Source organism: Gymnoscopelus microlampas (genome assembly GCF_963454915.1).
Source record: "Gymnoscopelus microlampas genome assembly, chromosome: 16".
NCBI classification, from domain to species: Eukaryota; Metazoa; Chordata; class Actinopteri; order Myctophiformes; family Myctophidae; genus Gymnoscopelus; species Gymnoscopelus microlampas.
The window spans coordinates 26,421,873-26,700,153 of record NC_139953.1 but is presented as its reverse complement, the minus strand read 5'-3'; the positions used below and the strand labels follow the sequence as shown (position 1 = coordinate 26,700,153).

General features: G+C 41.5%; 12 protein-coding genes across 23 annotated transcripts in view; 11 read left to right on the top strand and 1 right to left on the bottom strand.

Moving 5' to 3' along the window:
- Positions 1–1,069, top strand: part of LOC311063142 (C-C chemokine receptor type 5-like) — a 53,694-nt gene extending 52,625 nt beyond the window's left edge. For both annotated transcript variants that reach the window (XM_084082385.1, XM_084082384.1), the window contains exon 2: positions 1–1,069. This exon is cut by the window's left edge and continues 136 nt beyond it. In XM_084082385.1, the coding sequence (XP_083938511.1) occupies positions 1–936 (936 nt within the window). In that variant the 3' untranslated portion in view covers positions 937–1,069.
- Positions 1,070–4,957: 3,888 nt separating this feature from the next.
- LOC311063141 (C-C chemokine receptor type 5-like) lies at positions 4,958–6,674 on the top strand. Its single transcript, XM_084082383.1, has 3 exons — positions 4,958–5,069; positions 5,341–6,441; positions 6,546–6,674. The coding sequence occupies exons 1-2, from the start codon at positions 5,029–5,031 to the stop codon at positions 6,416–6,418; spliced, it is 1,119 nt and encodes a 372-aa protein (XP_083938509.1). The 5' UTR covers positions 4,958–5,028; the 3' UTR covers positions 6,419–6,441; positions 6,546–6,674.
- A 3,199-nt stretch (positions 6,675–9,873) lies between these two features.
- On the top strand, positions 9,874–11,725 carry LOC311062924 (C-C chemokine receptor type 3-like; the record flags this gene model as incomplete). The annotated part of the gene is made up of 2 exons (XM_084082143.1): positions 9,874–9,977; positions 10,678–11,725. Exons 1-2 carry the CDS (start codon positions 9,940–9,942, stop codon positions 11,723–11,725), a joined length of 1,086 nt encoding a protein of 361 aa, XP_083938269.1. The 5' UTR covers positions 9,874–9,939.
- Positions 11,726–15,050: 3,325 nt separating this feature from the next.
- LOC311063146 (C-C chemokine receptor type 5-like) lies at positions 15,051–17,008 on the top strand. Its single transcript, XM_084082390.1, has one exon. The coding sequence runs from the start codon at positions 15,260–15,262 to the stop codon at positions 16,145–16,147; it is 888 nt and encodes a 295-aa protein (XP_083938516.1). The 5' UTR covers positions 15,051–15,259; the 3' UTR covers positions 16,148–17,008.
- Positions 17,009–19,252: 2,244 nt separating this feature from the next.
- Positions 19,253–21,019, top strand: LOC311063143 (C-C chemokine receptor type 5-like). The gene is made up of 2 exons (XM_084082386.1): positions 19,253–19,411; positions 19,914–21,019. Exons 1-2 carry the CDS (start codon positions 19,371–19,373, stop codon positions 20,974–20,976), a joined length of 1,104 nt encoding a protein of 367 aa, XP_083938512.1. The 5' UTR covers positions 19,253–19,370; the 3' UTR covers positions 20,977–21,019.
- A 6,437-nt stretch (positions 21,020–27,456) lies between these two features.
- On the top strand, positions 27,457–30,537 carry LOC311063139 (C-C chemokine receptor type 8-like; the record flags this gene model as incomplete). Its single annotated transcript, XM_084082380.1, has 2 exons — positions 27,457–27,597; positions 29,454–30,537. Exons 1-2 carry the CDS (start codon positions 27,560–27,562, stop codon positions 30,535–30,537), a joined length of 1,122 nt encoding a protein of 373 aa, XP_083938506.1. The 5' UTR covers positions 27,457–27,559.
- A 2,676-nt stretch (positions 30,538–33,213) lies between these two features.
- LOC311062923 (C-C chemokine receptor type 5-like) lies at positions 33,214–41,463 on the top strand (the record flags this gene model as incomplete). Its single annotated transcript, XM_084082142.1, has 3 exons — positions 33,214–33,317; positions 34,413–35,083; positions 41,051–41,463. The coding sequence occupies exons 1-3, from the start codon at positions 33,280–33,282 to the stop codon at positions 41,461–41,463; spliced, it is 1,122 nt and encodes a 373-aa protein (XP_083938268.1). The 5' UTR covers positions 33,214–33,279.
- A 4,126-nt stretch (positions 41,464–45,589) lies between these two features.
- On the top strand, positions 45,590–48,042 carry LOC311063138 (C-C chemokine receptor type 4-like). Its single transcript, XM_084082379.1, has 2 exons — positions 45,590–45,717; positions 46,568–48,042. The coding sequence occupies exons 1-2, from the start codon at positions 45,599–45,601 to the stop codon at positions 47,655–47,657; spliced, it is 1,209 nt and encodes a 402-aa protein (XP_083938505.1). The 5' UTR covers positions 45,590–45,598; the 3' UTR covers positions 47,658–48,042.
- A 1,562-nt stretch (positions 48,043–49,604) lies between these two features.
- On the top strand, positions 49,605–52,025 carry LOC311063144 (C-C chemokine receptor type 5-like). Of its 2 annotated transcripts, XM_084082388.1 has the most exons (3): positions 49,605–49,825; positions 50,900–51,398; positions 51,820–51,979. In XM_084082388.1, the coding sequence occupies exons 1-3, from the start codon at positions 49,785–49,787 to the stop codon at positions 51,844–51,846; spliced, it is 567 nt and encodes a 188-aa protein (XP_083938514.1). In that variant the 5' UTR covers positions 49,605–49,784; the 3' UTR covers positions 51,847–51,979. The 2 variants fall into 2 exon arrangements, with proteins under 2 accessions (XP_083938514.1, XP_083938513.1); XM_084082387.1 differs by having other exon boundaries at positions 50,900–52,025.
- Positions 52,026–54,800: 2,775 nt separating this feature from the next.
- LOC311063140 (C-C chemokine receptor type 5-like) lies at positions 54,801–57,313 on the top strand. Of its 2 annotated transcripts, none has more exons than XM_084082382.1 (2): positions 54,801–54,928; positions 56,153–57,313. In XM_084082382.1, the coding sequence occupies exon 2, from the start codon at positions 56,158–56,160 to the stop codon at positions 57,091–57,093; it is 936 nt and encodes a 311-aa protein (XP_083938508.1). In that variant the 5' UTR covers positions 54,801–54,928; positions 56,153–56,157; the 3' UTR covers positions 57,094–57,313. The 2 variants fall into 2 exon arrangements, with proteins under 2 accessions (XP_083938508.1, XP_083938507.1); XM_084082381.1 differs by having other exon boundaries at positions 54,803–54,928; positions 56,019–57,313.
- A 16,514-nt stretch (positions 57,314–73,827) lies between these two features.
- Positions 73,828–186,902, top strand: syne2a (spectrin repeat containing, nuclear envelope 2a). 9 transcript variants are annotated; one of them, XM_084082367.1, is made up of 101 exons: positions 73,828–74,038; positions 78,228–78,289; positions 80,194–80,289; positions 80,799–80,876; positions 80,967–81,059; positions 81,313–81,506; positions 81,991–82,190; positions 82,849–82,949; positions 83,586–83,723; positions 83,854–83,955; positions 84,673–84,849; positions 85,216–85,371; positions 85,707–86,444; positions 87,137–87,271; positions 88,175–88,285; positions 88,905–89,074; positions 90,044–90,398; positions 90,865–90,980; positions 91,659–91,785; positions 91,901–92,061; positions 92,389–92,539; positions 92,879–93,837; positions 94,440–94,601; positions 95,031–95,181; positions 95,458–95,616; positions 95,713–95,880; positions 96,322–96,429; positions 104,859–105,062; positions 105,542–105,747; positions 106,081–106,396; positions 107,169–107,333; positions 107,873–108,211; positions 108,695–108,831; positions 109,224–109,353; positions 109,903–111,066; positions 112,349–112,516; positions 113,247–113,402; positions 114,360–114,598; positions 115,049–117,086; positions 117,276–117,610; positions 118,852–118,996; positions 119,584–119,784; positions 120,899–121,149; positions 121,240–121,393; positions 122,326–122,469; positions 122,740–122,871; positions 123,727–123,909; positions 124,319–124,456; positions 124,679–124,864; positions 124,966–125,088; positions 126,660–126,842; positions 127,676–127,801; positions 128,748–128,867; positions 129,522–129,644; positions 130,483–130,560; positions 131,529–131,638; positions 131,748–131,841; positions 132,826–132,933; positions 133,651–133,806; positions 134,644–134,844; positions 135,905–136,006; positions 136,261–136,452; positions 136,803–136,973; positions 137,291–137,440; positions 138,316–138,515; positions 139,768–139,900; positions 141,246–141,419; positions 143,027–143,176; positions 143,927–144,094; positions 144,545–144,700; positions 145,052–145,222; positions 148,171–148,341; positions 149,105–149,238; positions 149,440–149,635; positions 151,317–151,499; positions 152,280–152,393; positions 153,164–153,318; positions 154,382–154,529; positions 155,097–155,191; positions 156,503–156,734; positions 156,836–157,033; positions 159,539–159,667; positions 160,356–160,511; positions 162,356–162,514; positions 164,810–164,976; positions 168,340–168,502; positions 168,895–169,085; positions 169,652–169,802; positions 170,142–170,324; positions 170,689–170,826; positions 171,070–171,261; positions 172,003–172,279; positions 173,529–173,606; positions 175,787–175,920; positions 177,449–177,575; positions 181,821–182,026; positions 182,242–182,442; positions 184,067–184,195; positions 184,946–185,137; positions 185,433–185,545; positions 185,656–186,902. In XM_084082367.1, exons 1-101 carry the CDS (start codon positions 73,951–73,953, stop codon positions 185,867–185,869), a joined length of 20,502 nt encoding a protein of 6,833 aa, XP_083938493.1. In that variant the 5' UTR covers positions 73,828–73,950; the 3' UTR covers positions 185,870–186,902. The 9 variants fall into 9 exon arrangements, with proteins under 9 accessions (XP_083938493.1, XP_083938489.1, XP_083938490.1 ...); XM_084082363.1 differs by having other exon boundaries at positions 88,127–88,285; positions 90,047–90,398; XM_084082364.1 differs by having other exon boundaries at positions 88,127–88,285; positions 96,322–96,423.
- A 24,215-nt stretch (positions 186,903–211,117) lies between these two features.
- On the bottom strand, positions 211,118–242,699 carry esr2a (estrogen receptor 2a). Its single transcript, XM_084082306.1, has 10 exons — positions 242,425–242,699; positions 224,087–224,948; positions 223,361–223,527; positions 219,986–220,102; positions 219,317–219,631; positions 217,900–218,038; positions 216,932–217,065; positions 215,583–215,766; positions 213,448–213,699; positions 211,118–212,606 (listed from the first exon to the last, which is right to left on the bottom strand). Exons 2-9 carry the CDS (start codon positions 224,485–224,487, stop codon positions 213,486–213,488), a joined length of 1,671 nt encoding a protein of 556 aa, XP_083938432.1. The 5' UTR covers positions 224,488–224,948; positions 242,425–242,699; the 3' UTR covers positions 211,118–212,606; positions 213,448–213,485.
- Positions 242,700–278,281: the final 35,582 nt, after the last annotated feature.

Genomic DNA, 278,281 nt, shown 5'->3' with positions numbered 1-278,281 from the left:
AATGTGCTTGTCCTCTGGGTCATCATCTTTGGGGTGCGGCTCCGTAGCATGAGTGATGTCTGCCTCCTCAACTTGGCCATTGCTGACCTTCTCCTAGTATGCTCCCTTCCCTTCCTAGCCCACCAAGCTCGGGATCAGTGGCCGTTTGGCGATGCTATGTGCAAGATGGTCCTTGGTATTTACCACATTGGCTTTTACTGTGGGATCTTTTTCATCATCCTGATGAGCATTGACCGGTACCTGGCTATAGTCCATGCGGTTTATGCACTGAAAACACGAACACGCACCTTTGGAATGATTGCAGCTGCTGTTACATGGGTTGCTGGATTTTTTGCCTCTTTTCCAGATCTAGGTTTTCTTCAGGTACAGGAAGACCCAAGTTCAACCAAAGTTTTCTGTGCTCCCTTATACACTAGTCCCACTGAGATTGGTACCACAACACACAACAGACACTTCTGGATTATCTTTGGCCTTTTCAAAATGAACATCCTTGGCTTACTGATTCCAATGACCATTTTGGGTTTCTGCTACACCCAGATCATTTGGAAGCTCCTATACAGCCAATCCTCCAAGAAACAGTCCATCCGCTTAGTTCTCGTAGTTGTAGCTGTATATTTCTGCTGCTGGATGCCCTATAATGTTGCTTCTTTATTCAAAGCTTTCGAGTTACTTGACGTCTATACAGAATGTGACAGCAGTAAGGCAATCAAATTGGCTTTACAAGTCACAGAGGCCATTGCTTACTCTCACAGCTGTCTCAACCCCATCCTGTATGTTTTTGTAGGACAGAGGTTTAGGAAGAACCTCCTGAGGTTGATGAACAGGGCTCCTTGTAGGGTGTGTCAGCTTATGAAGACCCTCATCCCTCCAGACAGAGTCACAGGGTCTACTTATTCACAAACTACTAGTGTGGATGAAAGGTCCACTGCTGTGTGAAGTGCCAGTTGAGGGGTTGTATTGTGTAGTCGTAGTTTTAACGTTGGTGTGTGTGTTTGTCAGTGTGGTTGATTTGGCTATCCCTACAACGTTTGCATGCATGCGTGTGCATAGCCTGGTAAACAACCCGGTTGCGGAATTCAAGGGGGGGGGGGGGGGGGGGGATGGGTTCCATGTCCTACTTTTCCATATCCACATGCATGTTTATAATTAAATAAATGTAATTGCTTCTCATTGTGCATAGATCTTGTGTACGGATACATCTATGGCGTATGTATTGTCTGATGTAAAAACTTGCACTCCATTATTTTCAATACATTCAGTGGTTCGATTCATATGAAATGAACAGAAATAGATTGTAATTATATTATTTGTATGTCAATTGATCATCAAAAATAATTTCATGATTGAGTCAGCCCTGTGTATTATGCTGCAATTAATTCACAATGTAGCCTTTGTGGGGGTCTTCAATCCGCATTTTTCTCAGGATGCAACCCACTGTACTGTAATTTGTCATAGTTTTACCTGTATATCTGTATATTATATTGTATAAATATCATATATGTTAGAATATTTGAATATGTTTTTTCACAGTAATTACATTTTAAGTAGTAATTGTTAAGTCTCCAAATTTCAATAACTTTACCAATGCATTTATTATTATTGATTACTTTTTAATATACAGTACAGAAGCACTTTTCCACTCTGTTTGCAATGGCTCAGGTTCAGGTTTTCTGAGCAGCAGGTTTTCTGTATTTATGAATGCAAAATAAACAGTATAACAACATCTGCAGTGTAATAACTAGAAAAGTACAGATATCCGCCAGACTGGGTTGCCTGGCTTACCAGGGCGGTGTCAGTAGTGTGGTGCAGCCGTCAGGACACAATGAAAGTGGGTTGGAGGGGCGTAATTACAGGCAAACTGTGTGAAAGTAGCAGGATCCTGTTTGACGGTCATTGTCACATGATGACCATTTTGTACCTAATTTGGTGGCATTTGTAGCATATGTGGTATCCCATGGGTGGAAGGAAAATTGCTTTTGGCTCTGAGCTGCTTATAGGCTCCTCAAAGTGTGATTCCAATTTTGAGTAGATCTTTTTTTTATGGGTCCCTCCTGCAAAGTTTGGAAGCCAATCAAAATGGAATATGAACAATCTGAATGATATATGTTTATCACATGACTCCAGAGATAATGTGTACCAATTTGTGTGAGTATTGGACACAATCTGTGTGGAATATTTAGGAATAATTGTGTTTTGAAGTAAATGCAAAATGGTGGAACGTCTCATTTTGATTCGATGACCTACAGGTAAAGTGTTACAGTATAGGCCAAAACGTGAAGTGGCCTGTTAACAGTGCTACCATGAGGCCAATGTGAAGATTTTGGAGGTTTTTATTTGATTTAATTACTTGAAACCATCACAAGACACTTGAGGGTTCAAAAACATTTGAGAAAATAAATGAACACAATTTTTTGTGCATAGTTGGAAGTCGGTCGGTCCCATATATGGGCATGCCCATACATGGGCATAACGGTCGGATCGGCGCTTCTGGACAACCGCCTATCCGATCGACTCGACGCCGGGGTTTTAGTAACATAATATATGCAGTGTCAATGCCCCCAGCCCGGGGGCATTGACACTGCATTATACTGTGTTAACTAAAACTTCTTACACTGTTTGATGATAGATAAAAATAGCTCATTCACTGTTTTTCTCTGCTTCATTATCTATTTTATTCTGCCAGTCATGACTACTCTGTTCACTTTTGGATGTGGATTGTGCACACTGCACTTTAAGCGCTAACAGTCACACCTATGCCACAGACAGACCCAGCGTGTTTCTGTTTTGCAAGGTTATTTCCTGTGTTATATGGCTTTTCCTGTGTAGTATGATGTGTGACTTTAGTACTGTATCATGATGTGTGACTTTAGTACTGTATCTACACAGAATATAGTTTATACGCATCTTATAAGGACTTCTAAGGGCCTTATTAACTGTTGATAAATGCTTGACAGGTAAGAATTCTGTGGCCAGTGATCATATTTTAGAAAACAAAATAAATAGAAAAGAAATATAAAATATATATAAAATCCTTCACAGACTGTACATCACACCTGTGTTACTAAACAAAATGGACCGTTCAAGATCTCCTCTGTGCACTAAATGTCATACAGATCTTGGAACTTACTACCACTGCTTTTGGGAATGTAAGTGGATATCCAGGTTTTGGGGTTCTGTGGCACGGGAGTTAAGCGATATCTTTAAGGTTAAAATAAAGAAGGATCTGGGAGCTTTCATTTTGGGACTCCCTTCAAAAGAAATTAATCTGACACCCTTACAATGTAAGTTATTTGACAAATTCCTACTATTAGCTCGAAACATGCATTTTGATCAATTGGATTAAGGATAAGCCCCCTACCATACAACTCTGGTATAAAGAGATTTTTGGTGTGCTCCCTCACAAAAGACTGTGTGCAGTATATAAAGGCAATGAAGCCTCTTTTCTAAAGTTGTGGGCCCCGCTAATGGATTACTTTCCCACCGAAATCTCACGGATCCTTCTAAAAGGTCAATGCACTGTGGGCCTGAACCCTCCCCTCAAATAGACTTTTGATGCCTATGCTTCTGTGTGATTATGAGCTATATGGAGTGTGGTGACTTGTGTCTTAAGTGACTGGCTAAGTTTGCTTTTTTTACCGTTCTTTTTACTGATGGTGTTGATGAACAATGGAAGTGGAGGAACCCCCCCCCTCCCCCTACTTGTCTGTTCTTGTTTGTTTTGTTAAGAGTATGTCTGTCAGTTGTTGTATGTGGATTTTTTTAAAAAATCAATACAAATATAAAATACAAAAAAAAAGAAAAAAAAATCAACAGCTGACTTATTGTCTCCACCAGGCCGAAGACTATGTTTTGCATCCTGTCCGTCCATCCATGTGTCTGTGTGTGTCCGTCCATCTGTCTGTGAACAGCTAATCTCAGGTGTTCGACGTGAAACTGTGCACACAAACTCCCTGGATACCAGAGCAGAACCTCTGCCCAAAATGTTTCAGATCTGCCTGTTATAGCGCCACCAGGAGGCCGATTTTTGCAAAACAATGTTTTGTACTCCTACAGATTTTGTCCAAGCATCACGCAAATCGCTACACAGTATCTCTATAGTCATGTGATCAAGACGGATCTGTCTGTTTTCTCATATTCCATCCTGATTGGCTAAAATTGGCTTTCAAAGTTTGCAGGAGTGCTCCGTTTTGAACAAAATGCCTCAAATCATGAACGCGATTGCCGTGAAACTTTGCACACACATTCCCACTAGGCCGAGGAAGAAATGCCACCCTTTTCACATTGGCCTATTACAGCACCACCAGGAGGCCGATTTTAGGTAGACATTTTTTTTTAAATATTACTCCTACAGATTTTGTCCAAACATCACGCAAATTGGTACACATTTATCACTATAATCATGTGATCAAGACAGATCTGTCTGATTTCTCATAATTATTCCATCAACATTGCTGGCCCGCAATAACCTACCTGACCTGTGTGCTCCGAGGAGCACTTTTTCTAGTCTTGTGCTGTGATGAACCTGTACGTCTTTTTGTAGCTTTGGTTGTCTTGTGTCTGTTTTTTAAGTTTTACTCTGCTTTTACTTCATATCTAGTGTGTATTTAGTTTCTTTCTTATTTAGCTTTAGTTTTTACATTTTCCTTATGTCTTAATTTGTGATACACATATATCACTACATTGTGTCTACATTGTGTATTTATGAAAACTCCCAAAAAAAGTAATTTTCAAAGACAACCTTCATGGAAATACAGTGGCGTCAAAAGAACAACAATTGTCTGTAATGTTGTGAAGAAAGAGTCACAAGTTAAAAAAAACTTGAAAAACACTTTCTCACAAAAATGTGCAGAGCAGTACAGCTATTTGTTTCAGTTCACCACTGCCAACACCCATTTACTGACTTATTATCTGACTTCCGCTAATAAAATGAGAAGTAATTTTAGTAGTTGTTGTTGTTGTTGCATACGGATGGTCTTATGTAACTTCACTTGCAAAGAGACCTGGTAGCTTGATTCAGCGCAGTCAGTGATGGAGAACACCACAAGCTATTTTATGAACAGTATTGCCAGGTGAGTGCCAGCCCAGGTGACATTTCGTAACGTCTGTAATTAATTAGGACTCATATACAAATATGAAAGTGACATAAATGATCATTATATGTTTGTGCTAATGATTATTTATCATTTATGGGGATAATTATGAAATTATGCAGATTAATGTTTCTACACAGCTCTATATATTATAGGCAATTGAAAAACAGAACTGCAGTAATATAGTGAGTTATTTTATTATGAAAATGTACCTGACCTAATCCCTCTTACTCTGCAATTATTCTCTCAGCTCACCTATCAGTTACGAGTACGACGACTATAACATCGACTATGAAGAAGATGGGATATGTACATACCTACACCATGGGCCCTACTTTCTCCCATGGCTCTATTCTCTCTTCTTCATCGTGGGTCTTCTAGGGAATGTGCTTGTCCTCTGGGTCATCATCTTTGGGGTGCAGCTCCGTAGCATGAGTGACGTGTGCCTCCTCAACCTGGCCTTTGCTGACCTTCTCCTAGTATGCTCCCTTCCCTTCCTAGCCCACCAAGAATGGGACCAGTGGCTGTTTGGGGATGCTATGTGCAAGATGGTCCTCGGTATTTACCACATTGGCTTTTACTGTGGGATCTTTTTCATCAGCCTGATGAGCATTGACCGGTACCTGGCTGTAGTGCACGCAGTTTGTGCCATGAAAATACGAACACGCTCCTCTGGAATGATTGCAGCTGCTGTTACATGGGTTGCTGGATTTCTCGCCTCTTTCCCAGATCTAGGTTTTCTTCAGGTACAGGAGTCCCCAAGGTCCAGTAATAGCACAATTTTATTCTGTGCTCCCTTGTACACTGCATCCGCTGGGAATGGTACCACAACACACAACAGGCACTTCTGGAGTATCTTTGGCCTTTTCAAAATGAACATCCTTGGCTTACTGATTCCGATGACCATCATGGTTTTCTGCTACTCCCAGATCATTTGGAAGCTCCTATACAGCTATTCATCCAAGAAACAGTCCATCCGATTGGTTCTTGTAGTTGTAGCTGTGTTTTTCTGCTGCTGGATGCCCTATAATGTTGCTTCATTCTTCAAAGCTTTGGAGTTACTTCATGTCTATACAGAGTGTGACAGCAGCAAGGCAATCAAATTGGCTTTAGAAGTCACCCAGGCCATTGCTTACTCTCACAGCTGTCTCAACCCCATCCTGTATGTTTTCATAGGGGAGAAGTTCAGGAGGAACCTCCTGAGGTTGATGAACAGGGCTCCATGTAGGGTGTGTCAGGTTATGAAGACCCTCGTCCCTCCAGACAGAGTCACAGGGTCTTCTTATTCACAAACTACCAGTGTGGATGAAAGGTCCACTGCTGTATGAAGGCCCAGTGTAAGGGTTGCATTGTGTAGTCGTAGTTACGATACGATACGATACGATAATACTTTATTGTCAGTTCACACTGAAATTTGTCTTGCGACCCAGCAGCCATGTATGCAACAATAAACAGTTCACACAGTAGTTTTAATATTGGTGTGTGTATCCCCTACAATGTTTACATGTACTTTTCCATGTCCACATGCATTGTTTATAATTAAATAAGTTTAACTGCCTCTCATTATGCATAGATTTATTGTGTAAAGACACATCTGTGGAGCATGCATGCATTGCCTGATGTTGCCAAAACATTTACTGTACTGTACAAGCTAGTACTGTACCATCCGTTGTTTTTGAATACATTCAGTGGTTCTATTTGTATAAAATGAACAGAAAAAGATTTTAATTATTAATTAATATCCAACTCAAATGTCATGATCAAGACAGCCCAAGGTATTTCCCTTCCAAAATTGTTGCAAGTTGAAAATATTTTTTACTCGCATATTGTCAATCACGTTTACACATCGACGCCAAAACCTTTGACCATCATTCAAGGGAGAAAATGAGAAAGAGTGAGAGAGACAGAGTGACAACGCTGTCAGGCCATGAAGGAGCTGCAGACAGATGAGGTGTCCATCTTTTCTCTCCAGCTTGGCCCCCAGCATGAGGAGAGCCTGTTGGGTTTTCAGTCATGCAGTCGGGAGCCCTCCTTACCTTTTGAAACATAAAACGAATACTAACCTGTGGAGGACCAATAAGGCTCAAACCTACAGCAAGGTAAAACACAGAAACATATACTAGACAGCATCTTCTGGCAAACATATAATTCACTCCCTTACAGTAATATTAAGGAGTGTATAACACTATGTGGCACAGTGTTGTGTTTACAAGATAATAAAATCAATGACAAATCTGAATTATTATACATAGCATGACTCCAGAGAGATAAGAAATTAGAACATTTGAGTTTAAGATCTAGGACTATGAGAAAAAAAGTGTAGTAAGAAGAAAAAGCAAAATGGCGTAACATCTCATTTTTAGCGGCGCTAGCCGCTCTATACCTTTAGGTATAGAGCGGTAGCCCTCTATACCTGGCTTTTGCGTCAACGTTCTGATTGGTCAGACACGTCAACAAAGTGATTGGTCAAGCTTCACGTGACACGTGGCTATAAACACATTATAAACACTTATTGATGACAAAATGTATCAAAGGCGCCGCTACCTTCACACAGGTGTGATTTTTATTGTATGACCAAGAGTCATAGGTCAAAACGTGAAGCGGCCTGTAAATTGTGCTACCATGAGGCCGATTTGAATAATGTGGGTTGGAGGTTCTTCCTCGGCCAGCTGGGAGTGTGCATGCAAAGTTTCATGTGAAATTCAGGGTCAGGCTCTGGAACTAGTGGGTATGAGTCTGCCCAATTGTATAGAGGCCCCTGACCTTTGGGCCCCTGGGCCTGGGCCTGACATTTCTGTTGGGGGATCCAGTTCTGACTCTAAGGTAACACATCGAAGTCTATAATGTAATAATTTGTTTATGACACTATAATTAAGGAATCATAAATAATCTATTTACTGATTAGTCAGCCACAGCACAACTTACCTAACCTTGTTCAGCAATGCTCAGTTAAGCCAGTTCACACAATTAAAATAAACATTAAATGTACAGAAATGGTTCCATCCTTAACATAACACATCACACACAACAGGCATGCTGTATAACAATTATTAAGGGTTTAATCTAAGTGTTTTCAGTCGTACAGAGCTTGGGAAGCCTCCTTACCTTTTGAAACATAAAACAAATGCTAACCTAAGGTGGCTGTTGAGGACCTCAAACGTACAGCAAGGTAAAACACAGAAACATACAAAACACGAGAAAGCCATCTTATGGCAAACATGTAACTCACTCCTTACAGTAATAATAATGAGTGTATAACACGATGTGGCACAGTGCTGTGTTTACAAGATAATAACAGCAAAGTATCATAAATACATACCAATACATACATAACATAAACAGCATTCAACCACATTTAAAACAGCTGATCCATCTTTCATCTTCTACAGTTGCATTGCTGTACCTCTCTCTAATCTAAGTCCATGGTGCATTATGTCATACTGCCATGGTTGTTTGCCAGCAGGTGAGACATAATATCCTTGAATGTGTCTTAGGCATCTGCAGAACCTCTGCAGATGCCTGGTTAACCCATGGCCTCTGGATCTCTTGTAGATGCATTGGTGTCATAGACTGTAAAAAAGAAATGGACAAAGTTACGCCCATAGACTCTACAGAGCGTAAATGAAGCCTATTTTTCAATGATTTCAAATTCGCCATCTTTCTATATCCGGTCCGTATATGCAAATAAGAAATCGGAAATTGCATGTAACAGGTGTAAACAATCTCCTGCTGACTACATACACATGTTCTGGTCTTGTCCCAAGCTGTCAGGATTTTGGGCTGCAGTATTTGATACCTTGGGGAGCGCTTTGGGTGAACCAATTGACCCTGACCCTCTTACCGCCCTTTTTGGTTTCAATTCTACTCCTAATAAATCATTATGGCGATTTACAAGCTTGCTAGCCAGAAGGTTGATTCTCCTTAAATGGATACATCCGTCCCCTCCCACTCATAATAGGTGGATCCATGAAATCCTATATTGTATAAAACTTGAGAAAATCAGGTTCTCCCTTGGCGGCTCGTTAAAATCTTTTCATAAAACGTGGCAACCACTATTGGACCATATTGGCACCCTTGTTGTTGAAGTAGAAGAACTCAATAATTAACTCTGGGTAGACCCCCCCCCCCTTCCCCCCTTTCCTCCCCAATCTTGTCAACCCGGAAATTAATGAATGCTATTCGTTGGGACCAGAGCGGGGTGGGGAATGAATGCTATTGGTTGTGTAGCTTGTCATTCAAATCAACACACGGTAGCCACGCCCCTCCTACTGCATACCCTACAGCATATCCTACTACCCTAATAAATGGGACCATAATTTACCAAAACGCATATCATGGTGATTGAAAGAAGACTTTAAACTAGCGACTGGAAGCATATAGTATTTATGACAATGTTTATTAAGGTATTAAAATCAAGTGTAAAGTTCGGCAAAAACCCATTCGCTTCCAGTGGTCGTTTATTAACCCCAAAACGCTGAGTCAAAATGCCCGAAAGCATTTTGTGACATGTGACACGTACTTGTCGTCTTCCAGTTACCTGCCATTATCTGCCATGATAATGATGATTGACCTCCCCCAATTAAGGTGCAGACGGGAGCTTCAATGGGGGTGTTGCACGCTGGATCCCAGTGTCCACCATAGCTCCGCATATTTAAATCACTGTCCATCACTGCCACCATCAATTTAGAAATGATCTAACTTCCCCTAATAAAATGAGAAGTACATGATTTTGCTTAGTGCTTTCACTTTGGTTATTGTAGGCACTTGGATGGTCGTACAGTTGAACTGGTTATATGATATAGAAGATCTGTTTGTTTTGGCCTGGTATCTTGACTCAGCTCAGTCAGTGATGGACCTCACCACAAGCTACATTATGAACACTTTCAGGTGAGACTCTTTTCCCCACAATTGTTTTACACAACGTTGCTGTCAGGTGGAAACCTTGTATCTTCATATTTCAGAAATTACTGCCCTATTTTGTCATACAAGAGTGTCTTGCAAAAGTAGAGAAATTAGCCGCTTTGCGTTGCGATTCTTTTCCCCCCCAAAAGGAACAGTTTTATTTCTGGCAGTCAAAGAGTTAAAGCACAATGACACTTTGGTAGAGGTTTCGGTTGTGTAGTTGCCTTGCCGTGATGTAACTCATTGACTTACATCACACAGTGAAATAGTGCTCAAAGTCACTCTTTTAGCATTAGCTCAAACAAAGCTGATTCTGTCACTTATAACATCACAAAACCCATTATACGGCCAATTACACCATAGCAAGGTAACTACTACACCACCGACACCTCTACCAATACCATTGGGCTTTAAGCACATCGATATGTCTATAATGAACAGGACTTGTAATGACAAAACTATGACAGTGACATGAATGATCATTATGGGCTTGTGCTACAATATGATTTTATAATTCATGGGGTACGGAAGAAAGTAATGGAAGAGAAAGTATGCATATTTCTACGCCGCTCTTTATATTTTTGGTTGTGGTTTTCTTTCATAAACAGATCTACAGTATTATACTAAAGCCTTTCATCATTAAAATGCACCTTATACATCTCTTATTTTGTAATTATCCTCTCAGCTCACCTACCAGTGAATCCTTTACTGACCCTGATGACTACGACTACACTGACGTCAAAGATGGAGACTGGTTGTGTGAATACTTACATCATGGGTCCTACTTTCTCCCATGGCTCTATTCTCTCTTCTTCATCGTGGGTCTTCTAGGGAATGTGCTTGTCCTCTGGGTCATCATCTTTGGGGTGCGGCTCCGTAGCATGGCTGATGTGTGCCTCCTCAACCTGGCCATTGCTGACCTTCTCCTAGTATGCTCCCTTCCCTTCCTAGCCTACCAAGCTCGGTATCAGTGGCCGTTTGGCGATGTTATGTGCAAGATGGTCCTCGGTGCTTACCACATTGGCTTTTACTGTGGGATCTTTTTCATTATCCTGATGAGCATTGACCGGTACATTGCCATAGTCCATGTGTTTTATGCACTGAAAACACGAACACGCACCTTAGGAATGATTGCAGCTGCTGTTACATGGGTTGCTGGATTTCTCGCCTCTTTTCCAGATCTAGGTTTTCTTCAGGTACAGGGAGACCCAAGTTCAAACAAAGTTTTCTGTGCTCCCTTATACATTAAACCCATTGAGAATGATACCATAACACACAACAGGCACTTCTGGAGTATCTTTGGCCTTTTCAAAATGAATATCCTTGGCTTACTGATTCCAATGACCATTATGGGTTTCTGCTACACCCAGATCATTTGGAAGCTCCTATACAGCCATTCCTCCAAGAAACAGTCCATCCGCTTAGTTCTCGTAGTTGTAGCTGTGTTTTTCTGCTGCTGGATGCCCTATAATGTTGCTTCCTTCTTCAAAGCTTTGGAGTTACTTCAAGTCTATACAGAATGTGACAGCAGCAAGGCAATCAAATTGGCTTTACAAATCACAGAGGCCATTGCTTACTCTCACAGCTGTCTCAACCCCATCCTGTATGTTTTTGTAGGACAGAGGTTCAGGAAGAACCTACAGAGGTTGATGCACAGGGCTCCATGTAGGGTGTGTCAGGTTATGAAGACCCTCATCCCTCCTAAACCTATGAACCTCATAAACCTATATTAACTTCCAGCGAAATTCAGATGTCATCAACAGCAGTAAGAGTGCAACTAATGAACAGATAAGAACACAAAAAAATGCTGCAAGTGGCAATGAAATGGGTCCAACAACAGAAGAATAAGGTGACTATGAGAGGATTATCAAGAAGAGATGAAGATAAAGATGTTGACTTTCAGGGAAAAAAAACATAATTTGGTTGTTCACAGGGGGATATGAACACGCAATCACAAATCACAATATGACAATGAATTCATGGTTTAGAAACTGATGTATTCTAAAGCTCTTTATAGTCTAAATATATTGTCCAAGAATATATTTTGGCACTACATTTGAATTGACAGAAGCCTTTCATTGTAAGAGTTTTTGAAAGTAGCAGCTAGTAAAAAAAAAAGAACTTCCCTTCTTATTCTACTGCTTCTGTTCTTATGATTCATTGGCATTTGGATGGTCTCTGCTACTCCACTTCTCATGCAAATGTGATGCAAATGTAAATGCAAATGCAAATGCGAATAATAATAATAATAATAATAATAATAATATAATAATAATTAGGGTAATAATAATAATATGGGTAATAATAATAATAATAAAATAATAGAAATATCTTGTTGTTTCTTGCCTGGTACTGTATCTTGACCCAGCATAGCCAGTGATGGACAACACCACAAGCTATTTTCAGAACAGCGCAGTCAGGTGAGACTTTTCACTATTGTTTGACATACAGTAAGAAGTGTTTGCACAGGAAGTACTGACTGGCATTAAATAACCAATACACATCATGTAAAAAAAGAAGAAAACAACTTACCTCCGTGTATGTTTGCTATATGACTTTCTGATTAATTTCTAGTCAAAGGAAACTGTTGGAATTCTTTGTGTAAGCATATGGGTATGTCGTTAATCGGACTTGCAGTTATAAAACTATGACATAAATATTATTTTACATTTATGGGTTATGGAAGAAAATGTATAAGAGAATGTAGGCAGAAAGTGAGAAAACAGCCAGCACACAGTAAATGTCCTTTTCATACAGTTTTATTTGACCTCTCCACGGACGCAGAGCAGAGCAGCCGGTTTTCAACCTAACAGGTCTTCCTCAGCGTGCTGTTACTGTGTGCTGGCTGTTTTCTCAGTTTCATGATATTGTTGAGCCGTGCACCTTAAGACTGTTGTTTAATCTGGAGTGTTGCGGGCATTCTGCATTGCAGTACTTTTTCTCAGATTCACATCATATTCACATCACATCATTATGCTAAAGCCTTTCCTTATAAAAATGCAGCTACTGTAATCCCTACTCTTATCCTGTAATTTCCTTCTCAACCCACCTACCAGTGAAGAAGTCTATGTACAGTATATGAGGACTGCATAGTGACATAAGTGACTGTTATGGTATGGGTTTGTGCTACAATATGATTGTTCTTTGTGGCTCACGGCATGAAATGGATTTAATGGAAGAGAAATTATGCAGATAGAGACTTGAAGCGCAATCCTTCATATTTTCATGTATGTCTCCCTGAAAAACGTAAATCCGTTCAGGACTTTATCACATCGTATTCTGAAATGAACATATTATGTTAGGATATAGATCTCTCTGCTTTATGTCACATTATACTGTATAGCAATGTAGAGACTCTTCGGTGGGAATATTAGGAAAAATTGTGCTTTGAAGTAAATCTAACATATGATATATATGATTCGTCTCTATACCCTGGGGATGGTATCACAGCACCACTGGAATATCTTCAGCTTTTTTAACATGAAGATTGTTGGCTTAATGATTCTGATGAGGCGACGACCATCATGGGTTTCTGCTACATCCTGATCATTTGGAAGCTTCATCCAATAAACCTTACTAACTTAATTACTTACTTGCATCCAAGAAACAGTCCATCTGCTGATTGGTTGTAGTTGTAACCACGTTTTTCTGATGCAGCATGCCTTATAACATGCTTTTTCTTCAAAGCTTTGGCGTTACAATACATATACTGCACAGTAGGAGGTGACTGTAGCAAGGCAATCAATTTGGCTTCACAGTACAAGTCAAAGAGGCAATTTCTTACTCCCACAGCTGTCTCAACCCCATCCTGTATGTTTTATAGGGGAGAGGTTCAGGAGGAACCTCATGCTAGTGTGAACAGGAAATATACCTTTTGTATTAAATACTGTAAGAAAATATTACGTTGTAAGAAATCATTACAAGGAGCTCTATGTTCATCCTTGATTTTTGCTTGAGTTATGACCTCCTTGTAAAATAAATTAACAACCATTAATGTGTTATTAATGAATCAAGCAACAGATGTCAACAGCACATACTGTTTAGCTTGGTTCAGCTTAAATGGAAAATAAATACTTTTAACACGTCCTACCACGTTCACCACATACACTTGGGTGGAAAGGAAGTGTTGTGAAGGGTGTGTGTGTGTGTGTGTGTGTGTGTGTGTGTGTGTGTGTGTGTGTGTGTGTGTGTGTGTGTGTGTGTGTGTGTGTGTGTGTGTGTGTGTGTGTGTGTGTGTGTGTGTGTGTGTGTGTGTGTGTGTGTGCGCGCATTTTTGTGTTTCTATTTAAATTAAGTGCAATTGCTTCTCATTGAGCATATGTAGATTTTTGCATTGGGGCATGGTGTCTCGACACAGCACAGTCAATGATGGCCTTCAACACAAGCTATTTAAGCAATGTCAGGTGAGACTTTTCACTTTTTTCTGAAAAAAAAAAGAAAATCGGCAAAGGAAATATTGTCTACATAAAATAATTATGTCTACACGTTATGTAAACAAACAAACAAACAATTTGTCTCTATAATTCTAAGCTGTAGAAGCTTGTTATATGACCTAATGATGGAACTCATAGGACTGTGCGTTTCATCAGTGTCCTTTGACTTGGAAGGAAATGGTTTGAATTTTGTGTCAGTATTTACAGGATATAAAATTAAAAAAGCAGACCATCCTCAATCTCTCCCACTTTAATTGCACTTTACTATAATGTACAATACAAATCTAATTTTAAGCTTTGATTTTTTTTTATGTGCATCCAGCTCATGCATGTCTCCCTGAAAAAACTTAAGTCCTTTCAGGACTTTATCACATTTTGCTAACCTTTTATGAGTTCAAACAGTAATCTGAAATGAACACATAGAGGCTAGAATATTCTTACAGTAGATCTCGCTGCTGTATGTCCAAACATATACCAATCTAGAGGCAATCTTGAAGCACTATCCTTCATACTGTATGTTCTTCACAGCTTTAAGATATTATATATCTTAGGCTATGTTGTTTTCTTTCAGAAACGTATCTAATATACTGAATCATTTCATTATAAAAATGCACCTAATCCCTACTCGCATCCTGCAATTTCTTTCTCAGCTCACCTACCAGTGAAGAAGTCTATATATATGAGGACTATGGTGATGGAAACACTGGGTTGTGTGAATATGAACGTCATGGATCCTCCTTCCTCCCAGTGATCTATTCACTCTTCTTCATCGTGGGTCTTGTAGGGAATGTGCTTGTCCTCTGGGTCATCATCTTTGGGGTGCGGCTCCGTAGCATGAGTGATGTCTGCCTCCTCAACTTGGCCATTGCTGACCTTCTCCTAGTATGCTCCCTTCCCTTCCTAGCCCACCAAGCCCGTGATCAGTGGCCGTTTGGCGATGTTATGTGCAAGATGGTCCTCGGTGCTTACCACATTGGCTTTTACTGTGGGATCTTTTTCATCATCCTGATGAGCATTGACCGGTACCTGGCTATAGTCCATGCGGTTTATGCACTGAAAACACGAACACGCACCTTTGGAATGATTGCAGCTGCTGTTACATGGGTTGCTGGATTTTTTGCCTCTTTTCCAGATCTCGGTTTTCTTCAGGTACAGGGAGATCCAAGTTCAAGCAAAGTTTTCTGTGCTCCCTTATACACTAGTCCCACTGAGAATGATACCATAACACACAACTCTCACTTCTGGAGTATCTTTGGCCTTTTCAAAATGAACATCCTTGGCTTACTGATTCCAATGACCATTATGGGTTTCTGCTACACCCAGATCATTTGGAAGCTCCTATACAGCCACTCCTCCAAGAAACAGTCCATCCGCTTAGTTCTCGTAGTTGTAGCTGTGTATTTCTGCTGCTGGATGCCCTATAATGTTGCTTCTTTATTCAAAGCTTTGGAGTTACTTCACGTCTATACAGAATGTGACAGCAGTAAGGCAATCAAATTGGCTTTACAAGTCACAGAGGCCATTGCTTACTCTCACAGCTGTCTCAACCCCATCCTGTATGTTTTTGTAGGACAGAGGTTCAGGAAGAACCTACTGAGGTTGATGAACAGGGCTCCATGTAGGGTGTGTCAGGTTATGAAGACCCTCATCCCTCCAGACAGAGTAACAGGGTCTACTTATTCACAAACTACCAGTGTGGATGAAAGGTCCACTGCTGTATGAAATGCCAGTTGGGGGGTTCTGTTGTCTAGCCGTAGTTTTAATGTTGGTGTGTGTGTGTTTGTCAGTGTGGTTGATTTGGCTATCCCTTCAATGTTTGCATGCATGCATGCGCATAGCCTGGTAAACCACCCGGCCGCGGAATTCAATGTAATTTTCATTCAGCAATGCAATGCGATTTTCTGGGGGGGGGGGGGGCTACCAGGCTAGCATGCGCACTGTGCAGGTATGCACACATGTATTTTTCCATGTCCACATGCATGTTTATAATTAAATACACATTGCTTTTCACTGTGCATACAGTAGATCTTGTGTACGGATACATCTACGGTATGGCGCATGCATTGTCTGATTTGATATGGTCAAAATATGTACTGCACCGCTCCATTCATTGTTTTCAATACATTCAGTGGTTCGATTCATATGAAATGAACAGAAATAGACTGTAATTATATTATTTGTATGTCAATTGATCATCAAAATAATTTCATGATTGAGTCAGCCCTGTGTATTTCCCCTCCAAAATTGCAGCACGTCAAAAATAAATATGAACTCATGTAGTGTCAATGTTTACGTGCACATTGACCCTCAAGAGAGAAAATGAGAGAGAGTGAGAGAGACAGATGAGGTGTCCATCTTTCTCTCCAGCATGAGGAGAGCCACCCCAGAGATATTGTACTATAAATCAAAATGCTGGAATTAATCCACGATGTAGCCTTTGTGGGGGTCTTCAATCCGCATTTTTCTCAGGATGCAACCCACTGTAATTTGTCATAGTTTTACCTGTATATCTGTATATTATATTGTATATATATCATACATATATGTTAAAATATTTGAATGTTTTTTCACAACCAAGAAATTGTTAAGTCTCCAAATGAATGAATAAATGCATTTATTATTATTGATGACTTTTTAATATACAGTACAGTAGCAAATTAGCGTAATTACAGTGTGTGAAAGTAGCAGAATCCCGTTTGACGGTCATTGTCACTGTCAATGACTCACAAGACCATGTTGTACCTAATTTGGTGGCATTTGTAGCATATGTGGTATCCCATGGGTGGAAGTAAAATTGCTTTTGGCTCACAGCACGTGTTGCTTAAGGCTCCTCAAAGTGTGATTCGAATTTTATTTTTTTATGGGCCCCTCCTGCAAACTTTGGAAGCCAATCAAAATGGAATATGAACAATCTGAATGATACATGTTTATCACATGACTCCAGAGATAATACTGTGTACCAATTTGTTTTTGAGTATTGGACACAATCTGTAGGAATATTTAGGAATATTGTGTTTTGAAGTAAATGCAAAATGGTGGAACATCTCATTTTAATTGGATGACCTACAGGTAAAGTGTTATAGGCCAAAACGTGAAGCGGCCTGTTAACAGTGCTACCATAAGGCCAATTTGAAGATTGTGGAGGTTTTTATTTGATTTAATTACTTGAAACCATCACAAGACACTTGAGGGTTCAAAAACATTTCAGAAAGTAAATGAACACAATTATTTGTGCATAGTTGGAAGTCGGTCGGTCCCATATGGGCATGCCCATACATGGGCATAACGGTCGGATCGGCGCTTCTGGACAGCCACCTATCCGATCGCCTCGACGCCGGGGTTTTAGCAACATAGTATAATGCAGTGTCAATGCCCCCAGCCCGGGGGCATTGTTTATGTTTTTATGTTACTAAAACTTCTTACACTGTTTGATTATAAAAAATAGCTCATTCACTGTTTTGTCTCGGCTTCATTATCTATTTTATTCTTTCAGTCATGACTACTCTACTGTTCAATACATGTACATTTGGATGTGCAGTGTGCACACTGAACTTTAAGCGCCAGCAGTCACACCCATGCCACAGACCCATCGTGTTTCTGTTTTGCAAGGTTATTTCCTGTGTGAAATGGCTTTTCCTGTGTAGTATGATGTGTGACTATCTACACAGAATACAGTTAATACATATCTTATAAAAATGACTTCTAAGGGCCTTATTAACTGTTGATAAATGCTTGACAGGTGAGAATTCTGTAGCCAGTGATCACATTTTAGAAAAGAAAAGAAAAAAATCTACAGCTGACTTATTGCCTCCACCAGGCCGAAGATTATGTTTTGCATCCTGTCTGTCTATCTGTGTTTGTGTCCGTCCGTCCGTCCGTCCGTCCGTCCGTCTGTCTGTGAACAGCTAATCTCCAGTGATCGACGTGAAACTGTGCACACAAACTCCCTGGATACCAGAGCAGAACCTCTCACCTCAAATGTTTCAGATCGGCCTGTTATAGCGCCACCAGGAGGCCGATTTTTGCAAAACAATGTTTTGATATTACTCCTACAGATTTTGTCCAAACATCACGCAACACAGTATCTCTATAGTCATGTGATCAAGACGGATTTGTCTGTTTTCTTATAAGCCATCCTGATTGGCTAAGATTGGCTTTCAAAGTTTGCAGGAGTGCTCCGTTTTGAACAAAATGCCCCAAATCATGAACCCAATTGCCCGAGAAACTTGCCACCCTATTCACATTGGCCTATTACAGCACCACCAGGAGGCCGATTTTAGGTACAATATTATTTTCATATTACTCCTAGAGATGTTGTCCAAACATCACGCAAATTGGTACATATTATCGCTATAGTCATGTGATCAAGACAGATCTGTCAGATTTTTCATATTCCATCAACATTGCTGGCCCGCAATAACCTACCTGACCTGTGTGCTCCAAGGAGCACTTTTTCTAGTCTTGTGCTGTGATTAACCTGACTTGTACGTGTCTTTTTGTAGCTTAGGTTGTCTTGTGTCTGCCTTGTTTTTTTTACTTCATATCTAGTGTATCTTATTTAGTTTTAATTTTTTTTTAAATTATGTCTTAATTTGTGATACACATACCGTAGTCTACATTGTGTATTTTGAAAACTCAATGAAAAAGGAAAGAAGAATCCCCCAAAAAGTCATTTTCAAAGACCAAATACAGTGGCGTCAAAAGAAAAGTATATGTCTGTAATGTAGTGAAGGAAAAGCCACAAGTAAAAAAAAAAACGTGAAAAACGCTTACTCACAAAAAAACGTTGTTTCCGTTCACCACTGCAAACACCCATTTAGAAGAATCTCACTTCCGCTAATAAAACGAGAAGTAATTTATACTTAGTAGTTGTTGTTGCATTCGGATGGTCTTATGTAACTTCACTTGCAAAGAGGCCTGGTAGCTTGATTCAGCGCAGTCAGTGATGGAGAACACCACAAGCTATTTTATCAACAGTACTGCCAGGTGAGTGCCAGACCAGGTGACATTTTGTTGCTTGTACTTGTATAAGATGGTGACAAATAAAACCTCCTTGATTCTTGAGACGCTTTTTCCCCCTAGTATTGTTTTACATAAGAAAAGTTAGCACAGGAACTACTGGGTACATTAAATAACCAACTCTATAGCATGTAAAAATAACATGCCTCTGTAATTCTATGCTGTATTTTGTATTATGACCTTTTGATGAAACCCAGAGTAGTCAAAGGAAACTGTTTTTTCCCCATTATGATCTTGTTTTTAAACACATGTATGTCTGTAATTAATTAGGACTCATATACAACTATGAGAGTGACATAAATGATCAATATATGTTTTTTTTAATCATTTATGGGGGAAATTATGAAATTATGCAAATGTGTTTTTCTACACAGCTTTATATATTATAGGCAATTGAGTTATTTTATTATGAAAATGTACTTGACCTAATCCCTACTCTTACTCGTACTTACTGCAATTACTCTCTCAGCTCACCTGTCAGTGACGGCGACTATGAAATCGACTATGAAGAAGATGGGATATGTGAATACCCACAGCATGGGTCCTACTTTCTCCCATGGCTCTATTCTCTCTTCTTCATCGTGGGTTTTCTAGGGAATGTGCTTGTCCTCTGGGTCATCATCTTTGGGGTGCGGCTCCGTAGCATGAGTGATGTCTGCCTCCTCAACCTGGCCTTTGCTGACCTTCTGCTAGTATGCTCCCTTCCCTTCCTAGCCTACCAAGAATGGGACCAGTGGCTGTTTGGGGATGCTATGTGCAAGATGGTCCTCGGTATTTACCACGTTGGCTTTTACTGTGGGATCTTTTTCATCAGTCTGATGAGCATTGACCGGTACCTGGCTGTAGTGCACGCAGTTTGTGCACTGAAAATACGAACACGCTCTTCTGGAATAATTGCAGCTGCTGTTACATGGGTGGCTGGCTTTCTCGCCTCTTTTCCAGATCTAGGTTTTCTTAAGGCACAGGAGTCCCCAAGGTCCAATAACACGATTTTATTCTGTGCTCCCTTATACACTGCATCCGCTGGGAATGATGCCACAACACACAACAGGCACTTCTGGATTATCTTTGGCCTTTTCAAAATGAACATAATTGGCTTAGTGATTCCGATGACCATCATGGTTTTCTGCTACTCCCAGATCATTTGGAAGCTCCTATACAGCTATTCATCCAAGAAACAGTCCATCCGCTTAGTTCTCGTAGTTGTAGCTGTGTTTTTCTGCTGCTGGATGCCCTATAATGTTGCTTCCTTCTTCAAAGCGTTGGAGTTACTTCAAGTCTATACAGAATGTCACAGCAGCAAGGCAATCAAATTGGCTTTAGAAGTCACCCAGGCCATTGCTTACTCTCACAGCTGTGTCAACCCCATCCTGTATGTTTTCGTAGGGGAGAAATTCAGGAGGAACCTGCTGAGGTTGATGAACAGGGCTCCGTGTAGGGTGTGTCAGGTTATGAAGACCCTCATCCCTCCAGATAGAGTCACAGGGTCTTCGTCAACTACCAGTGTGAATGAAAGGTCCACTGCTGTATGAAGGCCCAGTGTAAGAGTTGCATTGTGTAGTCGTAGTTTTAATGTTGGTGTGTGTATCCCCTACAATGTTTTCATGTACTTTTCCATGTCCACATGCATTGTTTATAATTAAATAAGTTTAACTGGCTCTCATTATACATAGCTTTCTTGTGTAAAGACACATCTGTGAAGCATGCATGCATTGCCTGATGTTTCCAAATAATTTACTGTACTGTACAAGCTAGTACTGTAGCATCTGTTGTTTTCAAATATATTTAGTATAGTTCCATTTGTATAAAATGAACAGAAAAAGATTGCAATTATTAATTAATTGCCAACAAAGAATATCAGGATCAAGACAGCCCCAGGTATTTCCCTTCCAAAATTGTTGCATGTTAAAAATATTAACTTGCATAGTGTCAATCACGTTTACACATCGACGCCACAACTTTTGACCGTCATTCAAGGGAGGAATTGAGAAATTGAGAGTGAGAGAGACAGAGTGACAACGCTGCCAGGCCATATTTTCTCTCCAGCTTGGCCCCCAGCATGAGGAGAGCCTGAGTCGGGAGCCCTCCTTACCTTTTGAAACATAAAACAAATGCTAACCTGTGGTGGACCAATAAGGCTCAAACCTACATCATGGTAAAACACAGAAACATACAAAATAACACTAGGACAGCATCTTCTGGCAAACATATAGCTCACTATCTTACAGTAATATTAAGGAGTGTATAACACTATGTGGCACAGTGTTGTGTTTACAAGATAATAAAATCAAATCTGAATTAATCTGAATATATCAAATGGCTCCAGAGAGATAATTTGAGCTTAAGATCTATAGGACTATAAGAAAAACGTGTATGCAAAATGGCAGAATATCTCATTTTTATTGTATGACCAAGAGTCATAGGCCAAAACATGAAGCGGCCTGTAAATTGTGCTACCATAAGGCTGATTTGAAAAATGTTGGCTGGAGGTTCTTCGTCGGCCAGCTGGTAGTGTGCATGCAAAGTTTCATGTGAAATTCAGGGTCAGGCTCTGGAACTAGTGGGTATGAGTCTGCCCAATTTTATAGAGGCCCCTGACCTTTGGGCCCCTGGGAGTGGGCCTGTTGGGGTTCTGTTCTGTTCTATTGGGGGATTCAGTTTTGACTCTATCGTAACACTTAATATTTAAGCCCATGCCTATAACGCATTTTAACATACTTATAATGCATTATCATTTGTTTATGACACTATAATTAAGGAATCATGTATACTCTATTTACTGATTAGTCAGCCACAGCACAACTTACCTTGTTCAGCAAGGGTGCAGTACGTTAGTCCGACAGCGCAGCGCTCCGACGTATTTCCAATACTAAACCCGAACCAAACCCGCACCCTAACCCTAACCGCACGCGGATGCCACATAGTCGGAGAAAAGGTCTGTCGGATTAGCTCATGCCAGTTCACACAATTAAAATAAAACATGAAATGTATAGAAATGGTTCCATCCTTAACATAACACATCACACTTGTAACAGGCATGCTGTATAACGTTATAACAATTATTAAAGGTTTAATCTAAGTGTTTTCAGTCGTACAGAGCTTGGGAGCCCTCCTTACTTTTTGAAACATAAAACAAATGTTAACCAAAGGTGGCTGTTGAGGATCTCAAACCTACAGCAAGGTAAAACACAGAAACATACAAAACTAGAAAAAGTGCTCCTCGGACCACAGGTCTCCGCCAGGTCAGGTAGGTTATTTTGGCCTCCTGGTGGCGCTATAATAGGCCAATTTGAAAATTGTGCCATTTATTCCTAGGCCGTGCACGGCAATCGGACACTGCATGCATGATTTGAGGCAATTTGTTCTAAAAATGTGTTTAGCTAAATTTGACCTGCTGGTGGCGCTATAACAGGCCAATGTTAAAAGGGTGGCATTTGTTCCTCAACATAGTGCAAATGTGTCTTGAAAGTTTCACCGCAATCGGACGCTGCATTCATGATTTGCGGCATTTGTTCAAAACGGGCCACCCCTGCAAACATTACATGTCAATCTTAGCCAATCAGGATGGAATATGAAAAATCAAACAGATCTGTCTTGATCACATGACTATAGAGATCTGAAGGCTTAATATCAAAAAATGTGTTTTACATAAGTCTGCCTCCTGGTGGCGCTATAAAAGGCATATGTGAAAAATGCAGGGCAAAGGTTTTTCCTTGGCCTCTAGAGAGTGTGCATACAAAGTTTTACACTGATCGGTGCAGTAATAGGTAAAAACACGAATGGGCCTGTCACAGCGCCACCATGAAGCTGATTTGAACATTTTCAAATTACATTTCTTCCTCGGCCTAATGGGAATGTGTGTGCAAAATTTCACAGAAATTGCATGCTGTGTTCATGATTTGAGGCATTTTGTTCGAAACGGAGTACTCCTGCAAACTTTGAAAGCCAATTTTTGCCAATCAGGATGGAATATGAATAATCTCAAATGAGCCGTTTCTTTTAATGACTATAGAGTTACTGTGTACCGATTTGCGGGATTTTTGGCCAAAATCTGTAGGAGTACTATCCAAAAATGTGTTTTGCACAAATCGGCCTCCTGGTGGCGCTATAAAAGACCCATGTGAAAAATTTGGAGCAGAGGTTCTGCTCTGGCATCCAGGGACTGTGTGTGTACAGTTACGCTGCGATCAAGCCAACGGTGCCAGAGATTAGCTGTAAAAGACAGAATGACACATGGACACACGGACACACGGACACACGGACACACGGACGGACGGACGGACGGACGGACGGACGGACGGACGGACAGGGTGTAAAACATACTCTCTCGCCTTTCGGCCTGGCGGAGACAATGGCCCGGATTCACAAAGCGATTTACGACCATATTTTGTACGTACCGGCATTTAAGACAAATCCTACACCTGCAGTCAGATTCATGAACGTTTTTTGGTCTGTGTTTTGTGCGTCAGGTGCACACGTTCTCAGGTCAGCCCCGAGGCTGTCTTACCAGGGCTGAAATGTGCGTATGTCTTTAGAATGCTTTATTCTTCATGCCAAAATCAATTACAACAGTGGCAAACCTCAAATAAAATATATATGTGCCCAACATTTGTCAACACATATATATTAAAAAATTAAAATAAATGTCAAACGATGTATTGCTTGTAGTCTATTACATAACATAGACATGATGTAGATTCCACCGCTTTTTATTTATTTTCTAGGCTATCAATTGCATTGCATTTAGAGCAGAATTATTAGGTCCCTCAGTGTGTTTGCCAGCGGGCCATCTGAGCCAAAGTGTCACGTAATAATGAAAATAGGCTATCATGCCTTAATGAAACTGCGGAGGGACTGATCGACGCACCTCCAGTGTCCGTGCCGCGGTATTAATTTAGAATAGCCTACTGTAGGCTACTTTACTGTATATTGATCACACGAATGCCACACACAACAGCCTAATAAATGTTACCATCTGATGAGGAAACTATAATTGGATGAAAGCTGTGTCCAGAAGACCATTCCCCATTTGATATATTGATCAAAAAATAACTGATGTAATCAATAAGCTCTGGTCCATAATTGGATAGAAGCGTTCCACTTTTTACCTCGGTAAAGGTGCGCAATGTTCATTAGAAAAGGCTTATATAATATCCTTTCCACGTTTTATTAGCCTTTTATTTGGTAATGGGGTTAAACCTTGTAAACTTCTTTATTCTCATTACACATGAGAACATTTATTACGTGAAGATTTTTTAAACATTCTAACAACACAAATCTGGTAAGGGGCTCCAGCTGGCACAACACATTTTCAGATGGGGCTTATAGGGATAAATTAGCCTACATATTAACTTGGGGGTCCATGACATAAAAATATTTGAGAACCACCGGTTAAAATAATTGAACAATTGTGAAGCAAGCCCAAATAATCAACTACACTTTAGAAACAAGCCCAAAAAAACGCACCCCACAGCTACCAATATTTACAAGCAACTTTACAGAAAAATAAGCCCAAATTCAAAAATACAACCTCCTTTACGAACTTTATTTACCCCGTATTTACGACCCTCTTTGTGAATCGGGGCCAATAACACTAGAAAGCCATCTTCTGGCAAACATATAACTCACTCCATTACAGTAATAATAACGTATATATATATGTATAACATGATGTGGCACAGTGCTGTGTTTAAAAGATAATAACAGCAAAGTATCATATACATTACATACCAATACATACATATAAACACCATTCAACCACATTTAAAACAGCTGATCCATCTTTCATCTTCTACAGTTGCATTGCTCTACCACTCTCTAATCTAAGTCCATGGTGCATATGTCATCAGTGGTGTAAAGTAACTAAGTACTGTACTTACTGTAAGTACAATTTTGAGGTATTTTTTACTTTACTGGAGTATTTCCAATTTTCAGTACTTTTACTTCTACTCCACTACTAGCCTGGTAAACCCTCCCTCCAGAAATCTCATTTCCATTTGATTTCTGGAGTGAGTCTGGCCTGATCCGCCTTTCTGCAATATTGGCTCTGTACGCCAAAGGGGCGAGCCTATCAGCGTCATTTAGTTGTTTAACTTCATATATGTGGTCAATTAATCATGACAGAGCCTATTTAAAAATATAAATTTAGAGAACCGGCAGGGGCGGGGAGTGACACGCATGTATCCCAATAAGGCAACCTATTTTGGGCATGGCCGTCTCAAAAGTCCCGTTGCGTCACATAGTCTGGAGGTGGTAAACATGAACTGCTGATTGGCTGAAGGGGAAAAACGATCATTGGTTGAAGGGGTTGTCAGTCAACGGTATTACTCCCGCTCAACTCCAGCCCACAGCCAATATTGCAGAAAGGCGGATCAGGCCAGACTCACTCCAGAAATCAAATGGAAATGAGATTTCTGGAGGGAGGGTTTACCAGGCTACTCCACTACATCTCAGAGGCAAATATTATACTTTTACTCAACTACAATTATTTGAAAACTTTAGTTACTAGTTAATTTGTAGATTTTTATTATCATTACAAAACATACTTCTTCAGCCCTACATACATATCGGCCATTTGAAAATAGCGATCGACAAGCTCACAATGCATCGCAATGTGAGCTTGTAGATCTGATTCTGATACAGAGTGTTTGTTTGGTCACAGGGGTCTCTCCAGCTCTTTAGTAAACAGAATATAGTACGTTTTCATGTAGGTGACAAAATTTAAGCCAATCAGGAGAGAGCACTGAAAATGCAGTTTCTGTTTAATAAAGAGCTGGAGAGACATGGGATACTCCTTTTACTGAACAAACACTCTATAGCAATGAGTACTATCAGAATATAGAGCTATTTAACACTTATTTTAACCAAAGTAAATCACTTACCCTACCTAAAAAAATAAAATTTTCCACCTCTGTATGTCATTCTGCCATGGTTGTTGGCCAGCAAGCGAGACAACATATCCCCCCCGCCCCCATTTTGTCAATGGGGGGGGGGGGCGTTTCACTGTTTCAGCCCAGCCCTGCACATGAACTCTGCGGCCGCACTGAGGCGCCTGCTGGAAAGAATCCCAGCCCAAACATTAACATAACTAATAATTGGGCCGCGCGACTTGGATATGACCGTAATAACCCTAAAACATTTAAAAAAAAATATTAAAAAAAATAAATAAAAAAAAAAAATTGTTTTTATTTTGGGCCCAGTGGCCCACTGGCCCAGCGGCCCACCGGGCATTTGCCCGGTACGCCAAATGGCCAGTCCGCCGCTGCTTGTAGGAGTTGAGGCATTACAATTAGTTTGACTCGGTTCCAAAAATAAATATTGTGAAAATAGCAGTTCTACAAGCTCACAACGCCTCGCGTTCCGAGGCGTTGTGAGCTTGTATACCGGCTATTATTTTTTTTTTTTGCCCTTTTCTTATATTATTTGACAATCTGACCAATGTTTGACCAGTTTTTATTGTATAGTTTGTTGTTACTTTTGATTCAGTAATGGTCTTTTTTCATTTCTTTCTTTCTTTTTTTAAGGTATTAAAAAGGTTGTAAAGGTCCTTAAATTGTCACTTCTCTGTCATCGGGGGACCCCAACCCCCCAAAATCATGTCATTACGACCCACATGTTGAGAACCACTGCTCTACTCCATGGCACAGGTAGTTGCGTAACATGCAGGTTGTTTGACGATGCTAACTGCCAGGTCAGGGTTCATCTCCAGTTATCGTCTATTATTAACCCCAAAACGCTGGGTCAGAATGCTGAAAGCATTTTGAGACGTGTGACACGTACTTGTCGTCTTCCAGATATACCTGGCGTTATCTGCCATGATAATGATGATTGACCACCCCCAATTCAGGTGCAGACGGGAGCTCCAATGGGGGTGGAACAGTGTTCCACGCTGGATCCCAGTGTCCACCATAGCTCTGCACATTATCACTGTCCACCACTGCCACCATCCATTTCAAAATGATCTAACTTCCCCTAATAAAATGAGAAGTAATTTAGTTATTTTGCTTAGTGCTTTCACTTTGGTTATTCTTGGCACTTGGATGGTCGTACAGTTGAACTGGTTATATGATATAGAAGATCTGTTTGTTTTGGCCTGGTATCTTGACTCAGTCAGTGATGGACGTCACCACAAGCTACTTTATGAACACTCTCAGGTGAGACTCCTTTTCCCCACAATTGTTTTACATAATGTCGCTGTCAGGTGGAAACCTTGTCTTCATCTTCAAATTTCAACTTTTCTTTCATAAATTACTGACCTATTTTGTCGTACTAGAGTGTCTTGCAAAAGTAGTCAAATTAGCCGCTTTGCGTTGTGATGTCACGTGTTGTGAGGTCGTAGATCTGCTATTCTTGCTATTTTTTTTTTTATGTTTGAAAGTGATTGTGAAAGTGGTTAAGTGTGTCTGTGAACCAGTGAAGGCAAAAAACAGGCACATTCAGTTCCATGTTAATGGCTCGCTTCCCCCCCGATTCAACAAGACTCGGATACATCTTTTAAAGCGAGTGGCAGTGGCTTCCCAAATGAAAAAAGATTATACTAAATATATTTTTCAGAAGTATATTTAATATACTCATTTGTACTTTTTATACATACAATTTAAATTATTTTGGAAAGACTTAAGTTGTACTTAGTATAATAAAAGTTGCACTAAAGATATGCTAAAACATATCTTTAATATACTTTTAGGTACACCCCCCCCCCCCCCCCCAATACAATTTAATTACAAATGTACTTATCTGAAGTACACTTTTTCTGATGTCATTAAAGTATACTATCATTACATTTATAGTGCATTACAAATACATATCAAGTACTAAATAAATATATATAGAGTATATAGCAATTATGCTTAAAATATACGATCAATGTATTACAAATATACTTGGAGTATAAAATAAATGTATGTGAAGTATACTTTTAATAGTTTCAATATACTATAAATGTAATAATAAAGTATTTAAACATCAACCCAAATTTGCTAAAATACACTTTCAATGTAATAATGTATTTAAACTACAACTCAATTTAACTAAACATACACAGTTAGTTAATTTAGAATATACTATTATTACATTGAAAGTATATTTTAAGCATAATTGCTATACTCTATATGTATTTATTTGGTACTTGATATGTATTGTTAATACACTATAAATTGAATGATAGTATACTTTAATGACATCAGCAAAACTGTACTTAAGATACTGTAAGTATTTGTAATTAAATTGTATTTTTTGGGGGTGGGAGTATATATAAGTATATTAAAGATATGGTTTAGCATATCTCTAGTGCAACTTTTAGTATACTAAGTACAACTTAAGTGTTTCCAAAATAACACAATTTAAATTTGATTCATAAAAAGTACAAATGAGTATCAAAATAAACCTACACGTTTGGAAGAGCAATGTAATGTGAAGGCTTGAGATCTAGTTGCCTGTAAGAGCCAATTAATAAACAGCTAACGAGCTAATTAGTAAACAATGTTTTATTTCTGGCAGTCAAATAGTAAAACCAATGACACTTTGGTAGGGGTTTCAGTTGTGTAGTTGCCTTGCCATGCTGTAACTCATTGACTTACAGCGCACAGTGAAATAACTCTCAAAGTCACTCTTTTAGCACATACTCTAGCTCAAACAAAGCTGATTCTGCCAGTATACTGTATAACATCACAAAACCCAGTATACGGCCAATTACACCATAGCAAGGTATCTACACAGCCGAAACCTCTATCAAAGTGTCTAGAGCTTTTAAGCACATCGATATGTCTAATGAAGAGGACTTGTTATTATAAAACTATGACAGTGATATGAATGATGAGATCATTATGGGTTATAATGTATAATTCATGGGGTACGGAAGAAAGTAATGGAAGAGAAAATATGCAGAATTCTACGCCGCTCTTTATATTTTTGGTTGTTGTTTTCTTTCATAAACAGATCTACAGTATTATACTGAAGCCTTTCATCATTACAATGCACCTTATACATCTCTTATTTTATTATCTCTCAGCTCACCTACCAGTGAATCCTTTACTGATGATGATGACTACAACTACACTGATGTCGAAGATGGAAAAGGGCCTTGTGAATACCCACTCCATGGGTCCTACTTTCTCCCATGGCTCTATTCTCTCTTCTTCATTGTGGGTTTTCTAGGGAATGTGCTTGTCCTCTGGGTCATCATCTATGGGGCGCGGCTCCGTAACATGAGCGATGTGTGCCTCCTCAACCTGGCCTTTGCTGACCTTCTCCTAGTATGTTCCCTTCCCTTCCAAGCCCACCAAGAACGGGACCAGTGGCTGTTTGGGGATGCTATGTGCAAGATGGTCCTCGGTATTTACCACATTGGCTTTTACTGTGGGATCTTTTTCATCAGCCTGATGAGCATTGACCGGTACCTGGCTATAGTGCACGCAATTTGTGCCATGAAAATACGAACACGCTCCTCTGGAATAATTGCAGCTGCTGTTACATGGGTTGCTGGATTTCTCGCCTCTTTTCCAGATCTAAGTTTTCTTCAGGTACAGGAGGCCCCAGGGTCCAGTAATAACACAACTCTCTTCTGTGCTCCCTTATACACTGGAAATGATGCCACAACACCCAACAGGCACTTCTGGATTATCTTCAGCCTTTTCAAAATGAACATCCTTGGTTTACTGATTCCAATGACCATCATGGTTTTCTGCTACTCCCAGATCATTTGGAAACTCCTAAACAGCCATTCCTCCAAGAAACAGTCCATCCAATTGGTTCTTGTAGTTGTGGCTGTGTTTTTCTGCTGCTGGATGCCCTATAATGTTGCTTCATTCTTCAAAGCTTTGGAGTTACTTAACATCTATGCAGAATGTCACAGCAGCAAGGCAATCACATTGGCTTTAGAAGTCACCCAGGCCATTGCTTACTCTCACAGCTGTGTCAACCCCATCCTGTATGTTTTTGTAGGGGAGAAATTCAGGAGGAACCTTCTGAGGTTGATGAACAGGGCTCCATGTAGGGTGTGTCAGGTTATGAAGACCCTCATCCCTCCAGAAAGAGTCACAGGGTCTACTTATTCTCAAACTACCAGTGTGAATGAAAGGTCCACTGTTGTATGAAGTCCCAGTGTAAGGGTTGCATTGTGTAGTCGTCAGTGGTGGACAGTAATGGAGTAAATGTACTTGAGTACTGTACTTAAGTAAAGATTTTGAGGATCTGTACTTTACTTCACTATTTGATTTTTCTTTTTAATACTTATTACTCTTACGTGAGTATTTCCAAGACAAATATTTTACTTTTACTCACGTACATTTCTAGGAAGTACTGAGTACTTTTAAGCCCACTCCACATCTACACCAATGATTCGCCATGCAACTCCTTGCAACATGCAACTACTTGCAACTACTTGCAACCATTATCCCCAATGGCAGTTGCAAGGAGTTGCATTGGTGCGGTTTACCTTAAAACGGTTTTGTTGCAAGGAGTTGCGACTAGTTGCATTGGTGCGGTTTGGCCTTTAGGTTGGCTGTTTTTTTTTCTTCCCTAAAACACAATTGTCCACAAGTCTGCTCTCACACTAGCCGTGTTTCTGGCTTCCCCCTCCGCTCGCCTCTTTTTTACATCTTGTATGGGTGTATATATAGGAGTAAAATGATTTAGTTCTGGTTCCTCAGTAATTTCTTTGTTTTTATTGGTGTTTCTGCAAGCTTTGCATAACGTAGTGGTTCCATAAGCAAGCACATTAGTGCATGCAGTGCAGGTGGTTTCAGAGAGTTACAGTAATTATCTTGAGTTACAAGGTCCTATAAATTCATTGTGAACATTACAGCAATTCATTGAAAGAAAAATTAAGAAATGTACTTTTACTTTTACTTGTACTTTAAGTATTTATCAAAGCATGTACTTTTAAATACTTAAGTGTTTTTAAAAGCAATGCCTTTTGTACTCTTACTTGAGTAACATTTTGACTGAGCTATACTTTAATTGTAGTGGAATAAATTTGGCCAGGAGTATCTGTACTCTTACTCAAGTACGGGGGTCGAGTACTTCGTCCACCTCTATAGTCGTAGTTTTAATGTTGGTGTGTGTATCCCCTACAATGTTTACATGTACTTTTCCATGTCCACATGCATTGTTTATAATTAAATACGTTTAACTGCCTCTCATTGTGCATAGATTTCTTGTGTTAAGACACATCTGTGGAGCATGCATGCATTGCCTGATGTTGCCAAAACATTTACTGTACTGTACGAGCTAGTACTGTAGTATCCGTTTTTTTCAAATACATTCAGTTGTTCTATTTGTATAAAATGAACAGAAAAACATTGCAATTATTAATTAGTAGACAACAAAAATGTCATGATCAAGACAGCCCCAGGTATTTCCCTTCCGAAATTGTTGCACGTTAAAAATAAACATTAACTCGTATAGTGTCAAAAACGTTTACACATCGACGCCACAACTTTTGACCGTCATTCAAGGGAGAAAATGAAAAGAGTGAGAGAGACAGAGTGACAATGCTGTCAGGCCATGAAGGAGCTGCAGACAGAGGTGTTTAACATACTTATAATACATTATCATTTGTTTATGACACTATAATCAAGGAATCATAAATACTCTATTTACTGATTAGTCAGCCACAGCACAACTTACCTTGTTCAGCAATGCTCAGTTAAGCCAGCTCACATAATTAAATGGTTCCATCCTTAACATAACACATCACACTTGTAACAGGCATGCTGTATAACGTTATAACAATTATCAAAGGTTTAATCAAAGTGTTTTATAAATGAGTACTAAAAAAGTACTTTTTCCACCACTGTATGTCATACTGCCATGGTTGTTGGCCAGCAAGTGAGACAAAATATCCTTGAATGTGTCTCAGGCATCTGCAGAGCCTCTGCAGATGCCTGGTTAACCCATGACCTCTGGATCTCCTGTATGACAGGCGTTGGTGTCAGCATCATCAAAGCTGTCATCCTGGGCGCAGTGGGCTGGGGACCCCCCACCCTGATAAGCATTTGGACTTGTAGGAGTTGAGGCATTACAATTAGTTTGACTCGGTTCCAAAAATACATTTGTGAAAATAGCAGCCTCGCGTTGCGAGGCGTTGTGAGCTTGTAGATCGGCTATTTATTTATTTTTTGCCCTTTTCTTATATTATTTGACAATCTGGCCAATGTTTGACCAGTTTTTATTGTATAGTTTGTTGTTACTTTTGATTCAGTAATGGTCTTTTTCATTTCTTTCTTTCTTTTTTTAAGGTATTAAAAAGGTTGTAAAAGTCCTTAAATTGTCACTTCACTGTCATCTGGGTACCCCCCCCCCCCCCCCCCCCAAATCATTTAATCATGGCCCACAGGTTGAGAAGAACCACTGCTCTACTCCATGGCACAGGTAGTTGCGTAAAATGCAGGTTCTTTTGACGATGCTCACTGCCAGGTCAGGGCTCATCTCCAGTTGTCGTCTATTAACCCCAAAACGCTGGGTCAGAATGCCGAAAGCATTTACATTCGTACTTGTCGTCTTCCAGATATACCTGGCATTATCTGCCATGATAATGATGATTGACCTCCCCCAATTCAGGTGCAGACGGGAGCTGCAATGGGGGTGGAACGGTGTTCCACGCTGGATCCCAGTGTCCACCATAGCTCTGCACATTTATCACTGTCCACCACGGCCACCATCAATTTCAAAATCATCTAACTTCCCCTAATAAAATGAGAAGTAATTTAGATATTTTGCTTAGTGTTTTCACTTTGGTCATTCTTGACACTTGGCTGGTCGTACAGTTGAACTGGTTATATGATATAGAAGATCTGTTTGTTTTGGCCTGGTATCTTGACTCAGCGCAGTTAGTGATGGATGTCACCACAAGCTACATTATGAACACTCTCAGGTGAGACTCACACATAAATGAATGTGAAGTATACTTTTAATAGTTTCAATTATACTATGAATGTAATAATAAAGTATTTAAACTACAACCCAAATTTGCTAAAATATACTTTCAAAGTAATAATGTATTTAAACTACAACTGAATTTAACTAAACATACACAGTTAGTTAATTTAGAATATACTATTATTACATTGAAAGTATATTTTAGCATAATTGCTATATAATCTATATTTATTTATTTGGTACTTGATATGTATTGGTAATACACTATAAATTGAATGATATTATACTTTAATGACATCAGGGGGAGTATATAAAAGTATATTAAAGATATGGTTTAGCATATCTTTAGTGCAACTTTTAGTATACTAAGCACAACTTAAGTGTTTCCAAAATAACACAATTTAAATTTAATTTAAAAAAAAGTACAAATGAGTATATAACAAATTAAACCAACACGTATGGAAGAGCAATGTAATGTGAAGGCTTGAGGTCTAGTTGCCTGTAAGAGCGAATTAATACACAGCTAACAAGCTAATTAGTAAACAATGTTTTATTTCTGGCAGTCAAAGAGTAAAAGCACAATGACACTTTGGTAGGGGTTTCGGTTGTGTAGTTGCCTTGCCATGATGTAACTCATTGACTTACATCACACAGTGAAATAACTCTCAAAGTCACTCTTTTAGCACATATTGTAGCTCAAACAAAGCTGATTCTGCCAGTATACTGTATAACATCACAAAACCCAGTATACGGCCAATTACACCATAGCAAGGTAACTACAGTACACAGTCGAAACCTCTACCAAAGTGTCATAGAGCTTTTAAGCACATCGATATGTCTATAATGAACAGGACTTGTTATTAAACTATGACAGTGACATGAATGATCATTATGGGCTTGTGCTACAATATGATTATGTATAATTCATGAGGTACGGAAGAAAGTAATGGAAGAGAAAGTATGCAGAACTCTATGCCGCTCTTTATATTTTTGGTTGTGGTTTTCTTTCATAAACAGATCTACAGTATTATACTGAAGCCTTTCATCATTAAAATGCACCTTATACATCTCCTATTTTATTATCTCTCAGCTCACCTACCAGTGAATCCTTTACTGACCCTGATGACGACGACTACGACTATGAAAACTCTATGATATGTGAACACCTACATCATGAGTCCTACTTTCTCCCATGGCTCTATTCTCTCTTCTTCATCGTGGGTTTTCTAGGGAATGTGCTTGTCCTCTGGGTCATCATCTTTGGGGTGCGGCTCCGTAACATGAGCGACGTGTGCCTCCTCAACCTGGCCTTTGCTGACCTTCTCCTAGTATGCTCCCTTCCCTTCCTAGCCCACCAAGAATGGGACCAGTGGCTGTTTGGGGATGCTATGTGCAAGATGGTCCTCGGTATTTACCACATTGGCTTTTACTGTGGGATCTTTTTCATCAGCCTGATGAGCATTGACCGATACCTGGCTATAGTGCACGCAGTTTCTGCCATGAAAATACGAACACGCTCCTCTGGAATAATTGCAGCTGCTGTTACATGGGTGCTTGGATTTCTTGCCTCTTTTCCAGATCTAGGATTTCTTCAGGTACAGGATTCCCCAACGTCCAGTAATAACACAATACTATACTGTGCACCTTTATACACTGCATCCGCTGGGAATGATACCACGACACACAATAGGCACTTCTGGAGTATCTTTGGCTTTTTCAAAATGAACATCCTTGGCTTACTGATTCCAATGACCATCATGGTTTTATTTCAAATATTTCACTCGATGTCTCGCTATGGGAGAGCGCCCTCTGGGCGCGACACAGAAGTACTACCTTATACACTTCCAGACAATTTTATTGGCTGGACTCTGACTACTCCCTGACAGGTGGATCCGCCCCCACCTTATATCAGCTCAGGGAGGTGTCAGTTCATTCAATTCAGTTTTCTTCTCGTCCGACCGAAGAAGTACCTTTTCCCAGTCTACCTCAACGAGTCGAGCACTGCGAAAAGTCTCAAAAAGGACAGGATAATATCCCGGACCGCGAGGCGCTGCCGACCGAAGGTATAGACTAAATACAACTGTGACAATATCGCAGGTTGTCCTGCTAGGAACTTAATACGTTCCAATAGCCAAGCTTAATAAGCTAAAAACAGAAAGCATAGTCTGCTTACATAGTAACCGTGATTCGAAGGACGAGTTTAATACACTTTTCCTTAGTCTCACCCTGATTACTAGCCACAGCTAGCCCTGAGCTAGCTGGAAGGAACAAACACGCCAGAGCAATATACTGGCCCCAGTGTTTGTTTTCCTTCGAGCCCTTTCCCACGTCGCCTAGCTTAATAAGCAAGAGTGAACATGGCCTCCGCAGCTCCAAAACCACGGACCAGGTCCAACAGAACCCAGGTCCCACAAAAAGAGTGCGAGAGGTGCGGCACGACAATGACGGGAACCGACAGACATTCCGCCTGCGTCTTGTGCCTAGGAAGGGACCACGCGATCCGCGGGATGCAAGAAGGCTCAGACTTTTGCATGGCCTGCGGCGTAACCGAACAAAGATTCCTCAAGAAGAGAGTCAAAAAGTTCGACAAACCGCCGCGACCCAACGAGGACGCCATGGCGGTCGACCAGCCGGGGTTCGAACCCCCTACCCTCCTGCTACAGGAAACCTCTCCCCCGAGGAGCTGGGGCGGTCAGATGGATACCGAGGACCCGATCCTTGATGAAGGGAACCCGATTCTCAACGGCGAACTGTCCGAACTCCTCGAGCACTACCAACCTGAGGAGACGACAGAGGACCAGGGTGAATTCGAAGCCGAATTTTCTGACGAGTCAGAGGTAGAGGACGGTGAGGATGATATCCTCCCTCCAACCGAAGACGCAGAGGCAGAACTACCCGCGGCCCAACCCAGGCCCACAGCGGCCGCCGGCACGTCCTCCGGTACAACCGAAGCGACCACCGGCACCACGCCACCGGCGGGACCAGCAGTCGACCAGGCAGAACTTTACGTGCTGCTGCAGCGAGCTGCCACCCGTGCCAATGTCCCCTGGCCCCAGGAGGAAGAGCAAACTACACCGATAGTGTCGCTTTTCGACGGGTTCAGTGGGGCGAGAGCCAGGAAAGCGATAAAACGTCTGATTCCCCTCACAGAGGACGCCTCTAGACTCGCCTCTGGCTCATGGAGCAAACCCATCTCTGCAGCAGTCTCTCCCCTGAAACACCTAGAGTGCGCCGGGGCGAAGGAAGCAGGGTTCGAAACCCTCCCCCCGATGGAAAGAGGGCTCGCTTCCTATCTCCTCTCCACGGGAGCAACAGGACTACTGCGGGGGCCTGGTTTCATTTCCAAACGGGACAAAGAATTTTCCCAGATTAATAGACGAGCCTACGGCGTTCTGGGCTCTTCTGTCCGAGCAACTAACGCCTCCGCGCTCCTGGGAGCCTCAGCCGTCGCTCTACTCCGGCAGGGAGGTGATAATCCCACACTGGAACAGATGGCAGAGGTTCGCAGAATCCTGGATGAAATGCTCAACCTCGCTCAAGCTACCCTCGTAGCCACAGGGCGCGCTATGGCATACCAAGTGGCTCTGGAGAGAGCGAGATGGCTAGAATACGCCAAGATCTCAGACCAGGAGAGGCTCGAGCTTCTCGACCAACCCATCTCCCAGAGTGGCCTGTTTGGGAACGCCATGTCAGCGATGACGGCCAGACTGAAATCTAAAAAGGAGGAGGACGAGGCCATGACCGTGTGTCTACCCAAAAACACACCTCAAACCACAGCTCCTGCTCCTCGCCGTTACGCACCACAAGCTCCTCGTGGAGCGCAACGCGCTCCAGCAGCGCCTGCACCGCCACCACGGAGCAACTCAGCCCCGCGCGGAGCTGGCCAAGGAGGAGCGCAGAACAGGCGCCGCTTCCAGTCACCACCCGGCAGAGGAGGCTCTCACGCGGGCTCCTACAGGGGTGACAACAAGAAGAGGAGGGGGACATAGCTGTCCCCACGCCTCGGGGAGACGAAGGACAACGTCTCCCCCCCGTTGATTTCCCCAGTTCTGGGAGGGGGGCAGAGCAGAGTGGACTCGGGACACATGCCACATCGCCCGTTCAAAAGACAAAAGACTTTGCACATTCCACATTCCGATGTTGTAAATGTATGCTTAAATGTCTGTGTTTCGAAAATAAAGTTTCACAGCCAAGACCGACTGATTCATTCAGGGGCAGGGCCATCAGAAATGCACTCGAAACAAACCCAGAACATAAGGGACATGAGCCCATCGTCCAAGGGGTCCCCCGGACCCCTCGAGACAATGGGACAGGTTTATTACAACGAGAGAGGAATAAAATATCCTCTCTCGGGGCAACAAACCCACGGACAAATTCTCACTCGACCGCTAGGGGGCGACATTGCACCTCTCAAAGAAAAGGGCAGAGTGCTGAATTTTCCTCTCTCAGAAAAGTTACCAGCATGGATTCGGATCAATACGCCCCAATGGGTGCTGAGAACGATATCCAAGGGGTACGTGCTACAATTTGCCTCGAGACCCCCTGCCCTAGGGAAAATAATTTTCTCACAAGCACAGGGCAAGGCAGGCGATGTCCTACAGGAAGAGATAGTCTCCCTCCTAAACAAACAAGCGATACAGATAGTACCAAAAGATCAAGCAAACAGCGGTTTCTACTCTCGCTACTTTCTGGTCAAAAAGAAGGGGGGGGGGCTGCGTCCAATATTGGACCTAAGAGCTCTCAATCGATACCTAAAAGTGTTCAAATTCAAAATGCTGACAAGCTCGTCCCTTTTACGCATGATGCGCCAGGGCGACTGGTATACAGTAATAGATTTGAAGGACGCATACTTCCACATACCCATTTACCCGCCACACAGAAAATTTCTGAGGTTCGGGTTTCGGGGACAGACATACCAATACATGGTTCTACCGTTCGGCATGTCTCTCAGTCCAAGAGTGTTCGTGACGTGCACGAAGGCTGCGATAACGCCTCTAAGAGAAGAAGGGATTCGCATAGCCTCGTACATAGACGATTGGATAGTACTGGCCGCTTCGAAACTCGAAGCACAGCAACATACTCGGAGAGTAATATCCCTCCTTTCGGATCTGGGCTTCAAAATCAATCACGAGAAAAGCGTGTTGATACCAGCACAGACAGCGAATTTCATAGGCACGAGACTGGACTCACTGTCATTTACAGCGAAACTGTCGTCAGAACGAGTCCAGTCCTTCCTTTCCTGCCTGGCACAATTTCGGACGGACCACTGGGTCCAATTCAAATTGTGCATGAGAATGGCGGGGCTCATGGCATCAGCGATAGGTCTAATTCCATTAGGCAGGCTGCACATGAGACCCTTCCAGCTGTGGATGACGTCACAGGGAATCCCCAGCGAGCGTCATCACACACGTGTGAAAGTCACAGAGGAATGCATGAAGGCTCTACACCAATGGAGATGCGTGCAATTCCTCTCAGAGGGAATGCCCATGGGAATAATCACCTCCAGAGAGGTGATAACCACAGATGCGAGCCTGTCAGGGTGGGGAGCCACCTACAAAGGCAGGCCGGCCAGGGGTTTATGGGACAACAGGCTAAAAGCCTGTCACATAAACTACCTGGAGCTAATGGCAGTTTTTCTGGCACTGAAACATTTCCTCCCGTTTCTGCGGGCACGCCATGTGTTAGTCAGAACAGACAATATGTCAACCTTGTCCTACATCAACAGACAAGGGGGGACAAGGTCCAGTGTATTACACGGACTGGCGCACAAGCTACTGGTGTGGTGCAAACCACGCCTGCTGTCGCTCAGAGCCTCCCATGTCGCCGGTGTACGGAACATAGGAGCGGACCTGCTATCCAGGGGTGTGTGCCACTACGGGGAATGGTCACTACACCCAGAGATAGTAGAGCAGATCTGGGATCGATTTGGTCGACCCCAGGTGGACCTGTTTGCTTCTCAGGACAACACGAAGTGTCCATTGTTCTTCGCAGTGAGGGGTGTGGCGCCTCTGGGCCTGGATGCGTTAGCGCACATTTGGCCCAGGACACTACTATATGCTTTTCCCCCGTTATCTCTGATTACCCCCACTCTGGAGAGAGTGAGGGAGGAAGGACTGTCAGTCATACTGGTAGCCCCAGGATGGGGACAATGGGTGTCAACAATAACACCTCTCCTGTACGACCGCCCGTGGCTGCTACCGTTACGCACAGACATGCTGACGCAAGCACGGGGCGAGATAGCCTATCAACACCCAGAACGTCTGGCTCTATGGGCTTGGCCCGTGAGAGGATGAATCTGGTTACTGAAGGTTTACCTCAGAGCGTCATCTCGACTATACAGTCAGCGAGGGCTCTGTCCACGAGGAAACAGTATGGTGGCAAATGGCTTGCATTTGAGAAATGGTGTGAAAAAACGCACACCATAGCGTTTCAAGCCCCTGTGGTGGTTATCCTGTCTTTTTTACAGGACCTGTTGGACACAGGGAGGGCTTTCTCTACACTAAAAGTCTACCTGGCAGCTATTGCAGCTTGCCATCTGGGATTTAATAGTGGTGAGACGGTGGGCCAGCACCATCTAGTCAGGCGGTTTATGAAAGGAGCTAGGCGTCTCTTACCTGTGGTAAAGACTCCGGTACCGTCATGGGACTTAGCTAAAGTACTGGACTCCCTGACTAAGCCTCCTTTCGAACCTCTGAACCGGATTGACATGAAGCACTTGTCCCTTAAGACAGCGCTGCTTATGGCTCTAGTGACCGCTAAAAGGGTTAGTGACCTTCATGCACTGTCAGTACACGAGGAATGTACTCAGTTTAATGAAGGGGCTACAAAAGTGATGGTCAAACCTAGACCTGGTTTTGTACCAAAGAACCACTTGATGCCATGTGTTCCTGTGACCCTAGAGGCTTTTCATCCGCCTCCTTTTGTTTCGCAGGAGGATGAACGTTTACATTGTCTCTGCCCAGTGCGAGCTCTGAAAATGTACATTGATAGATCTGGGACTTCCAGGAAGTCAGATCAATTATTCGTATCCTGGGCTCCACGGTTGGTGGGCAAGCCGATTACGAAGCAAACACTCTCTCACTGGATTGTGGAGGCCATTCGATTGGCCTATTCTAGTGCAGGGATGGTGACCCCAGTGGGACTGAGGGCACATTCCACGAGAGGGATGGCAGCATCATGGGCCCTCTTTAGAGGGGTCTCCATTCAGGATGTCTGCAATGCGGCAAGCTGGGCTTCGCCCTTGACGTTTGCCAGATTCTACAGTTTGGACGTAACAGCGGCACCTGTGGCGCATACGGTCCTTAATGTAGCTTCCAGACGGGGGTCAGGCCCCTAGGCTGGTTACTCTGGACTTTGAGGTAACAATCAGGGAGTGTATTATATCTCCCATAGCGAGACATCGAGTGAAATATTTGAAATAAAACTATAGGTTACTGGACGTAACCCCGGTTTTATGATAATATAAGCGAGATGTCTCGAAAGACACCCTTCTTGTTTATGAACGAGAAGAAAGTGATGTTATCTTGAATTGAATGAACTGACACCTCCCTGAGCTGATATAAGGTGGGGGCGGATCCACCTGTCAGGGAGTAGTCAGAGTCCAGCCAATAAAATTGTCTGGAAGTGTATAAGGTAGTACTTCTGTGTCGCGCCCAGAGGGCGCTCTCCCATAGCGAGACATCTCGCTTATATTATCATAAAACCGGGGTTACGTCCAGTAACCTATAGTTTTCTGCTACACCCAGATCATTTGGAAACTCCTAAACAGCCATACTTCCAAGAAACAGTCCATCCGATTGGTTCTCATAGTTGTAGCTGTGTTTTTCTGCTGCTGGATGCCCTATAATGTTACTTCCTTCTTCAAATCGTTGGAGTTACTTCATGTTTATACAGAATGTGACAGCAGCAACGCAATCAAATTGGCTTTAGAAGTCACCCAGGCCATTGCTTACTCTCACAGCTGTGTCAACCCCATCCTGTATGTTTTTGTAGGGGAGAAATTCAGGAAGAACCTCCTGAGGATGATGAACAGGGCTCCACGTTGGGTGTGTCAGGTTATGAAGACCCTCATCCCTCCAGACAGAGTCACAGGGTCTAATTCTCAAACTACCAATGCGAATGAAAGGTCCACTGCTGTATGAAGTCCCAGTGTAAGGGTTGCATTGTGTAGTCGTCAGTGGTGGACAGTAACGGAGTAAATGTACTTGAGTACTGTACTTAAGTAAAGATTCTGAGGATCTGTACTTTACTTGACTATTCGATTTTTTTGATACTTATTACTCTTACGTGAGTATTTCCAAGACAAATATTTAACTTTTATTCGCGTACATTTCTAGGAAGGCTGTAAAGTACTGAGTACTTTTAAGCCCACTCCACATCTACACCAATGATTCGCCATTGCAACTCCTTGCAACATGCAACTACTTGCAACTTCTTACAACCATTATCCCCAATGGCAGTTGGAAGGAGTTGCATTGGTGCGGTTGACCTTAAAACGGTTTTGTTGAAAGGAGTTGTGACTAGTTGCATTGGTGCGGTTTGGCCTTTAGGTTGGCTGTTTTTTTTTCTTCCCTAAAACACAATTGGCCACACGTCTGCTCTCACACTAGCCGTGTTTCTGGCTTCCCCCTCCGCTCGCCTCTTTGTTACATCTTGTATGGGTGTATAGGAGTAAAATGATTTAGTTCTGGTTCCAGTAATTTCTTTGTTTTTATAGGTGTGTCTGCAAGCTTTGTATAACGTAGTGGTTCTATAAGTACGCACATCAGTGCATGCAGTGCAGGTGGTTTCAGAGAGTTACAGTACTTCTCTTGAGTTACAAGGTCCTATAAATTCATTGTGAACATTACAGCAATTCATTGAAATAAAAATTAAGAAAAGTACTTTTACTTTTACTTCTACTTTAAGTATTTATCAAAGCATGTACTTTTGAATACTTAAGTATTTTTAAAATCAATGCCTTTTGTACTCGTACTTGAGTAACATTTTGACTGAGCTATGCTTTTACTTACTCTTACTTCGTACTCTTACTCAAGTACGGGGGTCGAGTACTTCGTCCACCTCTATAGTCGTAGTTTTAATGTTGGTGTGTGTATCCCCCACAATGTTTACATGTACTTTTCCATGTCCACATGCATTGTTTATAATTAAATATGTTTAACTGCCTCTCATTTTGCATAGATTTCTTGTGTTAAGACACATCTGAGCATGCATGCATTGCCTGATGTTGCCAAAACATTTATGTACTGTACGAGCTAGTACTGTAGCATCCGTTTTTTTTAAATACATTCAGTTGTTCTATTTGTATAAAATTAACATAAAAACATTGCAATTATTAATTAGTAGACAACTAAAATGTCATGATCAAGACAGCCCCAGTATTTCCCTTCCGAAATTGTTGCACGTTAAAAATAAACATTAACTCGTATAGTGTCAATCACGTTTACACATCGACGCCACAACTTTTGACCGTCATTCAAGGGAGAAAATTAGAAAGAGTGAGAGAGACAGACTGACAATGCTGTCAGGCCATGAAGGAGCTGCAGACAGAGGTGTTTAACATACTTATAATTCATTATCATTTGTTTATGACACTATAATCAAGGAATCATAAATACTCTATTTACTGATTAGTCAGCCACAGCACAACTTACCTTGTTCAGCAATGCTCAGTTAAGCCAGCTCACACAATAAAAATAAAACATTAAATGTATAGAAATGGTTCCATCCTTAACATAACACATCACACTTGTAACAGGCATGCTGTACAACGTTATAACAATTATTAAAGGTTTAATTTAAGTGTTTTCTGTTGTACAGAGCTTGGGAGCCCTCTTTACCTTTTGAAACATAAAACAAATGCTAACCTAAGGTGGCTGTGGAGGACCAATAAGGCTTAAACCTACAGCAAGCTAAAACACAGAAACATACAAAATAACACCAGAACATCTTCCTTACAGTAATAATAATGAGTATATAACAGTATGTGGTACAGTGCTGTATTTTCAAGATAATAACAGCGAAGTATCATATCTCTGCTGTCCGGCAGCAACCAGCTAACTCCAAAATGTTCATTTTTCAGGAAATGACAAAAACAAAACAAAGTTTTAGGAGGTTTTGTTTATCATTGATAAGTACAGCTAAATGGACCTCCAAGCTCACAATGAGGTTGGAGGTCAAAAGGGGGTGGAGCCCTCAGGCAGCAAAACCAGCTAACTCCACCCCCTTTGCTGGATTTAGCTGGTTTAGCAGAAAGTTTGAGGATCCAATCGAGCTAGCTGGTTTTGTCAGAAGCACTTTTTGATACTTTTCATTGGTTCAATATTTTTAGCAGGTTGTAAACCTGCTCTAAGAAGAGGCATACCAGTAGTCGACACATTACAGATTTGCATTCGACACATTTGCGACACATTTGCCTCATTGGCTGTCCTTTAAGCTAATGGGGATACTTTCCCCTTTCCCATACTCTGAACGGGCCCCCCCCCCCCCCCCCCACAACCTGCTATATTATGACTATGTCATTTCTTGTTTTAATCAACACACAGACGTAAAGGGTGTTCAATAGCACTGATTTATGGGGGGAAAAATGCAGAAGCGGAAAAATGGAGTTAGCTGATTTCTGACAGCAACGACTGTACATACCAATACACATATAAACACCATTCAACCACATTTAAAACAGCTGCCATCTTTCATCTTCTACAGTTGCATTGCTGTACAGTACCACTCTCTAATCTAAGTCCATGGTGTATATGTCATACTGCCATGGTTGTTGGCCAGCAGGTGAGACAAAATATCCTTGAATGTGTCTCAGACATCTTCAGAGCCTTTGCAGATGCCTGGTTAACCCATGACCTCTGGATCTCCTGTATGACATGCATTGCGTCAGCATCATCAAAGCTGTCATCCTGGACGGCTTGTCCCTCTACTCCAGGGGTTTTCAACAGGTGGTCCGTGGACCACTGGTGGTCCGTGAAGGTATTGCATGTGGTCCCTGACCATGCATATTAATGCATACTGTATAATGCATATTAAAAATATTTTTAATACATTTAAAAAAGGTATTTTACTCATGTATTTACATTTTAAAACATTTTCCCATGGACCATGATTTGTAATCATGGGTAAATAATCAGCTCCATTAATCATGTGTCTTCTCATATTTTACTGTATATGTCTTCTGTACTATGTCTACTTGTCTTGTATTGTTGATGATGATGTCTGTTTTTGTATGGATAACTACAGATGAAAATTAACCAACTCTGGCTAACTCTGGCTCATTTACGTGGATGTGAAAAACTGACATGTCGATTAATGTGCACTGTCCCTGATAAATAAATAAATAAAACAAATAGACCACCTGCAGGTCTAATTATGCCATGGACCACTATTGTCTGTGTCTGTCTGTGGACCATTGGTTGAGAAACAGTGGGATGCATAGACATGGGATGCATAACAAGTGTTACCAAAGCACTAATCTTAGCTCATAATATCCCCATCCAACACAGTGGTCCCCAGGTTGATTCTTAGTCAGGGTGGTGGTCCCTGGTTCACAATCAGTTGAAAACCCCTGCTCTACTCCATGGCACAGGAAGTTGCGTAACATGCAGGTTGTTTTGACGATGTTGACTGAGGTCAGGGTTCATCTCCAGTGGTCGTTTATTAACCCATTCAATCTGGGGACATAGCGTGGCACCGAGTGCTGCGCTAGGAGCTTCTGCAAATCTTTGAGTTTGAGCACCACTGATAATAGCATATTTTCAGAAAAATTAAGACATTTGTTGAGACATTTGACAGACATTTGACAGTTGAGAAATGCTTACTTTAAAAATACATATATTCAAAGATTTGCACAAACTTTTTCAAAAATAGCAGATCTATAAGCTCATAGCGCAGCTCTGTGCCGTGCTATGAGCTTAATTATCTGATATTTTTTGAACAGCCAAAGATTTCTAAAATGACCGAGATGCCTTCCCGGATTGAATGGTCTAACCCCAAAACGCTGGGTCAGAATGCCGAAAGCATTTTGTGACATGTGACACGTACTTGTCGTCTTCCAGATATACCTGGCATTATCTGCCATGATAATGGTGATTGGCCTCCCCCAATTCAGGTGCAGACGGGGGGTGGAACAGTGTTCCACCATAGCTCTGCACATTTATCACTGTCCACCGCTGTCACCATCAATTTCAAAATCATCTAACTTCCCCTAATAAAATGAGAAGTTATTTCGTTATTTTGCTTAGTGCTTCCACTCTGACTATTCTTGGCACTTGTATGGTCGTTCAGTTGAACTGGTTATATGATATAGAAGATCTGTTTGTTTTGGCCTGGTATCTTGACTCAGCGCAGTCAGTGATGGACGTCACCACAAGCAACATTATGAACAATCTCAGGTGAGACTCCTTTTCCCCACACTTGTTTTACATAATGTCGCTGTCAGGTGGAAATCATATATCTTCATATTTCAACTTTTTTTCATAAATTACTGCCCTATTTTGTCGTATAAGAGTGTCTTGCAAATGCAGTAAAATGAGCCGCTTTGTATTGCGATGTCAGGTCATAGATCTGCTATTCTTGCTATTTTTTAAAATGTTTAAAATTAAAGTGAGTGTGAAAGTGGTTAAGTGTGTCTGTGAACCAGTGAAGAATTAACAACAGCTTGTGACTAAATAATAACTAGTGGGTCTTTTGAAATGACGTTTTATTTCTGGCAGTCAAAGAGTAAAAGCACAATTGGTAGAGGTTTCGGTTGTGTAGTTGCCGTGCTGTGATGTAACTCATTGACTTACATCACACAGTGAAATAACTGTGAAAGTCACTCTTTCAGCACATACTGTAGCTGAAACAAAGCTGATTCTGCCAGTATACTGTATTACATCACAAAACCCACTATATGGCCAGTTACACCATAGCAAGGTAACTATACACAACCGAAACCTCTACCAAAGTGTCATAGAGCTTTTGAGCACATTGGTATGTCTATAATGAACAGGACTTGTATGATAAAACTATGACAGTGACATGAATGATTAATATGGGCTTGTGCTACAATATGATTATGTATAATTCATGGGGTACGGAGGAAAGTAATGGAAGAGAAAGTATGCAGATTTCTACGCCGCTCTTTATATTTTTGGTTAAGTGATTTTCTTTCATAAACAGATGGAGAGATGTACAGTATTATACTGAAGCCTTTCATCATTAAAATGCACCTTATACATCTCCTATCTTATTATCTCTCAGCTCACCTACCAGTGAATCCTTTGCTGACCCTGATGACGGCGGATACGACTATGCAGAAGTCCCCCTGCCGTGTACATACCTACATCATGGGTCCTACTTTCTCCCATGGCTCTATTCTCTCTTCTTCATCGTGGGTCTTCTAGGGAATGTGCTTGTCCTCTGGGTCATCATCTTTGGGGTGCGGCTCCGTAGCATGAGTGATGTCTGCCTCCTCAACTTGGCCATTGCTGACCTTCTCCTAGTATGCTCCCTTCCCTTCCTAGCCCACCAAGCCCGGGATCAGTGGCTGTTTGGCGATGCTATGTGCAAGATGGTCCTCGGTATTTACCACATTGGCTTTTACTGTGGGATCTTTTTCATCAGCCTGATGAGCATTGACCGGTACCTGGCTGTAGTGCACGCTGTTCATGCGCTGAAAATACGAACACGCACCTTTGGAATAATTGCAGCTGCTGTTACATGGGTGCTTGGATTTCTTGCCTCTTTTCCAGATCTAGGTTTTCTTCAGGTACAGGAGGCCCCATGGTCCAGTAATAACAAAATACTATACTGTGCACCTTTATACACTGCATCCGCTGGGAATGATACCATAACACACAATAGGCACTTTTGGAGTATATTTGTCCTTTTCAAAATTAACATCCTTGGCTTACTGATTCCAATGACCATCATGGTTTTCTGCTACACCCAGATCATTTGGAGACTCCTAAACAGCCATACTTCCAAGAAACAGTCCATCCGATTGGTTCTCATAGTTGTAGCTGTGTTTTTCTGCTGCTGGATGCCCTATAATGTTGCTTCATTCTTCAGAGCGTTGGAGTTACTTCAGGTCTATGCAAAATGTGACAGCAGTAAGGCAATCACATTGGCTTTAGAAGTCACCCAGGCCATTGCTTACTCTCACAGCTGTGTCAACCCCATCCTGTATGTTTTTGTAGGGGAGAAATTCAGGAAGAACCTCCTGAGGATGATGAACAGGGCTCCATGTAGGGTGTGTCAGGTTATGAAGACCCTCATCCCTCCTGATAGAGTCACAGGGTCTGCTCATTCTCAAACTACCAATGATGATGAAGGTTCCACTGTTGTGTGAAGTGCCAGTGTAAAGGTCATTACACAGCGGGGATTATGCGAATATACGCACATTTCGGACTCGGTGCGAATAAATAAAAGCAGCTTTTTTGCTCCGCAAAACTGATGTGGAAGCTTGCATTGACTTTATAAGGTTTTAAAAAAAACGTATTATTCGCATGAAAAAATCGCCCCTGGTGTGTAAGGACCTTAAGGGTTGAGGGTTTTTTCGGTTTATTGTTGGGGTGTGTACAGTATGTCACTGTGGTTGGGGAGGCTATATCCACCACAAAATGTGTATGCTTACACATTCATTTATTTTAGCATATCCACATTCATGTTGCACTTTATTGCTTTTCTTGATTTGGTCTTGTCTTTTACAGTATATATCGTTGGGTGTAAGTTTGTGTAAGGCTTGTCTTGTTTTACTAAGTTGTTTAAAAATAAAAAACAATGTTTTCAGCCATTACCTCACATTGTGCATATATTTCTTGTGTAAAATTGCATCGACTGTATGGAGCATGCATTGCCGCATGACACACAAACATTTACTGTACCTTACAATGTTTTCGATTCAGTGGGCTTTCCAACATATTCAAGATCAGCTCTCACTAGACACGACACGACACAACACAACACGATAAGATAAGATAAACCTATATTAACTTCCAGCAAAATTCAGGTGTCTGTAGCAACCGCAGTAAGAGTGAAACTAATGAACAGATAAGAGCACTAAAAAATGCTGCAAGTGGCAATGTAATGGGTCCAACAACAGAAGAAGAAGGTGACTATGAGACGATGATCAAGTGGAGATGAAGATAAAGATGTTGTTGACTTTCAGGACAAGATGGTAATGAAAAGAATAAACATAATTTGATTGTTCACAGGGGGATGTGAACACACAATCACAAATCACAATATGACAATATAACGAATTCATGGTTTAGAAACTGATGTATTCTAAAGCTCTTTATGGTCTAAATATATTGTCCAAGATTGTATTTTGCCACTAAATCGTAATTGACAGAAGCCTTGAAAGTTATATTTGATACATTTTAATACAATAGATCCGTTTTGCTTTTTGAAAATGTTTTACCCAAAAGTAGCCCAATTCCAAAAGTCTTCCTCTGCCCCGTCGGAAAAGCAAGAACCAGATCAACATGTTGGATGAAAGTGAGGAAAATGACATCACTTCACTGAAGTGCCATAGCCATTACCACAGTACTAATAACATTAGATATTACAATAACAGGGTTATTTATGAATGGGAACAGGCATACTCAAGAACGATGCATTCAAGTTTTTTTGGAGAACCACCAATCCAACTGGCCTCATACTGTATATATTTTTACATACATTTTTACATGTATATGGATTAACTGCAAAGAAAACGTCACAGTATAACATCTCCTTGTTTTACATACCAATGTGAGAAAAACATGGTGGATTAGGAAACAATATTTTTTATAATATTTTTATGGGGGCCTACTCGGCCCCCATAAAAACTGGAGGCCGAGAATGTATTAAAATGAAGTTCCTTAATTACGGTAACATGGTAAGATGATAACTTAGTTTTTAAAGGTTAAAAGAAGTGCATTTCTGAAGTCCATTTTTGGCCAATTACTTCTACTGTACTGTCCATCTCAAATGAGGTGAAACAGATCTCGTTGACAGGTGAGAATTCTGTGCTCAGTGATCACATTTTAGAAAAGAAAAAACTTCAACAGCTGACTTCAAAGCTATGATTTAAAAAAAAATATATTTGACAATCTTCATAGAATTTTATTGGAGTCAAAAGTGGCCTACAGTATGCTATTTGTCTTTAATATGTAGTGGAGTAAAAGTTATACGTTTCCTAAAAAAGTAAAGTACAGTTACTCAAGAAAATGTGTTAATACAGATTTACAGTACTTGCTTCCGTTAATGTCCACCACTGTGCAACACCCATAAAAAAAGAAAGAAAAAAAGAACTTCCCTTCTTATCCTACTGCTTCTGTTCCTATGATTCATTGGCATTTGGATGGTCTCCACTACTCCACTTCTCATGCGAATGCAAATAATAATAATAATAATAATAATCATAAAATAATAGAAAGATCTTGTTGTGGTTTCTTGCCTGGTACTGTATCTTGACCCAGCATAGTCAATAATGGACAACACCACAAGCTATTTTATGAACAGCACAGTCAGGTGAGACTTTTCACTATTGTTTGACATACAGTAAGAAGTGTTTGCAGAGGAAGTATTTACTGACATTAAATAACCAAGTCTATACATCATGTAAAAAAAATCATGTTTGCTTATGACTATCTGATTAATTCCTAGTCAAAGGAAACTGTTGGAGTTTTGTTTAAGCATGCGTATGTCTATAATTAATAGGACTTGCATTTATAAAACTATGACTGTGACTGGGGTTATGGAAAAAAATATAAGTAAGAGAATGTAGGCTACACAGAAACTGAGACACAGAGCACACAGTAAATGTCCTTTTCGCGTTTTATTTGACCTCTCCGCGGACAGAGTAGGCATGTTTCAACCTAACTTCCTCAGCGTGCTGTTACTGTGTGCTGGCTGTTTTCTTATTTTCCTGGTATTGTTGAGCCGTGCACCTTAACACTGTTGTTTAATCTGGAGTGTTGCGGGCATTCTGCATTAATGCATGGGTTCTGGAGGCTAGCATTGAAGTGCTTTTTCTCAGATTTCTACACAGATCTATATCATCATAGCTATGCTAAAGCATTTCATTATGAAAATGCAGCTACTGTAATTCCCTCTCATCCTGTCATTTCCTTCTCAGCCCACCTACCAGTGAAGAAGTCTATAATATATAGGCTTTAGGCCTACAGATATGAGGACTGCATAGTGACATACGTTTTGTTGTTGTTATGGATTTGTGCTACAATATGATTATCATTAGTGGCTCACGGCATGAAATGGATTTAATGTAAGAGAAATTACGCGGACAGAGACTCGAAGTGCAATCCTTCATATTTTCATGAAAAACTTAAATCCTTTCAGGACTTTGTCACATTTTGCTAACCTTTCATGAGTTCAAACAGTATTCTGAAATGAACACATTATGTTAGGATATAGATCTCTCTGCTTTATGTCACATTATATAGCAATGTAGAGACTCAGCACACGTTCTACACAGCTCTATAGGCTATTTTCTTTTCTTTTCAAAACAGACCTAATATACTGAATCATTTCATTCAAAAACATCATTTAATTATCCATACTTTTATCCTTTAATTTCTTTCTCAGCTCACCTACCAGTGAAGAAGTCTATAAATATGAGGACTATGGTGAAGAAAACACTGGGTTGTGTGAATATGAACGTCATGGATCCTCCTTCCTCCCAGGGATCTATTCTCTCTTCTTCATCGTGGGTCTTCTAGGGAATGTGCTTGTCCTCTGGGTCATCATCTTTGGGGTGCGGCTCCGTAGCATGAGTGATGTCTGCCTCCTCAACTTGGCCATTGCTGACCTTCTCCTAGTATGCTCCCTTCCCTTCCTAGCCCACCAAGCCCGGGATCAGTGGCTGTTTGGCGATGTTATGTGCAAGATGGTCCTCGGTATTTACCACATTGGATTTTACTGTGGGATCTTTTTCATCATCCTGATGAGCATTGACCGGTACCTGGCTATAGTCCATGTGTTTTATGCACTGAAAACACGAACACGAACCTTAGGAATGATTGCAGCTGCTGTTACATGGGTTGCTGGATTTCTCGCCTCTTTTCCAGATCTAGGTTTTCTTCAGGTACAGGGAGACCCAAGTTCAAGCAAAGTTTTCTGTGCTCCCTTATACATTAGTCCCGCTGAGAATGATACCATAACACACAACAGGCACTTCTGGAGTATCTTTGGCCTTTTCAAAATGAACATCCTTGGCTTACTGATTCCAATGACCATCATGGTTTTCTGCTACACGCAGATAATTTGGAAGCTCCTATACAGCCAATCCTCCAAGAAACAGTCCATACGCTTAGTTCTCGTAGTTGTAGCTGTGTATTTCTGCTGCTGGATGCCCTATAATGTTGCTTCTTTATTCAAAGCTTTGGAGTTACTTCATTTCTATACAGAATGTGACAGCAGCAAGGCAATCAAATTGGCTTTACAAGTCACAGAGGCCATTGCTTACTCTCACAGCTGTCTCAACCCTATCCTGTATGTTTTTGTAGGACAGAGGTTCAGGAAGAACCTCCTGAGGATGATGAACAGGGCTCCATGTAGGGTGTGTCAAGTTATGAAGACCCTCATCCCTCCAGACAGAGTCACATGGTCTGCTCATTCTCAAACAGGTTCCACTGTTGTGTGAAGGGCCAGTGTAAGGGTTGAGTTGTTTCGTTCATGTTGCAGTTTATTGCTTTTCTTGATCTGATCTTGTCTTTTACAGTATATCTTTGGGTGTAAGTTTGTGTAAGGCATGTCTTGTTTTACTAAGTTGTTTAAAAAATAATAAACACTGTTTTGAGGCGAGTTCCATTACCTCATATTGTGCATTTCTTGTGTGAAATTGCATCGACTGTATTGAGCATGCATTGCCGCATGACACACAAACATTTACTGTACCTTACAGTGTTTTCGATTCAGTGGGCCCTCCAACAATTTCAAGATCAGCTCTCACTAGACAAGACAAGACAAGACACAACGCGACGCGACAGGACAGGACAGGACAGGACAGGACAAGATAAACCTATGTTAACTTCCAGTGAAATTCAGGTGTCATAGTAGCAACACCAGTAAGAATGAAACAAATGAACAGATAAGAGCACAAAAAAAATGCTGCAATTGGCAATGAAATGGGTCCAACAACAGAAGAAGAAGGTGACTATTAGACGATGATCAAGAGTAGATGAAGATAAAGATGTTGACTTTCAGGACGGTAATTAAAAAAAAATGATACATTCTAAAGCTCTTTATAGTCTAATATATAATTGTCCAAGAATATATTTTGCCACTAAATGTTAATTGACAGAAGCCTTGAAAGTTATATTTGAAAATGTTTTAATACAATAGATGTGTTTTGCTTTTTGAAAAAGTTCCCAAAGTCTCCCTCGGCCCCGTCGGAAAAGCAAGAACCAGATCAACATGTTGGATGACAGTGAGGAAAATTACATCACTGCACTGAAGTGCCATAGCCATTACCACAGTACTAATAACATTAGATATTACAATAAAATGGTTAATTATGAATGGTAACAGGCATACTCAAGAACAATGCAAGTTGGGAATGTGTTGATGGCGTACAGTACATGGGCATAAATGGAAGACAGACAGACAGACAGATGCAGAAATGTTGTGCATTGCCCTGTAAAAATGCCCTGTTTAAAAGAATAGAGTTGTATTGTGCAATGTGCACACACTACCACTTACCTGTATATTGGTGCAGCGGCACAAATGTGACACAAAGTTCCATTAATCTGACACACACACACACACACACACACACACACACACACACACACACACACACACACACACACACACACACACACACACACACACACACACACACACACACACACACACACCGCCGGTGCAACCAATTTCTCACTCGGCACTGCCCTCCCCCCCGGTCATTGGCGAGAATGGTGACACACACGCCAAATCGGTCAATCGGTCGGAGTGCCTGAGACAGACACACACAGACATACTGAGTTACAGACACAGGTTTTGTGAATTTATAGATAGACTAGGAGGCCTATGCCTGTTGGGAACGATGCCCGTTGGGAACGCACGCACCTCCGGTTATGTTGTTTTTGATTGATTGAATATTTTATTAGGCAAAAAATGTAAAACAACACATTTACATTTAAAATACTTTGTCTAACAGGTCCGTTCATAAAAGTCCTTGCGGACTTGTTTCCAATGAGGGCCTTGGTATTCAATTCATAGACAAAGTTGTCAAAGTACCTCCAGTACTCTCTCAGTCTGTCTGTGTCTATTTGTCCATAGATGGAGATCTCTGTATCTGTCTGTCTGCCTGTGTCCCTGTTATGCCCATTTTGGAGATCCCAACAGCTGTTCCGACCATTATGGGGATTAAAGTTTTTTTGAGAACCGCCGATCCAACTGGCCTCACACTGTATATATTTTTACATACACGGATTAACTGCAAAGAAAAAGTCACAGTATAGCATCTCCTTATTTTACATACCAATGTGAGAAAAACATGGCAGATTAGGAAACAATATTTCTCTACACAGTAGGTGGAGGTATAAAAAATGGGGGCAGAGTAGTTATTAAAAAAGTTCCTTAAAGAGGTGGTGCCATGGTTTTGCACTTTTTCTGTTTTCCATGTGTCTATGAGGTTGATAGAGCTTCATTAAGCCCCCTGGTGGTGTTTTTATGGTGTTTTATGTCTTCTTTGACTATTTTGAGTTTCTACCTGGAGCCTGAAACCTTGAGGGTCAAACATGCCAATAGAGAAACAGCCCTTTAGTGACATAGTAAAAATATACCCTCCCCCTCATTATCATAACACAACAGGTGTGGGCATGAGGAGGAGGAGGGACTAGGACAGGTGGGTGGTGGAGGAGGTGCTAGGTGAGAACGAGGTATACTTAATGAACTGGAGGCGTGTCCACATAAAAACATAATTTTTACAATTTCTGTACACTTTTTTGAAAAAAATCTTCCTCCTATAGTATAACCATAATATCTGATGATTATGTTATAGGGGGGGGGATCACTGAAAATCACGGCAGCCCGTCTTTAATTACAGTAACATGGTAACATGACATCTCAGTTTTTAAAGGTTAAAAGAAGTGCATTTCTGCAGTAATTTTTTGGGGAATTACTTCTACTGTACTGTCCATCTCAAATGAGGTGAAACAGATCTCTACCGTTGACAGGTGAGAATTCTGTGTTCAGTGATCACATTTTAGAAAAGAAAAAATATATTATAATGACAACCTTCATAGAAATGTAACAGAGTCAAAAGTAGCCTATGCCTTTTGTCTTTAAAAAAGTAAAAGTTATACGCCCTAAAAAAGTAAAGTACAGATACTCAAGAAAATGTGTTAGTACTTGCTTCCGCTCCACCACTGTGCAACACCCATTAAAAAAAAAGAAGAAAAAAAAGAACTTCCCTTCTAATTCTACTGCGTCTGTTCTTATGATTCATTGGCATTTGGATGGTCTCCACTACTCCACTTCTCATGCAAATGCAAATAATAATAATCATAAAATAATAGAAATATATTGTTATTGCCTGTTACTGTATCTTAACTCAGGATAGTCAATGATGGACAACACCACAAGTTATTTTATGAACAGCACAGTCAGGTGAGACTTTTCACTATTGTTTGACATACAGTAAGAAGTGTTCACTTAAGTAAAATGTGTAAGTACTTCTTCCATCACTGTCTATAATTAATAGGACTTGCAGTTATAAAACTATGACTGTTACATAAATATTATTTTACATTTATGGGTTATGGGAGAAAATGTAAGTAAGAGAATGTACAGAAACTGAGAAAACAGCCAGCACACAGTAAATGTCCTTTTCACTTTTTATTTGACCTCTCCACGGACAGAGCAGATATTGTTGAGCTGTGCACCGACTGTTATTTAATCTGGAGTGTTGTGGGCACTCTGCATTGCAGTGCTTTTTCTCAGATTTCTACACAGATCTGTATATTTATACAATATGCTACAATATGATTATCATTTGTGGCTCACGTCAGAAAATGGATGTAATGGAAGAGAAATTAGACTATCACTATGCAGAAAGAGACTCGAAGCACAATCCTTCATATTTTCATGCATGTCTCCTTGAAAAACTTAAAGGGATATTTCACTTTCAAACATATTTGGGGTAATTTGAATGTCTATTTGGGCTTTTGTGTCATCATTATTAAATGTTTTAATTTTCCCCCAAAAATGTAGAAAAATACTGTCCTCAAGCATTAGAAGGACAATATCAGTCAGCAGAACCAAGGACGGGTGTTTTCAATGAATCTAACATGTATAGGAAAGGGGCGTGTCTATTAAAATATATATCAAATATCTAAATACTGAATCAAGCAACTTAAAAACTGTCTGGGGTGCTCACAAAAGCCTGAGTAGACGTTAAAATGACCCCAAACATGTTCGAAAATGAAATATCCATTTAAATCATTTCAGGACTTTATCACATTTTGATAACCTTTTATGAGTTAAAACAGTATTCTGAAATGAACACATTATGTGAGGATATAGATCTCTCTGCTTTATGTCACATTATATAGCAATGTAGAGACTCTTGAAGCACACATTCTACACAGCTCTATAGGCTATTTTGTTTTATTTAAAAAACAGACCTAATATACTGAATCATTTCATTTTAAAAATGCACCTAATTATCCCTACTTTTATCCTGCAATTTCTTTCTCAGCTCACCTACCAGTGAAGAAGTCTATAAATATGAGGACTATGGTGAAGGAGACACTGGGTTGTGTGTATATGAACGTCATGGATCCTCCTTTCTCCCAGTGATCTATTGTATCTTCTTCATCGTGGGTCTTCTAGGGAATATGCTTGTCCTCTGGGTCATCATCTTTGGGGTGCGGCTCCGTAGCATGAGTGATGTCTGTCTCCTCAACTTGGCCATTGCTGACCTTCTCCTAGTATGCTCCCTTCCCTTCCTAGCCCACCAAGCCCGGGATCAGTGGCTGTTTGGCGATGCTATGTGCAAGATGGTCCTCGGTATTTACCACATTGGCTTTTACTGTGGGATCTTTTTCATCATCCTGATGAGCATTGACCGGTACCTGGCTATAGTCCATGCAGTTTATGCACTGAAAACACGAACACGCACCTTTGGAATGATTGCAGCTGCTGTTACATGGGTTGCTGGATTTCTCGCCTCTTTTCCAGATATAGGTTTTCTTCAGGTACAGAGAGACCCAAGTTCAACCAAAGTTTTCTGTGCTCCCTTATACACTAGTCCCACTGAGAATGATACCATAACACACAACCGGCACTTTTGGAGTATCTTTGGCCTTTTCAAAATTAACATCCTTGGCTTACTGATTCCAATGACCATTATGGTTTTCTGCTACACTCAGATAATTTGGAAGCTCCGATACAGCCATTCCTCCAAGAAACAAACCATCCGCTTAGTTCTCGTAGTTGTAGCTGTGTATTTCTGCTGCTGGATGCCCTATAATGTTGCTTCCTTCTTCAAAGCTTTGGAGTTACTTCAAGTTTATACAGAATGTGACAGCAGCAAGGCCATCAAATTGGCTTTACAAGTCACAGAGGCCATTGCTTACTCTCACAGCTGTCTCAACCCCATCCTGTATGTTTTTGTAGGGGAGAAGTTCAGGAGACATCTCCTGAGGTTGATGAACAGGGCTCCATGTAGGCTTTGTCAGGTTTTGAAGACTCTCATCCCTCAGGACAGAGTCAAAGGTTCTATTCATTCTCAAACCACCAGTGTCGATGAAACGCGCTCCGCTGCTTTATGAAGTGACAGTGTAAGAGTTTAGTTATTATTATAACTAAACCACTAAAGTGGTTGTCTAACCACTTAAACCCCTTATGTTTGGTTGACAGGAGTCCCCCAGAGGTCTATACTAGGCCCCCTCCCATTTCCCCTCTACACCAAATCTTTATGCTGAAAATAGTAGATCTATACAAGCATGTAGATCTGTTATTTTCACCAATGTTTGCACCAGAATAGGGGCACTAGGGGTTCAAGTATATATGTGTGTGTGTGTGTGTGTGTGTGTGTGTGTGTGTGTGTGTGTGTGTGTGTGTGTGTGTGTGTGTGTGTGTGTGTGTGTGTGTGTGTGTGTGTGTGTGTGTTGTGTGCGTGCGTGCGTGTGTGCGTGTTTTAAATCCAGGTGCTGCCCATCACCTTGTGTAATTGGTTGGGGTGAACTATTTAAAGGGGAATTTTGGACCACGGTCTTCTTACCTTTTCTATGATGTTATGATATCTTAGGATGAATGGAACAGTAGAAAAATTATAGTATTTTTTTTCTTCTTTTTTTTTGTGAGATCTGACGTTCATAGTGACAGAACACTATTCAACCGATCTCGAGATTGAAATCTCGAGATTTCAATTTCGGCTAGTGAGACTTCTGTTTTCTGGGGGGTTTTTTTGCATAGTGTTCTGTCAATATAAACGTCAGATCTCACCAAAAAAGCCTATTTGGCGCACGTTTTAAACTGTGGCGGACCCGTAAGGAATTTTTCTACTGTACCATTCATCCTAAGATATCATAACATCATAGAAAAGGTAAGAAAACTGTGGTCCAAAATTCCCCTTTAAGAGCTCTCAAATCAAATGTGTGTGGCTGCCAATACTTCAATTCAAATCTGGTTTATGTTACATGTTAGTGAGACTGCATTAATAGAAATATTTCTGTACCCAGCGATCAACAAAATGTTGCAGTTACGGACATCATCTTCTGTACTTGTGTTATGGTTTAGGTTAGCGTAGGGCATTTCGGTGAGGATTATGTTTTTGTTTGAAGTTGTAATTTGTGTTAGTTTGTTAGGTAGATCAAGAATATGATTTTATTAGTCTCAAATAAAATGTTTCACTACACAATTTTATGTTGTCTCCTTCCTTCCCATAGACAGGAACTTTTTTTTTAAAATTGTGTGTAGATTTCTTGTATGCACTGTATGGAGCGTGCATTGCCTGGAAGGTATACATTAACTGTACCTTTCAGTGTTTTCACTACATTCAGTGGGCGTATATCAAACATGTTCAAGATCAACTCTAACTAGTGTCAAGATAAGATAAACCTTTATTGTTCCTCAGGAAAATTCAGGCATCATAGTAGCAACTCGCAACAGAGAAAAGATAATAGAAACTGTTCAGTAAGTGTCTTCCTCTTCCTTGGTCTACTGGTAGTATGCCTGAAAAGTCATGGTGTCTTTTAGGGGTTCCCCCTACAGTGTCTGTGCAATACTCACTTCCCCCAATAAATGAGAAGTTGTTCTTTGGCTTTTAGTCATTCATTTTGAAACCAGTCTGTGTTTATTATTGGCACGTGGGTGGTCTTATACAACTTCACTTCTCATGCAAATACTAACACAAACACTTAAATGGTTACAGGGCACAATTGAAATGGATATATGACTTACGTAGATCTGTTTGTTTTGGCCTGGTGTCTTGACACAGCACAGTCAATGATGGACATGACCACAAACTTTAACAACAGCACTGTCAGGTGAGACAAGAAATGTGGACGAAGAGCAGGAGAGAGACACAGAGCAAATGGTCAAGCCGGCTGGTAGTCGAACCGAGTACACACTGTGTAGATATCTACATTAAATAACCAAAAGGTCTATTTAAAAAAAATCTAATAACAATAATACTCCTTAATAATAATAGTAATAATAAATCCTTTCAGATATTTATCATATTTTCTATACATTTTTATGAGTTTAAACAGTACTTTGAAATTAACATATTACATTACAGATCTCTCTGCTGTATGTGACATAATGTACATAGCAGTGTGCAGCTATGTTATACTGATAGATAGCTTGTCTGTGAAAGTAGGCTTTTTGATATCTTCTAGGTTGACAACTGCTTCCACCACCATCCCTGCTCTCAATGAGAATTCATCACACATTTACACATATGGGTAAGAGTATTTTTAACAGGACTTAAATGATAAAAGAATGACAGTGACATAAATAATCGTTTGTGCTACAATAGGATTATTATTATTTTTTTGTTTTTGCTGTACGGAATGAAATTAAAGTAATAATGTCACTGTCATGCGACAATTGTTGACGTTACGTTGGCTGCATAGTGATGTTTTAAAGACTGCTAGCAAACTGCTTTGGTTGTGTACTGTTTCTCTGTTATTATAATAACTCAGGAAAATGTCAACCTTTATTATTCGCTCTAAGTCGACAGCTCTAAAAATGCACCCAATCCCTACTCATATCCTGCAATTTCTATCTCGGCTCACCTACCAGTGAAGAAGTCTATCCAAACTACAATGTAGGAGACTCTGGTTTGTGTGTATATGGACGTTTTGGATTCTCCCAGTGATCTATTGTATCTTCTTCATCGTGGGTCTTCTAGGGAATGTGCTTGTCCTCTGGGTCATCATCTTTGGGGTGCGGCTCTGTAGCATGAGTGATGTGTGCCTCCTCAACCTGGCATGTGCTGACCTTCTCCTAGTATGCTCCCTCCCTTCCTAGCCCACCAAGCCTGGGATCAGTGGCTGTTTGGGGATCTTATGTGCATTTTGGGCCTGATGAGCATTGACCGGTACCTGGCTATAGTGCATGATGTTGATGCACTGAAAAAAACGAACACGCACCTTTGGAATGATTGCAGCTGCTGTTACATGGTGTAAGTTAACCCAGGTGGAAAACCCAGCTTACATAAGCTACAATAGTTAACCAGGTTAACTAAGACATGATTGTATTTATATTTGAAATTCATTATAAGTTTTATTTAAAAACATGCACAAAACGATCTACCTCTAAAACTATTCTACCTCACTAGTTTGGTTGATTTGTGTTTCACGAGGTACACTTGAAAGCATCACTTGTACAGAGCAGCAGTTGTGATTTACAAGCACACTTGAAAGCCTCACAAGATGCACGGTGAAACGTGACGTCAGCACGTTCTTTCACACCGCGACTTCAACCTGAAAACACCCAGCAGTAGCTGAGAGATAAAATAATTAAATAAAAACGATATAATATAACTAAGAACAGATACACCAGCTGTTGCTACAGTGTGGTGCTGTGTCTTAGCTTCACAGAGGGGAATCCTGCAGCCGTTTGGTGCAAGAACAACACGTTAGCCGGTGAGATAAACAAACAAATCTACACATGTTGACTGTGATGCTAACTAGCTCAATGCTACATGATGCTAACGCTAGCACCCTGTTTATACAGGCAAAACCCCTTGTGAGATCCTGTCCTGACGTCGTCAATACAGGAACATTGGATGAGATTTGGTGAGATATCTGGCTGTTGAAGTGTTGCTGCTGTAATGTACTAGTGTTGTGGAAAATATAATGTGAATGTAATTATTACAAAAAATGGATTTAATCCAACTTTATTTTATAAAGATGCACTTTCCAATGGAGTTGTAACTCCTTATATGGTAACTCCTTATATGGTACAAATGCACTGAAAGGGCATTTTATATTGTTTTATCATAAAGGAAAAAAGATAAGATTTATTTTACTGACACTGTGATACACAGTCAGTGTTGATTGGTGCCTTTGGGTGCTGTGCTGTTATAGAAGCACTGTCTGTCATGGTAGGATTGTGTCAGTCATCCGACTGATACAGATTGAACACGCGATAAGAGTGCACTCCAACGAACCTTGACTTGCGCATATTCCTGTCACAAGGAGTGAAGGAATAGGATCAGACCTCCGTCTGATAACCACTATTGACTGACTACAAACATCATTGACTTGACTTTTGATTATACAGTTGACTTTTGACTTGAACAGAGTTACAGAGCTCTAGAAGTGACAACTTCACTAATGACAATTCTTTTTCTTATTATTGTTCATGCCGGCTAATGTACCTTTGTCAAAATGTAATTTCATGTATGTGCACTATTTACAATTGCTAAAAAACACTAAAAAGGTGCCAAGTGGTTACCCAACCAAAACTATTGTGTCAATCTGATGTGTTGTGTGGTCATTGTACATCGAAAACACCTCTTCACGGACCTAGAACGATGCGTCCACCATAATACACGGTAACGGGGTACAGGTGGGGGTTACAATGGGTTGCTGGTTTGCTTGCCTCTTTTCCAGATCTAGGTTTTCTCCAGCTACTGAAAGCCTCAAGTTCAAGTAATATTTCTGTGTCTGTGTCTGTCAGCCATTCATTCAAGAAACAAACCATCCGATTGGTTCTCGTAGTTGTAGCCGTGTTTTTCCGCTGCTGGGTGCCCTATAACGTTGCCTCCTTCTTCAAAGTTTTACAGTTACTTCAAGTCTATAAAGGAAGTGACCGCAGCAAGTCACAGAGGCCATTGCTTACTCTCACAGCTGTGCGTCAACCCTATCCTGTATGTTTTTGTAGGGAAGAACCTCCTGAAGTTGATGAACAGGGGTCCATTTAGGCAGGTTATGAAGACCCTCATGCCTCAGGACATAGTCACAGTGTCTGCTTATTCACAAACCCCCAATGAGGACCAAAGGTCAGCCACTTTATGAAGTGGCTGACCGTTTAAGGGTTGAGTTGTGTAGTCAATCTAGTTATAGTAGTAATGTTGGTGAGTGTCAGTGTGGTTTGAGTGACTATCCCAGTATGTTCTATAGTTTGGTTTTGTTTGTTTAAAGGGGCTACACCATGAATTTCATTTTTTTGTTTGTTTTTAGTATTTTTTGGGCTCCCCAGTGTCTCTTGTACCCAAAAAGAAATATTTTTTAAACATTCAGTCATTCATGCTCATTTCATGGATTTCCTGAATGGGCGTGTCTGAACAGGCCATTTCAGAATGGCTGTGCAAGTGATGTCACTTGCACAGATTTTGCATTGACGATGGCCAGACAGAATTGCTCAGTAGCTCCCCCCTGCCCAATAGGACGTTTTGGTTTTGCAGCTGAAAAAGCTTGGAATGACAGACAGTCAGATTGTGAGAAAAAATATCTGGATGTTTTTTAGGCTTACAACCTGTTTAAAACGTATTAGGGGGCAATATTTATATATAATATATATTTTTTTAATTCATGGTGTAGCCCCTTTAATTGTTTAAGACACATTTTCAACATACATGAATACAACCATAATTATAACCATATACCGTGAGATCAAACACAAGTTAAAGAAATGTTATTTGGGCCCATAGAATTTCCCATACCATCTAAAAGACCACCCTTGGGTCCCGGGGACTCATTACTGTACATTTGAAAAACTAGCAGCATCACTGCCCATACAATATGGTAGGTGATTTATCTTCGACCCTGCTAAATGTAAATCTCAGGAGCCATTCTTCAACAAGGTCTAAGAATCTTTTCACAAGAACTCTGGAACATTTTACTAAGTGTAGTGGTTGGTGAGAACATTTGCTACAACATGGTGAAGTCAGTGGAACATATTCCACAGAATACAATATAACAAGATTATATGCACATGTACATAATGATGATGCTCTCTTTTTATACATTTTTTTGCCCTTTTTTGCACTCTTTCTTTTCTTTAAATCTTTTTACGATTCTATCATTATTCTGTTGTTATTATCTTTACTGCTGCATTGTCTGAAGGAAGCCAAACAAAAATAAGTTTTACTTTTATATACCTGTACACAAGATGTAACAATAAAGTACAACCTTGAACCTTGTGTGGGACTCATATCAAACGGTATGGTAGAGAGTAGGGACAAAACTTAGAAGTGCGTATGCCAAAAGTCTGATTCAGTATAATACAATATGAATCACAATCAAACTGAACTTTTGTGCATGTAAGCACGTTTCTTGTCTCACCCAGGTAATGCCCATAGTTCACATTAATAATAAATATTCATCTCACCCAGAAAGGGCAAATGCCAAAGTGGCTTTGGGGTGAATGCTGTTGGCTCAAAGGTTGGACTCTTTGAATGTACCCCGCCCTTTAAGTTGACAATATTATTCCACTCTAAGTACTCTACTCTTTAACTCTTGTGTTGAGGTTGATGACATTAAAGGATTCATGGAAACAGAAGTGATAGGATTAATAATCCTTTCACTTCTGTTTCCATGAACTGTTTCAAAGAACACTTTCCAAAAGGCCAGCCCACACCAATGCAACTCCTTACAACTGCAATTTTGGTTTGAACTATCCCTTTAAGAGGAACTGTTTGTTCCAAGACAAGAGGTAGTTTCCACTTAAAAATGTAAATGTCATCTTCAACAGGATGTGGTCTATCTTACACTACACTTTTGCACAATATATGAGTTTAAATTCTCATATGCATATCAGCTAGAGTAAGCAGGCCACAAGCAGGCCTATTATTTTGCAGTTTTAACACACACATCTTTGTTATTTATTAGCCTGGCATTGACAGACTAGTTATTTATAGCAATATCATTATTATGATACATTATACATACTAGACCATACCCGGTGAAGGGCGCAGACGAAAGTCGTTGCAAACGTGGGGTTAATGCACGTCCTGTCGCGCGGTTTCTCCCCCGCGCGCGTCCCGTCGTGGCACCCCGCCCCCCCCCCCCCCCCCCCCCCCCGGTCGCTCCCGTCGCGGCAAGAGTCATATGAAATCCGTTTTATTTTTTTCCCAAATTCTGTTTTGTCCATTTTAATATTTCTGAATTCTGTATTTTGCTTTTTATGCTGGTAAGTGGAAATGAATAAATGTTCAAGATATAACAGTCCATACATGTCTCTGAAAGAAATCTACACATTTCCAAATCTTTAATATTTGCAAATTATATGCAAACATAGAACAGTATATAAGTACATTAAATAGCACCAATATAGGCTTGCTATTTTAATATAGCAAAATGTAAATATAAAAACGGATATATAAATACTATGTTGTTATAGTTCTATATATATATATATATATGTATATATATATATAAAAATTTGCTATATAAAATAGCAAAATAGGCTTGCTATTTTCTGTTGCCCTGCAGCAGGCTTGAGTATATTTTTTGATGGCATTTTACACCACTAACAACATTAATCAGTTTATTTTAAATTCACGTGTGTTAAATGCGTTACCCATACAATCAGGTCTGCTCACGTCACGTTTCAACTGCGCGGACGCTAATGGCCCTTGTTGTGTTATACGCAAAAATGTTCCCAAAATAATTCGGTCTGAGCATGCGCAAAATGGCGTCGCCCATGTATTATTATTTCTATCGTCTTTCTAAGACTATTTCTACGTGGATTTTACTGTTTATAAAGTAGGATGTGACCATGCAAAATGGTGGTGGCCCGTGGATTTGTAAAAATTCGCGATAAAAAACAATATTTTACCGCGAATATTTTTTATTTTCCAAATTCTGCAATAGTCCGTGTTTTATTCCAATTCCATTTTTATTGGTCATTTCCGCGATTCCGACCGCGATTCCGTTAACACGGATTTCATATGGCTCTCCCCCCGGCCCGCGGTCACCCCTCCCCACGGGCGTATATATATATATACGTATATATATATGTCAGCACGGAGAATGGCGTAGGCATGTTACTCGCCTGCCTCGGGTCCGTCTGGTGTGTTTACTTTCCACAGGAAGAGTTGTACTGAGAGAGTGGGCGGGGTCTAGGTGTTGCCATGTCGGCCGACTGTAAGCGCTGTAGGGCCAATGTTGGTGGTATAGGGTTCGTTTGGTTTGGCCTCGTTTTCATAGACCTCGTTGCTTGTTTCTCTCACGAAACCTGCATGCGCAGTTTGATCGGAGACCCAGGACTCCATCCACCCACCCACCGTCAGGTTACTAGAATTATAGTAGGATGAACATTCTTCCACATGGTCATAGTAATTTATTATTAGAGATGGTGCCTCGTTAGGCTGTAGTGACTTTGCTTAAACGTTATTAAAGCTATAACCTTTTTTGTTTTTTTATGGAGAATTTGAGGAAATCAAACAATGAATCCATACTTTTCCTTCTGTAATAACACACTTTTTTGTTTATTTTTAAAATGTCTTAGAAAAGAAAATAATAAGAAAAATGTTGGTCTCTTTTATTTAAAAAATATCCAAGGATGTTTGCAGAGGTGGAGGGTTTGGAGTTGATTGGGTGTAGCCTCGGTACCCAGGCTTTTTTTTTTTTCTTGGGTGTGGTATAACAGTGTTCCCCCAATGAAGAAGTGAAACCCACATGAACGCCCGGTGTTGCATTGACTGTTACAAAATGAGTTCCCACAAAGATAAAGCATGAGGTGAGAACAAAATCTATTTCACCATCAGAAATTGTCATCATGTCATTTCCATGCTGCACAGCACAAACACACCCAACTTTTAGAGTTTTGGTCAACCTTATAGGTCCCTGCTGCACGTAGATTACCTGATGGATGATACCATTCACATCCGGATTTTTAACAACACAAATCTAAACCACATAGATATAAATACATACCTTACATAAGTGAAAGAAATGTTCACATAAAACCATCACCATAATAAATATATTGTTGCTGTCGGGCAGAAACCTTGTATCTCCATATTTAAACGTTTTATAGCTGATCTACAAGCTCACAACGCGTCGCGATGCCATGTGTCATGAGCTTGTACATAATCTTCAGCATCCCCAGCATCCGACGTGTTGACTCCCATTGTAAGAATGGAATGCGGAAGTGCTCTGTCTATCTCAATGAGATAGTTCCAATGTTTGGAACTATAGCCCATAGCAGCCCGCTTTGCGGCGAGATGAAAGCGCGACGTTATTCTCTCTTCTACACTCAGGGTTTTATAAATATTGAACCAATGAACCAAGTATTGTGACTAATTAATAACTACACTAGATCCATTGGAACACAGTATCTTTTTTCCTTTTTATAAAACGTAACATTTTGGACATACAGTAGTCTGCTAGTTTACACCCAACAGCGACACTATGAAAAATGACATGCTGTAGCTACAAAATTACCCACCCCATAATATTATATGATATCACACATGAAATACCTCCACAAGTGTGCAACTTATCCAAGTCTCTAAAATTGTATCGATGTTTCCCTCACTTGCATGTTTTCCTTGTGACTCCCACAAAGATGCGAGGAAAGAGAAAACAAGTTCAGCTTTTTTGGTGAGGTTTGCGGCGAGACAAATGCACCAATAATCAGAAGCGCACTGTGGTCTGAAATAGGTGTGTAGCCTACTACATAGGAGTATTTAAAGAACAAATAACACACATCCTCCGTTCCTTGGTGCTGAGCCAGAGCCGAACTGTAAGAACAGAATCACAAGAACAAAGTGGGGCTCGCAACTCACTTGTTGAATGCTCCAAAGGTTTTTTATTTGTGACAAACAGCACATACAACGTTTCGACCCTTTTGGTCTTGAAAAAGACAAAAGGTAGGAGGAAGGTACTTGTACAGTACACTGAGTTAGGCACTGGGGACCCCTAAACTAATCATATTTGAACTGACTCCACAGGTAAATATTGTGAAAATAGAAGATTTTCACAATTTATGCCTCTTTACCATTTGGCCAATGTTTGACCAGTTTTATGTTATAGATTGTTGATTACTTTTTATGCAGTAATGATCTTTCCTTAAATTGTCACTTTACTGACATCTGGGGAACCCCCAAAAATCATGTGGGCACCCTCCTGGGCAGCATCCAATGTGTGCTCCTTTTCAACCTGCTTTTTAGGAAGGCAACTTGTCCCACCCCACTTTCGCGAGCAGGTTGATGGTAGAGAGATCTAACACTCTAGACCAGGGCTAGATGAGACCATGGCCAAGTAGCTACTGTTTCCTCAACAGTCTGTCTCTGTTACTAGCCAGCCAGGAAACTTTGTGGTTACTCACTCACATCCTCTTTGCTTTGAGGAGGCACGCATCTTCTTTCGCTTTGAGTAGCAAAAATAACAGATTTGTATAAAAGGAGTAGTTCACCCAAAAAATGCTTATTTTCTATCAATTACACACCCCATGAAGCCTTGAATTCATGGATTTATTTTTGTTTTTGTCGCATTCCTGAGCCAATCATTTGATGACCGGGTGTATTTCCGGTAGGAGACACAAAGAGTCTACTTTGTGTCTCCTACCGGATACGTTAGCCGGTAGGAAACGGTAATCAAATTATTGGCTTACGAATGAAACAAAAACAAAAATCCATGAATCCAATGCTTCATGGAGTGTGCAATTGATAGAAAATAAGTATTTCTTTGGGTGAACTACTCCTTTAACCTCAAGGCATTGGTCTCGCTTTAGATCCGGTAGCTATAGCAAAAACATACAGCCTCATATATACAACTCACTGTTTCCCAAACAGTCGGTCGGGACCCATCTTTGGGTCACGGACCAATTTTTATCAGTCGCAAAAAAAAAGTTTAAGAAGTAGTGAAAATACACAAGCTCACGCGGCGCGTGAGTTTGTAGATCAAGGGAGGTGCCACCAGGTCTGCTCCTGACATTGGCCATCTTGTAAGGTAGGAGGAATGGAAGGTGCTTGTACAGTACATTGAGTTAGGCAGTGCTCAACGGACAGCTCTGACAGATGGGCTAAGTTTTTTGTGTGGATTGAAGCAATGCTTAGAACTAAATCCATTCATTCAGCAACTTTAGAGCTTTGTATTTGACTTCTTTCAACAGGACTGGTCATGGAATCATTCATTTTGGTTGTATAGAGCAGTGGTTCTCAACCTTTTCAGGCCGGGACCCCCCAAAATGATCATATTTGAACTGGGGACCCCCCCCCACAAAATAATCATATTTGAACTGGGGACTAATATTTTGAAGTAGTAATGATCTTTCCTTAAATTGTCACTTTACTGACATCTGGGGAACCCCCCAAAATCATGTGGGGACCCTCCTGGGAATCCCGACCCACAGGTTGAGAACCACTAGAGCAGCATCCATTGTGTTCTCCTTTTCAGCCTGCTTTTTGGGAAGGCAACTTGTCCCACCCACTTCTGCAAGCAGGTTGATGGCATGGACTCCTCCTCACTATCTATGCCAAGCAGGGGGGACAATGTTAGGGCTCTTTACATGGATGAGACCTAGCCCTGATCCAGCGTTAGAGAGATCTCACTAACGCTCTAGACTAGACTAGGGCTAGATGAGACCATGGCCAAGTAGCTACTGTTTCCTCAACAGTCTGTCTCTGTTACTAGCCAGCCAGGAAACGTTGTGGTTACTCACTCACATCCTCTTTGCTTTGAGGAGGCACGCATCTTCTTTCGCTTTGAGTAGCAAAAATAACAGATTTGTATTAACCTCAACTAGACATTGGTCTTTAGATCCTGTAGCTAGCAAAAACATACAGCCTAACTCACTGTTTCCCAAACAGTCGGTCCCATCTTTGGGTCGCGGACCAATTTTTATGGGTTGCGAGTAAATATTGTTTTTTTTCTCTGTTTCCAAAATATGTATATTATTTAAAAGTTTAAACAAAAAAAAGTACTCTGTAGGAGTACTGTCAAAAAATGAGGGAGTGTGTGTGCACAGTTTTGCTGCGATCAAGCCAACGGAGCCGGATTACCTGTTCACAGACGGACACACACACTCACGGACACACGCGGACGGACGGACGGACAGGGTGCAAAACCAGGGTTGCCAACAGTCCCGTATTAGCCGGGACGCCCCGTATTTGAGCCAAAAGGGGCGTGTCCCGTACGGGACTTTGTTTGTCCCGGACTCCGGTGTAAAGGGAAAAATAAAAAATACATTTCTGTTTGCGCACACTGCAGTGTGTCTGGCTGCGTGTTTGTGTGCTGTATGCAAAGGGCGCTAGGACCGCTCAGTTGACAGGGCACTGAGGGCAGGCACAGTGCTCGCACGCGTGCTTGTGTGTGTGTGTGTGTGTGTGTGTGTGTGTGAGAGATTTTCTCCGGTGGGAACGGCATCATTGTTTGTGTGGCATGTCAGCCTGTTCCCAACCCTAACCCTAACCCTAAAACCGAAATAAAGTAACAAAAAAAGTAACTTTATCCGCGGGAAAACCGAAAAAAATCGCGCACGCGCACGAGGGACCCATGCACGCGCGTGTCCCGTTTCTCCAGTTCTGGATGTTGGCAACCCTATGCAAAACACACTCTCTCGCCATGCCTTTCGGCCTGGCGGAGACAATTAGGCTCTATTCAAGTGGATGGGTTTTTGGCCCAACTTTACACTTGATTTTATTACCTTAATAAACATTGTATACAGTACTATATACTATATGCTTCCAGTCGCTAGTTTAAAGTCTTCTTTCAATCACCATGATATGTGTTTTGGTCAATTATGGTCCTATTTATTTTAAAATGAATGATAAAGTATGGTATGTTTTTAGGGTTTCTACTGGTTCTACCGAGTGAAGACCCGCCCTCGCTGCGGTTTCAGCCAATAGTGTTCATTTCTATTTGCATTTAGAAATAGGCTTCATTTACGGAAACCAATGGCGTGACGCTGTCCCTTTTTTTACAGTCTATGGTTATGTCACCTGGAAAAAGTACTCACATGTCACATGTTTTACTTTAGTAAAAGTAGGCTATTGATACTGCAATGTAGAAATACTCTGTTGAGTACAAGTACAAAAGTATTGGCATCAAAATGTACTTAAAAGTACCAAAAGTAGAAAGTACTCATGATGTTGAATGTCCCGTTTCACAAGTTTCCAAATAATTGTAGTGGTGTAAATAAGCACAATATTTGCCTCTGAGATGTAGTGGAGTAGAAGTAAAAATACTGAAAATTGGAAATACTCCAGTAAAGTAAAAAATACCTCAAAATGGTATAAGTACAGTACTTGTAATAGTACAAGTCAAGTACTTAGTTACTTTACACCACTGGATACTAAAGTACCGCAAGCATGCAAGCACAATAGCGCATAGACATAAAAGGAAATATACAGTAGGATATTCATTTATGTATTCAATAGACACATGGGTGAGGTTGGGTATCGTACAAAAGCAAGTGCTGCTGGATGCCAAGGACTAATTAAGGTGTGCAAGCATGTCAAGAACAACTTGGTGAGTTCAATGAACTGAAGTCACAACATTATTCATACAATTACAAAACTGATTTTATTAAAATTCCTAAGCAGGCTGTAAACTGTCTTCATACGTGCTTATAATGTAGATGTCTTATAATCTAACAATAAACATGTTTATGGTGCTGCTAGCTAACTCTAACGACATCATAACGGCAACTATTAGCATCTTATAAAGACAAACCTGACAGCCCACTGAGCAGGCCTCAAAGACACCAATCACAAGGACGGTAAGTTGCCTTTCTATACTGCAGCACTGCCACCCTCTGGTCACATGTTGCTACTACAGTACATGACAAAATGCATTGCAACCATGGAGCGCTTTTAAAGTGCTAAACACCCAATAATTAGGCTTAATGATACATTATAAAATACTGTCCAACAAATGCAGCTCACTGCCACTAAACATAAAGGGTGATGTCAGCTAAATTGGGCCACTTTTTGGTAAATCGCCTGGGAAACTAAGAAAAAGCAATGCATGACACTGAATTGGGTTTTTATGGTTAAGGACTGTTTTCAATATGACTTAGTGTCCTCCACTGGCAGTCTGGATTTGAAGCATTGCTCCTCCCACCATAAAAAAAAAACATAGACCAATTATGTCAAGTACAGCTGTGGCAAGAAACATGTGCAGCCATTGGCTGTTAAAACGTAAAGGTCTAGGAGCTCGGAGGCTATAAGCTTAACTGGCCCACTTTACCCACCTACAGACAGTCCTCTACTCCTCTCTCCTTCCACCACCAAGACTACTAACAAGAACTAGAAGGTGCATATCACCCCAGTCTTGGCTAACTTACCCTGGCTCCCTGTTTCATACAGCATATAGTTGATTTTTCAAATCCCCCTACTTGTTTTTAAAGCACTAAGTGGTCTGGAACAAACCAATCTCATGGACTCACTAACAATATATAAAGGCCCGTAAGATTACTTAACATCCTCTACAGCAGGTTTATTAAATGTCATAGTCAAAACCCAAAAGAAATTTGGTGATGCTGTATTCATCAATTATTACATCAAGAAAAAGGGAGGCAAGCTCAGTCACCATCTTTAAGCCTCAGTTAAAAACTGTAGCATCTTATGATGTGATTCTATTGGATTTAACAATTACCACTTTGTTCGATATTTAATTTGTTGTTCCTCATTTGCACAGAATGTACAGTTCAGTACTTTGCTGCAGTTGTTTTTAGTCTTTAATCGTTTGTTTTCTTTTTTTAATCCATTTTCTTTAGCTGTACTTTACTCATTTCTTTAGTACTGTACAGCACTTTGAGCTGCATGTCTATGTATGAAAAGTGCTACATAAATAAAGTTCATTATCATTACCATGCCATGCCCAAAACATTTGCAGAGAGGACCCAACCAGCAAAGATTGAACAAAGTGGTGCTCTGCCCCTACAGAGTCTGTGCTGGCTACGAGAGTGGCTGAAAGAGAGCTGCTGGTTTGAGGAGGGCCTTTAAAACCCTACTGGTGGCAACACATATTTAGCAAGGAGGGCTGGTAGACCGTAGTTACACTCCTTCAACCCAACAAACTGGATAGACATAGAGGAGACAATGTCCTGGACCTGGAAGATAACAGGCAGTACAGATTTAATCTGATTCAACGCAGATATGCAGTGAACGCTATTGTTCCTTTTATAATGAGAGGGATTTATTCTATAACCAGGTGGACATGTACACACAAACACACACGCACACGCACGCGCACACACAGAGGGGAAGAGAGAGAGAGTGTGAGAGCGAGAGAGACAAATTGTGTTGATATTTTTAGAGGGACATACATTTTGAGTGCTTCACTTTTAGCTTATGTAAAAGGGGGACAGTCACACAGACAACTTTAACAACATAAAGTAGACCTACTGCTTCGGGCGTTGGGGGGGGTTGCGTTCTGTCAAATCAAAAGACAGAAAAAACAGACCACCCATGACAATGGTCCTGGATGGAAAGCAGATAGGGTCATGACCAGGCTCCTATTCTCTGCCGCAACATTGTTTCTATGTCTCCTTAAATGGCCACTCGGCGTCATGCTGGAAATGAAGTGTTTCCGAAAGCGTGAATTCCCTTCTGTATGTTTACATCCACATCCAATGCTGGCCATTTGTGAGCACAAATGTAACTCTTAACCACCTAAGCCCTATTTTATACTTCGGCTATTTTATAGTGTGTCGCCCTGCAACACGTTGTGAGCTTGCAGAGTTTCAGTGCACGACACTGGTGTGCAGCTAAGTGTACAGTAAATCAGACAATATGGTTTCTGGAATATTGCCGAAGGGGGCCTTGTGGGGTGTCAGACACGGCTTGAAGCCACCAAGTCGCTGGTTGAACTTGTGCCACCAGGCTACGCCCACCTCCAGTTTTACGAATTATAATGATGCTGGTCTACATTTGTCGCATATTAAATTAATGTTGGTAAGAACAAACAAGGAACGCTGCTCCTAACGACAGATTGAGAGATGTAGTGCCAACCACACAACTTTTTAGTGTGTTTGTGAATGCTTGTTCAAACTAGTCAGTGTGCATACAGTAATTCCACCAAGCTTATGCAATTGTCAAAATATGCCACTTGAGATATGTCTGGTTATGTCTTTTTGATCTGGCCCTTGATTGTGACCTTGATGTTTGATCTCTTTGGGGCATTTGATCATCATTCCCACCAAGTTTCATGAAACTTGTTGGCCAGGTCAAGGCCAACAACTTGGTCTTGACCTGGATTGTGACCTTGACCTTTAACCTTTTCAACTCAAAAGTTAATCATGTCTTTGTTATTTTTGCTAAGTTATTTTGCAAACAAACAGAATAGACTGAACAGAATGAGGTGAAAACATACTGTAACCCTGCCCAACTCATTGGCAGAGCTAAAAAAGTTTGTACAAAATAACTGGAACATCAGTAGTCTGCAACTAGAATTACAATTGAATTAGATGCTTCTTAGACACTTCATATATACTACTTAACTGCTTAACCACAAAATGTTCTAGATTATTTCGAAAATAACAGCTCTACAATCTCAAATAAGCAACGTATCACGACACCAACAAAAAGGTTTTAAATTTGCCTGTAATGACATGCCCAAAATACAGACGCCAAAAGTCATTAACTGTGTCCAATCTGCAAATCAGTGTAATTTCATAATTCACTTCAGGTATTTCTACAACATGAGCTTGTATTTGCATGTGTCAACTTGTATTGTGTGTGTGTGTGTGTGTGTGTGTGTGTGTGTGTGTGTGTGTGTGTGTGTGTGTGTGTGTGTGTGTGTGTGTGTGTGTGTGTGTGTGTGTGTGTGTGTGTGTGTGTGTGTGTGTGTGTGTGTGTGTGTGTGTGTGTGTGTGTGTGTGTGTGCGGGCACATGTGTGCGCACGACGCTCTCTGTGTGTGTGTGTGTGTGTGTGTGTGTGTGTGTGTGTGTGTGTGTGCCTGCGTGTGCCTGCGTATGTCTGCACCTATGTGTGTATACCAGCCTCTGGGCGTGGATGGGTGTGTTCTCAACATGACAAATCAAATCAAGTGAAAACATTGTGAATGAGAGTGCAGTCAGTGTACTAGCCAGAGAACCTAAAAAACGGACTTACTTGGACACAAATGTTTCAGAGAAAACATTACAATTGCATAATATACAGATCTTAAACAGAGAGTCCATTTGACTTTGTGACGGCTGCTTTCTGTTTAGTAGCCTACAATGCCTGTTTCCAGGACCTGGCAAAGACTGCTTTGTTAAGCCTCCCAGGGAGAGACTATGGCTTCAAGCAGAACAGTGGATGAGTGCCCTTTGGACGATGGACACATTCCACTGGACATTGAAAACATGCACATGATCCTACAAGGTCAGTCAGTCCATTTATAGATGTAACTCCATTGTGTTCAATGGCGCTTGATTCATGCTGAATCTGTCAGTTGTCGTAAATAGCAGATGTATGCTCTTGTAAGCCTGTAGAACTGCTATGGTTGGTGTACGACAGCGTACGACAAAGGTAGAAGTATTTTTTCCCCTATTAGTGTATATTATGGCTCTTCTTGCAAAAAACATTTGGTCCCATGTGTGAAATCATGAAGAATCATGACATCTTTAATAAGTCAATAAGCTCTATTCAAAAGACCACTTGGTTTTGTTGACTAGGAGTCAGTTGAGCATCAGTTTTTACTTATTACTTTTGTTGACCCAAGTGTTATCATGCATGCCTCATTATCAGTAAAATCAAATTTGCTTTTATTGACATTCCAGATTTGGCTGTGTACACAATATAGAATAGTTTGGATTTGGTGAAATATTATAAGCTGTAGTGCATAGGATTTATGTCATGCATTTTTCGATTATTAGTCAGTCAATTACTTTTACTGAAAAAAGAGTTTGAATACCTGTGCATTGTCCAGTGTATAGTGTTTTGCTCTGCATAAAGGTTGTACTGTGGAATTCAAGAGGAGATGCAGAGATTATTTGCAGCCCTGACCATGCAGAGAGCACAGAACCTAAGTCAGTTATGTACTTCAGTAACTTCACCTGCATGTGGCTTCATAAGTGTAAAGAGAAACTTGTGACTTCAAGGTACAGCTCGCTGTGTTGGTCACATACCTTCCTACTAGACGGGTAGACACATATGTTGGAACTCAAAAATGGCCACAGATAACAACTGTCCAGATGCTGCAGGCAATGTCATAGTATTCCAAGTATAGTGTAAACAGTACAATGACTGTATGACTTACATAAAACAAGAACAAATGACATAAGTAATGTCATTGTGACTGGGATACCAGGTTGTAATTTAATGCATGAACCTAAGCACGCCACGCTCACTACTTGAACTCTCTTTCAATGGGTCTGCTAGTCCCCATACGACAGCTTGTGCCCTACCGGCTAATATTCACACTCCAGCCTATTTGGCATTGCTGGCAGCATGCACATGCTGATCGTGTAGTATTTTGCAAGATTAGCTGCGGACACAAACAAAAACGCAGTCAAATGCACACAGAGGTGAAAACTGTCATCTCCGCCCTGGCCTTCAGCCTGGTGGAAATAATGAGGCAAATGATTTGTTGTGTTGTAGTGTACTGCATGCCTTAAATCCTCATATTGCCAAACCAGCATTAACCACACAAACCGTAGCATCCCTATTATGGGCATGTCATAACATTTGCTGAAAATATGCAAAGAGATTTGTAGAGGGGTAAAAAAGGAGGCGACCAAGTATAGACCCCTGGCACACCTCGGTCAACAAAGTATATAGGGTTTAATTAGGTAATGAATCGATATAATGTGAGCAAGATCCCACAATCTTTCCCTTGACAATAACTTGAAAATCAATGTGTCTCTAACCTAGATTTGCTGGTTGCACGTGGAGGTGTGATCTTCTTTTAGACTGTGTAAAGCTGGTGTTTCTGCCCCAGCAGGTCCTTACACAAACAGAATATTGTAACCATGTACTGCTAGTGAATATGAGTCATTGTGAGTGACTCAGTGCTTTGTTTCAAACAAACCTTTTTGAGCCTTTTGCCAACAAACGTCTAGGTAAACTGAACCAAGTATCAATACTGACTGCCTCGACTACAAAATCAACACCACAAATAGTGAATGTTTGGACTTTTTCCCCAACACTCTGGGAAATAATATTACAGATAGCAACTGATCACGATTTACAAAAAACATTAAAGGACGACTTCACCAATTTTCAGTCTATCTTCATATGATATGGTAAAATGTTTTTTTGTACCATTTTATCATGAGCATTAGTGAGGACCAATTATATGAAGATAGGTTGAAAATGGGTGAAGTCGTCCTTTAACTATAGCTGTACTGTTAACGAATGAAGAGTTGAATCGGGTTTAATAACTGCAACATGATATACAATGTATACAGTGTATAGAACCCCCCCCCCCCCCCCCCCCCGTTTTAAGTGAGCATTATTGAAAATTAACATTGTTTTGGCAATAGAAGCTTAGACACTGTCTACTGACCCTCTGTCAAAATACCACCTGTATCTGTGTGTGTATGTGCGTGCATGTGCGTGCATGTGCGTGTGCGGCTGCACGCACACTGTATGTGTGCCTATACAGTATGTGTGCCTATCTATGTCTGTGTGTCCTGGAAGCCATCTAGCTCTTCCACCTTGGCAAAGCTCCCAGGCTGTAGCCTTCCTTTATTAGCCCAGGAGGAAGTCTTGCTACTTTGGGGTGTTGAGGATCAGTGGCCAGTGGGAGAGAGAGAGAGAGAGAGAGCAGCTCCCTGTAGCATGGGGACACTTCTCTCTCCACTCACAATGTTAACTGGGTGGCTCATTATTGGATAAAAGCATGGAGGGTCAAACACCTATACTGGAGTCAGAGATTCCTCGCTCGTCTAGTGTTGGTGAGTAGCCAACAGCCAGACCTGTCCCCAGTATTAGGACAGTATTTCATTAGGGTCAGGGAGGTTGTATTTAGATGTCTGCTTGGCTGTAGCAGTTGCTGTGAAATGTTTTCATTAAGTCGACAGGACAGTGTAGAGACAGGAAACTGAGGGCAGAGAAGCAGAGTGACAACACAAGTCTCCAGACAGAATTGCACTGGAGACTTTACAGTTACTGTATGTGGTTGCTGTATTAAAACTGCAGTCCATAACCTTCAAATCCACTGGATTTGAATTTCTACTGCTCATCCAAGAGGCAGTCCCCGCTTAGACAGGGGAGATATTGTGAGATATATTATTGCACTTGTAAGCTTCAGACGGTACTACTTGTCAGGCAGTATAGGTGTTGCACCTGACACCAGAGTCTAAATGTCTCAATGGAAGAGTATAGGGAGACCACCGTACCCCCAAGTCCAACCACTGCAGATGTGCTAGTTTTATTGTACAGAATTAACATCTATGATAGAAATTGGTTAGAATAATGTTTTATTCATTAAAATAAGTTCCGAATTGCAGCCTTAAAGGGGAAATCCACCCATTTTCAATATTTAACTATGTCATTAATATAGCATAAAGGAGTTGTGTGGAAATAAGAAAAAAGTTCCCCCCTTTCTGTGTTGCCTTGAACTGGAGGATTGATTTTGGGTTTAACATTGCAAATTACAACATGATGAGTCATCATGTTGTAATTTGCAATGTTAAACCCACAATCAATCAGAAAGGGGGGAACTTTTTTCTTATTTCCACACAACTCCTTTATGCTATATTAATGACATAGTTAAATATTGAAAATGGGTGGATTTCCCCTTTAACTGAACTGAATGATCCCTTAGCCACTTTGGAAAGGGATGGAATGGGTCATGGAGCTACACCAACCGCGAGAAATACTCTTTACAGTATACATTTGCAATGCATTATCCAGTATCTAGAGATGTGCATAGTTGAGTCACTCTTTTCAGCACCCTCTAGAGGACAAATATGTAGAGTGATATAAATACAACATCATTACAATAGTTTAGCACTCACTTATCTAATTATAAAGACTTGCACAATAAAGGACAGTCACTGGCAGCATGTTCAATCAAGCAAGCTATATACATTCTGTATACTAATGCCTGATTTATACTTGGTTGCACATCATGTCGCACATAGAAATAGGTCACAGGGTCACAACGTGTCACGATGTGACGCGTTGTTATAGATCTGCTAGTTTTGATGCTCACGACCAACAGGCAGATGATTACAAATCAGGCCAGGTCAAAGCCTTCACAGTTCTTTGATATACATTCTATATACATGGGGCGGCAGTGGCTCAGGGGTAGAGTGGCCGGGTAGAATGAACTGGAAAACCGCAAGGTTCCCAGTTCGATCCCGGGCTGGGGCACTCCCCTAGAGTTAGTGTCGAAGTGTCCTTGAGCAAGGCGCTGAACCCCTAATTGCTCCCGATGCGCAGGTTGGTGCCTTGCATGGTTTCCTCCGCCATCAGTGTATGAATGTGTGTGTGAATGGGTTAATGGCACAATCAATGTAAAGCGCTTCGGATAGAAGCGCTATATAAATGCACCATTTTTACCATTTTACATGTTATTAATGAGACTTATTTAAAGCAGTATGTATTATTTCTGTCTTCACAGTGGAGCAAGAACAGATTCAGAAGAGAACCTTCACCAACTGGATCAATGCTCAGCTCTCTAAGGTGCGGTACTGTATGTCTGGAAAACGATTTCATGCACAGCACTCATTTTGATACTGTACAAAATATATGTGATGCATGTGTCGAAGGATAAAATAACTGGTGAACATACAATTATACAATATATACAATTACATTGTATTTTAAAACAAGACAGGGTCTTATAATGACGTGGCTTCCACATTGATCTTGGAAGCCATGGTTATGTCATATCCCTATGATTTCTTATTGACTTTCAGAGTTATTTACCTCTCACTGACTTCAGGTATAAAATAAATGTTTTTAAGAATAAAACATTATTATGTGAACTACTGGCACAAGACATTTGGTGCAGATCAGTCCAGTGGTTTGCAAAACACAGACAGACAGACAGACAGACAGACAGACAGACAGGCAGACAGGCAGGCAGGCAGGCAGGCAGGCAGGCAGGCAGGCATGACTCATTCACGAAACGTGCTTATGCGAAGACTAAAGGACATATACGACAGTTTCCATGATCATATCGGATTCATCATTATTGTACGTGAATTATGTTAGATATACACAAACTCAAGTCTTCTCAGAGGCACTTGTATGTGCCAGAAACCATGTATGCGTGGCTGTTATTAGAATACCTTATTCTTCATGCAAAATCAATTGCAATAGTGCCAAACCTCAAACAAAATGTTGATGTGCCCAACATTTGTCAAAAAAAGATGAAGGAAGGGATTTCCGCTGCACCTCAAGCCAGGTTCAGACAGGTCCGGTGCATCACAGGAGCAGGACACATAAAGAAAGCACTGGAGCAGCTCAGATTAATTTATTATTTATTTCTATATTGTATGACTGCGGATAAATCCCTAAATGGTGGCAGAGCAGCGGCCTGCTATCGAGAAATAACAGACGTGGTTGACCAATCAAATTCGAGCATTCAACCAAACCACGTACCGTAATAGGGGTACCCATGTAATGAGTTATATTGTATGGAGAGTGAAGCCCCAAGAAGATGCAAAGGGATGCTTTTATTCATATTTGATCAACTGAATTCTGAAATGAATAAGTGATACAATCTGTCTAAAATTGCTGTGTGGAAGAGGTACAGTATAATACAATGTGTGTGTCCTCAAAGTGGTCCAGATCTGTTAATGATATCCTCTGAGCTGAACTCATTATAGAATGTGACTTGTTGACTCAATAGCCAGCCAGTGGTGTTGGATGTAGACAGGGCCGAAGCTCTAATTGGCCACAGTCCCTGAGCTGCTTGTGATATGTTGTTGGAGTATATATATAGTCGCTGGCTCCGGCAGCATATGGTCAGCACTGTAATCAGAGACCTGACACCTCTCTGTAACCCTGCATCCACACGGCTCTGCCCTCAACACTATACACACCTGCATGTGATAATTTGACATCAGCCCCCTGCATCAAACACTCCCTTTGTGTCTAGAAGATAAATGGCAATGTCCTCCTGACCCAGACATGAGGCGTCGACCGAGAGTGTTTGTGAAGACAACGTCACCCCATGTACTGTACTATTGGACAGTTTATTCCTCAAAAAGGTGGTGCATGGGTCACAGAGGGTTTTAACCCTCTGTGACCCCGCCCCAAACGTATTTATACATGTCGTTTTGAGAATTGATTAAATGCTTATACCTTTCACCTGCATGAATTTCACCCGTTAGGCTTGGGAATATTTCACACACATCCTTCCACACCCTTTCCGTGGCGCATACCCAAGCTGTGAAGTACGGGAGTTAAATTTATGAAGAATGGCTTGATCTTGTTTAATGCTCCCATAAATAGTTATTATGAGAGCATTAAACAAGAGTTGCGAGCCCTCCACCTGTTAGACTATCCATGGAAACAGCAGGTGGTGCCATTGTTTTGTTCACTCAGTGGAGGTTGATTGTTTTATGTGTCTGTCACAGAGATTCCCTCCCACCGCCGTGTCAGACCTGTTCTCTGACCTCAAAGATGGGGCAAGGCTGCTTGACCTCCTGGAGGTGATGAGTGGACAGTGTATGGTGAGTTAAGTTGGAGGGATCCCTGGTGCATTCATGTAGGCAGGTAACCATATTGTACCTGGGAATCGTATACAATAAAATGACTTTGTCGAAAATCTAACAAACCATGGTACTGTATGGCTCACAGCAGTAATGCAGTATACTGTGAGTCACAGTCAGTATGATTCTTTATACAGGCTACCATTATTGTTCCTAAACAGTCAAATCTTACGGGTGCATTTTTAAACTTTAAGAGTTAAATCGATCTGGATTTTGTAGTGTGGACAATAGACCGCTATAAAGGTCATAAAAGCCCAAAGCACAACACATTACACAAACAAAATGTCTCCAGAAACATTTCTACTAAAGGATTATGCTATCTGCTGCTGTGCTCATGGTTTATTAAACTGGATGTAAGAATAATGTAATGGTCTAGAATTTAAACTTGACATCAGGGTTCTGGTAGAGAGTCAAAGATTTGAAATGAAACAGTTGAAGGAGAATGCTCTTACACACGATTCTCTCCCCAGAAAAGAGAAAAGGGCCGCAGTCTTTTCCAGAAGAGGTGTAACATTGAGACAGCACTTAATTTTCTCAGGAACAAATCGGTACGTTTCCATTTCCATACAACAAAACACAGTATTTAAAAGTTTGGTGTATTTTAGTTTTTGACTTTTGCTGTTTGCTGTTTGCTGCAGATCAAACTTGTTAACATCAACATATCTGATATTGTTGACGGGCGACCCTCCATCATCCTTGGTCTCATCTGGACCATTATTCTGCACTGCCGCGTGAGTACATGAGGTTTGGTTTTTGTTCAGATTCCTGGCAGTATTTTCAATTACTGATCCATTTTGGAAAGCAGTTAATGCACCTACTGTAGGAAACCCCGGGAAACATTATTCCATCCACGCAATCCATTTGACTTGAAAACAACCTTGATGTTATCTATCACGGCACAGGCAATGGGAGCCCCGCTGTGAATATGTAGTATATAGTATATGTGATGAAAATGAGTTTGACCACTGTGTTTCTGCGTTTTAGATTGAAGTGCTGACCAGCAACCTGTCCTTCCGTTCCCATCACTCCTCCATTGACTCTCTGTCCAACAGTAGCCCCTCTAGTAGCCCCGCCCTTGGGCGCGTTGCTCCAGATAGTCCCACTTCACGAGGTGGGGCATCACGCCTCCATTCGGCAAAGAAGGCCTTACTGTTGTGGGTCAAAGACCAATGCCAAAGGTACACTGTCTGATAACATGTAGAAATATGAACGTGCAAATTCAATGGTCATATTATTACAAACTTAAAGGGATATTTCACTTTAACAAAGAAATTGGGTCATTATATCATCGACGCATGCAGGCTTTTGTGAACACCCAAGATAGTTTTTAAGTTTTTAACTTCAAACTCCATTTTAACCATGATAGATTCATCAAGAACACCGTCCTTGGTTCTGGTGACTCATATTGCCCTCCTAATATGTGAGGGGGCCATGTTCTTTCGACTACTTTTATTAAAAAAATATATATATAATTTTCATTTTCCAAATCTTTTTTTTTTTTAATAAATGAAAAAAGTAATTGAAAAAACACGGCCCCTCACGTATTAAGAGGGCACTATGAGTCACCAGAACCAAGAACGGGTGTTCGGTTTTAAAGTGAAATATCCCTTTAATATTATTTCCTTCTTAGTTTGTTTTTCTCATTTCTGTCTCTCTCTGTAGGGCTGGCTGTTCTGTCAGTGTGAAGGACTTCAAGTCAAGCTGGCGCAGTGGGGAGGCTTTCTTGGCCATTCTGTGTTCTCTCAGACCAGACCTTGTTGACCTGTCCTTGGCCCAGACCAGGGGCAACAAGCAGAACCTGGAGGAGGCCTTCCGTCTGGCTGAGAAGGAGCTCCACATCCCCAGACTGCTGGAACCCCAGGGTGAGCTTCTCAGTTTTGGTGATGTGTTTCTGTTTGAGTGTAAGAACACTCAGACAACTGACTGACTTCTAGATACAGAAGGCAAGCTGTAGTGTAGAAAGACCTGTACACTGGTGTGATGTTCTCTTCCAGGTTTAATGAACAGTGGTTCCCTGGTCTATTTGAGTATTCAAAGTTTTCTGGAAGTTGTTTAGGAACTCTGTAGTACAATTGCATACTGTAGAAGCCTGTCATGTGCATAATAGTACAGATATTCATGTCATTGTCTATTCACAGCTTGGGCCATATCATACAGCACATAAACATATTAGAAAGTTTTCCTGTCAACATTTCTATTATGGTACCATCATGGCACTACCAAGTAGCATTGCAAACGTATAGATATTGTTTTACCTTTTAGACTTTGAGTAAGAAGACATTTGAGATTGAGACACAGTTGATGTGTACTTGACACAGTCTAAATTAAGCCAGTGTATGAAATATTTAAACATCATCTATAGTCGTTGGGTAGGGAGGACAAGGAGATGATTGGTTCAGGCAATATCAGACAGATCATTTTGATATGGTCTGTATTGTCGTTTAATACAACCTTGGTTTGCATTGAGCCAATAACAATGTATTTTGTATGTAATTTATTGTCAAATCTTCTGCATCCCAGATGTTGATGTGAAACGCCCAGATGAGAAGTCCATTATGACCTATGTGGCCCAGTTCCTACAATACTCCAATGACAGGCGATCTCCTGATAACCATTTGCAGGTTAGTGCGCAACTGTTCTACTGGGTCTAATTTAATAAGGTTTATTTTATTTAATAAAATTGACAGGTTGAAAGAGGCACGTTGCTTTTCATACAAGTTGTGGAATCCTATTAAATTAGGGGGCACTATTCTTTAAAATACAGTGTATAATGAGTCCTAGGGTTATTCATATAAGCTCTTTGAATAGTCTGCATTTTATAATGTAGACATGTAGCAGATACTTGACACCAGAGTGACTTACAATGTGCAAGATCAAAGTAAACAGCATGAACTCTAGTCAACTATCAACTGGGTAAGCAGGAGTAAATAGAGTACGATAAGAACAGTGGTGCAATAAGAACATCAAGGTGATAAAGGCCCAGTATTCAGATCACATGCGGATATGCTGTACTGTACAGTAAACGTCACTATGATCTAAGGCAGTGGTTCAAAAATGGTATGCCGAGGCACACCGTTCTTGAACCATGTGTGCATGGTCTTCTTCATTGGAATCTTCTGTAGGATCCCATGGTGGAAGTCATTTCCGGATTGGTCTACAAAAAGACATCATTACTAGAACACATTACTGCAGGCTCAGTCCTAGCCTCACATGAAGGTCTTTCAAGAACTCCTAGCTATGAAGCACTTGTTTTTCAGGACGTGTCATCTGAATCCAGCCCTGAACCTGTGAGTCCCCAGGTAGTCCTGGCACTGACACAAGAGGCCACCTGGCTGCTGAGAGAGCCTCTACAGGTGTCCTCTGTCCCACTGAATATGTGCAGGGAGAGAATACAGGTTGGATGGATGGATGGATGGATGGATGGACGGACGGACGGACGGACGGGTTGATTGATTGATTGATCGATCGATTTGATTTGATTTGATTTGATTTGATTTGATTTGATTTGATGTTTCTTTCTATCAGTTGCTGAATAAGAAGATGATGGAGGTGGACCTCTCTTGTCTCCTTTCATCTCCAGAGTTTAAAGCATGTGACATTGAAAGACTCCAACAAACTGTCCCAGAGGTACAGCTGCAGTCTCCATGCAAATATTTTGTTGTGTCTTTATTCTGTTTCACATTCCTTCTTTCAAATCCTTGGGGGAGTCTCAGGTTCAAACCCCAAATTTATCCCATTTATATCAAATCTGAGCATGGGAGAACATACTGTACACAAGCTCTGTTATATTTGGTTAAGTGGCATGGTTATTTGTTGAGCCGTACAAAGCAGGTGTAAATAAAGCCAAGTGACAAGTGTCTGCACTAGTGTACCAGTGCACTGCAGAATCCTGCACATTAATGTTGATGCCATCTTGCCTAGGTCTTCCTTGTGAAAGATACTCTCAATGGGAGTTCCTGAATAAAAAAAGGGCAAAAAAAAACACACATGATAAGCAACTGGAAGTAGAGAGTATGAGAATAAACAAAGTTAACCACAAAACACTGTTGGAAAAGAAAAGCAAGATTTGTCCATCAGAGGGTGCTGAAAATGTCAAAACAAACCTGGGCTGAATCACAGCCATGCGGCTCAACTATGCACACCTCTAGGTTGACGTGATTGTGATGATTCCTTGCTCACCTTCCCAGCTTCTGGTGTTGATGTGCAATGAACTTGGTCCAATCCTTTTTTCCCTCTCCACCAAATGTATTACCTATTTTCATAGAATGTTCGCATATTATGATATGCCCAGAATAGGAACGCTTGGGTTCATGTGATTACATTATTACATTTCTTTCTGCCTAGATATGCCATAAGCTCACTGAAGTGGAGAAGACATGCAGGGAGCTACAGCAGGCTTCATCCATGCTGGAGGGCCACCTAGCGGAGCTCAGCCACTGGGGCACTGAGGCCCTGGAGAGTTACCAAAACATCAAGAAGAGGAAACACATGGGACACTCAGGACCGCAAACAAGCATAAAAGTGAGCAAATCAAATCTTTTTGTCAACAAATTACTTTCAGGTCAGCATTTACTGTTTTAAATTACAAAGATAATTAATATAATGTTTTACAAATAAACCTTATAAAACTATTTTCGGACAGCAGGGCCAATCCGTACTCTGTAGTCTGCACTGAACCCAAGTCTTACTTGACAATGTGTGTTTTGGCAACAGCTAACATAAAGAGTCACAGAAATGTTGTGTTCTGCTGAAAAATTGCCTGCTACTTTAAGTAAGCTGTGGCACGCCGTGTTTGTCTCTAATGGAAATTAAGCCTGATGAGTGTCATTGGTTTTCAAGTGGTCTAATATAATGGTCAATATAAAGTATGGTCATTATTTTCGCCAGATGCTGATTTCCCGTGGCTTGCAGCTGGAGGGCCAGGTGGTGGCTGAGGGCCAGGACCTTCAGGCCCTTGTGGACAATGCACAGAACTGTCCCCTGCTGTCCCTCAGTACCTCTACCATACAAGACAGGGTCTCAAACACAGTATCTCACTCCCAGGTAAATTAACGCTCAATCGTCAATCCCTATGTAATTAGTCGACCGGAGTACCCCATTATGATAATTATTTGTTAACCCACTCATTAATCGTACATAATTACAGGCCAAAAAACTAAAAAGGTAGAGCCCGCACACTGGCTTCACGGTACATAAAGGATCACTTTATCGAGTAGACAAGGTTTCGATCTTCATAAGAACTTCATCGGGTCATTTGACCCGATGAAGTGGGCTCTACCTTTTTTTAAACTCACTCAATAATCCCACAATCTAAAACAAAGTATATCTCCTTCATCTAAAGTAATTTTGTCTCATCATGTGTGTGTTTGCTTTCCCAGGAAATTATGGAACTGCTTAGCTCCCGAGCATTTAGTCAACGTGTTTGTGAAGCTCCTGGTAATCAGCTTCCTACTAAAATCATGTGTCAGACAGAGGCAGACACCAAGGTACAAACAAATGGGACTATCGATCACCAAACCCAGGATCCAAGTCAACCTCAGTCTTCATTTCCGAAACAGGGGAAGCTAAACTATAGCCATTCTCAGGACAAGAACATTCAGAAAACCATGATCAAGGTCTTACCCCATGCTGAAATCCAGATAGAGCCTCAGCATTTGGCTAAAATGACAGAACCTCAAATACCTTCTCCTCTTGATCAAATCCGAAAAGAAGCTGAATCAAAGTGTTTGAGTCAATCTCAGTCTTCTGCCAGAACTCATGTCCAAGTTCCAAATCCAAGCCAAACTGAGCAACATCCATATACTGGCTCTGAACCACTTGACAAGGCTGAGAGTCCTAAAAGTGTGAGAGACAAAAAGGAACCCTCTTCTCACTCACAGATGCATAGTCAGAAACTCAGGTTAAGGCGGCAACAAAACCTTCTACAGACAGAATGTGGAAACCAAAAACCTCCACTACCACCTGCTTTGGTCAGAAGTGATGTTCATTCCAAAGCCCAGGCAGTGGCCAAGAACCGCCTGGAGAAGGCCAAATATCGGGTGCAGGAGCACATTCAGGAAGCCATTATACTGTTCAGTGACAAAGAGATCTCAGAATGGCAAGCCAAGAGGAAACAGGTAAAAATGTCTCTTTTATTTCCCACAAATGTCTGAACTTTCAGAAATATATATCGCTCATTCAACAAAATGCACATTTGGAGTTCTGTCTGTATATGACATGTGTGTGATATTCCAAACTCTGCGCTTTTGCCTGAAGTTGTCCTTTTGCACTGCAAGCTCTTTGCTGCTTATGCATGCTTCATGCTGAGCCTGGACATGCCATCCACATCCAGGCATGTACAGTAGCTCTTAATAATGAGGGCACTTAACAAGTATAGTTATTAACTATTAAGTCAATCTTAGCCCACTTAGCAGCCCCTACTTTATAAGTGTCCAGATAATAGTTATTAACATTTAACAAATTACCAATGAACTACTCTACACTTTTATTCATCCATCAAAATAAATACCATACATTTTTAATTTAGTACAGAATATTAAAAGAAATAAAAAACTATGAATCAATAGGCTGTTACTTAAGCGTTACAATTGTTAATAATCATTTAGTTATGGTTAAAGAAACCATTAATGGACTCTTGCCTCATTACATATAGTGTTACCGGTTGCTGCTGAGCAAATCAAACAATTGACTTGCAGTAACCTGAGGGAACAATTTTGTCTGTGATCGATGTGTTGTTTTACAAAGCTGCCAGTCATGGTTTTGCATGTTTGGGCTATCATGTTTGTCTCTGCATGGTTTTTGCTTGCAGAGAGCATTAAGGACTTTGAAAAAGGCAGTCCTTGAGGAGTTTCTGGGGGCAGTGGAGGGTTTCAGCTCCTTCTGCTCCGAGACTCAGCTCCAGGATTTGACGCTCCTCTCTGTTTCAGTCAGAAAGCAGTGGGAGGTATGACAGCTTGTAGATTGGCTATTTTCAGCACACAAAAAAATGGTGCTGAGGGAAAAAAGATGGGGGACCCTGGTCAACTAAGTTTATAGGGCTTAAGTGGTTAAAGAGGCTACCTTTATGTAGACCTATACCTTTACATAGTGCCAGACTCTCTGTAGTATTCAACAATTTGGCTTGCTTGAGAGACTACTACAGTGACTGACAAAAATGGTTGTAAATACTCCCAAATCATCATTTGATTCTATTCTGCATTGTAATGCTTTATTAAGAATTAATATGGACATACTGTACAAATTAATTTCTGTAATTTACTATACTATTTATTTAGTTAGTAGCCTATAACTTGTGCTAATTTAACCCAGAGTGTACAACCTGTTTTATCGATACACTGTGAATATTAATGTCTTTATTAATGTGGTTGTCTTTTATTGAAGATAATTCTACTCTGAGATGGAGCTTGTACTTTATATTGTCATTGTCGAATAATTGGATTTGGGCTTGTCACTGCAAAATGTGTTTTTTTTTATCCTACTGTGTATTTGCCATTACTCTCACTTAAATTTAACACACATATAAATCTTCAAACCATTATAAATCTTATATATTTTCTTATTTCTAATCTTATATATCTTATATATTTTTCGACATCCTACAAATCCAGATTTAGACAATCAAACTTTCCTGGTTTATATGCTTGAAATGTTTTATTATTATTATTAATGTATTAATGTATTAATCATTTTCATTTATTTAATCTTTGCCTATAATGACATGCTTGGACAAAATGTGGGATGCCAGTTTGAACGTGTTTAACAGTGCTTGACTGTCTGTGTTGTGTGATGTCATGCTCAGGATGTGTGCTCAGAAATGGCCAACTTTTTGCCACTGTTGTGGTCTCAGATCAGAAGAAGAGGAAAGACACCCTTGTCTCATAAGGAATGTGAAATGCATGCTAACTCTCTGCATGATACCGCTGACCAGATCGACTTTGAATATGTGCAAAAACATCAGGTATACCGAAGAATGTGTTTGTTTGTTTGTTTGTTTGTTGATTGATGAATGACTGCAGAGTATGAATGGATATGACAGAAATTCAGTGTGTCAATCTTTATTGTATTGTCTTGTAGATGTACAAATTGAACTGATATACAACACAAACTATTCCCCTATAGACCAATTATTTGTTTACTAACATTGAGACTTGATGCACAGGTGATTGTTTCACGCAATCAATTCTAAACCTGTTGTTTCGGGGTGCGCTGGTTTCAGCACACCCCAACCCCCTCTTGTGTGTTGGCTAGTGAGGCGCGTCCTAGCGAGACCTGACAGAATGGGTTTCATTAAGAGCATACTGGTTGCACGCATACTGGTTCTTATCAGTGTGACGTCGTCTGTTAAGGGGTCTATTACACCTCAGATAAGCATCAGAGTAGTTGTGCCTTGGTCTGTAGGGTATGTTTTGAACCACAAGAGGGCAGTGATGCACCGTTGAATCGCGGAGCTACTTCCTGTTAGTTCTAGGAATAGATTGATACAGCAGGTGGATTTTCTTACATACGGTATAGACGTTTGGTGTTTGTTTCTCAAGTTTGAAGAACATAATGTACTTTAAAATGCTATACTTTTCTAGGCGTGTCTCTCCACTGATGGTGGTTTGTCCCTTGGGTCTATTATGGAGAGCCACCAGGAAACCTGTCCTGCTGTAGCTCTGCCGAGGGAGTCAAGTGGAAGGCAGCAGACTACAGCTCAAACACTGCAGTCAAATGAAACCAGTAATTCTGTGTTACCACAGCAAGACAGGTAAGATATGAAGGGCCATTGTCAGTTGATGTGCAAAACCAATGTAATCTATTGGACATGAGTGCGCAAAGCTCTTTATTCCACAGTCATTCATACCTCACATGTTTCATTGACAGCTTTAAAGGCAAATACACCCTGAATCAGATAATTGATATTCCCAACATCTGAACAGTTTCTGATGGGTTTAAGTCCATAAATGCACCATTAACTATTATCACCACTAACTTGAGTGAAATATAGCTCAGTAGATGAACAAATTCACCTTTGGCTGTAAAAGTTCTAACTTACTCTCTATGAATCTAATGTTAGATTATGTTTATATATAAATGTGGATGTGGTTTACATATAAATGTGGATTCTCTTTTTGGGTGGGTTTTGCTTTGATGGGAATGGTTAACTTGATATAAAATCAATGCTCCCTCAAAATTGTCCATTATAATCTAACTGATTTATTTTTGAGCGGTGTAGCGGCTCCTATAAGTGGGTTTGGGGCCCATCTGTGGCGAAAGTTTTTCTTTCCGTCGCGATGATTGGCTGTGACGAAATTAATAACTCATAAATATCACCACTCACTTAAAAAAAAGGTACTTTTTTTTAAGTGAGTGGTGATATTTATGAGTTATTAATTTTCTCAGTACAGCGAAAGACCAATTTTTGCAGCAAAGTGTCTGAATACTTATCTTTGCAGGATAAGTATTCAAGATAAGGATTGCTGTGATTGGCTAGCGAGACACCTGATGAAATTGACTTCACTCATAAATAGCACCGCTCACTTCACACTGGGTGTGATTTTTATATTATTTTAAGTGGAGATGTGAAATTAAATGGAATTTGGTTGACAAAATAGAATATTTCAGCAAATTATGTTACTAATTGGCATTGGGTAAGGCTTCCCTCTTTCTGGTGGACTGTGTCATTTAATTGATTGCCCTGGACCTTCCCTCTGTTGCTGTACATATGTTAACCCAGCAGGGGACAGCAGAACACCCCACTGAGCAGAAGTGGCACTCAGGCTGACCCTCAACCAACAGATGACAACCATCCAAGCCTGGCCTGCCCAGATCAAGACCCCACACCTTCAATTAACACTGAGCTGCCGCAGGCCTCAGACTGCACACTCCATGTCAAAACCCCCACTCATCAAATTAAGGATTGCCCGCCACTTGATGAGGACCATCAAAAGCTGAATCTGGGCCAGGAGCCGCTCCCTAGCAAGGACCTAGATGATGATGAACAGGAGCCCCTACTACAGACCCAGGATCAGCACCGACTGAAAGTCCACAGTGGTGTACTGCACATCCCACAGAGCCAAGCTCAGCTACAGGTATGGAGAGATCACAAGAAGACAGCTTTTCATTTTCATATCTGTCAGCACTGCAGTCTGCTAATAAAACCATGTGCATGCTATAGTATCTCAATTCCGCTCTTGGGAATAATAAAGGTCTATATATCTGTCTGTCTGTCTGTCTGTCTGTCTGTCTGTCTGTCTGTCTGTGTGTCTGACCATAATGCTCAATGCTGTTGAACCTAACAACTTTAAAACCAGAGAGAAAAGATGATATTTTTTCCAAATCCATGTGTATATTTTCTAATCTTCCCTATCTTATATTTACTTATCTACATCCCCTTTAACCTGGCTTTTGGCCTTTCCATAAGCCTTGGCGGTTACAAACAAATCCTGAAGTGTGATTGGCTGCTCCCAGCGCCTCTTAGCCTCCAGTGGCAGCCGTAGAGTGCTAATCCACCGTAATTGGATAGGCTCATTGCTCTCTTCTCCTCTGTGTGTCCAGGCGGTCGTCAGGGGTGATGTTGTGGAAACCCGGCAGGCAGCCGAGCGGACCGTGATCCCACCCGAGGTCCCTCCCCAACAGGAAGAGGGCTTGTTGCAGCAGGAAGTGCTGAAAAGGTAGGGGTCAATCAATATCTCTGCACCACCGCAGTGCAATGTTCTGCATTTGTCAAACACTTATTCTATAGATTGAAATGGGATTTTAAAGATAATGTAAGTGCCATTTGAAACACACTGTAGTCTGATATAAAATATATATATTTGTATGTCTAGAGATGTAACAAGTGCCAGCTGTAGGTTTTGATCTGGCCACACTGCTTACAGTTAGTCAGCTGGAGAGCAAATGTATTTTTTGTGTGCAATGTTATGCTTTATTTCAGATAAAGGTCAGTGTAGAGAGATAGGCAACCAAGGGCAGAGAGAGAGAGGGGAGGGACGTGCGAGACAAGACAGGGGTTGGATAAGAACCTGGGTCGGGTCCTTGCACTTACAGCATATGGCCTGTGCACTGGCTGAGCCACCAGGCACCATAAGCAAATATGATGTTTTATGAGGATGTGTGTGTATTATCTGTAGGCCCTGGTTTTATCACACTGAACAAATACAAGTTTGCCTCTGTACCTTGTACTGTGTTACAGCCAATAAAATAAAGATCACTAAAGCCATATGTGAGATTAGCATGGTATCACAGGTGAGAGTCTTCTGCTCCCTCTGGATTGGGTCTTTTTACGACCTGTAATGTTTGGGGTAAAGATCACAGGGAGTGACTGTGTGCCACCTTTTTATATACCACAGGTACCAAGATAGCAGCTTAGCATTTCACTCTCAACTCCAACGCAACAGACAGCTCCTGCAGACGGCTGAGAGCGTCCCAGACCCAGTCGGTGTCTCTACACTTCAGAACCAGCTCCAAAACCTGCAGGCCAGTTTCAGCAGCAACCCTCCTACCGCTGACGGCTCAAATGTTCAAATGTTCCACATCTCTGAAACTGTGCTCTTCAACTTATTTGTGTGTCTATGTGTTTCTTTCTCGACAGACTCTGAAACAGGAGACAGAGGCGCTATGGTTTGAATTTGAGCTCCAGTATGCCCAGCTCTCCCAGTTGGCCTACCTGCAGGAGGAAGAGGGTCGGGTGGAGAGGGACAGGGCACAGCTCCTTCAGCAGTGGAGGAGCCAACAGATCTGTCTGCAGAACAGGTGCAGTCCACATGGTTGAGGATTATTGCTCTTAAGCAAGGCATTAGTTCTTATTATCAATGGTCTTTTTTTCTCAAACTTGCTTTAACATGTTTTGTGCCTGCATACTACTAATTACAACACCATGCCTTCTTATTATGCCTTCTTATTATCATCTAGCAGTGTATCTATGTGTTATTATAAATGTATGACACAGGGTTCAAAAGCTCATGGGAATTCCCTATTAAAAGGACAACTATGGTTTATTATATTCATAGTACTTAGCAGTATAATAGCAGATTATTTCACGAGGTTTGGACTAAAAGTAAAATATGTGTTTCTTTGTAGAATGGCATCCTATGACACCACTATCGACCTGATGGAAGCATCAGATTGTCAGATGAAGCTGATCACAGAGCAGCTCGACCACATCACCAGACAGGCCGTGGACATCTCCTCTTTGTCCTTGGCTGACTCAAAAGCAGTAAATGACTTAAAGGTATGTCATGAGTATTTAGGTAGTGGCTCCTGAACCGTCAGTATCATGTCCATGCAGTGTGCAGACAGAGGGCCAAACTCAGTAGAGATGAGCGATGAAGTTATCCAAGATATTATTTTATAATTATCATGAGCAGCAAAATATTCCAGTCTTAATGTGCAATAAAGTTTGGAATGAGCTAGAAGGACCCCCCGTAAAGGCCTTCTGAGGACATAATTCAAGTGGATAATGCTATAAACAGCCCCTGACGACTCACAAGTCATGACCTAGTTTATAACCATTCATACTTCTGAATCTTCAAAAGTATGAAATGTTTTAATCCTCGATTCTATTACCCAGGAAATGGATCTCAGACTGGAGGCTGAAATGAGTAAGCTGTCTGGAAAAGCTGCTGAGGAGGAAAAGGAAGGGCTGGACGGCACAATTCCTTCACTCCTTGGCCACGCTAGCCACAGCAGATTCCATCACCTCCGACAGCTCAGAGAGCATCTGAAGAAGGTTGAGTCGGCACTTCATGCCCTGGACTGCTTCCTTGTCAGCCTGAGGCAGGGCCAGGCTGAGATCCATGCTCTCATGGAGTCCAGCAGCAGGCAGGGAGATGAGGTTGTCCAGGTGAGTCACTCCTGGCAGGCTGTAGCCCGGCAGAGATTCCAGATGGCTGGGGAGGATGCTGCTAGAGTGGACGGCTTGCTAAAGGCCACAGGGATGACGTTGACCATGGACGGCACCGCGGTGACGTGTGAGGACGTGGGGGTGTCGTTGGTCCAGAGACTCGACGAGGTGAACAAAGAGCTGAGCAGAAGCAGGGAGGACCAGAATAAAGAGTTGTGTGTTTTGGGAAGATCGCAGGAGATGAGGGTGGGGTCGAAGGTCAAGTCGAAGGGGTCGGACGAGACCGGTCTTATAAAGACTGAAGGTAATAAAGGTTGTAGTGGGAGGGGCCAAACGCAGGAAGAGACCCCACCTTCTCCCAGTGGGATGGAACTGGGTTCAGGTTTGGAGCCCGAGAGGTGTAAGTCGGGTGAACAGGACGAGGAGTCGAAGGAATTGAGGGGAGAGGAAGTGCCGAGTCAGGAGGCAGAGCATACGGGTGGAAGACGGAGGGCCCAGGACCAGAGCTCAGGGTCCAAAGACCAAAGACGAAGAAGGAGAAGGAGCAGCCAGGGAAAGAAAGAGGGAGAGGAGACGAAGAGTGCAGTTCAGAGGAGGTTTACCTTCCTTCGGCTGCTGAGGGAGATCCAGGGAGCAACAGGGGAGCTGGGGTTAAAAGAACCAACCCTCCATGCAGTTCAGCAGAGGTAACACACCTGAGATAAATGATTGATATACGGTATGATAGTCTTCTAGATAATAGATACATAATAGATAACCATAAATAATACTAGATATAATAGATAAATAATACTGCCTGTATACTGTAATAGTTAAATAATAGATAGTATATAGTAGTTAAATAATATGTTTTATTTTCATTTGAGTGAATTTTTTACCTTCTTAAAAATAGAAACTAAACATACTAGTGACATTGGGAGTTGAATATACTAAGTAGTTTATAACAAAAGTTAATATGTACTGTACTGTTCATCTGAGCACTCTGCAATAGCATATCCAAGATATCTTTTAACGCTTTTTAAAGCGTTTTAAAGCTGCAATGATGCCTGCCCAAGGCGAGAAGGGCAGAAGAGCAATTCACATTGTATCCAACACTAACTCAAAAAAGCAATCACGTTCTCACATGCAAAGTTGCAAACTCATGCCTGATTTATACTTTGTCGCGCACCAATAGCTGATCTACAAGCTCACAATGCATGCATTGCATGCAAGTATAAATCTCCCTTCAGCTTTGACTCTTGTCTCTTTGCACGGTCACCGGGAGACAAAAACTGTCCTTCTTTTGCAGGATGCGTGCCTTGACAGAGCTGGAGAGCCGCCTGGCCGGCCAGCGTTCTGAACTGCTGTACCTGCTTGACGCATCTTCACAATCAGCTGCCACTGCTGATGTCACACACATGAATGAGATGGAGGCTCTCTTTGAAGAAACTCAGACAGGAGTAATAGAAAGGTAATTGACACATAGCCATAAGAGTGTGTGTGTGTGTGTGTGTGTGTGTGTGTGTGTGTGTGTGTGTGTGTGTGTGTGTGTGCGTGTGCGTGTGCGTCGACCTATATATATATACAGTATATATATATATATATATATATATATATATATATATATATATATAGCATGGATAATAAAGTCAACAGCATTATAATTACTTTTTAAATCTGATGTTTCATTACCATATCATGCATGTCTGTTGTTTTATCACATTGTGACGTATATTTTGTGCGTTTATGGTCTGCTTTGTGTGTGTGTGTGTGTGTGTGTGTGTGTGTGTGTGTGTGTGTGTGTGTGTGTGTGTGTGTGTGTGTGTGTGTGTACATGCGCGTGCTTGTGTGCATGTGTGTGTGTGCGTGCGTGCGTACGTACGTGTGTGTATACACGCAGGTTGGATCAGTGTCGTGTCTTAGCAGAGTTGCTGAAGAGATTTCAGGCGGTTGGGAGTGAGCTGAGCTCCACATTGCAGAGAGCAGAGAAAACCATCAGTGAACAGGCCTCCTACATGGGCAAAGACAACCTGCAGAGACTCCATGACAAGGCAGCTATTCGCATTTAACTACTTAAACCCTCTATACTTAGTTGGGGTCTGTACTTGGTCCACACTTTTTCCATCTATACCAAAACTCTGTGCCAAAAAATAGAGCTCACAACATGAGCTTGTGGATCTGCTATTTTTGCTACTTTTGACAAATCAATAATCTTTTTTATATTGATTAAATTGATGAGATTGGCTAGATCAACTGTTGCACCCGTAGTTAGTAATTTATATTCACACATGTACCGTACTCTCCTCCTTGTTTGTGTGATTTATCAGGTCCAGGACACCAAGGCAGAGCTAAACGTTCTCGGGGGCAGAATAGAAGATGTCCGTAACATCTGCAGACAGCTGCAGTTTCATCTAAAACAGATTCCAGAATGCACCATTGTCACATTTGAGGGGGAAGCTGATACATTCATGGACCGCTGGCTGGATGTAATTATGCTCTTACATTACCCTTGACTACTGTTTTCCCCACATTGACCTGCCTGTGTGTGTCTATGAATTCAGATGTAACTTTTATCATCGCAGGTCACAGAGAGAACAGACTCCCATCTGGATAATCTCCACAGAGGCCTGGCTCTGTGGGAGGGGCTACTCCAACTGGGGAGGGATGTGGAGAGCTGGGCAGCCAATAAGATGGAAGTATTTGCTCAGACTCCTCCCTTTCAGACTGATGAGGAAGTCATAACCTTCCAGGTAAACAAATAAGAGTGTGTGTGTTCTGAGGACTGCAGGCCGTCTGAACAATAATTGTGTGTCTCTGATTGTTAAGGGCCATTTCCATTGGACTTTCCCAATGTGATACATCATCATTTTCATAAGAACACATGGATTCCTCTAACTCAGAGGTTCCCAACCTTTTGTGGATCAGGTCCCACTTTAAAGTCGCAACAGTGTTCTCGGTCCAGCCATCTGACCACTTGGGTCGCGTGCATTTTTAATCGATTGATTGATCATTCAAATAATCGATTGTGTTCCGGCTTGAATCAATTTCAAGCCTGCAGTTAAAAAAAATACTACATTAGGTGCAAGAATGAATGTTCTTGCACTATTATTTGGGGGCCACTTGCAATATCCTCACGGCCCACCAGTGGGCCCTAGAGATGGCTGCTCTAACTACATGTATTCTGTTGTCAGAATGAGATCCTGGCCCAAGAGGAGAGTGTAGAGAGATTCCACCGCAGAGCTGCTGAGATCCAATCGCTGCTTCTAAGCACAGAGCCTCCCCTTGAACTACAGGTAAATGTGAGGCTTATATTGCAGCATTTTCCCTGAATATTGTAATAATGATATACATTTTTGCTCTCAAACGTTTTGACATTTCTTTGGTGGAAAAACATTTGGAGTAGTTAGTATTGTACCTGATAATATGAATAAATAATATTAAGATTTTTCTAAAAATATTTGTAATACAAATATACTATTGCCAAATTCAATCATTTATTGTGGAAATATCCATATATGTGAACAGGGCCGAAATTGTATCACATTTGACTTGCAATTTGTTTGTACTATTGCACTCTTCTCCTTTAATAAATAATCCAGAATAAAACTCACAACAATAAAATATAAATGCACAATAAAGTGCTGGGTGCGTAATTACTGTGAGTCCTATCTGAACTAATTGTTTGTCGACTACGCCACTTTTGTTATAGAGGGAAGTCCCCTTTGAATACACTTTAACTTCTTCTTCAGGCTTTCACAGGTTCGAGGTTAACTGGTAAGTTTCAATACTTTTGGTTTTGAGAATACAACACTGGCATGAGAATATCCCTTTAAGAAACTGGACACGAATACAGTGTATCAAAAAAGGTAAGTCATATTTATTGGGTCCCTAATACATTGGCTTCTGTGCCTTAAAAACAATCAAATAAACACTATACTAATAAAACCTATATAAACATACAAAACACAATTAATCTACACAACAACTATAAAATAAATTATAAAGTTGTGCAAATTACGCGGGGCTTAATCACAAGGGTTCCTTAGCATGGGGGGTTTCTGTGCAACAAATACTTTTCAAGTAAAGTGCTGTGCCAATAAAGTGCTTCAAGATACTCAACACGGTTTGTTCAGGGGTAATGCTGCATGTCCATATATGGGGGTAAGATGGGAAAGGGTTTGAGGCCAGTCGTCTTCGTCTTCTCTCTTCTTTCTCTCCGCCTGTAATTATAGAGATCTAGACCAGTTCACTGTGCATTTACACGATACATTTGCGTTGTCTCAGGCAGTGGTTATACAGGGATTCAACGTTGCTTGTTCGAATACTCACTCGCCAGCCAGGTTTTTACACCTGGCGCTGAGTTGGTTGCGTATGCAACGTTATCGCCACTTTCCAGTCTCAGCGCTCCTTATATGGTCTGGTCTCACTCGTCTCTCATATGGTCTGGTCTCACTCGCCTCTTCCTCCCCTTCGGTTCGATCGCTTTCTCCTCTTGGTTTCTCCTTTGAATGTAGGCACACCTCGGCTTCCAAACTCCTAGGTGGCTGGTATGTCTACTTCATCTATGCACTCCTCTACTCCGTGTCTCGGCACAACCTTCCCCTCTGCTGTCCTTCTCCTCACTGACGCCTCTGTCACTTGGGTGCTCTGTTCTCTCTTTCAAACGGTCCCGCCTCCGCTTTTGTACCTGCCAAACCACACCTCCCTCTTCTTTCATTTGTCCGTGGTGACAGTCTGTCTGGGGACATTGGCCATGACCGTGGCCTTGGGCGTGACCGCGTGACTGCCGCTCTGCCACTCAATGTCTCTCACTACATGTGACCAGGGGATCATGGGGAAAACAATTATAAACAATACAGTGCGTAATAATAATTGGTACAAAAATAATAAGATGGTGGGGTTAAATGAGGCAATTATACACATTAAGCACCAATAAAAACAAATTACAAAAGTTTTAAGAACCCCTCATTTCACCCTTGTCACATTCCCCCCTACTTTTTCGTTGGCAGTCCCTGGCAACTGGTTCTAAACGTCATGCCCGTACCTCTCAGGTGGCTGTCCTTGGTTCGCTCTTCCAGAGCGCCGCGGACCTTCAGGTTCCCTAGGACCGGGGAAAAACCCTACATAAGGCGGCCATATTGGTCCCACCGGTTCGGCTACTGGGGCAGGTTCGGGGCTCTCCATCGGTGACCTGGGGGCTATACACACTTTTAATGCATTCCTATGGATCGTTCTATCTCGCCCTCCTTTTTCAGGTCGGATCCTGTATACTAGGCCCGCATCCCCCACCCTCTCCAATACCACAAAAGGTTCTGGGTCCCACCATGGGCCCAGTTTACCTTGTCCCTGTCGGTTCCGGTTTCGTACCCACACCCTCTCTCCAGGTAACAATGGTGGCATACCGGCTCGGCGGTCATAGACCTGTTTACGCTGTCCTGCTATATGCACCATTTTTTTCTCGGCTGTCCTATACGCTGTGGCCATTCGTTTCTGGTGATCTTGCACCCAATCCCCCACTCCCATTCGATTTTGTGACAACGGTACTCCTAATGCTACATCTACCGGACGCCTCAGGTGGCGACCAAACATTAAGTACGCAGGCGCATAACCTGTCGCACCATGTTCAGTATTGTTATAAGCGTGTACTAACTCAGGTAAGTGTTCATTCCATCTGCCTTGGCGATCAGTATCTAGAGAGCGCAACATGTTTAACAGTGTTTGATTAAACCTCTCCACCCCCCCATTACCAGCGGGGTGGTAAGGGGTGGTGCGACTCTTAGTAATACCGTATGTATGACACAATTGCTGCATTAATTCGGATTCAAAATTCGGGCCTCGGTCCGAATGGAAACGAGCCGGGCAACCGAATGGCTGAATAATATGTGTCCAAAGCGCACGGACAGTCGTGGGCGCAGTTTGGTCACGCGTTGGAATAGCCCAACTGTACCTGGTGAATAAATCGGTTGCTACAAGAATATTCTGCCATGCGTCATTCGGCCTACCTAATGTGAGAAAATCAATAGCCACTACCTCCATAGGATACGATACTTCGAATGGCTGTAAGGGGGCCCTGGGCTCTATCCTGTCTTTCAGTAGGCTGCAGGCAACACAACCTCGCTGGAACTGTCGCACCGCCCCCTCCATGCCCGGCCAGTAGAACCGGCGCCGAAGCTGCGCCAAAGTCCGGTCCACTCCGGCGTGTGCCGAGGCCTCATGGAGTCCTTTCCACACCTCCTCTCGTCGCGCCCCTGGACAAACAAGCTGTAAGTAACATTCTTGTGTATGCTGATCAATCACTTGCCTATACAACACATTGTCTCTGATGCGCAACCGGTCCCACTGTCGTAACATTTGCCTGGCTTCCCGTGACCAACTCCTCTTCTCCATAAGGGTAGGCAGTTTCCTCCGCTCTACGCAACTCTTCACCATCTGGATGTCCGGATCTCGATCCTGTGTTCCCCGCCACTCAGCTCCAGCCCACCCGTCCTCTCTCTCCACCGGTGCCAACTCCACTACGGCCACTCCTACAGGTTGAACAGGGAACCTAGACAGGGCATCTGCGTTCGCATTGCTTTTTCCAGGTCGGTACTTTATATCATAGGTGAATGATGCTAGCTGGGCTGCCCAGCGCTGTTCCACCGCGCCTAGTCGAGCTGTTTGAAGATGCGCAACAGGATTGTTATCTGTATAAATCGTAAAATGAGCGCCAGTTAAGTAATCTTTAAATTTTTCGGTCACTGCCCATTTAAGTGCCAAGAGTTCTAATTTAAAGGAGCTATAATTTGCATCATTTTGTTCGGTAGGGTGTAGACTTCGGCTGGCGTAGGCGATTACTCGCTCCTGGCCATCTTGGACCTGTGCCAGAACGGCGCCGAGCCCGCGGCCACTCGCATCAGTATACACTACAAACGGTCGGTCATAATCTGCATAAGCCAGTATTGGAGCCTGCGTAAGGGCAGTTTTAAGAGCATCAAACGAGTTTTGGCATTCAGGGGACCACTCTATTTTACACTGATGGGACTTCACATCATTCGGGACTCCGATCAACAAACTATTTAACGGCCTAGCTATGGCAGCAAATGAGGACACGAAGCGGCGATAATAACCAGCCAGACCTAGAAAAGCGCGGACCTCGCGGACAGTCGAGGGTGGGGTCCAGTCTCTTACCGCAGCCAACTTTTCAGGGTCCGGGCGCACTCCCTCTTTGTCTACAACGTGGCCCAAGTACTTTACCTCCGGTTGGAGAAGCTTGCATTTATCGAGGCGCAGTTTCAATCCGTGTCTCCACAGCCGCTCGAAAACCTGGTCAAGGTGCTGCATGTGAGAGGAAAAGTCAGGTGAATATACAATAATGTCATCGAGGTACACTAATAATGACTCTGTCACCTGGCCACTCAAGCATCGCTGCATTAATCTTTGGAAGGTCGCGGGGGCGTTACATAAACCGAACGGCATACGTTGGAACTCGAACAGTCCTAAAGGGGTGGTAAACGCTGTCTTTTCTCGATCCCGAGGGTCCATACCCACCTGCCAATAACCGCTGGCCAGGTCGAGTGTGGAGAACCACTGAGCCTTGGTCAGGCTTGTTAAAGTCTCTTCAATCCGAGGTAAAGGGAAGGCATCTTTGTGCGTCACGGCATTCAGTTTACGGTAGTCGACACAGAAACGCCAGCTGCCATCTTTCTTCTTCACCAGGACAATGGGCGCTGCCCAGGGACTGCAACTCTCTTTTATCACTCCCTTGTCCAGCATGTCACTCAATAAGGTCTTCATTTCTCTATACATGGAGGGCGGCAGCGGTCGGTGCCTCTCGCGGATGGGTGCCGCGTCTCCAGTTGGTATTTGGTGTTGCACCACGTCCGTCTGCCCAAAATCTTCATTATGGACTGCAAACACCTTCTTCCATTTACACATCATCGCATGCAGCTCTTCTCTCTGCTGGTCAGGTAGGTCATCTCGCCGGGTCAACGCCTCCATCTCCTCAGGTAAGGTCTTCACGGGTCCCTCGTCTTCGATGCTCACCAGGGACACTTCCACGGCTCCGTCGGTTCCTAGGGACAGGTTCAGGTCTCGTCGTCCACGGACGTCGGCCTCCTCCACTGGATATAGCTTCCCTAACTTTTGATGTCTGCCCACGGTCACGCTATACGCGTGGGGGTTGCAGATGCGCACGGGGACTCGGCCATTACGCACGGTGACCAACGCTCGGGCCACTCCCAGATCAGTTCCTTCCGGCATGGCCTCCATCAGGGCCTCGTATTCGGCTCCATTTGGACCTTTCCAGGCACGGCCCCATACTACTAACTCACTGCGGGCGGGGACTCGGATTCTCCGTCGGCCGACAGGCCACACATAGCCCAATGCTCCGTCTTCGTGGGTCACTGCCTCCACTCTCCTACAGGCGGCGAATGCTTTTTTCCATGGTGTCCTCTCCTGTTGGCATGGAAACACAGACCTCCCAGAGAGTTTAAATAATGCATGCCACACTGCGTGGACTACGTTCATCCCAATGATCAGCGGCTCAATACAATGTTCATCTTTTACAATTACGATTCCTCTTCCCGGTATTTTCAGTCCTTCTAATTCTAAATCGAATATGGCATAGCCAGAATAGGGTAGATCAAGGCCGTTTGCTGCCCGTAGGCTAAACACCAGAGGCCCATTTTCCATTTTATCTTGCGAGAACTTTTCGTTAAACAAACTCTGCTGCATCAATGTGACTTGAGACCCCGTATCTAATAAACCCCTCATTTGGACTCCCCCCATTGTTATCCCAATTGTCGGACATTCCCCCACAAACACTTCATTGGCCCTTAACTTTTTTTGTGAACGTTGCACCTCTGCCCCCCGGACCTCGGCGACAGGGCGTACTAGTTTAACTGACTTCGGTCGGATCTACAGAATCTCGCTATATGACCCGCCTGTCTACACTGGCTACATATCGGCCTACCTCCTTCATCCCATTCGTAGCGCTGAGAGGCCGTATACCGTCGCTCAGGTGGCGGTGGAGTGCGCGCTCGTGCGTCATTGGTGCCAGTGCGGAGGAGCGGTCTGATTTCTTTCATGAGTTCCTGCGTGAATCCTTGCATTTGAGTTTTTACGTCGTCCATGATTTCCTGTTTTAATTTTCCTCTCCAAGCAGGGTCCTGAGAAGGGTAGGGGACAGAAATAGGATTAACAGCGTGGCACGTTATTTCAGTAGTTCCATGTTCAGCAGCTAACAGGTAGGCTTCTTCGCGTAAAGCAGCAAAATCTTCATCTGGGTGTCGTCGAGCATATATTTTTAAGGCTTGGCCCAGGGGGCCCTCAGCTAAACCCATAACAAACTGATCACGAAGAATGGCTTCGGAGGGAGCGGTGCTTGGGTCGTGCTGCCGCAGCCCACAAAACAGCTCTCTAAGTCTCAGGGTGTAAGTTTGTACATTCTCTCCTGCGCGCTGTGCGCACCGATAGAATAGTGAGCGCATTTCTGCGACAGAGACAGTTTCTTTATATAAAGCATCTAAGTATTTAAAAACTTTTGCCACTGTGTCGCGTTCGCCCTCCTCAACCACACTAATCTGCCGTTTAGCTTCGTTGGTTAGCGTTTTAATTATAATAGCAACTTTCCTGATTTCTGGTAGTTCCTGGGTACTTAATAATCCTCTAATCTGGTCTTTCCATTCCCTATATTTACTCTCGCCTTCTGTTCCACCAAAGGTGGGTAACCATGGGGCACCGGGATACACCGCCATCATCATCATTCTGAATCCGTAAAGCAAAAAACAAAAAGCAACAAAAACAACAAAACAGTACAGTTTCTCTTAAGGGTATTCTCATGTGTTTGTTCTCAACCAGTCCTGCCGCCAACGCCAAATATGTGAACAGGGCCGAAATTGTATCACATTTGACTTGCAATTTGTTTGTACTATTGCACTCTTCTCCTTTAATAAATAATCCAGAATAAAACTCACAACAATAAAATATAAATGCACAATAAAGTGCTGGGTGCGTAATTACTGTGAGTCCTATCTGAACTAATTGTTTGTCGACTACGCCACTTTTGTTATAGAGGGAAGTCCCCTTTGAATACACTTTAACTTCTTCTTCAGGCTTTCACAGGTTCGAGGTTAACTGGTAAGTTTCAATACTTTTGGTTTTGAGAATACAACACTGGCATGAGAATATCCCTTTAAGAAACTGGACACGAATACAGTGTATCAAAAAAGGTAAGTCATATTTATTGGGTCCCTAATACATTGGCTTCTGTGCCTTAAAAACAATCAAATAAACACTATACTAATAAAACCTATATAAACATACAAAACACAATTAATCTACACAACAACTATAAAATAAATTATAAAGTTGTGCAAATTACGCGGGGCTTAATCACAAGGGTTCCTTAGCATGGGGGGTTTCTGTGCAACAAATACTTTTCAAGTAAAGTGCTGTGCCAATAAAGTGCTTCAAGATACTCAACACGGTTTGTTCAGGGGTAATGCTGCATGTCCATATATGGGGGTAAGATGGGAAAGGGTTTGAGGCCAGTCGTCTTCGTCTTCTCTCTTCTTTCTCTCCGCCTGTAATTATAGAGATCTAGACCAGTTCACTGTGCATTTACACGATACATTTGCGTTGTCTCAGGCAGTGGTTATACAGGGATTCAACGTTGCTTGTTCGAATACTCACTCGCCAGCCAGGTTTTTACACCTGGCGCTGAGTTGGTTGCGTATGCAACGTTATCGCCACTTTCCAGTCTCAGCGCTCCTTATATGGTCTGGTCTCACTCGTCTCTCATATGGTCTGGTCTCACTCGCCTCTTCCTCCCCTTCGGTTCGATCGCTTTCTCCTCTTGGTTTCTCCTTTGAATGTAGGCACACCTCGGCTTCCAAACTCCTAGGTGGCTGGTATGTCTACTTCATCTATGCACTCCTCTACTCCGTGTCTCGGCACAACCTTCCCCTCTGCTGTCCTTCTCCTCACTGACGCCTCTGTCACTTGGGTGCTCTGTTCTCTCTTTCAAACGGTCCCGCCTCCGCTTTTGTACCTGCCAAACCACACCTCCCTCTTCTTTCATTTGTCCGTGGTGACAGTCTGTCTGGGGACATTGGCCATGACCGTGGCCTTGGGCGTGACCGCGTGACTGCCGCTCTGCCACTCAATGTCTCTCACTACATGTGACCAGGGGATCATGGGGAAAACAATTATAAACAATACAGTGCGTAATAATAATTGGTACAAAAATAATAAGATGGTGGGGTTAAATGAGGCAATTATACACATTAAGCACCAATAAAACAAATTACAAAAGTTTTAAGAACCCCTCATTTCACCCTTGTCACATATACTATATATGATAATACAAAATATATTATGCAACCCTAAAGGTTGTTTTATACTTTAGACAAGTGTGTCGACAGTGCCGATCAACAGAAATGATGTGAAAAAGAAAACAATGTGTTGCTCAAAAAAGTATTTCTGTGATGCCTGTGACACATTGCAAGACACTTTGGCACCAAAGCGCAAATTAGGCTTTTTCATGTTGATGGCTACAGGGAAAAACAGAATGAGAAAAATATGTACTGATAATTTATCGATGATTAGACAGATTGGTGGACGATTATTTTATTTCGTTTTTAATACAAAGTGGATTTCCACAAAAAGCTTCTACAATGAAAGTAAAGCTACTTTTGTTCTCTACTCTGCTACGATAGATACAGCTTGCTCATGTGTCGTTTTGATCTAGGTGGTGGAGAGCCAGATGAAAAAGTGGATGGAGGAGGTGAAGGAGCTCTTCTCTGAAGCAGAGGATGTTTACAGGCAATTGGCGGCAGCTAAGGGTCAGGTCCTGACCAGGATGGCTGAGTGCCTCCTCACCCTGCAGCAGATGCAGGACTCACTGGCTAACCTAAGTGCCTCAGACGTCCGGACCGTTCGTTCAGAAATTCAAGTAAGGAGTGTAAGGGACTAACAGTTAATCAAACTGATTGATTTAATTGATTATCAAAACTAATCGATCGATTTTAATAAAAATAATCGATTTTGGGGGGAAAACATTAGTAGTGAAAATAGCTGATCTATAAGCTTACAACCCGTCGCAATGCTTGTAGATGGGCTATTTTCACTATTTCTGTATGACACGTACGTATAAAATAGGGCCTACAGTAAGTGGTTAATCAAACGAATCGATTTTGTTGATTATAAAAAAGTACAAAAATATAAATGAAACAAATGATAAAAAAAACTTGCTTCTCGACTATTCGATTTATCAACAAAAGTCATCAATAGAATATTCGTTAAGAAAATAATCAAGACTTAAGACCTAAAGGAGTGTACAAAGTGTCATACCTTTATGTGCTTTGTATATTGATTGATTGGCTGAATGTGTGACAGATTACTGTACATTACATAAATTCTCTCCCAATACAGGATCTCTGTACCCAGATGGAGAGACAGGAAGTGGAGGCTGAAGGCCTCCTGGAGGACCTGAGTCTCATGGCTCGCTTAGCCGGCCCAGAAAGCCTCCAGCATCTGGCCGAGGAAGGCATCCGGCTGCAAGAGAGAGTCAGCGTCACCCGTCAGCTACTGTCTCAGACAGAGAAACAGATAGACCGGGATATGGAGGCCCTCAATAGGTAATGTTAAAGTTTATGTCGGATGATGGTTAAGTTGTTGAAGTGTCTGCCTTCAAAACAATCGTGTTATGTAAAAAACATGTGTTCATAAATACATAACCTATACTAATGTATCAATCATTTGTCAATGCATTGTTGTTGAAATATGATATGCAAAATGAAACTATGATAAGAGAATAACTGTATGTAATAAAAGTATGTTAACTTAACAGGATGACCGGATATGAATCCCCGGACAACCATGTCAATGTCAACATCAGCATGTGTTATGTTTATAGTAGCAGTGGGAACAATCCTGTTAAAAGTTAAAAACCTGTTTCTCGTTTGGTTCAGTGCACTTCAAGCTGAGCCGGAGCTGGCATCTTCTTACCTGTCTCAAAGACGAGAGGCCCAGAATAAGATGGAAACTCTACAGCAGCAAACAGCCCAGCTGCCCACCCTGTTCCCCTGGCCTGGGGATGGTGAGCGCAGACAGGCCAGCTGCCAGGCCCAGGACCTGCTGGAAGTGGCTAAATCCCTTGGATTGGCTCTTACTACTCTGGCTGAACAGGGGAAGGAACTCGCACAGCGAACCAATGACCCAATATGGGAGGATTCCTCCTGGGCTGCACTGAAGACTTGTCAGTCTACGTTGGAAACACAACTCAATGTAAGTCATTTCATGTGATTGGATTAATGTTAAAGTGATAATTGGAGGCTGCTGAGTTTAAGTAACAACATGCGTTGTACCCGACACCTTATGTTACATAGACACCAATGATTATAAAAAACCAATATCAAAAAAAAGGTTTTAGTCTCAGATGCTTATATTTCTTGCAGTGGAGTTATGTCAACCTGCCCTGCTTAATATGGCGGCAACCTTGACGTACGGCCCCATTGGCCAATGCTGCATCTACTCAATTATGTCTATGGTGTACATCTGCTAAACTATGCATAACTCCAGGTTGCCCTTGTTTGTATGTTTACTTTTCTCTTCTGTTCTTTTATCTTGATTTGATCTGACCAAATTATTTTTTACTGGTTTACCCATTACCTATTATTTATTTGTACTTACTTGTTAGTTCTCTAAAGTATGAAACAACAATAAAATCTGCACACCAGAATACTGCTCCCCTTGTGGGTATTTTTATTGGTTTGGTGACGTTTCGAGCTGGGAGGTTCTTCCTCAGACCTTATTATCAGTAACGTCAACAAACCAATAAAAATACCCACGAGGGAAGCAGTATTCTGGGGTGTGGATTTTATTGTTGTTTTATTTTATCATAGTTTTGATCCAGCACCCAGCCTAACAGGACAGGGTGTGCGTGCCCTTTTTCATAGTTCTCTAAAGTAACCTTTAGCTCTGAAAAGTGCCATATACTGTATTGTTGTTTTTTTGTCCCCCTGGCCAATGGCCTACTAATTGGTTTGTTGTCCAACAGGGTGTGTGTTTGAGACTTGAACAAGGCATGTATGAAGAAGAACGCTGTGGCCGGTTGTTACAGGACTGCTACAGTGTTGTAACATCTCTGCAGGAAAGGATGTCCACATTGGACACAAAGCAACAAGGCTCAGCTGGAGATGACTTCATTTTAGAACCTTTGGAGGTGAGGTGTACGTCCTAGAAAGTTGATACAGTGGGGGCACATTAATTATGTTTTTTTAAACCTTGAGACGATTTAGGTCAGATTTTTGCACACAGCAAGTCAGTTTTACGTCAATGTTAATATTTGGCATGCGTCATGAATCTTTCATTCAGTTAGTATGTCTGCTGTCTAATATTTCCAAATAATTGACATTCCCAAACTCCCAAAAGCCAATGTACAAGCTCACAACTTGTTGCATCACATCGCGCTGTGAGGTTGTAGATCTGCTATTTGTAAAGGTTTTCGAAAATGTTGACAATAATGACATGTCTTACATAGGCATAGGACGTCCTTTATTTATATTTATTTATCGTATGAATTGAATTTGAAATTCAATTCAATTCAAAATCACTGTTCTCTTCATTCCAAAATTGCCTCCCTGGTGGCCCAACACTTTGAAAATTTCTGCTCTATATCGCTCTTTCCCTATCTCCGTGTGTCTTACTTAATCCCATCTAATAGAAGACATTAGTACTACAGTTTTACATCTCTCTCTGCAGGCTTTGCTCGAAGAAATGGGAAACACAGAGAAGGACTTTCTTCATCTTGTTTCTCTGAAGGACTCTCTCTTGGCAAGTTCAACAGCTGAAACCCAAGCTGCCGTCTCCAAGCAAATTAGTACCCTTCAGACACAGAAGGGGGTGCTGGAGAACAGCATTAAAGAAAAGTTGGCATGGGTTAAAGAGAACATGGCCATAGGAGACAAGCGATTTAGAGATAACACATTCTGCTTACAAGAGGAGCTAAAAGACTTGGCTGACAGTTTAGCAAAACTGTCCGAAAATGATGACATGAATGGTGACATCAACAGACTGAAACAGCAGTGGGATATGATGAAGGTAAACTTGTTTCTATAATTACAGTACCACCGCGCTCTGGCCACTCTGGTGTGTTATCCCAATAAACTGTTCAACAAATCAAAGAGAAGAGGGTTGCAACATAAAATCATTCCAAAATCAAATCAAAACGTTCTTGTTCCATATGCCTCACAAGATGACACAGGCGTTTTGGCTATCCAGCCTCACACACTGATGAAAAGCTGTTTGATTGATTTGATTTCTGAGTGCGACCTTCTTCGCTTTGACTTATATGATAAAGGTAGCAGTTAGACGTTAGAATTAGACAATAACGAGTTTCTGTCCATCTATCTGCACAGATTTACACACACACACACACACACACACACACACACACACACACACACACACACACACACACACACACACACACACACACACACACACACACACACATACACACACACACACAGAAGAGTGTGTGAATGTAAAATCTCAGTACCAAAAAAAACATTTATTTCCCAGGACTATGACAGCAACTTGAAGGAGCTTGCAGTGAAGCTCTCTCACCTGCAAAACCCTGGAGGGTCGAAGGTCTCAGAAGAAATTCTTCCTGCAGATGTGACTTTGACTGCTGATGCACTTGCTAAAGAACATGACGGGTACAGTGAAATGATACTCCTTCATACTTTTTTTTTTTAAACAATATATTTATTGGCATTTTCAAGTATATAACACAACAATATGGCATTTGTAGTAAATGTCTATAACAAATCAACAAACAAAAACAGAGCAAAAAGACATCACATAGCAATCATACATATACATAACATCTGGCATCCAAAAACAAAAAATAATAATAGCATATGTATGCATGCAACATGTGTGATCATCCCCATAGAATGTGTCGTCATCCCCATAACAATTGTTGCATAGAAAAGGCTTTGTTGTCTGTTGGATGCAATTGTTTTCACACACGGTATGCACCCTGATCTTTCCCCACTATACCACTGTTCCATCCTGTTGTTCTGTCTCACCTGGTGTCTATGCCCAGTATCCTGTCCTGCATTCTTCAGAAGAAGCAAGAGACTGCCGAGCACATAGGCAACGGAGTTAGAGAAGCTATCAGCCAGCTAGAACAATGGAACCAAATGGTTAAGTCCAGCACATCAACGCCCACACAGGTGAGACTCACCTGTCCGTTTGGTACAAATGTAACCAAATATACCCTTACAGATCCATTTATTTGCATTGTACACTCTCAGAGTGAAATTAACACTAAGGATCGTACTGTATAATAACATGGATTGCTTTGTTGCCATCAAGTTACGGTAGCGTAGCTCAGTTTAAGCTCTGTATAATGCTGCTCACACTATAATTTTTCAGACTTGGTTTTAATACCAAGACTATTATATTTTACAAGTCCATTACAAGTCCACTCATCTCATTCATCCAAATATTGCGTAATATAACTATTCAGTTGGTAAAAGTGTAATGCTTCACCATACAAGACAGGTAAATTCAGCACATACTGTACCGTAAGACAATACAATTTGGTGTTGAATGTCACTGGCTACATGTTCTAAGACACATTATTAGTGGCCCATAGGCCTATTATAATGTTGTCTGGCTACGACTTTACCAGATTTATTTTTTTAACCATCAACTTTGATTGTGAACTTTCAGTTTTAGCATTTTCCTACGAATCACCCTGCATGTGTTCTCCATCACAGGCAGATCTTGACAAGGGACTGCAGCTTCAACAAGCCGTGCAATGGGTGATCTCACAACGAGAGTTCCTCGTCAACTGTCTGGGGAAGAAACGCACAAAGAAAATGCAGAAAAGCGCCTCCGACGCTCTTTGTAAAAGTGCTGATGTCACATCCCGTGTGGTGAACCAAGAGGCTGACAGCGACGTGGAGCCGGTGCTGAATGTGCAGCATGTCTGTGTACCTGTCTCTGCAGATGTGGATGCAGATGTTGAGCTTACAGACATATCGGAGTTTGAGTCAAACACACAAGAACCAGAGACCAGAACAAAGTTATCTGCCCATTCCTATGAGGGAGACAAATGCAGCGATGACTCCAAAGCATCCTCAAAAAAATTGTTTACAATAGTGTTGGACGTGCCTCAGTGTCAGCCACAAGATGTTAAGCACGGTGAGAGCTGTGAAGAGCGCTTTGAGAAGGAATCCACGCATAGTTTGTCAAATAAAAGTATGGGCAGAACCCTCGCTACAACAACGGATGGTGAATCGAACAAAGCGGTGCAGAAAAATCTTGAGTCAAATATTCCAGAGTCAAAGGAGCCTCGATTAATGGAAATAAAGTTTACAGGGTCCCAAATACACAAAAGCACAGAAGTGAAAAGCCATTTCTGCAAAAGCCCTGATTCTGCAGGCAGTGATGAATTGATGAATCACAAATCAGATGGCCGTGTCACTGCATCTGAGCTCACTGACACCGATCCCGCTGGATCAGTACATGCGGTAACCTGTCCAGGTATCACAAGTGAAGCAATGACTGACTTCTGTCACATAAAAGACAAGCAGGCAGAGAGCTCAGTCATGTGTACTGTGGATGGCCCAGGGCAAACAATGCTCAGGGGAGATGCCTTAATGCAAACACAGCTCCCAAGCACTCACAGTACAAGTGTAGCTGCCGCGCAACAGGACATGGCTACTGACGCCTTACAAACAGAGAGCATGCATATAGTAGATACAGGAATGGAAGACAAGGCGTATGCAGACAATAACGCTGACACTGAATGCATAGACACTGCAGACAACCACACACCAGGAGGAATTCAGGATAACCTCAAGTTTCAAGAAGCTGGAGAGGAATCGGAACTGCATGCAGCGCTGGAGGTAGCATCCACTGAGGGAACACAGGGAGAGGTAAAATATTCTGTTTTGTTCTATGGATATCTTTTACTTGCTCTTCTTTACTCTTTGAAGGTCCACTCCGTACTCAGCCTATTCTCTTCTACATAAATGCACAAAACCACATGATACAAACCTTTGTTTGAGTGAAAGCACATCTGTGATATTACAGGTTTAGAGGGGCGTTAGTGAAAAGTGTGTTTGACTAATGCTGGAAGACAGGCGAGGAGAGATAACCTATTGTCCTTGCTAGCATGAATCACACCCGTACACCTGGTCTTCCCTTTACATTTAGGCATTTACCTTTCAACCTTCTGCTCAAGGCCAAAGTGAGTTTGTGTAGAGTGAAACATTTGTAGGTGGTTCCTACTGCCTGCTGTAAATATTGAGCTGCTTATTTTTATTTTTTATTTCACATTCATGCCATCATTAAATCTGCAAAGTTCAGAATTAGACTGAGCTACAATAATATAAGTTATCGGTACACAATGGAACCTCTATTAACTTAAGTATTTACACCAAAACTGTACACGCACTAGATAAAACTGGTTCTTTAAAATCTACAAAAATCTCTATTGTCAGTAGTCAGTAGTCTTTCATTAACTTGCTTTTGCCATGGCATGTAACATTACATGGACACCTCCGGATTGAACAAACATATAATATACAAACATGGTCTATTTAGAAACTGAGGTACACCAACACTAGTGAATGCTTTGAACTGCAGCGACATTGACTTCTGTTAAACGTTTGCCACAGGAATTTCCAATGACAAACTCGTATACGAGAATGTAAATGTTTGCTTTTACAGATAGTTTCTCATGACGTCGCAACACATCAGTCACCTGCCAGTGCAGAATCCACCTCCCACAATACGTTCCCTGTCTGCCTCCGCCCAGCTCTAAGGCACGCCTTGGGTGCTGCTCGCAAAGTTTTTATAAGGCACATCCCCAATTCCTATCTATTGATGTGATGGTTGACCTGATATTTCAGGTGTCTGCACCCACATAACCTAAACAAATACTAATAAATCAGTCATATCCTGAAGAAATGGCAGAGTAGTTTTTTTTTTTGCCGTCTGCCCTCAGGGCAGACAGCACCCTCCCTACTCAGGCACATTCCTGTGTTAATAGCTACACTGACTCGCCGGGCTGCAGTCTGCTCACTAGTGTTCACTGAGACCAAGGAGAGGACAGGAAGCCTTGTTATTATCTTGTGCCAAACATGGGAAAGAAACGAGGCAAGAAAATGTGACACCACCCTTTCTTTTTTGGCGCGTCTTTCTGCGTTCCTGCAGAACCGAGAAGGAATGGAAGCCGAGGGCAGGACGGCCGGGTCGGTGTCTGATTTTGGGGCTGGAGCGAGAGCAGGTGGATCAACGGAGTCCTCCAAACAGCAGTCCTCCATCATGCTGGGCATCCTGTCTGAAATCCAGGGGTTAGTGGAGAAAAGCGACATCACAAATGTGAGTATTGCATCAGGTGGCTTTTAGAGAAAGGCAGGTTAGGTTTCTTACTTGGTTAGAATATTCAATAAACATTTGTTCCCGGGCGCTGACTCAACGGGCTGTGTCGGAGCATGTTAACATGTTGTCTTTGCACCTTTTCACAAAGTTTGAATTATTTGCATCGGCAGTTTATATAGAGGACCTCCGGAGAGAGACGTAGAGGCTTGAATTTCAAGTATTTCAGTCACTATGTTGACCCGCTGCCCTCGGTTCAAGAAATGGTTCTTCAGAGTTCCTCTTGCTAAAACATGCATGACAATGTTTTACTCTGAAATATAAACTCACAGTTCCTGAGTTTGTATTCGTTTCCATAAATGGAATGAAAACCCCATTATAACTGCATGGATTAGTGAATAGATAAGAGTTGGGTAATTACATGTACTGTTGCCCTGGTGATACTGTGTTCCCAAGATGCCACTGACAGGCAGAGGAAGGAGCACTGAGCTACAGGCACTTCCTGTTGGGGTAGGGTCATTACCAGACCCTGTGTGTGTGTGTGTGTGTGTGTGTGTGTGTGTGTGTGTGTGTGTGTGTGTGTGTGTATGTGTGTGTGTGTGTGTGTGTGTGTGTGTGTGTGTGTGTGTGTGTGTGTGTGTGTGTGTGTGTGTGTGTGTGTGTGTGTGTGTGTGTGCGTGTGCGTGCGTGTGTTGTAACAGTGCTATTTTATGTATATTGTTGTATATTACAGAGGGCGGAGTACATGGATCGATCTTGGTTCCTGGAGTGCTCGCCTAGAGAAGCAGAGATTCAGCTGGAGAGAGCTGTGATGAGGGTGATGAGATGTCGCTATCAGCCAGCCCAGCTCAGTGTTGCTGCAATGAACACACAAGTGGAGGAGGCAGAGGTGAGCATTAACCACTTAAACCCTCTATTCTTAGTCAAAACTGACCTATACCTGAGTTGCAACTGTAGTGTACTTCGACCGCTTTTTTTCCATCTACATACACACACTATCGGCCCTATTCTGGGCGCCGTCTTACCCATTATCCCTAAACTTCTTTGCCATTTTTTTTCTTTGCCAGTGCAGCGTGCGGGATAATGGGTAAGACGGCGCCCAGAATAGGGCCGCAAATCTCTTTGCCAAAAATACCCAAAGAGATTTGGGGGCTGGAGTGAGAGCAGGAAAGTAGCAGATCTACTGCTATTTTTGGCGAATGTTCTCCCCAGAATAGGGATGCTGGGGTTCAAGTCGCTAATACTTTACTGTGGTTAAATGTTTTTAAAACCCACTGACAGACTACTACTACTTTCGACATTCTTCTCTTTCGTGTATCGTTGTCAAATGTCCAACTCAGTGTCGTGTAGCCAACGTTCAACCTGGTGTCCCTATTTAGGGCATGTTATTATAGGTGAAGATTTTCTAAAATGTAAAAAATGTAGAGCTTGTAGATTGGCTATTTTTGCTACATTTGCGTATAATAGAGCATACTTATAGAGAAGAAACAAACATAAAAGCTAAAATCTTGTAGATACAAGATTTCTGCCCGACAGCGGCAATATGTATAGTCCTTATATAAACTCCCTGGTTTCTGTGCCACTTCTTTTGAGAAATATTTTAAGAATTCACACTCATACTAATATAAAATTCTTCTTGTACATTTTCTGCATTGCTGTCCTACCACTTTGTGCTATTTGTCCTATACATTATTTTGTTTGTTTGTTTGTTTGTTTATCAGTTATTGGGATAAAATGAGATAAACAAAATATCTGCATAGGTGAAGAGTTACGTATATTATGTTCATTACAACAGACAGTACTGCAGAATAATCCTAATTTTAGGTTGTCTGATCTTTGCTTTAAGGAGCACAAACGCTGTGTGCTGGACCAAGTAGCTGCAATGAAGCTCATGAGCACCAGGGTTCATGACCCTGTGGTGCTTAGAAACATGGAGGGGCAGTGGAGCGCCGCCCTGCTGGACGCCTCTGCCACGGTGCAGGTCAAAGCAGCTCAGCAGGTCCAGGTCACACACTATCACAAGCAGATGAAAGCTATAAGAGTCCTATTGGAGGTCCTGGCCAGTGAGATTGAGAAGCTAAACTTGTGAGTAACCTGTTGATTTTAAAAGTATATTGCTACTACAGTTACTCATTGGTTTAACCAGTTTACAGTGGTTTGAGTGTTTACAATAGGGCTGCAACCAAAGATTATTTTCCTACCGGTAATCGATTAATATGATTATTCAGTTATTCACATTTAATCCATAAAGTCATGGTAAAATAATCTATTTAAGAAACAAATTATGGTAAATGCTATTGAAATCCATATTAGACAAACATTGCTTAAAAGTTGTCAGAAACATAATTTTTCATTTTATAATGATAATGATGAAAAGACAAACTTTCTAAATTTTGTGAAGCTGAAAATAGCATATTAGAAAATCATTATTGAAATATTGAAAACAAAGACTAAAAAATGGATTATTTGATTAATCATATTCATTTCACTAGTCTATAATATTTAACTTACATGGGTTTTTGTGCTTATTGGCAGAGATGCTTTGGGAAGCAGTGCCCTGCAAGCTGGAAGGCTCCATGTCCTTCTGTTTACCATGGAGCAGAAAAAAGGCTTGATGGCAGAGCTGCTTCGGTCTTGCAGCCAACTGTCAGCCCACTTGACAGATGCTGAAAGTTCAGGCGCTCTCCTCGCCCAGCTCGGGGACGTCCAGGAGGAATGGAGACTTTTAGAGGGCAATGCCAAACGAGCTGTGAGGCATGCCACCGTCGCCGCCTCCCAATCCTCCCTCCTTTTAAAGGAGGCGGAGGATCTTGAGACCAGGCTTAATGTTATTCCGTCTTTGCTCCAGTCCACTAAGATACCCAATCAGATTAAAATCACCACAGACCTAAAAAAACATCAACACCGGTACCTACAATTACAGTCACAACTGAATGCTCTGGAGCACTTTTCACTTGGTCCTAAGGAGAAAGACGTGATAGAGCGTGTTCTTCAAGGAATGAGGCCCTTGCTGGAATTCATCATGAACCAGTTGGACACTTATTTACAATTAACTATTGTCATCCCTTCACTAGCTAACATCACCAAGCAATTAAATGAGTTAGTTATGTGGGCCAAGCAGGCAGAGAACCACATCACATTTGGGAAAACATTAGCACTTTTTCCGGAAGAGGCTCGCATCCAAATTGCTGAAATGAGGAAATTTCAGTCTGATATTTTGTCCAGACAGTCCAAGATGCAATCAGAAGTAGAAGAAATAAAGGCCATGACCTCTGATATGGACCAGGAGGAAAGCCACCAAGTCTGTATCTCACTGAAGATGGTTGAGGAACTGTATGCAACCATTGCTCAAAGCTCTGTTCATGCTCTGGAGGTCATGGAGAAAGACCTGGAGCAGAGAGAGAAACTACTAAGCCAATTGGCTGGCACGGAGGCCTGGCTAGCAGAAGCACACGTGAAAAGAGACCCCTGTGTCCACATAGAGAAGGCGTCAAAAGCTGACGTCAAAGAGTTGGAAAGCAGACTCGGAATGCACAAATTAGCCACAGAAGAGACAGAATGCCAGCTGAATCTGGTGGAAGCTCTGGCAGAGATCAGTAAGGAAATAGCGATAACTTTGAATCCGGCAGAAAGTCATTACCTGATAAACAGACTCTCAGGTCTCTGGACAGAGCTGGATGGACTGGCGGCTCATGAGCGAGCAACCAGCTGGGAATTAGAGGAGCTAATTCATGAGCGGACCTCTTCAGATGAGGAGTTAGCCACTGTCCAGACCAGCTTGAAACAGATATCTACTGACTTAGATCACCAGACGTTCCCTTTAACAAAGGACACACTCTCATCTACTATGCTTTTGAAACACATGCTAATGGAGCATCAGTGTCAAGTCCAAGCGCTTCAGCACTGCGAGGAGGCCAAGCGAAGCTCTCTGTTATGCACAATTGAGGACCTGCAAGAGAGGTGCAAAGCTCTTTACAGCCAAACATTGGAGCAAGACAAGTATCTGCACCTCCAGAAACAAATGGAGACATCCAGGGACATCGCACAAAAGCGACTCCAGCGTGCCAAAGATAAGACAGTAAGCCTGGGCGAGAGGTTCAGATTGTGCCAGACGCTCTTGGTCGAACTTCCTCTGGTAAAGACTCAGTGTCAAGAAGCAGCCGACCAATTGGAAGCCATTGCTCCGGACATGCACCCTTCCCAGCTTCATTCAGAGAGGCACAGGATCCGCAGCAATGTTGAGACATTGGTTTCTTGGGAGCAAGCCATCACAGCAGATATCAAAAATCTGGAGAGCAAGCTTATCCAAGGTCTCCACTTCCACTCTGAGCTGCGTGCCTTGATGGACATTTTCCAAAGGACGAGGCAGGAGTTGGAGGCAGCTGAGACAGTGTGTCCGGATGAGAAGGCCATAGATATTGCACTGCGTAGGTGTTGGGTCATCTGGAGGAACTTAGAGTCTGGGATGCGAGTATTGGAAGCTTTGGGAAGGAAAGAAAAAATTCAGCTGAGGAAAAATGTGGAACTGTACAACCTCAGAGATGCAACCATGCAGGCATCCCATTCACGGATGGTAAGCTAAATGAGTTAATAACAATAAATACATTTGTATTTTACTATTAGTATTATTTTTAGCATGTTAAATATTTTTCTGCGATTGTATTTGCCATCACAAGCAAATATTATGATATATTTCCACAGCCAAGTATGTATTATTTAATAATGGTGATTACCAAATAATACTGATAATTATGCCCTACAGGAGAGTTTGTCTCAGGCTCGAGAGGCCTTACAGGATTACCTCTGGGCCGCTCAAGGTTCAATAGCCTTCCTCCACAATGCTGAAGCCACCTTCTTGTCAGCTCGAGGAGGATTTTCTGATTGTTCCGAGGAGCAGAGGCAGACCCAAGAGGCTCTGGCGTCTCTGGAAGATAGCCTCGGTGCACACATCAGACATCTTGTGGAACTGGTGCCTCTGCAATGTTGCCTCTCCCACCCACAGACAGAGCAGCTCCACATTGGCATCCTGAGCCAACTGTTGGTGGGTAGAGCTACATTGGAAGCCCAGGCCCAGCTTAGACTGGAGGCACTACAAAGGTAGTGTGATTTTTCTCACCTACTGTTTTGAAAATGTATTATACAGTAATGTTGCTGTTGATGATCAAGTGACAGAATGCTGCTATCTAGGAAAAGGTGGCTTGAAGATAAACTGCTAACCACCATGTTAAACCAGGAAAAGGAAAGGAACATACACATTACCTTACAACAAACCTATTAGTTGTAAGGTAATGTGTGTGTTCCTTTCACTGCAGTCACCCTGCTGAAGTTGTGCTAAAATATACAATCCTCACTCCTCACCTGTTTTTAGCAACTACCCTCAGTGGCCGTGACATTGCTTGCTTGCTTGCTGTGTTTAGGGCAGAATTGTGAACTTGTTGTCACTACACTTCACTTTTTGACTTCAGAAAATATGGATCAGGTTGATAATGATAGACCGTATGGGCTGGTTCTTGGCCACAAAATGCATTATGGCTATTGTAGGAACACAGAGAAAGGACTATTTACTGTGTCAATATGGATTGTATCATACATATTTTAGTTTCTAGACTATGATAACCATTGACAATGAACTGAAATGCACATGTGTTTTTCCACTTCAAGTCTGTTTGAAAATGGCTGTTCAGGATGAAATTGTGTTTCTTGGGGCAAGTCTTGACCTTTGCAGCCTTCCATCTAGAAGTTTCTATATAAATATATATCCTGCGGCACAAAAGTATGAATTAAGTACTGTATTTTACTCCATAATATGATATCTTGTTGTAACATAACCTACAGAATGACTACCTCTTGGCTAGAAATTCCACATCAGTCATAATTACAGTGGAAGCCTTTGTGCTGGTTTTGTGTCTTGGGTTGTCTATTTACTGTAGGCATTTACTGTGTTTTGTTTCCTTTACATCATCTCACAGTAAAGTCAATGGTAAATATCACTGTTGATATTTTGCTATAATCGGTTAATACATCACATTACAGTTTGAGGGAATGAGGCACAGCAGAGAAATGATAACTCATCTGATTGATCTGAGATCTGCAATAGTTTGACACAAGATAACTTTCTTGTTCAACTCCCAGAAATTATTTTATTACATTTTTTTTCAACGGTGTCAACTTAAAAATGTGTAAATACAAATCTGCTGGTCATTAACAAGCCAATTTAAATATTAATGTCCCATATTCCATCCATGTTCAATATTCATGTTCCATATTCAATCCATATCCAAATTATACCAGTTTCTACTTTAACTGTATCAACTGTTTATTATATTTTGTCCATGTAGGTGTGCGGCCAGGAATTGCAGCCACAGAAAGTCACATGAAGACATGCGGCAGCTTATTTCCAGATGTGAAGCCAATCTCTCAGAATGTGGCACAGAACACGTGACCTCATATCATGAATGTGTGGAGCAACAGAACCGAGCTACGGTAATAATGACACATTCATTGGAGATTCACTTGGACATACAGTATGAGTAATTGAATTTGTGGATATACATTACTCTACTGAACCCGCAGCCTGTACTTATCAGACTTGCTCAAGCAGTCATAGCTTTTGTTTGAACTTGCTCAGGGTGATTGAACTTGCCCAGATGTTTACCATGTGAATGCAAGAAAGTCATATCAGGGTATCTGAATGATCCTACGCCTTATTATTATTTATTTTGTTATTTACTTTTAATTCAGAAGATTGTACAAATGGAACCAAATGGACCTGTAGCCTGTTTTCCTTATAGGGCCCCTAATGGACGGTTCCTATTTGTACACTCTCATAAATGTAATGAATTAAGATTTTACTGCTCCTTATATCTGCGTTGTGAGATATTTTTACAGTCATAAGTCTCTGTTCTACTGTATGAAGGCTGCATCGAGACATAAACCCACAGTGACACCAAGACTAGTCAAAGTATTATTAGCATACAATAATTAGCATTATTTAATTTGTTAATTGTTGTTTGACTATGTACTGTATATACTACTGTCTGATACTAACTGTTTTCTATTGTGGTTTGAAGTCACTGATGACGGAGCTCCGTGGCCTTACTCAGATGTTAGAGAAACTGGGGGCCGGGTGTCCGGTTCAGGGTTGTGGAGTAGGCAAGGATGGCGAGCTGGGCGCCCTCTGGAGGCGCTGGGCGTCGTTGCGACGTGGCATTGGTCTCCTGCTGGCTCACTCTGTACAGAGAGGAGAGGAATGGAAGGACATCGCCACCAGCGTGAGTCATGATAACCATGGGAGCTTTCACTGATTCTTTAACCACTTAGTGCTCTAAGTATACAGGATGGTCCCCTCCTTTTCCCCCTCTAGACCAGGGATGGGCAACTTTGATGATGGAGGGCCACTAAATTTCCATACTCACTCCAGGGGGGCACATTGCATATCTGCACTCTCACCAGTAGCATACTGTATTGCAAACCCCATCACTCAAAACCCCATCACAAATGGGGGTTTATACCCCATATTGTTATAAATATTATTATATTTGTATTATAAAAAATTATAATAAAGGAAATTAACAATTATTATTATTATTATGATTATTATTATTATTGTAAATGTCATTAATATTATATGTTTTATTACATTTCCAATGCATTTAGTAATACTTATATTAACTATTGGAAATAAAAAATGCAATAGAATTTAATGCAATGGACTGTAGTTATTAAAACTGGTCAAGTAAACTTGCTTGTTCGGAATTGGAACAGCTGAAATCAATAATCTACATCAGTATTCAGATCATGATGTTGATAAGTGGGCAGCATTAAGTGAAGGTGGCGGTCCAGGGGCATGTGGCCCCTGTGCCGCCAGTTACCTATTTATGCTCTAGACCAAATTTCTTCGTCGCAAATCTACAAGCTCACAATGTGTCGCAGTGTCGAATGTTCACTTGTTATGACTTGCCCAGAAAAAAATACCCTAGGGTTCATGTGGTTAGATGAATGGATGGTTGAATGAATACATATTGTGTAACATCTACTGTATATCTTTGCAAGCATATCCGACCTGACCCTAACCAGGGTTTGTACACCACCCGCTCAGAGGCATACTTATGCACACACACATGTAAACATACCCCCCCCCCCCCCCCCACACACACACACACAACTCTTTAAATTATGTTATTAGTGCTCGTATACAAAAAAAAGGGAAAAAAAGAAGTGCTTGGCAACTGTGCTTGGCAACTGTAGAGTGACAGCGTGTCATCTGAAACCATCTTTGCGTGTAGCTTGAACAGTGGTATCAGATGACCCCGGCCCAGCGGGCCCACCATCGTTGTAGAGAGACTTTTCACAGATGAACCTTTTTGTACTTTGTTTTTTCTCTAGATGGAGCAATGCTGCAGTTCTTTAGCCAGTCTCCAGGCCGAGCTGCCCGACTCCTCTGCCGCGACCTGCGCCACGCAGGGGGAGCCCCACGAGCTGCTGGCCCACGCCCGGATGCTGGAGCAGGAGCAGCAAGCCCTCGCCTCCCTGGAACACCGTCTGGAGCACGTCCTGAGCTTAACCAGTCCTCCGGATGTAGCCAGCCTGGGTCCTGTCGCCGAAAAACTGGAGGAGATCCAAGAGAACTTCAGGAGGTATAGACGATGACGTCAGTCACGCGGAACATCTGAATATGCCTTTTTGAGCGACAGGAGCACTGACAAAAAAAACAATGTCTTCCACAGCTTGAAAGAGAGGAATGTGCAGGTGATGACGGCAGCACACACAGCTGAGACAGAGAGACAGAGAGTGCAGGAGGAGATAGAAGAGGTGGAGAAACGTGTGGCTGACATGTTGTCCTCTGTGGAGCAGCCGTGTTTGAATCTGTGTCAGCAACAGGTATGGATCTTATGTTCTATTACCGGTATGTAACATGGGGTCCAGGGACACTCAGGGGTCTTCGAGGGGGATCTAGGGGGTCCCCAGATAAATGATTGATAGTTTAATTGTCACCGTTATTACTGGACATTCTGTATACTACAATTAGAGAACATAAACAAATGGCTATTTTGATCAGTTAACTCTATACCTAAGTAATCTAGATAGATACCTAGTCATTTTGGACCAGTGACAGACCATGTCGGAATATGTATATATATAATATATATACATTAACAATGTGCTTAGATTGGGGTCCTAGAGATAAAACATTTGATCAAATAGGGGTCTGTTAACCGGAAAATGGTCTATGTTTATGTACGAAATATGCCTGAAGCTGTGAATAGACAAAGACATGTATTGATGTCACATGCCAGTATGGTCCTTTAAAGAAATGGCACTGTCATCAGCCAGAAGGATTAAAATAAATAAATATATGAATGTTCATGTCTGTCAATTTTAACCCACATGTTGTTTGAAAATCAGTCATGTTTTTGATGATTTATCATTGCTGAAATGGTGAGTAAAGTTTCCAGACTGGTTATTTGTTACTAATGAGTTTTTTCTATTGATGTTATATCTGGTATTGTTTATCTTCATGCTGGCAGTTTGTAGGTCAGCGTTTGTCCGTTGAAACTGCTTGACCTGGCAGTGCTCCTGTAATTACATTAGGTCATTGTTGGTCATAATTGGTCTTTCATGTCCTTCAACGGACTTGTTGCTGAATATTCCCTGTGTATTTAAAATGAAGAAGTATCTCACAGCATATGTGAGAGTTTGATTTCTTTTAGGCTACACACAGTAAAATAACTCAAATCTCTTTAGAATTTGCTCTCTCCGTCACTTTATTCACTTTTATGCCTCCCACTCTTCCCTCATTTGTTTGTTGACAGGAGGTCAGGAAGGGTTTGTCTTCAAACAAGGCTGAGCTACAGCGTATCATGGTCAGTGTGCAGAGCAGGTATGCGGAGGTTCCTGCTGATATCAGTTGTCTAATTCAAGAAGTCCAGCTGTCCCTTCAGAGAGCAGAGGAGAAGGTAACACAAAAACAGACATTATTTTTCCTAGATGCTGATCAGATGTACATTATTACTTACAGTAAGTGAACCTCCTTTTTCTGTGGTTGCAGTGAATAAGCAATATAGCTAATAGGCATGTTTCAGTGACAAGTTAAATTGTGTGATTTTAATGTTTTTACAGTTTACAATTCACAACGTGTGTGTGTGTGTGTGTGTGTGTGTGTGTGTGTGTGTGTGTACGTGTGTGTGTGTGTGTGTGTGTGTGTGTGCGCACACGCGTACATGCAGTTCCTAGAAGGCAGCGGTCCGCTCTGTAAACTAACTAATAGAGTGGTGGAAGTTCACTCTGGGCTGGAGGGAGTAAAGGCCTTACTAGAGCAGAGGAATGCAACCTTGACTGAGGCTCAACACACACTTAAGGTTTGTATGTGTGTGTGTGTGTGTGTGTGTGTGTGTGTGTGTGTGTGTGTGTGTGTGTGTGTGTGTGTGTGTGTGTGTGTGTGTGTGTCTGTCTGTCTGTGTGACAGTCAATACAGTGTATTATGCTGAAGAAGGCTATGTGTAGACGAGGGAAACCTTTGTTGTTCTTTGTGCTGCCTGTGCCAAGTAAATAACAAGTGCCTGAAGGACTGTTCTATGTGTGCTGGTAATCGTGGGGCGCGGTGGGTGGTGGTTGGAGCAGGGAGGAGAGGGTGTTGTTAATTTGACAGTATGCCCATTTCTTCATATTAGACTACACCACTGGGTAAGACACGCATCACAGATCTCCAACCAGAATCAAATCATGTAATTGATGCACATGCACATGTCTAGCGAAATCAGTCAATGTGTGTCTTTAGGTTCCACATGCACTCATAATAACATTAATGCTAACTTCTTAACCACATTAACCCCTATTTTTACTTTTTCAAATGTTCATTTGGCAAAAATAATCTACAAGCTCAAGCTTGCTATTTGTCGTACAACAAAGTATTCTTTAGGACACATGTGTATTTGGGGGCGTGGTGCAAACAGCACACATAAAGACAGGTAATATTTTTTCTCCTGAGCCACAAAAAGGAGCCAAATCCACCAAAGAGGCACCTTGGTTTGCAGGTCCAACACACTCACCTGTTGTTAGTATATCCTTAGAACAATGCTGTTTCCATTTAGAAAGCTAACGATGCGCACAAGGTATTTTAGAGCGAATAAAAGACACATGTACAGCAACATAGAGTATATATTGTACAGTATGTAGAAATCTTGTAATTTGTCCCTGTACATCTTCCATTCCAGTGTGTTTGGGACGAGTTGGACACGTGGCATAGTCGTCTCAGCGTCCTAGAGAGCGAGGCTCAGGATCTTGCAGAGGATGAGCCGGAGCAGGCCCACCTCGTCATGGACCAGCTCACCCAGCCCCTGCAGCTGTACCAGGACACTGCCAATATGGTGGAGCAGCGCACTGCCTTCCTCAGCAAGGTTAGGCACACTGACACTACAAATCGTTGCTGTCGGACAGAAACCACGTACTGTATGTCCAAAACCCTTACATTTAAGGAAATCAGGAAAAAAAAAAGTGTTCCAAATGGATCCGATGTAGTTATGATTTAGCCACAAGCTCTTGTTAATAATTTTCATTGGTTCAATATTTATAAAACCCACAGACACACTTAACCACTTTTCACTTTCACATCTGCATGGAGCAATACTGTACATGTCAGCAGAACAGGAAGGCTTGACTGTTATAAGAACTGAGTTATAATAATGTATTTTAATGGCTTTATTCAGGCTTAGAAAATACCTGGGTCTGTGACTTTCCATTCTACAATTAAAATGTATGTGCATTGTGCAATGGTATTCTAAAGATTTTATTTTTACTGCGTTTCAGATCCCTGCCTATCTTCAGGGGTTTGAGGATATGCTCCATAGCGCCATCTGCTGGATAGAAGAAGCCCAGTCCTGGGTCGGGGCTCCCTGTACTTATTCATCAGCCAATAGCCTGCAGAGACATGCACACTCCCTGCAGGTCAGTGATACAGGAAACACAAGTAATGCAAATATGCAGAAACACCTGCTAGCATTTTTGTACCGGTATGTTCGCTATTCCTTGATTTATATTGGTTGTGCAACACGTTGTGCTGCGACACCTTGTGGGCTTGTAGATCGACTATTTTCGTCATGAAACTAAGTATAAATCACCTTTATGAGTGCCCACTATTTGCGTTAACTAAAAATTCTATGCCCTCAGTTGGTCCTGGAGGACGCTGAGAGGATCAGAGCAGCCCTAGAGGACTTCAGGCCACTGCTGAGGGAGATCTCTGCAGTGTGTGACACCAGTAATCAGGAGGAGAGGCTGGCCGAGGCCGACCACCAAGTGGACAACATGCAATACAACATCACGGAACCTCTAGAGCAGCTTCTGCATGCCGCCGCTGTAAGACATTTTTATTTTATGTTTTCTGTCTCTCTCTAACAAACCTCCTTAGCAATGAAAAGGGGTTAAGCAATTCTCTCTAAATCTTTCTCTTCTTTCAGGAGGTCAATGCCATGGAGACCGAGCTCAAGGCCATGGAGAAGAACGTTTCAAAGATCCAAACCATTTTTTCTTCTATGGACAGCTCTAACTTGCCACCGGAGGAGCACCTTCGTAATCTGCAGGTGAGAGTTGACATTATGATTCGTGTTTTAACACTGCTGTTTTCAAGTGGTTTCGCACTGTCTGATCAAATAATGATCCAATTAAAGGAGAACGTCATTACTCTGTGGTGAAGTTCCTGATGGGTAATTGATTAAGACTCTCGCCTCCAGAAACACACATTACCTTGCTGTCCTGTTTGAATACCACCTGAAGACGTCACTACTGTCTGTCTCTCCTACACTGTCTCCCTCATAGCTTTCCTGCTGTCTGTCTCTCCTACATTGTTTCCCACTCGGCTTTCCTAATGTATGTCCTCCTACACTGTCTCCCTCTCAGTACTGTCTGTCTCTCCTACACTGTTTCCCACTCGGCTTTCCTAATGTCTGTCTCTCCTACACTGTCTCCCTCTCAGCTTTCCTAATGTCTGTCTCTCCTACACTGCCTCCCTCTCAGCTTTCCTGCTGTCTGTCTCTCCTACATTGTTTCCCACTCGGCTTTCCTACTGTCTGTCTCTCCTACACTGTTTCCCACTCAACTTTCCTAATGTCTGTCTCTCCTACACTGTCTCCCTCTCAGCTTTCGTGCTGTCTGTCTCTCCTACACTGTTTCCCACTCGGCCTTCCTAATGTATGTCTCTCCTACACTGTGTCCCTGTCAGCTTTCGTGCTGTCTGTCTCTCCTACACTGTTTCCCACTCAACTTTCCTAATGTCTGTCTCTCCTACACTGTCTCCCTCTCAGCTTTCGTGCTGTCTGTCTCTCCTACACTGTTTCCCACTCGGCTTTCCTAATGTATGTCTCTCCTACACTGTCTCCCTGTCAGTACTGTCTGTCTCTCCTACACTGTTTCCCACTCGGCTTTCCTAATGTCTGTCTCTCCTACACTGTTTCCCACTCAGCATCCCAACAGTCTCAATAAAGAAAATAACAGTATGGTATACAGTTTACTATATATACCTAAAAAGCAGTGGTGGAAAAAGTACTCAAATTCTTTACTTAAGTAAAAGTACCAATACTGCAATATAAAAATACGCCGTTACAAGTAAAAATCCAAAATTAGAAAATGAATCGAGTAAAAGTACAAAAGTATTGGCATCAACATGTACTTAAAGTACCAAAAGTAAAAGTACTAAATATTTGAAAATAGCCGATCTACAAGCTCACAACGCGCGATGCGACGCGTTGTGAGCTTGTAGATCTGCTATTTTCAAATAGCCTATGTATAAAATAGGGCTAAAGTGGTTAATGTATGTTTCATTATATCATATAGTTTATATCTGAGTAACTAAAAAGTAACTAGTAACTAAAGCTTTCAAATAATTGTAGTGGAGTAAAAGTACAATATTTGCCTCTGAGATGTAGTGGAGTAGAAGTAAAAGTATTGGAAATTGGAAACACTCAAGTAAAGTACAAATACCTCAAAATTGTACTTAAGTACAGTACTTGAGTAAATGTACTTAGTTACTTTCCACCACTGCTAAAAAGGGGATAGTGCAACAAGTGATTGAATGAATCACTAACTCACTAACTGATTTGGTAGAAAAAATATAAACTCCTTTTAATGTTCACTCACACACGCTTTTCCCCCAAAGGTGATCCTGGCCAATCTGCAGTCCATGCACAGGACCTTAGAAGAGATGGAGAGGTGCAGAAGGGAACTGGGACTCCCCCAAGGAGCAGAGACCAGTCTGGCCGTATTCCCCAGAGCCAAGCTGCTGCTACAGCCCCTGCAGGAGCTGGAGCAACTCGCCCAGCAACACGCTGCACTGCTGGAGGTATAGAATTGATACTAGATCAGCGGTTCCCTACCTTTTCCTGGATCAGGGCCCACTTGAAAATCTTGAAAGTGTTTGCGACCCACTGATCTAATGACTACCCGGCAGCCCAATGGCGCGTGTCATTTCAGAGCATTTTTATTTTAATGATCGTCTGTTGATTGTGTTCCGGCTTGGTACTTTAAGTTATTATTTATTGGTATCACTATGAAAATACATTTTTCAAGAACATTTTAATTAAATAGTAGTGTTTTGCCAGTAATTTTGCCAGTCATTAACAAAGTCAGCACCATAGTCATTAACATAGTTAGCACCATAGTCTGCTCTGCAATAACAAAATGGAACAGCCTTCCCACTGCTGTTGTTGCAGACATTACACCAGGAAGTGTTCATGCCTTTAAGAAGAGACTGAACAAACACCTCCTCAGCATGAGACCGTAATCCAATAAAGCTCAAGGACATTCAATCATCCAACATTCAGTTTATTTACTCCTGTGTAGCTGCAGATCAGTGATAGGCTGATAGGCTCTCTGAATGTCATTCATAAAGCCTGCATCTTCCCAAGCTTAATTAAAATAATAATAAAAGCATTTGGGGACCTACTTGCAATACCCTACCGGACCATCAGTGGGCCCCAGCCCACAGATTAGGAAACACTGCACTAGAAAAATCAAGTGGATGGTTTTATGACAACTTATAAAGAAATTTCCACTCCACATGATGTGCCAGGTAAAATCTGATCTCAGCTTTTTAGAGATGTTTATACTCGGTTTGCTGTTCTCTGATGATATCTGTCTTTCTGTTGGTGTGTTTGCTGTGTCTGTGTGTGACAGGTGAACGTTAGGCAAGAGAATGAGGAGATGTGTAGTGAGGATGTGATGTTCACCGCAGCAGTGGTGTCCAACATGTCTGGAGACACAGATAAGCTGCAGAGACCACCTCATGGCAGCTCCTCCCAGGTAAGATTGACCCATACTATAGTTCATCATTTCACACTCAGCAACAATCAACAGCTTGAATTTTTATGTTTCTGTTTGAAACATGACGTATACATAAAGTGTGTTTTCACTGAACTATGCGACTCAGATAGCGTAAAAAAAATACTTTAAATTAATAATAAATCTAGATTCCTTCTATTTATTTACTCCAAGTAAAATATCTCCACGCACATGGAGATATTTTTACTTTTTTCTGCCTATCAGAGGACAGTGTACTCAAAATCTTCTTTCAGTATTTTCTGAACAATTGTCTGTCTTTGTCATGTGAGTGGTGTGGCTAGCTAGCTTGTGTCTCCATTCCAGCTCTTATTGATTGAGCCTGCCTGGCACAGTAGTAGTCAGTGGGACCCTAATACAAAATCGTTAATGTGATACAAATCCAAACCTTGCCCAATTATGACACTTACAGTACCAGGCCAACTCAAGATCCTCTTTACAATTCATGAACAGTCTTGTTATCTTTCAGTCATTCAAAGTTATAAAGAAATTCAGTTGACTATCTACTGTACCACATATCTCAGTAACTGACTGCTCATGAACTCATGCTGATGTACACGTTCTGTATAGTTTTCTACTACAGTAAGTGTTGATTAAAGGATCAATTTTGTCCGAAAGACACAGATACTGTACTTATAAAAACATTGTGTCAAAGAAAAACACAGATACTGTACTTATAAAAACATTGTGTCAAAGAAAAACAAACCTGTTTTAATGGAGATAATTGTCCTTTACGTCAATACTTACTGTAATTGCCTGTTTGTTCTCTTCTTGGCCCTTTTTCATTGTTGCTTTCTGCTACATTGTAAAATCCTGGACCCATAAGGGTCCATTCAGTTGCAAATCGATGAATGAACACTGAGGATTTTACTGTGCACTGACTAAACCAGTGTTTAATCATTGCTAACAGCTATCACTAATGCAGGGTGGTTTTGAGGTGTGTGATTCTGAGGAAGAGGACGAACAGAAGGATGAAGACAGTGCTCACTCACTGTCCTCTGAGGACACACTAACATGCAGTATCCCAGAGGTAAAGACAACAAAAAGCTAAAACACAGGACAGAACCGGCATGCAGATGCCAAACTTGAACAGCAGTTTTATGCCTATAGCGAGAGTATTGCATGTTTGAAATGTTGAGCAATTGGCTACGGATAACCATCTCAAATGGTTAGCTTAGTGTTTTGGAATGAAACTTTAAATTTCATTCTCAGAACTGGTGATTAAGTTGTGTGAGAATGTGAGGTTACGGCACACCTGAAATCAGCCTGTCAGAAACAGCTGCCTTAAATATGCTGCTCCTTTGATACATCTCAGTCCTTGTGCGTACACGCGCGCACCCACACCCCCACACCCCCCCCCCCACACACACACACACACACACACACACACACACACACACACACACACACACACACACACACACACACACACACACACACACACACACACACACACACACACACACACACACACACACACACACATACTCTCTGTCTGTCTGTCTATCTGTCTGTCTGTCTGTCTGTCTGTCTGTCTGTCTGTCTGTCTGTCTGTCTGTCTGTCTGTCTGTCTGTCTCTTTCTCCCTTCCTTTGTACAGTATGTCTCCCTGCATACTGTACTATCATGCAGATGTGTTTTGTGTGTGAGAGCTTTTTTATTTCTATACCTCATATGTATGTTAGGACCCAGAGGACCCAGAGGACACACTGAGGGACCCAGATGAGTCCGTGGAGACTCATTCAGATGCCCAGTGCCATGGGGAAAGTGAGAGCATGTCTGAACTACAACCACTCTCAGAAGCCAAGGTACATACTCTACAGTGGAAGGATGTTGGACTGGTTGGATTTATACTGCTCACTTTATCTCTGTACCATTGAATTAGTTGTATTACTGTATACTTACTGTATGTCTGTGATATTAATTTAAAATACCAAGAGAAGACATCATACCAATGTCACTTTGTATACAGTAGGCTGCCAAATAACATACAAAACACTTACAATGCCTTGGTAAAATATCAGCTACAGGTTATTATTTGTCCACTGTGGTCTAATCTGTCACATTTATTCTAATCTCATCGCCACTGGAGAGTGTGACATTTTGGTCAGAACCTGAGACATGAGAAAGTGTTATAATGGCAAAAACTGGACGTGTATTTTTGTAGACAGGACCAGCCAGCCTGTAGTCTGCTTCAGAAAACATCAAAACTTTATCTGAACTCTAAGAGCCAAGTTAGGAATTGATTTTATCCAGTCCGGTAACAGCCAGTAATCAAGGCAAACGTGCCATAGGCCAGCGGTTGTCTTTTTAATTTCAAGGACTGATTGGGGATCTGGTACGCATTAGGGCCATTGACCCCCATTAACTCTGAGAGTGTACAAATGTAATCAAATGGACCCGTAACAGTAAGGGTCATTAAGGTTCCTAACTTTCAGTCATTTAGCTGGGAACATGGACCCCGGACCCCAGTTTGAGAACCACTATAGGCCAATGACAGACATATTCTTGCTCCTGACATTGACTAGGAAGAGTCTCCCATACACACTGATGAAACACACACACGCTGCAGCATACATTCACTCCCTACAGTCTTCAACTTCAGTTGAACAAACACAGTTTTTTCCTGCAACTTCTTTCAAACAGACGGTTGCTTCTGAAGAGGTGTCAGTGGGCAGGAACAAGCCTCTCACTGTGTCCACAGCACCACTGCAAGACCTGGCGGTGAGTGCTTGACAGACAGGAAAAACCTCTTGTGTCAGACAAACATGTGCAAGGGCCATGCTAAAATACACACGCACGTCGCACGCACAAACGCATACACACGCACACGCACAAGCACACACACACACCATTTTTAATAAAAATGTACGTAATATTGTACGTAATAATATATTAAAGCGAAACATTTATAGTAATATAATTAAAATATACAATGAAAAATATACAATAATGATAAAATACTGGATTTAAAGAGTGAAGCAGAATACATTATCTCAGATATACCATGTTTAGTCATATTTTGGGGCAATATGCTCTAATATGCTTTAAAGGTTCTATGACATTCATTTTAACTTTTTTTTATTTTTTATGTTTTTTGGGGGGTTTTATGACCTCAATTACACCCAAAAAACATTGAACATTCAGTGGATTTTCTGTGGTCTGGGGTTTTCTGAATAATTAGGCTGAAAAGTAATCTGTGATTTCCCCTTGGAGAGTGAAGTCACATTAATCCCGCCCACTCTCCTCCTCGCCTCCTCTATCCTTTCCTGGGGGGGGTTAAGTTAAAACCTTTTATACACGTTTGAAGGACCATGACCAAGACTTTTAATGTGTTGTAAAACTGAATGTCATGAAACCTTTAAATACAGCCCTAACCCCAGTCTCTCATGTTACTATCATGACAAAGCTGAGAGCAAAAAGGCTGCTACAGTACATGATGCATAAGTGGATAACAGATGTATTTCAAAATGAGAGTGCAGCGTTTAAAATTCAAATTACAAATTATTATTAGAATCTTGATGGAGCAAACAAAAAGGACCTACTAAGAACCACTGATTTAAATAACGTACCTGTATTAGCCCTGATTACCATTGCAACAAAACCTAGATGCAATTACCAAAAGTCTGTCCACATTTCCAATCATGTTTCTTATTTAATTTAATTTTGGACACTTCCCTCCGTCCACCCAGGAGGCCCAGTGTAGGCTGAATGAGCAGAGTGAACATAAGCACCTCACTGCCAGGCATGGTGGCTCAGGGGAGGAACAGCAGGCCCAGGACACCACAGAGACACAAATCAGGTAAAAGGCCAGGCTTTAGTACCACTAAAGCGAGTGTTACTGTAAGTCTCAAGCATACAACGTATAGCTGCACAGCACACATCCATGTCCACACCTCTGTTTCCTCTAGATGGAGTCAACTCCACAGCCACTTTTCTCAGAAACTGGCAACTCTGAGAAAGGTTCGGGAGGAGCATGAAGCCATGTTCATCTCCACAGGAGAGGTAGGGAAATGATGCTTCAAACTCTAACATGAAATCACGTTTGAAACTATAACGCGAAATGATGCTTTGAACTCAAACGTGAAATCATCCTTCAATTAACCCATTTAGACCGGGAAAGCATCTGACTGTGTAATTGTTTGATTTCTTTGGCTATCGTGAAAATCGTGAACATTTTTTGCACATCTTTGAATATGTATATTTTCAAGCGAACATTTGCAACTCAAACCTTTACTTCTGGGGTTCCCTGGAACAACATCTTGTACAAATATAAAAAAATATATATTCAAAGCTTTGCACACATTTTCACATTTTTTTTTCAAAAATAGCAGATCTACAAGCTCATAGTGCGGAACTCGGTGCCACGCTATGAGCTTATATATCTGCTATTTTTGAATAGCCAAAGAAATCTTAAAATGACACAGATGTGTTCCCGGTCTGAATGGGTTAAACTCTAATCAACATGAACTTATGGTTTGAACTCTTACACGGAATGATGATGGGTGAACGTGAAATGACGCTCCAAACTGGAATGTGAGCTGAAGATGTAAACAAGCTATTGATAGCAAAGGATGCATGATTAGTCACATCTGTGGTCAAAAGGCTCTTTCTTTTTTGTTTCCTGTTCTACTTCATTGCTTCCTCCCTCCTTCTTTCCTTAATTTCTTACATCCTTTTCTTTCTTCCCTTCATTTGTTTGCCTTTTTGTTATTCTTGCCCTTCCTTCCTTCTGTCTTTCCTCTCTTTTGTTCTTCTATCTGTCCTTCCCTTTTTCCTCCTCTCTTCTGCCCTCGTTCCATCTCGTCATTGTTCGTCAAGATGTTCGTCATTTTCTCTTGTTTCTTTCCATACCTGCGGTGTCTCACACCGAATAGTAGATCCACAAGCTCACAACACTTCTTGCGTTGCTTTGTGAGTTTGTAGATCGTTTTTTTTTTTTGGGTGTGTGAATGTGTGACTATATGTATCTCCTGTGATTTATTTTAGGTATCAGAAAAGGAGATGGAGATGACTGGTTCTGGTGCTGCTGTTCTCCATGAGGCACAGGACTCCACTGCCTCCTTACAGCAACTAATGCACAGCATGGCAACAGAGGTATATCGTCTCAGTCTCTAATGGACTTTGACATCCAAGTCCATGGGCAAATCACAGCACTTTTCTGAGCCTAATTATTCAGAAAACCCCAGACCACAGAAAATCCGCTGAATGTTCAAAGTTCTGTTTTTTTGGGTGTAATTGAGGTCAGAAAACCTAAAACAAAATAGAAATGTGATGTCATGAAACCTGTAATGTCTCTCCTTGTGCTGTGTTCTTGTATAACTGTGCTATTTAAAAGCTATTTACTAAACGGCCATTCATACCATTCATTTTTAACGAACTGCCGAGGCCCATGTATAAACACTATGCTTGTAAAGGAGCTGAGTCAAGTACCCAGCTACTTTGAATCTAAACAGACATGATGAAATTGCACAACTACAACAAACACAAGTGAAGTTGTTTATAGCATATTTGAAATTTGTGGGTGCTGGTGACGATCGGATGATCACTTGGTCAGTTCACCACTGTGACCTCTCCTCTCCTCTCCTCTCCTCTCCTCTCTTCTCTTCTCTTCTCTTCTCTTCTCTTCTCTTCTCTTCTCTTCTCTTCTCTTCTCTTCTCTTCTCTTCTCTTCTCTTCTCTTCTCTTCTCTTCTCTTCTCTTCTCTTCTCTTCTCTTCTCTTCTCTTCTCTTCTCCTCCTCTGGTCTCTCCTCTCCTCCTCCTCTGGTCTCTCCTCTCCTGATGATCTTCATATTATCTGATACATCCTATAGGTCAGCTGTGCAGACAGTACCCATCCTCCTGTGGAGAAGGAGGTGTACCTGGCTCTGCGCAGGGTGCTGCTCTGTCTGGACAGAATCACAGACTTCCTGCTGGCTCCTGTGGGCACTGCTCCCGATGACTACCAGCTAAGATCACTGCAGCAGGAGGTAAATGAAGCGTTAAAGTACATCCCACATGTGTCCATGTACCTCGCCAGTGTTCCTGCGGCAATTGTTTAGTGTTTATTTGTTGTGTCGCCGCCACAACCCCAGAATATTACCTAGGAATCTCACAGTTGATGATAAAGTGTGTCTTGTAGTTTAGTTTTATGTAAGATATTGTAGTAGACCCAGACAAGACCCGGCCACAACCGCTCTGCCAATCGAGTGTATTGTTATTTAGATACCCTGTTTGTGTTATGGGTTTTTATTTTACAGTAGGTGTTTGTTTGATCATTGTTCATGCCTGGACTTCACTTGAAGCATGACACTTCATTCATCAATAATAGCTGATCTACAAGCATTGCTGCCCCAGTCAACTAAGTATATATAGGTTTTAACCCATTGAGACCTGAAGCCGATTCTACATGTCTCCTCAATCCCAACAGTTTTCTGAAAAACGTATGTTTCTAAATCAGTGGTGCTCAATCTTTTTCATGTCAAGGACCCCCAAAATTATATGTATTTGGCCGCGGACCCCCATCAAAATATTTTGTTCCAGGGACCCCCAGAAGCAAAGATTTGAGTTGTTCGCTTTAAAAATATATATATTCAAAGATTTGCACACATTTTCACGATTTTTCAAAAATAGCAGATCTACAAGCTCATAGTGCGGCACTCGGTGCCGCGCTATGAGCTTGTATATCTGCTATTTTTGAATAGCCCAAAGTGTAAAATAATGCTTTTTAGCCCACATCTGAAATGACACAGTTCCAGGTCTTAATGGGTTAAGTCATTAAATAAAGGAATAAATCATGAAACTCTTTTCCCACTTTGTCCCCTAAGTGTTTATGGACGGAGCTTGAAACACTGTGTGAAACCCTGGGCAGGGTGGAGGCAGAGATCAGACCTACCTTGTTGGCAGAGGAGCCAGACAGCCTGCGCTGTCTGACCTGCCTTCAGCAATGTCTCCATACAGCCCAGACAGTGCTCAGCTCATCCCAGAAACACCTCCACACACACCTGAGCCTCACACAACGATATCAGGTAGGAACTACACACATTCTCTGATTCTCAACCTGCCTACAAGCTCACAACGCGTCACACGCTGTGATGAATTGTCAGCTTGTAGATCAGCTTTTTTTCAGTGATCATCATAGATAATATAAGACCTCTAGACTAGTGTTGTTCTACTCAATGTGTTTGTTCAGTCTCTGGTGTAAATATTTAGTTTTTCCCTATTGGACTGCAATGAGATTGATCCAGCATTCCTTGTTTGGCTAACAAATGACTTTATTTATACTGTAAACAAAGTGACTTAAAGGGATATTTCACAAAAAAAGTAAAAAACTTTTGTGAGGGGGCCGTGTTTTTCCGATTACTTTTTTCATTTACATTTTTTATTGTATTTTTTTTTTTTTTTTTTTCAAAAAAAATATAAAAAATACATGAAAAAAGTAATTGAAAAAACACGGCCCCCTCGCGCATTAGGAGGGCAGGGTGAGTCACCAGAACCAAGGACGGGTGTTTTTGATGAATCTAACATGGTTAAAATGGAGTTTGAACTTACAATGGGTTTGTATAGGAAGGGGGCGTGTCTGATAAAATGAATATCAAATATCGAAATAATTAATCAGTTTACAAAGGCCTGAGTAGATGATAAAATGACCAAAAGTTTTTTTGAAAGTGAAATATCCCTTTAAGTAACTGTTTCCACATCCAGCAACTTCAGTAGATCTGTAAGAATAATAAACAATATTAGAAATTCAGTTTTTATGTTCATTCTACAGTATGCTTCAATTGTGTAAACCAAAATCAAATGCAAAATCTCTCTGTTGCAGGCCCATTTATTGTGTGCGATTTCAGTAAATAATAATTTGATGACCGAAAAAAAATTATGTGATTGTTAAATTGTACAAGTAAGGAAGTTAAAATGAAGGTAGAATATCAACTGTTGTAATTACATTTTCATTCCTACAGTACCAACATTTTGTGAAGAAAAAATATTTACACAATGCACCATACAGTATATTACATAACCTACAGTATACCACATCTAAACCAACACAGAAAAGCCTTTTACATTCAGGACATGTTCTTCATGCAGGCTGGACTGGAGCACGTGAAGAGCCAGGTGTGTGTTTTTGAACACATGGACCTCGGACAGACAGATTTAATGAAAGACATAAAGGAAAGCCCTAATGTGGAGGTAAGCAAAGCAACCATCATGTGGGGTGCGTGTGACCGTGCGTGCGTGCATTTAAAAAAAATCTTCTCTTCCTCAGTAAGTTTTGCCTTGATAGGAGCTGACGTTAGTGTGACCCAGGTTATGCGAATAATAGAATCTCTGACATTCATTTTGTACCATCAAAGCAACTGTAGCACCACCAGAATGACTTAAAGTAGAAAAACACCCATTATCCCATTATACCCTTTAAGTATTTTGTGTTCAACTCCTGACAGTATGTGTTAAGTAGCCGTGTGAGAGAGTCTCCCAAGGAGACAGCCCAGCTGCAGCAGAGTTCCAGGGCCTTGCTCCAGGGCCTAGCTAGCCTTTTGGATCTGGGTGAAGAGAGCTTAAGCACGTACACCGCAAAGCAGGCCAGAGTTCTTCCCAGCCCCAGCCAAGTACAACCCTTCCTCTGCAGACACCAGGTATGCAACTGTCTCCTTGTGCTAAATCCGTGGCATAAATTAGAAATATCTGCCGAACCAAGTGTCTGGAGACCTTTATTTGTGTAACTGGATTGTATTAACCACATTAACCCTGGTGTCCCAATTTGTGGGGAAAAAGAAAGAAAGAAAAAGAGAGCATTGCATTGCGAGCTTGTAGATCAGCTATTTGTCATACAACAACGTAGATACTGTAGAGTTTACATGGTTAAGAAATGCATGTAACTAGAAACTATTTTGAAAACGCAACACAGAGACTCTCTATTGACCTAGTCATGTTTTGGCCCTTCTTTCCAACCTCTGTCCTACTCCCACAACTTCGGACCACCCAGAAGTTGTTCCAGGTCCTTGGATCCCAAGCGGCGTTCCTCCGGCATCTGTTCCAGCACCAGCCGGTGGCGCTAGAGAGTCTGGCAGGCGACCACATCCAGCTAGAACTCAGGATCAACGCTCTGCACCAAGAAATTCTGCAAGATGAAGTGGCCTCTCAGACCAGGGTTCAGGTTGGCCATGTCAACTGTGCATAATCCAGTGGTGATATAACCATACTGAGATTTATTTTTAAGTAAAAGTAGCAATACCACAATATAAAAAGACTCTGTTGCAAGTAAAAGTCCTGTATTCAAAACTTTACTTGAGTAAAAGTACAAAAGTATTGTCATCAAAATACGCTAGTACCAAAGTAGAAGTACTTGAATTTTTTTCAAAAATGTGTCAAACTTTCCACCACTGGCATAATGTTATCATTCCTAGTACTGAACAGCGCAAACGTTTCCTCATGGGATGACACGAGCCCGTTTTTTTGGGGGCTGGTGTGTAGGAGTGGAGCCAGTGGGAGAGGGACTATGGCCAACTGGGCCAACTGCTGGATCAGTTGGAGACCCTAGTCAGTGGCAGAGAGCATGAAGGAGATGACCATGACGACGTCTGTCCCCAAGAACAAATAAAGGAGAGACTGGATACCTGCCAGGTTAGCCTGTTTGTTTTTTTGGGGGTCGGGGGGTTTACCGTCCTTCTTTCCTCTTCCCCACCAGGCCGTCACACACTTGCTTTTCTCTGTAGTGTGATCTCTCAAGTAGTATTTTTCCTCTTTTTCATTTTTGGGGGTTCTTACAAATTAACCCTGCTAACAGCACTGGATGAGCTTCAGGTTACGGGACTGACTCTATTAGAGTATTAAAGTTGATTGGAGTTTTTCACTCCTCCTCTCTAATTTTCCTTCTCCTCTTCACATCGTTCACTACTGCACACTTTCTATTTCCTATCTTTTTTTCCTTCCTTATATTTGTTTACCCTAGTTTCAGTTTTGCTCATTTTGTGGTAATTTTCCCCGTCTGAATTCAAGACGGCCTTCCCTATAAACAACCTTCCCTATACTTGGCGAAGGTTGTTCCCAAGTATAGAGGCGGGGGAACAACTTTCCGTATACTTGAACAACCTGCCCTATACTTGTTATACGGAACAACCTGACCGATACTTATTTACTGTACTATACCTGGACAACCTTCCCCATTCTTGTTATTTACTATATCAGATTCATTAACTTTGTTTTAAGACCATACATTTTCCAAAAAGCATACTTCTGCAAGCTGTAGTTCCAGAACTGTTGGATCTGACCCAATCTCAATCTCAAATTTCATATGCAATGAAAAAAACTAAAATGCTCATTGACACACCGTTTACTGTGTTCAGTCCGTTATTAATCTGTCGGTTTTTAACACAAGGATACAAGAATGAAATAAAGGTGTCAAAAATATAATCTAAATAAAGAAGAAGTATGACTAGATGACATTGAGACAAATAAATCTACTGAGAGGATCATTCCTGATTCTCTGTGTCCCTTAGCGAGTGCTGGACCAGCTAGAGCAGAGCAGAGATGTTTTAGGCTTGCTCCTGGATCAGGGCAACATGCTGCAGCGTGATGCAGGATGCAGTACCTCAGCCAGCCAGGCAGGAGGAGCTCTGGAGCTACGGTGGCGCAGCCTCCACAGGAGGACAGAGCACAAGATCAGGCGCTGCCAAGACATCCAGGACAGATGGTCCAGGTAGGACAGTTCTCAAACCTGTAAGACCTCTAAAGTTTTGGTCCATTTAGAACCCCCTCATAGAACCCTGAGGGTCCCTGGACCCCACTTTGAGACTAACTGAGGGAGGACGTTAGAAAGCATTCACATTTGCAACTGCAGCAGGCAATAAGTACAGAATGCAATCTTCTCAGCAAATAATCCCACAAACAACCAAATAGAAGTTGTTTTCTCTTGATAATGAGATCATATACAGTACAATATAGCAATGATTATGTGTGACTGTTATAAGAAGTCCGTGAAATGGACAAGCAGTTCCTGTGTTATTTTGACAAGTTTCAGTGAGTTACCATGGTATATCAAGTGCAAAGCTATTAAGTCAAAGCTGTGATAATGTTAAGGCATTTAGTGAGAAAACAAGTTGCTTTCCATTATAAGAAGTTATTTACTTTGGTATTTCAACATAAGAACAGAGAAAGTAGTTTAGATTAGACCACTTCCAGTACTTGTGTTCTTTTTATTACTTATCCACAGGTATAAATGATACATCAGCAGTTTAATAAGTTTTATCACATCTGTAGCAATATGCCAGTGAGTAAAAAATCTCTGGCCAGAACCAATTTTTTTCATGATCTGTGGAAATAGATTATATTCCAGTTCAGTCCACTGAGCTCTGCAGAAATAATTGAAAGAGGAAGGGAATGTAAAACAAGAATTATGCTGGTGGAAGTCAGTTCTGCAGACCCACATTATTATTAATTTTAGACTGTCTAAAACCTTCTACAGCAAATGTTATTTACATTGTTATAGTAACACACATCAGCATGGAACAACATCATCATTTCCGCGCTGTTGGGCAGAAACTTTGTTTTTCCATGAATGAATGCCCTATTTTCACTGGTGGAAAGTACATTTACTCAAGTACTGTACTTGCGTACAGTTTCGATTTACTTTACGTGAGTGTTTCCATTTTAAGTAAAACATCTGAATACCGGTACTTCTTCCACCGCTGCCTTTTTTTTCTTTTTTACCTTGTCTGTGTCACTGCTGAATAAACAAAATTACAGGTACAGAGTTCATTGGAACACAGGTCATTTTTCTAATTTCCTGAAAAGTAATAGCCTTGGACATAAATCGTCTCTGCCTTGACAGTGACGATTTGTAAAAAATGTATTGTACCTGTTTCTCTGTGTCCTATTTCATTCTCTGATAGAGAATTAAATACATATATATATATATATTTGACGCACCATCTCTCTCCCCCACCTCATAGATACCAGAGAGACTCAGAGAGACTAGATAAATGGCTGTCGGAGGCCCACACCCAGCTGGAGACCTTGTCGGGAGTGGTTGGCGGCACTACCCAGAATCAGGAACATATTCCCAGCTGTGTCATTCAACTCTTGGTAAGAAGCAGAGCAGTTGATGACTTTGGTCGTACTAGGGAGACTCTGAGTGTGATGAATGATGGTGCTGAAATACAATAACTGAACCAAAGTGCTTTCTTGGATAAGTAAAGGCGGTAAGAGATATATATACTGTAATATGAAATGACATAATACTGGAACATAGTTAAAGACACTTGCTTTTAACTTGCTCTGTGAAATTCATTGCTGATGCTCTCGATGCAACAGATGAATGCCTATTTATGTGGCTGAAGATTTTTTTTTTTTTTTTTTTTAATTGTACAGACTGTTTTCTCATTTCAATTTTTGTTTGTTTCACAATGGTGGACACACACAAGATGCCTCTTGTGTGTGTGTGTGTGTGTGTGTGTGTGTGTGTGTGTGTGTGTGTGTGTGTGTGTGTGTGTGTGTGTGTGTGTGTGTGTGTGTGTGTGTGTGTGTGTGTGTGTGTGTGTGTGTGTGTGTGTGTGTGCGTGCGTGCGTGCGTGCGTGCGTGCGTGCGTGTATGTGTGTGCTAATATCGCAAACAACTGGACAGATCAGTGCTAACTATCTTTATCTTTATAATCTTTTGCATGCCAGTAAGCCACATGCCTCCAATAATTTGTTTTCACGTTTTATACTTTATGACATTTTTTTTTTTTTATCATGGAAGTCAATGGGGCTCTGATCAGGGTGAAACCTGCGAAGCCCATATTTTGAGTCACACGTCATAGATATGTCATAGACGACATGCTGTAGATCATGTAGATGACTGAAGTCAGGCTGACCTGATGATTTGATTTTTTATCGACACGTAATATTCGTGTTCTGTGTGGATGTGCTCATTACATGCCCTGGTGTGTGAAGGGCTTCAGAATTCATACAGTATAATGCCATATAATACTGTACCAGGAGGTCGCTGCTGATTCACAGTACTAAAACTTGTACAGTAAAAGGTATTGCTGTTAAGTTGTTTGGAATGAGACATTCTAATAATACATGGCAGCTCAAAACAGTCAACTTCAGCTGAACTAACCACTTTCCAACCTGGCATCCCTATTTTGGGCACGTTGTTATAGCCAGGTGCACATTTTTTAAGATTTTCTAAAATGTTCAACAATTTTTTAAAAACGGCAGGTTGAAAGTGTTTGATGGTTACTATCGGTTGGTGCCGTCAGCAAGAGGTGTGTAATTCAGATGTTAATTCATTGGGGCCCATGATGTTTTTGTTTCAGCGCTGATGGTCCTATAATGCTTTCCATAGGTGAGGGCTTGCAACATCCACTGTACTGAACTGTGTGTGATATGCAACAGAGATTTCTGACCTACAGTATCTAACCACATCTGTGCTATGTTCCTGCAGGATTTCTCCATGGAGGTGCAGGCCAGATCAGCCCAGAAGACATCTGTCGCCAGGGCAGGTACTCGTCTGAATAAAGCCAACTGTTCTGAGATGAGCAATCAACTGGCCCTTATAGAGCTCAGGTGGAGCAAGCTCATATCTGGCCGGTCCAAAGCCCTGGACAAACAGCTACAGGTACCATGAGCAATCATAGAATCCTCATTGTAAACTCATCAGTGTTTATTTAACCTTTTTGTATTACATTTTCTTTTATTATTTTCAATAAGCCTGTGGCCATGTTGTGGCCATTGTAGCTGAACCGGGAGCAGTACTGGCACCTGACGTAGGTTTTTTTTCCGGGTTGAATGGGAAACATGGCCACAGGCTGACTAAATAAGCGATTTAAGCGGTTGTTTCGCCCCGTTCTAAGAAGTTAGGGTTCCGGAATATCCTCAAACATCTGTAGAATTTTGGGAATACCATTAGTTTTTGTATATGATGTGGCGAAAAAGGTAATTCACGGACCCTTTGCCAGTGTTCCACCGATTCCGGTAGACATCCTAGTGGAACCTCATCTCGGAGCAGTATAGCGGAGTGAGAGGTCCGTAATGGGGCTAAGTGCTGGACAGCTCCCAGTGTGGATATTTGTGATTGTGAGACAGGGCTTTTCTGCAAACCGTATGAGGCAAGGCACCACAAGGCAAGGCAAGTTTATTCGTATAGCACATTTCACCAACAAGGCAATTCAAAGCACTTTACATAAAACATTAAGCATTAAACACATTATAAAAGGATATATGAATTTAATAAAATAAAAAGTGAGAATAAAACTGAAGAATAAAGGCCTTTGCAGACAGGGTGCGATTGGTCAATCAGTTTTTATCATAGAGAACCATGTGTTCTTTTTTCCGTGCGAGAAATCGCACCCTGTCTGTAAATGCCTTAAGAGAGTAAAATTTAAGTGCAGAAGAATGATGAAAAAAACTCAATAAACCCAGCTGCAAACAGTGAGTGTTTTTCTTTTTTTTTCTTTTTTACTTTGATCTAAAATAACTGAGTAGTATTGAGAAATGAATTATTTGACAGACAGGGAGCCAGTGTAAAGATCTAAGAACTGGAGCGATATGATGCACTTTCTTGGTGTTAGTGATATCTTCAGCTGTAACGGAATGCTTAGCTCTTATACTGTTAGTAGTTATACGTAGTTTTTTTAACCGATGGAAACAAGCTACATTCTCTCGGTTCTAGGACAATAGAAAGTGACGTAATGTGTTGATGTAGCATAGCTACAGATCAATATCATTGAGGGAAAACTAAGTTAAGCTGCAAGTAATTTGGCTCTGCAAATGAAAATTGTTATGTGAGCACTTTTGATTTGCAACCATAAATGGACAGAAAAATCCTCTTTAGTCAGGTGTTGAAAGCTGAAGGAAACATACCAAACGTGATGAAGTGATCCAAGCACATAATCTACAGCGTAGAAAATATGCATCCACGTTTGCCATGTTAGAAAGAGTTTCCTTTTGATGTCTGACTGTTAGCTGACAGATTTTGAAGAGGGCAATTAAAGGAGGCAATATTACCTCACTAGAAACAGTTAGAAGTGTGACCAGGCACAACATTAAATGGTCTGTGCAACAGCATTACAGTATATACAAAAGTGTGACCTGCTTGTAAATCATGATGAACGACTGAAATTAATGAGTGTCCCCACAGCACAGATAAATGTGAAACATGTATGGCATCTTTTCAAATATACGTTTTAGAACATATTTCTATGTATGTATCTATCTGTCCATCAGCTGTTGCTGGCAAGATGGCCCCCGGTGGGGCTGTTGTCTGAGCTAGAGTCCTGGCTGAACAAGTTGAACACCATGTTAAATCAGGAGAGAGAGGCAGTCCTTCAAGCCAGAGATGCTGATCAGTTGCTCCAAACCCTACTGCACTGCCAGGTAATCCTGTCTCCATTGCCTGTCGTATTGTTTTCGCCATCACTCTACTTTTATGGTCGTATAATGCACTTTCATTCAAATGTTTTTCGTCCAGACTAGTTTCATTTTCATAGCCACATAACTTCTTAAAGTAATTTAGATGATGGTTGGATGATTGCATCTTTAAATGTTATCACGTTACAACTTAATCCTCCTCTTAGCAGTGTGGCTAAATTCCTGCATGTTTCCTGTCTCATTTTAATCAATGCTAATGCAAAATGAGTAATTTAACTGAACCCAATTGGTCTATTTTTACACTTAGTGTTTTGCAGTGTATCCGCCTACTGTATGTGTATGTGTCTATAAACCCATAGTTTGTTAGCTGTTAAAATTTAGAAACGTAGTAGCGTTCATTGGCAGTTTTGCATACAATTTTGGCGGATTCAGGTCAGAAAAAAACAAAAACAAATTATCTACATAATTATGGGTTGGTGTGCATAGAGGACACCATACATTTTAAGCAATTTTAAGTACCGCTTATGGTTGGCTAATTTAGCATAGTTCCCATATTTGTTTCTGGTTTTAACATGTGTCCATGCAGTGGATCTACAGTATGATTAATGCATTTCCTTCACATTGGGCATTCAGTATTATTGTAGGCAGAAATACTGTTATATCAAAGCTGACCCATGCTGCAGTCTAAAGTGCTTTGTGCTAGTTTTTGTAATTATTCCTATTTGTTAAGCTGCAGATTTTCTTGCCTTTCTAAAGGAGATGAAGACAGGTATTGTCAACGGGCAACTTGTTCTGGACTTCCTGTGTCAGTGTGGATCTCAGATGGCAGTAGGGCACATCCATTCTGAACGTACTCTTTATGCCGAGCGACTGGGCGACCTCCACTTGTGCTGGCAGCAACTACAAGCAGAGCTCGACTGCCAGGCACGTCAGCTACTCACAAAATACAATTAGTTACTACTACTACCCTTTTTTCATCATCATCATTGTTTTTTTTTGTTTTTTACTAAATCATTATAAGCCTAATCCTGTTGCCACTGCACAGACCGAACTGAACTAAACTTGAACTAACTTAAATGGACTCTGTCTCATATACATTCTTGACTCTTATTTATTACGCACTTTAGTTACATAGGATGCTTTCCATTCATTTATTATGCAGATTTGTTCTATATTATGCACTTTATGTCTGCTCCCCTCACCTCTCTTTTATGATCTGATTCTCTATCTATCTGTTAACTGCATTGATGAGCATGTGATGTTACAATAAAGATTGATTGTGATTCTGATTTATTATGTAGCACATTTCTGAAACAGGGGTTTACAGAGTGCTCTGTTCCAAACTTTAATTTCTGGTGAACTGCTTTTCTTCAGATACGTGAGATTGAACAGATGCATCACACGTGCACAGACAGAGAGAGGAGGCTGGCTCGTCTCTGTGGCCGGGTGACACGGGAGACAGAAAGACTGAACAAATGCCGCCATCCTGTCAGTCAAACTCTGGCTCAAAAGGCTCTGCTGGAGTGGGAGGTGCAGCATTGTGCTTTCGTGTGTGTGTGTGTGTGTGTGTGTGTGTGTGTGTGTGTGTGTGTGTGTGTGTGTGTGTGTGTGTGTGTGTGTGTGTGTGTGTGTGTGTGTGTGTGTGTGTGTGTGTGTGTGTGTGTGTGTGTGTGTGTGTGTGTGTGTCTGTCTGTGTCTGGGCGTGGAAAAAAAGAAAAATATTTATACATACTGTATATGTTGAGACTTCTTTAGTAGCCAAAATACAATGCTTCAATGAAACATCAGTTCAACCTTTGAGGGAATTCAGATTCAGAATATGTCAGAAATGGTTTCCAGACCATTAAAAACTAAAGCTGTACTGTGTCTGCTTTCTCCCAGGCTAATGAGGAGAGAGCCAAGGAGGTGGCCATGGCACTGCAGGAGTTGCAAGCCACCCGTGCGTACATCGTCCAGGAGGAGGGGCGTGAGGAGGGGGAGCACCCTAGTGATGCTGCCTTCATGAAGCAGATGGAGAGTGTCAGTCAGGCCTGCAGTGCTCTCCAGCAGGAGGTAACAGAACAAGTCACTGACTCTTTAGGTCTAAGGAGATACAGGCTGAGACATTTAGGGCCTCTTGCACCATTGTGAATTGAATCACAAGTGTATTTGGCGGTTTTACATAGACCAAGGGATATTTCACTTTAAAAAAAAATTGGGTCATTTTATCGTCTACTCAGGCTTTTGGGAGCACCCGGACAGTTTTTAAGTTACTTGATTCAGTATTTAGATATTTGATATTAATTTGATCAGACACGCCCCCTTCCTATACGAACCCATTTTAACTTCAGTCCGTGTTTTTCCAATTACCTTTTTCATTTATTTTTAAAAAACATGGCCCCTCACGTATTAGGGAGGCAGGATGAGTCACCAGAACCAAGGACGGGGGTTGTTGATGAATCTAACGTGTTAAAAATGGAGTTTGAAGTCATAATGGATTTGTATAGGAAAGGGGGTGTGTCTGATAAAATGAATATCAAATATCTAAATACTGAATCATGCAACTTAAAAACTGTAAACTTAAATACTGTTGTACATTGTATAATTTGTTGAGAACAAAATGACGGATGTCAAAATGTCAAAATCGCGTCTGGCCATGCTCTTGATGAGTCGGCGGATTGTGATCTCAACTGTGATGAGAACGGGTTGCCAGTGGACCTGCCAATTATTCTGGTTCTGGTCCTGATGCAGTTGATTCACAATCACTTTTGCTTAGCTGAAGTTGAACTTACTTGGTGTTACATTTGATGTGGCTATTCATGTTTTGTTGAGCAGTATATTTTCCTACTTATGCTATCGTTTTTTACCGTGTTTTGACGATCTTTGGAGAGCCGCAGAAAAAAAAAAAACTTGGCAAAAAAATAATGTGTTTTTCTACAAATCCTAATATATATATACTCTGTGGAATGGACATAGTTATACGTTTATGGCACTCAACGGTTGGATCTGAAAGGACGTAGATGTACGTCCTTGGCACTCAATGTGTTAATATAGCTATCCTACAACATGGCTCAGAAACTACTGCTGCTAGGCATTATGATCTGTGTAAAAAACACCCAATAGAATAAGATGTTTTCTTTTCAAGGTGATTTGCAACTGGCCCTTTAAAGACAACAACTGAGGTTGTCGTTCATCGTGTTTGTCCGTTGTTTAGTAGCATGGTAGCTTATGCTACTGCCATAGGAAAAGGTAAGACCACAGTTAGGGATGTTCGATATTTACTTCTTTACCGATATCCGATATACCGACAAAAGTCAACTAATTGTCAGGTAACAAAAAAATAAATAGCTATAATATCAATATAATATCTAACAAATCTAATATAATACAGTGATGTTGTTAGGTTTTCAGATGAGTCCCGGCCGGGACTCACTGGTGGTCATTTGAATGAGTCCCACTAATCTTATATTAGATGTTGGCCTATTTGACAGTGCAGAAGCATAATTGCCTTGATGCCTATAACATTAACGAGCGTCAACAGACACACACACCTGCCCTCTTCCGTGCTCTAATTTGAAAGTGACTGGAGTCTGTCTCATTTCTCTCTAAAAGCCCTTGAATATGATGGAATATGATTAAGGATTACTGTGATTATGGTAAGCTCACATTTCATTTCACACGCCTGCTAAAATTCAAGCAATGCCCGACACCGTAATGACCAACCTTTATGGAGAGATGGCGCGGCCGCAGAGGAAGTTTGTGATCTTGCGTTGGGATAACGATGCCGGAAGCATGGCCACTGATAAGGAGATCTGTTTGGACAAGCCCAAAAACATATGTGGGTACTTCCCAAGATTTTTAAAAGAGCTGCCAGAAGATCATTGCCACCTTGCTCTGTATGACGTAAGCTATGAAGTCGGCACCAACAACAATACGAAGAAAGAGAAAGAGCTTGTCCCCATCTTATGGACCCCCCCAAGGAAAGGAAGAGGTGGTTCGTTATGGGAAATACATTAAAGCTAATTTTACCAAAGCCACATTGCTCGCCCCTTGCACGCTCAGTACTAAAGATGATGTGATGTCAAATCTGTACGAAGTCGCTAAATATCTACGCATCGCCGCGAAACCAGAATACTCTGTGGAAGGGAGATCCAAACAGGAGATGGGTAGATAAACCTTTAAGGGTTAAGTGGTTAAGGGTTCAGTGATGACAGAAGAATCTGGGTAGGAAAGTGAATGAGCAACACTCACCCCCTCCCTCAACACCATTGAAGTGCCCTTGAGCACTTCAACAGTGCTGCTCAGTACTCCACTGAAGCGGCTCAGTGGCCAATAGTGTGAAGCAGGACGTTGCTGAAAAAGAGAATACATGAGCTCTGAGCCACTACTGCTACACCTCCCCCTAAAAAATAACAATTCAAGACTTCAAACACCTGTTGTAACTGTATGAAGAACAAGGTTTTGTTCTCTGGGGTTCCATTTGAATGATTGCAGAAGAAAAGGATTTCAGGGGGACAAAATACAGTATTTGATGATCCTCTCATGTATATTCACCTACCTAATGTACAATATCAACAATTTATCAGTTATTATTATATTATTAATAATTGAGCCGAGTCGTCTAGGAAAGGATCTGTCAGTGTGTGTCTGTCTGACCGGGGATAGTATTGCAAACCACAGAACTGAGAACCACATTTCCTGTACACGTTGCCAGAAGGCCAAGGATGTACCCCTACTTTTTTTTCTTTTCAAAAACCAATACAGATATTTTCCGATATTACATTTTTATGCTAATATTGGCCGATAATATCGGGAGGCCGATAATATCGGACATCCTCTACCACAGTAGAACCCTAAAAGTCCATGGCAGAGAAACATGGACAATTGAGAGAAGCAGGCTTAGCCTTTAACGTCTATCAACAGGAAGAGTGATGTACAGAAAACATAAAAAATATATATATAGATAAATAAGAAGTGGAGATATTGGGAGACATTATGCTGTTTGTCCTGGCGGTTTACAGATGGAGGTTTTGAGACCAGCTCTCCAACGCACCCTAGAGGCATGGAGTGGTTTTGACCACGAGCTGAGTGAGGTCCTCCGCCACATCACCAGGGTGCGCTGCACTCTGCAGCATCAATGCACTAGTCTGTTCTCACACAAGCAAGCAGTGGCATATGTAGAGCAACTTCAGGTGAGTAAGATAATTATAGAATTGTCATCCTTTCTCACCCTGTATGCTTAGCCTATTAAGACCTCAGGCCGGTTCTTCTAAATCAGTAGTTCTCACACTATCAAGATTTTAATTTTTTTTTTTTAAATAGTAGATGTAGTAGATTAAACCTTTACTTTGTTGACCGATGTCCCCCATGGGGTCTGTACTTTTCCCTCTACACAAAATCTCTTTTCTGGAAATAGCAGATGTAAAAGATCACAACGCATTGCGACATGTTGTAAGCTTGTAGATCTGCTATTTTGGCCAAATGTTCCCCCTATTACGACATGCCCAAAATAGGAATGCTAGGTTTCATGTGGTTAATTAGGTCTACTAAAGCATAGGTTCTCAAACTTTTTCATGTCAAGGACCCCATTGCAGGGACCCCCATACAAGATTTGTGTTGTTAAAATGTTTCTAAAAATATTCCAAATGTTTCCATTTTTTTTCAAGATTTGTAAAAAAAAGCAAAAACTCTCAAGCTCATAACGTGTCACGATGCGACACCTTGTGAGGTTGTACATTTTTAAAAAGGGTTCAAATGGTTGAACTGATTTTGATGATATATTGTTAACTAATTTAGCTGGGGAGCCCCTGGAACCTCCTCACGGACCCCTGGGGGTCCTCTGACCCCACTTTGAGAACCACTGTGTACAGGATGTAGTCCATCCTCAGTGAATAACTGTATTGTAAAGTGAGGTGCTGACAACCAACCAGACCCAAAGGTGTTTTATGTCCACAGCAAGTCCAGGAGAAGGCTAGTGAAGGGGAGGAGCTCTGTGCTGCTGTGGACCAATCATATCAGCGTCTGCGGAACACAGTCGATCCTGGCACTGCCCAGCTGTTGAATAAGCGAATGGAAGGAGAGAAAACACGGTCAGAGCCAATATAGATGACAAATTTTGATTTCTAGTACTTAGGTAGGATAAATTATGTATGTCTATGTTTATCTAAATATTGATCTATTGTATGTATGTGCGTGTATGTATTTGTATGTGTAGAATTCTCATCCCAGAATTTATAATTAGCGTACAAAAAAGAAACCGCACTCAGCACAAATCTGTTGCGACTCCCTAGGTGGACGAGCGTGGTGCAGGAGGTGAACCAGGAGCTCCTGAGGGCTCAGGAGGTGCTCTCTCTCTGGAACGGGTACATCCAGCTCTCCGACCACTGCTCCCTGCACCTGCAACAGCTACGGAGTCAGTGGGAGGTGCTGGCGAGATCCCAAAGAACACCACCACATGACATGCAGTCAGAGCTTGATGCAGTGGAGGTGAGTTCAGCCCACAGCTTTTGTGACAGCTTTTCAGCCTGCTGTGTGGATTCTAACTGAGTGTTCTGGGGGAACCAGAAGAGCTAAAACCTCTCAGAACAGCAAACAGCACAGAGGTCCCACTCCCAGTTATTACAGTTTAACCACCCTATATAGTGAAAGGTTCAATATAAAAGTGAAGCCAACGTGTCAGCTGTAAGGTGCCATCATCAGGGTCATGGGTAAATAAACGGCATCTTTCTATTTCCGTGGATTTCCTATATCTTAGTACTCAAGTTGTCCGTTTTCCAATATACAAAGCAATCTTATATACAGTACTGGCTTCCTCGTGTTTTTTAGGCCATGTAAATAAGCTATAGTACTGAGAAGGTGTCAGAGAGAGCTCAGCTCTGTTCCTACAGGTTGAGGGATTCTCTGCCTCATGGTCGCCAAGCGCACAGCTGTCACTGTGGAAGATGCACACATACACACTGATTCATTATAGGCACATGCTGGAAACACACACAAGGACGTACACAAGGATATGACACCCCACCAGTGTGTGAGGGTTATTCAGGAAGCCCTTTATTTTTGCGGGCAGTACTGAGTATGTGAAGGGCAGTCTATGACGTCAGTCATCATCGGTGTCAGTACTGTGACGTCAGGCACCTCCTGTTTGGGCAAAAACCAAGGACAGATGTGCACACAGGCAGAGATCTATGGAATTCATAGATACTGTTGATGAGGATCTGCATGTACAGTATGCAATGACTGAGAAAAGAGCATCTAGAGCCCACAAAATGGTTCAGAGACTTCTTTAGAGCACAGACATTCATTCTTGCTTTCCTCGCACGCCATTAACAGGATGGCAGTCCATTTCAGAGTAGTCTAATGGACTGTATGCTTGAATCACACATTGCTTATTACCTTCCTATCTCTCTCTCGCACTCTCGCTCTCTCTCTCAACACACACGCACACACATATACACACACATATACACACACACACACACACACACACACACACACACACACACACACACACACACACACACACACACACACACACACACACACACACACACACACACACACACACACACACACACACACACACACCCCTGTAATGCTCTTAAGGTAAATTGGGATGTTTTTATTTTTTCTGAGAAAGGAACTGGGAACATTGGTGACTGGGATCAGGTAGCACTCAAGATGACTAAGCACATACATCTTTATTTCAGTGCATGAAGACCAGAATGGAGTTGACGTCATTGCGTAAACAAGCTCTCCCTGTGGAGCTCCACTGCCCAATTATTTTCTGCCTCTGCACATTTCAGCAGCACTTATAAACACAAAATACCTAAAGCTAGAACTCATTTGACTGCCAAATGCAGCGGATATTAAATCAGCGGAGATGTTGGATTGTACTATACATGTCTTCTTGTCAAAACAACTTTGTACATTTTCCTTGATAGTCTTTATGTGCTGAGGGACTGTAAATGCGTCAGTCATGAGGTGAGAAGTAAATAATTACAAGTACTTGTTACCACTCTCATTTAGTCTCATTTATACTTCTATTCTCAAGGTCCAAGTTTTTCTATTGTCACATGCACTTAGAACACAGCTGTGACAACACTGCAGGCAGTGACATTCTTGTTATTAAGGTGTTTTCCTTTTTACAAGCGTTATCCCTTTTTGTCAGAAATTGCAGGATGGCATCGAAGATTTGCAAAGCAGCGTGGGAAATATGTTCGCGACGTCCAAGCTTCTTATTGGACACCTGGAACCCCTGCCAGCCAATGTCATCCAATCAAAGACCAGACTGCTGTCACGTGACATCCTGCTACTTGGCCAAACATTGTCAGGGACAAAGGCACATCTTCAGGTGAGAAAATGACATTCATGAATCAATGAAGATGTAAAGATCTTTGGTTTCCAGTGAAAAAAAATAAGACAGCGATGATGCCACGTTATGATTCAAATGTCACTGTACGGTACTAAATTATTCTTAAAAAATCAAATGATCAACAGTGTATTATTTTTATTACGAAATAGTGTTGCTTGGGGCCAGCATAATTACAAGTGCTGTAAGTGATATTTCTTTAAGACAAATGTAAGTGCTTGTCAGACACATTTTCAGGTGGTTTAATTTCATAATTGTAGGAGAGAGAACCCCACAAAGATAATTTATCAGCATGTGTTTCAGTTCCAATTTTGTCTGCTTATTTATTTATTTTATCACTTCCAATTTCACTTGTTTATCCAGTATCCTGTATGAGTTCTCTTTCCTGGTATGAAATTGGTATCCCGCCCTTATAAGGTATTTTATGTTTTCTAAAGAGCTGGAGAGATGGGAAGACCCCTGCTACTGAACAATCATCCTATAGAAATGGGAATATAGAGCTATTTAACACTTGTTTTAATGAAAATAAAATCACTTCCAGCACCTTTAAGGTGTAGTATACAGTAGCATTGTGTGGGGACCTTACCGCTGGATCAATAGATCCTGGAATATTAATATAACAAATCATATCACTAGTTTGCTCTCTATGTACAAGAGGACTTAAAAGAAGATGTTCTGTGTCCATGTTTTGTTATGTACGGACAATAGTACTTGGAGTTGGCACAACATGTTCTGTATCAATGGTTTGTTCTCTATGTACAGGAGGACTTGGCACAACATAAGACATTCTGTACTACCTTGGAGGCCCTTGAGAAGCAAGCACAGAACATACTGCACAGGCTGCCAACCAACTTGAGTGAAATCACCTCTGTGAAGGTGAGTCACACTCCCTAATGTGTTAATGTGCCTGCCTGCCTACTGTACGTACAAGAAGGTCTTGATTTTAGGCCATTACTGGATGTTCCCACACAAGTAATTGGACTTGGCACGTTTTCTTTCCAGACACAGAGATAATATAGAAGTACAATATAAAAAAGTTTAGCAAAAAAACAAATACAAGTGATATAATCATGAATAGGGGTCAGACCAAGTGTGAGCAGTGTACTGTAAGCTGTGTACACAGTATTGGACGTGTGCTGTGTTGAGACAAGCCATGTATCATCTAATGTTACACAAGTTCAACGTTTAAATCTTTATTACTACAGTAGGAAACACAACAAGTAAAACTCAACATTCAACACCCAACAAACATGATCAATAAATCTACAAGTTGAGTCGATAAAATCCCAACAATGAGCCCATATTCCCAGTCAAACAGTCAAGTTAGAAATGTGTGTGTGTGTGTGTGTGTGTGTGTGTGTGTGTGTGTGTGTGTGTGTGTGATATATATATAGAGAGAGAGAGAGAGAGAGAGAGAGAGAGAGAGAGAGAGAGAGAGAGAGAGAGAGAGAGAGAGAGAGAGAGAGAGAGAGAGAGAGAGAGAGAGAGAGAGAGAGAGAGAGAGAGAGAGAGAGAGAGAGAGAGAGAGAGAGAGAGAGAGAGAGAGAGAGAGAGAGAGAGAGAGAGAGAGAGAGAATTGCGTATAATTAAATCATCTTATGTATAATTTGAGAGATAACACCTTTGTCTTTCCTTCTGCCAAATAGAAGCTTGTGTCTGAGCTGAATGATGTGTTCCCATCACTGGTTGATCTCAGTGTGATGAGCTGCTGTGTGAGGCCTACCGACCACGAGGCTGACAGACTGCAAGCACTCAAAAGGGACTGGCTCCAAGGCCTGCTTCATGCATCTCATGTCAACAGGTAGGCTTGTTTCAGGCAAAACACAGAATACAGAAAACAATGCTCGCCGGTGTTTTTCATTTTTTATTTTGCATGGGGAAGGGGAAATCTCTGTTTTATAGGATATTATGAGCCATTCTATAGAAGTCTTGCATAGAGCACCGAAGCCTGACGTAATTTACGCATCGTACCTGGGGCGCCCCCCCCCCCCCCCCCCCCCATTCTGAATTCCCATAGACGTGTTTAATATTGCGTCAAATAAGAACTGTGTTCCAAAAATAAACAAATGTTCCCGGCAGTTTGACTCATATGGATATGAAACGCAGCCGAATTAGTTACATTTTCGCCAGAAACAGACTGTATCAAATATGAGTGACTGACTATCATAAACGATACAGAGCCACCTCCCTGACAATATCGCGGGGACAATTTGTTTATTTTTGGACCACAATTCTTATATGAGACGATTCTGATGACCCAATGTTATTCTCCATAGAGAAATGACTTCCGCGACCCAGGGGATGAACGAGTGACGTCAGGACTTCGGCACTCTATTATTGAATGCAATAGACCTGATCACTCCAGTATGCCCCCTTTCAAACTTAACACCAGCTTTAAAAAGGGGCGGCCAGAGCTGAGTGGTTAGTGAGCCCGCCTAGGGAGCCAGAGGCCCTGGTTGCCCCAGGTTCGATTTCAGGCCAGGCCAGCATATGTGTCGATGAAATGAAATGTGTCCCTGAGCAAGACTCTTAACCCCTAGTTGCTCACAGGTTCTCATTGGAAACAAGACCGCAAGGACTTTCATGAACGACCTGTTAAAAGGAATTATCCTTATTTGCGACTAGGTAATCGACAGCCTGACAGCCATGCAGGACCGCAAAAGGGAAGATAACGTGCCGTCACAATATGATTCAAAATAATAATGATTTCTGTGTGTGTGTGTGTGTGTGTGTGTGTGTGTGTGTGTGTGTGTGTGTGTGTGTGTGTGTGTGTGTGTGTGTGTGTGTGTGTGTGTGTGTGTGTGTGTGTGTGTGTGTGTGTGTGTGTGTGTGTGTGTGTGATGCTCTTATGCATGTAATATCAGAGAGCTGCAGATGAAGATTCAGCACTCCCAGAGCGTTCAAGAAAAGAGTGAAAGCTTGAAAGCCCTTCAGGACAAGTTGGAGGTGGACCTGGTGGACAGAAGATGTGAAAGTCACTCGAGCCTTAAAGAGATGCTGACCCTCCATCAGGTACAAGGCATCAGTCATTTCACAGACAGTAAGATCTGATGCCAACATGTAGAGAGTCAGGACAATACATACATCCTATCAGTCTTCAAGCTCCTTCTATAGTGTGTAACTGGTTGCTTCAGTGTGCAAGAAAAGAAAAAAAAAATATCCTAGACAAGCAGTTGTTTGTCCACCCTGACTATCTTTATGTTGGCGAATGTCATGCACCAGCCTCTTGTTTAAGAGCTTGGGTAATGCAGGGTGACCTCATACACTGTCAGGGTTCATCTCTGGTTGTTGAAGGGAATGCTGGTAAATTAGTGTGCTTTTCAGAGGCCAGGTTGGGAAAGCCCTTTTGGATCATGCAAAATGTCTGCTAAATAGCTCAAGTTAAGTACACACATTATCTCTAATGTGTCGCTGCGTTGTGTTGATCTGTTATTTCCCAGATGTGTGTTATAAAAGGGGGTTTGACAAATTTGAAATCAGGGAGACATTAGCTGTGAATGGAATCACAAAATGGAATCAATCCAAGTGTAGAACTCATGTCTCATATTTGATCTTGCATGCTTCTCATTGTTTTCACAGAGATACCAGAGTGATATAATGGCCGGATACCAGCTCCTGCAGGCTCACCTCTGTGAAGCCGTTTGCTCCCTGGATAACCTAACAGAAGAGAAAAGGTAACATCCCAATAGACCCAGTACATTTTCACTATTAATTATAGTGTGGAGTTCCAAAATGCTCAAGTTGCAGTTAAGTAGTCGACTCCCTAAATGCACATTAATTTATTTTATTGCAGAAAAGAATGAGCAAGATAATAGCTTATAACCTTACAGACCATCTCCTCATCTTGACTTGTACTCCCTTTTTCAAGTTCCTCAGGGCTTAAACATCCTTCCTTAAACTGTCTTCCACTTTATTTACCCCTACACGACTAAAGTACTTCAAAATTAATACATCATCATTAATCTGGCTCTTTTCTGCGCTCCTAAACACGAAAAAAATCCCCCAAATCTAATGACAATGGTTTTTTTTCCGAATAGCTGACAAAGCCATTCCTGTGGAAACAAGAGTCTGGCGTGGCCTCCGTGTCTAATCTTTTGCCATCGATACCGTAATTAACTAGCTAACCAGTGTATTTATAGCTATTGGTGCAGCTAGATTATTAACTGCATGTGTCTACAATGTACACAGGAGCCAAAATCTGTAGCGGTCGAGAAATCAAAGTTTGCCGTCTTGTGCCGGTACATAAGCACTGTCATGTCATAAACCAATTAAAAGTGAGCTTTTCAGCCTGTGTTACTCCCCTATTACCGTGATGGCATTCAAACAGTGAGTTCTTAATGCACACTCACACACGCATGCCCCTGAAGGAACACCCACACACCAGACAGCGTCTCTGGGTGCTTCCTGCCCTGGAAAGGCTACCTGGCTCCCTCTGCGGCGCCGTCTGCCCATAACTCAGCTTGTGCAGTCAGTGTGGAAATGTTCTGAAGGCTTTTGAGGAGAACACATGAAAGGCCACTTCCCATCATCAGCCCTGCTACGCAAACCTGTGCTTATACGACAAAGTTTAGTTTGCAGATATCCTAGGTTGTGTGGTTCACCAGGACGACTACAGTTTAACCACTTTCAACCCTATCCCTATTTTGGGAATGTCATTATAGGCGAAAAACCTTCCACAATTTTCCCGAATTGGCTACTATAGCCGATACAATCTCACAACACATCGCAAGCTTCGAGATTGGCTTTTTTTTGCTTACGGCCCTACAGCAGTATAAAAGTATAAAATAGGGTTTAAATGGTTTAAAGATGGCATATGTATTATCTTATGTTTCCATGCCATTACATTAGGTTAGGTTGGAGGCACCAGCATGTACTGTACTGTCTGTGTTTACTGTGATTGTGTTGCTGGGGTTTAGGGGGCATCCAAGCTAACTGCTCATCCAAACATAGAATCATGAAACCTTTTTGTGATGCTTCTGGCACAGATCTGAACGTATGGCCGATGTGGCGCGTGTGAAAGAGAGCTGGCAGAGCTGTGTGTCTCGGGTCGAGCAGCACAAGGCCCTGGTGCAGGAGCAGTTTAGTCAGTGGAGTTACTACAACCACGCCTTGAAGCGACTGCAGAGGCTGCTGAGCAACATCGACCCTCTGCTGCCCCCTGCAGGGCCGGCTGTATACACGCTGCAGCAGCTACGGAACTCTGTGGACAGTTATCAGGTAAGATCAGGTTGTTCTTTTTGATTTTCAATATTTGTATCAACTGGTATTGATCGCAGCTTTTAAGTTAAAGGAAGTGTCCCTCGCTTCATCTTCCCCAGCGTGTTGAAGAGACTCTGGGTTTGCATGCCACTGCCTACAACCAGACGCTGGAGGCAGGTGAACGGCTACGTGCGTCCATGACCGAGCCTCAGACTCAGAACCAACTGGAGGAAGAGCTCCAAGCACTGCAGGACAAATGGGAGAATGCATGCACACTGCTGGAGAGACGGAGAGACCTGGTCAACACTGTCATTCAGGTAGCAGCCCTCAAATTGAAACTGTACCTACTGTAACTTACTTGTATTCACCAGTTGTCCCAATTCTAACTAGTATGTGATTATATGGCTAACATGACAAGGACAACAGGTGAATGCAATTAAGACTTCCTGGTGAGATAGAAACCAGCAGATGCCCTGGTAGGATAGAAACACAGCAGTACTAGAGATCCTGGTAGGATAGAAAGCCAACAGTACTAGAGGACTTGGTAGGATAGAAAGCCAACAGTACTAGAGGTCCTGGTAGGATAGAAAGCCAACAGTACTAGAGGTCCTGGTAGGATAGAAAGCCAACAGTACTAGAGGACTTGGTAGGATAGAAAGCCAACAGTACTAGAGGTCCTGGTAGGATAGAAAGCCAACAGTACTAGAGGTCCTGGTAGGATAGAAAGCCAACAGTACTAGAGGACTTGGTAGGATAGAAAGCCAACAGTACAGTAGGGGACCCTGAGGACCATGATATTGAACCATTGGCTTAGATGTTAAAGAACATAACCCTTGACCCTTGTTACACATAATTCCCTCTCCCTTGTTGTTGATGTATCACTGCACAATTTTGAAAATAAAAATGTATTTGTATAATGTATGAAAATGTAAATGTATTTCAACATGAACAGGGACGTTATCCTCCACTATCTGTACCATCTGATGGATTAGTGCTTACTGTAAGTGTTGGACTAAGATCAGCGGCCGAGGTTCAGCAACTCCTGGTAGTGGAGCTTTTGGCTGCCCTTGAAACGTCCCTTAGATTTATTTTTCCCGACCTCACTGGGTTCTGGAGTGGAATGCATGTACAGTATGTGTGTCTATCTATGACATCATCATTGGATTGAGTTATGGAGGTGTCTGTGTGTAGAGGGATGTGTACGCTGCCCTGACTGTAACCCTTGTTGGTATTCTGAGTGGGTGATGGGCGTTGTTTGTTGACCCATATACCTAACCCCGTTCCACCCCACCGAACCACACACACACACACACATGGGTGAGTTGTACTGGAAAAGAGTATCCAAAGAGGGATAAAAGAGCAGCTATAATCTAGCTGTGATCCCCATCCACGGCCCAGCTGGTCGAAATGGCAGAAGAAAATGCTGTCTCTGTCTGTCTGTCTCTGTCTGTCTGTCTGTCTGTTTGTCTGTCTGAAAGAGGAATTGGACACAGCGTGCCCCGAGTCAGCTCTGGATGCTGATAACATTGGGGAAAATAATACCTGGACAGCTCATGAAAACATTAAATCAAAATGAAACCGGAGACAAGCCCATGCAAGCATGCCAACAAATGGAGCTTATTTCCAATGTAACCCAGGATCATTGCGGTGTGCTGTTGAACCTACATTGATCCTGTGGATCAATGCTTCTCTATGGCCAGTTTCCAAGCACTGTATCAATACACAATAGGCTTAGGTTTGTCTGTATGGCCGGCCGTATACGGACTTGATTTACAGCACAATCTGGGATAATCTTTCCTTTACCATGCATGGAGTATGAAGGTATGTGTATGTGCTCGTGTCTGAGGATGTAGCTTTGTTGAACGTGTTGTTAAGTCAAGTATAAGCACTGGTAGGACCCAGTCACAGCTTGTCACCGGACACATTGAAAACAAAGTTCAGTCTGGTTTTGTCACTGTGATCATTTAAACTGTACACCCCCTGCACAACACTTTTCACTCTAAGCTAGGATTCGTCCGTGTGTGCATGACGCTTTGCTTTGGTACAGTAATTGCTTGCATCATACATATGTGCTTTTCTCACAGGGGGATCAGGGCAAGTTGTGTTAACCCCTTCCAGGTCGGCGCATGAAGCCAAGCAGCTTTTCAGTGGGGGAGTTGGGGGCAGTAAAACAGTGTCCTCTCAGGGATTGGGGATAATGCCTCTGGATGAGTCAGATAACGGCTAAGATAACAGAGGCAGTGATATGACCAACAGCTAACCCTTTATCCATTCATCTTAAGCTGCTAACTTGGGTACAGAAAATGTTGCAGCTGAAAAAAGAATTAATTCAATATTTGCTATATTTTAATACATTGATGCCATGGTTTGAAAAAACAACTTGCTTGTCTGTTAGAGACGCCTGACAGGGAAAGTTTGAGAACACATGACATGTGACCCAGCGTGAGAAAAAGGGGGCTCAGCACTTGACAGGAGAACTCAGAAAAGACATGTGATATGAATTTGGTCAGAAATTAGTTAAAAAGAGATTAAATGTTCTTCAAGTTATTGACCTAAAAGTCAAAACTAAAATTGTCTTGTAAATGTGATAACAATGTATGATAAATATCAAGTCAGGTTTACATTCCACTTGGGGATGAAAAAAGTCACTCACTACTTTGTTGTTAAATCGAATCAGCTGATCACAGGTTGTGTAAAGTCAGTCTTGACTTCTTTCACACGAGTGTGTTGCAACGTTACAAGATCAACCCCTTGCTTTTTCTGTGGTGTTGAGAGTATACCACTAAATTGAGTTTAAAGCACAATATACCACTTTCTTCCAGAATTGGGTGAAGTGTCAGGGCGGACTCACTCTCAGAACACAACAGCTGAACGATTTGAAGAGCTGCATGAAGACACCACAGCCAGGGAGACGAAATGACCGACGCCAGGACGAAGAGGAACTTCTTCAGGTGAGGAGAGAAGGGGGAAAGAAAGAGTGTGTTTGTGTATTTTAACTCAACAAACTCAACTTTGTTCAGTTGTGCTAGATGCCTGAGAGGTGGAGAGCTTAGAAACAAAAACCACACAAAGACATCATATAATAATATTGTAATGCCCTTGAATGTAATGCCCTTATATATATATATATATATATATATATATATATATATATATAAATGCATTTTCAGAAATAGCATAAACATCTTAGAATATATCTGCTATTTTCGCAATTTGTCATATTGCGAAGTACAGTACATATAGGGCTTAAGTGGTTCATTTATAGAACGTAAAATTGATCTGTCAGAGAAAGCTTCAGCCTCGCCTCCTCTCAAGCATTATTCTCTGGTCCGCCCTGTTCCCCCATAGCGTGCCTCTATTATGAGTTCACCCCTCCCATTTTTTTACCCCCTTTCCCTCGTCCTTTGCCCCTTCCTTTCACTCCCCACCCCCTTCTCTACCCCCTTTACCCTCCCCCTCCCCTGTCAACAGCGATTTAATCCTTCTGACCACAGAGAGAGAGAGAAAGAGAGCGAGAGAGAGAGAGAGAGAGAGAGAGAGAGCGATAGAGCTAGAGAAAGGGGTACACAGCCAGTCAATGTGTCTGTGGGGTGTCTGACCGCGTGTGCATGTGCGTGCGTGTGTGTGTGTGTTATGCAGGAGAAGGAGCTTTCTCTGGAGCATTTGGCCAGTGGTCTCAGGGAGCTAGCCACCATGAGGATGGACATGTCCCAGTACGTAGCGGCCGGGGACACGGCTGTACTCGAGCAACAGCTGGAACAACTCCACTGTCAGTGGGAAGAACTCTGCATGAAGGTGAGAGAGAGAGAGACAGAGAGACAGAGAGAGAGAGAGAGAGAGAGAGAGAGAGAGAGTGAGAGAGAGAGAGAGTGAGTGTGTGTGAGAGATAAGGAGGGAAAACTTGCTAACTGGCTTTGGCATGGTCAGCAGCACAAAACCTTGTCCACCACTGAGGTTGGACACACACACAAACAAACGAAAACACACACAGACACACACACACACACACACACACACACACACACACACACACACACACACACACACACACACACACACATACAAATAACCTGTTAAAGCCCCTGTATGGTTCGTTAGAGGTTCTCTACTGGCTCTTCAGCTTATGAGGGGGAAAGGATGCTTTTTCCTGCATACCCTAAACCTCCCCCCTAAGTCTTGAATGCTGGTCCCACACAGTCAAGAGAAACTCCAGTCAGCTGTACTACAGTTAAGTCTTTCAGCTCCAAATACAGTACAAACGCACATTTGTTCTTTGCAGAGGAACGGTCATGACATGTTTGTTAGCGTATTTGTGGTTGATTGCATCTTGTGATGATTTGTTGGCAGGAGCCTCATTTGCAGTGAAAGCTCCCACCTGTCCCTCTTTTTGGAACTAGTTGAAGTGAACACAGCTCTCACTTCAAACAACTTTCTTGATTGAATTCAATACTTTAAACCGAAACAACCTTGTGGATTAGGAGGTATTACAAAACATTATTATTACAGACCAACCCAACCAATTTCATGTGACCCATGTGGGTTCAGATATAGCTTATTATGGAACTGGAAAATTGGTAGACAATGCGTTTTCGTCTCAAGTCATTTGGACTCATGAGAGCACCAAGCTAATAATTAACTCCACTCATTAGAGTGAAACATGAGATATTTCACTGCTGTCTGATGGCACCATGGCCATAGGACATGGATTTGAACCACAGCATTGTGCTCCCTGTTTAGCTAACAGGTTGCAGGTGGGGGACAGTCAGCGGAATTGCCCTGAGGAGCAGATGGCTTGGCCGGGCTGATGGGGTCCAGGGGACAGGCTCTATTGTTGTGAGGGAGGGACGAGTCCCCCCCAGGGCCACAGTGCAACACAATGGAACCCAAATACTCCAGAATCCAATAAGCCCAGTGTCGTTTCACTCTTCACAGGCCAGGGCTCATGAAAAAAGTATAAATGTCAGGGAGCAGTTAATATGATTGCCCGAAAACAAGACTGACTGAGCTCTGGGAGTCAAAGAGGATCACCAGCCAGTCACGACCTCTAACTGTCTAATGGGACATTATCAATGCACTAAGATGTTATTAGGTAAAATTGGGGGATTAAATTAGCAGCCAGGGATTAAATGGGAAGCTGTTGGGATCCAAAACACTTGTATCTCATCTCTCATCTCTCTCTGCTGTGATGGAAGAAATGACTTTATTTGCATTTGTTTCTGTGCAAAAGGTGTGTGTATCTTGCTATACAATGAGAGTGAATGGAGAGAGAACAAAGTTTGATCCCTTGTTCCCCGCTCATGGACCAAAGAGCATTTTCTTTAGTTTTTTAAGATAATTTGGCTGGGCTTTTCTGCGTTTACTTTTATAGAACAGTGTAGAGTAGATTGACAGGAGACAGGAGAGATTCAGCGAGTGACACGCAGTAAAGGTCTGTCAGGCTCGGGAATTGAACAAGGGACTCGCTGTCGGGCTTTTATCACAGCCTATATGTGGTATGCACCCTAACCATAGCCATCGGTGCCCCTGATAAAGATTAATAACAATGTTTTGAGCTATAAAAGTAGATTGATGGTTGATGTTTATGTACGGTATGTAGATGACAGCATACACTGTTCCCTCCCTTTCCCCTTTTTTCTCAGGTGTCCGTGCGCAGGCAGGAAATTGCTGATCGCCTCAATGCCTGGACCATCTTCAATGACAAGAACAGGGAACTGTGTGACTGGCTAATGCAGATAGAGAGAAAGGTGTCCCACAGTGGAGACCTCAGCATCGAGGAGATGGTGGAGAAACTCAAGAAGGTAACGGAACCAACCAGGCAAGAGTTATACTTAGCTGTGTGTGGGTGTCGCACACTGAAAATAATATGTCTATATGCTAATAACCTCAACGCGTTGTGAACTTGCAGATCTGTCTATTTTCGATGCGCTACAGACCATGCACAACAAAGTATATCAAGCCCTTTAGATTCACTTGATGTCATAAGACAAATGTGGCTAAATGTGGAACATATTCCTGTCATGTCACAGTAATCACCACCACTATTAATTGGAGAATAGTATTACGCATTTATGCTCCATTAGTGGTTTGATGGCCATTGTTGCTAGCAGGCCCATGTGAAAAATGTGGGGCAGAGGTTCTGAATTGGCATCCAGGGAGTGGGTGTGCACAGTTTCGCAGCGACCGGGCCAACGGTGCCGGAGATTAGCTGGTAACACACGGACAGGACACACACACACACACACACGGATAGACACGGATAGACAGACGGACGGAGGGTAAAACATACTCTCTTGCCATGCCTTTCGGCCTGGCGGAGACAATAAAGTATGTACAATATACAACATACAAGGTACACTATAGACCAATTATTTGTTTACCAACAATGAGACTGGCTGCATAGGTGATTGTTTCATACAATCAATTCTCAACCTGTTGTTTCAGGGTGCGCTGGTTTCAGCACACCCCAACCCCCTCTTGTGTGTTGGCTAGTTCTGCGCGCTCTAGCGAGACCTGACAGAATGGGTTTGACGCTTGCGCAGTATGACGCTTGCAACCAGTGTGACGTCGTCTGTTAAGGGGTCTATAGACTAAATAGTATAATAATATACTGTCATCTAGGCAGATTAATTCATTATTAAACAAATACATTATTGTACAAGTTGAAAGTATACACAGAGGGTAGTAACATACTGTATACACTACATTACAAAATGCATGCACTGCTGCAATTAGTCAACAAATTGGGGCACAAATACCACCTGTGCAAACATGCTTCAAATCCATACAAAAGCAAAACATGCATTCTGTAGCAGAGCGGTCGCCTGGAATGCTGCCACCTCGCTTTGTTCAAACAAAACAATTGTCTTTTCATTTACAGAAGGCCTTTTGTTGTCTGTTAAATATCATCATCAACCATGCTGGTTCGCAGCACAACTTGCACAAGTTAATGAATGGTTGGGACAATGTGTGTGATTATTGTATTGAGCTGCGGAGATGAGATGAGCAAAGAGTATCCCAGGCACCTGACAATAACTTGCACTGTGTTGACACCGTTTGACACAAAACACTTCCTAGTGATTATGGACAAAGTAGCAGCCAATTACCTTTGCCTGAAGCAAAACAGGTGCTCAGCTTGCTGAATGAGAGAGATGTTGAAAAGTGACGGTCGGGAGGCTTTTTTTTAATACATTTAAATCCTGCTTCTCTTGAACAGGGATCTGCTTTTTGTGATTAGTTCACTTTGTTTTGAAATAGAATGTAACACCCATTAAAAAGAGGGTGTCATGAAATAAAATATGAAATACTGTATGAACAAATATTACAAAAGAGGTATAAATTGTCTACGATTTCCATCTTTCACAGGTATGAAATAATGTCTTCCAGATGACTTTCTCTGTGACGACAAATTCAATCTCAGTTCAAATTAATTACCGTATAAATGTAAACAGTTATATGGTAATTATTATGTGCATAATAATTATGTGCATAATAAATTATATATTTTGTTTGGCCCATGTAAAATTCAAGATGCACTTTATTATCCCCAAGGGGAAATGGAAGCAGCAATGTAGCACAAATATTAATCACAATTAATACAGCAACTCTAATACCATGTTGACAACACAACCAGCTACACACTAGAACTATTATCTGATGACTTACATGTACTGCATTGTGTTGTTGGAATACATTAGTGCTAATGAGGCTAAAAATCAAGGGGAGAACATGTTGTAATGTACATCAAATAGCATAAATAGCTGTTCTACAGTACAAGCCTACAACGTTTTGAAACGCATTGTGATGTGAGCTTGTAGATCACTTTTTTTGTCAAATGTTCACATATTTCTGCTGAATGTTTGCCTATTTTTGCTGAATGTTTGCCTATTATGACATGCCCAGAATAGGGATGCTAGGGTTCATGTGGTTTTAATAACACAATCAACCACAATCGAGCAATAAAATGATGTTCCTGGCTTACTTGACGATGGTCTGTTCAAAACATGGTCTGAAGTAGAGCATGGTTGCCTCAGCCCCACACACACATCCATGCATAAATGAATGCAGCCCTAATAATAGTGTCTCTTTCTCCACAGGACTGCATGGAGGAGATCAACTTGTTCAGTGAGAACAAGAGCCACTTGAAGCAGCTCGGAGAGCAGCTGCTGTTAGCCAGCGATGAGACCAAGCAGAGGCAGGTCCATGGCACTCTGCAGGAGGTGAACCAGCGCTGGAACAACCTCTTCCAACACATAGAGGCCAGGTGAGTCTGCATACCGTACAAGCTGTTGAGCAGCTCCTGGGCTTTAATAGGAATAATAGTTTTTTTTTTTAAAGAGAAGAGACCAAGGCCTTTCATAGTCTGGCTAATGCATGGCAAGAATTAAAAAAATACACCTGCGCGTTGCGTCAACAATGCCTTCATCAGGGTGACTGAATAATAGTTTTTTTGTCCCCTCAGGGATATTCATCTTAGCCTATGGGCTTTTGTAAGGAAGATATGTATATACAAAAAAAGACTCCAGGGCTATTGAAGGTGTGTGTGTGTGTGTGTGTGTGTGTGTGTGTGTGTGTGTGTGTGTGTGTGTGTGTGTGTGTGTGTGTGTGTGTGTGTGTGTGTGTGTGTGTGTAACTATTAAGATGCATAATAATAAGTTTGTGGTTGAATGCATATATGCATGTGTGTGTACTGTACGTATGTGTTCTCACGCAGTTTGGAATGCATCACTGAATCGTAGTAATCATGCTTTAGCCTATTTACCTGCTGTTGCTGAGCCTTGCCCCGCAGCTGTCATACAATACAACTTGTCTGTACTGAATGTACAGACTATAAGTTAAGTTACCATCATATACTATTAGTACTTTGACCCTCATTCAGACAGATGGTCATGGATTTGGTGGTACCCTATATCCCCCCCCCCCCCCCCCCCCCACCCTCCTCTCCATCTCTCTGCCCACCATCCAAAGCTAGAGTCTCAGACTGAACCATATGGCCCTTAAAGCCCATGTTCAACCCCCATCTTCAGCGCTCAGTATCCTGAGCAGAGGACTGCTGGGTGAGTGGGTGTGTTGGTATTGAGAGCAATCTGCCACTAATTGTTAAATGCTACATAGGCCCTGGGGTGGCTTGTGGAGCTGCTGTAATGCCAATTAATTAATTAATTAAGAGCACATTGTTCTTTGGAAATGACAGGCTGCACATTTTTGTGGCTATATTATTGTCATTTTGTTAAAGCATGATATACTAGACATAATTTAAAAACAGTAACATTATTTAAAGAAACCATAACCACTGCTACCACCATAATGTACCAGACCAGCCAGCAGTTTCTCGCAATACTGTAAACTGATGCCGATTGACCACCCTAATCCCCATCCTGAGCAAAAAGACGAGCCTTTTCTTTCTGATCGGTTCTGTTTGCCAGCAGCTCTTCAATGTGTAAAGACCCCTGCAACCACGCACTGACACCAGCTGTCGTATAGGAACACCTAAACGCACACTGAGGAAAGGAAGAGAAGACAGACTTATGAGCCCCTTGGCGAGAGCGCCTTTCAGTGCAGTCGAGTTATCCTTTGTTGATAGTCTTTCTGTACAACCGACGTGTGTGTGTGTGTGTGTGTGTGTGTGTGTGTGTGTGTGTGTGTGTGTGTGTGTGTGTGTGTGTGTGTGTGTGTGTGTGTGTGTGTGTGTGTGTGTGTGTGTGTGTGTGTGTGTGTGTGTGTGTGTGTAATCTACTCAAAGTTGGTTGAATCTGTCCGTTGCTAGGTGCTTGGGTTGAAACTTGGAGGGCATGCTGTAGATTGTATAGATGGAACATGGAACGAACAGGAGTCACAATTAGTTTTGTTTTGCACTTGCACTACATTCAATCAGGGGATCAACAGCCCTTGTATGCACTGCTGGCTTGAGTTCTTCTAACTTGTTCATATAGTGTCAATAGTCTTAACGCACGTGCCCTTTACCAAGCTGCGTATCCGAGCAACTTTGAGCCCTCCTGTTGTGCCGGCTGTACATTTCAGCTTTGTCCCTTATCCTCACCTCACCTATCCTCCCCAGCTGTATTCTCTTCGCTCTTCTCCTCCTGTCCCCTTGCTTAGCGGGGGGCTCCCTGGCCAGGCTTTGTCTTCGTTGGGGCCCGACTTTTCCTACTGTATAGGCTTTGTTAGGCTGTCAGAGGTGGGGAGGGGAGGATGGGAAAGGGGTGGGCAGAGAAAGAAACTAAGAGAGAGATGAGAGAGATTGTAGTGCACCTAACATGCACAAAATGTTGTTTAAAGATTAATGTAAAAATGTAAGTTTTAAATGCTAAGATATGCACGCACACACACACAAACCGCATGTACGTATGTACAGAATGTACAGAGTGCAAAATAATTGCAGCCACGACATGTACTGTACAGTACAGTCTGTGCCGTTCTAGTCTGTTATTTTGTCCTTGAAACGTAAAATGACTACTGTACCTTTCTCTAGCTCTCGCTCTTTCTTCCCTTTGTCCGTCACACACACATGCGGAGAGACCTACAGTATGCGCCTATTTTTCACCTCTATTATTCCACACAGTTTCTCCCTCTTAGCCAGAAACAAGCCCCCGTTGGCTCTCAATAGGTAAGGAGGGATCGAATTGGTCAAATTAACTCAGACTCCGGAACAAGGGCACACTTCAGCCATTCAACTTCAAACGACAGCTCTGGAGAAAGGTTCTATTGGCCCTGTGCGTTGCCATGACAGTGCCGGCGGCAGGGAAAGGGGCTTTGTGGAGAACATTGTCCAGCTGCACCGTCGCAACATTTGTCCCAACACTGAGACACCTGGGAGGATATGATAGGTGAAATAGGTGCAGTAGGAGCTTACCAACATTATTATAGTTTTTCATTTTATTATTTTTTTATTTGTATTTTTTTTTACTTTTTGTTTTCAATTACAGTTTAGTTCTTGTTAGTTTTTAATACTGGTTTGCTAGTTTAGTTTTTTAAAGTTTTTTTTTAGAGGGCTTAGATTTAGTTTAGTTTTTTTAAATTCGTTTTAGTGTAATATGGATTGGTCAGGTGTAAGATTCAACAAGGTCAGAAAAATAAAAAAATCAAGCACAAATAGCACATAAGCTCACAACATGTCACGATGCGACACATTGTGAGCTTGTAGATCTGCTATTTTTGCAGATTTTTGATAAAGACTAGAACTAAGGACATTTTTATTTTGTTTTGTGAATATGCAAAACAGTTTCAGTTAGTTATAATTTTTTGTTTTTAAAATGTTTTTACAATTCTAGTTTAGTTTTAGTTAACTATAATAACCCTGGAGCTTACAGTGGACTTGGAAGGAGTGGGATACTTTATAGACATTCTGTAGAGTATTGTTGAAGTGTTTGGTGTGTGTGTGTGTGTGTGTGTGTGTGTGTGTGTGTGTGTGTGTGTGTGTGTGTGTGTGTGTGTGTGTGTGTGTGTGTGTGTGTGTGTGTGTGTGTGTGTGTGTGTGTGTGTGTGTGTGTGTGTGTGTGTGTGTGTGTGCGCGCGCCAATTTGTCTTATTTCATGTTGAGTCACATGCCAGGTGAGGTTCCTGTCTGTGTTCCTGTCATTGTCCACTAATTGGAGCATTTACATTTCATGTGTGTGTGTGTGTGCAGGGTGAGGAAGTTGAAGGACACTCTGGTGACGGTGCAGCAGCTGGATAAGAACATGAGTAACTTGCGATGCTGGCTGTCCCGGGTGGAGGCAGAGCTGTCCCGACCAATCACCTACAGCGTCTGTCACCATGGAGAGATCCAGAGGAGGCTGGCTGAACAGCAGGTACACTACAGTACACTACAGTAGGATTCTTTCACTCTTTTCTTTACTCACCTCTTTTGTTTCTTTTCCTTCATTCTGTTGTTAGTATTTCTTTCTTTCTTTCTTTCTTTCTTTCTTTCTTTCTTTCTTTCTTTCTTTCTTTCTTTCTTCTTTCTGTCTTTCTTGCTTGCTTTCTTTCTTTCTCTCTCTGCCTCCCTCCCTCCTTCCATCCCACCCTCCATATTAATAATGTATATATATGTCTGTCCTTTGTGTTTTTGGGGGATCACACATAGTATACAGTACGTACCCTGTCATTCCATACCTCTCTCATCAGCCTTCCTGTCCCCTGCTATCTGTCTGTCTGCCGGTGTGTGTGGACTGACTCCATGTCTGTCTCTCTGTCTGTCCAGGAGCTGCAGAGGGACATTGAGCAGCACACGGAGGGCGTGGCCTCTGTGCTGAGTCTCTGCGATGTCCTGCTGAGAGACGAGGATGCCGCCTGTGGGACGGAGACGGAGAGCGATTCCCTGCAGGAGACCAGCCGCAGCCTGGACCAGCGCTGGAGGACCATCTGTACCATGGCCCTGGACAGGAGACTCAGGTTGGGGGAAGCTCTCTCACATGCACGCACGCACGCACACACACACACGCACGCACGCACGCACGCACACTATGTAATGACATACAGTAATCACAATAATATATTAATATCAGAATAAACCTTTTATGTATTTGTCTTGAGCTTTCTCTAATGCTTATCCAAGTCTAATGCTTATCCAAACTAACACGTTTTGTGTTAGTTTTGAGCCCTAACACTTTTTGTTCCAAAGGAAAATGAACATCTCCATTGCAAAACAAGTCATCAAGACATCAATCCCTGAAATAATGATTACTGAAATGGTTGTAAAACTCACCAAATGTTACAGAAATTGTTGGGTGACCCACTTAGGTCAGCCCCTGACCTAAGTTTTCACAAATATTTATTAAAAGCATTCAAAAGAATATGTTGCTATATACTGTACATAGCAACAACTAGCCCAAAAGGCATTCCCAGATTGAAAGGTATAGTTACGTATAGGGGTTCCAGGTCTAAATGGGTTAAATAAATGAAGCAATAAATGTTAGGTTCTTTTCGTCAGAGGTTATATAGATTATTACACATTGCAGGATTGAGGAGACATGGAGAATGTGGTGCAAGTTCCTTGATGACTACTCTCGCTTTGAAGATTGGCTCAAAATGGCCGAACGCACAGCCGCCAACCCCAATTCTACAGATGTCCTCTACACTGTTGCCAAGGAAGAGCTGAAGAAGTTTGAGGTTGGTTGTAGAGTGGTCAAGCACGCACACATCAACAAGAATGTATCCCAAACACCTGCTGTATTGAACTTTGCCTTGCTGGTCACGGGGCGCCTCAATCCAAAATGTATGTGAGGATTTATTTGAAGATACTTTTTAGTTAATCAAATATGACTCAAGGTTTGAATTTGATATTTGCTCAAGAAGCAGTGTGGAAATTAGATATAGTGAACATTTTATGTACAATGTTAACACATTTGGTGAAAGATGCAAAGGCAAGACAAATGCAATCATCCTGAATCTGAAACCTTGTTCATCGTTTAGAAGCATACATCCATTCTTCCTGGTTCTCCCGCTCAGGGTTTCCAGAGGCAGGTTCATGAACGTCTGACCCAGCTGGAGCTGGTCAACACTCAGTACCGTCGGTTGACCATGGAGAACCGCACAGACCGGGCCAGCCAGCTCAAAGCCATGGTCCACCAGGGCAACCGGCGCTGGGACACCCTGCACCGCAGAGTGGCAGCCGTCCTCCGCAGGCTCAAGGTAAAGGGATCCATTTGATTTGAGTGTTGATTTAACTCTGAGAGTGACAAATAGACAAATTAACACTGAGATTTCAGTTATTTACTGTGTTGTTTTTCTTAAATGTAAGCCTGTTTATTTTTTGTTAATCAATACCCCTATACATAATTTGTTTGATGTGGAACTTGTTGTCCCTTGAAATTGTTTCTATGTATACCAGACAGTAGATGTATTAGGCCCTTAGTTAACTTATACAGCTATTTAGTTAATTTTAACTTGTGACACAATTAAAATATTACACGTGTTAGCTTGTTCTTAAGAAACAGGCGCTTGTTGCACAATTGTAATTTGTGTTGTGACGCCAGTGGTTCTCCTCTCCTCTCAGCATTTCACTAGCCAGCGGGAGGACTTCGAGGGCACCAGAGAAAGCATGTTGGTGTGGCTAACAGAGCTGGATCTGAAGCTAACCAACGTGGAGCACTTCTCAGAAAGCGACGTCCACTGCAAAATACAGCAACTCAATGTAAGAGCACAAAAACACACGCACACACACACACACCCACACACACGCACGCACACACACACACACACACACACACACACACACACACACACACACACACACACACACACACACACACACACACACACACACACACACACACACACACACAGTGAACATACAGTGAACATAAATCTCAATTTCTGTTCTCCGCGCTCTATGCGATCCTCCGGTCCATCATGGTGTTCTTATCTCTGGCTTCAGGGGTTCCAGAAGGAGATCGCCCTGAACACGGAGCGTATAGACGGGCTCATAGTGTTCGGAGAGGGCCTGATCCAGAGGAGCTGCCCGCTGGACGCTGCCCTCATAGAGGAGGAGCTGGAGGAGTTGCACTCCTACTGCCAGGAGGTGTTCGGTCGACTGGTCCGCTTTCACCAGCGCCTCAGCCAGCCCGCGGTTAGATCTCTCACACACACACACACACACACACACACACACACACACACACACGCACACATGCACACGCGTCACTCACAGGCATGTACAAACATGTACTTGCATGCACACACATTCAAATGTTTGAATGTTCATATAATGCAAGATACACTAGCTTAGCTTATGCAGACCTAATGTAGCTCACATAGTCCTACACCTGCTGTCTCTCTCAAGCAGTGTTGATTTTGACAGGAAGTTAAAATGTAGTTTTAGTCATAATCATTTGAATTTCAACATTTCATTTACTTTTAGTCATATTTTTGTCATCTGAAATGTTTAGGTTTAGTCTAGTTTTAGTTGACTAAATCTACTGTTTATTTTGTCGACAAAAATCTATTTTGGCGGGCCTTGACGGGGTCGTAATGCCTGATTTTACACTTGGTTGCGCTGCGACGCGTCGTGAGCTTGTACTGTAGATCTGCTATTTTCAGAGCACTACACCGGAGTACAACCAAACTTAAAATGACTTGTCTTAGTTCTACTGGATCTCTTCTCCACTCGTCCCTCCCTAACATTTTAGTCTATTTGTTGACGAAATTGGCAATATATTTAGTCTTAATTTTAGTCATCATAGCTTAGTTTTTATTTGTTTTTTATTAAGTTTTCGTAAGTGAAAAATGTTTTTGTCATAGTTATAGTTGACGAAATCAACACTGCCCTCAAGCCAGCATCGATTCTGTTGCATTTCTGTCGTTGCCTCAGTTGGTCAAGGAAGAATCAGAGCTCTTTGGCAACAGCACGTCCCTGGAGGGAAGCTTGGAGCTGATTAGCCGGCCATGGCTGGGGCGGGGCCACGGAAGCCTACCGGCCACACCCATTCACCTGCTAACCTCTCCGCTGGAGCGATCGGGCACGCCGGCGAGTGTGGAGTCCCTACCGCTGGAGTGGGACCACACGGGCGACGTGGGCGGGTCTTCATCACACGAGGATGATGAAGACGACCAGGATGAAGATGGGTCTTACTTCAGTGCGCTCTCAGGTAGGACAATGTTTATGTTTATGTTTGTTAAAGGATCGCCATTAGAGACACATGAATGAGCCTCTAGTCTTCCAGGGGTCCTGAACAAAACAAATACAATACAAATGTACAACAAAAAACACAAATTAAAGTTAAAAAAAAAACAATAAAATAAAAATGAATACAAAAAGACCAATTAACATGATAAATCAAATCCAACAGTACAGTCAAATTAAACAAATACACAAATAACAGTTACATAATTTACACAGCCCCTCCACACCACCGCTTTATGTATTTTATATTTTCTTAGTACGTGCAGTAAGTGCAAATAACAAGATGATGTGGTACAAGTATATGGAAGTTGTTTTTTTACCTGAGTATTAAAAAAATATATATATATTGATAATACATTTTATTTGTATTATAATGCACAATGTGCACCCAATGTGCTAAATATTTAGTTTTAAAATGCCACACACAGCATGCTTCCACAAACACATCATTTAAATGTAGTTTTCACATTTAAATCATCGGGCCCTGCGGTTAGACCCCTGCCTTGTCCCTGGGTCACTATTCGTCCTCTACTAAGTCATCTACTAATGTACTTTCACAGACAAAATTTGATTAATATAAACACACACACACACACACACACACACACACTCACTCACTCACTCACTCACTCACTCACTCACTCACTCACTCACTCACTCACTCACTCACTCACTCACTCACTCACTCACTCACTCACTCACTCACTCACTCACAATGCCTCCTCCAAATTGAGCGGCTTCCTATAATAACTGCTTGGCCCTCCTTTTGGAGAAGCCAGCCATCTGAATTACCCTCATAACCAACTTGTGCACGTGCCCCAGAGTACCAAATATTAAAAAAAAAAAAAAAGTTTACATTTGTAGCCTAACTGTGAGACGAGTTGCTCCAACTGTTGATATTTTAGCACTTTGGTTAGAACGGCTTCTATAGAAGACAGGGAAGCACCATAGGAAGCACCATAGATGATAGGAAGCACCATAAATGACAGGGAAGCACCATAGATGACAGGGAAGCACCATAAACACCATAGGAAGCATCATAGATGACAGGGAAGCATCATAGGAAGCACTATTGGAAGCGCCATAGAAGACAGGGAAACACCATATAGCACCATAGAAGACAGGCGCATGCACACACGCACACACACACACACAAAACCAGTCGTTCCATCTTCATCCGTGACCCTCGTCCCGCTCCTCTCTCCCTCTCCCAGAAGGAGAGGGCTCAGAGAGCCAGGAGGAGGAGTTTGTGGAAGCCACAGAGGGCCCAGCCCTGGGAGCCTCCTCTCTGGGTAGGAGTCAACATCTTCCTACCTGATCGCCAAGCGCACCCTTCTCCACTCTCTGAGAACAATGTCACCAACAGCTAGGGCTGTCACGATCATGACATCTTACTTGATGATTAATCGTCAAAGAAATAGTTGCGATTTAATTGTGTCTATGGCATTGACCATTTTAACACACAAAAAATATGTTTTATTTTTTTCTTTTAGGCTTTGTAAACACAAATTGAATCAAAATCTAATCAAAATAAATTACATTTGTGCTAAGGAAATTGCTGATCGGCTATTTTCTAAAATGTTTTTTAACAGATCAATTTATAGAGATGAATGGAAACAGTTTTGACGATTATGCAAAATAACTGCGGTTATCTCAAATAATTGTGATCAGGCGATTATGTAATAATTGTGACAGGCCTACAAGCAGCTCTATCAGGGGGCTCAGTGTTGCTTCATTGCTGCAGCTGTTGTCACTCCTCCACTCTCAAGAGGAAGGCTTTGGAACCACTGTGGTGGTGATGAACTTTTCTATATAGTTTTTTCCCTTGGCTGTTTTTTTGTTTGGTTTTAGTTTTTCCTTGCCTTGGTCGGGGATGTAAATGCTGGGGTTTCTTCAGCCATGCATGGAAAGCCATCATTTCCTCCAGTGTTAGTGGACAGCTGTCTTATTGCAAAACAATGCAGTCACTTGGGTGGTGCTCGTGTCTCTCGCTCTGCTATTCTGCCACTCGCTCTCCATGCTTCTACTGTATTTAAGTCTTTGAATGTGTTTTATTTTTTGTCTCTCCACTATTTCATCTCCCATCCTAAGGTAAACCCTTTTTATGATTTTTAGCCGTGGGCCAAGCTGTCTAGAATAGGATTTGTCTGTATGTTTGTCTGTGTCATTTGACCAAATGAGGCCTAGGCCAGCACGACACAAGCACACAGGCATTCAGTATAGTGCTTCTTCGCCACTGTACACAGCCTTGTGATTTGTGAGGCTTTGTTCATTCACAAATTGCACAATTGCTAGTTCATGGTTGGACAGGGAAGCCATGCCGTTATTATTACTGTCTTGTTTTCCTCCCCTTCTTTTATCGTCCTTTGGCAAAAATATCAGACTAGCAACTCATAACGCATCGTGTTGCAACACATTGTGAACTCGCAGATCGGCTATTTACGGAACAGTACAGTATAGACAGAACCAACAAAGTACAGTATATATGGTTTAAGTCAGTGTTTCTCAAACTTTTTCATGTCAAGGACCCTCAAATTGACACTTTCTAGCCTGTGGACCCCTATTTCAAAAGATATGCCAGGGACCCCCATAAGAGAAGATTTTTACGGCTCTACCAGTGATTCTCAACCATTTTAATTTCAAGGACCCCCAGTTTGACATGCATTAGGCTACGGACCCCCATGTTAATGGCATTTCTATCACTGGGACCCCAATTTATATTGTAAAATCAATGTTAATTTTACCTCAGAGAGTGTACAAATGGAACCAAATGGACCCGTAAGAGTAACTTAGGGCGGATTCACACTGCGGCCTTGGAACCAGCCTTGAGGCTGGTAGGAAGGAATACCTGGGAAGGAATTGGTAAAGCGTGTGCACTTTGTGAGAAGTTTTATAAGGTTTTCAATAGGGGGCGAGCCTAACTTGTTTGCAATGTTTTTTTAAAAGCTATACCCTTACCTAATACCATTCCAAAAATCTAAAACTTCTCACAAAGTACACTTATAATAGATGCTAGCTTTACCAATTCCTTCCCAGGTATTCCTTCCAACCAGCCTCAAGGCTGGTTCAAGGCCGCAGTGTGAATCCGCCCTTACAGACCCATAAGGGTCCATTTGATTCCTAACTACCCATCATTTAGCTGGGGACCCCCTGGAACTCCCTCAAGGACCCTTTTCATTTTGTATTCGGGGCTACACGAGATGAGGAGGTAAAAGAGGTATGCTTGGCCTGGATCTAAGCACCTGCTGGAACTCAATCTGGAGAAAAAATGGGATAATAAAGTGTAGTGAATTCTCATTTTAATGCAGTCTGCTCCCTGCTGTGTGTGTGTGTGTGTGTGTGTGTGTGTGTGTGTGTGTGTGTGTGTGTGTGTGTGTGTGTGTGTGTGTGTGTGTGTGTGTGTGTGTGTGTGTGTGTGTGTGTGTGTGTGTGTGTGTGTGTGTGTGTGTGTGTGTGTGTGTGTGTCTTTCAGTTCCATCCATGTCCATACCTGAGTCTCCCAAGTGGCAGTTGCCAGGAGACTCTGTGAGCGAAACTGTACCCCAGCTGGACTCTGAAGGCCATGAGGAGCCCACCCACACCAGCACGCCGCTCAAACAGGGCTATGTAAGTCTGATGCTCCTCCCGCAATGACACAAGTGGAAGAGCAACAACAAGGCTAAATTTACTAAGTGTTTGCAGGGCTTTAGAAGCTTACAAGACACACTATTAGTATCTATCCATGTTTACTAAGGCGGCACACCAGAGGTTTGCACTGGTGAAATGAGAGAAAACAAGCATCACTTAATCATTTTATAATACTTTAGTCCCTACTCCTGTGGGGTATTTTGTTTTGCCACTGCATATTTGCACATACAGTATGTGAAATATGTCCTCTGTATTTAACCATTCTAATTATTAAGACCAGTGGGTGCTATTAATACAGTGCCCAGGGAGTAGCAGGGGTCTTAAGGTGTCTTGCTCAGGGACACTTCGACACATACTGGACAGACCGGGGGGCGAAATGCAGACCTTCTGATCCAATTCAATTCAATGAATTAATACCCCCTCGTTTTTAAATGTGTCATGTTATACATAATATAGACTTGTATTTAGAATTCATGAAGTAAATACAGAATCATTCAATAAACAACCTAAATAGACAACATATATTTCACATTTCATATTGAGTCATGCAACAATTACAAATACCAAACTAATAAAATGTGTTGCACCATGTCCCATTTTGTCTAGCAATCTTTCATGTTGCCTAATGCCTACACATGGTTTACACTCAGTGTCTTAGGTGGACAGCAAAATGGTATGACCAGTTAATCAGTTCTTCCTGGGACTAGAATAACCCTTTTTTCAAAGTATTGTACTGTTATGCTAATCTATCCAGAAGTCGTGTTAATGTGTGTGACAGGCAGTTCCTTCAGCCAGGATCAACCTTTCTGTGCAAATTTGTGAGATAACTGTGAGATATAACCTGCTAACAGACGGACGGACAGACCTCGTTCGTTTTACAAATTTCTCGCCTTCCTCATCATTCTCTTTCCCGACTTGTTTCTCAAATGAATAAACTCACTGCAGTTGTGCTCATTTGCGTCATCATTCTCACTACCAGTGCGACCTAAAAGTAAATTTACCCCCCCCCCCCCCCCCACGCACACATGCACACGCACATACACACACACACACACGCACACGCACACGCACACGCACACGCACATACACATACACATAAGCACACACGCATGCACGCATACACATACAGATACTCACACGCACGCCCGCACCCACACCAAGATCAACAGGACCATGATGGAAATAAGCTTCTGGCTTTCTTGTGTCTATCTTTTTGACTTTTCCCTGTGTACATTGTTTTGTTATGTGCAAATTGTCAATAAATCAATCAATCAATCAATCAATTCTACCTGCTAAACTGAAAACGTGTGATCGCACAGAATGTTGCGGGCCGCGGCGGTCATTTTTGGCATGCTCAGTGTGTGTAAGAGTGGTTGAGGGCATAACATGGGTTAGAGTCAAAGGATACAGTAGGCTTAGAAAATAACGCAACAGAAGTGAAATTGCTCCATAATTGTGCGGAACATGTGGATTTGTGAACTTGCCAATGTGTTTTCATCCTGTCCAGCTTCGTATGATGTCGGAGTGCAGCGGCAGCATAGAGAACATTAAGAGAGTGTCGTTGATCCTGGATGACGAGGAGCAGCCGGAGGAACCGGGCCTGACCGGCCTCAACACAACGGACCAACAGTCAGGTATAGCAGGAGAACACTGTCAACACTGCAAATTAGGTCAAAATTGTCAAAATTGATAAGCAATTGGACAATTTGAAAAGATGTTGTATCAGGGACCCTCAGAAGACAAGAAGACATACAGTATGTCAACATTTATCACAAATCTTTTGAAGATTGCTAAAATATACAATGTAGTTAAAGTGAATAAACATTTTTCTGGGGACCCCCTGGAACCCCTCAAGGACCCCAATTTGAGAACCACTGCCCTAAAGCAATTCATTACACGGTTAAATACATATTCAGTCCCAAATAGAGGCAAGTGTTCAGGTCTTGGAACAAGAACATGTCATTATTTAACTCCTACTCAGTAAGTTCCACTATAAAACCTTTTTCTACCCAATGCTTATCTGCTCTGTCTGACAGATGACTGACTCTAAGGCCATCCATTGTCCACATAAAAACCCAGACTGTATTATAAACTAGGCTCAATCTATTCAAAACATGTTTGAATAGATGATAAATACAAAATGGCAACCCTTTGTGATGCCATAGACTACATCCTTCATTTGAACTCTCTACTCTACTACTCTGCGTGTACTGTAGATCTGATAAGGCTAAGTAATTACCATAGTTGTCACATTCATCTTCCATGTATCTGTGGTGCAGGGGAAAAGTCAGGGTTTTGCAACCAAAAGGTTCATGGTTCATGTTCAAAACCAGGGATGATTTTGTTCCCCCCCAAGTTTGTGTCTGCCTGTAATTCTTCACTGCAGAGCGTGCAAGAGAATTGGTTGACTAGGAACCACAGAGGTTAAGATACAGAACTTGTAAACCGAAGGTTTAGGGTTCGAAACTAAACCTTCGAAGAGGGACTGCCAGCTGATTAGGGCCAGTTGTGTTTGATTTAGTTTAGCTTTTGTGTGTTTGATTTAGTTTAGCTTTTGCGTGTTTGATTTAGTTTAGCTTTTGTGCATTTGATTTAGTTTAGCTTCTGTGCATTTGATTTAGTTTAGCTTTTGTGCATTTGATTTAGTTTAGCTTTTGTGCATTTGATTTAGTTTAGCTTTTGCGTGTTTGATTTAGTTTAGTTTTCCAGTTGAGTATGCTGGCAGCATTCGATGAGGGAAGTTAGATCAGAGCTATTCTTAGTTTGATGTGCTAATTTATTTATTTTTTATAATTGAAGCAACATTTTTATAAGTATTAATAGTAGGCTAAATTGTTAACCAGTTTTTGTAAATAAACCCTTGAAGAGAAGGCTGAATCCTCTCACTGCATTCTTACTGATGCACCACAGTGGTCACACCTTTCCATCCAGCTAAAAGCTTAAATTGAGCTATCTATCCTGCATTACTAGGAGCATGTAAGACCATTTCGAATGCATAAAACACAGTGGTGCAGTTGTAAAGTGTGTGCTTCTTATATCAGAGGTTGAGAGTTCGAAACCACAGCCTTACATGTTGTTTAAGTCTGCAATGGCTCCAATACTTCACTGAAGAGCATGCCAGAATGAGAATATGGACAAAACATGTTCAACTAGAAAAAGTGCTCCTCGGAGCACAGGTCTCCGCCAGGTCAGGTAGGTTATTGTGGCCTCCTGGTGGCGCTATAATAGGCCAATGTGAAAAGGGTGGCATTTCTTCTTAGGCCTTTCAATGGGACACTGCATTCATGATTTGAGGCATTTTGTTCCAAAAATGTGTTTTGCTAAATTAGACCTGCTGGTGGCGCTATAAAGGCCAATGTGAATGTGAAAAGGGGGGCATTTCTTCCTCGGCCTAGTGGGAATCTGCATGCAAACTTTCACGGAAATTGCACATTGCATTCATGTTTTGAGGCATTTTGTTTAAAACTGACCAATCCTGCAAACTTTGGAAGCCACTGTAAGCCAAATAGGATGGAATATGAAATATCGGACAGATCCATCAGAATCACATGACTATGGAGATGCAGTGTACCAATTTGCGTGTTTTTTGGACAGAATCTGAAGGAATAATCTTCAAAAATGTATTTTACATAAGTCGGCCTCCTGGTGGCGCTGTAAAAAGCAGATGTGAAAAATGCAGTCCAATGTTTTTCCTTGGCCTCTAGGGAGTGTGCATGCAAAGTTTCACGCAGATCGGTGCAGTTATAGTTAAAAATGCAAATCGGCCAGTTATAGCGCCACCATGAGGCTGATTTGAAAATGTTCAAGTGGCATTTCTTCCTCGGCCTAGTGGGAATGTGCGTGTGCAATTTTATGGAAATGGCAAGCTGCGTTCATGATTGGAGGCAGTTTGTTCAAAACGGACCAATCCTGCAAACTTTGGAAGCCAACCTTAGCCAATGAGGATGCAATATGGGAAATCGGACAGATCCGGGTTGATCACATGACTATAGAGATACTGCGTACCGATTTGCATGACGTTTGGTTAAAAGCTGTAGGTGTAATGGGAAAAAATGGGTTTTGCACAAATCGGCCTCCTGGTGGCGCTATAACAGGCCCATGTGAAAAATGTGGGGCAGAGGTTCTGAATTGGCATCCAGGGAGTGGGTGTGCACAGTTTCGCAGCGACCGGGCCAACGGTGCCGGAGATTAGCTGGTAACACACAGACAGGACACACACACACACACACACACACACACACACACATACACACACGGACGGACGGAGGGTAAAACATACTCTCTCGCCATGCCTTTCGGCCTGGCGGAGACAATTATGGTTCATTTTTGATTGAAAATGAAAGCCTTTAGATGTCTTTTTCCGATGCCCAAGCGATGTTGTGGATATAATGAAAAAGTCAGTTCCTCTGTACGCTACAACTATAGACCAATCATCACCATCCAACATTTTCATAAATGTAGTTGTCACCTTTGTATTCCATGCTTCTGTGGTGCAGAAGAAAACACAAAATGGTAGAAAATATAGTCTGGCACAAATGGCCTGGGCCGTATATGGGAAGATGTGGCATGGGTTCCAAGGAATTAAAAAAATGTCAATTTTGATTGTACAACCTATGGTTCAAGAGAGGTCAAAACGTTAAGCAGACTGTTGTTGCGCAACCATGACGCCGATTTGAAAGATTTGGGGCAGAGGTTCTTCCTTGGCCTACTGGGACTCTGCTTGCAAAGTTTCATGCCGAGCGGTCCAGCACCGGAGATTAGATGTTCACGGACTGTTTACTGGGGGTCCCCAGCAATATTAACACATTTTACTGGGGACCCTGAGTCACTTTGAGAACCCCTGAATTAGACAGACCAGGTGATTCCAGGTGAGAAGTATGATCCCACATTGGTGTGGCCTATTCAATCTATTAAATTCATAACGAGGGATTTAAGTGTTTTTATACAGGAGAGATATGGAGTGTGCAAAGATTGGGGCCAAGCAATGTCAGGTGTCCTGAACACTCAAATCAAATCAAATCAAATGTGAAAGTGCAAAAATAATAGCATTTGGAATAGATGAGCTGGATTGAGAATTCCAATTCCACAATTAAGTTAATGACCTCATCATAATGCACACTGTACTGCAAGTCATACATGAAAATACTATAATGAATGAGTGTTTTGTACCCCACCCCTCCCTCCCCAAACATCAAAAAGAATAGAATATGATGTGTTTTGCTTTACAGGGGTACATTTTTGGTCCTTTCATATAGTCTTAAACTTGAGATACACAATACTGTAATAATGCTCTGCATCAGTGTCAAATAATCAGTGGTGGAAGATTTTTTACTTAAGTAAAAGTATCAATACCACAATGTAGAAATACTCTATTACAAGTAAAAGTCCGGTATTCAAAATGTACTTACGTACAAGTATGAAAGGATTGGCATCAAAATATACTAGTACCAAAAGTAAAAGTACTCATTATGCAGAATGTCCCATTTCACACTTTTCAAAATAGCCGATCTACAAGCTATTTTTCAACAAGCCAAAATATTTATTAGGGCTGAAGTGGGTAATGTATGTTTTAGTAAAAATCTACAAAGTAACTACAAATTAGTTAAAACTAAAGTTTTTAAATAGTTGTAGTGGAGTAAAAATACAATATTTGCCTCTGAGATGTAAAAAATACCTCAAAATGGTACTTACTGTAAGTACTAGCTTGGTAAACCATCCCGGTTGCGGAAATCACATTTAATTTGTAAACATGGAAATGTGAATTCCGTGACCGCCCTGGGATGGTTTAGCAGGCTACTCAAGTACAGTACTTGAGTAAATGTACTAACTGCACCACTGCAAATAATGTGTATTTTCTGTGTTTGTGAATGTCTTCTCAGGAGTGATTGAGCGCTGGGAACTGCTGCAAGCTCAGTCCAGGGGCCACATGCTGCATCATGGCCTCCAGGAGCCTCAGCAGGTGAATAGTGACCTTGCTGACATCACCTCCTGGCTGGGTGGTGTGATCCCAGAGTTAGAGAGACTCCAGCACTGTGACCCCGCAGCCAGCATCCAAGACATGGAGGCAAGGGTCAAACAGATGAAGGTAAACACTTAACCTGAATAGCCTGTGCGTTATAATATAAGTGTTGCTACCAGGACGTCTAGTACTGCAGGTTTTCTATGCAGCCAGGACCTCCAGTACTGTAGGTTTTCTATCCTACCAGGACCTTAAGTATTGCTGGTTTCCCAATTAGCGTCCAGAAGATGTCGCCAATCCATGTACGTATACGTCTCTATTTACTGGTGCTACTCTTGCAGGAGACTCAAAAGACGTTCGCTCGGTACAAGTCCACCATGCTATCTGTCAACCTGGCGGCTCGGGAGCTGCAAGGCCAGAGCAGCCTGGAGGACCAGGAGCGAAAGGAGAGCCTAGGAAGCATGAACCAAGCCTGGAGCCAAGCGTGTACATGCCTGGAGGAGTGGGAGAACGGACTGAGGAGGACACTCATGCGCTGCCAAGTGAGATGTGATGCTGAATGATAGGCCCGTTGTAGAGCCACCTTTCATTTAATTTCTATACCATCTCCTACATTGAAAAACTTGAGTGTAAAAGCTTCTACGAAAGAGTTTAAATTAACTCTGAATTTGACCAACTACTAGAGGTTCGGGCCACTATGCAGCCCTCACATCTATAGTCCGACCGATACTATATATACAGATATATACAGAGATCTCTAAGTGTCAGTCCTTGTTTCTTTGATGCCCATATATGGAAATCCCTAATGTCATTGGTACAGTATATGCCCATGTATAGGCATGTCCCCTTTTGTGCCCATATATGGAGCTGACTGATTTGTTTGCGCCTGATGCCATGAGGACACATTGAGGTTAGACTCCATATTTGGGTGTACTGTAGCTCAGCTGCATTGGGAACTTCTTATATGGTTATGGCTGAGTCATAGTGACATGAGTGTGACGACGTGGTCCGCCGGCCGGCTGGTCCTTCCATTAGCCGATTTTAATATAGGATTTCTAAGTGCACTTTGATTTGACATATTATTATGAATTTAATTGAGTCAAAACTTGATGGACTAATAATAACATGCACTTTCAAATACATTGCTTATTAACATTGCTTTGCAAAAGGAGCTGTGTGGAAACATTTTAAATGGAAAGCCTTTTAAACAACTTTCCTGTCCGCCAGGATAACATTTACCCCAGAAGAGCCATTAGGAGCAATAGCTGCTTAGAGTCTGAAAGAGAGAAACCTAATTTGTTTCAAAAAATAATGAATCATGTTGTATACTGTTTAATGTGTAAATATTAACAGCCCTATTAATTATCATTTTCTACATCATGTTTCATATTTTAAAATGTCTTATTTCTAACATTCTAACATTATGGGACAGTCTAATCAGCAACCTGACACAGGTTACCCTCAAATCTGTACCTGTAAATTCTTCTAACAAATGCCTTGCTATGAATTGTGTTTACTGGTACAACTAATGCAATACAAGGGGAAAACCTGCATAATACTTTTATTTGGTCCAGTTTAGAATTTCACTGACTGCTGACTGAACATGGTGCCAGTGGTTGTCACAATTCACTAGTTTTTTTGTATTAGAATAGAAATCATACAGATTATATTACGCCAGAGAGAGAGTAATGTTTTGTGCTGCTACTTAATACTTAAGCAGTATAGAGTACCGAAGTCCTGACGTCACTCGTTCATCCCCTGGGTTGCGGAAGTCATTTCTCTATGGAGAATATCATTGGGTCATCTTAGAATCGTGGTCCAAAAATAAACAAGCTGTCTCGTGATATTGTCAGGGAGGTGGCTCTGTATCGTTTATGATAGTCAGTCACTCATATTTGATACAGTCTGTTTCTGGCGAAATGTAACTAATTTGGTGGAAGTAACATAGTGTTGCGTTTTCTCACCGTCAGTTGATGCTTCATATCCATATGAGTGAGTGAGTGAGTGAGTGAGTGAGTGAGTGAGTGAGTGAGTGAGTGAGTGAGATATATATATATATATATATATATATATTTTTTTTTTTTAAAGAAATGACATGCCCAAAATAGGGATGCCAGGTTGAAAATGGTGAACCAACTCCGGGCCCTTTAACCCCTCTCACACCAGGAGTTCCATGAAACACTGCACTCCCTACTGCTGTGGCTGGCCCATGCAGAGAGCAGACGTGATGCCCTGGCCCTCCAGCACCCAGACACACCAGCCAGCACCCTGCACCACAAGCGCAACACACTCACTGTAAGAGCACCGCTTTGTCCTCCGACAAAGGAAAAACGGTTGTCAGCAGAGACTCTTGAAAGCCATTGGCAAAATGTAAACAGTGAAATCTACTATTTAATACTACATACATCAGAATCAGAATCAGATTTATTGTCACGTCACAGGTTTACATCGTAAAAAAGTGGGTGAAATTCGTTTTTGTACATCGTTCCCATCGCAACTTTAATTTCCATAGAAAGAAGAGGGGGGAAGAAGAAAAAGGGCGGTGGGGGGCAAGTGGGAAGGAGGTCAAACAAGAGAACAACAAAAGGCCAAACAAGTTATCTACATATTTACAAAGTACCTGAGATAAAAGAAAAAACTAAGGTGCCTGAGCATAGCAGCAATGTATGTATACTGCATGATATAGTTATGGACGTTAAGGTGCTTAGAGAAAAAGAGCACAATATAGCATTTAATAGTTTCATAGTGTATTTGCATGTACCCCCCATCACTATCTTGAGACCTGGTTAATAGTGGAGCTTTTATGAATGTGCTGAAAACTAATCCCAGACTAGGGGGAACATTAGCCAAAAAATTGCTGATCTACAAGCCCGCTATTTTTGGACAAGAGATTTGGTGTAGACTGGAAAAAGTGGTCCAAGTGCAGAGCCAACTCAGACCCAGTTTACTAAGCCTTGGGAGTTTAAATGATAAAGAAATATGTGGGGGACAACAAACATGATAAAGATGCAGCTCATCATCACCATCTGTGTCTGTGGTCTCCAGGCTCTACAGGAGGAGCTGCAGAGCAGACAGGCGGAGCTGGACTCTCTGCAGGCCCTGTGGTCAGAGCTCCAACCCGAGGAGGGGATGGAGGACATCGGCGAGGCCAGGGAGAAGCTCCATGTGACGGGGAACAAGCTGAGGCTTCTCCGGAGGCAGGTGGCCCAAGATCTTGGTGCCCTCCCACAGTGTCCGGTAATGTGCCTGTGCCTTCAATTTACAGGTTTAGGAACTGGGTCTAATTTATATTAATTCAAAATCTGCCAGTCTCGGGGATCTCACCGATTTTGTGGCAACTTGAATTCAAATTTGATTCTACCTTTTAATTCTATGGTGTTGTTGGAACATGGTTTGCATCAACCACATAAACATAAGATCTGACCTGTGTTGTATGCCCTTACTACCCTAAACAGATACAGGCAACATACCATAAATAAATAAATCCCAGCAATATTGAAATAAACGGGTGACTGTTCTGTATCCGATACAGGACTATGAGACGTCCTCTCCTTCTGCACCTGAAGGAGACAACCAGGCCCAAGGTCCCTCTGCAGCCCCTTCTCAGCAGGATGCACATTCAACCAAAGGCCATAACTCTCAAAGGTATGAAGGAAAGGGTTTGCTTGTTTGCTTGTATTTAATGTAATATCATTAAAGAGGAACTAAACAATGAACAGTTTAACCACTTTAACCTTATTTTTGAACATGTACAGGGAGAGGACGAGGAGGGATCCATCTCCACCTCGCTCCTTCTTTCAGCGGGTGCTCCGCGCTGCCTTTCCCCTTCACCTCATCCTGCTGCTGCTGCTGCTGTTGGTCTGCCTGGTGCCCCTCCCAGACAGCGAGCCTGGCTGCACGCTGGCCAACAACTTTAAACGCTCCTTCTACCCCATGTTACGCTATACCAACGGCCCACCGCCCACATGATGCTCCGATGCACACGCACACGCACCCGTTACCTCTACTTTCACTGAAATAGAGACACTAGCCCAATTGCACAGGATTCTGATCATAAACCATAAAATCCTCAGTGTTCATTTCACTCCGTGTGTACAAATGGAACTAAATTACACACTCAGAGTTACACATCCCTAAAACATCTGCCTGGTTCTATTTGTACACAAGTTAAGTTGGCACCAAGTTAAATGAATACTGAGGATTTTATGGAGTATTAGGTATTCTTTCCCACAAAGCAGATTGATTCATACAAAAACAGAGGCATTTGCTACTGTCCAAAAATACATATCTTATTTTGAAAGATTTGTTTTTGATGAAGATGGTATTTATTCCATGAACAAGGCCATAAGAATGTCATTTGCCATTTGATGGATTCTTGGTCCTAATGTAAACTTGTCCCACCACGTTATGTACTGTAAAAGCTGAGAATATTTATTTGCATAAAATGTTTTACTCTAGGTGTAATACGTTTTTGGTTACTACAGTAGCATAGGCCAGGTATTCATAATGCCTCTGTTTGATTCAACTCTGTAGCACTCAAGGTTATTATACAAGGTCAAAGTATAATCTAAGTCAACTAGCCTTTTCTTTTATCAATTTATGTATCCTTTATTAGGTTAAATTATGCTTCTCAAATGAGATAATTGATTATTAGTGATGCACAACATTATCAGATATCATTGTCCTTAATAGTGTGCATGGATGGTTTTGTGATGAATACTGTGTTATTTCATGTTTTCAACCAGGCCACTTTCAAACATGAGGAGCTATTTTTGTATTGGAACATCATAGGCAAATAAATGTTAAGCCCTGAGAAGCCATCAGTACCAGATGATTCTAAAATTGCAAACATTTCCATGGCTCGCAGTGCACTGAACAGGACTTTATAGTCCACAATTTATATGTGTACAGAATGTAATAATGTTCATACTTATTTATGAAATCAAGCAAATCAAACAACGCGTTTATGCCCGTTTTCTGGCAATAAACACTGTTGGTCTTACCCAATTTGCTGTGGCCATTATTTTCACTTGCCATCTCAAGATCAGGTACTGTATTGTGTAGCTGGGAAGTTAGCCTGGTAGGGACCAGGCTTACAAAAAAACACTTTCACCTAGAAACTCCATTCACAGTTCAAATGTTCCACCTTACTATGGACATGCATCCTTGAGATGTTTTACTTTTAAATGATTTGTAGTTTTTGAAATATTTTAACTTTAAGCGCCCAATGCATTGTCAATGGCAATGGACATTTAAACTGGGGAAAAAGTACAAACTTTGGCAGGCTACTAGTCCTACATACTCAGACCTAGAACCCCCATTCAAACTTTAAAATGTTCATCTTACTGTGGACATCTTTGCCGGAAAAGGAATCTTTGAAATGTTTCATAGTTTTAGAATTGTACTCCTTTAAAAGTTCAGAGATTTATAATGGAGGCCAATAGAAGATTTTGGGACCTCAAAAAAACACTTTCACCTAGGAACTCCATTCACAGTTCAAAAATTCCACCTTACTGTGGACATGCATCCTTGAGATGTTTTACTTTGAAATGATTTGTAGTTTTTGAAATATTTAACTTGTGCCTAATGCATTGTCAATGGCAATGGACATTCAAAGGGGGAAAAGTACAAGAATCTCCACTGCAACTCCAATGTCTTGCTCAGTGACACCTCAACATGTATTCTGGCCTGGAATCGAACCTGGATCGACCAGAGCCTCTGGATCCCTCAGGTAAGCTCACTGACCACTCAGCTATGGTTGGGTACTGCTCACCACTAAGTTATTTTGATATAATTACGGGGCCAGGCTGCCAGCATGGCTCCTGGCCCTGTTTTAATATTCGCATTATTCCGTTTCTTCCGCTGTTTTTGGCAGTTCTGGCGAACCGTGCATACGCTTTTTACGAAACTCGGCCATATGATAGATGGTTATGAAAAACTATCCAAAAATAATTCTCACAATCTTTCATCAAAAGGTGGCGCTATAGCACTCAATTGAAAATGCCAACTTTGAACAGGTACGACTCATGCCCTGTTTGACCTACAGCCATGAAACCTCGATACACATATGCGTCTCCTCATGCTGAACAACTTTCACATTCTGACTTTTGACCTCTGACCTTTAGATCTCCCACCATTTTGAATTATAGGAAAAAGAGTTAAAACCTATCTCCTGGGATTTTTGAGTAATCTGCACGAAACGTTTTACACATGAACTTTGGACCTATGCCGACAAAACGTTGGGGGCGGATTGTTTCTAAGTGAAAAAATGCTTTAATGAGCCAATGAATATTAAAGTTTTATGACAATTATTCATCTGCCCCTAACACATACATGCAGATTCACATTTTTGTTGAAACTTTGCGGTAATGTAGAGGGTAATTCCAAATATCACTGAAACCAATCTTACTCCAATTGGTCAAACGGGTGTGCTATAGCAACCTTTTGAAAATGCAAACTTTAAACAGGCAAAAGTCATGCCTCGTTTGGCCGACAGCCATTAAACCTGCTTACACATGTGCCTTGACTCACTTGTGTGCCTTTTGTTTTGTAGCGATGTCTGAGTGTTTCCTGTTTGCTGCTACCTGTCTTGTCTCACCCTGTCATTTGCAAATGTTGTTCACCTGTGTCTTGTTTAGCCCTAGCCAATCGTGTGTTGATTGTCCATACATATGCACCTGTGTCTCCAATGTGTTCTTGTTCTTCACTGCCAGTCTGTTTGTTGTATGTAGTTGTCTGTGAGTATCTTAGTGTTTGATCTAGTCTCCTTGATTCGGTGTATGTAGGCTTTCTTCTTGTGCTTTTACAAGTGAAACTTGCAAGTGCCCTCCTAGTCCTTCACGTGCTCCTTGTGTTCCCTGGTTTTTGTCATAATAAAAACAAGAAAACTCCTTGTATCTGAACTAGTCTGCCTTGGTCTTTCTGTCCTGCACTCCCTCCTGACTCGCATAGTGACAGCAGTCTTCATTACTTTTGGAGTCTCTCATTCTCCCCTCTCACATTTTGGCTTATTTGTCTTTTGGTTTGCATCCATCATCAAACTCCTTACTTCTTCTAAGACATTTTAATTTCAATGACCCCCATATCTCTGAGAGTGTACAAATGGACCATTAGGGGTCCATTTGGTTCCATTTTGTACACTCGGGAGTTACAGAAATGTAAGGGGACATTCAGAACCCCCTCAAGAAACCATGAGGGTCCCCTGGACCCCACTTTGAAAACCACTGCTTTACACACATCCACTACAGATTCTGCAAACTCACTCATAAATAATTAGTTAATTAGCCTTTGTCTTTATATTCGGTAGCACTTTACAATAATGACCCGTTATAAAGCATTTATAAACGTTTATAAGTAGTTTGTAGACTATTAACAAATCATTAACAACCTGTTTGTTGACATTCGTAAATGATTACTAAAACCTTTATAACTACAGTTACAAATCATTTGTAAAGTATTAGTAAGTAGTGAACTATTCATGAATAAGCCATTTATATACATCTGTAAAAGATTATTAAATCATTTGTAACGACCCATTCTAAAGCATTTATAAACGTTTATAAGCAGTTTGTAGACTATTAACAAATCATTAACAACCTGTTTATTGACATTCGTAAATGATTACTAAAACCTTTATAACTACGGTTACAAATCATCTATAAAGGTATTAGTAACTATTCATGAACAAGCCATTTATAATACATCTGTAAATGATTATTAAATCATTTGTAACTGATGTTACATAATATATACAAGCTATTGGTAGCTTGTTCATGTTTAACATATGCTTTGTTAAACATTCCTAAAGTATCTATAAATCCTTAGTACATGTTATTATGTGCCCTATAGTAAAGTGAAGACAGTTCATCATTTACAACTGTCTGTTAATGTGTTTGTTCATGTTTAACATGCTTTGTAAAACATTCCTAAAATATCTATAAATCCTTTGTACATGTTATTATGTGCCCTACAGTAAAGTGAAGACAGTTCATCATTTATGACTGTCTGTTAATGTGGACTTTCTCCTTACCTGTTGCAAACTACCTGGCTTTCATGAATGCAGACACCAAACAATTACTAGAATTATCATTCATGTTAAGCAAATGATGCGTAAGACATTCGTAAAGAGTATGTAAACCATTTGTGGTGTTAGGGACCAAAAAAAGTCACTACAAAGTACTACCAATCAACTCTAAATTGCCTGAAACGTACTCCTAACAGGTTTTTGGGGGGACGATTTTGGCCTCCACACTTAGTGATTATTTCAGATTTAACTTTCGTTTCGGTGGTGACCAACTTTCGTTTCGGTAGTTTGATTACAAAATGTAAGTTGTGTAAAAGATAATCTGACTATACTAAGTTGTTATTTGTTTGTTTAAGTCAGGCTATACTCTACTCAGAGTCATAAGTTTACAAAATGTACTAAAGTACAGTGAACATCTGTGCGGTTTGTCTTCATCACTGAAAATAACATACATGTAAACTGATGTCATGTGCAGTTGGGGTGAAGAAACACAACCATTTCACTCCTAATAATACCTATTTGATTTAACATCCTGACTTGCTGCTGTAGCTGAGGCTTGAACCTGTTACCTGCGGCTCACTAGTCAGTGACTCTATCCATTCACCTACAGCTGTTTCCTTGGAATCTGTGGTTCTGAAACGTTTTGTTCTCAACCCCCCAAATTGACATGTATTTGGGCAGTGGACCCCAATGTGAAAAGATGTAGTGTCAGGGCCCCCCATGAAAAAGATTTATATTTATGCTGTAACACTTTTTTTTTTTTTAAGTTATTTGTCTTGTTTGTTGTTCAAGTCAAAGCACCAGGAAGGCTGTACTTGTCAGCCATCTGTTAGCTCAATGGGTTGAGACGCAGTATTCATGATCCAGAGGCCATGAGTTCAAATCCCATTGATGTCTTTTCTATGATTCTTTCCTTTGCAGACTGGCTTCCAGAAGATCAACTGAAAACTACCAGGAAGGCTATATTTGTCATCCAACTGTTAGCTCAATGGGTTGAGACGCAGTATACATGATCCAGAGGCCATGAGTTCAAATCCCATTGATGTCTTTCCTATGATTCTTTCCTTTGCAGACTGGCTTCCAGAAGATCAACTGAAAACTACCAGGAAGGCTGTACTTGTCAGCCATCTGTTAGCTCAATGGGTTGAGACGCAGTATTCATGATCCAGAGGCCATGAGTTCAAATCCCACTGATGTCTTTCCTATGATTCTTTCCTTTGCAGACTGGCTTCCAGAAGATCAACTGAAAACTACCAGGAAGGCTGTACTTGTCAGCCATCTGTTAGCTCAATGGGTTGAGACGCAGTATTCATGATCCAGAGGCCATGAGTTCAAATCCCATTGATGTCTTTCCTATGATTCTTTCCTTTGCAGACTGGCTTCCAGAAGATCAACTGAAAACTACCAGGAAGGCTGTACTTGTCAGCCATCTGTTAGCTCAATGGGTTGAGACGCAGTATACATGATCCCGAGGCCATGAGTTCAAATCCCACTGGTGTCTTTACTGTGATGCTTTCCTTTGCAGACTAACTTATAGAAAAACAAGTTAAAACCACCAGGAAACCTGTAACTCTCAGCCAACAGCTTAGCTCAACTGGTAGAGCGTCTGTCCAATAACATGACTTGACTTGACTTGAGTGGGTTCGATTCCCACTCGAGTCAAGTGTCCCCGGTAACTTGAGGCAACGGATAAATTGACTGATATCCTTAGTGATTCTTCCTTTTGCAGACTAACTTCTAGAAAAATAAGTTAAAACCACCAGGAAACCTGTAACTCTCAGCCAACAGCATAGCTCAACTGGTAGAGCGTCTGTCCAATAACATGACTTGACACAACATGACACTAAGGATATCAGTCAATTTATCCGTTGCCCCAAGTTACCGGGGACACTTGACTCGAGTGGGAATCGAACCCACTCAAGTCAAGCCAAGTCATGTTATTGGACAGACGCTCTACCAGTTGAGCTATGCTGTTGGCTGAGAGTTACAGGTTTCCTGGTGGTTTTAACTTGTTTTTCTAGAAGTTAGTCTGCAAAGGGAAGCATCACTAAGGATATCAGTCAATTTATCCGTTGCCCCAAGTTACCGGGGACACTTGACTCGAGTGGGAATCGAACCCACTCAAGTCAAGTCATGTCATTGGACAGACGCTCTACCAGTTGAGCTATGCTGTTGGCTGAGAGTTACAGGTTTCCTGGTGGTTTTAACTTGTTTTTCTAGAAGTTAGTCTGCAAAAGGAAGCATCACTAAGGATATCAGTCAATTTATCCGTTGCCCCAAGTTACCGGGGACACTTGACTCGAGTGGGAATCGAACCCACTCAAGTAAAGTCAAGTCATGTAATTGGACAGACGCTCTACCAGTTGAGCTATGCTGTTGGCTGAGAGTTACAGGTTTCCTGGTGGTTTTAACTTGTTTTTCTAGAAGTTAGTCTGCAAAGGGAAGCATCACTAAGGATATCAGTCAATTTATCCGTTGCCCCAAGTTACCGGGGACACTTGACTCGAGTGGGAATCGAACCCACTCAAGTCAAGTCAAGTCATGTTATTGGACAGACGCTCTACCAGTTGAGCTATGCTGTTGGCTGAGAGTTACAGGTTTCCTGGTGGTTTTAACTTGTTTTTCTAGAAGTTAGTCTGCAAAGGGAAGCATCACTAAGGATATCAGTCAATTTATCCGTTGCCCCAAGTTACCGGGGATGAACTGGACACCATATTCTCAGTAGCCTACTGTACACTATTTAATGGGAAACTGCAACTCAGTAACTGTTGTTTACACACAAACATTGACTGTATTGACCTCAGAGATGACTTCTGTGTACTTATACTGTATATTATTCAGCTCATCATGAGCAGAGCTTTCATTAGAGCCTAATAAGAAGGCTCTGTGACGATTTTGAACGTCAACAATAGGTCAAATCATTATATAAACACCAAATATGTATTCCTTGACCAAAATAAGCTCTGAAACCATGTATTGTGCATCTTTGTAGGTCAAACCATTAAAAAGTTCATTTTCACGGTCGCCATTTTGGAATTTTGTCTCTCAAAAATTTTCCCCGCCCCTTTTAAAAATACACCCCGGCTAAATTTGTTTAATAACCCTCCTAGATGACAAATCCATTGAGAAACGGACCTTCGCTCTCCACGGTCACGGAAGTGCCACAGATGACCCAACTAACATGGCTCAAATGATAAATCAGGGGTTTATAATCCAAAAGTTCTGGGTTCAAAGCTCCCAAAGAGCATTTTTCACTTTCCATCTAAATTGTCAAAGGTGAGTTAAGTATTACATGCCCAATTGCAACTTGTATGCCAACGTGGCTCAAATGATAAATCAGGGGTTTATAATCCAAAGGTTCTGGGTTCAAAACTCCCAAAGAGCATTTTTCACTTTCCATCTAAATTGTCAAAGGTGAGTTAAGTATTACATCCCCAATTGCAACTTGTATGCCAGCGCTGTGGTCTATGAGGCTATCTATGAAATCTGGAGCACATTTTCACTGTCCATCTAACTTCTAAAAGGTGGTTTAAGTATTACGTTCTCTTTTGTATTATCCATACCTGTGTGGCTCACAAACACAGGGTCTGAAAGCAGAAGGTTTGGGTTTCAAACCTCCTGAAGAACATTTTCACTGGCCATCTAAATTCTAAAGGGCGGGTAAAGGATGATGTTCCCAATTGTAACTTCCATGCCAGCGTGGCTCAAGAGATAAACGCAGGGCCTGAAAGCAGAAAGTTTGGGGTTCAAGGCTCCTGAAGAACATTTTCACTGTCCATCTAAATTCTAAAAGGCGGGTTAAGGATGACGTTCCCAATTATACTTTCCATGCCCGCATGGCTCAAGAGTTAAACACAGGGTCTGAAAGTAGAAGGTTTGGTGTTCAAGGCTCCTGAAGAACATTTTCACTGTCCATCTAAATTCTAAAAGGCAGGTTAAGGATGACGTTCCCAATTGTACTTTCCATGCCAGTGTGGCTCAAGAGTTAAACACAGGGTCTGAAAGTAGAAAGTTTGGGGTTCAAGGCTCCTGAAGAACATTTTCACTGTCCATCTAAATTCTAAAAGGCGGGTTAAGGATGACGTTCCCAATTGTACCTTCCATGCCAGCGTGGCTTAAGAGATAAACACAGGGTCTGAAAGCAGAAGGTTTGGGGTTCAAGGCTCCTGAAGAACATTTTCACTGTCCATCTAAATTCTAAAAGGCGGGTTAAGGATGGGTTAAGGATGACGTTCCCAATTGCACCTTCCATGCCAGCGTGGCTTAAAAGATAAATCAAAGGTTCACAAACTAAAGGTTCGAGGTTCAAAGCTCACTCAAAACAACTACTAAATAAAAACTAAAAGGGTAATACAACAAAAAAACAATGGAGCTGTGGTCAATACAAACTGGTGATGAAAAAAAACAATAAAAAAATGTCTCAAACAAATTCATGTGAAAAAAAACAGTGGCCATAAAATCACAAAAAATACTAAAATAAAAATCTTTAATTAATATGTAAATGTATTAAGCTCCTCCCCCTGGAGGTGGGCTCCCTCCATGCTCCTCCCTCTCCTACCGGAGCTAAAAGAGGGCGTGAGGAGGGAGGCGGGCTTCATCCATGGTTCTCGCCTTAAAAAGACCGAAAATTGAGATCTTCCCTGACCAAGATTCAAACCCACGCCCATCCGCTTGTGAAGCCTATGCTTTACTCTTGCACCACCAGGCCTTTCACATTAATTAGGATTTTGAGGTCATATTTAAAGTTAAAGCAAGAGGTGACAGGTCAAAAGATGAAAATCCACAGCAAACACCTCTACCCCTGACAGAATGACTGGATCTACTAGATACACCCTCTGATGATCAGGGAAAGGGTTTATTATGACACGACTGAGATATAGGTCGTTTAAAACCATCTGTTAGAAAACGTTCACTCTGACTGAGTCTGAACCCAGATTTACACTTTCATTGAAAGGAAATGTTTCGTAATGTCATAAAAATGCATACCCTTTTTGTCATTTATAAATTCCTTAGTTTCAGATGATCAAAACTATAGCAGTTTTGGTGTTAAATCAAGTAGGCTACATTGCTCTCACTTTGGACTGGACATTAAAAAATATGTCTTAAGTTTTCAACAATAGTTCCTCAAACAGTGCTGTATTATGACAACAGATCCTCTTTGATTAACTGAATTAAGTTTAAGAAAATACCACTTCGCACTCATGGCATGCATTATATCAATCAAATCAATGATCAATTATAGGCCAAGCTCCATACTTCGTTTTGAAGTATTCTGTTGACTCAGGGATAACAAATTACATAAATTCAACCACTTAAATGTAATGTATTTATTGCAACAACCAACCAAGAGTGTTGCAAACGGCTGAGTTTGTAACAAAATGAGGAAACTCACACAAACAAAGAACGTTTAAATTATTTTATTAAAACTAACTTAACACCATATGGGTAACCGGTGAGCCTCAGGGCTCAATACTAGTGTATTTTCTGTTTTGTGTTATTATGAGGAAAGTTTTGACTGAAAATAGCCGATCGACAAGCTCACGTGTCGCAGTGAGCTTGTCGATCGGCTATTTTCTGCTAAAACTATAGCCACAATACGGATACTGGGGTGGTTAACAGTGCTTAAAGGGCAAGACCACTTTGGTAGAGGTTTGGGTTGTGTAGTTACCTTGCCATGATGCATCTCCAAAGGTGGGCAAGAAATCTAAAATAATTGCTCCATTGATAATAAAAAAATATGCTCCTCATTGAATTACATTGTAGGCTGAAACAGCTCTCAAAGTCACTCTTTTAGCACAAACGAACGCAAATAAAGTTGATTCAGACTATATAGAACATCACCAAACCCAGTACCGTTTGTTTTTTAAATAAAAATGCTAACATCCTGTTGATTTTGCTATTTTTATTAAAAAGAACTCGGACTGGATCCGCGGATCTGGATCTTCAAATAGTAAAATCAACAAGTTGAGATTTTTATTTAAAAAAAAAAACAGTACTGGGTTTGGTGATGTTCTATATTGACTGTATCAGCTTTGTTTGTGTTTGTTTACGTGCTAAAAGAGTGACTTTGAGAGCCGTTTCACCGTACAATGTCAATGAGGAGCATATTTTGAATGATCAATTTCTATTCAATTATTATACAGCAATTATTTTAGATTTCTTGTTCACCTTTGGAGTTACATCATGACAAGGTAACTACACAACCCAAACATCTACCACAGTGATCTTGTTCTTTAACAAGCAAAATCCAAAAGGCTGGAGTGCTCCCAGTGAGCTTCACGGTGAGAGAGAGAACAAGAATGAAGTCCAGCCACCTCTTTTATAGAGGACATTCCAGGTGGGCCAGATCTCCACTGATGACACACTCCGCCCTCCAATCATTCTGACACACATGACACATGGTTAGTAACCATGACAACCACACCAGTCACCCTGACAACTCCTCCAAGGAACAGGCCATATGGTGTAGTTGGCAGGGCTTTATTGAAGAAAAGGTGACATTAAAAACAAACAATTAGACAAATAATCATACATTGATGATGATAATGAAGTGCACATTAGCATTCACACTGATTTACATGTCAACCTTAAAGTCACATCAGACAATGAGAATGAAACTGTCACTTTTAAAAACTGTAATAAAAGTTATCCTTCCCTGGGCGTACATCTGTGCTGGAGGCTGACGACAGGGGAACAGGTTTTCCTGAGAGCAAGAAGCTGCGATGGAGAGAGATGAGTCTCCTTGGACCATGACATGGTCCAAGGAGTCTCAGATTCACTGAAGCAGTTAAACCGTGCAGGGTACAGAGGTCTGATCTTTGAGCATTGCCCTGCATGCTCTTCAGTGAAAGATTACAGCCAGCTACAAACATGAAAAAACACCTATAGTGTAGGTCAGGGGTCTTCAACGTTTTCAGGCCAAGGACCCCCTAGCTGAGAGAAAGATGAAGCAGGGACCCCCTCTATAATTGTATAAAATTGTGTTTCAGATTAAACTTTTTTGTTTACTTAGTCTGCTCTTTTTACCCTCTACACCTCTACATCTTTGCCATCTTTGGCTAAAGTTCTCCTCAGAAAAGGGATGCTAGGGTTCAAGTGGTTAATGTAAAAAAAGTAATAATCATAGCACACAAAGTTTTGCCGGACCCCCTGTAGTAACTCTGAGGACCGCCTAGGGGTCCCGGACCCCCTGTTGAAGACCCCTGGTGTAGGTATATTTTGCTTGTTGATCTTATTTTTGTTTGGTTTTTCCCACGCTTTGTTTTCGATGTTCCACGTCCTAATTGATACGTTTCAGGCAATTTAGAGTTGATTGGTAGTACTTTGTAGTGACTTTTTTTTTTCCAGCATTGGGTCACTACCGAAACGAAAGTTGGTCACTACCGAAACGAAAGTTAAATCCGAAAAAATCACTAAGTGTGGAGGCCAAAATCGTCCCCCCGAAAACCTGTTAGGAGTACGTTTCAGGCAATTTAGAGTTGATTGGTAGTACTTTGTAGTGACATTTTTTTTTCACCATTGTGTCACTACCGAAACGAAAGTTGGTCACTACCGAAACGAAAGTTAAATCCGAAAAAATCACTAAGTGTGGAGGCCAAAATCGTCCCCCCAAAAACCTGTTAGGAGTACGTTTCAGGCAATTTAGAGTTGATTGGTAGTACTTTGTAGTGACATTTTTTTTTCACCATTGTGTCACTACCGAAACGAAAGTTTGTCACTACCGAAACGAAAGTTAAATCCAAAAAAATCACTAAGTGTGGAGGCCAAAATCGTCCCCCCAAAAACCTGTTAGGAGTACGTTTCAGGCAATTTAGAGTTGATTGGTAGTACTTTGTAGTGACATTTTTTTTTCACCATCGTGTCACTACCGAAACGAAAGTTGGTCAGTACCGAAACGAAAGTTAAATCCGAAAAAATCACTAAGTGTGGAGGCCAAAATCGTCCCCCCAAAAACCTGTTAGGAGTACGTTTCAGGCAATTTAGAGTTGATTGGTAGTACTTTGTAGTGACATTTTTTTTTCACCATTGTGTCACTACCGAAACGAAAGTTTGTCACTACCGAAACGAAAGTTAAATCCAAAAAAATCACTAAGTGTGGAGGCCAAAATCGTCCCCCCAAAAACCTGTTAGGAGTACGTTTCAGGCAATTTAGAGTTGATTGGTAGTACTTTGTAGTGACATTTTTTTTTCACCATTGTGTCACTACCGAAACGAAAGTTGGTCAGTACCGAAACGAAAGTTAAATCCGAAAAAATCACTAAGTGTGGAGGCCAAAATCGTCCCCCCAAAAACCTGTTAGGAGTACGTTTCAGGCAATTTAGAGTTGATTGGTAGTACTTTGTAGTGACATTTTTTTTTCACCATTGTGTCACTACCGAAACGAAAGTTGGTCAGTACCGAAACGAAAGTTAAATCCGAAAAAATCACTAAGTGTGGAGGCCAAAATCGTCCCCCCAAAAACCTGTTAGGAGTACGTTTCAGGCAATTTAGAGTTGATTGGTAGTACTTTGTAGTGACATTTTTTTTTCACCATTGTGTCACTACCGAAACGAAAGTTGGTCACTACCGAAACGAAAGTTAAATCCGAAAAAATCACGAAGTGTGGAGGCCAAAATCGTCCCCCCAAAAACCTGTTAGGAGTACGTGTCAGGCAATTTAGAGTTGATTGATAGTACTTTGTAGTGACTTTTTTTTTTTCACCATTGTGTCACTACCGAAACGAAAGTTGGTCACTACCGAAACGAAAGTTAAATCCGAAAAAAGCACTAAGTGTGGAGGCCAAAATCGTCCCCCCAAAAACCTGTTAGGAGTACATTTCAGGCAATTTAGAGTTGATTGGTAGTACTTTGTAGTGACTTTTTTTTTTCACCATTGTGTCACTACCGAAACGAGTACCGAAACGAAAGTTAAATCCGAAAAAAGCACTAAGTCAGGCATGGAAGATGCAGTAGAAAATGTATTACTTCACCCACCTTTGAGAATTTAGACGGAGGGTGAATTTTTTTCTTCTGGAGTTTTGGCCCTTAAACTTTCTGTTTATAAACCACTGATTTAACGTTTGGGCTGTTTGCTCTCAATGAAAGAGTAAATCTGGGTGCAGAGAAAAATGTTCCAACAGATGTTTTTTTAACAATAACTGTTGTGTTTTCTTGTTGTGTTCCTTGTTTCTTAGTTATACTTGGTGTTTTACAATACAGTTGTGTGTGCCAGTCTGTTTGTTGTATGTAGTTGCCTGTGAGTATCTTAGTGTTTGATCTAGTCTCCTTGATTCAGTGTATGTAGGCTTTCTTCTTGTGCTTTTACAAGTGAAACTTGCAAGTGCCCTCCTAGTCCTTCACGTGCTCCTTGTGTTCCCTGGTTTTTGTCATAATAAAAACAAGAAAACTCCTTGTATCTGAACTAGTCTGCCTTGGTCTTTCTGTCCTGCACTCCCTCCTGACTCGCATAGTGACAGCAGTCTTCATTACTTTTGGAGTCTCTCATTCTCCCCTCTCACATTTTGGCTTGTTTGTCTTTTGGTTTGCCATCCATCATCCAACTCCTTACTTCTAAGTCATTTTAATTTCAATGACCCCCATATCTCTGAGAGTGTACAAATGGACCATTAGGGGTCCATTTGGTTCCATTTTGTACACTCTCGGGAGTTACAGAAATGTAAGGGGACATTCAGATTCAGAACCCCCTCAAGAAACCATGAGGGTCCCCTGGACCCCACTTTGAAAACCACTGCTTTACACACATCCACTACAGATTCTGCAGACTAACTCACTCATAAACAATTAGTTAATTAGCCTTTGTCTTTATATTCATAATCAATTCTGTGTTTAAGTGTATTGCTCTTATTTTGTTTGAACTCTGAGCCAGGTTCACACTCTTGATTAAAACTGCTAGTTTTGGTCTTCTGAAATTGATAAATGACTTTAAGATATGACAATAACGAATATGTGTTTTGATAACATTAAACATCCCTCTGTTTGCTCTCCAACCATCTGTTGCATGTTTTTTTTTCAACAGATGTTTTTTAACAATAACCTAAAACTCAAAAAAGTTGCGTCATAATGAACCCTGATCTTCAGTGAATCTAGTAGATTCAGTCATTCTGTCAGGGGGAGAGGTGTTTGCTGTAGACTTTCAACTTTTCACCTGCCACCTCTCCCTTAAACTTCAAATATTACCTTGAGTTTCTAATTAGTGTGAAAAGCCTGGTGGCGCAAGAGAAAAGGAGAGGTCTCGCAGATGGAAGGTTGGGGGTTTGAATCTTGGTCCTGGTAAATCTTTGCTCTTTTTAAGGCGAGGAGCGGGGAATCAGCCCGCCTCCCTCCTCACGCCCTCTTTTAGCTCCGGTAGGAGGGGGAGGAGCATGGGTAAAGCCCACCTCCAGTGGGAGGAGCTTATACATTTACATAATAATAAGCAAAGCAATTTGTGTTGTATGTCATTGACATTATTAGTATTATAGCTGACTTATTTGTTATTTTTTTGACCACTGTTTTATGTTTTTTTTATTGAGGCACTTTGAAGTTTTGTATTGATTGTTGTTTTGGTTGTTTGAGATATTTTGTATTAGTTGTTTGATTGGACTTTTGTAGTAGGTGAGCTTTGAACCCTGAACCTTTGGTTTATAAACCGCTGATTCATCTATTGAGCCACGCTGTCATAGAAGATGCAATTGGGAATGTAATACTTAACTCACCTTTCACAATTTAGATGGAAAGTGAAAAATGCTCTTTGGGAGCTTTGAACCCAGAACCCTCGGATTTGAAACCCCTGAGTTATCATTTGAGCCATGCTAGCATGGAAGAAGCAATCGGGAATGTAATAATTAACTCACCTTTCACAATTTAGATGGAAAGTGAAAAATGCTCTTTGGGAGCTTTCAACCCAGAACCCTCAGATTTGAAACACCTGAGTTATCATTTGAGCCACACTAACATAGGAGATGCGAACGGGAATGTAATACTTAACTCACTTTTCACAAATTAGATGGAAAGTGAAAAACGTTCTTCTGGAGTTTTGAACCCAGAATATTCAGATAATGAACCCCTGATTTATCATTTGAGCCATGGTTTGTACTCCTGACTCATGTGCCATGCAGGGGTCGCGCTAGGATTTTAATCTGCCGGTCCCAATGTCCGGAAGGATTCAAATTTACCGGACATCTGACAAAAACAACGGTCATAATTATTTTTATGCATTAATGACAAGCAGGTGCGTAAATACAGCCTAACACTTAGGCCTACAGCATTATATTTTGGATTGAGCTATTTGAACACGAACCATCATAATATACACATTTTATATAGCAGGGTCATCTTACACAAATACATTAATTACCTACATTACCATTTGCGCATGCTGCGTGCGTAATGGTTTCTCAATAATCAATTGCGTTTGTATGCATTTTCTAATCAAAGGGCACTGCACAAAATTGGGCATTTCAGATTAATCCTTCATAATGTGGCTCAGCTGACCTGTTAGGGCAATACATTATAGACCACTACTCACTCACAGGAAGAGGTTATGCTGTTAGACAGTGGATGCGTCTAGTTGGGACAGCCGTGGGAAAGTTGATGAGTTGTGAGAATCTTGTCGTCTCCTCATAGAGCTATTCAGTTCAAAGTGGTAACGTTTTAACGTGTCCACCTCATAGAGTTAAAATAGGTCCACGATTATGATTAACGTCATGTTTCAGCTCGATGCCATAGTTGCAGTAGCCTATAGCTGTTGTGAAGAGTATTTACGCATCTGTGTTAGATTTCATCTTCAACCTGCACTGTTGTTTAAACTGTAGGGCAACTTGCCAACTTTACTCACGAGTGCCCTTGTATTAGCCTAGTATCTGTGATATATTCTAACTCGTAATGATACAACTTGTGTGTAACTGGCTGTTAAATACACAACTTTATATAATGTAACTTGTAACCAGACCGCGGTGTGTCTGTCTGTCTGCCGAGACCGCAGTCTGTATGCAGCAGTAGCAACAACTAGCTCTCTTTTTCCTGTTGTAGGCTACCTTCACAATAAAGTGTCTCCGATTTACCGCCCAATGCAGCACATTTTACACTGGTTATTAGTAACAGGAAATAGGTGTAACCTAACAGCGTGTGACAAACTGTTTTCGTTCTACGTCTCTCTCTCTCCCAGAAACACACGCACGCTGTTAAGAGAGAGAGAGAAAGAGCGAGAGAGCGAGAGCGCGCGAGAGAGAGAGAGAGAGAGAGAGAGAGAGAGAGAGAGAGAGAGAGAGAGAGAGCGAGATTGCAAAGCAGAGGATTTGAAATGTGCCTAATTTTGCGGTGATAATTAATGAACAGCCGTGTCATTATCAACCGGTCAGGATGTCCGGAGAGATTTATTTTTTCCGGTCTTTGTCATAAAAAAACGGTCAAAACCGGCAATTATCGGACGCGACCTCTGGTGCCATGCTAGAATCCAACATGCAATTGAGAATGTAATAATTAACTAAGAATGTGATACTTAATATGGTTACTTACACCACACAGCCAAACAACAATGTGCAAAATACGCACGCGGGCCACGGCGGAGCAATGTGCAGCAATGCTTGCGAATTGCGAGACACAACGTTTCATAAATAAATGACCCTGTCATGAGATGATTTCTGTAGCCTGAGCATTGATAAACGAGGGTGAAAGCTGTCTAATCTGATACAAAGTAGGCTATCTTGAAGATATTAAAAAGATCCTCTAATCAAAAGGAGGATCTGTGCGTGTGCATTCTGCCTTTGATTTTCATCAGCAGCCCACCAAACATCACTCCACGGACTTGATTAAGATACGACTTCAGGGAAAACTGGAAATGCACCCGCAGGCAAACAAGCATCAGACCACAATATTAATGGTTCTCAAAGTGGGGTCCGCGGAGCCCCAGGGGGTCCTTGAAAATCCTGCAAAATAGGTTAATAGAACGTCAAAATCAGTTGAACCACTTTGACCCTATTTTATGCATCAGCTGTTTGAAAGTATCCAATCTAAGTGGTGGGAAAGTAACTAACTACCACGTTGTGAGCTTGTAGATCTGCTATTTTCAAACATTTCAGTACTTCAGTACTTTTGGTACTTTAAGTACATTTTGATACCAATACTTTTGTACACCAGACTTTTACTTGCTTCTACATTGCAGCATTGATACTTTTACTTCAGTAAAACATTTTAGTACTTTAAGTCCATTTTGATGCCAATACTTTTGTACTTTTACTCAAGTACATTTTGAATTCCGGACTTTTACTTGTAACAGAGTAGCCTACTTCTACATCGTAGTATTGATACTTTTTTTTTAAATGCTGGTGACGAAAAATGACGAAAAATGCTGGTGACGAGAAAAATGCTGGTGAAAAATGACGAAAAATGCTGGAGACGAAAAATGACGAAAAATGCTGGTGACGAAAAAATGCTGGTGACGAAAAATGACAAAAAATGCAGGTGACGAAAAAATGCTGGTGACGAAAAATGACGAAAAATGCTGGTGACGAAAAAATGCTGGTGACGAAAAATGACGAAAAATGCTGGTGACGAAAAAATGCTGGTGACGAAAAATGCTGGTGACGAAAAAATGCTGGTGACTAAAAATGACGAAAAATGCTGGTGACGAAAAAATGCTGGTGACGAAAAATGACGAAAAATGCTGGTGACGAAAAATGACAAAAAATGCTGGTGACGAAAAAATGCTGGTGACGAAAAATGACGAAAAATGCTGGTGACGAAAAAATGCTGGTGACGAAAAAATGCTGGTGACGAAAAATGACGAAAAATGACGAAAAGTGCTGGTGACGAAAAAAATGCTGGTGACGAAAAAATGCTGGTGACGAAAAATGACGAAAAATGCTGTTGACGAAAAAATGCTGGTGACTAAAAATGACGAAAAATGCTGGTGACGAAAAAATGCTGGTGACGAAAAATGACAAAAAATGCTGGTGACGAAAAAATGCTGGTGACGAAAAATGACGAAAAATGCTGGTGACGAAAAAATGCTGGTTACGAAAAATGACAAAAAATGCTGGTGCCGAAAAAATGCTGGTGACGAAAAATGACAAAAAATGCTGGTGACGAAAAAATGCTGGTGACGAAAAATGACGAAAAATGACAAAAAATGCTGGTGACGAAAAAATGCTGGTGACGAAAAATGACGAAAAATGACGAAAAATGCTGGTGACGAAAAAATGCTGGTGACGAAAAATGACGAAAAATGCTGGTGACGAAAAAATGCTGGTGACGAAAAATGACGAAAAATGCTGGTGACGAAAAAATGCTGGTTACGAAAAATGACGAAAAAAATGCTGGTGACGAAAAATGACGAAAAATGCTGGTGACGAAAAAATGCTGGTTACGAAAAATGACGAAAAATGCTGGTGACGAAAAATGACGAAAAATGCTGGTGACGAAAAAAATGCTGGTGACGAAAAAATGCTGGTGACGAAAAATGACGAAAAATGCTGGTGACGAAAAATGACGAAAAATGCTGGTGACGAAAATGACGAAAAATGCTGGTGACGAAAAATAACGAAAAATGCTGGTGACGAAAAAATGCTGGTGACGAAAAAAGACGAAAAATGCTGGTGACGAAAAAAATGCTGGTGACGAAAAATGACGAGAAATGCTGGTGACGAAAAATGACGAAAAATGCTGGTGACGAAAAATGACGAAAAATGCTGGTGACGAAAAAATGCTGGTGACGAAAAATGCTGGTGACGAAAAATGACGAAAAATGCTGGTGACGAAAAATGACGAAAAATGCTGGTGACGAAAAAATGCTGGTGACGAAAAAATGCTGGTGACGAAAAAATGCTGGTGACGAAAAATGACAAAAAATGCTGGTGACGAAAAATGACGAAAAATGCTGGTGACGAAAAAATGCTTGTGACGAAAAAATGCTGGTGACGAAAAAATGCTGGTGACGAAAAATGACGAAAAATGCTGGTGACGAAAAATGACGAAAAATGCTGGTGACGAAAAAATGCTGGTGACGAAAAGATGCTGGTGACGAAAAATGACGAAAAATGCTGGTGACGAAAAAATGCTGGTGACGAAAAAATGCTGGTGACGAAAAATGACGAAAAATGCTGGTGACGAAAAATGACGAAAAATGCTGGTGACGAAAAAATGCTGGTGACGAAAAAATGCTGGTGACGAAAAAATGCTGGTGACGAAAAATGACGAAAAATGCTGGTGACGAAAAATGACGAAAAATGCTGGTGAGGAAAAAATGCTGGTGACAAAAAATGACAAAAAATGCTGGTGACGAAAAATGACAAAAAATGCTGGTGACGAAAAAATGCTGGTGACGAAAAATGACGAAAAATGCTGGTGACGAAAAATGACGAAAAATGACGAAAAATGCTGGTGACGAAAAAATGCTGGTGACGAAAAATGACGAAAAATGCTGGTGACGAAAAAATGCTGGTGACGAAAAATGACGAAAAATGCTGGTGACGAAAAAATGCTGGTGACGAAAAATGCTGGTGACGAAAAATGCTGGTGACGAAAAAAATGCTGGTGACGAAAAAATGCTGGTGACGAAAGAATGCTGGTGACGAAAAATGACGAAAAATGCTGGTGACGAAAAATGAAATGCTGGTGACGAAAAAATGCTGGTGACGAAAAATGACGAAAAATGCTGGTGACGAAAAAATGCTGGTGACGAAAAATGACGAAAAATGCTGGTGACGAACAAATGCTGGTGACGAAAAATGACGAAAAATGCTGGTGACGAAAAATGACGAAAAATGCTGGTGACGAAAAAATGCTGGTGACGAAAAATGACGAAAAATGCTGGTGACGAAAAATGACGAAAAATGCTGGTGACGAACAAATGCTGGTGACGAAAAATGACGAAAAATGCTGGTGATGAACAAATGCTGGTGACAAAAAATGACGAAAAATGCTGGTGACGAAAAAATGCTGGTGACGAAAAATGCTGGTGACGAAAAATGACGAAAAATGCTGGTGACGAAAAATGACGAAAAATGCTGGTGACGAAAAAATGCTGGTGACGAAAAATGACGAAAAATGCTGGTGACGAAAAAATGCTGGTGACGAAAAATGACGAAAAATGCTGGTGACGAAAAATGACGAAAAATGCTGGTGACGAAAAAATGCTGGTGACGAAAAATGACGAAAAATGCTGGTGACGAAAAATGACGAAAAATGCTGGTGACGAACAAATGCTGGTGACGAAAAATGACGAAAAATGCTGGTGACGAAAAAATTCTGGTGACGAAAAATGCTGGTGACGAAAAATGACGAAAAATGCTGGTGACGAAAAATGACGAAAAATGCTGGTGACGAAAAAATGCTGGTGACGAAAAAATGCTGGTGACGAAAAATGACGAAAAATGCTGGTGACGAAAAATGACGAAAAATGCTGGTGACGAACAAATGCTGGTGATGAAAAATGACGAAAAATGCTGGTGACGAAAAAATGCTGGTGACGAAAAATGCTGGTGACGAAAAATGACGAAAAATGCTGGTGACGAAAAAAATGCTGGTGACGAAAAAATGCTGGTGACGAAAAATGACGAAAAATGCTGGTGACGAAAAATGACAAAAAATGCTGGTGACGAAAAAATGCTGGTGACGAAAAATGACGAAAAATGCTGGTGACGAAAAATGACGAAAAATGCTGGTGACGAAAAAATGCTGGTGACGAAAAATGACGAAAAATGCTGGTGACGAAAAAATGCTGGTGACGAAAAATGACAAAAAATGCTGGTGACGAAAAAATGCTGGTGACGAAAAATTTGCACTTCTATGTAATATATATGTATTTTTTAAATGCATCCAAGGCTAAAAGCAGCTCCGAAGTGGTTGAGTTACAGGGTGATTAACATTAGAAACAGTAGAAAATCAGTACAAAGCATATTGTAAGTGTAGGCTACTCAGTGTTACTGTGAAACTGGGCCTGAGTGGGCCTGGCCGAGTTTGTTGCATTGAAAATGCATCTAAGCTTGGAAGTGGTTGAGCTCAGGTGATCAGACATCAGTAAGAAAAAGTCAGTAGGCCTACAAAGCATATTGCGTGTGGAAAATGTTCACATCATTTTTTACATTTAATTAATTATAGACGCGCGCATGCCGTGCGTGTGGGAGGCAGGGAATAATCATAGTATACCTTCAAGAAAAAACTAGAACACAACACCGACTTAACCTACCTTTGAGAATTTAGACGGAGAGTGAATTTTTTCCTTCTGGAGTTTTGGTCCTTAAACTTTCTGTTTATAAACCCTTGATTCATCATTTGACCATGGTTTGTACTCCTGACTCACATGCCATGCTAGCAACAGATCTGTTTTTTAACAATAACTGTTGTGTTTTCTTGTTGTGTTGTTGTGTTGTGCCAGCATGGCTCCTGGCCCTGTTTTAATATTCGCATTATTCCGTTTCTTCCGCCGTTTTTGGCAGTTCTGGCTGAACCGTGCATACGCTTTTTACGAAACTCGGCCATATGATAGATGGTCATGAAAAACTTTCAAGAAATAATTCTCACAATCTTTCGTCAAAAGGTGGCGCTATAGCACTCAATTGAAAATGCCAACTTTGAACAGGTACAACTCATGCCCTGTTTGACCTACAGCCATGAAACCTCAATACACATATGCGTCTCCTCATGCTGAACAACTCTGACTTTTGACCTCTGACCTTTAGATCAGTTTTATTGTCACATCACAGGTTTACAAGGTAAAAAAGTGGGTGAAATTGTTTTTTTGTACATCATTCCCATTAGGCCTTAGATTGTCCGCAATTTTGAGCAGTTTGAAAAACACTTAAACCCAGGATTTTTAAGCTATTTGCGTGAAACTATCATCTGTGTGATTTCCTTTTTCACAGGATCTAGTCTGTTGGTCCAATGGCTTCTCGCTTAAGTGTGTGCCTTAGAACCTCAAGACTGCCAGTTCAAGACTCACTTGATGCAGACTTCATTTAAGTTGCATTGCACACAAAATTATTGTGTCAATTAGTGCAATTGTTAAAGATAACCTGAAATGCTTATTTGAGAGTATGTTTTTTCAATGTATGACATACTTCATTCTGAAAATAGCCGATCTACAATCTCAAAACTTTTCAGATAGCAACATGTTTCTGAGCTTGTAGATCGGCTTCTTTCACTGGTTTCGGTTGCGAGGAGACATACAATTTCTCTATTGGTAAATGGTTTGTGAACAAGTGATCTTAGTGTTAGTGAAACAGGGGCTTGGTTCATGACAGAAGGCAAAAGTTTATGATCTTCAACAGACAACTTCAGCCTGGTCAAAGCTATAGCACTATAGGCAGTGTTGCAGCCTGTCAGTCCGATGGTTGAGGATTCGATTCCTGTTAATGGCAATAGTTTGAGATGTCCAATCAAATCCATTCTGTTTCCATCTCTCTCTCTCTTCAATCTATTCCGTTTCCATGTCTCTCTCTCTCTTCAATCTATTCCGTTTCCATGTCTCTCTCTCTCTCTCTCTCTCTCTCTCTCTCTCTCTCTCTTCAATGTATTCCGTTTCCATGTCTTTCTCTCTCTCTCTCTCTCTCTCTCTCCATTCTTCATTCACTGGCCCCGTATTATTGCTGCCTGCAGCTATATTATTTATATTGTTTCTCTGTTATTCCTAGCGGTGGTGGAAAAGGTAGTCACATTGTGTACTTAAGTAAATAGTAGCACACAATGTAGAAATACTTTGTTACAAGTAAAAGTACCAGTATTATTACCAAATAATTGCATTGGAGTATGTCTTGCTCAGAAACATACTGCAGCAATAGGGTCTTGAACCTGTAACCTTCAGCTCACTGTGCAGCCACTCTATCGATTCACCTACAGCTGTTTCCATGATTTCTGTGGATCTAAAACATTTTGAGGTCAAGGCCCCCATGTGAAAAGATGTAGTGAGAAAGATTTATATTTAATACTTAAAAAGAACATATATATTTTTTCCAAATTTGTCGATACTTTCACACAATGTCAGGGATAGGAATCAAACCTATAACATTCTGGTTCACAGGCCGGCTGTGCCTTGCCATGGATTGGCAAGGCACTTTTTTAGTTTTAAATACAAATCTTTCTTATGGGGGGCCCCCCATAAGAAAGATTTGTATTTCATTATTTTTGTTAAAGTGCACGGAACAAGATACTTAAAATAATAGTTCACCCAAAAAAAAAAAAAATCTATCAATTACACACTCCATGAAGCCTTGAATTCATGGAGATTTTTTGTTTTTTACACATTCCTGAGCACAGACTCAGACATATTGGTTGGATGCATGGCGCACATAATAGGCTATCGCATTGTAGATTAGTAGGCGATAATTCCAATATTCACAATACACTCCTCATGTTTAAGCCTAACTGAAAAATATATATTTATGGACTTGTATATAAATTGTATATATTTTTGGACGACTTGTGCATTTAATTTGTCGGCAATACTTAGCCACGCTTTCTCCCTGGATCCATTTATTGCGGCCGTGTTTCCTTTCTTGCTTATTATACATTTTACTTCCTCGTATGATTCCGGGGAGACATCAAATTTCTCTTTTGGGTCTTGAGTCAAGACCCAGGCTCCCGGGGAGACATCAAATTTCTCTTTTGGGTCTTGAGACTCAAGACCCAAAAGAGAAATTTGATGTCTCCCCGGGAGCCTGGGTCATGAAGACCCAAAAGAGAAATTTGATGTCTCTCCGGGAGCCGGGACCCAAGCCTCAAGACTCTTGAGCTAAAAAGTTTGTGAACCACTGCCATTTAGAACAGTGGTTTTCAACCTTTTTCATGCCAAGGACCCCTAAATTCATATACCCCCATCTGAAAATGTTTTGTGCCAGGGACCCCCAGAAGCAAAGATTTGAGTTAAAAAATGTTTGCTTTAAAAATGTATATACATTTCAAAGATATGCACACATTTCCAAGATTTTTCAAAAATAGCAGATCTACAAGCTCATAGGGTGCCGCGCTATGAGCTTGTAGATCAGGTATTTTTGAATAGCCAAAGCTAAGTGGTTAAAAATGATTGTTGACGCTATCAGTGGCGTACCCACCGTAGAGGCAGGAACTAAAATCTCGCCTCCCCTAGAAAATGAAGTAAAAGACTGAAAAACAGGCAGTGAAAAAAATCCAAACAGAATAGTCCAGTTTCCAGTTTAGTAGTGTGTGTAGTGTTGTTGAGATTTTTCCCCGAGTACCCCCCCCCCTCGTAGGGGAGGGGGGGGATCTCGCCTGCACTAAATGTAATTCCTGGGAACGCCACCGTTCCATGAGCTGCTGCAGTGCTGCTGTTCAGCCACAGAGAAGAACGCCGCTCTGGTTTTGGGCTCCATGATTGGTCAAGTTCAAGGATTCTGCTATCGACTTTCATGGTCTTTTATAGGAATACGTGAAGCCTGGCTTTATCATCCTGGCTTGACAAGGTCTAGCTCGACAAAGTCGCTCCTTTTCAGCCAGGCTGTACGGACCAGACTTTGTCAAACCTGGATTTGACTTAAATCCAGGCTTATTTAATTCTCCTTTCGTGTAACAGGCCCCAGGCCACTTTCAAACATGAGGAGCTATTTTTGTATTGGAACAGCATAGGCAAATAAATGTTAAGCCCTGATAAGCCATCAGTACCAGATGATTCTAAAATTGCAAACATTTCCATGGCTCGCAGTGCACTGAACAGGACTTTATGGTCCACAATTTATGTGTACAGAATGTAATAAAGTTCATACTAATTTATGAAATCAAGCAAATCAAACAACGGATTTATGCACATTTTCTGGCAATAAACACTGTTCGTCTTACCCAATTTGCTGTGGCCAATATTTTCACTTGCCATCTCAAGATCAGGTACTGTACTGTTTTCTCAAGATGCAAAAAATACGTATACTTAATTCTCTTGGCATTAAGTGCATCAAGTATGTTGTCTCCTGTTTGTGTGACTCATACAGTATGAGCAATTTGTGTTCAACCATTGGGATGAAAATGACTGAACTAGGGATGGGGCGGATCAGCCATGAATATGACATTTAGAGGAAGCATTTCCATTTTAATGAACTGATTGCATGCACTCTGCACGCAGACATGGCATCCTAATGGATTTTAAAAGACAGGTAATAGGAGTTGTGTGCAAGATTCAACCCTTCAAGACAGTCCTTAATTTACTCGGCGAGCATGTGGAGCAATAGGTGTTATTGTACATCAAACAGTAAGCCACAAAACATTTTATGTTGCAAAGATTTTTACTTAAAAAAATGATCACCAAGAAATCAACAGGCATTTAGGTTACTATCAAACCTAGGTACAGAAGGTACACTGTATGCTTACACTGTATGCTGTGTATGAGATATGTATTCATATTGTGATATACCGTATACTGTGACCAGAGGAAAAGGTGTCTAGCGAGCTAGCTCTATAACTGAACCAGTGCAACATTTCAGAGGTGAATCCTTTTTTTTCTTTTTTCTTTTAAATCTTGCAGTGCAAATTCAAGATTATCAAAAGCTGAGTAACAACTGCACACACAGCAAATAAGAACTATGATACAAAAATAGGCTTCTTCCTTTTCTTCGAGCAAAACATAATAAGTAGAGTGCAAAATTGTCTTTATGGTATAGTGGTTATGCTTCTTCAAAGAAAACATGGCAACCTGCGACAGCAGAGCAAGGACTGGATAGCTAACAAGTAAAGGCTATTGGGGTATTATAATGTACAAAGAAACAACTCCCCATCTTGGTACAATTGAGTGACGTTGTCTGTACATCCTGTCTTGATGACATCATTGTCCACTTCTAGCTTTCTTATCCCAAACAACATTTCAGGTCTTGGTAAAGGGCGATAATTCGTTCTCACTAATGCTCATTATAAGATGGCACCATTACTAGTGACATCATCGGTAGGCAAGTTTGGTAATTTCAAAAATATGTTTTTATTTTGAATTAATACGTGAACAATGGCTTCTATTTCAGCATGCCATCTTTCCAGGAAGAGAAAGGCTGTAGTTTCTATTAGCTTAGAATCACCATCGATGATATCATTGTTAGGCAGGCTTCTAAACTGACCAATGAGAAGCAGAGTGTAGATGGAAATTGTGCCATCTTATTATGAGCATTAGTGAGGACCAATTATATGAATATATAAAAAGGTACAAAATGGGTGAAGTGCTTTAAGTCTCACCCTGAAGTCACACACCGAAAATAGCCGATCTACATGCACACAATGTGTTCTGAGCTTGTAGACTGGCTATTTTCGGTGCGTGACACTGGCACATATAGAAATCAGACATAAGACATTTTTCTTCTAATGGGTTTTTTTCTCTTCACTTTAGTGTCTTTTCTTTTCTTTTTAAAAGCCTGCTTACAGTCGTGTCATTACCCTTTTATATAAAGACTTACAATTTCTACATTTCTCTTTGTGCGTCCTGCTGCCGGAGATGTTGGACGTCCATATCACACACAGCTGCCATGTACGTGCGTCAGATGCAGCTGCTTTCAATACTAATGGATTATGGCCTAACCTTGGACTTGGCCATGGCAGCGTTCAATAGAAAAGGCAATTAAATTGACAACAGACTGAGTGGCATCCACCGTTGTATGATGCATAAGGATACAAATTGTTTGCTTTCTGTCCATCAGGAGTTTCTCCCCAGACTCCGCTCAGAGCCCTGAATTTTTTTTGTGTCTCCAAAGGTCCTCTGTTCCTCTTCAGCCATCAATTCTCAACACTAAAAATGAAATGCAAATTACAGACGGACATGTATTGTCAGATAAAACACAATGACATTTAGAACGCTGTCAAGATGAATGTTCATATGACTGTTGTATGGAATACATGCAATAATATCCTGCTGTATTGTAATATCATCACTAGAAATATAACCGATCCGACACACTTTGGTGTTGTGAATTGTATTAGGCTATTTAATCCCCCCCCCCCTCGTGTTTATCTTGACTGAGGGAGCGGGTCAGTCCGGGTGAGAGGCTGATGCCAGACCTGGATGCGACTTGTTGTGAGCCTGTAGATCTGCTATTTTTGCATGATACCGTCATACGAAATATAAAATAGGGCACTCATTCCATGAGAAAACATAAAACATTAAATATAGAGATACAAGCTGGACAGCGATGATCAATATCAACACATTAAGACCGGGAGAAGCATCTGTGTCATTTTTAGATTTGAGCTAAAAAGCATTATTTTACACTTTGGCTATTCAAAAATAGCAGATGTACAAGCTCATGGCACGGCACGAGTGCTGCGCTATGAGCTTGTAGATCTGCTATTTTTGAAAATGTGTGCAAATTTGTGCAAATCTTCGAATATATATATTTTCAAGCGAACATTTGTAACTCAAATCTTTGCTTCTGGGGGGTCCCTGGAACAAAATATTTTGATCCGCGGCCAAATACATATACATTTTGGGGTCCTTAACATGAAAAAGTTTGAGAACCACTGACATAGTAACATAGTTTTTTTCAAAAAACATTTAAGGATTTAGAAGACATTTTGTAGAATCGGCCTCAGGTCTTAATGGGTTATTAAGAAACGTGATAAGGTTACAACACCTGCGTCTCCTCTGGCTGCACTGGAGCTGCACGTGCAGCTACTGTGGCTCGTCTCCACTGCTGCTGGAGGTCCAGGTGTTGGTGGGGGCGCTGGGGGGGAGCGGGGGACTCTCACTGGGGCTCCCAGTCTCCGGCTTTCTGGGCAGACGGGAGCTGTGCATGATATGGGCGTCCAACATCTCCAGCAGCAGGTCGTACAAAGGGACCATGTTCTTCATCTTCATGCAGTGCAGGTGGTCCATGCCTTTGTTACTGCACAGAGTTACACACAGTTCAGAGTGTTCATTTAAAACCAGGGTTTAAGTAACACTGGATTCCGTGTAGGGGAAAGGGAAGAGTTAGCTCAGGGGTTGCCAAACTTTTCCATGCCAAGGACCCCCTAAATAGCCATAGCCTCTCTCTGGCTGCAGCCCCCCTATTGCTAAATGTTTTTTAAACCTGCTGCCCCCCTCCCCCTCCACAAAAATAGATACTGTAGCTATTTTTGAAAATGTTTTGAAAGTTTTAGAATATATTTGACAATAAGGACATGCCCTAGCAAAACAAACCTTGCAAATGTAATTTGAATTAAAATGAAAATAATAAACGCATATATATTATTTTAGAATTTAATTAATATTTTCCTCTCCTTTCCAACCCCCCCCCCCCCCCCCGCTTGAAAAACATTGAAGCCCCTGGTGCATAGTATAACACTAGTGTAATAGTAGATCGGCTGGCCAGACCAGACAAACCCTAAATTACGACATTCAAGACACGTCCTTTCAACATGAAATGTTTGGTTTGGCCCCCATTGGTGTTAAACACTTTTAATATATTGGGAGTAAAGTTCAAGTACAGTGCAAAGGCAAACCCTGAAAATTACGAAAGATTTCTGTAAAACCATATGTAACAAGATATTTAGGGATTATTCTGATATTATGTAGGCATGGCCACTGAGCAGAGAGCTCAGTGGCCATGCCTACATAATCTCAGAATCTCTAAAGCTAGTATAGTACTGCTGACAGCAGTGTATACTGTAGGGTCTGGACTGACTGCTATGTTTTCAGAGTGTCAATAGAACAAGACATTTCTTCCAAGCAAACACTGCTTACTTAAGAGTTTCATTCGTTTGGACCGTTTCAAAATTTGCACTCAACATACAGTACAGTACAGCTGGTGAGTGTACCTGCCAGGGCAGGAATTTCATGTAGACCATGAAGGCCATGGCCACTGTGCCCCCTCAGAAAAGGGAGGACCGTGAGTCATACAAAAAGGCACCAGATGTCCTTCCTCCCAAGAGCATACAAGCTTTACCAGAAGTAATAGAAACTTGGGTTTGATGTTTGGGTCTGTCTGGGGTTTCTTCCTAATAAAAATAGTTGACATTTTTATAAAATAAAATAAAAAAATAGTACCGGGTTTGGAGATGTTCTAATCAATGGAGCACTTATTTTTGATTTCTTGCCCACCTTTGAAGTTACATCATGGCAAGTTAACTACACAACCCAATATCATGGCAAGTTAACTACACAACCCAAACCTCTACCTCCACTTTCTACCAAAGTGTCCTAGCCCTTTAACCTGACTCTCCATCCCCATCTTCAAACGAGTCCAGTAACTCCTGAGACAAAAGTTCATACACACTCAGCCACTAATTAAAAATTGGTCATTTGTAAATACCAATAACTTATTTTGTGAAATAAGCAGCTTATTTATTTATTTAACTGATGAGTATGTATTCAAAATAATTCAATTCATTATTTCTGTCGACCAAAAATCATTGTTTTATTTGATGGCCTTACTGCATTTTGCATATAACCAATGTGCCTCTCAAAACATTTACAACACCAAATTGTTCGTGCTCCTAAAATTAGGACATTCCAGGCCTGATCTCTGCCTATTATATAGAAAATATTATTGAAATATAAGTACAGGATCGGAGTGCTTATTGTCGGTATCAGGCGAACAATGAGGGCCTCTATCCCCTTTACCCCTTGGAGCACTACATCTACCATCAGCTCCCCTAACACACGCCTTAGTTACCCTGTGCTACTCATATGCTGAGTTGGTGAGCCCGGGATCTAACCCAAATGTAACCAAATTGGATCAGCACACTCTCTACTCAAGTATTTTATAGTGTGGCATTTTGTTTGTACCTGATATGGCGAATGTTTATGAGCAGCATGAGCAGGTGGGCGAGGCGGCTGGACTGTTGTCTGAAGGTGAGACCAGTTTTGGCGATGGCCCACACTAACGCATCTGTTACTGCATCCAGCAGGTGCAACAGCTTGGAACGACTCTGCAGCTCATCGCTCCCCTCTGATGAGCTTGTGAGAATGTCTAGAAACAAACACACACGCACACACAAATAAAGATTACAATTCTGTTTGGCTTTTTTCGTAAACCAAATTCCAGCCATATTTAATAACTTTTTTTCCCCATAGTGGATATAGCTGATCTACAAGCACACAAAATGTGCAATTATGCAAAATAATTACGTTCATCTGCAATTAGGCGATGTAATTATGTGACAGGCTACACACACACGCTTGTTACACTTAACAACATGAACCCTAGCGTCAATATTCTGACCTGTGGCCATTTGGTGAAAATAGGCTAACATTCTGTGAAAATAGAATATCTACAATCTTGTGAGCTTGTAGATCGTGTTTTTTGTTATCTGAAGTACAACAAAGTATTAAGTGGTTAATTATTATCTATAACAAAGGAGTATCTTGTCTTGCATGCACACACACACACTTTCAGGATTTTCATTGGCTATTTTCAGTGAAGAGAAACCTGGAAAGCATCTGTGTCATTTTAGATTTTTGTGTTGGCTATTAAAAAATAGCAGATATACAAGTTTACAGTGTGTCACTTTGTGCTGTGCTGCGAGCTTGTTCATCTGCTATTTTTTTATATTTTTGAAAAATCTTGAAAGTGTGAGAACATACTGATTTAGGCAGACAGGTTAATTATACAAGCATGCCTAAAATCTTATGCTGCCTTTTCTGCTGAAGCATCAGCTGCTACTGATTCAAATTTTGATTGAGCGGAAAGGTGGCTCAGTGTGACTAAGATCGCTAGCTAGACGTAAGAACCCACAATAGTGGAGCTGATCCAAATGACCAGTAAACAGGTACTGCCTGTTACTCGTATGCATTAAACAAAAGCCCTGCAGTTAGCGGACAACGAGGCGAGCCAAGCAATACGCCATGTTCCCATTAGGTCTCTCACTGTGAGTTATTTAGCTTCTACCCCTTGCCAACCCTCCCAACACTTACAAAAAAAGATAGGATTACACTCTGAAGCAACGATCGCTTGGCAACGGTTTTTAAAAAAATTGTGTGCAAACACAAAACACACACACACACACACACACACACACACACACACACACACACACACACACACAAAGTAATTAAGGGTAGTTACAAGTTCATGTTTTTGTGCAGATACACTCATGCAAATATATACACACACATGCATGCCAACACACACTCACTGGCATTAAGGAGGATCATGGCCTTGAGGCAGACGTACTCCTCCCTCTGCAGTTTGAGCTCTCTGACCCTGGATGTGGCGGCTAGCAGCATATCAAAGATCTCTCCAAAGCCCTGGACGCAGCTCCCCTCCTCTCTAACGTCACAATACAGACACCAAGATACATGACTGATTATTATCTGTGCACACACTCTTTTGGAACTCCAGAAATCACCTGAACAAAATCTTTAGCTACACAGTCTAATGTTTTACTTGTACTATTATTTCTTATTTGTGTGATAATTTGGTTGACTAATTTGAGTTGTCTCTCTTTTTTGTCTAGCTTTGTTGCTGTTATGTTAGTTTATGTGTTAGTTTATGGGGTTGAGCTGCACATGCATGCCAGGCTGTCAGCTGAGTTCAGCGGGAGAACGTATCAAACTATACCTCCATGGTATCAAAGGTGCTTGATCATGAATACTTCATCATCAAGGTGAAAACATGTAATTTTATAAAAGTGATGGTGAAAAATACACAGAACAGCGCGATCACAGATTAAACAATGAAAAAGCTATCAGCACGTCTAACGCATCGACGGCCAAGTGGACAAACTAGCAATTGACTCGATAACGCGTCGACGGCAGTCAAAGAGTTAATAGGTCTGTCAGGTCCATATAATACCCAACAGCCGGGGTGGTTCCTGTAATATCTCGGACACGAGACTGCAAAGATTAAACGGAAGTGGGGGGAGACAGGGCATCCGCTTCACTCCCGTATCATTTTCAGAGCTTCCGTTGCACAGACTGTATGATGGAAGCATTTAAATGTTGTGAGTCAACAGTCTGACTCGAGAGACAAGGCCTGACTTTAAGTCTATGGGTGGCTCCCTGCCTACTGCCTAATGCATTCAATAACGAGGGACTGTCTGGACAACCCATTTCGCTGCTTGTACCTGTATAAGTGAGTGAGAAATAAAACCTTGATTCTTACCTGCTCAGGCTGAGGTCAGGGGAGAAGATGAGTTTCCCTGGGTGATCCACAGACCTCCACATCAGGCCGATCATCAGCACCTCCAGCCAGCAGCACTCCAACAAATGCACTTGGTCCACCAGACTGAGCTCCACAAACCCTGGGGGGGAAGGGGACAGAGGTCTTCATCACATAAATCAGTCCACTTAGACTTTTATTGTGGCCCAGCCAAGATCGAAGACTCAGCACATTTCATTTATAAGTGATTAGTTAAGATATTTATGGCCAAATATTTATCAGAATCAGAATCAGGTTTATTGTCACATGTGATTATATTAATACATCTCCATTAATATAGTGATAATAATATCAAAATGTACCTACATGTTTTAGATTTCTGTCAGGACAACTTTAAAATTGACATCTTAAAATATTATTTTAATTGCAACATTCAACCAGTTTTTATGTTTGCTGGCATGGCTGTTTGTTTGTCAATGTGCTTTCAAATGCTTTTAAAGGTGGGTATTCTCCACACTGGCTCAGTGGCCTTGTGGCACTGGTTATAGTGTCTGCCCTGAGATTGGGAGGTCGGGATTAAATATCCGGCCGAGTTATACCAAAGACTTTAAAGGTACCCAATGCCCCCTTTATTGGCACTCACCATTAAGGGTTGGCTTGGGGGTAAGTTCCTGTGATATACTAGCATCATGTCCAGGGGGTGTACCTGAACATCAAGCTGCCTCATGCTACGGAAACAGCAGATAGGTTCCTCCTGTCCTGACCTATGGGCCACAAGGCTTTGGAGCTGTTAGGCCCCAAGGCTACTATTCTGCCCCAAGCCTAGTCCTGATCAAGGGAAGACTGGCATCTGACTTGTTGTTGTGCGGCTGGTCAAGTGCTTAGTGTCTGCTTCACAGAACCAGACCATTACCTTTGTCTTCTCGCTCTCTCTTGTGTGTGTGTGTGTGTGTGTGTGTGTGTGTGTGTGTGTGTGTGTGTGTGTGTGTGTGTGTGTGTGTGTGTGTGTCAACTAATTCAGTGGTGTAAATTAAACAGCATATTTAACAGCCTGCAAGGCACGTATTTTTCACAGCACTTAGGTGACGGTCACAGCTCACATGCCAGGTGCAGTTTTAAGACCGTTAGTCAGTATCAAAGCATTGAGTCTGCCGTTTGCTTAATAAAGCGGGGACAATGACCATGTCTGTTAGAGACGCAGTATTTTCTCAACCATCCAGTGTCACTGAGCAGCTACCTTATGTGAGAATATTCAAAAAGTTAAAACGAGTAAAATAATATGCAGATATGAAATGCAGAATTGGACCGATCGGCATGTGTACTTTGCACGCACACAACTGCTATAACAGGCCGCTTCATGTTTTGGCCTAAAACTATTGAACATTTATTTGCATTTATGCAAACCCATACATATCTGTACCTGGAATCTTCTTGGCCCAGCTTATCATGTGGACCAGTTCCTTATCAGCAAGGTTGGAGAGTAACATCATCACATTGGCTTCTGTCAACGGCCTCCTCATGTCCCTCATGAGGAGGATCTCCGGGGGCTCCGCCTCCATGATCCGTCCTATCAGCTGCTCCGATGTGAGCAGAGCAGGGTGGGGCTCATTTGGTTGCTCGGCCACTACCGCAGTTAGTACCTCCCTCTTTGGTCCATTAGCTCCGCCCTGTGATGAGTAACGGGTGACTCGCCTCATCTGGGCGTTCCTGCAGTTCCCCCGATCTCTTCGCATCCCTAAACCAACAGAAGACAACAGTATAGTGGAACAGATTACACATTTAAACAATATTTTTATCTCAGTTCTTTGTAACATCAAGGGGCCCTATTTTGCTCCCACGGTTTCTTTGACCATAAAAAATTTGTTCCACCATTTTAATTGGCACATTAACTCAGAGGTCTCCAACGTGTGGCCTCTTAGGGGAGCCACATTCCTTTAAAACACCACATGGAAGGGAGGAAAGGACCATGGAAGGACCACTATTTCAGAGTTAATTTAACATTTGTATTTTGCTGCTGTGCACGGGTGGAACAGGAGAGGGCACAATAATATACATATACATATACATATTCACACAGGGAGATACGAACCACACTTGGTCATGCCAGTTTCGTAACATTTGCGAAGGCGGCAGGCCTGGCAGCTCTTGCGTCGGTTCTTGTCTATAGTGCACTGGTTTGTTGCAGGGCAGATGTAGTCGTTGTGTCCTTAAGAAATCAGAGACAGGGCATCAAGGTAGACAGTAGACAAGGAGAGATGAAAGGTGGAGAGGAGGATGAAAAGGAAGGAATGAGCTACAGCATGAGGTATGACGACACTGGGCACAGAAGTCAACTCAAGTCCAATACATTTATAAATGCTGTACAGACCAGTTAGCGAAAATTACAAATACAATAAACACAGACACAAACAACAGACATATAGCTCAAAGACAGAAATAATCAGGACCTGCATAGGCACAAGCCAAAAAGAAGCAACATCAGGACCTTTCAAATGTTAGCAAATAAAGGTAAGTTTTAAGCCTGGACTTAAAAACTTAAATGGAGAGGCAAATCTAACAAGGAGGGGAAATGCAGCATGGAAGAGGAAATTGGATCAAGAGGGAGAGCTCTAAGGAGGAAGAGCAGAGATGTTTAGGGGGTGTGGGGGAATCATGGGAAAGCCTATCATGGGGCCTCAGAGGCTCCTTTTATTTACGACCCGTACCAAAAGCATAAATTATTGATCAGGGAGTGAAAAAGCAGCATGCTGTTGAATTTCTGAGGAATCTTATAAATACTAGTGCAGATGGCGGAACGTTCCGGTCAATGACTACAAAACCCTGCAGGAATACTGTAGTCCTCAAACAGCAACTTTTCAAAGGAAAATCCCAGTATTAACTTTTTTTCATCCACTATATTTGTACAGCAGCTTCATTGCAAGACAGCTCTAAAGGGCCGTTCACACTGAGCACTATAACTAAATCGTTCACCATTGTATTTGTTTTTATAGTTGGTGTGAATTCTGCCATCCACTTGATGATTTTAAAAACTATATTTTTATAGTTATAGTGCTCAGTGTGAATGGCCCTTAAAGGAGAATTTTGGACTAAAGTTTTCTTACCTTTTCTATGATGTTATGATATCTTAGGATGAATGGTACAGCAGATTTTTTTTTTCTTTTTTTTGTGAGATCTGACGTTCAAAGTGACAGAACACTATGCAACCAAAAAAAAAAAAAAAAAACCTAAGTCTCGCTAGACTTTTTTTTGGACAGTGTTCTGTCACTATGAACATCAGATCTCACCAAAAAAAACAACTATTAAAATATGTGATCTAACCTAAGGCCTATCCGCGCACGTTTTAAGCTGTGGCGGACCAGGGATGGAGTTATGCAATTTTTCTACTGTACCATTCATCCTAAGATATCATAACATCATAGAAAAGGTAAGAAAACTTTAGTCCAAAATTCTCCTTTAAGGGGGGAAAAAAACGATAATAACTTAATGGTCATATTTCTGGTTTATCAATGATAGCGTTGCATCATTTATCAATGTAGCATATATTCTATGATTTTACATCGTCTTCTATCATACCTGCCAACAGGTATGATGAGAACAAAAAAATGAGAAAACGTTTATTCATCATTTTCTTTACCTTATAATACTCAATTATAGTCAGATTGGGAATACATCGCCTAAAAAATGTAAGACCTTTCATAAATAAAGGACCCACACCACAGACACCCTGTAAAAAGGAGCACAAGGTATTCAGTGGTGAAAACTGAATTAGGGTTAAATAGATCAATGTAAAATGCTGTGTGCTGGGGTAGCTCATTAAAATATCTTATGGCATATTTTATGATTCAAGCACTCTGTGCTCATGTCAGGAGATTGGAGATGTGCTTCACCAGGTACTACAAAGCAAGTTCAACATACCCAGGATATATTTTCGTTATCTGGCCTATCCCTAACCACTGCAATCACGCCAAGCGGTTACATGACAGTGGTTATCAACTCGATATATCAACCCAGGTTTTTCTAATGTAGCAAAAATGGATTTTGCAGCATATGACCAATCATAAACATGGGACAATTATTCTAGCTGAGTGGCATGTTTATAAATGGAGAACAAATTACAATATTAGACAAATATGAACAATTAAAACGATAATCCAGGCTAAAAGCAATACAGTTGCAGCTGCCAAATTCAGGAAGGAGAGCCGGCAAAAAAAAAAATCGCCAACTGCATGAATGCAAGATAAAAAGAAATCATAAAAAAGATTGCACAATATCAAATAAAATAGATGCTAGATAAAAAAAAAGAAGAGATAAAAGCAGAGAGTTCTTCAGACCAAATAGTTCCTGTTTAGAGGATGTTTCGATATAATGCACAATTTGGGCAACACAGGCTTACTTGTACAATCAATGTTGTTGCGAATGTCAAATCCCTTGATTCCCATATTAGCATAACATAACAATACAGAAAGCATAGCTTTCTGCATTTTCGTGTCGTCATTGCAAGTAGCAGGCTGTGTGTGTGTGGGTGTGGGTGTGTGTGTGTGTGTGTGTGTGTGTGTGTGTGTGTGTGTGTGTGTGTGTGTGTGTGTGTGTGTGTGTGTGTGTGTGTGTGTGTGTGTGTGTGTGTGGTTTTCTTTACCCATGATTGTTGTCCGCTGTGTTCGACAAGTATGCCATCTTTTGTTTTGTATGTAACAATGCTCTGCCTTACATGGACTTTGTAACTGTTTTCCCTTTATCTGACTGCACTGGCAGTGTTTATGTCCTTTGTACATCTTGTACTTCTGTTTATGTGGACATAAATACATATTTCAAGTGTGTGTGTGTGTGTGTGTGTGTGTGTGTGTGTGTGTGTGTGTGTGTGTGTGTGTGTGTGTGTGTGTGTGTGTGTGTGTGTGTGTGTGTGTGTGTGTGTGTGTGTGTGTGTGTGTGTGTGTGTGCTCTCTCTCAATCTCTAGGTCTGTCCCTCTCAGAAAGTTTTTATGCATTAATTTATCTCTGCCCCCAACAAAAGCACAATGAAATGTTTTCTTTTTTACTTGTAGCCAACAGCTTACAGCTCAATAAGCTTAAACAGTAACATAAACATAAACAGTTAACTCCCTCTTTAGGACGAGAATCTAGTTGCATCACAAACCACATATCATGCTTTGTAGTATAGTACTGGCTTTACTGTAGGTATTTTTGTGCAAGTCGTAATGTATGTGTGTTTGTGCATGTTTTTAAAACCACGCCCACACCCTCACACACGCTCTCACAATCATTGTTGACGATTAATTGTCGAACGAGTTTTGAGCTTGAAGATCGGCTATTTTTGCTATTTTTTTACAGATGAATTCACACAGATAAATGGAAACTCAAATAATTGTGCTCAGGCGATAATGTTGTAATTGTGACAGGCCTAGTCAACAGTACACACGTCAACAGTACAACAACACACAGTAATGGTTGTTGTTGGTTGTCTCACCTTGGATGCTCCTCTTAAAGAAGGCCTTGCATCCCTCACAAGACCAGACACCGTAGTGGTACCCTGAAGCATAGTCATGACACACGGCACAGAAATGGAGGTCCGCCTTGCCCCCTGATGACACCACGGTCTCCTCGCTGTCCTGGGGCCGCTTCCTTGCCATCTTACTACACAGTAAAATCCTCAGTGTTAATTTAACTGTGAGCGTGCAATTTAACTGTGAGTGTGCACAAACACCAGAAACATATATTTGTAAATCAGCAAAATCCTCAGTGTTCATTTAAAAAGGGATAATGAATTTTGTTTTATCCATGACACACCCCATGGAGACTTGAATTCATGTTGATTTTTTTTGTTTTTGTCGCATTCCTAAGCCAATAATTTGATTACCGGAGGCGGCTTCGGTAGGAGACTCAAATGTTAACTTTGAGTCTCCTACCGGAGACATTAGCATCTTTGCGCCGGTCATCAAATTATTGGCTTAAGAATGCGACAAAAACAAAAGAATCTCCATGAATTCAAGGCTTCATGGTGTGTGTAATTGTTAGACAATTAAAAAAAGATTTGGGTGAACTATCCCTTTAACGCTTGTAGTGTAAAAACCTCAGAAAAATACATTTGATTTGTACACAGTAAAATCTGAGTAAAGGACCTCTCAAGTTAAATTGAATTATATTCCACATTTACAAAATCGCTCCACAATCACTGAGTCACACACTTGCATACCTGCTGTCCACCAAGGTGCAGTCCCGTGAGGACATCTCCACCCATGGGCTGTGGATGGCCTGACCGTGCTGGGGGCAGGACTGCGGACGATGCAGGGGCAACGGCGCCCCCATGTGACCGTGGCGGGGCCAGAACAAGGAGGGGCTCATGGACTGACGGACGGAGGGGCAGTCTGGGCGGCCTGGGCTGGCGTAGCTGAAGAGCGCCGGGCCATAGAATGGTATGGTGGCAAAGTCGTGACCCAGGTCAGTGTACGGGGACGGGATGCAGATCGGCTGAGCGGCTTCGAGGGGTGGCAGTGTGGGAGATGAGGAGCTTAGGACACGGACGCCCACTCGACTGGAGTCAACCTCCTGGAGCTGCAGGAGGGGCTGGTCCCTCTCTAGGGACGAGGCAGCCATGGCAACTGCAAAAAAGCTTCCAGTGGACGCTAAAAATGCAACATCATCCTCCAAGCAACCAGGCAGTTTGTGATAGGCTTAGTCCCTGGCACAATTGACGTGGGATGACAGGAATGAATAGCAGTGGTTTGTTTTAAAGCTACAATCACTAAGATTGTAAGATACCTGGGATTCAAATCGGGGTCTCCCACCCGAGCGCTGAAATGTCTACTGCTGAGCTGGCCGTTTTGGCCAAGGGAGTTAATACACGTTGAGCTTCATGTACAGGTAATACCTCTTGTCAACCAGCGGTTCTACCCGACAACAGGGTCTTCTCAATAGAATAGGAGGAAGACCACCTCCAACCACCGCAATGGTATCAGTTATATTTTTGTACTTTTAGGCAGTACAGAAGAGCACCATCACTGGTCATTCAGCTTGTGAAACATCCGAGGGCTCATGGACAAGGGACAGGATTCCACCTAGGGGGAATTAAGGAAAGCATTGGTTTAAGTATGTTGTAATCATTTGTATGCAATCATTGTAATGGAGACTAGGGTGTAAATGGTGGTTATGATGTAAAGAAAGTGGAGGTAAACAAATTAAAGGGCATTTTTAATATAGTCATGAGTCATGTCAATGCCTGTTGCCATGTAACCAAAGGGTACATTTTATGTAACCAAAGGGTTCTAACTACCTTATTTTATTGTGTAACAAAACCGTACGCACACACAATGTAAACATTTAAGTAAATACATTTGATACATCTCATTTGAATTATATTATTTATTTTGTCCTCAACAAAATGCCCTCCCCCACCCAATTTTTTTTAATCCATTGAGATTGACATACATTATTGAACACATCACCTTAAAACCAAATTGAGCAATATTAATGTTACAACCTTTCAGTCTGAGTTCACCTTTTCTGTACATGTACCGCCCTCGCTACGTGTACGTCAGTGTACATAGTTAGACTTTTAAAGTTTAAACTCCTTTAAAAAAAAATCATTGGGGTCAGGAAGTAGCATCCAAGCTCCTGTGTTTTATTGTCAGATTTGCACGTCATCAAGAAATGGAGTAAAATACGACAAAGAAAGGATTGTAAAAGAAAATGACAGGCTGTTCAATCAGGCGAACACACTGACTGAGCTAAACTACATAGCAAAAATCCTAATCTACCATAGCAAACGTAAAATAAATCAATTATGCATAAAATGCTCTCTAGAAAGTAGCATAAAAATCAGAAACTACAGTATTGTGACATAAGGAAAGTATTGTGAATATAGGAAAACACTGTTCCCTTGGCCTGCGTTGCCAGACAATAAGAGATCTCCTTCAATCGATACGTCTGGGGAAATCTAAATCCAATACTGTATACACGCTGGGCAAGACCTGGGCTGTTGGTTGTCTAGGAAGTGACAACCGGAAACGGTTGAATTTGGTGGAAGTACCGCCCAAGGAAATGACGTTGATGATTTACAAATCTGTTAACATTCTCCGTGAATGAAACGAGTGCTGTGATTGGTCAAAAAATATTGTTTCCGGGGGAAACGCGTACGACGGAAATCCTACCCACTCAGGACTTCCTAGACCCTAGACACTCGCTGCTTTATGTCGTGACCAGGCTCTTCTCTTCGCAGATGAGTGAGGCTAGGACCGAGGCTATACTGTATATGGTCTAGAAAAGTGGTGACCATGCACACTAACAAACCAACCAAAATATCACCATCCCGATATGAAGGGCTCCCTTAAAGTCTTTGCATTGGTCCTGCAATACAGCTATTTATTTATTTTTCCAGACTAATTTCCACATTATTTCCCCGACGTGTACTGTACTAACAAAGTACTGTGATGGGCCTCTGCCAGGGCTTGAGTGTTTGGGAGTGTGCTAGTTTGTGAGAAAGGGGGCAAACAGGGGCAGATGGCCAGTGCCTCCTAGTATAAAGGTTCTTTCTCTTCCTCCTGGGCCAACTGGAGCATGGCTACAGAAGGTCCCTTTGATTTATGATGTATATTTGCATTCCCTTAGTTAATTTGGCACTTGACATTTGATGTCTAATTTTGTTGTTGGAAACAGCATTTTTAGCCGCATGCGCTAGCGTCGGCTCTATAAACAGCACTAGTCTTAGTCCGACACCCGAGTGAAAAGTGTCGACACCTGAGTCAAAATGTAATGGACACCTTAGTCAACGAATTAGAGACGAAAATGTTAGGGCGGGACGAATGGAGAAGAGATCCAATCAGAATTACTCCTTTTGAGGGACTAGTTGGGAAGGGAACCAATCAGAACGATCCTCATTGTTAGTTAGGTCTATCCACCCGGAAGCAGACCATATTAGGGGCCAGCATGGACGAACACAAATCATAACAAGGCAACGCACGGAGTTACACGACACAGGAGGAGGGTTAGCCTAAATGCTAGCGTGCTTCATTAGACCTAGTTTGGCTATTAAGTTATTATTATTTGGCCATGTTCACAATGACTTCAATCTTAGCTATTGTTGGGAAGACCCGTGTGGTGTCACAAAATGTTGCCACCACTTATATAAAAAACATTAGAGCCTTAATCTGCGACGCTGAAATGTTGCCAGGTTTGGCGAGAGAAACAAGCAATCCAAAAAACAAGTAATCAGGTCTATGAAAAGATTGGGGTCAAAAAAGCCTGCCCCATGCGGCTTTATTATGACTTAGGTCATTCTTGTTTTGTTATGCTTAAATAAACTCATTGTTTAAACCTTTGCATGTTTCTCTTTGTTTGTTATTGTCAGGCCATAACAGTACAGTAAAATGCTCAAATGAAATAGCAGAGGACTCGTTGTAACCACTGGTTTGTAGCATAGCTGGGTAGAGAAGAGGACTTATGTAATCTCAAGGTGCTCCTAGATCAAGAATGTAAAGACTGTAGGTGAGGCTGCAGCACATGCAGATAATTATGTTGACCTGTAGAGGTTGCAATGTTACAGTGGGAATTCCCGTGTTTATGCTTTTGGGGGTGGTAGAGAATTTATCTGGCCATACCCGTGGTGTTTCAGATGCAAAATAAACATGTGCTTCACTCAGGGTTCGTTGAAGGTGACATTAGGGTGCGCTCTGCTTCGCCTGTTGAGGGTGTTACACTAATCCTGGGAAATGATGTAGCCAGAGGATGAGTTTGGGCTGATCAAACAGCACAACAGTTCTTTCAGTTGTTCCAGTACAGCGTGGTTATGCCCATTTTAAAAATTAAAATACTTGCTTCTGCACAGGAGAGGGTGAAACAACCCTTGACAATTGAGCTGAGGGGAGTATGTTCAGTCAGGGTCGCTGTGCTCATCCTGTGCGTGTTAGGTCAGGGGAGACATGCCCAGGGCAAGTAAAAAACATATTCAGGCAAGTGAAGTTGGCTTTCTGGTTGGCCAAAAGGCTATTTTTCTTCTTTTTAAGGACTGGCAAGCAACTTTATTTTGTTCACTATTCCCACAATCTAAGATACATGTTCATAAACATGATCGAACGTCCTCGTGGCTCTGTTCAGAGCACTCTTTATATCTCTTGCTCTCCATCTCTGACACACAAATGCATGCACCAGTTGACTAACGTGAGCAAGCGAGCGAGATAAAGTGTTTAAAAGGCATAACGTTTATTTCAAAACAGACAACCCTAACCTGCCGTGATCAACGGCAAACTGAGCAGTGATGTATTTCGCCCCTCAAATAGTTTTAGATGAGTGAATGTTCGTGGCCGTGTCCCAACCAGGCAGTGTGTCTCTTGTCTTGAAATGTGTGACTATAGTGACTCACAGTTCCATCTAGCAGTGAAGTGTCTTATGTGGGTTTGCCCAATCATGGCTTTTCAATAACCCGGTTTAAAAGGTTAAGACTTAAGACAGGGGCCATTTTCGAATTGCAGCCTCCTGAAGGTGTATCTTTAGGGCAGTTTTTAAAGTGAGTAGGGTTTTACACTCCTTTACTCCTTTTGTTAGGGCTTTACTCCTTGATGGCCCCACGGCCTCTGTCAGGGCTTGTGGGAGTAGGTGTGTCCTTTCTTTCAGTGTGCTGGTTTCTGGTTGGAGAAAGGTAGCAATCGGTGGATTGGTGGGGAGCAGCTGGCAGCTGGCCAGTGCCTCCAGTGATTATAAAGATCTGCCTTGTGTAGTGGTTATTTCTCTTCATCCTGGGCCACAATGGAGCTCTTTAATTGTTGCTGTATATTTACGTTTCCTTTGTTAATTTTGCAATATGTGCATGATTGTTGCATATTTTGTTACCCATCTCATATTTTTTGGTTAAACCCTCATTTCCCTTTGTTTGTTATGGTCCTAGAACCAACCCATACAGTAGATCAGGTAAGTATTAACGTGGCCCATAGAGGGCCATCTGTAGCGTGAGGCAGCTTAATGTACAAGTACACCCCCTGGATATGATGTTAGTATGTCGCAGGGACTTACCCCCAATCCAACTCTTGATGCAGAGTGCCAAGCAGGAAAGCATTGGGTCCCATTTTAGTCTTTGGTATGACCTGGCCGGGATTTTTTGCGTATTTTATGTTTTTTATGTATTTTAAGTTAACATAATTGTGGTTATATTGCCCATGTAATCTTTTGATCCAATACTGAAATTATTTACATTGTCAACAAACTAAAACATCTAGTGAGCTACAATACTATAGAGCTGGCAGCAGTGTGGATATACCTATAATTTAACTTTTGAAAGAAAGGTTTTGTATTGAAAATGGACGAGCATATCCCTACTATGGTGTAAGCAAATGTGAACACACACACACACACACACACACACACAAGGTGGGGTGGTGTAAGGATATCTTTTATGACCCCACTACATGTGCTGAAAGATAAACTCTACCAGAGTTAATCATTCTTAGATGGCAGAAGTCTCAATACAGTCAAAGTTGGCACACGTACACTCACCTATTACCTTCTTGGCATTAAACCACTGGGTATCATTATACATCCAAAGGAAAAGTCCCATTCATTTGATCAAATAGTTCAGTAAAGCTAGGTTTTGGCCACATAAAATAACCCAGTAATTCTTAACTGTGTTAAAGGGAAAACTATCAGTGAGATGACAAGTCAAGAAAAATGGGAATAATTAAACTTTGAGACAACCAATTAAAAGTCATGAAAACACGTGAAAGGGAGTGGATCATACTTTTTTTTTTAATTATAGGAATAAAATTGATTTATATGATTGCCATGTTGAGAGCCAGCTAGCCAGGTCAATGAACATTATTTAATGATTTTTTTTGAATGTTTGGTTTCTGAGCACACGGTTGATAGGAACACTTTTAATAGGCACAAATTATTAAATTAATAAATGTTTCCACCTATTACACTTTTTCCTATCTATTGTGTGCTCCAGATGTCTTCTAGTAATCATTTCTTTGTCTCTACAGACTCATGAGTGAAACTAGAAAAATGTGCTACTCGGAGCACAGGTCTCCGCCAGGGCAGGTTGCTTATTGTGGGCCAGCAATCTTTCACGGCAAAACGGGCCACTCCTGCAAACGGGTCAGGATGGAATAAAAAAAAATGGACAGATCCATCTTGATCACATGACTATAGAGATAATGTGTACCAATTGGAGTGACAAAATCTGTAGGAGTAATCAAGAAAAAAAAATTGTGAGGAAGAAATGCCACCCTATATTTTTGAAATCGGCCTCCTGGTGGTGCTATAACAGACCAATGTGAAAGATTTTTTCATATTACTCCAACAGATTTTGTCCAAAACTCACGCACATCGATACACATGCTCTCTATGGTCATGTGATTAAGACACATCTCTCCGATTTTTCATATTCCATCCTGATTGGCTAGATTCGCTTCCGAGGTTTGCAGGAGTGGCCCGTTTTCAACAAAATGCCTCAAATCATGAATGCAGTGTCCGATTACCGTGAAACTTTGCATGCACATTCCGACTAGGCCAAGGAAGAAATGCCACCCTACGTTTTTCAAATTGGCCTCATGGTGGCACTATAACAGGCAGATTTCTGTGAGCACCTAATCTCCAGCACCATTGGATCGATTGGCATGAAACTTCTACAGATCAGTGTTGCATGAACTCACTCCCATTAGGCCATGGAAAAACCTCCACCCCATTTTTCTAATTGGGCTCATGTTGGCGCAATAACAGGCCGGTTCACGTTTTGGCATATAATTCTTGAACTGTTCGACGTACAATAAAAAAAAATCTTTGATTAGATCATGACGCAACTCCCCAAATAGGACAACCATTTCTGACTGACACTTGCAAAAAATGCAAACGCATGCAACGATGCTTCTTTTTTGTGCGTGTAAGGTATTCAATCTTGTAGATGACTCTTGCTGGTCATGTTTTATGTCAATAATTGAAAGACAACTAAACACCAGTGCCTCACACAGACAAGATGAATGACTACAAGAAGACATCTAGAGCACATGGTTGATAGGAAAAATCAAACCAATTTGAATCGCATATTGAGGGGCATCTAAAGAGCACACCTCCAAAAACGCTAGAGGCGACCACAAACATGAACAGTTGCACCGTCTGTCTTACAAACTCTACTTTCCCCGCAGCTTCCTTGTGTCCTGGCGACTGCACTCCACAGCCCTGGGTAGGCAACCCGGCCTGGCAGGGATCTGCGATCAGAGGAGCACACTTTTCTCGTTTTGTTTTGAGTAGTAGGTGGGGACAGGGTTGAGGGCAGACTGCAGGGGGAAGTAGGAAGAGGCTAGCCTAGTAGCCTCTAAACAATTCCTTTCACATCTAAAGCCTGTGTTTTAGCAGGTTCTCAAGGAACCTGTGGACTGAAATGTTTGAATGAAAACGTTTTTGATGTCTGTTTGAGTTTAAAGACAGAGTTGTGTAATTATAATAATAAAATAACAATCTTTTCATAGAGCACCTTCAGACATGAATGCAGTTCAAAGTGCTTGCATTACATTCAGATTAAAACAAAAGGTCAAATAAAAGCATATGAAAGTTAAATATAAAATAACACTTTGCTTGCAATGAATGATGATAATGGTAGCTCTGAGCCCTGTGATGGTTTAACCACTTGAACTCCAGCATCCATACAATGGGGGGAACAATAAGCACAAATAACAGATCTACAAGCTCACAACTTGTGAGCTTGTAGATTGGCTGTAGATTGTAGACAGGGCAAATAGATTTTGTGTTGAGGAAAAAAAACACTTGTCAACGTGTGTGTTTATTCGGGAATAGACATTTTTTGAATGTGTTGAATGTTGTCTAATGTCCATTTTTTGAATGTGTTGAATGTTGTCTAATGTCTATTTATTCATTCATGTATTCTTTCCAGTGAATGTCATCTTGGTGTCTGAGACCAACACACAGTCACACACACACACTTTCCTATGTGCATTTTGAGCAAACACGCAGCGGCGCGGTACTGGTGATGGGCCCGGCTATACCATACACTGTATTGGACAGACAAAACAAATTTACCGCGAGCGCCACTTCCATTGTGAGTTGCGAGAAAAAAGTTAAAAACACCCCCCCCACCTTGCAAGGCTACACAGCCAACCAGAGAGCTCTACCCTCCTCTCTGCCCCCTTCTCCAGCACTCCGCTGCTATCAATGTCCTATGCCTCACTAAAACTGACGGCCGTCTACACACAGTCTACACACTGCACACTGCACACACTACAACAGATTTTCGGTCACAGATGCTTATCAACAATTATTAATGCCAATGTAGGGCTGGTGTGTGGCGCCTCAAGATGAAGTATGACTCAGCTTTTTATATTTTTTGTTTACAGAAAACATCCAACATAAAGTGGGAGAAAAGAGGATGCTTTGTCAATAAACAGGTATTTCTCTCAGCCACAAAGTGAGAACAAGAAAAGTGCGCTCCTCTGAGGACATATTTCCAGCTAGGCCTACCCAGGGATGTGTCAGTCATGGGGTGCAGCAATCAGGACATGATGAAGCTGCCGGGGTAAAGTTGTGCGACATATCAAACTGTTTGCATTGGTGGCACCCACTATGGGAAGAAGTGAAAGCAGTTGTGGAGGTGCACTCAGTATGGTTCCCTCGACATGTGATTCTGAGTAAAGAATAGCAGATCTACAAGCTCATAATCAGACAATCTTGTAGATCTGCTATTCGTCACACAACAACATACAGTACAGGGCTTAAACAAGCACTTCACCCATTTTTAACCTTGTCTTCATATAATTGGTCCTCACTAATGCTTATTATATGCTCACTAATGCTGTTTACTACCTCTGTGTCTTAGAGGAGGGCTGTGGACAGAAACCTGCCTACCAGTGGCATTATCGGTAGGTTTGGTCAGTTCAAACAAGATATCAAACTTTTTTACTGATGCAAGAACAATGGCTTTTATTTCAGTATGCTAACTTTCTATTAGCTTGTAATCCCCACCGATGATGACATTGGTAGGCACGGCAGTTTTCTCAACTGTCGGTAGCGCACGAATGAGACACAGTGAGTAGACAGAAATGATTCCATCTTATAATCTGGAACAATTAGTTAGTGCTCATTATGTGAAGAGCTCCTTTACGTGGTTAAGAAGACATGCGCTCTGGGAAGGTTCTATATAAAGTATTTATTATGATTCTAACTATTATTAGCCTATATATTCAATTGTGTACCTGCACTGCACCTACTAGAGTTTACCGTCTTGCTCTGTAGCATGTTCGTTTTGAATTCAGTTTCTCATAACCTTGGGGTTTGAGGCCAACTCTTAGACGGTTTGAGTATTTTCAGAAGGAGACAACAATTACGACAGGATACTAAATCTCTAATCACTATTTGGGGGTAAAAAACAAATGTGGGGGAGGATTTTCTTTTTTGTTCACTTTGAAGCTTTGACCTTGACTTGAAAGCTGCCTCCTTGCTTGTCAAGCCATGCAGCTGCTTGTCCAGTGTGGGAGAAAAACTCCCACCTACGCATGCTGCTGCCATACATCAGACACAAAGCCACCATCCTGGATGTATTGCCATTATCTCATGTCCTGACCGGACTAGAGAAGGATTCCTTTTATGTTCAATTCATCCAGGAGGTGCTGAGAGATTGAATGCTCAATTTATTAAATACATGAGATTCACACATCTGACCAGTACAACAGCAATCTTCTGCTGTTAGCCAGTTGCCAAGTATAGCAATTCTCTACTGCTGGCCACATTGCAAATCCTCTGAATCATTCACTGCCTTGCTCAAGGGAATTATTACAACCATTGGTGTAATAAAGTGGTATGCACTTTCCAGCCCAGCGTTTTCCAGCCTGCCCAGTGAATTAACAACCTTCCAGTCACAAGCCTGATTCTCCACATTTTAGACACTTATGGCTGTTTAATAACAAAGAATAAATATAATCATGCTCAAACATATGCCTTTATTCAATACACGTAACGCGTGCGCATACACACACACAAATATTTTAGTGCTTCGCCTTCTACAGATCAGTGTTGCATGAAACCCTTATCGTTCCAAACAACATGAAGTAGGTCAAAGCCAAATTAAGCCAAAATGATAGAAGTGTTCCCGGATGCTGGCCAGAGGTGAATGACTTTTAAACAAAAGCCCAAGGCTGCAGAGCTTTTCCCATCCTCAAGTCTTACTGCCTCCCTAACGCCAGGCGGAAACAGACATGATAGACATGGCTTCTTTTACGCGTTGGAAAGGAAAGAACTACCTCCTACAGTATATAGGGGAGTGTGGCTATGGAGGTGAAATCTGGTACATGCCAAAGAATGCTAAGGGGTTATTTTGGCACTGCCATTGAACAAATGAAAATCCGGCCATCCATTCTCAAGTTAATTTTCTACAAGACAGTACACACAGGACTGATTTTTATAATACCCTGTCTGCCACGCATTGCTGCCGACAGAATGTGGCATTTTGCAAGAAGCACTGATGTTCTCAGATCTGACATGTGAAATGTCAATCCAATTTAATTTGTCTTTCAACGCCAATTACAGGCCAGAATCTGTACAGGTCTGCACAGGTCCATTTTAACACTCAGCGACTTCAATTAACTCAGGATTTTACTGTGTGGGAGAACCGAGGTGGACAGACAGAGTAAGCATGGACCTTTGCCTGTCCAATCAAAGCTGTAGAGAGGCCGTTTCATGTGGTGCCATGTTACACTGCAGTGGAGGAAGAGCATACCTATGTTCCCTCAGCCCTATGAACACCCCCATGAAATTTGACTTGTGGCATACAGTACACAGTAAAATCCTCAGTGTTCATTTAACTCTGAGTGTGTACAAAATGTAACCAAATGGACCATTTGGTTACATTTGTCCACCCCTACGGGTCCTACTGGTCCATTTACTGGTCACTTGGTTAAATTTGTACTCTACAAGTAAATGGATAAATGAATACTGAGGATTTTACAGTGTAGTGTGGTTTGTATGCATATTAAGGATATTCCATTGCTTATGTTAACAGACTAAAGAGGGCAAACTGCTAACCACACATTGCTTCTCAGCGACGGTAAAATTCATTACCCCAGGTACCCCAAGGTTGTTTTTTTTATTGTACACCACTGAGTCACTGGCATTAATAGTTGGGGGTTCAGTGCTTTGCTGCCCTAATAAGAGTATGCTACTCATGCACCTTCTTTTTTTTAACAATAGTGAAAATACATTTTGGTAACGCACCAAAACCACCATTAAAATAGAAAGACTGTGGACTTCTAATAGGCTGCTACAAGTTTCACATCGTACTTGCACCACTAGTCTCATTTTGACGCAGAATAGTATCTAGAGGATGTTTTTACTGACACTGTATTGGAATGAGACCAGAAAAAAGACTTGATTTAAGCCAAGATTTTGTCTTAACTTCATTTTTATGACGTGAATACCATGCACTGCGGAGTAGGGATAGACATTTAAGAGTTAACCATGTACACGAACCATGCATCTATTTAGGACTAATTAACCAAAAAAAATAAAATGACTCATATAGGCCAATTTAATATGTATTAAATTATTGTAAATAATTGTAACACATACAAAACTCTAGCAGTGTTACACGCTCATTCGTTCTGTTTTTCAAAGTGACAGTCAGGAGTTCCCAGACTGGCTTCAAATAATTAATTTGCCATTCGTTCTGGGACACGCTGTGTCTCCACAGCAACCCAGAATGCAGTGCCCATCGTGTTTCACGACCAACCTGCTTTGTTCAGCCGTGATAATGATATTGATATTGACGTTAACTTTATTCTGTGGTATTTATCCAATATCCAACGGCACAAAATGTATAATATTATCCAAATTAACCCTAGTGTCCCTATTCTCGAAATGGACATTTGGCAAAGAAATATAAGATCTACAAGCTCACAACTGCTATTTTAGGTGAAGAGACTTGGTGTAGACTAGAGGGGGGAAAGGAGGGGCTTGAATAGAACCCTGGGGGACTTGAGTCAACAAATTAAGGGGTCAAGATCATCAGTTATGCATACTGTGCCCGTCCAAAAGGACAATATCGCTGCAGAAGAAAGTCTCAGAAAAAGTAAACTATTTGGCAAAAACAAACACAGCTACAGTAGACTGTGTTGTTTACCATTGTTGGGGGAGGGTCATGCTGCCATCCTTTTAAACCTGTAGCACTTTGAGAAAGAATGTAAAGTGCATTATAAATAAAATGCATTTATATTATTATTCATTATTTTTCAATCAGGGTCAAGAAAAATCTATTCATGTCAGGGTCACAGCTTTTTGTTTCAGAGCACTTAAAAAAAACTCATCATAAATATTGACAGTCAAAAGTAATCAAAAGTATAATTCTCACATCATTTGTTTTGTTTTATCCATCTTTCAGTTCAGTTTTGTAAGGTCAGCTGGAGTGCACACACATTTTGGATGTTGCATTAGTGGGATCAAATCCAGAGAGGAAATACAGTTTTCCATACTTTGTACCCCTCCAAACCTTCCCACACTCAGCAAAGGAAAAATATATAGTAGTACTTAAAAGGGATATTTCACTTTCAAAAACATTTTGGGTAATTTTATCGTCTACTCAGGCTTTTGTGAGCCCCCCAGACAGTTTTTACGTTGCTTGATTCAGTATTTAGATATTTGATATTCATTTTATCAGACATTTTTAACATGTTAGATTCATCAAGAACACTCGTCCTTGGTTCTGGTGACTCACCCTGCCCTCCTAATACGTGAGGCGGCCGTGTTTTTTCGATTGCTTTTTTCATTTATTTAACTTAATTAATTTCTTTTCATTTTCCAAAAAGAAATGAAACATAAATGAAAACCTTTTAAAAAACACATAGATGAAACAGTCACGAGAACCAAGGATGGGTGTTTCTGATGAATCTAACATGGTTAAAATGGAGTTTGAAGTTACAATGTGTTTGTATAGGAAGGGGGCGTGTCTGATATATCAAATATCAAATATCTAAATACTGAATCAAGCAACTTAAAAACTGTCTGGGGTGCTCCCAAAAGCCTGAGTAGACGATAAAATTACCCATTTTTGGGGGGGAAATTAAATATCCCTTTAAGAGTACTGTGCAAATGATCAGGTCATAGAATGATTAAAATCTCCCCCAGGCCAAGTGGAAATATCATTTCTACATACGCATTTGTGGCGCCCCACAAATATGTTAGGAAGTGAAAACACTTTAGAAGGTGCACTGTATAGAGGACCCTACACATGATTCCCAAATTGGAATCATGTGTAGGGTCCTCTAAGTGCAGTGGTTGATTGGATGTTGCGTTCATGGCATTTTCCATTAAAAATGAGGCCCCTCTAAAATTGTGGAAGATCGACTATGGGCCTCTGTGAGTACAAACAGGGAAGGTGTGTTGTTAAACACACCCTCTCCGAGAGACATCAAGCAGGTGGCTGTCTTTGATGCATTCATTGATAAGAGAGAGCACGAACGAAGTTGAAGGAAGTCGGGGGGGGGGTGGGTGGATGGGGCCGTGGGGGGGGGCTAAAGTATCAATTATATTTTCTCTCATTATGACTGAGATGGGTAAAGTAACATCCCATAAATCAGAGTGGTTTGTATATCAACACATAATGATCATATACTCCATGTATTGTCAAATGTAAACGGTGTAACTTTTAGCCTATTTTATTTATAGATAATAATATAAGACTATTTAAGCCGTCATTTCTCTCTATCAGCCACTATATTATTGTGCTAGTGTGTTTCCCTGCAGAAAGACACATCCCTCTGGCTGTATTTTGGTTTTGTTCCACTGTTTATGTTGACATTCCTCCCTGTGCAGGGACGCCTCTATCTGTGGGGGGGGGGGGGGGGGGGGGTCAAACTCGTTATATGCTTGTTAGTGCTCTCTCTAATCAATTAAAGCATCAAAGACAGACATCACTTTGATATCAGTCTGTATAATGCTGCCCCTTGGGAGTGTCACCAGGACACATGCCATCAACTTTCAGTTACTGATGACACTCAACTTTATTGCTGTGTCTCCTGGTGGCACAAGCCCTACTGACACCCTCCATAAGTGATGCTTGTAGGTCTCCTTCAGCTTGACCAGGACAAAACAGAGGTACTCGTCATTGAAGCAGAGGCACAGAGAGAGAAACTGATATGTACATTGAAGTCACTGACACTCAGTCCCAGAAGTCATCTTAGACTAATTACATTTTACTAGACCATACCCGTCGGCGCAGCGCATCCGTGGGGGGATATGCGCACATGATCTGGCAACCCGGGAGGCAGTTCGTCCCATAGCTGGGCAGGCCCGTAACCATGGCGACAGTGTTTGACAGAAAAACGCTAATAAGAAGCTGAGATTTGATGAAATTGAAAAACGGGCTTCACAGTTGCGTTCAGATGGTAATGGTCAATGGCTGTGTGCAAAATCAGAGCAATTGGTCCAGCCAGTGAGGAGAACCGGGTGTCTTCACTCACGTACTCACCACCACTACAGAGGTTACTAGAATTATAGTAGGATTATAGTAGGATGTCCACATCAAGAATGTGACCAAATCTGTCTTTTATCAGCCAAACAGAGAGACTAGTGTACACATTTATCCCTGGACTATTGTAATGCTGTCCTCTCTGATCAACCAAAAAATGCCATAGATCAACTACTTAACAGTATACAAAATTCAGCAGATCATATGTTGACCAGGTCCAGAACAGGAGAGCACACATCAGACCTAACAAATCACTGCACTTAGAATTAATTGTGAAATGATTTTATTGGTCTATAAATCACTAGATGTTCTCGCTCCCGATTAAATGGCTGACATGGTATTAAGACATGTCATGATGTACCCAATAGATCTCTCACATCCTCTGGTCCAGTCTAAGACCCAGGCTAGGACTATGGTCTATCTATGGTCTACTATGGACTATGGACCTAGCCTGTGGAATGGCTTGCTGGAGGGTGCCAGAGTAAAAGCTTTAATAGTACAGCTGTTAAGCTCAATATATGGAAGGTATTGTGCATTTTATGATAGAAGCATGAAACTTTCAGGATATCATCTACATACCCCAAGGTTTGATTTCAGACGTGGAAGCACTTTCAGATTGACCTCTGGTGACCTTGAGCGGTCATTGACCTCAGAATTGCATTTTTCCCACTTTTTGCCCCATTATTCTCCATTATAATAATATATATGCTTATTAAAATGACTGTCTTGGTCTAATGAATGAAAAATGAAACCTAATAATCACTCTACAGAAATGGTGATTATTACTATTATGATAGTTCTGTTATGACATTGTTATGACATTAAAAACATCTAGGAGAGAGAGAGCAGCAGTGAAATAAAGAAAAACGACGTTGGTAAGAAAGTGCTAATGCATTCAAAGTGCAATATAGGTGCAATGCGTTTCAAAGGTGCTATTCATCTCATGATGTTGGTTTTGGTTGTGGGGGCAGTATGGTGAGCGTTCAGGGTTCTGATGGTTTGGGGGAAGAAACTGTTGGACCGCGTGCTGGTGCTTGTCCCGACTCCTGATGCTCTTTAACCTCCTATCAGATGGCAGGAGCTCAAGGATATGGTTTGAGATAATATGGTACAATTTCTGTCAGAAGCCTGTCTACCAGTGACATCAATGGGGAATCCAAGCTAATATAAACTGCAGGCTTTATATTCCTGGAAAGTTTGCATGCTATAATAGAAGCCATTGTTCTGGCATTAATACAAAATAAAATGAAAACATTTAAATCTTGTTTGAAACCTGCCTACTGATGATGTCACTGGTAGGCAACTGTCCACAGCCCTCCTCTCAGACTTATGCTTCAGTGAGGTTATTGCTGCTCAAGTGGTCAGACATGAGATCAGACGTTAGGGATTAAGGGTCTTGCTTATGTACACCCTGACACATTGTCAGGGCTGGGAATCGAACCTGGGACCTTCTGTTTCCCAGGTGGCCTCTCTACTCATACAGCTTTGGCCCCCCTTGTGAATGGGTTGTAGTGGACCTCACCTCCTTCACACTTACATAGTCTTAAAGAATGGTGTCTGCAGTTAATTTCGCTGCATGCCTTCAATGCTCTGCAGCTGCAGCTGGAGCACCTGGGAGTAAACAACGTCTCTTTCCTCTGTAGGTGGCTCGCTCTGATCTGCAGCCTTCCACAACATGACCTGCAGATGAACTACTGTATATATATATACAGTGTGCAGAATCATATTTGTCTGTCAATATAATGCGAAGAAGAACTCTGCACCGGTATCTTTATGGTCACTGTGCGTAGCATGAAGTTCTCCAAGCACTGTATTGACACTAGTCATGGTCCTTTCTACGAGTACTTTAAGCACGTACCTTGCCCTTCTCACAGGGTAGGAGACAGTATCACATCCTAACAGGTTCTTGGAGGAGGACAACCACAAGCATCCGATAAGCACAGTGTATTTTGTCCAGGATTTACCATTGAGAATGAAGGCGATGCCACCGCAAGCAATGCTTTTATCCCAGAAATGTTCATCAATGTTCCACTGCAACCAAGGAATGTCATCAGAGTGCCAGTGGGCACCATGCTGGGATGGATGATGGTATATGGACTGCATTTAAATAGCACCTTACTAGTCTTCCTGACTCTTCAAAGCACTTTACAATGTACTTCACATTCACCCATACATTCACACACCGATGGTAGAGGAAACACACAATACCCCGACCTGCTCATTGGGAGCAGGTAGGTGAGAAGGTGGAGAATAAATACATGGACATGCATCCAGATACATTGTTTTTTTTTTTGGCAAGAGATTCATTTCTGAACATTCAAAAATAGATTTAGTCTCTAAGAGCACCTTTCTAAATTGGTTACAAGCTAAAACATGGCCTAATTATTACATACTTTATGCAAATTGTGCAAATTAGGAAAGGTTGCATGACTTCACCATGATAATAGATGCATTTCTGGACATCACAAACATGGACTTTGACTCTTAAGTCACCTTTCTAAGTTAACTGGACGCAAAATGTTAGTCATTTCCATGCAATTTGCTCATTAATCGATTCATTTGCTGATTCTGCTTATTACAGAAATTGCCCAAAATGCAACTTTTAGGAATCAAGCTTAAACTAAATCTGCTAAGCCTATAGATGACATTTTAATCATAAAGGTTTACAGGAAACAACATTTCTGGGTTTAAGATGGGCCTTATGGGTGTTTCAAACATGGTTTGACAGCCCAAAATGTGTACAGCCTCTGACAAGTTTCAAAGGTCAATTCAGAAATGCTTCCACGTCTGAAAACAAACTTCATGATATATAGAAACACTGTAGGAAGTTTCATGCTTCTTTCATGAAATTCACAATACCTTCCATATATGGGCTTATCTGCCCACTACGCTCACCATGTACTGCCCCCAAAACCAAAGTCAACATGAGATGAATAGAACCTTTGAGTAGCATTGTACCTATATTGCACTTTGAATGCATTAGCACTTTCTTACCAATGTTGTTTTTCTTTATTTCACTGCTGCTCTCTCTATCTCTCTCCTAGATGTTTTTAATGTCATAATAACAATGTCATAACAGAACTATCATAATAGTAATAATCACCATTTCTGTAGAGTGACTATTAGGTTTCATTTTTCATTTATTAGAACAAAACTGTAATTTTAACAGGCATATATATTATTATAATGGAGAATAATGGGGCAAAAATGCTATTCTGAGGTCAATGACCGCTCAAGGTCACCAGAGGTCAATCTGAAAGTGCTTCCACGTCTGAAATCAAACCTTGGGGTATGTAGATGATATCCTGAAAGTTTCATGCTTCTATCATAAAATGCACAATTGGTTTGCTTAACCGCCCTACTATAACACCCCTTTAGTCTGGCTTTAGTGTATTTATTTCGACTTGCACTTTTACTGTCATTTTCTTAAACACTTTATTATTTTAACAATTTTTTTTGTTTTACTTATTGTTATTTCCACTTTTTATGTTCAGCACTTGGAGCTGCATTTGATGTATGACTTGTAAACAAAGTGATTGATTGACTGAACATATTACCCCACATATTGACAGACCTTGTCAGTAACGTTGCTAGGGAACAGCTTGGTCCAAGTTTATTTCCAGAGCATTTGATATTCACAAACAAACACTGCAACAGGAGGAAATAAACAATAATAAACTTGGACCCATTTAGAATGTTTTGAAACAAGTTTGAAAAGGTCACTATCTAGGTTATATGCTACATGCAAGGTATATTAATAATAATCATCTTTTATAGAGCACCTTTCCAACATAAATGTAGTTCAACGCGCTTTTCATTCAAGTTAAAAACACAGGTTAAACAAGCAAGCAGGTTATACGTAGGATAGGCAGTTGCAATAATGAACGCACGGCTGGAAATGTGCCTTTTGACCCGTAGGATACTATCGTAAATAACATTTATTTATAGTAGGCTGCTGTGCTGCACATTTGACCCGACGCACTTTAGCCTCATAAAGTTTGTTTATACTGAACAGAACGCATAGTAGTCTATTCTAAACGGAGTAAGACTCCTAGTTTGTTTTTAAATGAAAGGATTCTTACCTTATGTCAGTCTCTCACAGATAATTAACGCACGCCAGCTGGGGGGAAAGTTGTTGCATGGCAGCTTGGCGGCAGCAGAGGCATCGTGAACCCGGCTGTTTATGTCTTCAGATAGACGTTTTGACAAGTGCTGCTGGCTCAACAATTCAACTGGCGATACTGTAGATTAGATTAGAAGAACACACACACTTCAGTTTGTAGCACCAGCGGCAAGTTTGTAGCTAACTAGCTGTTGTAGTCACATTGCGCCACTGACTAAGTCCCATGGGTTCCGTTTCATCTGCCCCGGAGGCGTCTGTGTCTGTGTGTCTACGTGCAGTAAAACTCTGTCCGCTGTCAACTAGCGACGTCAGAATATAAACCACACCCGCGCCGTCCGAGCCTCATTTGTTGCATGCAGTAAATAGCAGATAGACGCGTGGTGAGCTTGCATATGTGCTACTTACTGAGCAAAAGCAAATTAAACCAACCAACTCGTCATAGCCGTACTAAAAAAGCAACATCATGATTCATGACCGTGACTAAAGTAAACAAACAAACAAATTCAAGGACTATACAGTTGGCCATATCAAACTCAAAGCTATTATTATGCTTCTTTGTGATTGTGGCTGGATACTCATGGCATCGTAGAGGGAATCAATCAACAAACAACCTGTTGTCCACAGAGAGTGTGCCAGACATCGGTGCATCACTGTACAGCTTGACGGTGCAGCGTCACATGAATACCAAAACACTCGCCCCAAAACACAGTCGCCCCGGGGCAAATCCGGCGGTATTCACCTGGTATTCCTAAACGTAACCTCAGTAAACTATGCCTAAACCTAACCTTATTCCTAAACTTGATTGATTGATTGATTGATTGATGTACTTTATTTAGTAAGACATGAGAACAACAGTACATGGAAGTACAAATTCACAATACAAGGTCTACTAAACTGGAAGACTCATAAAAGCACTGAGCTTGTTTCAAATGAGTTCCCCACGCACACAAATCATGATGACATATAAGAGACAGACAGATATACACAACTACTATAGAATGTCATACAATCAGTTTACAGGTTACTGGTATGAAGAGTGAGAAATATGTACAAAAGAAAAAGGAGAGGGGGGGGGGCAATTGCAGCCTCCTGAAGGTGTATCTTTAGGGCAGTTTTGAAAGAGAGTAGGGTTTTACACTCCTTTACTCCTTTTGGTAGGGCTAACCTCAGTAAAACTATGCCTAACCCTAAACATATTTCTAACCTTACCCTCAGTAAATACAAGAATACAAGAACCGCTGGTCCGCGTAAAAAATGGGGGTGAGCGTGTTTTGGGGCGAATCTAGGTTACCTATGCACCTGCACATCGGGGAGTTTGACCTGTTCCGGGTCAGGTGAGAGGAAATGTAAGCAAAAGTTGTATAGTCTATGTGGAGAAAAATATTTCCAGTGTAAAAAGCTTGCACACTGGTCCATATTTTCCTTAAATGTAGGGTAGGACTAAGTGAAATTTTGTTAAAATAAGTGTTAAATAGCTCCATATTCTGAGGGGGGGGTCTTCAACCTTTTTCAGACCAAGGAACCCTTAGCTGAGAGAGAGATGAAGCAGGGACCCCCAGGGCCCCACTACATATTGGATTAATGTTAAATGTGTGTTTTCAGACATTTAACTTCTTAAACCCTCAATACTTTGTAAACTTGACCTTTGGTCGGTACTTGATCTGCTCTTTTTTCCCTGTACACAAAACCTCTTTGCCGAAAATAGTTGATCTTTGTGAGCTTGTAGATCTGCTATTTTTGGCTAATGTTCCCCCCAGAATTGAGATGTGAGGGCTCAAGTGGTTAATGTAAAAAATTAAGTCCCTATCACACAAAGATATAGGCGGCCCCGGCGCCCCCTGCAGTATCTCTGAGGACCCCCTAGGAGTCCCAGACCCCCTGTTGAAGAGCCCTGATATAGACTGTTTGTCCAGTAGCCCTGTCTCCCCAGCTCTTTATTAAACAGAAAATGCATTTCCAGGTCAGGATACCTATTTTATCCAATCAGAAGAGAGAACTATAGAATAGGTAATGAACATATTAAACAAGTGAAACTGGAAGTGATTACACAAAGAAATGAGCATATAACATTGGAGCAAAATTGCTTGCTCAGGGTGGGACAATGTCGGGTCTCTGCTCTACATGAAGTGTCTATGAGACAACTTGTTGTGATTTGACACTTTGATCAAATTTAATTGAATTGAACTGGAACACTATACAATTTAAGCTGATAAATGGGTACTCTTTCCTGATTGGCTGATGATTGGAAACCCACCTGTGTATTTTCTGTTTATTAAAGAGCTGGAGAGATGGAGAGGAACCCTGTTACTGATCAAACACTCTATCAATGAATACCATCAGAATATAGTGCTTTAATCTTTTAACAAAAAGCTTTTAGTTTTAACCAAAAAAATATCACTTACCCTACCTTTAAGTAAATATCTATCTTTCTCAATTCAATTCAAATGGGCTTTATTGGCATGGGAAACATATTTACAATGCCAAAGCAAGTTGATATCCAAAATAAGAAATGGATGTACAATAAAATGTAAGTGACGGGTTGACATAACCGTTTACATCGGATCGACATCAGTATTAGGATGTAAGGTGGGGTATCTTCCTGGACCTATGGGGAGTGTGCATGAAAAGTTCGACATTGATTAGTCCAGCGGTGTCTGATATTAGCTGTATACAAACACAAACACAAACACACACGCACACAGACACAGACACAGAGGCGAAAACATAGTCTTCGCCTCCCGGCCTGGCTGTACTTCCCCCAGCAGATATGGGAGTTTTTGTGTTAGTAATTAGTAACATAATTTCTAACTCTTTAAGGGTGTTTGTAATCTGGGAAGTATGTGTCTCTAATGTCTTTGTACGGTGGTTAGAAAGTGCTGCTCGGTTTCCACCTCGTCTTGTGAGCAGTGGGTGCACACAGTCTGTTTTCTCCTTGGAGCCAGGTCTGCCTCCAGCCTTTCTCGATGGAGGCTGTGCTCACTGAGTCTGTTCATAGTCAAGGATTTCCTTAGCATTGGATCAGTTACAGTGCTGTCTGGTGGCTCTGCTTGTATTTGTCTCTCTAGAGATAGGTAACGGCTTTGTTACAGAATACAGAGCATGTCTGGGTCACTTTATTTTAGGTGATTATAAAATGTAAATGTTCTCTTTTGAATTTTGAGAATTAGTGTGCAAAGTCTGCTCTGCATGCATTATTTGGTGTTTTCAGTTGGATGTGGAGAATGTATTTGCAGTAGGCCTACTCTACACGCAGTGCAGAGTCTCAATTTTATTTAGTGTTTGACCCCTTTTGCTAACTCTTGGTTGGATAGTGGACCCCAGACCTTGCAACCATAAAGGGAAATGGATGTTCAATATTTTGAGCCAGGCTTGATGTCATACAAAAATCTTCTTGCTTTGCCTCTCAGGTCGTCCACAGCTTGGTTGCAGTTAGCTGTGGCGCTGATGTTTAGGCTGATGTAGGTATAGTCTTTTGTATGTTCTAGGGCAATCGTATCGAGAAAGAATTTGTATTTGTGATGCTGGAGGCTGGGTCTTTCATATCATAACCTTTTTCTTGATTAGATTCACTGTCAAGGCCCAGGTCTGGGTGAATTTGTGCAGAAGATGCTTTCTCGCTCTCTAGCTCTATCTACAGCTAATGCAATGTACTGCAGTATAGCGATTGTTACTGACTCAGTTTTAGAATGAAAATCATTCCCAACCAAAAACTCTAACATATATATCCAATGCTCACACATACGCATGCACACACACATACTTACTTCTTACTTTACAATGGTAAATGGTGCATTTTTATATAGCGCTTTTTATCCAAAGCGCTTTACATTGATTGTGCCATTCACGCACACATTCATACACCGATGGCGGAAGGAAACCATGCAAGGCACCAACCTGCTCATCGGGAGCAATTAGGGGTTCAGCGTCTTGCTCGAGGACACTTCGACACTAACTCTGGGGGAGCGCCCCAGCCCGGGATCGAACTGGGAATCTTGTGGTTTCCAGTTCACATACTAGAACAATTTGTCTGCATCCTCACTGGGATGAACGATGAACAGTGGCAAAGTAATGCTTCCACATCAGCATGTTAATTTTGTTTTGCTTAAAATTGACCACTTTGCTGATTGCAGGCTGTATGCAGTTTCCTTGCTGTTTCGATAACGAGCTGAGGCCTGCCAGCTGTGACGTCCGTGATGGTAGTATAAGTAACTCTCTCTTGAAAAGCATGTCAGGAAAATATGAACGCTTTCTGCATTCTACAATTACAGAGGCAATATGCAAGGTAATGTAGCGGTTATTAGTTCTATGAAAATAGAATATTTCCAATAGATTAAATGCTGGTCTCATAGAAATTTGGAGGATTGTGTGTGTGTGTGTGTGTGTGTGTGTACATGCATGCGTATGCATTTGGTGTGTGTGTGTGTGTGTGTGTGTGTGTGTGTGTGTGTGTGTGTGTGTGTGTGTGTGTGTGTGTGTGTGTGTGTGTGTGTGTTATAGAGCTTAACAATGAGGTGCTCTTAGTAAAAATCTGATTCATTTTCTGCATAGAGGATTTTATTATCAACTATAATGTTAGAAAAGTGCGCTCCTCTGAGTGAAGATCACCACCAGCCCCACAAACTTCAGAAGTCAATCATAGCCAATCGGAATGGAATGTGAAAAATCTGACAATTATGACAATGATAATTATCTCGATCACATGACTCCAGAAATAATGTGCACTGATTTGTGAGTTTTGGACCAAATCTGTGTAGCAGTAGCTAAAAAACGCAAAAAGGCGGAAAATCCTGTCAAGCGAAAATGGGCGTGGCGTATATGGGGATTATAGTCTTGATCCAAGGATTCCAAGGGGTAAACGTTATAGGCCGAAACATGAAGGTGGGTTATTAACGGGATAGTTCACCCAAATAATTCATTTTTTTCTATCGATTACTCACCCCATGGAGACTTGAATTCATGATTTTTTTTGTTAACGTCGCATTCTTAAGCCAATAATTTGATGACCGGCAGTGGTTCGGTATGGAGACACTTTGATGTGATGTGCGAGGGTAAAGGAGTAAAAGGAATATGAATAAATAAAATGAGTGTGCCCTCAGTGCGGAAACAGCTGGCCTAGAGAAAGGAGAAGTCCTATATGCCCAGGATCAGCTTTATATCCATCAGTAAGAGGAACACAGAAGGTTATGACCCTATCAACAAATTCCCAAGGGGTGCCCTCAAGTTCACCCACTGAAAAAAACTCGTCACTTGTTGTTTATACACAGTAAAATTCTTAGTGTTCATGTACTGAGAGTGCAAAAATGTAATCATGAAGATTTTTAAAGGCTTTTCTGCCTTTATTGATGGTACAGGAGGTAGATAGGAAACAGGGAGAGAGAGATGGGGAGTGACGTGCAGCAAAGGTCGTCGGAATCGGGACTCGAACCGCGACGCCCTGTCAAGCTGCATTATGTGGTGTGTGCCCAGACCGCTAGGCCAGTGGGCACCCCACACTCACGACGATTTTGCTGTAATTTCATTCACACCCGTTATGGAAACACACTTGTCTTTATCACAAATTTTGAATGTTAAGATGTTATAATATAATCTGTGTAGTATTGTACAATATGGTATCATTGAACATTTTCACTGTGTCACTTTTGTATGAGCCACCTTTGTAGGCTACTTTATATGCCTTTGACTCTAAACCAATGGCTCTCAAAGTGGGGTCCAGGGACCCTCAGGGTTCGTTGAGGGGTTTCCAAATGGACCCTTACAGGTCTGTAACTGAGAGTTATGTTTAGTTTTTTTAATTATTATTATAAAAAGTGTCCTAGATGCATAATGCTTCCAACAATAGGAGTATTGGTATCACCAATCGGACCACGTAATCGATCAACTACAGCAGCCAAACCGTTCTCAGGCCAACTGTCTGGAGAGGCTTGTGTGTATGTATGCACGCACAATGTGTAATGAACCACATATAGTATTGTAAATAACAGAGTTGTACACTTGTGTGTTGTAGAAGAATGGACCAGGAGAAAACGGAATCAAAACTGGCTGACCTTCAGGGTGACGAGGTCTCACTGTGGTCACTGGTTCAGGGTGACCTCAGGGATCACACGGGGGACCGGGCACACATCACATGCTGGCAGCTTTGTAGAAGTGAGAGTAGGAAGTTGTCCTTTATTGTGGCAACCTGGCACGTGTAGTGGTGGTGGTGGTTGTTGATAGCAGTGGTGGGGCTTTGCATTACTGCACCGCAATGGGTGTCATGCAACAGTCATTTGATTTGATTTTGAATAATACAGGAGTTGAGAACGTCAAAATGATTCTGCTGCTTTGGGCAGAGGAAGGGTTTTGGGTGGGTACAACGAGTGATTAAGCATCTGTCATTACAGTTAAAATCTTGGTATTGAAATGCGGATTGCAAGGCAAGCACTTTTAAGAGTGACCCACTAATAGTCTACTACTATTACTATTACTATTACTAATAATAATAATAGGATTTGTTAATTGCTGAAGAAGTATTTAATGCTCTGGTATTTTTCACAAAGCTGAATTCCCTTCAAATTATTTATTTAAGTTTTAAGTCTGATTTATGCTTGCGTCTGAGTTTCGGTGTGCAACTCTGCCGTTCAACGAACTATGAATACACATAGCCAGTGGAAAGAGGCAGAGGCTGAGGGAGGGCGTCTCGCTGCCTGTAGAGAGAGACAGACACTCTGGAGGGAAGGAGAAGAGTCCTGCAAACACATTCACATTGGTAACTTTCTCAGAGACGCAGGACGCAGTGCTTTCAGCATCTCTGCTGAAGTGCATTTAATGACAGTGATCAAAGCTACCGAAGCAACAAATTAAATAATGGTTTGATCGTTATTTACAAAATCATGCAGTATGCTGTGCATGGGTGTGGGAAAATGCGCGTCAAACAGTTCCATTCATGAAATATACGGTGTCCAATATACAACATGTGGAGACTTGCATCTGATCCTTGCCTTCTCGCTCGGAGGCGGGACTAAGGCGCGAGTGGAGGACGCACATGTGGAAGTTGGAGTGTTGGAATTTGGCTACACATACACTCATAAAAACATACAACCTCAGGGTCGTAACATTAGGAGGATCAACAAACATCGACTTCACTGATTGGCTAACGAAACCCATTAGGCTTTGTGGATTGGCCAAGCTTTTTGTGACGTTTGTCCTGTATCATATAGTAAGTGTTTGTGTATGGACTGCACACCTACTTTATAAACGTATCCTTGCTGGTCGGTGTATGAAGTGTTGCGCATCACAGCATGTCTCACAGGAGGTCCATGCACAGACAATGCCGCTTCCCTGGCGGTGGGGAGCGAGGTGTACGCCTTTGGAGATCTCTGTTTCGGGGAGATCTCCAGGGACCAGATACAGGTGCATGTTTTCAACACAGTCTCTTTGCGCTGGAGGAAGTTGCCTCTTGTGACAACTAAACGAGGAGAGCGCCCCCCTGAGGTTCCCCCTGCTTCGGCCACACAGCTGTGCTAATAGAAGCTATCGTCTAAATCTGGGGAGGGGCTAATAAGAGAATGAATGAGTACTACGACGTGCTTTATGCGTTTGAAGTGGACGCCCACAGCTGGTTCAGGCCCGAGGTATCAGGGTCTCTTCCATCTGAGAGGATATATCACTCAGCCTGTGTCTTGGAGAAGGTCATGTATGTCTTTGGAGGATTTAGGTGGTCCGATACACACTTGTTCGATGAGCATAGTCTCTCCAAAGACATCTTCAAGTTGGATACCACCACAATGGTCTGGTCTTCAATTAAACTCAGAGGCACTCCGCCACCTCCGTCAATACATAACTCTGCCACCATCATCGGGACAAAGATGTTTGTATTTGGCGGTTTTGGCGGTTTAGTGATTCCCTCTCTAGCTCTATCTGGGGTCCTCTCTATCCGTCTTTTGCACGCACACACGCACATATAGTACACCTAGTCCCTAACCTAGTCCCTCACGGCCTCAGTGTTTTTGACATTGAGACCAACTGCTGGACGAGGATTCCTTCTGCACACCTCTGTCCAAGATGTGTGTATGCTCCCTCAGCCTTTGCCCACAATGGAGAGCTGTACTTGCTTAAAACCAATGTTGTGTGGAAATATTTCCAGAGATCTCCTCCTGGAAGAACGTTGAGCCAAAGGGGAAGACGTATCATCCTCTTTGGACTATCCGATACACAACACAGTGAACACACACATATCCTGTACATGTTAGACTTAAGCCCTAGTCTGAAGACTTATGCAAGCTAGCAGTTATTCAGTCCAGCCTGGAGCAGACAGGACTCCCACATGATATCAGGTGGGAACTGGCAAACATGACAACCGACAGCAACTGAAAAGAGTTCCTGGAAATGGAACAGCGGAATGGGAAAGATGAGGAGATTGTCAGCCTTAAATGATTCCTTCATTCATGACTCCTTCATTCAGATGGGAAAGAAAGATCAGCTCCCCCTATGGAACTGGATACGTCACTTTTCCTTCGTTTGACCAAACAGTCTCAAATCCGGGGCGTGTGTCTCATAAAAGTCTGAGCGGCCTGAACTCGGGTCAGAGGGGGAGACAGAGGTTAACGACATTTGTTGTTTGAATATAACGTTTTTAAATGATATAATTATAAATTGTGCAATTTAGAGAAATATTATCACAGTATCTAGGAGCTAAATGGGTTATTTTTTATATTTGTGCACTGGAAGAGACAATTGACATATTCACATGTGGGATGATGTAGGTACCGTGTTGGCACTTTGGTGGTGGGAGTGTGGGAGTGCTATTTTACAGAATATGCCTTTCTAATTCTATTTTTAGATGGGGTTTTGATATGTATTCTTAAAGATTTGTTTCAAAAATATTGTTGGATATATCTTGGAACGAACCTAAAAGGTTTTTCCCTCATAATTCTAAAAGATTGTTTGTCCAGGGAAGAGTACATCTACTGGTTGGAGATGCAGCCTACTGTGGAGAAAATGAAAATGACAAGAAATGAGAAAATGAGACGGTAAGTAATGGGGGGGGGGGGGGGGGACAAATGGTTAGGGACTAGGTGTACGTGTGCGTGCAAAAGACGGATAGAGAGGACCCCAGATAGAGCTAGAGAGGGAATCACTGATGTGTGTCAGTCATTGGGACATTTTCGCTGCTGGTTTCCTGCAAGAGGCTATCTGCGGAGCACACCGTGCCGTGCATTCTCAGTACACGTCATGTGGGAGTAGCACTCCTCTTCCGAAAAGCAATTAAAACCTTCCAGCAAGAAAAAAGCAGATATTTGGCCTTCTTTTTTTGTTCTTTTTTAGATCCAACAATGCAGACCCACAGCACACATCCATCCTTCAATTTAATCTATTGCAATTTTCTCCCTTTCATCAGTGCAGGACATTGCTCAGGTTTTCATGGCTTTCTGCCTGACCTGCAAATTGTGGAGACAGGCAGTGAACACTGCATATACAGTACATATTCCTTGTTGAGGTGATCTTTTACCGTGAGCTCATCAGTTAAGTAATAGTGGCTGGAAGTCATTAATGGTAGATGGGCTACATGGAGTGGCAAGAAGCCTGACAACCACGACCCACGGATCATTGGACGACCTGCTCTACCTCATGAGCCAGTCGCCCTCATCACACCAAAAATCACAATTAAAACAGAATATCAGGACATGCGTCTCGGAAGTGTTGAGCAGCGATTTTTGCCCTAACCCTAACCTTTAAGCTGGAAATAGACGATCTACAAACTCACAACGCTTTGAGCTACAATTGTACAACTCTGCGTGCAATTACTGTATTATTAACAAATCGACCATAACTCCAACTAAACACAGACCCCTAAACATATCCTCTAAATCAGTGGTTCTCAAACTTTTTAATTTCAAGGACCCCAATAACTCTCAGAGTTACAGACCTTGTAACGGTCAGTCTGAATACTGTCCTAATTGTAAGCCTAAAACCATGGGACAATCAATACAAATGAAGGTGCGAATCAGTGAAAAACATTAAGAAATCAGGGACTGATTGAAAAGTCTTGGAAAAGTTACAGCAATGAAAGAGTAGTGTGGCATGTGACCAGTTGTACGTCATCTCTACTGTCTTCCTTTCTTTCTCTATCTGACATTCATTGTACCTCTTTCCGTCTTTCTGCCTGTCTGGGGCATGTGTTGATGCTTCCCATTGCTTCGGGGTTGTGCACGAGTATGAAAAGGCACGGGGGCCAATGGGGGAAAAGGACATCATTCTGAAGACAGAGAAGAAACGACTGAATACTTCGAAAAATCACTAGGACAAACATAAAGTAAAAATTGTATAGCCTAATCCATTGCAATAGGTGTGCGTGACCCTCCCTCTTCAATGTCAATAAGATCCCTCATATAATTCGGTCATTCAAATTTCTCTGTAATCCGCAAAGTCTGATTGTTACAGTAATTCTGTGACTTGAAATTTCAGGTTTTCTCTGTGCCATGACATGACAGCTACAAACATTCACAGTCAATTGTACATACATAAAGCTGAAAAGTAATGGCTTGTAGGATGAGATAAACATACAGTAGCTAGATCTAAAAGGTGGCAGTCCATGCCAGCATAGTCTCAGGAAAGAGACGTGTGTGCATGTGACAATCTACATTAGATGGAGAGAGAGACAAAAGAGAAAGATTGGTCTCTCAACCCACATATTAAATATTTCAAATAAGCATGGATGTCCCAATGAAATCACCCAAAACATGTTATTTTCAAAACCGGAATGCTCATTTGGCACGGCAACTTTCCCTGTCTGTGATGTTAATGATTGATAAAATAACCCTAGCATCTATCTAATAAGCAAAAGTACTGGAAATAATGAGTGCTAGGGGGTCAGGTGGTGTCTGAAGAGATGGGTTTCCAGACCGTTATGTGGTTTAATATAGATCTTGAAAGTAATACTAGTATTAAGAAACAGCAATGAGGAAGCTTCCTGAAGGCTTTACAAGTACAGTACAGGAACATTCACGATCTGTAAACCTCTTCCATTAAATGTTATTTACAATGAAATACTTAAATGGCAGTCGTTGTAAAGTGTCACAGTGTAATCAAATGCTACTTAAAAGTACAGTATAAGACCAACACACTCAGCTTGTTGCATGTCAAACAGTTCAAGATCACCTGTGTAATCAATTTAACAGTACGCTTGAGAACTAGTTCTCCTTGTATTGGATACTAAAGGTCCCTGGAACTCGTAAAATCGCAGGGTCATGTTTCACTTAAATGTTGATAAAAGCCATTTAATAGCATGACCAAGTTCCAGCATCAATCATGAGATATTGACTGTTGGGTAAGAATATGGGAGTTACTGTGTGTTTCTTTCATTTCATTATGTGTTTTATTACTGCTTGACACATTAAGAGCTCACACAACATTGATGCCAGACCCACAAAGTTGGCTAGAGTTGGATTTGTTTCATGTGCTACAGTATCTGATGTACTCTCTCATAGGTCAACCCCATGAATGAGTCAGCGGGTTCAATGGAGAATGGCTGCACATTGATATTACTTATTATTTATTGAAAATGTCCTGATAGCTCATAATGGAAATGGGGGACCTGACCTGATGTGGTTGCTCTTCCACTCTGTGCCTTCAACTGATCTGTGTCAGGCAGCACCATATTTTATTACAATTTCCTTGAGGACTTAAATGACACTTCGCTATCCCTCATTGTGTTGTATTTATTATTAATATACTATACTACTATAATATATAGGCTAATATTATATACTATATATGCACTATTGTTCTTTTGTTTGTTTTGAATTTAATATTGCCCACTCGCCATCTATTGCATGTCTCTCTGCCCTTTTTATTTTTCTTTCCAAGGTTTCTACCTTTTCTTTTCCCATCAAGGGATTCTTTTCATGGGAGTTGTTCCTTGCTTGATGATTGACAGTCTAAGGACAGGGCTATTGTTTGTTTCCTTTGTTAAATGGGAACACAATTTTAATTGACCTGAACTTAACATGCAAGCCCAAAGCAGAGACCAATTCTGGGCTCCTGCCTGATCAGTAATGAAAATTAGGGTTGGATAGGATATTTAAAACATTTTCTGTTAGAGCACTAGTTACCTCATGAAGACAGTGATACAACGAGACACATTTACCAGGTTAGGGACATTGGCCCCCGACTAAACAATTTGCGACAATATTTTGATCAAAATATGGTCGTACATTTCTTAGTGAATCTGGGCCATTGTTTTGACATTGACATTTCACAGGTTCACATTCACTTAAAGGACACCATCAGTGAAAATGTAATCATTATGTGGGGGAGATTTCACGATCTTGTCGAGCAGAGGGCAAATAGCATTAGCTGCATCAAAAACATTCATGTTGCTTTTAAGTATGATTCATAAAAGTGTTAACTGGAACAGCCCCATCTTAGTACAGGAGTACTAGGTACAGTAGTTGGAGGTTATTGTATGCCATTCATTATGCTTCATCGTCTAGAGTAGACTGCGTATGAAGGTAGAGAGAGTTATGCAAACTAATCAATGCTGGTGTTGAGTGCTTCCTGAACACGTTAGATTCAGATTGTGTGTGTGCGTGCGTGCGTGCGTTCGTGTGTAATATATTAATTCCGGAGGAACCTCCCTCATGGGCATTCAATATGTTTTATTTAGGCTATTTAGGAGAGAGAGAGAGAGAGAGAGAGAGAGAGAGAGAGAGAGAGAGAGAGAGAGAGAGAGAAAGGGATAGAGAGCGAGGGGGGTTATGGCAAGACTGACGAGCTCATGTCTGTGTGTGTGTGTGTGTGTGTGTGTGTGTGTGTGTGTGTGTGTGTGTGTGTGTGTGTGTGTGTGTGTGTGTGTGTGTGTGTGTGTGTGTGTGTGTGTGTGTGTGTGGGGGTGGGTGTGTGGGTGTGGGTGTGTATATACAGTGTATGTACATATATATATATATATATATACACAGTATATAAGTTACCCTCCAGTTAACTTTCAATTATTGTCTTGTCAATTCATTGTAGACATTTCTTGAATGAACTATGTGAAGTGTTCCTTAAGCTTTTTGTAATTTGAATGAATGGTCATTGTGATCATGTCATTAATATAAAGTGTTATCTGATGTATTTCTCCATATTGAGCATTTGCAGTTTGTCACACCACACACCACTGTTGGTTGTCAAAGACCTATTCATACAGTATAGTCTCTGTGTGTGTGTGTGTGTGTGTGTGTGTGTGTGTGTGTGTGTGTGTGTGTGTGTGTGTGTGTGTGTGTGTGTGTGTGTGTGTGTGTGTGTGTGTGTGTGTGTGTGTGTGTGTGGAGTGAGAGGAGTCTAAAAGGATGCTTCTCTTCCTGAGAGGAGTCTAAAAGGATGCTTCTCTTCTTGAGAGGAGTCTAAAAGGGCGATTCTCTTCCTGAGAGGTGAGGTCTGCCTGTACACATCAGAGAACTAAAAGAGACATTAACTGTGTGTGTTTCATTTAGTGATTACTGGGTGCCAGCATGGTCAACTCAACACCTCTACAGCTAACATCATGCTGGCACACATAAACACCTTATTTAAACATACACACAATTAATGGGAAGACGGTAAACTAGAAACAAAATCTACAGAAAACCTCTTAGCAGGAATACCCTTCTCACAGCCGATAGCAACCACGCTTAACGAGCAACTGTAGCTCTACCCCAGTTTACTAATAAAGCCACAGAACAAACAAACCGATTTGAAGAAAGGGGCTATGCCAAAGCAGACCTCAATTCTACATACAACAGCATTGCACACTGACCAAGATACTTTAATAAAAAAGAAACCCAAGCAGTCATCAAACAGACTTTGTTTTTACACTCAATACACACCAGCGGCAGGCATTATCAACACACAATCATAACACTGGCATGTCCTACAGAGTGATCCACAAATGTCCAGTATCTGTTCTGACCCCCCTCTTTTCTGTTTCAGACACTGTCATAGCCTGAGCGATAGCCTGCACTCCGATCAAACCCCCCAGGGTTTCTACAAGTGTGGCAACTGCTCCCAATGCTCCAACTCCTCAAATGCCAAATACTTCACCCAACCCCGCACTGGCAAAAAGTAAAAAATGCAATCCTTTATTAATTGTAATTGAACCCATGTGGTCTATCTACTCAAATGCCCATGTGGTTTAGTATACGTCGGCCAAACCAAACAACCTTTAGAAATAAGAATTGGGGAACATAAAACTGCAATACGCACTGGTAATCTCGAATGTGTCATGGCTTGGCATTATATCCAGGCCAACCATGGCTTATTCTGGGGAATTGAAAAAATATCCGCTACATCACAAGGTGGTGACACTATCAAGAAAGTGCTATGCAGAGAGGCCCACTGGATACACACTTAAAATACTCTGGAGCCCACGGGCCTAAATGAGGAGCTTAATCTATCATATTTTCTTTAATCCTCTACAAGTGCCATTACAAACCGTTCCTCAGGCTGCTACTCCACTGCTACTTGCTTTGGGTTCTCATACTCTAATTATTTGTGCTGTTTGTCTCTGGCCACATACATACTTTAAGCATTCTATTCCCAAACCCAGTTTGGTCTTCTGCTTTATACATTTTACTTTTTATAAAAAATATTTTAAAAAGTCTTTAAAAATTTTTTTTAAAACATTTATTAAAATAAAAAAAGAATGTATTTGTGAATTTGACCTATATGCCTATTCACTTTTTGTAATGCTGATATTTGCTATTTATTTATAGTTGACTTATTTAGCCTAAATTGCAGGTCCTGGTTCACTATTGGAGAGGCCTAGAGTTCTCCACGTGTAGAAAGATGTATGTATCCATTATTGCTGGCCTTTGGACAGGTTAATAGAAGGGCCTACCTCTGTTCCTCACTTGTGTTTAAGCCATTTGTATAGCCTCTTCATGCTATGACCTGATGAAGATGTATTGACATCGAAACGTTGTCACTCTGTTTGCCTGCACCCTGTAAATAAAAAGGCTCTAATTTTCAGAGCTTGCTCCAGTGCATTCATTCTACACATAATTAATGTTATTACCCTCAGCTGTGCTTAGTTGTCAAAATGATGTGAAAAGTGTCCATTGTGGCATTTGCTGGACCTGCATGGCAAATTGGGTTCTCAGCTGTGCAAACAAACTTAAAGTGGTGGAAAATATTAAAACTGTGACTTAATATGTTTCTCCCCTGTGTAAGATTGACAGCTGATATAATCTTGCCTACGTTTAAACATGAATGAGCCTGGTGGCTCAATCACTTAGTGCAGGGGCTCCCAATCTTATCCATGCCAAGGAACCCCACTGTGCCGGCAACCCCCTATTTTGAAAAGGCTTTAAAGAAATATATAAAAACACGTTTCAAAAACCTTAAAATCTTTGAAAAAAGTCTCACGATTATCACATGCACAAAATAGGGATACCAGTGATGGTATTAATATAAATTGAATTTGAGTAAACAAATATATAAATATTTATTTATTTATTTCATTTTGACCATGGCCCCAACTTTGAAAACCTGTCGCTGACCACATTTGTTCAAATCCGACTCATGCCATCTTGCCTTACGCATCTACTCTCTCTCTCTGACACACTTTTTTTAAAATAAAATATGGGAGAAGTGAGGGAACATGTCGCAATATAATTTTGGCAGTCATGAGGAACCTTTCATCCACCATCTGATGGAAACCAGCTGTTGACATTACAGCGATGCGGCTGGTCAAAGGCCATCATAGTAACAAGACTATTATAATAACAAATCTGCACCGACACCAATTATCTGCTAAAATATGTTCCCTAAAAGTTGTGTTCAGCCTATAGAGAGCTTGGAGACACAAAATATGAGGCAAAATGTATGAAAAAGTATACAAAGCAAACAGTCAGGTTCGGCAATTGAGACATCAACTTAAATATCACCCATATTGGGCCATATCTTTTTAAGGAGTGTACAACACTATGCTTGGTCGGTTTCTTCATTCAGATCGAATAGCCAGGACACAGTGGGACAGAGGGGCAAGGCACCAGTGAGAATATTGCTAAGGTTAAGTGTGGATGTGGAGGGTGCATCTGACTTGGAGGCCCCTTTTTAATGTGGGCATTCTGATGAAAAGTGGGACTGACATTCAGAACATATGAAGCAGTGGATGGAATGGAATGCTTGTACCCAATTGCCAGGATTGTTATGATTTATGGCAGCATGTCCTCAATTAAATAGGCTAATGCATCTTTAAATGATATTACACACATTCTAAGATTGCAGCTCATGATAACACCATCTGCAGTACAGTACTATCACAGTCTTGGAGTGTGTACTTGACAAACTTGCATGTTTGTCAAGTAACCAGAATGCAGTTGTAGCTCAAGAGACACATCATGTGGCCTTGGCCGCTGGCGTAGCGGTCCAGGCACCTAGGCTCTAAAGTAGCCTGACTGACAGCACGTCACAGGTTCGAGTCCCGATCTCGATGGTCTTTGCTGCATGTCACTCCCCATCTCTCTCCCCATTTCCTGTTAGACTACTATCCTGAATTAAATTCATTCATTTCCTTGTCTGTAAATGTAAACTGTCTATCTACGTGTATGTTTGAAATGTATAAGATACATGAAGATGTATATTAACCATATTAACCCTTGTGTCCCTTTGGGGCAAAAAGACAAAAACATATAACATATCTTCGCTTTTTGTGGTACAAAGAAGTATAGAGCTTAAGGGGTTAAGAAAATGTCCCCTCCTGTTTTTTTCTTCTTTCTTTTTTCTTTACAAATTGAACCCTGATTGGGTGTAATCATTTGATACTTGATAGAAAGAAACTCCATTCACACTTATCATCTTCATCAGCTTCCCTTCTGTGTCCTCTGGAGTAATACATTATGATCACTCTAAAGACCTTTGTCAATCACAATAGGCTCTATGCACAGCAGCCATATTGGGAATGAATTGGGCCCCTTCCTTACTTCCTTCATAGGTGTTACCAATGATACTAATTAAGGCTCTGTTCCATTTAGTGTGGCATAGTGGTTGTCTTATTTTAACGAACCCCCATAACTCTGAGAGTGTACAAATGGAACCAAATGGACCCTTACGAATGGAACATTTGGTTCCATTTGTACACTCTCAGAGTTACACACCCACCATAAGGGGCCATTTGGGAACCAAAATGGAGTGTTTCTACTTTCTAGTGAGCCAACATGCACGATATCAGCACCCTGACCAGAATGGAACAGAGCCTTCATTAGTATCATTGGTAACACCTGTGAAGGAAGTAAGGAGAGGCCCAATTTCTTTCCAATATGGCTGCTATGCATAGAGCCTATTGTCTGGCTATTCTTCTGTCAGAATTTATATACAGTATTTAATATATGTGATTATATTATATATCATATGGATGTTAATGCAGTCATATAAAATCACTGCATGGCACATGGATGCACACAATATTAACTTGGTTTGTGTTAGGAGGAAATAGTAAAACTACACGTGAGATGGCATATATTTGTCCAACATTACCACCTGCTGGCCAATCTTACACATTGTCCCATTGTAGTTCCATTTCTAACCAACCACTTGAGCAGCTATGTTTAGATGTTATTCCCAGGCTTAAATGAGCAATAGATTGTGTACAAGTGTTCTTGTGTCCTTACTTGCTCATTAAATTAAAGTAGACCTTAATGTAGACCTTAAAGTGCATTTAGTCATGGTCATTTCCATGGATCTCCTAACTTTATTAGGCTTTAGGGGGCGCTGTAGGCCTGTGAAACAATACAACTGTCACAAGGCAGTTACTGGGGATAATAGCCTACACAACATTACATGACAATCACATATTACCAAAACTCAACAATGTGAGAGTGAAACATTTTCCCAATCTTGTGTTTCGTATTTTGATTTAAGGATAATACTCATTGATTCATTTTTAGATTACCATAAGGCAGTGGTTCTCAAAGTTTTTCATGTCAAGGACCCCCAAATTGACACTTATTAGCCCGCGGACCCCCATTTCAAAAGATATGCCAGGGACCCCCATAAGAGAAGATTTTTTTACGGCTCTAGCAGTGATTCTCAACCATTTTAATTTCAAGGACCCCCAGTTTGACATGCATTAGGGCTACAGACCCCCATTTAATGGCATTTCTATCACTTGGACCGCAATTTATATTGTACAATCTATGTCAATTTAACTCTGAGAGTGTACAAATGGAACCAAATGGAGCCTGACGGGTCCATTTGGTTCCATTTGTACACTCTCAGAGTTACAGACCCATAAGGGTCCATTTGGTGCCAAATCTATCATTTCGCTGGGGACCCCCTGGAACTCCCTCAAGGACCCCTGGGGGTCCCCGGACCCCACTTTGAGAACCAATGCCATAAGGAATGGGTCAATCAGTTGCTATTCACCTTATTCTTGGTCCTTCTCCAGGGTGGCGGCACCACCTTTAGCTGCTTTGTTCAATATCTGGTCACTTCCGCCCTAGCCCTAGAATAAATAAAGAAGGATGAATTACAGGGGCGTGTCCCAGCGTAGTACCGGGGTATTGCACATGCGCAGTGTTATCAGGAAGTGCACGACGGAGTGTTCCAGCAGAGGCGCTACATAAAAACCCCCAGGATCCCTTCTCAGTCGGTCGAGGTGTGTGTTTGTTTTTCTCTCCACTCAGCACCTAAACAGCTGCAGGTTTGTAATTCTAATACACAAGTGGACTAAATGACTTACATAGTTATAAAGAACAACAACAAAGTGACATAAACCCCCATATCCAAGTTATTAATATGCATATCTATCATGTGGTGTTCACAATCAACAAATAAAAATACATTTTGAAGACGAATATAAGTTTTTATACTGTGAGCATATCTAAACGCATAGGCCATATATATATATATAATTTTTTTACCTAATCTCTTCTATGCAGCGACTCCAAATATAGTCTTAATATGTGGGCTAGAAATCCAATAAAGTAGCCTACACTAGTTGTCATACTCTGTATGTAGTTCCAAATGCAATTTCGGAGCACTAACATTTTCCTATTTAAAAGTATTTCTATTTATGTGTATGGTCATGGTTATTGTGTAATTAAAAACAATGCTGTTTATTACCACACTACAGCACATCTGAATCTCGAGCACTTCAATTTGCACAAAATACCTGACAGTAAAGCATCAGTAGATGAGAATTTTAATGATTTCTATAACTTTGGGCTAATATTCATTCAGTGATATGCCACACAATTGTGCCTATTATGGCACTAAATAGGCCTACTTGTTTTGGCCATATTAACATTTAATTTCAGCAAATAAAGATCTTCAGCAGGGCTCCGTGGCTACTGAAGTGACACAAAACAAACACTACCGTTTAAGGGTCACACGCTGCCATCTACTGAGCCTTTTTGTATGTTCAGGCAGGATTTTACTGCGCATGTGCAATACCCCGGTACTACGCTGGGACACGCCCCTGTAATCTATCCTTCTTTTTTATTCTAGCCCTAGCCTCGGAAACCCGTGCCTTTTTTTTTGTTACACTTCCGCCCTGGCTGCAGGTGTAATGCAGGTAATCAGTGTGTTGCCAGATTTTGCAAGTGAAATAAGCGGCCAGGTCTATGAAAACAAACCCAAAAGGAGCAACTAGGCTACGTTTTAGCACTTTATTTCGGCTATTTGAAAATATGTTTTTTCCCCAATATTTTTTGAAAATAGCAGATCTACAAGCTCACAACGTGTCATTTTGAATATTTTAACAACACAAATCTTGTATGGGGGTCCCTGGCACAAAATATGTTCAGATGGGGGTACACTACATACATATTCATTTGGGGGTCCTTGACAAGTTAGTTGACATAACAAAATGTGGGAACCACTGGTTTAAAAAACATTAGGAAGCCAGCTCAAATAAACAAATCTATGGAGGGTTGAAGAATTTTGTCTCCGCACAGGTCTCCTCCAGGTCAGGTAGGTTATTGTGGGCCAGAAATGTTAAAAATTTGCCAATCAGGATGGAATATGAAAAATCGGACAGATCCGTCTAGATCACATGACTATAGAAATAATGTGTACCGATTTGCATGATGTGCCAATTTCTGTAGGAGTAATCTTTGGAATAATATGTAAAAAAATTGTTTAGCAAAAATCGGCCTACTGGCGGTGCTATAACAGGACAATGTGAAAAGGGTGGCATTTCTTCCTTGGCCTAGTGAGAATGTGTGTGCAAAGTTTCACGGCAATCGCACACTGTGTTCATGATTTGAGGCATTTTGTTCAAAACGGACCACTCCAAACTTTGGAAGCCAATCTTAGCCAATCAGGATGGAATATGATTTTTTTTTGCACAAAATCTGTAGGAGTAATATAAAAAGATGTGTTTAGCAAAAATCGGCCTCCTTGTGGCGTTATAACAGGCCCATGTGAAAAATTTGGAGCAGAGGTTCTGCTCTGGAATGCAGGGAGTGTGTGTACATCGATCGGGCCAACAGTGCCAGAGATTAGCTGTCCACAGATGGACAGACACATGGACGGACGGACGGACAGGGTGCAAAATATCTCGGCCAAGCCTTCAGCCTGGAGGAGACAATCAAATAAAAGCATTCATACACTGTTTGGGAACCACTGCCCTGATGCTGCGTTGACACTACAGGTGAAAGCCTACAAGTCGCATTCAGTAGAAGCCTGCGACATGAAGTTACAAACTGATGACTTACACTTGTCACTTTGTAATGAGTGTGTGACGCGCTACAAAAGAAGTTGAGCTGACTTCAACTTTTAACAGCGCTCCAATGACGCAGTGAAGCGTCATTGTTATGTTTTTCTTTCACACTTTCCATTCCCCTTCTCTCTCACTACAATCCATTCTGTAGATGGAAGAATAACTCATTCTCGCCATTAACAATTCCCTGAGCTATTTAACCATACCCTCTTCATTTTACACAGTGTGGCTTGAACACTTCAGCGGCGACTCAGCAGCAATGCAGTTCGCCACGATTGGCAATTTTGTACCTTTTGTCACTGCTCGAATAGAATAGAATAGAATAGAATAGAATATACATTTATTGATTACGCGGGGGGAATTTCTGTGGCAGAGGCAGCACAGCAGTTAATTTACAGACACAGAGTAAGAGAAACTGTGAGGTACAGTCATAGGAATAAAAAATTAGAAAACGCTAGTGTGACCGCAGCATAACATACTAACAGAAAATAGTGAACCATATAAGCGCCCTCTTTCCTTTCATGCCTGACTGTTCCGGAGCAAGATGTGACTGACAAGGACAGTGTCCCTGGGTCATCTGAGAGGTCGAATGGTCAGAGACAGGGCGCCGAGGGGGGCAGGGCAGTGTAGTGCTCAGGACCTCCACTCCCTCCCTAGTCTCCCGGCTTAAGGGTCAAAGTGGACTTTCCACACCGTCACCCTCGAGTGAGCCATCAGGGGGGATGAACCCTTCTCTCTTTCCCCTAGGGACAGCGTTTCCTGTCAAAACATATTTGGCAGTGGTTTTCAAACTTTTTGTGACCAAGGCACACCAAAGGGCAAGTCAAAGTTTCAAGGCACACCTGTATTCATTACTTTTCATTCATTTACTTTTTATTAACTAATACTAAAGTTTAAACACTTAAACCAACACTATGTAACTTGTTTTAATGAGTATTTAAACATAATATAACTAACACAACTGCAGTGCCTGAATTTGGTCTCCCTGATCTTCTATTGAGAAATATTGATCCTATGGTCTAACCAAAGTGGTACTACCTGAAGGTCATAATAATGTTTCTACCCTGAGAGAGCAGGCCTGCTCTATTAACTCAGTGGTAAGAATTCCAGCTCAAATCCGGGGTAAGACATGAATTATAGACTATAATGAATAGCTATCATGTTTCCTGCATCCTTTTAGACTCCTCCCTTTATCTCTCTCTCCTGTTTCCTTGCCTGTGAATGTTCAGCCTTCCATTTCTCCATATAAATATATGGCAAACTATTAATAGTAACAGTATTCATGAACAATGTTACTATTAACTCTACAGGCATTCTCTCTCTCTCTCTCTCTCTCTCTTTCTCTCTCTCTCTCTCTCTCACACAGACACGCACGCACGCACGCACGCAGGCGTGTGTATGTCAAAGGTTTGATGTCAGCATATGATCAGTGATTGAAATAAACTTTTTGGATCACCAGCCAATATGGCTACTAGATTTTAAAGTTGCCAGCCACTCGGCATGTCCACTAGCCAAAACGGTTTTCTTGAAATGAACCAAATTATGACCAGAATGCATCAATTTCAACTCATTATTTATTTGACACAACCAACATACAATATAACAAGAGAGAAAGAGAGAGCTCTATTATGTCACAGGAATGCACAGAATAAATTAAATTCATATTTTACAACAGGCTTATTCTATAGAATAGCAATGCCAATGTACAGTATGCCTAATCATACTGTATTTAAGTTGGTGGTTGACATCATGATCACCTGACGGTTTTGATGGCATGATATTAAGCAATTAACAAATTATGTGTGCAAGATATGATTAATATCTGCAAACCTAGAATGTTCTTTGAAGGGTGGGTTCATATTATTTCATATAATTCCACACTGAATCACGTGAATACACACACACACACACACACACACACACACACACACACACACACACACACACACACACACACACACACACACACACACACACACACACACACACACACACACACACACACACACACTCACACTCACACTGATCCGTGCATTATTTTGTTTTAAATGTCCTTAGCATTGTATCTGATCCTTTATGCCATAACGTTTATGGCATAATAACAAAGCCATAGCTTTTCTCCCCTTGACATAAAGTACATCATCATGTATCAAAAGTGAAATGAAACATTGTTTTTCTTTCTTACCTGAGGGACACATTGTGATTATGATCAAATCAGGTGACACAGTGTCACCACACAAAAGCTGTAATGTCGTAGAGAAGAACATTAAGCCTCCAGCAAACCAGCTCAAATCTGTTTAACCACAGCTCCAGGGGTAGTCCTTCACCTCTGTAACCTCATCAGTGTCACCCACTGACAGTGAAAGTGCGATCAAGTACCTGTAGGTACGAACGTTTCCTGTCATCTTAGCAGCAGGCAGCTTTGAGGTTTAAGAATGATATCAATAGAGGCTAGTGCTGGAGGTTCAACCATACCAAAGACATACCATCCTGAAAGAGGAGAGCTGACAACATACAATAAAGTTTGTCCTCTTAGTAAATTAAAAATAATGTAAGGACTGTTTCCTATTTTCTGATCCTAGGCTTGGGACTTGGGTACAATAACAGAGATTTCCATGGGCCCTATATCTTAATTACAGTAGTTCTAATCCAGAATGAAAGCAGTGCCTAATTAACAAAAAAAGGCTCTATACCTGAGATATGACAAATAACTGTTTGTCTTTTTGGCACAAACCTTGATAGTTACGTTGACCTTTTTGACCCAAATATTAATCATCTCTTCAGGGCCGCCTACTGATCATTTACGCCAAATTTCATGACAACCAACGTCATTATTATCATATTATTTTGCTATAAGTCAGACAAATTGACAGAGACACGCACAGAAAATTATTACCCTGCCACACCTTGCTGCAGGCAGAGTAATTAAGCAGTAATGGTTCCAGTATAGCTGATTTACAACAACGACCCATTTAACAATGACCCAAAATAATTTCAAGTGGAAAACACACACTAAAACACGTGCACACATGCAGAGCACTTTACGGTAGACTATATGAACTTGAACAGAACTTGAATAGAGCTTGATGAATGTGACCGCATGTCACATTTGTGGATATTCTTTGAATTCTTTTCGTGTTCTCTTTTCATTTGGTGTTCTCTTTCATGTAATACCTGCAGAAAAACAAACAGTGAGCCAATTTGTTATATCATTTCCAAAATAAAAGTCCTCCTGGCAATTCATATTTTAAGCTGGCAAAATATGATTTGATTGCCTAGACCTGCTGCATGCATTCGTGATGTGTTGAATGTTGGACGTGTTCCCTGACGAAGAGAGACTATTGCTCAGCCAAGACAATAACCTTACACTGACGTCCTTTCTTCTACACCTGTGTTTAATACACAAATAATGAGTGTTTCATCTACACCAGCTAAAAAGGGACACTAGGTAGCACCACATTAACCACTTAAACCCTCAAGCTGTGTTTTCACTACAGTGCCAGATTTTTATGCAAAAGAATTTGCATAACTTGCAGGAATGGCAATGGGAGAGACCGTTTTCACATGCCCTCCTTGGCAGCAAACATTCTGGTATTGCCTGATAAGCAAACATTTTCATTTGTCTATTTTCTAACGGTATAGTACTTTAAACTTGCTCAAGAGGTGTCTGCAAGTACGCGAGATTGTAACTTTAATCCGTCGAAAGAACAGTGGATAAGCGAGCGGTTTTCTCATTCTTTTTTTCTCTCACTCAATCATTCATTATCACGGGGACGCAGGGGTTAACAGGTGGAGTTGGCAGATATGTTTTTAGCCTAAAATCTCAAGACATTAGTGAAACGGACGGACCTGAGTTGGCCCTTTTCTACACCAAATCTCTTCACCAGAAATAGCAGATCGACAAGACAAGCTCGCAACGTGTTTGCAACACGTTGCGAGCTTGTATTTGGCTATTTCTGCCCAGAATATAGGGGGCACATTCGTGCACATCACGATGTGACGCATTGTGAACTTGTACATCGGTGTCAGACTTAATTGGTAAAGATCAGCCATTTTGCAAAAAGCTTTTTTCCTCTGATCCCACAACTGCTGCTGTAATTGTCCGGGGAGACTGCCAAAGCCACTCTTCTTTTGTAATAGCCCTCCATTGTCCCTTGCTTCCTCTGGGTTCCCCCCTGTGCCTTGGTGGCCATGTTTCTACATCGAAACACCACCCAATCTTAAGCTTATCATAACTATCTAGCGGTACTGGTGGGGTCTAGCTGTGACAGCTTCACTCATACACTCAGAGAAAGATAAAGCCAGCGCTGTTTAAATAAAGTGCTGGTCATTCTACAGCAGAATGCCCAGAGGAAGGGCCTGTATTGTAGCCCACGCACAATGGATTCATTCTTCAGACATTGCACACACAATATGGTGTCGCTCATAAGATGTGTGTGTAGCATGAGAAACACCACAGGGAAAGCCCCAGCGCTTTTCCCATATGTGCATACAGTCCTGTCATGTACAGTACGTACACATGCATGTACAGTACATGCATACTGTATGCCAGCCCCCCCCCCCCCCCCCCACACACACACACACACACACACACACACACACACACACACACACACACACACACACACACACACACACACACACACACACACACACACACATAATACTGTATATATTTTTTGCTAATCGTATTTTTCTAACTAAAAGTCATCCCGGCAATTACATACAAGTCCTCCTGTCCACACATAACCTTGTGGACAGGCATAAAGCCCAAATTATTACACATAGGGAATGGGATGCATTATGTATTGCTCATTGAATGCCAGAAGTCACATAGTAAATAACTCTGCACCCATACACAGTACAGAACAGAACAGATCATTCTGTCATCAAGACCTTGTTTGACTCAATTGTTTGTGCCAATGATGACTCTTGAGGGATTATTTAGCCATTTGAAAACGGGTGTGAGGTAACATGATTCTTAACAGCTATAGGAGAATGGAAACTAAAACCCAGTCCAACTTTCCATTTTTACGTGTCTGTGTGTGTGTGTGTGTGTGTGTGTGTGTGTGTGTGTGTGTGTGTGTGTGTGTGCGCGCGCGCGTGCGCGTGTGTGTGTGTGTGTGTGCGTGCGTGTGTGTGCGTGCATTTGATCAATCCTTTTACTTGATACTTGAACACGCAAACTGACACTGAACCTGGTAAAACAGGCACCAAGAAATATAAAACAAGAATATGCTGCACATTCAAAAGGACGACGTCCATCACTCTTGTGTGTGGAAGTGTGTAAGGATAGTTTTGGTCGGCCGGGGTGTGAGGAGAAGAGTTCTGATATACCATTAAGCTCACTGTCTTTGTTACCATGTGACCAGGAGAGAGCGCCAGTCCATCAACTGTATGTCAATTCAAAGGACACACAGACCATCCATAATGGCGTGTTTCCTGTTAGCAGATATTGATCATAGTCTTAAAAGTCATTTGTGTGTTTCATCATCATCTGTATAATGACCCCATGAGATGAAAAGGAACGACAAGAGCCAACACGCTCTAATGGACATTAGAACTTTAGTACTAGAAGTGTATAAAGAGCTGTGGAGTAGAGAGGGTTGTCACAGAGGTCCTGAAATATGTCCCTATTGACGACCTTGTGCTTGACCTCATTAATAACGTGTATGAGGCTGAGGAGTCACTAGACGACTGCTATATTGGCATGCTGAGAATGGCCCTTGATGCAGGACCACATATGGAACACACACTGCCCTCTACGACAGCATGTTGAGAGTAACAGGCAAGATGAAGGGGCTGTTGAAGATAGAAGTGGAAAATGAAATGTAATGTTTATGTCATGGTTTAAAGCACTTTAGGACACTTCATGGACAATAGGACGGTGACTATTGTCATCATCATAGATATAGAAACCTAGATACCTCATTGGCCTCTGCAGTTCGTTGGAGCAACTGGTATCGCGGCCGCCATTTTTGCGTAGGCAAACTGAGACTCAAAGTGACTACTTTGAGTCTCAGTTTCACAGCACGTTGACTACTGGCCAATCACAGTGCATCTTTTCCGGGACTTGTCAGTGCAATGGTTCTCAACCAGTGGTCCGGGGACCACCAGTGGTCCTTGAGGGGGTTCCAGGTGGTCCCCAGCTAAATGATGGAGAGTTGATAACCAAATGGACCCTTATAGATCTTTAAATCTTGAGTATGAGTAACATTTCACACTCTCAAGAGTCAAATTGTTAAACATCTGCATTACTTACTATACAGGTACACAATTAGAGAACGTAAAGAATTGTTATTTTGACAGCATCTTATCAAACGATAACAACATATTCTAAGTTTTGGGTGTGAGAGGCTAAAGCTCATCAAACGGTGTTCCGTGGCTCAAATGGCGAATAAATAATGGACCTTGATATGAAAAAGGTTGAAAACCACTGTTCTAATGCATTTATGTCCATTGAAGCAGACAGTCTCTCCACAATTAAAATCATCACAACTCCCTGAATTTTCAACCTATTTTCAAGCAGTTAAGTTTGTTACAAATGCGAGACATGGAGTTATGGATGGATCCAGCAGGTGTAGGCCTACAGTATATTTGGTTACATCTAAATTGCATATTTTCATACCAAAATACTTTCAAGTAACAGTACTAGTCACAACATATTTTTGTCTCCATTCACTGACAGACTAAATATGAAATATGCTGGCCACATTGCAGATTTGCCTTTATCCAACATCCTTAATGTTACATATTCAGGTCAGAACAGAGCTATCAACTTTGAAAGACTGAAACAATTGTTCCATATTTTAATGGCACTGAAAGCATAACATATAACACAAATACTCCAAGACAGCCAAAAGCATATCATTCCAAAGTCACAGAGCAGTACATCATAATGGTAATAATGATAAAATAATACTATACTACTAGCTGAACACGAACTGACCGTGTCTCTAGGAACCTGTTTAAACTGTAAAACAGTAAAAGACGATTTATTATTGCACAAATCCAGAGTGTGGAGTTTGCCACGTTCCAACTAACTAGATGCTGCGCAGCTGCTGCTTTTTATAGGGTTAAGAGCTGGGTTACATATAGACCCGCCCCCACCTGCCTTTGATTGGCCTACCGAACGGCCCCTTCTGTGACACACGCGGAAGCTTGCCTACAGCTTGCCTACGCTAAAATGACGCCCGAGATACCAATGCCTCAGAGCCGAAGGAGGCGTCTACCTTTATATGTCTATGATTGTCATCCCCAGTGTCATCCCTAAATAGTGGGATTGTGGGATTGTGGGATTGATAGTCTGGTCTCTGTGCCAGAGACCAGACTATATCTGTGCTTATTAGGCAGACAGAGACACCTGCCTTCATGAAGGATCTGCTTTGAATTGTTTGGAGAAATGACCTGCCAACATATTGTTCCACCTCCCTTTTCCCCTATTTTTAGTATTGTCAAGCGCAATAAATGATTTTAAGTGCATACTAAAGAAGTTTGTCCGACTCTGATGATATTCATGCAATAGGGGCGTCATGCGAAGCTTGCTGGCCACTGTGTCCAACACCATAAGCTTGCTGCCTGTTCGACTATACTATGGAAACCCAAACAGGGCACTGCCTCGAAGGGGAAAAGAAGGCAGATCTACATACACCAACTCCAGAGGCTACCTGAGCAGCGATGGCTTAGCCGCCGCTTGGGAATGGAATGGTTCCAGGGTTAATCCCCGGTTCCCCCTGGGTTAGTGTTGAAGTGTCCTTGAGCAAGACACTGAACCCATAACTGCTCCCGATAAGCAGGTTGGTGCCTTGCATGGTTTCCTCTGCCGTCTGTGTATAAATGTGTGTGTGAATGAGTGCAATGCACATTGTAGGCTAAAGCACTTTGGATAATGGCACTATATTGATTGATTGATTGATTTATGTACTTTATTTAGTAAGACATGAGAACAACAGTACATGGAAGTACAAATTCACAATACGTGGTCTACTATATATACATAGTATATCCTATATTAAAATTGCCTAGAGGGTGGTCGGTCGGGCAGCTGGGCGGACGGTGGACATCACAAACGTAACATGCAGACTTGCAAGGCACACCGTTGGTCCGATCCAGGGGCCACGTGTGGCCCCCAGGGACCACATTAGGGGCCCCTGGGTGCCACAGGCGCACCATGGCTCCAATATGCGCCAAATTTGGCACAAACACTGTTCAGGGGTCTGCCATGACAATAGTCACACCAGGGGGCATGAGTGCCCCCCAGGGGCCATGTTAGGGGCCCCAGGGGGCACAGGCACAGTGTTGCTCCAATCTGTACCAAACTTGCACAAACACTGTTCAGTGGTCTGCCATGACAATACTCACACCAGGGGCCACATGTAGCCCCCAGGGGCCAAGTTAGATGCACTTTTACAGCTCAACTTACTTTCAACCTGCATGGTGTCATTATTTGCGAAAATGTTCAAAACCTTTCCAAACTCTACCAAGATTTTCAATAATTTTTCGAAAACCTTAAAAAATAAAATAGCGGGGGAAAAAGCTGATCTTCAAGCTGACAAGTTGTGAGCTAGCTTTTTTTAAATATATATATAGGGCTTAAGTGGCTAAATAATCAGCATACAGAGCTGCAACCCCCGGGCCCTCCCTCTCTTGTGCAATGTTCAAGTGATGCCGCAATTAGCTCTTTTTTTTTACCAGTCTGGTCCAGCCTGGTCTCAGTGTGCAATGAGCATATAATACAATCTGGTTTATTTTCTGATATAAAGCCATTGATCATAAAGGTCTTGTTTGTTTTTATTCGCTGCCGGCCTCAGGCCACGCCCACAGCAGTGAAGCAGCTCAGAAGCTGAGGGTTATCACGTTACGTGACATGAGACACCACACCATCTCAATTGGGGCCTTTCAGGCAGGTAATTAGTGTTGGTGGCATGTGTTCCCATAGCGATGCAAATTACAGGGACGCACTCACCCTCATTTCTACACACAAACACACACATAACCACACACAATCACAGAGACACAGGCACACACACACACAGAGGCACACAAATAAAGACAATGTGACCCAAGGAGTTACCCGCATTCCCTGACCATTACAGGGAAAAGACAATGGGTCTGGCTTGTTAAAATAGGCTCCCTCTCAGCAGGGGGACAGAGCAGCAGGGGCAGCTGTCCCATAGTAAATTGAGAGTGGGAGATCAAGGCTCAATGGACCCGTCAGCCTCAGGAGCCTGTAATCCAGAGGTTGTGAAACTTATTCAGGGGGCTCATTATCAGAGTCATATAGAGGAACAATTCTTTGAGGAATTTCCTCTTTTTAATTTGCCTGGCTGGTCAGTGAGTGACATCTGCAGGGAGGGAAATGGGTTCATGTGAAATGGTATTACTGATTTACATGAGCATAGTAAGGTACATTCGTGTGTTGATGTCAGCATGGTTTCTGTGTGACAAAGCATTAAATAAAAAAATAATTGCAATAAGTCCATTTCGCTATGGTGATTCTAATTCCTTACTGAATTTATTTTTATAGTGTTTTATTGCAATTAACTTAAACTAAATGACCCATCAGGGTCACAAGTGGTCTCTATACCTCCTGATAGAGGCAGAGATGCTCCCAACTCATCCTAGGTGTCAGATTTCCTGAAAATAATTTAGACATTTTTACAGCGTGGCTCTGTAGGAGGCTAGCTGTCTATTAGAGGGTCTGTTCGTCCAGAGCAAATCTCATATACCTCTCGGTCGAACAATGCCATATTTAAAATTGACCTACTTGCACCGGCAGTTTCAGCTCAACCCAGCTGATCTCGGAGCAGTTAGGGGTTAAGCGTCTTACTCAAGGACACTTCGACCAGTCATATTCGACACATTGCTGGCCATGCCTGGAATCGAACTTGGGACAACTGGGGACTCCTGCTCCCCAGGTGGGCTCTCAAACCATTAATCTATGCCGCCCCGTGTGTGCACACTGTCAGTAGGCTAAAGAAGTACCTGCATGCATATTTTCCATGTTTTTCTTTCTATCTTTTTTTTCCTTTCTTTTTTATATTAAACTTTAACTATAATAATGAAAGTCAAAGGGGCTCAGATCGGAAGTCATCATTTGGAGTCATACATATATGTCGCAGACAAAATTATCTCATTTTTTTGTAAATGTATTATTATAGCATTTCTTACATCAAATTGTAAATTATCACAATCCAACTTTAACAATCATCACATTGTAATGCTTTGCATTGAGCATCTGGATACCTTGTCCATCAAAGGATGGACTGGAGCGCCTAAACCTTTAGTCCTATTTGCGTCTGTGCAAGACAAACAAGCACCAGGAACCTAGTGAACCAAAAAGCGTTGTGGGTGGGGTGCCCATTCTCTCGCAGAATAATGACAAAACAGGAATTCTGACCTTGTTCGAAGGAACACATCCTGGGGCACGCTATAGCTACAAGAGAACAGAACAATAATAGGCTCGCCTAAAAATATGAGGGGCCAACAGCGGAGGTTTTCCATTACAAAGGCCTTGGGACTTGGGTCTTGCAGAGGACGAGGACTGGGGGTGGGAGTGGAGGGTGTCTATTCACGAGACATGAGTTCCACACAGATCGGGTTCCCTTAATTTAGGCCCATACCTGGAAACTGGGGAGAGAGCTGCTTTTGAAGTGCACTACGGCAGCCATTTTTATCCTCGTCCAGCCGTTTGCCACACACCTGCTCGCATTGTGTCACGTCCAGTGTGCGGCTCTGTTCATCTTACTCCACCCGATCTCTCAGCAGTTGACCTTTCCTTTTGAACCCCTGGTTCCACTCGTCATCTGAACAGAGCGGGCAGGGTATACTCATTCACAGCTCTATGCTGGTCCGATCTGCTCATCTGAGAAGGAATCTCAAACAAAAGGTTGGGGCTTGTGACATGACACCATGAATGAGGAAGCTGTCACAATTGTTGGCACTTGATGATTGTTTCACAGATATGAATATATATGATTGCACCAGTTTATTTAATCTTAACTCAATATCTCTTAAACGTATAGTCGATTTGGCCAGTGAAAGTGCTGTACTTCGTAAATGAAGAATTTACTCCCAGTTGTGAATAAGTATTACAAAAGTACTACAGTTTGTTCTACCAAAGTGTCTGGGTCATTTCAGAGGCTCATCTCAATTTCCTTTTAGATATTGTGATATTATCATATCAGTGTTTTTATAGGCTACAAAATATTTCAAAAATAATTATTTCACATGAGTGCAACGCAAACATAGACATGGCAATTAACGACTAGAGTAAATGACATCTCTTTTACCAGTTATCTGTCCTCCCTATGCCAACTTTCATCTGTAACACAGTGAGTGAGAGATGTCATTCAAAAATCCACTGGCACCTGAAGCAGCTCCATCCATTGTGCGCGCCATGCATTGTCCGTGCACTCCTCACACACGCCTCATCCAACACAACATGCAGACTTCTGTGGCACGTTATCGAGTGTCCTGGCGACAAGCGGTACTATTTTCAAATCCCTGCTCGTGTGGGAGGATTTAGGAGCGTCCCCAAGACGAGTTGGGTGGTGACTGAGCATCCCAAATGGTGGATGGATCGATATGGGCCGTCGCGCCCCACACCCTGAGTCCGCTAACAGAGGAGCAGCAGGCACCTTGGTTAAGTGCATTCCCCGGGGCCCTCATGCTCTCATCCAGGGCCCGACCCAAATCCCTGCTTGACCCCTGCTGATAAACTATGCTATGGATAGACCACTTCAAGTTTCTTTTCTATTTTTTGTTTTTGTTTGTTTTTGCTACAAAATGAGGGTTATTCCACAGTTTAAATAATATTGACTGAATCTGAAAATGGTCCCGTGTGTGCAGACTCCTGATGTTAGAATCATATCGTATGCATGTACACATAACCAGCAAAATAATATCAGTGTTATATATTATTTAATGACAGCACTACTGAGATACAATATCCAAATAACAAATCAACTGATATGTATTGGAAGGAGTGACTGAGAGATGGAGAAATGGATGGATGAGACAGTCATAGAAAATGATGATGAATGAACAGTAACTAGAGGCTTACATGAGGCAGAAACAGAGAGCAGGATAAAGAGAGGGAGAGAGACAGCAGGAATGACAAAAGTGGGGGGACAGACAGGAAGAGGATCCAAGGCTTTATGACCTATAGGGAAGCTCCAGTTTTGGCATTCGGCTAAGCCCAAGGAAGTCTGGCTTGCATCAGCCGCCTGCGGATGTTAATTTGGCATGACTGAGAGGGCCCCGCACCAACGTGTTCTTGGAAGGATGGGATTAACACGTCGTGGGCGCCTCAGGACCAAAACTCAGGAGTAGATAAGGTTTTGGGCCCTTTTTAAGGAGACCCGTTCAACTGGGGTCCTTGAAAGTATAAAGGATTACAGGCCCTGGCATAAAAGTCCTCTTCACTACAATTTCTAACTCTTGTTCTGATGTGTCATATGTGTTATTTAACTTTAGTAAATAAAAACAGTTGTGCTCATCAGTGGTTAAACTGTTGAACCCTCCTCCTCCAGACTCATTTTTCTTTGGCTGATCTGGGTTCAAATCTTTATGGTTCAGATCCGTGTCTGTTATTCTCTGCCATTGGCTTCGTATTTGCGTTCTTCTTGGATTAATGTATCTCTAAAATGAACTGAAAATTCAAAAGGGGAATGAACTTCTCTCTGGGGGGGGGGGGGGAGAAAAAAAAATCTTTTGACTCATTTACATTCAAATGCCCTCAAGGTACTAAGAACATGTTTGTGCAAAACCTTTAAGATCGTCATAAGTATGTTTGTATAATATGTTCAGCAACCACATGATCCACATGAACACTCACAAACATCTGCTGTCTGCCATGTTTCTGCTTGCTTGTCTACTGCCAGCCCCCAGAGACGGAATACTTGTGATCATAAGCCTCAGTCTGCAGCACTGCAGGAAATCTAATCTGGAGATTTTTTGGCAAAAAATAAAATAAAAATGCGAGAGCATGAAATATTCATTTGGTTTGTGTCAAACCATCATGGATCAGTTCCTGCCTTCTTAGAGCAACTAAATTAATCATGTGCATGGGTTTCCTGAGTGCTCGATCTCTCCCACAGAGCCAAAGTCGGCATCTGTCTGTATATGTTGTGTGTACATCATAGGTGGGAAGTAACACCTGAACTTGTGGGGGACATTGGTCTGGTCCCCATGAGAAAAGGGGTGTTTTTTATGGGTAAAGGGATCTTTAGATTTGGGGTAACAATGTATGGTTTAGGGTTGGGGTGATTGGTTCAGGTTAGGGTTAATTTTAGCATAAGAGAAGGGGTCTTGGAGGTTAGGGTTAGTGGTTGTGATTAAGGTTAAGGTTAGGCATTTAAAAAACTGATTTTGATGTGCGCACAAAGAAAGAGAGTTTATAGGGTTGGTATGAAAGATGAGCTGAACTGCCAAGAAAAGTTGTGGCAAAGGCAGTGAAAGTTTACAAAGTTAAAAGTGGGGTGTCAAAGTGAATACACCAGGCCTGTGCATGCAAATGCTCTCTTGAAAACCTTTTAGTGCTAAAATTCATACTTGATTTGTTCTGAGCTCCATTTTTATGCCCTGTTTGGGCACTTAATGTCATTGAGCCCCATTCTTATGCCAAGTCTTTTTTTTCAGCTTATGTAATAGTGGAGATTTTGGGGACTTTTCTGGCTGTGGCAGCTCATTAAGGGTGATTTATACTTCGTTGCATGCCGGTGTTGTGCACAAAAGAAAACTAATCTACAAGCTCACGATGCGTCACACTGCGACACGTTGTGAGCTTGTAGACCTGCTATCTCTGGTACACAACACCGCTGTGCAACGAAATATAAATTATAATGACTCTAGTACAATGCTTCAAATCGACCTTCCCTCCCAGCTTATCGGGCCCTGCAGCTTGGCCGGATTGGGCAATATAAATCGGTCCTGCCCTTCAGAAAGACGCCGGTTCCTCTTTGTGGGCCCCCACATTGTTTTGTCTAGGCCCTGTATTTAGTTAGATGTAAATCAGCTAGCAAAAGTGTTACATCCTGTCCTTGTGTTGTGGGTGGGAGTACTGGCTCCTTTGGAGGAGGAAGTTGGACCAGTCGAGATTGCAATTCAACATAATCTTTTCCATTATGAAGCATGTTCCGATGTGAGCAGGTGACATCATCTAGCTTCCTTCTAAGGGCCTGATTAGCGAGACAGGGCCCCTACACCCATCTTATTCATTACTCAGCATTTTATGAATGGGAGACACCTTGTCAAGCTAATGTTTTATGTAACAAGAGACATTGTTGAGCACAAGTACACAGTTTAAGCTTCAGGGTGAAAGAAAACCATGTATATTTTTCTTAAATCATCTTGACTGAAAGCAAGACTGTCTGTCTGTCTGTCTGTCTGTCTGTCTGTCTGTCTGTCTGTCTGTCTGTCTGTCTATCTATCTATCTCTTATAGGTTAACTGAAAAACACTTGACACACTTGTAAAGTCTAACCCTTTGCCTACACGATTTGAACGCTTAAACTAAGCACTTTGCCCCTTTCAGAAGATAATGACTTCAAATTCCTATGAGATATAGGTAAATTGGGTCATACAACCTATTTTCTTCCCTCCCTCAGAGAGATGGGGTCCACAGAGGACCTGCATAATACGCCTAATTAATTCAAGTGGCAGCCCCCCCTCAATGGATAGCGTCTGATTAGTGTCTATGTTTTGTAAGCAGTGTAGGCCTACCTGAATCAGTCATATAGCCGGGTTGGTCATCTAAAGACCTACCCTCAAGTCTGTATATGCTCAACTTGGCCTGTTTTTGTGGACATTAATTTCAACCAGATGTTTTGCTTTTGACTGGGACCATCACAGACATATTATTAGGCTATAGCTGCAAGCAACTCTTAGATCCTATCTTTAATATCTGGAATCTAGAGTTGCAATACCAACCCTTGACAGCTCATTCATCCAAACAGAAAAGTCTTATCTGATTGTAAACTACGTTAAACTAACCAACATTGCAGCTGTACGGAAAGCTTGAATTATCCTATTTCTATCTGCAAAGTTTTTGTTTCATAAAAATCCACCATAGACATGTTATGAGCTACTTTCTGTCAATGAATTCCCTGCAGGTGACTATTTTTCTGTTGGAGTTAGGAGCGCTCGTTGGAAATCAC

Bases quoted from the DNA above. Each gene is read 5' to 3' on its own strand.
- LOC311063143 (XM_084082386.1), top strand. From the start codon at position 19,371: ATGGAGAACACCACAAGCTATTTTATCAACAGTACTGCCAG. The intron at 19,412-19,913 runs GTGAGTGCCAGA...TTACTCTCTCAG, and splicing joins TTTATCAACAGTACTGCCAG to CTCACCTGTCAGTGACGGCG.
- LOC311063141 (XM_084082383.1), top strand. From the start codon at position 5,029: ATGGAGAACACCACAAGCTATTTTATGAACAGTATTGCCAG. The intron at 5,070-5,340 runs GTGAGTGCCAGC...TTATTCTCTCAG, and splicing joins TTTATGAACAGTATTGCCAG to CTCACCTATCAGTTACGAGT.
- syne2a (XM_084082362.1), top strand. From the start codon at position 73,951: ATGGCTTCAAGCAGAACAGTGGATGAGTGCCCTTTGGACGATGGACAC. The intron at 95,617-95,712 runs GTAATTATGCTC...TTATCATCGCAG, and splicing joins TCATGGACCGCTGGCTGGAT to GTCACAGAGAGAACAGACTC. The intron at 184,196-184,945 runs GTAAGAGCACCG...TGTGGTCTCCAG, and splicing joins ACAAGCGCAACACACTCACT to GCTCTACAGGAGGAGCTGCA.
- LOC311063140 (XM_084082381.1), top strand. From the start codon at position 54,885: ATGATGGACAACACCACAAGTTATTTTATGAACAGCACAGTCAG. The intron at 54,929-56,018 runs GTGAGACTTTTC...TTTCTTTCTCAG, and splicing joins TTTATGAACAGCACAGTCAG to CTCACCTACCAGTGAAGAAG.
- LOC311063146 (XM_084082390.1), top strand. From the start codon at position 15,260: ATGAGTGATGTCTGCCTCCTCAACTTGGCCATTGCTGACCTTCTCCTA.
- esr2a (XM_084082306.1), bottom strand. From the start codon at position 224,487: ATGGCTGCCTCGTCCCTAGAGAGGGACCAGCCCCTCCTGCAGCTCCAG. The intron at 220,103-223,360 runs GTGAGACAACCA...TGATTTCTTAAG, and splicing joins CTTTAAGAGGAGCATCCAAG to GACACAACGACTACATCTGC. The intron at 213,700-215,582 runs GTACAAACAAAA...AACTCTGTGCAG, and splicing joins ATAAACATTCGCCATATCAG to TAACAAAGGCATGGACCACC.
- LOC311063138 (XM_084082379.1), top strand. From the start codon at position 45,599: ATGGTCGTTCAGTTGAACTGGTTATATGATATAGAAGATCTGTTTGTT. The intron at 45,718-46,567 runs GTGAGACTCCTT...ATTATCTCTCAG, and splicing joins AACATTATGAACAATCTCAG to CTCACCTACCAGTGAATCCT.
- LOC311063144 (XM_084082387.1), top strand. From the start codon at position 49,785: ATGGACAACACCACAAGCTATTTTATGAACAGCACAGTCAG. The intron at 49,826-50,899 runs GTGAGACTTTTC...TTTCTTTCTCAG, and splicing joins TTTATGAACAGCACAGTCAG to CTCACCTACCAGTGAAGAAG.